The sequence below is a fragment of the Gymnodraco acuticeps genome, unplaced genomic scaffold (genome assembly GCF_902827175.1).
Source record: "Gymnodraco acuticeps unplaced genomic scaffold, fGymAcu1.1, whole genome shotgun sequence".
NCBI lineage: Eukaryota > Metazoa > Chordata > Actinopteri > Perciformes > Bathydraconidae > Gymnodraco > Gymnodraco acuticeps.
This window is the reverse complement of record NW_022989768.1, coordinates 6,658,077-6,921,781: the sequence shown is the minus strand read 5'-3', so window position 1 is coordinate 6,921,781 and position 263,705 is coordinate 6,658,077. Positions and strand designations below refer to the sequence as shown.

The window sequence follows — 263,705 nt, the reverse complement described above, 5'->3', positions numbered from 1 at the left end:
GTGAATAGACAGCGATGTGCAAATGTAAAGTTACCTGGAAGAAAGCATTCACGTAACCAATTTCTTAGAAAACATATTCATAAATCAGGAAATCACAGCTCCCTGTAGAAGGAAACACTCCGTCAATGACTCCCTTAACTTTTTTTTTTTTTTTTAATATGTTGTTGTATATATAGATGGTTTATCCATACACCCAACCAAAAGCTTGAGACCTTCACGATAAGTCCAATTGTACATGCTCAATGATGTATTCAATTGTTCTTCAGTGCTCACAAACACAAGTCCTGTAGCCATACTGAACACCAAGAGCATTCTCTTTTTTCCTGAAATCATTAAGTTTCTGAGTTGCCCACTGATCCACTCCGTAACAACCAGCCATTACAGAAGTCGCTTGCAAAGTAACAAAGTTACAGCCGTTTGCCTTTTAAATAGTCTTCAATTTAAAAAATTGCAGTCTGATACAGAAGGCTAGGAGACCTGAACAATATGAAAGTGCTAGTCATTAATTTACAGAGATCAGGCATCACATAGTGCTATGAAGTATCCAATATGCTACATATGAAATACAACTGTTTACACCTTACAAATGCTCTGGTCGTTTCCAAGGATACTTGAAAAATCAATAACCTTGGCTTGTATGTACCATAAACATGAGTGTTTATGCAGAAAATAACGTAGATATCACCACTACCAGAGGTATAATCTTTATTACGGCCGTTTGGCCACAACAGTGATAATGAAATATTAAGTCTCATTATCAATTTCCTAACTGTTAATCCCCCAATTTTATTTAAGTGGAAAAAAAAACGAAAGAGTTGCCATCATGGTATCCCCTCCACACTAGGGTCTCCAGAAGACAACGTTGTTCAGAGCTTCTTCTCTTGCATCGTGCTCAAGTTCTTGGGTTTGTTTTCCCCCAGCATTGGTCGCATTTTAGTTGCTTTCTCCCACATCTTCTGGTACAATTTCCCATTTGACAGATTGAAGAATGAACTTGAGAAGAAACCAGTTCTGGAACCACTACTTAAGGGAACAACACAAGCTTTTTTCACTTCACTACAATCAGTACACAGGTAATAAAAAGTAGAACGGAGGATTCAATTCATTCCTGGAGGCAGTGCCTCCAAAGTTGAAGTAGATGGCACCACTGGCGCTGTGAACTTGTATCCGCCGTGTTTCGTCGATCATCTTGGATTCTGTAATATAATAAGCAAAGTGCATCAAAATTACAAACGTGAGGAAAATAAAAAAAGTTGTTTCCTGAAAGTAAGTGCTGCCCTATAGTACACAGCTGATGGTAGACCATAGAAAGGCAGTTAACGTGATTCTAGAAGTATTATTTAACATTTACCGTGCATTTGAGAGTGTTTTTTTTTTTATATACCACCGACTAATGCTTTACGCTTGAATCCTGCCATGACCCAAATCCTTCCCCCTCCACTTCCAATCCCCTGAATGCATCTCAAGGATACAAAGAGGCAAGGAGGCTTCTGGATGAGCTGGTATCAAGGAAGCAGGTTGGCACCGCTGTGCAGAAGTGCCAAGTCTCTGATGTTGCTTCACAGTGCATTGTGTTTTACGACTGAGCTAACACCACACATTTAATTCCAGTGGAAAAATATGTATTTTTATTCAATCATCCCAGACTCATGTTTCTTTCGTAAATTAAAAAGGCACAAAGGCAGTTAGTTGCAACGTGCTAGATTGTAGTTTAATGGGGAAGAGCTATGAATACTTTTATACATTTAAATGTGGAGACGACATGGACTGAAAAACACAACAAAAATCAATAACAAAAAGCAGGAAATAAGAGCATGTAAAAACAAAGTTGCTTTATTGTCAGAAGTGCCGCATCAGAGTTTAATTGGGATATTGCTTTGCAGTCTCAGCAGGCGCTCACCATGTGCTGCCCGTCTCTGGTCTGCAAGTGTGCCAATGTCCTGAAGGTGTTTGCCCTGATCTTCGTCGAGGCCCTGTGTTAGTGCCTGGTACCATGTTGGGTCACGGCTCTGGATATCTGAATCACAGATAACAAAGATCAATTATTGGTTTTCACTCAACAATTTCTTATTGCTTTGCAAGTGATTAACACAACAGGTTGTTTTCTTACTTTGTAGTATGGCTTTGAAGATCTGATTACTCGTCCACTAAATTGTCTTCATCATCTACAGATGTAGTGTAGCCCTCAAGTGCCGTCTCCTCCGCATCGTCCTCATCCCAGTCATCATCGTCCTCCGTCCTCTCCCGCCTGCTTCGCCAGCATCTCCAGGTACTCTGCGCCTTCCTCATCAATGTCATCCTCGTCACTGCCCAACTCAGCTGTATTCAATGAGAAAATGTAAGGGAACACGGTTCAGCATCACTAAATCATCTGACATAGTAATGGTGATCTTGAATGATGCACACACTGAATACATCATACTTCACAAATTAAATTAGTATCATTTCAAATTCAAGGACCCAACCCAGATTAAGGGTTAACAAATGTTAGAGTGTTTTAAAAATGAGAAACTTTGCAGAAACCTCGTAGGCGTAATTCCAAACTATGAATATGAGGCAACTACGAGGCATCACTGATGCAAAAGGAAGGCTCTTTATGAAGGCCAAGTATAAAAAAGAAATCTCACAGATCCTCAAGGTCTATCAAATAACATTTAAGCCCCATTTCAAGACCCTTGTCATTTACAAAAACTTTGAAGACCTGGATTATTTTCACCACAACGTATGCAAAACTTTCACATGTGGGAACAATGTCAAACACTGATGCCTTACCGTTATCATTCATCTTCTTCACCCATCTTCATCATCATCATCCTCGTCATTCTCATGCTCTGCTCGACAGGCGTACGCCCTCTTGAGGCCGTTGAACAGAAGAATGGCTGCTGGAATCAGCTGGACGGCGCCTGGTTCACAACCTGAGGCCTGTGCTCGAGGTCAATGAGAGCACAGATTCCAAGAATACACATCTTCCTGTCGTGAAGGCTGCGAGGGGAAAGCAGGTAACAAAAAGTCAATAGGATTTCTCAGAGCTGTTCCGAAATTATTGTTACTTGTTGATTGATCAACTTAATGAATTCACTACGTGTTTGTTTAGCTGATGGTTTAAAGTATCACTCGTATTTAAGATCTCCCATTAAAAGATTGAAACTTGCAGCCATAATACAAACACTTGACAGGTATGACATTTTTCTGTCACACAGAATAAACCGTCTAATTGCCCAAAGTTCCATGGTGCTAATTTAGAATTTCTTAAACCTCTTACCCAAGGAAGCAGTCGACATCTTTGAGCCATTGTGTGATAAAGTGGGTTTGTGATGGGCTCAGTGTTGTTAGGAAAGCGCAGGTTTCTCCAGAGTGTTGAGCAGAAGCGGGGGGCTGTAGTAAAGTCAGCGATGGCCACCTGCAGACACATTGGTCCTCAGCTCGCTGGTCTTCACCTCCCGCGTCAAACGCTCCAATGCAGACAGCCACAAACAACGGAACAACCTGCAACAACAGATCACCTTCAATAAAGCAATACTGTTCGTTTACCTATATTACTAGACATTAGGGTGCAACAACTAATCGACTTAATCGATTACCAAATTAGTTGCCAACTAATTCAGTCGTCGATTCGTTGGTGACGTCATCACGTGTGTTTTACGCGCCGTTAAACTCCAACGTTATTGATCTTTTTATCGGTACTGGAGACATTTAAAAACATATGTGTCATGTATTGTTGCTACAAAAACATTATATCGCAGTGTTTTTGTTGCCTTCTCGTTTCTAATATGCAAAAAGACAAATAAATGCATCTATGATGTATTTTCGATCAGACGAGATCTCTCTCTCCCGTCTGTGTTCGAGGGGGCGGGGCAGTTTACACACACGCAGCTGCTACATGCAGCAACACACGGAGGAGGATGACGGAGAGAAGCGCTCCAAGGTGTGGTTAATGTTACCCGTCTCGATGTGGAGAATGCTCGTTGCCAAAAGTGCAATAAGAGTTTAGCATGTAAGGGCGGTAACACGAGCAATTTGTCTAAACATTTAGCAAAAGTGCTCCACATTCGACCGTCTTTCTAGCAGCTCTGTAGCCCCATCCACGAGTAACTTTTCCACGTCAGGTGTTATGTATGCTAGCAGCAACACACGGAGTTAACTACATTATACAAACATGGGTTACTGATTAGAGGTAACTGAGTTATTTATTTTGTTAAAGTTTCAGCTATTCTGTTTACAGTTCTGTCATCACATTATTTAATACGATTTGTTAAAACACTGTTGTTTCTTTTGATGTGAAATATTATTTATTTAATTTAAATAAAAAGCAATGTTACATTTTGTTCAAAATGTGTTTAGTTAATTTCATAATATATTTATTTTGAATCAAGTATTCATCTTTATTGTCTTCATTGTTAGTTTCCACATGCCTAAAACAATCTCAAGCTAAATCTAAAAGTTGATGGCTAAATAAGAGAAATTGTGCAAGACATAATAGTCCGAATAGTCGATTAATCTAACGATTAATCGATTGTTTGCAGCCCTAACAGACATTAGAATCAATCGATTAAATATCAAGAGTGTCTACAGTTTGAATTGTTGGATACTGACCTGGTCAATGCCACGACCTTTGCACTGCAGAATGATCACCTCCAGCAGCTTGGCTGCATGGCACTCTGGGTCCTCGCCGGGATCGCCTGTCAGGACCTGTGTGAGTGACAGGCTCTGTTCAATCTTCTAACCCACTAACCATCACAAATAGTTTGGAAGTGCTGTCTGTTACATTATGCATAATCATTTCTGACGTTTTACCTTCTTGCACATTGCATAGATGATCTCCAGGTATTTGGTGTCAGATAGGAGTGTGTCTGTGTCCACTGTGACATAGTTGTGAAGAAGTGGCATCATATCTAAAACAAAACATATTTACTTTTCACACAGAGTTTAACACAGTTTGAAAGCAACCTATGTGAATGCAAGCTCCATTCTTTAGCCAAACACACACCTGTGAAGTAGTCAAATCCATCTTGCTGGAAGACTTCATACACCAGTGGAAGGAGCTGCCACATCTGTGCTGACACCTGCTGGCAGGTCAGGCTGTGAGCCAGGGAAAGGATCTCTTCGTAAAACTCTGAAAGAAAAGAAAGAAAAGTTAGTCTGGAGGTAAAACATAGTCTGTTTATTATCAAAGGATAATATGTCAGGCAGACAGACAGATAGTGGTTAAGTGCAACCTGCAGGTGTAATGTGGTGGAACAGAAAGGACCGGCTTACCCAGTACATGTTGCTGCAGCACAGTGCCGATCACCTGCAGACAGATGCCTTCCAGCTGCTGGGTGATCTGAGGAATTAAAGATAAAGCTGCTGTGATCAAAGCTGTGTATTATTTTATCTCGACAGCATGGTCCTTATTGTACAAATAATCAGATGTAGATACAAGGCATTGAGTGAAATAATATTTAGTATTATGACATACAGGGTTCTTACACCTTTTCCAAAGTCAAATTCAAGCACTTTCAAGGTGCATTTTCAAGCATCTTACAGCTGTTGTAAATTACATATTTATATACACATACTCAAATGATTATTTCCCTACCTCACATTAAATCAGATGTTCTTTATGCTATAAACAACCAAATGTGTGTTTCGTGATAGCATTTTACACGAGAATGAAAAATTAAAGAAGAAAACTAAGTTTAATATTTCAAAAGGAGTGACCTGTACGTAGACTGGGTCTCCCATATAACCTGGCTGAGCCGATATAAAACAATCAGCCAAATAACTTTTCAATACATTATTGATTACTATTTTTGAGTTACTTTTAGGTTGGCAGTAAACCAGAGGTAAATTGTGTACTTTTCCACCACTACATGTATTTAATACCTTTAGTTTCTTTACAGATGTGGATGAATGATGTGAAATATAATTCTACTTTTACTTGAGGAACATTTTGAATGCAGGACTTTTACTGTAACAGAGTATTCCTACACTCTGGTACTTTTACTGAAGTACAAGATCTGAGTACTTCTACTTTTACTCAAGTACAAGCTCTGAGTACTTCTACTTTTACTCAAGTACAAGCTCTGAGTACTTCTACTTTTACTCAAGTACAAGCTCTGAGTACTTCTACTTTTACTCAAGTACAAGCTCTGAGCACTTCTACTTTTACTCAAGTACAAGATCTGAGTACTTCTACTTTTACTCAAGTACAAGATCTGAGGACTTCTACTTTTACTCAAGTACAAGATCTGAGTACTTCTACTTTTACTCAAGTACAAGCTCTGAGTACTTCTACTTTTACTCAAGTACAAGCTCTGAGTACTTCTACTTTTACTCAAGTACAAGCTCTGAGCACTTCTACTTTTACTCAAGTACAAGATCTGAGTACTTCTACTTTTACTCAAGTACAAGCTCTGAGTACTTCTACTTTTACTCAAGTACAATATCTGCGTACTTATTCCACCTCTGGTAGCGTATTAGTCTGAATTGTAGCCACAAAATCACGCAGAGCTGCATAAAAATAAACTCACAATGGTAACAAGTGGAAAATAATATTTACAAATGTGTACAATGATTTGTAGGTAATTTTGACTACTCAAGACACCCGACTTATACATCTTCAAAGGAAGACTGTGTTCATTCTACAATTACATGGGATTAAAGCAAAATGTAGTTTTACTTGTATAATACTTCAATTTTATATAAAAGACAGTTTGTTTTCATCTGTTTTCAAATAAACAAAGTTATTGGCTTTCAGAATATTAAACTTGTTTCGGCAAATTCAGATGATAAATACAACTTTTTTACAAGCAGAGAACGGACTAATGTAACATCACAGCAAGCATAACAGCCGCCGGTGTTTCTTGTAAGTGTTTCCCCGGTACACAAATGTGACTGATTTCGATAGAGCAAGTCACATTTGGTTTAGGCACGAAACATACTACCAGTAGAAATACATTGCTTTCAAAATCGCTCTGTGTCGAATCAATAGATTATATTTCGTGACTATAACACGAAATGCTGTGAGACTGGCTCTACTACGGCGTACCTTTCATGTGGCTCGTCAGCGCAGACTCTCGCATCGTTATGTTTGCAAACTGTGCAGGAGGCTACTCGTGGGCTTGACCCTCGTCTTAGCCATGGCTTGTATTTGTCTTCTGCTAGCCAACGCTCGTTGAAACTGCAACCTCCTGGCACACAGTCATCTATCACTCATCAGAATGCCCAGGTCACACGTAACACAAACACTTGCAGGTCGCGGGCATAGCGCGGGAAGGTCGGAGCGGAGATGTTTTATGTAGAAGCGAAGCAATTATTTTCTTTTAATCTAAAAAGCGAACTATTCAGTCAGACAGCAATTTATTGTAAAAGTAAAGCATTTACATTTTCAAGCACTTTATCTCAATTTCAAGCATTTTCCCAACCTTGAAAACACCACATCAAATTTCAAGCATTTTCAAGGATTTCAAGCACCCGTACGAACCCTGGACATAATAACCTAACCCAATATGTTTTAAGTCCTGTAATGACCCTTGAAGCGAAACATCGTGTACAAATCATAACAGCGATTATGGGTTAAAGAAATTGCTTTAAATGTGCATCCATATTTAGACTCATTATAGGAATGTTCAACTACTCTTGCTACTAGGGTTGCCAGAAACTGACCATGATCAAATCGATTATTTCGGTTCAAAAAAGGTTGGGCACCCCTGGTCTAAAGTAAGGAACAACCTATAACCTTTGTGAATGAGTACACTTTTTTGGGATGAAATCAACAAGGATAGGAGACTCTTCATCATTAACATTATCTGGTGTTCAGTCCTGTAATGTTTAATGCGTCAAGTGAACCGGTTAAGTTGCCATGTATATTGATTTGTCAAAAACTCATTCTTATTTTTGGCATCAAGGTAAACAGGATCAGTGAAACCTGAACTGTGATGAAATCCAAAAAATGTCAGTACGCCGCAATGCTTATTCAAATCCAATGGCTCCTTGGCTTTAAGCACTGGCAGTCCCATGTTTCAGCAGACATGGTGGCAAAGTGCCCTGGCACTATTTCTAGCCGCTTCCTCAGCCTCCGAGTCATTTTGAACACGGTGAGAACACAGTGTGTTCCCAGGAGTTGGTGGGCGGCTAAAGTGTGTTGGCAGGAAAGCTACAGCCGACCCAATCTGCTTGTGCAGAGGAAGTGGCTCTCAGATGAGTGATGAGCCTGGACTGTGTGTGGGCAGTGTGCTTCGGGGCTTTGCTGCTAACCTCTTTGTGGTCCTCCACCACACTTAGCAATGTGTCAATGGTGTTGAGGATGCCCATGGCCGTCACTGCCTTGTCATCTCCTCCCTCCTCATCAGGGCCCGTCTGAATCACCTGGTTGAACGTCATAGCCTGACAAAGCGCAAACAAAGAGACTGTTATTATGAGTGTGTCTGTGGAATATTAGTATCTATACATTTCACTATAAGGCAGGAAGTCCAAGTGATTCCTATCTTCATAACCTTAAATGAAAAGAACAGGACACACTTACTTTAATCAGAGCTTTTTCTTAAAAGCATTACACAGGATTGCATGTGACATCACAATGCATTGAGCTTGGCACCATTAATAATGAGGTGAGAGAACGAGACAACTATAAACTTGGTTCCTTAACATTGATATGATCTGATTATTTGGGTTAATGAGGGTGGCTGTGCTCAAACCTGAATGAATTCAGTTTTCCTTGTAAGTAGTATGAATCATTTGCGATATTTGGTTTTCTTCTTGGTACGGCAGCCTCTCCTCACTCCTCGAAGCCATAGGGGGAGTTTATTGAACCACTCAGTGAAATGACGACATCAACATGTAGCTTTTTAACTGATATCACTTACCAAGTGCTGCGTCATCTCCACTGCAATTGGAGTCACCTCCTCGCTGTATTCACAGATCATCTTCTGAATTACATTTGTGAGGTCGTCATTCTCCGTCTCCCTGACGATGTGCAGGAGCGCCTGCATCACTGGCCGAATGAAGGGGGAGATGTATTCTTTGGCTAAAAAAGAAAAAAAGGTCTTTCTTAAGTTCAGACACTCAAAGAAAACCAGTTAATAACATTCCTGAAGAAAATATGAATATAGAGTGCAGTCAAGTAAACGTTAGGGGCATGACTTCACTTGCTCACCTTTCTCCTGGTTGCTGATGAGAACCTGCAGGGCAATAGCAGCCTCCACCTTGACTGGCATCTCGTTGTCATTGATGAGACAAAGGCGAGTCAGCTCAAGAGCCGTCTGCAGGTTCTGGTCACTTTTGAACTTCACCTCGCAGAAGTAATGCAGCACCCAGCAGGCCTGTGTGAAAACAGAGGTTGAGAAAATGTGGCAGAAACCATTTTATACTGTATATAAGATAAACAAACGCAAAGCACTAAGCCAGTAAAACAAGCTGGTCCTAATTCAAAGCCACCTCATTCAGTAATGTTAAAGACACATATCTTGGGACTGCCTGTTGCGAAACGATCACTTACTCTTGCTCTCATGTAGCCCAGCTCACTGCGGAACAGGGGGAAGACGTGATTCTGCAGCATGAACTCCATCTGGTCCTTATAAATCTTTTTCTGTGTGGAGAAAGAAAAACCGTGTCACAAGGTAGCGGAGAACAACACTTACGGCCCGACCACACTACAGCTTCAAAAAAAGCTTGGAGCTGGGCATGTCTGAAGCTTGGGGATTTTATTCGAGCAACGCGACCAACAACCAATCACATGAATCTCCCGCCCCCCGACATACAAAGCAAAAAAACCCGAGGATTTTATGCGAGCAATATATATATATATATAAACTCCCCAAACAGGCGAAAACCTACCAGTTTCACCCACTGTCTCTGCCACCTCCCTCCATGACTGGTTCTTCCGGTTTGTATCCCGGTAGGTGAAGAGGGTCTGGTCATACAAAACCGGGTGCTACGGCGATAATTAGTTTCTCCTCCATCTTTTTTTTAAATATAGAAATGAACGGCGGGATATCTCTCCCAGCTTAGACGCGGTTTGATTGGCTAGGGCTTGAGCTGTCAGATTTTCAGAAACGGGATTTGATTGGCTGGCGCTGGCTACTCCGGCGTCAAGTTGAACATTGTTCAACTTCTGACGCCGGAGACGGACCGCTATGCTACCCACAATTCAGTTCGGCGAAAAGCGAGGCAATGTGACATCACCCCATTCAAAGTGAATGGGCAGACGCGTTGGAAACCGTTTTTGAAGCTGTCAAAGCTGTAGTGTGGACGGGCCGTTATCCTGTACATGTCCAAATAAAAAAAAATAAAAAAATCATCAATGCCCAGTCTAATACCTTCTAAATATAATCTTAAGTGATTTTTGGCAAATGGGTTGGTGACAACTCTTAGCATCAACATTTCAATAATTGGTCCACAGCCAGAAATATTTAACTTGTTTTTAACGGCCTGCCAAGCCACAACTAAATTGGCTTAGCTTTCACCATTTCTTCAAGCACAAATCCAATCTTGCCAAATTTCTAGACCATCATTTCCAACTGATGCTAATCAGGCCAAACATGGTGTAAGAAAATTAGAGAATCCCCTAAGGAACCCACACAAAAAAGGTTGGAGACCTCTTCCCTTTCTACACTGGGGGAGAGAAGTTACCTTCAGCAGGACTTCAGCCAAAGAGCCGATCATGTGTAGGGCACCGTCCTTTTTCCTCGGGTCAGTGGCGGGATCAGTTAGAAATCTGGTAGCAGAAGCCCATCGTCTTTTGCAGCACCTAAAAAAAGCAAAGAGATCCAATTAGGCCTCATTAGATATCAAATCTGTGGACCGAGCCTGAATCTGTAAGAACAAATAACAACAATGGAAAAAGTCTCACCGCCACAAAATCAAAGCCTCAAAGAAATAAATGACAAAATAATCATTTCAACTAACCTCTTTCCTTTGTTGCAAGCAGTGAACAGAAGTGTCTGGGCTGCTGTTGTTGGAGAGATAAAGTCCTCAAACACATCTAAGGGGGACAGTGGAGATCGGGTAAATGGTTAGTCATCACACATACACAGAAATCCTTTTAGATTACAGGTACTGACTTTCTCTGCTTACCAAACTTCATGCGGATGTACTCATATGGATCTTCCTGCCACAGTTCCTCATCACTGTCTGTGTAACACATGAGGGGGAAGACCACGTCCTGAATGATGCCCTGGAAAAAAACAAATTAAGTTTAATCTGATGGCTCAATCAAGATAGGCAGTGCTTTAAAGCTTCTACAAGTTACAACCAGTCCATCAAAACAAGTACTATTTCACAATGTTGTTACTGAAAAACAAACAACTTGGATAATGACTATACAGCTTTAGTTACTTAAATCAATTTGAAAATGTAGTATTAGTACCTGGATGTGTGGTTTTAGGTTTCTCCACGTCACTGCGTGTGCTATGCCCTGGTTGATGTAGTTGAGCGTCTGTTGGAGTACTCTGGGAGCCACGTATTGCTTTTCCTTGTACTGGTATAAGACTTTCAGCAGCACCTAATAGACCAAAATAATGTCCTTAATTAGCAGGATGCACTGCAGCAAAAGACAGTGTTCGGTCTGACTGCAGAGCTGCCGTTTACATTCACTTTCTGAAGTTTCTTACCTGCTGAGCAGGAACTGCATATTCCTTGAGGAAAAGTTCAGCAAACTCTGCATACTCTTTGGTTGTGTTGCCTGGGCTTCCATACCTGCAAAAATGGTACAGTAGATGCTATTGTAGAAGAAAAAAATAGTTGTATATTTAAAAAGAAAAATAAGTTAGGGGTGTTGATGGCTTTTTACCTCTCAAACAGCCGAGCCAAGATGTGAAGGGCCCACTTCTTACACTTCCACCATGGCAGCTCAGGCCGCTCATACCTCCTCTATCTGCATCGTCTCCTGCAGAGTAAAAGAAAAGTACATCAGGTTGTGGAGAACTGAAACCTTACATCTCGGAAACCAAAAGTGATGAGGACTTTTTAGGGGCCATATTAGTGCGGTGTGTGAATTCATTTTGTCTCCTTACCGGTGGCACATCTCTATCAACTACTGTCTTCAGGATCTCCATCCACTCCGTCAGGTTCTGTCGGTTGATGAGTTCCAGGGGGAGGTTGTACTGCGGAGAGAGGAGTGAGTCAGTTTCACTTTATAAACCAGCTATTTGATGATCATAAGAAATAAAACAACTGCCATTGAATAACACAAAACCATTTTAACAATGACTAAGCATAATTATAATGTTTACAAATATGGTGAATGTTAATAAAACAGAAACAAAAGATGTCATGAGTTGTGGCGTTACCTGGAAGAGGGCGTAGAGGATTTTAAAGATCTGTTTCTGTATGAGGACAGAGTCGCTGGAGGGGTCAGGGATCAGCTGGATAAAGCGTTCCTTCATCATGGGCATGAAGATGTGCATGGCAGCCACCAGAGGTTGACGTTCTTCTGGTTTCTTGTATCTGTTTTAGCCACACAAGTACAACGTTAGCCCCATGTCATTTGTTTCCGTTACGATATGAAATTAAGATCGAGAACCAAGACTTACTCGTAGTTTTTGACAAGCTGGTAAAGGCAGAGCAAGATGCCCAGCCATCCTGCACTGTTTGTCTGACTGCAGGTAGAAGCCGATCTTATCCACGATGGTAGTCCACTTGCCGGGGTAGTCATGCTTGATCATGTGGTGGATACATGTTGTCAACTGGACCCTGAGTAGTCAAGATTTGGAGATTTAGCAAAGTTAGAGAAACATGTATATGAAGTGCAAAACAGCTAATGGGATGGTATACATGGGAGCCGGTAACATGGATGAACATGCACTCCACTCTACAGCAGGGTGGTGTATGGTTACCTGATGCGCTCGGGAGAGTGGTATGATGGCCTCCACTATGTTGTCTCGAATGAACTGCCTGTCCTCTTCAGGGATGTTTTTGACCGGTGTCTTCTGTGGAACCGTCGCCATCACTCCAGTGCTGCGTTATCATGTTCTTTAAGGTAGATCAACCTAAGAGACAGAGAAAACACAGGGTCAGCGCTTTTTAACGGTAAGACATGCATGGATGCTGACAAATATTCTTAAAGTGGTTTTTAAAAAATTCAAATTACATTTTTGTATGAAACCATTAAGCTGTACAACATGGAGAAAGTTATATGACCTATAAGCCTCACTTAGAATAAAATAAAGATTCACTTGATTTGTTTGTACAAAAGCTATACATTTAAGGTTGAACAACTTTATGACCCATTTTCAAAACGACACATTTGTAAATATCATTTTATTGATTGTATTATATCAAATTTGGCACTTATGTCGAACATTGAAAGCATTCAGCTATTTATTTCTATAGAAAGATTACTAGGATGTGCAAGTGGTATAAACTCTTCTGTAAAGTAGCCCAAGTCCCCAAATATGCACCAGTCCTATTGGCTGCATTTACATCATCACCTACCAGCCTATAACCAAGGAAGTCAATTCTTCCATCTGTAGTTTGAATGTGGCACTAGTGTCAGCTGGGTTCACATCTACAAGGTGGGGCCCTGGTGCCTGTGGCTCACAGGGAAAGGCATCTGAGGGAGTGGAGGAGTGAGGGCTGGGAGGCGGACGTCAGACTGCTGACACAAATGTCTACGCCGCCGGCGAGGCGGCAATCATAATCCAGCCTATCAATGCTGACAGAGCAAAAACCCTGTACCCTCCGTCTATGTCCACAAAACTACACCATCGGCTCACACTGCAGAGCCACGGCGGATTGGTTGTATACATTTGATTCATGTACAGGAGAAAAATGTGTGCCTGAATAAAGCTAACAAATGGCAATTATAAATATTTAATTTTCAATATGGTGAATCCCTTCTTTCAGTGTGTTAACAGTCAAGTTTGTTATATGTGGTAGTTCCTTTTAACATCAAAGCTCTAACAACTTATCTTGTTGTTTCACTTCATAACTGCAGCTCCAGGCCCAGCAGGAACATATTATGGAAGTTTTCTTTAAAAAAAAAGGTACCATTGATTGCCATCGATTGACCAAATACCTCTTTATCACTGCAATATTGTAGGGTTGACTATTGCTGCTTTCACAAGATATGGACACAATGAGGTTTTTTCTAAATATTCATCAGTAATGTGAATATAAACGACTAAAGTAATAGAACAGCTAAACTGTTCACTGTAATGAAGCATAGATATCCAAAATCTAAAACGATAAATAGACTCATATCACTTTATTTAATATATTAAAGCCATTACTTTTTAAATGTAATAAGGTCAGTTTTATCACATCACAAGACTAATTAACCCTGGGAGTTGCGCAGAATTTATTGCTTGTGTTTCGTCTGAGCTACTACAAGAATACAACTGAGATCAATGTACATTCATTTAATGCAACAAAAATGTCTGACAGTAGTGTCAGTCTCCAATGCTTTGGCCAACACAAACAAAATGTTATTACCTCCTCTGTATATGGTTGGTAGCAAAACTCTTAAAAAAAAAACTCACCATATATCTCACATGCTACCAATACAAATTCAACTCATACAGATATTCAATCGGGCTGCCTGATAAACAACTATGATGAATGCATTTTGAGGAATCTATTCACTGAAGTTATGTAATAACTGCCAATCAGATCAATTGATTCAGGAGAATGTGTTTTGTATGTTTACCTGCCAACGATCATGAACCAGACAAGAGCTAAATAAAGAACAATCTTATAAACATACATGGATTGGCTAGGTGCAAACACAATAAGTCAAGACATTGTACATTTATAATCAGCTTCACTTACATCATTTAGACGGCTTCTGTAGTGTGCAGTCAGGAGGAGCTGCTTCTCTTCTATTCTGCTTTTAAAAACTGTCAGCCGTTTTCCAACAGCTGGAAAAGTAATTTATTGCTCTAAAGCACAGCTATATTTGTGAGAACGGCTATGAATACTTAGGGAGGTGAACACAATACCATTTCAGATACTATCTGTGTACTTTTCTGCAACAACTTTAGTTCAAATGTCTACATTGATCAAACCTCTGCTGACACCTACCTCACAGAAACAGCATCTGACTGAAGCAAAACAAGCTATATTTAACCCAAGTCCACGTGTCCACTGCTCTTCAGCATGGCACTTTCGCTTCACAAAAGTGAATCATGTAACATTGCTAAATTATCTTTTGGAAACCATTATATAAGTTGCCTGGTATAATAGAGAATTTCTACTTTATTAGTCATATAATGAAATAGGACAACATAGGAGGAGGGGCGATAAAGTGGTAGTCACATTTGCATTTTATTGACCTCATGTAGATCCAGGGAGAGAGGTAGCACAGACTGCATGTCATAATATTGTTTTAACAATAACTACCTTTCAAGATGCTTAACACTTGCACTGCAATAATTAAAAAGACAATTTAAGTTCATAAGCAAGAGATGTTTTTTATACAGATTCTAAACAGTCACTATTATTTATATGCTAAAGACTAAAATCCACTATATATATATATATATATCCCTTATTTAACAGGTAAAAAGTCTCATTGAAATAAAAATCTTTTCTTAAGAGCGACCTGGCCTTGGCAGCATGAACAAAGTTACAACAGATAAAACAGACAATACAGGCAGACGAATGCAGCGGTCGTAAAACACAAATTAAAAATTACTGAAGAAAGACAGATTTGCAGAACTATTTTATATGAAAAATGTTGACTCACCTGCTTGCCTGACAGGCAAGTCCAGCTGATCTGACATGGTGACACGCAGCAGAGTGGACACAAAGTTTACCTGGGTGTGACCCTGGGAATTAGAATTGAAAACAGATGTAAACAAATTATTAAAACACAGGATCAAGATTGATTATTTTATTTTCATACCGTATGAAGGTAGGTTTTATATTATTTTGCAAAAACCTACAGTTAATGGTGTTGTACCATAATGTGTTGGGAGGGTAGCCATGTCTTTAAAGCTACTTGGCATGTCTAGCATACATTGTGTTTTGCATGCATGTGCTTCTTCATAAAAAATAAAAATAAAAATCATACAAACATTGTTGCCAAGCGGCAGATAAAAACAGATATTGCACTACCCTATTGGACCTTGATGGATAACATTTGTAAATTATGTTTACAAAACAAAGAAATCCCATTGGCTCTGTCATCTTAACAACAAACAACAACTCTGTATACTGTCAGAACAGTACAAACATGTGGTGGACACCATGTCAGAGATTAAAATGAAATAGCCACATAAAACTGGAAGCTCACATTGACCAGCTGTGATCCAGAGCTCTGCAGGTCCTTTTGACATTATAAATCCAATTTCCAATTTTAAAACACGATTAAGTGGCAGAGTGGCTATGGTCAGGTGTCTAGTCCATATATTCCTGGGTTTGTGTGTCCTCCAGAATGAAAGCTGCTAGGTGATAAATTACAAGATGACCAACACATTTTTTTCCCTAATATCCAGTATGCGTTTTCAAATAAAATGCTGCTTCGAACAATCAACATTTTTTATAATGCTCGTGTTAAGTATGTCACCATTTTGTCAAGTCTTCTTCAGTTTTTTATCTGGCCATTTTCCATGAAAACTAAATCTGAGATATGACTAAGCAAAGCACTGTATTTTAGAAACCATGCACTCCCAACAGATTAACTTCATCCTCCTCCAGAAAAAGTGTTTTTTGCTCTTTCCACAACTCGGATAAATGAATGTGAAACACTCTCAGAGCTATGCTATTCAAGTGAGCCATCACTATCGATGCTTGTATATGTGGGTGTGAAAAATAACCCAAGCCTCTTGCACTTCCAAAAATAAACCTGGTGGAAGAGGCAAAATGTAGTGAAGACATATGCTAGGACTGGATTATTATCACTTGATACAAAAAAACACAGTATATAATAACTGCAGTTCATTTAAATGCATCCATCAGTGACATAATGGAGCACAGAAGTAAACTAATGTGGAACTTAATCATGGGTACTGTGATTTGACTGATCAATGTGGAACAATTTAAGGTCATGCCCTGCATACAGTCAATCTCCATGACAAGTACAAGCAATAAAACAGAGCGTTAAACATTTTCTGAGATGCTTTATAACAAATAATGTTGTAACGGTTGAGAAAAACTATCCGTGCAAACTTATTAAGCAAACTATTTATTTCGCCTAACTTTAATTTAGTGTATAGTTCAGTCACAACTTTCTTCTTGACACGTTATTTATTCAGTAGATATCATTTTGTTGGCAAAGACAGATACTAATGAACACATAAGTTTGATAGTTTGGACACAACATTAGAGGGACAATACATAACTAGAGGATGAAGAGACAGCACTTTTTAAATGGTCGACCCTACAGGGTTGCTAAAATTAGCTCACATGGAACTCGGCTATAAACTTAATTCAGGAGATTTTTCCACGAAATAGCTTGAAGTCACCGATCACATATCAAGTGTAGGCACAGCAAACAACAGCGAGAGGTTTGACTTGTGTAAATCTTTATTGCGTTGCGGAATAATGTCATCACTTTAGGGCTTTGTCACAGTGACACGTGAGCAGCAGCTATGTAGCGGAGCCCGTCCAACAAGTAGCTAAGTTAGCTAGCTGATATAGCCACACATTTTGGTATCACTATTCTGCTCTTAAATAAGATAACTAGCACCTGTCCCACATAACACTTAACTTCATGTGTTGCTTAACGCCCCTGTCATATTATTCTTGTGTCGTGTCAGCTTTCAAAATTGGTAAAACTGTGTGCCGAAACTGTGTGGTGAGCTAATCATGATGTCCCCAGCGAGGCTAGGCTTGTTTAGCATTAGCCACACAGGCTGGCTCATGGTGTAAGCTATGTCCGTTTAATGGCAAACGAAATACAGTTAAATTCAATGGCATGACGCTAATGATAAGAGTGAGTCCGTAATGCTGAAAGTTGTTAAGCAGGTGATTTAGCTCTGGGAAGGTTAACGGTAGCAGAGCCTGCGTGCTCGCACCATCTTGATGTTGTGAAGAGGCCCGATCTGAGGGACCGCGCCACCAAACCTCCATCACCATTAACGGCTTATCTCAACTTTTACCCTCGTTCAGCTGTATTTCCGCGGCCCTCCCGGCAGATTGGGGTCCATCGTACCCCGAAGGGCCTCAACCAAAAGACTCAGGGATCCATTACGAAAAACTCTGTTAGGGCGGCTCGGATTTTAATATTTCAGACGTCTAACAATTCCCCGTCACTGCGCACATGGACGCACGGCTCTCCGGTTACCCGGCGCGAAAGGAAGCAGAGAATAAAGTACCCGGATTAGATCAGCGCCAAATTTGTGCAACACGAACATCCGGCCGGCGACTGCACGTCTACATGGGAGTTGTAGTTCACGGCATAACTTTAGTACTTCCTGCGAGCATTACAGCGATTTATGGGAAAGGTGCCCACCTGCTGGTTTTTGCGCTCATACTAGAATATTATTTTTGCTATGTCTAAGTACATCTTTAGTGGTCTTAAAATTGGTCTAATTTAACGCCCACAACGTTTAGCTGACAAAGTTATATCCCATACGTGTTGTAAATATTGCCCATTTTCCATTGTGTTTTTGGAATGTAATAAGATCAAAAAATGTTGGAGAAAGTATATGTTACGGATATTTGAAAATAATTGGAACAAACTAATCACACAATAAATGACTTAACTTTTATAATGTTGAACATAGATATATTGTTTTACAAAAAGGGCTAATTTTTTTATTTAGCCTTTATTTATACAGGTGTAGATCTCATTGAGACACAAGGTCTCATTTTCAAGAGAGACCTGTCAGTGGTAACACTACCACACAAAGTTACAGACAGACAGGACACTAAACACAGAGGCAACACTAAAATACAACATCGTAAAAAAGTAGTCATTAAAATCCATATACAGCTGTCAGATATAGCAGGTGCAAACACCCACAGATGATTTTCCAGCTTTTAAAAATGAGTTTAAAATCCGTGATGGGTATCAAAGTGGTCAGCTTAAGTTCCTGCTGAAGTGTGTTCCAGGTCGAGGGGGGGCAGAGTATGATATGGCTTTTTTCCCAAGCACCGTGCGTACTGAGGGGACGGACAGAGATGTAATGTAGTTGAGATCTTAGTCTATAGCTGTACTGTTTGTGTGATATGTAAGTGGCTAATAGACAAAGAATAAACATAAAAACGAAGACACAAGAAAAGTTTATTTGCAAACTAACTGAACATTTTATAAGATATTTAAATCACCTCCATTTGCAGGCATGCACATTTATCATGACCATTTTGAGCAGCATCAAAACGCCTTTTCTTCTTCTGGTGATGGAAGATTTTTTTTTTTTTTAAGATGAAGGTTTTAACAATGTAGCCAGGAACAATTCAACAGTAAAAAACAGCTCTCATTCAGTTATTTACTTCAAAATTAATTTGAATTACATGAACCACTACCTGCAGAGACTCAAAGCCAACGATTTTCACTGTAGCAGTATTTATTCTGTTGTAGTATATTTTATATCTTATTATAGTTTACATGTATATAGAGTCCTGGATTTTACTTGGTCACTTGCCAAACTTCTCTGCAACATTTAGCTTTTTTGTATTTTATTTTGACATGTAGATCACTGCAACATAATCCTGGACTATTTTATTTCTACTCAGGTTTCTTCTTGCACCTATTTTTATTTTTTTTAACTGTGAATTATCTTTCATGTCTACATGACTTGCCATAACACTGTAGGTATGTGCAGAGACTCATGCAGGGTTGTCACTTTTAAAGTCGGTGGGAACATCCAGATTAGCAGAAGACACAATAGTCCGTCCCCTGGGTGTGAACCTCAAGCACCTGCATGAAAAAACCAATATGCATAGACCTCGGGACCACCAATGTGTTTTTAAAACAATGAACACAACTATAGTTCTCGCTGTGATGTGGATTTTTGAGTGAATTCTTACACACACAGCGAGCACAGGTATAGCAGAAGCAGAACATGGAGTGTAAAACAAAAAAAGAATAACTACATTTTGAAACAAAATGAAATAAATAAATGTGGAAATCAATACGGAATAAATAAGAAAAAATAAATAAATATGGAAATATGTTGTTGTAATGTTGTTTTGCTTGTTAGCCTTGTATTCTTCGGATTTTATGACAACATTTATAACAAATGTACTTTTCAATGGCTCTGAAAGTTTCAACAAGTCCACGTTTCTTCAATAATGTCTTTTGAGTTGCTATTATATTTTATTTCACTTCCTCTGACCAGTCCACTTTTATTTGGGAAGCTTTGTGTCAAGTTGCACAGTGCAAGGAGAAACACAGTGAAGGTTTCTCATTTCTCTAATTCCCCTTCTCGACTCCTTGGCCCTTTCTCATTTCTCTAACTCCCCTCTTCGACTCCCCTCCTCGACTCCTATCCTCGAGACTTAGTCCCGCCCACAGGAGATGCGAGCCGAGGAGGGGAACCGAGGAGAGAGGAGGGGAAGCAGCAGGCGGTTAGAGAAATAAGAACTCCTCTCCTCTGAGCGGTCATTTTAAAGAGACGTCCATTAATGATGACAGGAGGCACAGCAGCCCTCTGTCTGATGGACAGATGTGTTCATGACGACTTATATATTTACTTTGATTCATTCACAGTGCGGTATAATGAGACAATAACAGGCTACAGATGCGGACTCACACACATACACACACACACACACACATATATATATAAAATAAATTAAGGGCCAAAAGTTGTATTTACAAGTATTAAAAGTAAGCAGAGGACACCAAACCAACAGAGACCTGTCTGTCCGCTGCATCTACACACACACTGTACCACAGACACGCACCTAACAGCCTAACAGCCGTTGTGTATTTATTATGTGAAGCACTAAATGGTTTTAGAAAAATATGGACTCTTTGTTTGTAGATATCTACTAAACTACAGCAAATAAAGAGAGTAGGCCTGTTATACTGAGTGATATATATTATACACACTGCTCTGCTTTCTGCACGGACCTCACAGCTGTTCTCTCTGGAAACATCGCGTCGCGATGAGAGCAGTTAACAAAATAATATCCAGGGGATGCATGCAGAGCTGTCATTGGCTGAGATAAGTCCGGCCGTGCGTCACGACTCTTTGAAACATCTCTGTTGCCGGAAATGCATCCATGAAGGAGCCGTGGAGGACCCATCAGTGTATCCTCGGTTATAGGCTATAGCTCCTCCAGAGAGCCTCCTCGATGCTCGATCCTCGGTCCTCGAAGTGCATTTAGAGAAATGAGATGTCCTTCAACATGGCGCGCTAAAATTCATTTCCGGGTCAATACCGGAGGACCGAGGAGTCGAGGAGGGGGATTTGATGAAATGAGAAAGGGCCCTTGTGTCTTAGTCCCGCCCACAGGAGATGCAAGCGGAGGAGTCGAGGAGGGGAACCGAGGAGAGAGGAGGGGAAGCAGCAAGCGTTTAGAGAAATGAGAAATCCTCTCCTCTTAGCGGTATGAGACATCCAATGACAGGAGGCACAGCACTCTGTCTGACGGACAGAACTTTGTTCATGATGACTTATATATTTACTTTTAATTCATTCACAGTGCAGTGCATTAGAGGTTTCTCAATACTCAAATTTCCCCTCCTCGGACTCCTCGGTCCTCTGGTAATGACCCGGAAATGAATTTCAGCGCACCATGTTGAAGGACATCTAATTTCTCTAAATGCACTTCGAGGACCGAGCATCGAGCATCGAGGAGGCTCTCTGGAGGAGCTCTACCCGAGGAGACACTGATGCATCCTCCACGGCTCCTCCACGGATGCATTTCCGGGAACGATAGAGGCGTGGACACACGGCTGGACTTATCTCAGCCAATGACAGCTCTGCATGCATCCCTTGGATATTATATTAGTAACTGCTTTCATCGCAATGCGATGTGCAGTGAGAACAACTGTGAGGTCCGTGCAGAAATCAGAGCAGTGTGTAAAATATATATCACTCAGTATAACAGGCCTACATTCCTCTCTGTATTTGTATGCTGTAGTTTAGTAGATATCTACAAACAAAGAGTCGATATTTTTCTATAAGACCATTTAGTGCTTCACATAATAAAATACACCAACGGCTGTAGCCTGATTATGCTTTAGGAGCAGTAGGTGTGTGTGGTACAGTGTGTAGGTGTGTGTGTGGTACAGTGTGTAGGTGTGTGGTTGTACAGTGCGTAGATGCGGCGGACAGACGGGTCTCAGTTGGTTTGGTGTCCTATGCTTACTTTTAAAACTTGTACAACTTTTGGGCCCGTAATTTCAATTCCCCATTTCAGCGACCAGACAGAGGAGGAGGGGGGGGGGGGTTATATCCAGTCTCTGATTGTGTTACGTTATTATGAGAGTGCTCTCATACTTGTTTGATTCTGAAATTGTATTTATATAAATATATGTGTGTGTATATGTTCCGCATCTGTAGCCTGTTATTGTCTCATTATACCGCACTGTGAATGAATTAAAAGTAAATATATAAGTCATCATGAACACTTTCTGTCCATCAGACAGGGCTGCTGTGCCTCGATCCTGTCATCATTAATGGACGTCTCTTTAAAATGACCGCTCAGAGGAGAGGAGTTCTCATTTTTCTAACCGCCTGCTGCTTCCACTCCTCGGTTCCCCTCCTCAGTCCTCCGCTTGCATCTCCTGTGGGCGGCACCAAGTCTCGAGGAGGGGAGTCGATGATAGGAGTCGAGGAGGGGGACATTTGAGTATTGAGAAACCTCTAGAGACGGACTGGCCATCGGGACGAATCCGATGGGCCGGTACTGAAGTGGGCCGGTCGGACGATGTGGACCGGTCGGATAAGTCACTAGCACCCCCCCTGTCGACAATTTACTAGCGGTATTCATTGAGGTGGGCCCGGTTGGAGAAGTCATAGCGCACGGTTATAGCTCCTCCAGAGAGCCTCCTCGACGCTCGATCCTCGGTCCTCGATGTGCATTTAGAGAAATGAGATGTCCTGCAACATGGTGCACTGAAATCCATTTCCGGGTCACTACCGGAGGCAGGGCCGCCCCTCCCTACAGGCCAATCACACAGGCTGCATGGGGCCCTGCCTTGCGCAGGGGGCCCTGCCTTGCGCAGGGGGCCCCGCCCAGAGGGCCTCAGCTGCTGTGCGCAGTTCTCCGCTCAGTTCTCCGTGCACCCCCCCGCGAGAGTGAGAGGTGACAAGGGGAGCACGTCTGTAACCCGACACCGTTGCAATGAATCGACATCTGACCAATCACGGCTTTGATACGGCCACTAGTGCAGGTCAGAGCCCTAGAGAGATAAGTATTAGTATCTCTAGGGCTCTGGTGCAGGTGAAGAGATGTCGGTGAAAAGACAGTTTCAGTCCGGCGCAAGCAAGAGGGGAAAAAAAACAGAAACTAGAGTATCACTCGAAGGTGGTGTTATTGTATGAGTCAAATGTACAACTTGCGAATGTTGTATAAGTCAAATTGCCAATTGCCATATTAAACATCCGCTGAAATTCACGACATGAAGAAGGCAGTCTCTGCATAGCATATAAGCTAATGGAGATGCAGTTATTTCCAGCATTCTTTATTTACCATTCATTCAAGTATTGTATGCCTTTTATCTGCTGATGTACAGGAGGAAGAGTGATACACTGTCTGTCTAGTTGGCTTACATAACAGTTAAAGTTTGCAGCCTAAAAAACATGGAGCATTTTTTTCCCCTTTTATTCATTTTTATGTCAATTTGCACATTTCATGGTGATGCTTAGCCTCTCCCTTAAGGCAAGGCAAGGCAAGTTTATTTATATAGCACCTTTTAACACAAGGCAATTCAAGGTGCTTTACAAAAATGAAAGACTTCCAGACAACGGCATTTAAAAACAGTAAAAGATAATAAAAGAAACATTAAAAGAAAAAATACATGAATAAAAAGTACATGAATAAAAAGTAAACTTTTCCTCCTAACAGTCATCATCATGTCAACCACAACACAGAGAAATATTGATAGAACTGATGTGTGTGTAGTTGTTGATACATTGCTGACAGAGGGAACTACATTTGAATACAGATTTAAGAAATATCAGTTTTTGAGCATGTCATAAGCATGTTTTGTCTTGACTATATTACATGTATATTATAATAAAAATAATATAGTATTTATATTATTGAATTGATTATGATTATTATTATTAGTAGTAGAAGTAGTTTATTTGCATTCATTATATTTTAATCTTTTTGAGGCTAGTATTTGGCAGGAAATGCAGACGTATTCACCTGTAAACGCATACTGAACGACATACATGCACATTTACCATTTACCTCACTGTATAAAAAAGTAACTGTGTTGATAATAATAATAAACAGGAATTATATTTGCAAAGTAGCCTACTTTGTTTCCAAAAACAACTGTCGGTTGGGGGGGGGGGCTCATCTCACAATGTCGCTTGGGGCCCCCAAGTTGGCCAGGGGCGGCCCTGACCGGAGAGGACCGAGGATTCGAAGGGTCGAGGAGGGGAAATTAGAGGAATGAGAAACCTTCAGTGACTCTTCTCTCTTCAACAAGCTTACAACACCGGGAATTTGCGGCGTATTCATGTTCTACAAACCCTTCTCTTGCGTTAGGTCATACCAACCCAGTCTCATAAAAAAACGTGTAATAACTACGTTGGTCCACAACGTAGGACCATAGACTGTATATATAAACGTAGGACGTAGTATTTCTACAAAAACGCCTCTGAAATGGTAAGATCCCTACGTTTTTTTTCACCATTCATTCCAATGGCTGGCGTCTATGTCACGTGATCTTCACATTTCTCCCTGCAGAAAAAAAAAACATGGCCGAACTTCGTTTTATTCTCGGTGGAAAATGCCTATTTTAAAGTTAGTTTGGCCATTAAAATGCGTTTTGATGTCATTTGATGCGAGAAATATGAGTTGTTATTTCAGATTATGTGTGCAGTGGATGCACATGATCTTTAGTTTGCTAGTTATTACGAAGATTACTTCAGGAAATCGCGACGTTTTCATTGTTACCAAGGTGGTTGCTAGGGATGCTGCTATCGATATGATTTCTGTTATGTTGTGTAACAGTTTAATGGTGTTATCTTTATTGCTACCCCCTTCCCCGTCAATGTATAGTGTTGGTCCACAGCGCAAACGTATTAGTTTAACAAAATCCGCATCTAAAGATACGTTATTTTCCCCTGTGCAATTCCAGTCTCACATCTCACATCACATCGTCATAAACAAATACCGGAAACAGACCGAAAACACTTTATTCCGAGTGGTGCTTGCTTTTCTCTTTGGAGGTCATCACATAACGGCATTGTAATACACGGTTCGGCTGCATTAAATATGACATATCTGCCGTAGTTCTGTATTTATAGAGCCCTGATGAGAAGACTTCTAGACAAACATGAGGAACTGAATACGTGACGTGGATCATAAATATATCAGCAGTTTAAACAACATCTTACATTTATTTTCACACAATACGTCTCCTTGCAGTATCAACACTAATTCGGCTGACTTTTATATTTGATCCAATTGGTAGATAGGCTGTATTTATTTACACCATAACGGTGCACAGCTGATATAAAGGGACACCTGGTGGTTAAAGCATGTTATTGAATTTCATTATATTTTATTATTAGGATATTAATAGGATCCCTATAAAGTATATTCATTACTCGTTATTCTCTACTAATAGTTAATTAAAGACTGTATATAATGACTATTTTGCACATCCCCTTTCAAGATTTCAAGATTTTCTAAGGTTATTGACATATCATATTCACAAACGGTTTAGTTATGCAATGAATGAAAAACTTTGTGTATACCTCCAGCAATGTTATTGCTTACTTATTTTAACTGATATTATAGATATGTATTATACATATAAGATGTATGTAGATAGTATAAGAAATGTGCAGAAGCACTGTTGAGGAACCTGCGACCAAAGTTTTTCATCTCCGGCCTTGTCAGGTGTTGAACAATCAATAAATAAAGAACACAGAATTATTAAATATAAAACACAGAATTTGTGTGATTATACTAAATGATTTACAAATAAACACCACTGCATATTTACAACTGTTACACATGCTGATGTAACGCAAATGTTTCCAACTTGGGATCAATAAAGTATATCTTATCTTAAGATGATCGATGGCTACTGCCATATTTGCAAAATTTGCCTCTGAACCTTGACAAGTGCATGTTTCAGGCTTATCAATTAACAACAGGATGGGTCACAGACATAAGACCAGCTGTTAAATAAAGCTCTTCTGACCTTAGCTGGCATGTGGGTAATGCGGCCCATTATGGGCACAAGCAATTTTCACCCATTTATTAATTATATGTTTTATATTTGAGTGTTTCCTATCCCTAAACGTCCAGGGATGTACACAGTTTAATACTGGCCACTTCTTATTATGGGAATACGAAAACGTCTTTTAAAACTACAACTCAGAGACGTGCCATACATGTTGCGAAACACAATAGCCAGCATGTGCAGTTCTGGGGACGGGGTGGGGGAGGGGGGGACGGGGTGGACCCGTTCAAAACCAGTTTTGGACAGTCTGCCGTGGTTCCATCCCATTTCAAGTGCTGTTCGACGCTCGGCACACTCTCCAATCACAGAGCTTGAGGACTATCACGGGGTTTGTCAAGCAAAGCGGAGAGAATACTTACTTCCGGGTGTAATATTCTGTAAAGCAAATGAGCTGCTCCGACCCTCGGTCCTGACGGACTCCAACTTGTGTTTATTAATCAAACAAATAAATAAACACAAGGATAATTATGTGTTATTGTTGAGTAAATTGAGAATTGCACAGGGGAAAATAATGTAGGCCTATCTATGCCACAATTTTAGATGCAGATTTTGTTAAACTAATACGTTTGCGCTGTGGACCAACACTATACATTGACGGGGAAGGGGGTAGCAATAAAGATAACACCATTAAACAGTTACACAACATATCATAAATAATATCGATAGTAGCATCCCTAGCAACCACCTTGGTGACAATGAAAACGTTGTATCGACACAATTTCCTGAAGTAATCTTCGTAATAACTAGCAAACTAAAGATCATGTATATCCACTGCACACATAATCTGAAATAACAACTCATATTTCTCTCATCAAATGACATCAAAACGCATTTTAAAAGGCCAAACTAACTTTAAAATAGGCATTTTACACCAAGAATAAAACGAAGTTCGGCCATGTTTCTTTTTTCTGCAGGGAGAAATGTGAAGATCACGTGACATAGACGCCAGCCATTGGAATGAATGGTGAAAAAAAACGTAGGGATTTTACAATTTCAGAGGCGTTTTGATGGTTGATATCTCATTTGAACAGTCAAAGCAAGTAGAATCAAGGGATGACAGACAGAACGACACTAGGGGTGAATTTCATATTCTTTTTGGCAATAAGTTCAAAGATAGTGCTTATTTTACATTACTGTATATTATAAAAATGCTTGCCATGTAGGCTGTGTTTACTGGAGATGGAAATGATTTAGTTAGTGTTTGTAGCTGAGATTCTTCCCGTTCCAATGATGTATGGGATGTATTGATTTGAGACAAGCAAGCCAGTGTTTCATGTCATGGTCCGGTCCCACCGGTGGGCCGATCAAGTTCAGCATTCACTGTGATGTGATGAATATAAAATAAGACACTGATACTGTTTTCTTCAATGAACATTTATTGAAAGAGAAATATACCATAACAGAACATGTGTGTGTGTTCATATGTGTTCACGCACATAGTTGGCAATGCAAAATTGTGGAATGTCACCTCAGGCTCCTCTCCCTCAGGGGCCTCTATCTCAGGGGCCTCTCCCTCAGGGGCCTCTCCCTCAGGGGCCTCTATCTCAGGGGCCTCTCCCTCAGGTGCCTCTTCCTGGTCTGTTGTAGGCTCATAGTCTGGATCGCTGTTGTCTTCCATTTCTGAGACATCTTCCTCTATCTCCTCTTCATCTGGTTCAATCTCCTCTTCATCTGGTTCAAAAATGTGTCCAGAGCCCCTCGTACAGAAAATCGCCTAAACGGTCGCCTGCTCATTGTGTCAATGAGTCAAATGTGAGCAAGGCACAACTATAACTGCTTGAGAGCCAGTAAGGGAGGCGCATTTAGCACGAGAAAGTGAGACGTTTGTGTTTCTCGAGGGGCACAGAGCTCACACCTGTGAGAAGGTATGATACATTGTATCATACAGCGCGAGAAAGTTTATTATTTTATTTATTTCATTATCAGTTTATTTTATTTTATTATTTGAATGATTATTTTATTATTATTTTATTATTTTTGTATTTTTTCACGTCCCTCAGAGGTGTTGGTCGCGTCAGCCAGCCCCTCCTCACAGTATTTGCTATGAGTATTTGTTCTCATAATTGTTTTATTGTACTTATTTTTTAGGTATTTTGTGTATTTTTATTTTGTGAAAATACATGAATGCGTGTGCATAATGCGTGTGGGTGAAACGGTGAAGATCGCGTGAGTTGGGAGGGGGGTCAAGGGCGGTCAACAAGATGCGGTGAGGAGGGGCTAAATAATAATATAAAAAAATACTTAAATTACATCTTGAAATCTACTTGCACATTGGTCACTTATCATTATTAATATTATTATTATTTCTATTATTATTATTATTATTATTATTATTATTATTATTATTATTATTATTATTATTATCTTTTATTTTAGTTCTTCAGACTATTGCACTATTTGTTATTGTTTATGTCTTATATGCTGCATTGTTGGAGGAGCCGACATAAGATGTTCATTGCCATAACTAAATGTAGCTACTGTGCACATTTGAATCTTGAATATGACAATAAAACCTTTGAATCTTGAATATGACAATAAAACCTTTGAATCTTGAATATGACAATAAAACGTTTGAATCTTGAATGGAGACAGTGTGACGCAGGGGGGCGCTGTAGTGGATGGTGCAGCTTTTGTTGCTGTGATCTGAGGTAAAAGGTCATCCTGTGTAACGTGTCAGCAGACTGTCACCGCACCGGTGTCAGTCACGCCACCCGTCGGCTTTTGCTGTTTCGGTACCTCAGCTGACCTCTAAGTTATCTCAGTAAAATGGCCAAAAAGCGGAGAGAAAGACGGGAAAACGATGGTGTGTCCTCTGAACAGGAAGAGGTGAAGACGGAGGATTCACCAGTACCGAAAGGTGGGTTTCTGCTGTAGTGGCTAACGGTTAACATCCATTTAGAGCAAAGCAGGGGTGATGAAATACTTCTAGATGGACACAGATACATTTAGTAACTGAATAACCAGGCAACGTCATTCAGGAGCAAATGTTAGCTTGTTGATTACACAGCCAGCTATCGTAGACAATTAGCCGATGGCTAGCGTAGTTACGCGTTAGCTAGAAAAACAACGCTTTAACGTTGAAGAAGCTAGCATACACCCCTGTGAGTGAGCTTTAGTAAGGGTGTGAACCTTATAACATTACCCTTAATGTTTAAACGAGATTAACATCCCTTTCTTAACAACTTGAGTTAAGCTACTTTAATTAACAATGAGTGTCAAACGACGATTGGTGCGGGAAGTGTTCAGATCCTGTATTCAGATAAACCAAACTAGTCATACAACAACACATTAACCCTAACCCCAGAGAAGTACCAGGAAATACTATGAATACTCTGTTACAGGTAGTCCTGCGTTCAAAATGTTACTCAAGTAAAAGTAGAAAAGTATTGTCATCAAAACTTACTTAAAGTAAAAAAAAAAAACTAATTATTTAGGTCAGCCCATTTCAGAATAATTTATAATATTAATCATTTTAATTGTTATCAAAGCTGATAAACGTGTAACTTTCATTACTTTGTGTACTGCAGGGTAGCTTGTGAATTTAACTAAGTATTTGTAAGTGTTGATCATATTTCACATTAGTAATCCAAATCTGCTAAGTAACATAATGTATTAAATACATTTAGTCGAGTAAAAGTACACGATGTACCTCTACATTTGTATTGGGGTAGAAGTACAAAGTAGCAAAAAGTTAAAATACTCAAGTAAAGTACAAGTCCCTCAAAATTGAGTAAAAAAGACTTGGTTACTTTACACCAATGCCTAACCCAAAAACAGTTAGTCAGATATTTCGTAGTCGTAATAAATGTAGTCGATGCTGAAAAGTTGCCCCATTCGAGTCTAAATTGTACTATTATATTATTTTTTGCTGATGCATTAGTATGTAGCAGTTGCCTTTTGTAATTGGTTGATATGCAGTTTATTTGAACAATTTGATAAACTATTTTGTATTTTAATCTATAACTTATTCTATCACAACTTATACATTCATTGTATACAGTTGGCCTTTTTCCATCAAGTATTACATTAAGCAATGAATTCACAGACATGCTCAGAAACAGTCTTTCTCAAGGGGGCTACTGAGTTCCCTGTAGGGGCCTGAACAGGTGATGCAAAACTCATTAGTTTATTACACACAGCTCCCTGGTAGCTACTGCTAGTTAGTCATTTTCTGAAGGATCATCTTGATTTAGTTGGTAAATAACTTATTCTCTTTCCCCACAGAGGTTAAGCACGCTGAAGGGGGCTCAGCACGCATGTCCCTCCTGATTCTGGTTTCCATCTTCACGTTTGCTGCCTCAGTCATGTACCTGGTCTACAGGAACTTCCCAGAGCTTCCTGAGTGAGTTGTTTTGTTGATTATTAAACTCGGTTAAATGATGGTGGGGAATTGTTCAACAATGGAAATAAAGACTTATTCATAATTAGTACTGTAGGAAATAAAATGATGAAATGTAATCTAATGTTTTTTTTTAGGTTACACTTAAATTGTGATATTTTTTTTTCACTTGTGATAAACATTTCAATGCTGCTGCTTCTTAAGTGGAGGATACACTACTTTGTCATTTTCAGTACCAGTAGGGCCAGCAATGTAAACTGACAGATTGGCAATAATAGACTTACAACAATAAATGGTTCCATAAACCAATCAATTTCATGCAGTGTAACACATTTTGTGATTTGTACAGTTTTATTTTACTACTTTTTCACATTTTGTGATTTTGTTTATAGTTTCTTTTACTATAACGTCTTGTCAAAGAACATGATTTAGACTCGGTAGGTAAGGTCATCCAATGGAAACTCGAGCTACTCATTGACATGATACTCAAAATCCAGAGGTGACTGCAGCGGTTTGAGCGATCGGGTTCTGAATGTGCATTGTGAAAAAATAAAATATGTTTTCTGTGAAGTATGTTTGATTAACGATTATAAGTCGTATTTTTCAGTGATGAAATGGAGAAAATCAAGATACCAAAAGACATGGAGGATGCCAAGGCTTTGGGTACTGTGCTGTCTAAATACAAAGACACATACTACTCCCAAGTGTTGGTGGCCTACTTCGCAACATATATTTTGTATCCTTTGAGAATCTATGTTTCTACCTACTTATCTTATCCGTCTGGTGAGGATGTTTTTAAAACTACCCTGATGAAATGTGAATCTTCAAAAACAGTCTGGTTTGCAGGGATAGTTTGTAGTCTGCCTGAGTAATAACTGAATGTTTTGCAAAGTCGTTTACCTTGACGCTTCTTTCAGCCTCCAGACATTTGCAATCCCAGGATCTATCTTCCTCAGCATCCTGTCTGGATATCTTTACCCTTTCCCCTTGGCTCTTTTCTTAGTCTGCTTGGTGAGTAAGCAAGGGTGGTATGAAATGTGGGATTAAAAACAAATGTTGTATTGTATGAGCAACTTTGCACTGAAATAGTTTCCACGAGACACACTTTGGTATGTAGGGATGTAGATCAACATGCTCTCTTTTGCAAGAATGGATCATGTCTCATAAACATACTTCTTTAATATATTTGTCAATGGAGTCATCATTTTAATCCGGCCGTCATTGGAGCAGACTAGTGTGAAGGTCCTTAAACAATACCTATGCATTGGCTGTGCTAATATTTTTAAAGAAATGTTCTACCTTCAAATGTGACAAACGCACAAAATCAGAGTCTGTGAAGTCACGAAAAACAATATGGAAGCAGCCTCCGGAAGTACAACAGGATGTCATGTGTATTTGTTGCATCCACTCTGTTTTGGTTGCAACAACCAGGAAGGGCACCAATAATGGGGGACAACACGGGGTTCCTCAGCCCTGTCTTTGAAACTACTATTCAACATCACTGCTAAAAGTTATGAATACAAATTAAATGTTGGAAGATGAAGATAAGTGTATTTGGAGAGGCTACATTTAAAATTGGGTACAATGTGTTTTTTTCCTTTTTTATTTTAAGAGTATGACAATATTTATAAGCAGGTTACAGATGTGTGTGTAAGTAACCAATTTTTTTTCTGCTTTGTTTTTTATCCGTTGGCAGTGCTCTGGTCTTGGTGCTTCCTTTTGCTATTTGCTATCATATCTGGTGGGCAGACCCATTGTCTACAAATATCTCACAGAGAGAGCAAAGAAATGGTCCCAGCAGGTAAGAGCCTTGCAATGTATTGTTTATAAAGGCTATGTTGGAAAGAGGAATTTTCAGTATGGGATCTTTCGAGTTATATTAATATTTATTCATTATTAGGCAAGATTGTCCAAACGAATGCAGTCTAACAGTACGGCTGTTCTGTAAATCCATGTGAAGACTTTTATTTTTTTATATTATGGAGGCAGAAGCTGGTTTAATCAAAAAATAAATACTGGTTTTGTACTTAACTAGTTACTTGAGATGCGAGAACGACAAGGGTCCTCATACTGACTTCACAAATAATATTAATTGGTAATGTAAAGCATATGACTAACTATACATTCACTTTTTGCTGGCAGGTCGACAAACATCGAGATCATTTAATTAATTACATCATCTTCCTGAGGATCACCCCCTTCCTTCCCAACTGGTTCATCAACATCACCTCGCCTGTCATCAACGTGCCTTTGGGGGTTTTCTTCCTCGGTACCTTTCTTGGTAAGTATGTCCATCCCTTCTGACTGTCTATAAATGATTTGCTGTATGATTTGTATTCACTGACTGACCTGAATTCCCCCTGGCTGATCCACAGGAGTGGCCCCGCCCTCCTTTGTAGCGATCAACGCCGGTACAACACTGTACAAGCTTACCACAGCGGGCGAGGCCGTGTCCTGGAACTCCCTGGCTGTGCTCGGTGTTCTCGCCGTGCTCTCCATCTTGCCCGTCTGCTTCCAGAAAAAGCTGCAGAAGAAACTAGAGTAGGAGATTATACACTTCAGCACCTCATCTGCTGGCTGAACCCGGCATTCCCTTGCCCTCAGCTCAGGAACGTGCAGCTGTCACTCAAGTTGCCCCGCCTCCGTCTCATACAAAGCTGCCAGTGGTGGAACCTCCGATCACAAGCACTCGTCCACCACTCAATGCATGCAGTGGTGGGTTGCTCCTGATGTTAAATGTAAAATGGCCGCTGACTGCACATGTTTGTTTTTGTGAAGGATGTTCTTGATTTTGGCACATCTTTTAAATTAGTTAAATTTAGCTTTGTGTTTTTATTTAAGTCGCTGTTCATTGTTTTATGATTCTTGCCAGACAATTAAAGGTGCTACCCATAGGATGTTGGATTAAAACTCTTCGTTCTGATAAGTTTCAAGGAAAAAGACTGCTATAAACAACGTCATCAGCACCTTGTCGAGTCTGTTGCGGACACCACCTTTTTAAATTACTGGAACTTTTACTATCGCATCTGCTTTGAAAGTAGTGCATTCCTTTCTACATCCTGTTTGTAGCACCTTTAACTACCACTCCCTTTTTAATTATTTTAAAAATAATAAAGTGATAATACAGCAATAACTGTCACAATACTGTTAAAAGTGGATTTTAGTTTTTAAATAGTAAGCTCGGATACCTGGCCTTGGTGAGCGTATGCAGCGTGAAGAGAGAGTGAAACTAGAGAAGGAAGGTGTGTGTCTGATCTTAGTAAGTGCTACTTCTGTGGCACGGGGTGAGTTTCCTGTTATTCTTTAAAAGGTGCCTGGATCCAGACACATTTCACAATTTATTGTTCATTTTGGCTGACTTTTAATGAATGGACTAATCTGATGTAATATTGTTTTTACTGGACCTCTGTATTGTAGTATGCCAAACTCCAAGCATTTCCCATTTCAAATGAGTAACTAAGAAATTAACATAAATTCACCACACTAGATTTATGTGTTCAAAGATGTATGCAATGCAGAGAAATTAGTCAAAAGCCAACATCATCTTGGGTTCAATTGTTACTCATATGTTGATCCCACAGTTCTAGTTGTGTCTTTCGCTCTCCCATGAAATTGTTTGCTATGCCAGCAGAAATTGAGATTTTGTGTGCACCGTGGATAGGGCACCAGTGCCCTCAGTAAGACTGCCAACAGGCTGAACTACCCGAGCCCTAGCTTTTTACTACTTCCATTCTTCAAATATAATATGCCTGATTTTAGTTTTCCCTAAATAGTTTTGAATTACTTTTTCCTATACATGCTTACTGAATGGTTTTATTTTTGATTTATTTGTGTGCCTGTGTACCATTGTAACCTATTGCTGCTGCTTAAAAACACTCTGGATGCTTACTAGAGACGTTGATGCAGTGAATGTACATTATGGTAACTTATTCCGACACATTTTTATTAAATCTCGTAAAACATCACATGTATAAAGCATAGGTGCATTTTGAGATTTCCTGTTTTTCCTTTGTTATATAGTGTGTACTACTGTCAGATTATTAACCTCTCAAGCCCAGATTCATAAACCTCTCAAGCCCAGATTCATAAACCTCAATTAATGTGAATTTTAAATGTTTCTACTGAGGATACTAATGTCGTAGCATATTCTGCTTTTATACTGAGTGCTACTTCTTTCAAAGACTGTTTGGCTGTTTTTAATGTATCTTACTGTTTGTTTTGTACATTGTACAACTAAGTTATATCGTACAATTGAATCTTTACTAAAGTGGTGAAATTAATTGATTAAAAACGACTAATCTCTTCAACTAATGTGCTTGAAAAGACATGGAAGATGATAGATTTTACTTCTCAATATGCTATATTATTTAAATCTTTACCAAAACATTTACTCAAACTGGATATATGAATGTTTTTTTTTGTTCTATTACTCCATCAAAGATATAGTGAAATAATTCTGTATAGCTCTCTGTTAACATTTCAAAAAGCAGTATTATTTCTGACTGAACAGCAATGTATTCCAGTATGAAGTGTTTACCGTCCTAATTGAGTTTTTTAAAAATATTTAGTAAATCATTAAAATTATCTTTACAGAACATCATTGACTTTTAAGAGTAGTGGAAACTGACATTTTAATTTATTTTATAAAACCTAGTACCACAAAACCATTTCAGAATTTCTACAGCAGCATACATATCAGTCTGACAGAACAAAAGCGAGGTTAGTGCCGCCATGTGGTGATATTGTGACAACAGTGTGGCGCATGTCTGATCACTTATTGTTATGACCTGGCTCAAAAGGCCACAACAAAAAGGAGACACACCATAACGGTTTAACAAAAGATGTTTATTAAAGAAAGTTCAAATTAGCCAAATTAATTAAGTGCAAAACAAATGAAGCATGAGGTGTGGATGTCAGTGGTATCAGTAGTAAATGCAGGGTGAGGATTGCATGGACATGTGAGAGTGTTGAAGTGCACAAAGTGAAGCAACTAAGAAAACTCATAACATACTCAACCAAAAACCAGGTGCCTGTAGGGGAAAGCAGAGAGCAGACAGAGAGGAGCAGAGGCTTTAAATAGCTGCAGGGCATGCACCAGACCCAGGTGCCCTGAGTTACTGCAATCAAGGCAGCACAGCCAGCACAGCCACACCCTCTCAGATGAGCCCACAGGGGCATCACACTTATAAAATGCGTCAGTTAAGGGATTTACACAGTGAATGCATTTAGTAAAACTAAACATTAACAGAAATGACCAAACTAAAAACTTGAAATGTTGATGAATCTAGAATAATGTCATGGACTTACAATATACGTTGGTTAAATGTGTTGATTTGTACTAAGGTATACACCTCACCTTTTGTGAACTGGACAATCAGACAAAAACTTAATAAACATTATCGCACAATTGTTTGTTGTATACAAATTGCAGATAAACTGTACTATTATTGAAAACCATTGCAGGGTCAAATGTGATACTTCTGATTGACGATAAAGTCTTGAAAATAACAGGTTGCAGGTCTTTAATAAGGTCACTGAATCTCCTTAAATTCTGCAAAAAATACGAAGTACTTTTTTATTGTGATACCAATTTCATAATTTGTGTGACAGCATAATATTTAAACTGTACTGGTAAATGTTTATATTTGACCATGTATGTCTTTTGGGTGTGCATGTATTTTTATATATACTTTTTTACTTTTATATGTAGGTCTATATGTGTGTGAAACTAAAAACAGCAAAAGTGCATCATCAAATTGAGAGCACAATAACTATGACTGTACTAACGGCAGATCAGGTTAAGAAACATTTATGCACAAACAATATTATCCTAATGTTACTTTTTGGTTTAAAGGGAGATGATTACAGCTGTTGTGCTGTTGATGGACCACAATGCATTTCGACTGCAACGCTCTGATTTCTATGGATGTGTGAAGCAGAGAACAAAACAGGAAGTAAATGAATACCTTCTTCAAAGTAAACAATAATTTGTTTCAACAACAAGAGCTGGACAACACATCTCAGTGGACTAAATGAACAGAATAGGTCAAAAGTTTAACTCGTTAGTCGTTACACATTTTACAAATATGGCAACCTTTACAGGCCTGTAGTTTTTGGGTGAAAGAAATGTGATGCAAATTCCCTCAACAAATATTATGCAATATGTTAACACATCGCAGCCTTACGGGACTCAACACATAGTTAAAGGTAATTTCGTCAAGAAGAACAATCCTCCTGCAAAAATAATTATAGTAGGCCATCTTGAAACTGTGAGAAATGTGGCCTCTGCTCGGACTAAAACATTTAGCCTACTATAATTCAACACAGAAATAAAACTTCAAACTAATTATAATTTCCAGTAAGCAACATAGAATACGACTAAATGTAAAGGTATTGCTAATAGTGGCACAGTATGTATGGTGCAAAATTTAAATTTATTTTTAATTTGTGAAGATTGTGTTTTATTGTGAAGGATGGCGGCCGGATGTACGGTAACCGTTCCTGGTAGCAGCAGGTTAGCTTACTGTCGGTACTGATATTAGAGCTTCGCAGAAACGTAGCATCTCCTACGAGATGGCAGACAGAAATCACTTCTCCGAGTTCCTCTAATATGCTTCCTGTTGGGGGGAAAAGAGGACCACCGGACCAGTCTCAAAATGACCACCGGCTTCAGCTCCTGCTCCTGCCGGTTCGCAGATTATTTTGTGATCTGCGGACTCGACACCGAAAGCGGGCTGGAACCCGACGAACTGTCCGGTAAGCACATTAGCCATCGCAGGGGTTGATGCTGTAGCGTATAAGACTGGAAGGAAGGGGTGTTATAACATCATGTCACTGTTATTATTCAGCCTTTACTGTATCGTAACGTTGTTTTGTGTTCCCGTAACATGGTATATGTTGTTAACATTAACACACAGCGGAGATCACCGGCAGGCCTAGCCCCTCTCCTCTCAGCCTGTTCCTCTCGATGAGGATTACTGCCTTGTTGTGTCTCTTTAACGCACTGACATGAATATTAATTCAATTAAAAGGTTTTCGATAAATTCCCTCATGGTTTTTACTCTATATACCAACAGGGTTTGATGTTGGTTCTGCACACGAATACATATTTAATGTGACACATCTCACAGTTAATTCAGACATTAGTGTTCGTTGATGGTATAATACAGATGTCGATATCATGTTATTACAACCGAGGAGGTTGTCAGTGTCACGGTGGCTCGAGTTATGGGTGCATTCATTTGACAGGTTGATTATGCCTTTCAGGGTTGAGGTTATATACATGCATTATTACACAAGAATACCAGGCGAACCAAACACATACAAAAAAGGGTTTAGACCTGAGGGTCAACAAATGTCCTGAAACTAAAATGTACCATGTCCCCCATCGACCCCTGACATCCTCAGCATCCACCACAGATCCATGTCGTGTATGCAACCATCCTCCTCAAGTAACCCCTCAGAGGACACACCCTTTCCTTTACAAACAATTATAGTAATAGCTTTAACATCTAATACTAGTACAATGGTCTGTGACACATCTGGATCCTGTTTGATTCTGAGACTGCGACTTGTTTTTATCTTTTCACATCCAAAATGAGCATGTCTTTGATTGAAAGAGAGGATTTGAAAATATATGTGCAAGTGAAACTGTGTAACAACACATGCTTTTCTTTGCTATATTAGTCGTCAGCTGACTTTTCAAATACAGAATACATTATTGTTAGAGATTATATCATACTGTGGTATATTCCTTTTATTATTTCTGGGTTCACTGTGGACCATTTTTTAAAATGTATTTTTGAGTGACTAGCTAATGGGTTAGGGTGGAGAGCAGTGACAGCTGACAGAAGGCACATGACAGGATATGGTACCATAACTGCACATTTCATCTAAAAAAACCAGGCCTAACAAAGACATGCACATCCATTCTGTTTTGGCACAAAACCTGTCCATCCAAATCTTGTTTGCTAATGATTGCTTTGTTATTAAGTCGGACGCCAGGAAGAATAGCTGCTGCAGGGCTGTAGCTAATAGGGTTGAAGATATTCAAAGTATTATAATATACAGATATAGGACATTAACATTATAGGCTGAGAAAACAGCATTTTCTATAATTTCTTGAAATGACAACAACAATACACAATTATTGAAATATATGTAGCTTGTCGATTGGTTTGTTATTACAGCTCTTCTGTCATTTTTAGATGTGTTAAATATCTGTCTAAGATATTGACGCCTTTAGATGAAATGAAACATGAAAGCCGCTTTCTAGAGCCAGAGTTTTGTTTTTCTGTTGTGAGCTACTAACATGTCTGTGGTAAAGGACCGGATCTGGATGTAGATATGAAAGGCTCCTTTTCATACACCATGGTTCTTTCTTACAGGTGATTAAACACTATTAAAATATAGTCATGAATATTATATTATATTCCTGTGAACAGATCACCCTAAATATATACACTCTTTGTTTACAACACAATAATGAATAGAGAAGACTCTGTTTTCTCTATTCTGTGTTCTCTTTTGTTTTTGTGATTTATTGACTGTGACTCAGCAGGTAGTGAGAGGCCATTTGTTTCCTTGAAAGAAAGTTATTTTCTCCTCAAAGCAATAACTTCATATACTCAACCCTTTCTCTTGCTATGTTTTGACTTCCGTTAATTCAAGTTCCTTTTTACAAGTTGAGTTAAAATGTACTTCAAATTGAAAGAGCTATCCAAAGATGTTCAAGAGAGTAAATGTATATAAAAATGTCCGACAAACAACACTTAAGTAGTCTTTTTTCAAAATGTGGTTTAAGATTAAAACCATAGTAGCAACATGAGGAAGGCTCTCTGACACTAACATGATCAGCTGCGTGAACACCATGTTACTTTTTTACACCAACACAGGTCTTTGTATATCCTTTATCTTAAATCTACCCTTAAGATTGGGTGATCAGGGTTTTTTGAGATCTCTGACTAGACAAAACCGTCACCGGCTGACAGCTTGCACAGAACGAGACTTTGTGGTCAAACTTTATTGAAGCTGTTCTACTTACTGCATGTCGCTGTTGTTTTCTGTGGAGAAGAGGTTAGGGGTTTGCCCTTGCAGACTTTCAGTTTTAGTCGACGAGAGGAAATGTGGAAATTCCATTGTTACAGGTTACAGATGTCAGCTAAATGTCCACTGTGGTATACCAAGAACTTATAGGAATATGTCTTGGTAGTTAAGGCAAATGTGGGGAAACTCTGCAAACAAACCTGTAAAATTACAAAATGTTTGTCAGCAAATTCAAGTGCTAACTTTGCAAATGTTACCAAGAGTAGATGTTTTTTCGAAATACTTTAAACCATGCCCTTAAAAAAAGAAATGTAAGACTAACTAGTAAGGATAGTTACTTGGGAGCCTTACTCACTTAGTAGTAATAATAATCAATGAACATAGGACTAGATTTGATTAAATTATAATACGCCCAATGATTACAGCACCTTTTATTATTTTGTATATATATTTAAAGTTACCTTGCCCCGAAATGTACTGACAAAACTGTTGCTAGATACTTCAAATTAAATCAAACACTCTGGTGGTTTTCTCAAGTGACGTTACAGAGCCTAGGTATGTTCCTCTTTTTAATAAGATGCAATCATTATTCATGTACAGTGACACACAAAGAAAGGACAAAACTTTCTTTAATAAACACAGTGTTTGGCAGGAGGACCTGATTAGCATATGCATGACCCTGAGCTTCACAGGGGACACTGGAAACACAGGCAGCTGAGGGACATAAGTACACACAGGCTCCGCTTATTCAAATGCTAAATATCCTTTTGAATCTCCCAGGCGGCCTCTCTCTCCCAATCCTACTCAGCAAACAAATGGGGATGAATGGCTCCACATGAAAGCTGGCTTTAAATGCATAATGTTGCCCTTCATATTTCCACTCAGTTGCTTACTTATGGTTCTGTTAAAGGTCTCCTGTCAGTGTTTTAAAAATCTGCCTGATCATTTAACGGGGACATTTTGAATACAGTTTGAAGATTCATTACTCCAAACGGCTTAGAGGCCAAACTGGCCTCTAAGCCGTTAGAGGCCAGTTAGAGGCCAAACTCAGAAGTGGACCGTATTTATGCATGTGTTGAGGAAACTGACAATACAATCTGCAGAATAAGTCCAGTTACTTTAAGACTCTGGGTCATTGGCTCTTTCCTAAATGCCAATGGCAGTTGAGGCTCACGGGTGTTGTCATATTTAAACAATGCCAACATGTTAGACAAAACAGGAGTTCTTATAAAACAAAACAAACAACAGTTTAATTAATTAAAAACTATCAGACATCATATAAATCTATAATCTTTTATTATTATTAGTTGAAGACCTGTGTTTCTGTGTTAAGTAACATTTAGGATATCATTAAAAGAAGTGGGAACAGAGTGGAATCTGTCATGGTTGTCAGTCACTAGCTTGGATGGTTTACTTTCTTCCCCGTCACGGTGTAGTAATTAAACCTGCACATTCCTGTTTAAAAGGCTGTTTCTCTGTAGTCCGATCTTCTGGCTGCTAACAGATGTTTCCCGAGCTGAATTTCCAGGCTGTCATCATGTTACATCAAAGCAGCATCCTTTCAAGATGTCTCATCGTCTGTGTTTGAAATTCTCTTTATCTTAATTTTCTTTCACAAGTTAATGATAAAAGGCGCAATTGGTATTCTTTTTTATAACTATATTTACATGTCTACAAACATTACGGATGGTAACGGAACTAAAACAGCGTTAGAAGATGTTAAATAGTTATTGAGAAGTTTGGTCATTGCTGTTTTTTTCTAACAGCAGACTTTGTAACGTGTCAAAGTAGGAAAATCAAACTAGCTTTTTAATTGTATTGTTTGTTTGTCTATGGATGTAGCAACAAACTGCTGTAGTTAAAATGATCAACAACCTAAAATGTTCTAGTTGAAATGATAACACTTTGTAGCCATTAGCATCAATATCAGAGATGTGTTCTGACCTTGTTATTATACATCCATGGTTTTGACTGACTATTTTAACAATATAAATTACAACGTTTGCAGGCTCATTAGATATGTTGCTACACTAAACAGATATTGCAGCATCATTTGTTGGTAGCATTGTTAATTTGCTAAGGTAATAGTAAGCAAATCAACATATATAATAGTAAAAGATCATTTGTACATGCTATTGACCTTATCCATACCTCAATGTTGTCAGCTAGGAGTTTTGTTGCAGTTTCTTTGGCAAGATAATAATCTACCACATTTGGTATCATTTGAGTGTCTGAATGAGTAAGATACTTTACATATAATAAGTGGGGTTTCCAACAGGTCCAGCGCAATTAAAGGAATTCCTTGACATTTTGATATCTTTGATAGTTACCACATGTTTGCCCTTAAGCTAGACAAGAAACAGGAAGCTGGTCTTTTGGCAGTAAGTGGTGTTAGCCACTCATTTAAATGAAGAAAGACAGTGTGTTAGTGTGCCAGTTTCAGTAAATGAAAGTGCCAGTTTTGAAACCTTTCCAAGTGACCAAGTGAAACCTTACCAAGTGATAAACAAGTCCTAGAAAAACTACTATATTGTCTCTGTTGGGAGTAGAAGCTGTAAAGGCTGTGAGTTTAAGCTGAGAGTGAGTTATCATGTCCTGTCAGTGCCTGGTCCTCTGGGCGAATAAGTGTTGAGGTTTCTGCTGCTGAGCTGTTTTGAAGCAATAGCAGGGTCTTCAGCGAATTCAGTGAAGTTGAGTCGAGCTTGAGTATATATATATATTTTCTAGTCAGAGAAGTACATCCCTTCATGTCTGAGCCTAGTGGACCCTGCTACAGTACAGTAGGTGTGAGGGTGTATGAGTACAGGAGGGGTGCAGAGCTGTGGGTGGTCCCTGGCTGACAGGAACAAGGAAAACGGCGAGGAGCCAGAACTCAGTGACGCCGTCCTCCCACTACTACCGGTCCACACATGGCATCACAGTCCACTTGAACATATGACAAATCAAGAAATTGTAGAGTTTATTGGTGATCATTTTTGAATAGCGTGTTTCCCAGGTGAGGTAGTTAGCTTTTAATTAGCTCTAATGTCCAGGTGAAGTTTGAAAGAATGAACACCTGTGTAGCCCACTTCACCTGAGCATGGTCACAGGAGCAGGGAAAGGCAGCTCACTGTGATAGGGTCATCCCATGTGAGAGCATATGTTTCATTTATTTGTCCTACTATAGTATGAGTAAACATGTGAAAGTAGAGGTCTATAGGGATAACACTACTGTGGATTATCATGTGTTTTCCTCTGCCATTACATTTTTCCTTTTTACATTGGATGTTTACATTTCAGTTTTTGTTTTGATTTGATCATTTTCCATTTCAGGAGTTTTCATTCCTTTTTTACAAATTAATTTCTACATCAGATTTTCCTTTTATTATTTATTTTTCTTATCCTTTCCTTATGGTTGCTGTTGGAACTGGAAAAGTCCCCTTAGAATATCCCAACCCTTATGCTCTAAAATGAAACATGGGATTTTCACAATCAACAACGTATATGTGTTAATGCAGAGGCCTGAAAGAATGATGCGCCATAAATATGGTGTTTAAAAACTAATTCTGGAGCCATTACAGTGGTATACAAATGTCAAAGAAGTGATAAGGACTGGACAATCTTTGCCCTGTTGCTACTAATCTTAATAATCTCACAATCCTGTGGTGGTAGACATTTATATCCCAGGCCTAATTTCTACCCTTTTGGCAGTATAGATACAAAAGTAACCAACAGATCAAACCACTCAATCCTTAACACCCTACTTCAAAAAGGATTCTCAGTAAATCCTCTCCAAGATTAAACACCAGTGCTTTGTTCAAACAAATGCAGACAATTACAGCAATCATTAGGAAAGAGAGTTGAGTCATCATTTCTTGCATCTCTGTGTTTAACCATTAAGTTATTTTAAGTGCAATGGAAATGTATTTACCTCACCCTTACTACACAGGTTACGTGGGTCTAAGAGCAGCTTTACTTTAAAGCTAATGTTGCTTTGTAATGATGAATACATATATGTTTCTGCCAGCAGAACTGTTTCATTGGTGCTTGGGAAATGCCATGCATGAAGAGGAATCGGCAGAAAGCATTGCCTGGTTAAAAGTATAATGTAAAATGTAATGTAAAAACTTTAATGTAAAAAGTTAGATAATCTGACTCAGCTCCAGGGCTAGACAGTCAAGAGCAGCCATTCACTCAGCAAACCTTATGGCTGTCAAGTGATGGGATATACACGCTTGAACAATTTATTCCACATGTGATTAAAAAAGGGAACATGTTGAAAATGTATTTAAATGTGAAAAAATGTCTTGTGCTCTACATGCCACCTTATAAATCATTACATTACATGCTATTTAGCTGACACTTTTATCCAAAGCGACTTGAATAGTATCTTCTAAAGACCGACACGAAGAACGCGTTGAATTCTCAATCATTTCCATTACCCTGTAGCACTCCGAATTCATTCCTACTGAAGAAATGAATCCTAAAAGATTACAGATATTAGATTTATTTAAAGGCTCAGTAAATCCTGAAAATGGCTCAAAACTGCCTGCCAACTAATGACTTCAGCCTTGGCTTTACTTTGTGCTAATTAGCAATGTTGGCATGCTAACAGCTGGTAAACCAAGATGGTGAACCTGCCAAACATTATAGCTGTCAAGCATTAGCATGATAGCACCGTCAGTGTGGGCATGTTAGCGAGCTGACGTTTAGCATTTAGCTCAAAGGTGCCCTGCGCAGTGTCACAGAGCTGCATGCATGGCTGCATACTCTCTGTGGAGAGATATGATCCACATCAGAGCAATATGGATTTGCATGATCTCCAGATGAGAGGAAACTACAACACAGAATCTCTGAATCATAACTCTGGCAGCTGGCTTGAATGAACAAACCCACCTGACAGGGACACGCTAACATCCTGTGGCTGTGTGCTGCTTGTTCTCAGACAGCTGTTGGGATATGGTCACACAAACTGAGAAGTGATGCGCTGCCCATCTAGGACCAGGCTTTTAATCATATTTTTGTTTTATTTGTTGTGTAGCTTTATGCCAGTATATAGAGGCTACTAAATTCAGAGATGGGGCCAGAGGAAATGTGGCGGGGGCAAATGAAGGTAACCCTCCCACCACACACACTCCTCCCCTGCTAAACCTGAGCTCAGCTTTAACCCTTCAACCTTGTTTTGTTTTTTACTCAGCAGCCCCTTTTTTGTTACTTCAAATTCTGAGTTTCACAATCATTTTCTGCACAGGTGTGGGGACCCTCCCTTTCTATGTTGCGCTCTCTGTTTTCTCTCCTCCTGATTTTGACCCTCCCCTCCTCCCTCACATCCCCCAGCAGCAGCTGAACAATGAGCTGATGTTTGACTATCCCCGCTTCTGTTTTTCTCACACACACTCAAATCCAGTGCTGCCTGCGCTGGCATTGCTTGGTCAGTGTTTACTCTCCCCCCACACTCTGAATGACTTTTCAGTACTGCCTTGGTGTGTGCATCACTTCTGCTTAATTCTGGGTTCAAATCAGCTCAAGTTGATTGATTATTTTGTGTGTTCCTTTGTATTGCCATTAAAGCTGTCAGCAAGCATAAGATCCACAAATTCAATGATATATTTTGGATTATTATTTTGCTTCCTTGTTATATATTTGATAGTGTTAACTCTCTAGAGCAGGATGCAAATGACAGCTTTATATGATGCAATCTTCCTCTCAAGATAAATATGCTGACTTGCTCTTTTCTCTGTAGATGCGCCTGGCACTATAAACCTGCTTCTGATCAGATTGTTCTTTCTGCTCCTCTATCTGCATCTGGAAACCTGTGCTAACTGTTTTATTTCTTTTTTGTTGCTGTCTCTCTGTTTTGTTTTATTTGCAGGTGAGAATTTTGAGCAGAGTCCATTACGAAGAACCTTTAAATCCAAAGTCTTAGCACATTATCCAGAAAATGTCGAGTGGAATCCATTTGACCAGGACGCTGTTGGCATGGTATGATCTCTTAACAGTTTTAACATTGTATTATTATATTTGGAGAATAAAAGCATGGGGTAAACGATTTGTCTGGCTCTGTCCTGTCTCTATAAACGTTGGCACATTTCCTTTTGAATCCAGCTCTGTTATTATCGATTTAACTCAAACAGAAAGGGGCAAAACAAGATTACCCAAAATGCTTTTCCTTTAAAGGGGACCTATTATGCAAAATCCACTTTTTCATGTATTTTATACATAAACATGTGTCCCCTCTGTGTAAAGAGATTCTGAAAGTTTCAGGAACAAAGATTCTCTCTCTTTTTGTCCTGATCCATTTATATAAAAACCTGTCTGAAAATGATCTGATCAGATTTTGGACACTTTATGATGTCATAACGATTTTTTGGCTTGTGTAACCATTAGCCAATCACCAACCAAGGTAACCCCCCCCACCTTATCACCTGAATCTCCTCCCAGAGCACCATTGTGTTCTTTTTAACCAAATACCTCACATGCCCCTTTCACACCAACGCAGTCCCCGTTCTAGCTCCGTGCTAGAGCTTTTCTGGTTCAGAACCGGTTCTTCTTTTCAGCCTCCGTTTTGTTCACACCGCCCAGAGCCCGACTGGTGCTGCCGCTGCTGCGTCATGACGTCACCGTTTACGTCGCTGATTTTCTCCCCAACGGCGCTCACGACAACAACAATGGGGGACTGCGTCGGGTCGATGATCGTGTTGCTTTTAATTATACGAAGCCAGATTAAATTAAATAACGATTTCTCCAACCTTATACTTTTCTCCAGAGTGCCATGGTTCATTGTTTATTAATGTGTTTCAGCGGCATTTACCGACCGCTGCAGTGCTGCTCTTCCACAGGAGTTTATTCTCCCGTTAGCTCACACGGCAGCGGCCGCTGTAAAGTATTCACTGTCTGACTGTCACACAAGCAGCTGATACATATCCCCAATTCCCCATCAGTGAATGTGTTTTAGTCTGAATTGACGCTGTTTGGCATCACAACGCTGTTATGAACGTTTCTCTGGTATTAAATGGGTGATGTTAGCATAGCAACCGAAGCTAAACTGACTATAACTTAACTACTTGTTGCTATCCTATTGTGGCATAAGCCGTTTTCTACAGGCACATTTTACCAGCGTATTTTTCATTATGATTCTACTTGTGATAGTCGGACATGACAACCTGTGCAGCCCATGTATTGATTCCATCCGATAGCTGCTATAATACAAAACAAAACGTCTGCCTGCTCTCCACAATGATCATTAACAGCGAACGGATGGTCAAAGTAAGGTACAAATAAACAGAATCACACGAAGCCTGGTTAGTGTTGCCTGACTTTATAAAGTGTGTTTTTTTTTTTTTACAAGTGTGTGGTTGCGTTCTATTCACTTTGCTCAGCACTACTGCTTGTTACAACTTTTATTTGCCGTACTCACTGCGGTGTGAACAGGAAAAACCGGTGCTTTTCAGGCTCTAGCTCCGAACCGGCCCTGGAACCGTGTTGGTGTGAAAGGGGCAACAGAGGGGCGTGGGGAGTGGCACCTTATTTTCATTTAAAGTCAAAGACAGAGGAGAATCAGCACTTTTGAAACAGGGCTGAAACAGAGGGGATTATGGGATGCTACAATGCACGATCTGTTTGGTATTTCGAGCCAAACACTTCAGAGACATGTTTTGTATATATCTGAGAACTATAATATATTGATGAAAAACAGTATAATAGGGGACCTTAAAGGAAGGCTCCAGTCATTAGATAATTAATCAAAACTTCAGTATTTAGTGAAACATTATGTTTAAACCATACCCTGAAGAAATCAGCGATATTCCCCGGTAAATAATGATTTTATAGCTCTTTTTGATCAAAACCTGTATATTCCGTCAGGCAGCTGCCATTTTGGCCATTTTCAGTAGTCACATGATCCGAAAAACTAGGTCGTGACGTCATCTATGCGTTCAATTTGTAAACAAACGACGAAAATAGTATTTGAGTTCGGACTCGTCAGCCGAGGAAGATGTTTAGAAAAATAAAGTCCAGGCGGACTTACTTTGAATTATCACTATATGTATTCATTCCATCCAAATACAACTGTAAAAACAATATTATCCTCTTAGGCCCCACGGACCCGGGGCCGAAATCGCGTCATTTGCAGGAAACAACGTCTAAGGAACCTTAATATTTAATAAACTATGAATATTTTATATCCATATAACGGGAAAAAAAACTAATTTAACTGATCTTTTTCATTTTTTTCTTCAAAAAAAACAAACACACAATGCTAACAGTGAGCCTCTGAATTAGCCCCGAGCGAAACATGCCAACCTATTACTGCACCGAAAATCACACCTAGCTCCCTTATTACTTATCCTAGCTGCACATCCAACACATCGTTTATGATCGTAAAGACACAGAATCTAACGGTGCTCACCTCAACACTGAAAGATACAAACTTGCGACGTTAACAAAAACGTACATCAAAACAAGTGGCGCTAGGTACTAACATGGCTTACCTTGGTCTTTGTCTGGTCTAAACTGATCTTCAATGGCATTACAACGATAAAAACGATGATGTAGTTAATCCATAGGTTAATATCCAATGTGACTGTCCCCTTTGAAATGTTCTGATAATCTATAAGCAATAAAACTGCAATTCCGTTATCTGCTGTCCGCTCTGTGCTCCGTGCGCTCTGGGTCCTGCAATTCCTGCTTCCTTACGTAGTAAACAATAAGTAGAGTCTTCTGCGTAATGTGCTTACGCTGGCTGGCATTGGCAGTGCACTGCATCCCCATTAAGTAATGGTTGATTAATAAATCCCATTTTATGTTTCATCATACTCTCAGAGTAGTCGTCCGGAAACTTGAAATGTTCGCTGCATACATGCGCCTGTGGATCTTTCGGTTCGGGCCGAGCACATTACGCTAGCCACTGCCTCCGAACGTACTTCCTACGCTTACCCGTTGGCAGTAGATGGAACCGAGCATTCCGTGGATTGTTCCTATCCGAATTGTGGCAATGTTTTGCGATACAATGAGGCATATTTCTATAGAATTGAGAGAGTAACTAGAGTAAACAACATGAACAAAGCACATCTGTCAATTTGTCCTCGCCACCAAACGCATAGTTCACGTCACTTCCGGTAAAATAAGTCATGTGACTCGTCAAAATGGCGCCGCCCACAGGGTTGATGTTATTTCGGTAATTAATCAGTTTAAAATGACTAGGCTTGTTTGAGACGCGTTGCGGCTCGCCTCGAAAGTAGACGAGAATAGCCGATCGCAGCCGGGGGAGGTCTCAAAAAGCTCGCCTGAAGTCGGACAGCTCGGAGTAGGCTTCGTCTTCTTCTCTCGGTTTTTTGGCGGATTGAAAACAACTTTAAGGTGCATACCGCCACCTCCGGAGTCGGCTTGACTCGGTTTGCATTTATAAAGAATGCACACATGTGTTTAATCGTTAATATCAGATATGTACTAAGTAAATACATTTGTTCCTGCTCAAGATTAGATTCAACTTTATTGTTATTGCACATATTACAGGTACTGAGACAACGAAATGCACTTTAGCTTCTAACCAGGTGCAACAAGCAGTGAAGTGAAAAGTAATGTACACAATAGACAGAATAAAATATAGAATGAATTGAATGAGGAATAAACAGGGTATGAATACACTAGATATACACAGCAGCCTGAGAGCAGTATGAACAGTGTGTATGAATATGCTAAGATATATAAAGTATGAAACGGTAAGCAGTGCAAGTATAGTATAAAATATATAGATATTAATTTCATGATGATAAACATTGTGGAACGATGATGAAAAATGTGAACGGAAGGGGCGACGTAAAACTGACACAAAACAACAACAAACTTTTGCCGAGCCAATTGGAGAGTTTCATCAGCAGCACGTGGTAAAAACCACCAATGAGCGCTCAGCTCGAGATACCAGCGAGTCGTTTTCCATCAAGCATTTCGCTTCCGCAGCCCGTGGAGAGGAACTGCGCCGACTCGCCGCGCCTCGCTCTTGGCTGCGGGCGTCTTTGTCCCGCGAGATTTCAACGTCTCATGTAGGCGAGCCTCCAGAGCAAGTCGGACAAAATGACTAACCATCATGCAACGCACGAGCAAGACGTTGATCGCAATTGCGCAGGTCTCGCTTGTCTCAAACAAGCCTAAAGGCTCTGACACACCAAGCAGTCACCAGAGGACTCGCCGACGCCGACGTCGGCTGTTGCGTCGCGGTGTTCTCCTGCGTCTTGGCCATGTGTCGCACGGGAACACACCGCAAAGACTTCAGTGCGTGAGTGGCAATAACTCTCCTTACCAGCAGGCGGCGGTAGTGTGTATTCGTCATTAAAAATAGGCAACAACCGGAAGACAGAGAAGAAGAACAGACTGCGTGATATAAACAACAACAAATAGCGTGTGCAAACTGCAGCCTGGTTATGATCCACTGCTGTCTGCCCGTCTTTGGTGCTCCACAACTACCCGAAGGGGCAAGTCTCCTGTACCGGGTGTACTGGGTTCGCAGAGAATCCCACTTCTTCCTCAGCTCTTTCTCTGAAGCACACAAATAAACGATGTAAGCATTGTGGCTAGTTAGCATGTCCAATTCATATCTATATGCAGTGCCAAACTGCACAGCTAGCAACAGCTAGCAACAAGATAACAACAAAACACAAGGTTGAAATAACAAATTACATTTCACGTTAACGTCACTGTACGCTGGCAAACAATAAAAAGCCAACAATATCTGCTAAAGAGCTCAATTGATGAAAAAGATAATCTTACCCGAGAAGCCAAGTTGCGTTTCAATCTCTCGCCAGAGTCCGGTTTTCACTACTCGGTTCGAGTACCTTTTCTCTGTGATGTCGTACAGAGCTGGCCTCTCCTGGATCAATGTGATGAGCAGGTCTTCGTTTGCGTCATTCCAGATCGCCATGATGAGATGAAAATGAATATCAGTCTGTGTGTGCCTTCTTAAATCGTTTGTTTACGTCCCTTCCGTTTCGCTTCTCATGCACTGATTCGCTAGCTGAACAGCCAATCAGAGTGATTGTTTGGTCCGACTGCCAGACCCGATGCATGGCCGATTCAACATGTTGAATCGGCCATGCATCGGGACAGGCAGTCCAAATAAGGCGTGTCACGGTCGACGGTGCGGGACACACCAAATTGAGTTTGGGCGACAGGACACGCTTCGTCTCCCGACTTACGAAAACAGCCGAAATCGGCCTGGTGTGTCAGGGCCTTAATGATAACGTCATCGGATTAAAAAAAAAAAAGAAACAGGCAGAGACTGGTCTGTTTTATCGGATAATAATTATTTAAAAATGCGTGTCATGAGCATTCCCTCCCTTTAAGTAAGAAAACAAAATCATGTGAAATAGGTTGTGAATCTGATGTTTTCTGATATCCCCTATCTTTTCCCAACATCCTGCTGCCTTCCCTGTCCGTCCTCTCGCAGCTCTGTATGCCGAAGGGTCTGGCGTTCAGGACGCAGGTTGATTGCAGGGAGCCTCAGTTCCACTCCTACATCATCACCAGAGAGGACGGCTCTCGGACCTACGGCTTCGCCCTCACCTTCTTCGAGGAGGTGACCAGTAAGCAGATCTGCAGTGCAATGCAGACTCTTTACCACATGCACAACGCAGAGCAGTACGACATCTTACACACTCCCACCTCCCCACCGGGCCTCGAGGAGCTGCGGCGCCCTCACATCTCCCAGACTCGCCCCGTGCTCCACGCGGCGCCCGCCATCTCCCGCCTGCAGCGCTTCAACTCGTATGACATCAGTCGCGACACGCTGTATGTGTCGAAGTGCATCTGCCTGATCACACCCATGGCCTTCCCTCAGGCCTGCAGGAAGGTGCTGAAGCAGCTCCACCAGGCGGTCTCCTCCCCTCTGCCCCCGCCCCTCCCTCTTGATAGTTTCATCTACAACATCCTCTACGAGGTGCCCCTGCCACCCTCCGGGCGCTCCCTCAAGTTCTCAGGCGTTTACGGGCCCATTGTTTGCCAGAGGCCGAGCACCTCTGAGCTGCCACTCTTTGACTTTCCCATCGGTGAAGTGATACATCTGCTGGGGGTGGAGAACGTTCTCCAGTTGTTCACCTGTGCCCTGCTCGAGATGCAGATACTGCTCTACTCACAGCGTAAGTCCCTGCTACTGTTACACTCAATGTTTTCATGTAGCCTTTAGCATCCTGTCCCATTAGGATGCATTGATTACAAGTACCTATTGCATACTGATCACATTACAACATTATTTAAACAAATAAATAGACAAGTTGTCAGGGTTACATCCTGTATGGAAACAATTCAATAACTCTATACATGTTTTCTGAAGAGCTGGAAGCAAGGAAAATCCTGCATTATCTGTAACAGCTGTTGTGAGGTCATGTGATCCTGTTGGTGTCTCAGTCTCAGGAGATATGTCTGCAGCTGGGAGACATATCAGTGTCCTGACATGAGAATAGAGATGAACTGGGGACCTGGTTGTTATACGGTGGTGTAGCTGCAAGGCCTCCGTCCCTGTTAATACATTTTGGAAGGATGAATTAAGATAAAATAAAAATTGTAATAAAGATAATTTGTGCTGAAAAGCCAACCTTCCAACATGCACTTTAGACTAGTATATTAAAGCCCTGAGGATAAACTAGCAGACAGTTGTGTTAATGCATGCAACTTGAAGTTTGTTGCTTAATTCCCCTAGGGTTAATAGAAGCACCATTACCAAATGAAGTCTTCTTCAACATATTTGGCTGCTGAGCTCCAACATCATACTTGTCATGGTCTGTTTCACTTTGAGTCCTACACCTAGAAAAGAAGTGCAGTCAAAAGAAAATGTCACTCTTTGAGATTTTAGTGTTTGAATATTTCTGGGTGGTCGTATAGGAACAAAAGCCATGCCCTTAAGACAAGGACACATGTTTGATATTCATGGGGGTGGAACTGTTATCCAAGACATTACATAACCTGTTGAGTGTTTCCATTAAAGTGATGCAGTGAGTGGGAGTAGCAGCCTGTGTAAATGTCGGCCCCCCCTCACCCATCACCGGCAGCTCCTTCTACCAGGACTCGCTTGTGAAGTGTGTGTCTGTGTGTGAGGTTCATCTTCCCTGCACATTTGAGCAGGGAAACTATAATCAAATCAAAATCAAATCAACATTTATTATAGCCCCAAATCACAAGAAATGCCACAAAGGGCTGTACAAAGCAAACAAAAGCAAAACACAAACATCATAGCATAACAATTTTAAAACATTATACAACATTATACATCAACATACAGACTTCTTTTCGGTGATGATGTGTGATCTATCCAAAATAAACAGCAAGAGTCTGACGTTTAGATACTACATTTTTAACAGAGCTTTTGGATGAAAAGGGTTAAAAAAACAACCCTTTGGCTTTCCACAATGCAGACAGCTCCATCCTTAATTGCTCTGTAAAGATTGAAGTAATCCAAGCCATCCTTCGCTGAGCAGAATAGTATTTTAGATACCATCGAAAGACTGTGTGTGTGTGTAAGTGAGAAACAACGAAATCATAAGGATGCCCTTGGTCTAGTGTGGTGATTGGACCCATTACAATTGCAAGGGAAGGCAAATGGTTTACAAAACGCCAGGGGCCGGGGGGGGTTGAGCTCTTAGGGGGGACGAAAGCTGTGGAGTTGCTAGGTAACCCGGAGATAGGGAGGTTGGCAGTGATGCAGGATGATTATTATTGGTTGGAAGTGACATCATGCCTTTTTTTCCCCCGTGAGGCTGATCACTGCAGAACGTGTGAAACGTGTTGTGTAGAGTTAAGCCCTGGCAATCTTCCTATGAGAAGAAATAAGGGGCTGTTCGAGAAAGACTCTACTTGTTAAACCCACACACACACACACACACACACACACACACACACACACACACACACACACACACACACACACACACACACACACACACACACACACACACACGGAGGAAAGGGATGCTTTGCAAATAGTGCGACCACTGTGTAGTGTATTATGTGCTAAAAATAGCACTGTAATTCACATTTTATATTTTAAGGTTTATTATGTAACTTTTCCTAATTAGATGTCTTAAAAAAAGACTAGGAGTATATTATATACTTTGTAGAGTTGTGTGCATGTATTTTATATTCTAAAAAATATTTCCAGAAATGTATAATTTAGATATAATCATCGTAGTTTTATTCAAGGCATATTTCTTTTGATTTCCTGTTAATGGCGTCACATTCCCTTTGCCCATGCGTCAGTGTTGTGGACATAAATTGACTTTTATGAGCCTCATTTTTAACGATACATTTTTTTTAAGATCTTGGTCTGTTTAAAGAATATATATTTTTAACTTATTAAGGATTTGGTCATTGGTAATCTGAATCCTAATTAACGGGAGAAACATAGCAGTGGCTCGGCTCTCAACCCGTTGTCAGATGGCAGAGAAACACTGGTTTTTCAAATGAAGCTTGTTTATTCTGTTTGATCAGTTTAGTCACTGTGTTGGCTTGTTTTGGAGAGTTTGAGTCGTCTGGGGATACTTCAGCTATGTTCCCTCCTGAATGATTAACAATGAAAGAATCCTCCCCGGGAAAAACTGACTGCAATGATTGTAATAGTTGTGAAAAAAATAACTCCCATGATCTCACGCTACTTCTCAACGCCACCAAATTCTGTCTTTTTTTTATTATTTGGATTGAGGTACTCCTTGCAGCAAAAAAAAAAAAGACATAGCGTGTAATTACAATTAATACAAAAGATCAGTATATATATTAATAGTTATATATATATATATATATATATATATATACAGCCATAACATAAATAAATAGTTGAATGCTGTTTTCTGCTTCTCCCGTTGTTCTTAAACAGGAAGCTCCTCATGTGCCAATCATGTGTCAACTATTGTGACACACTACAATTAAGCCCCTACTGTTGTATTATTGAACTTTCTGTCTTTATGTAATTTGTGCGGTTGAGAGTGACAGGGTAGTTGAGGGGAGAGGAACATTAACAGAGGATGTTGCAGTTACACAATGAACATTTGATTTGCAGAGAAGCTTCATTTCCATTTGCTGATCACTTTCTTAATTTAGGAATTATGCCAACTTTGAGATTTTCTGACAGTAAAGACCAAACTATTAATCGATGAATGAAGAAAATAATTGGCAAACACCTCTGTAGGATCCACAACATTTGTTATTGTTGGCTTTTCCCATTCACTTCTGACCATATGAAAGTGTTCATGGAACAAATGAATAAGTAGTGTCCATGGTACAATCTGAGATATAAAAACAGAAACAAGCAAGTTCTTTGATCAGAGTAAAATAAAAAGACATGCAGACGTTTCACTTCTGTGTGTATTGTTAGCTTTTTCTGCATCAATTTGCTTTCAGTATGGAAGCTAAACAGGCCAAGCATCACTTCAAATCAAACCTGCTACCAGTTCTCAGTGTGGACATTTATATAATGTTCATGGCATGTATGTGGGTATATAAGCAGCAGTACTTGACCTTTTGTTAGCCATGCTAAAGTGGTTTGTTGTTATTCTTGTTATGGTGGCCTAGTTTAGAAAAGCACTGGTGATGTTAGTATTCTTGTCTCCATCCTGGGAGAGGAAGCCTGCTGAGAAGAGGGGAGGGTGGGGGTGGAGGCTCAGGGGGTGAAAGTCTCCTCTCATGGACCAGCACATGACCAAATGAAGTAATGGCATTTATTCTGGCACCATAACAGGAGAGGCAGAGCTGCTGCTGCTGCTGCTGAATGCACAGTAGGTGTCAACAACTGGATAGAGCAGGAATGCAGATGAGGAGGCCTGGACATATTTTTGCATGTATACCAACCCTTAGCATGAAGGAGTGTTGCGGTGTGAAGTAATGAAAAAGGAATGTAACATCAGTCAGAGGACCAGCTGACTGTAGCTGGGTCTGGATCCTAGTCTAGTCTAAAAGGATGCAGCTACAAAGGTCTTCCGAGGACTTCTTCCTATATGACTTGGTCCTGCCAAAAAAAGTTAAGGCTGTTAAGAATCTCAGAAATGTCTTGACACATTTGCATGAGATATCGGCTTGCTAGGACAAATGTGGACTTCCGATCAACTGCTAACATTTGGACGCAGTTTGAATGTCATTACAGTTAATATCTTTGCCATTTATCACCACTCCACTCCCACATTTACAGAACAAAGATAAACAAAGACGACCAGACTTACGAGTTAGCACTGTAGGGTGTTTTCCCCTTTAGCATGTTAGTCCACTTTGTATTCACACTATGCCTTTTCTCTGGTATCAAAAACTGCTTCTTCCGGAGGCTTCATGTTTAACTCATGACCCCAGCCAACTGGTGATACTGCATCAGATGATTTCTTTCTGCAGACAGAAGAGCTGAAAGGAACAATGTAATCCCTATTTGAATAACAAAATATCACAATAACTCTCCTGTCATGTGCTGTTTACAAGTGTTTGGGAGGAAACAACATTTATCAGGCAAAGACGATGCATCTTAGACCTTGTTTGGCTAAAGAGAAGTTGTGCAGCCTGTTTTCAATTTATTTAAATGTTTGGAATTTGACTATAAAATGCACCTTATTTGTTTAGAATTAGTGTGAGATGTTCATCAGGACAACAAGTGTTCAATCAAAAATCATTACAATCACAGAGGCTTCAAAGTAGTAATCAAGTCAGGACATGAACCTTGAAATCTGCGCTGTATATACTGCTGGCCCATTTCCATGGTTACACCCTGTCCTTCACCACTTTTCTTTTGTGCTTAAAACAGATTACCAGAGGCTGATGACAGTTGCGGAGAGCATCACAGCCTTAATGTTCCCCTTCCAGTGGCAGCATGTGTACGTGCCCATTCTGCCCGCCTCCCTCCTCCACTTCCTGGATGCGCCTGTGCCGTACCTCATGGGTCTCCAGTCCAACGGGCAGGATGACCGCACAAAGCTAGAGCTGCCACAGGAGGTATGAAACACACACTGCTGTCTTCCCATACTGAGTCTAACCTTCTTTATTTGGTTTATTTCGATAGATTTTCTGTTGCAAATTTGACTAAACATAACCCTGTACTGAGTACTGTAGATTCTAAAACTGAAAATAAACCCCTCTACGTCATTAATTTTCTTTGAGTAAACAAACATGCACACACTATATTCTGCTAATGTTTTATTTAAATCAGAACAAGCAGGTTTATTTCTGTTATTCTGCATAGGTAAGGCTTTCGTTGTACTGCTGCTGACACAAGCCTTGGTGGACAGTTTCTCTTCTCCTCACGTGTCTGCTTTTTAAGCTTGGTCTTCAATTTCGTTATTAGGAAGATTCACATTTTATACATAAAGGAAGTGCGTAGAGAGTATAATGTGCAGTCAGACATGTTGAGTAAATCTAGAGGTAAACCCGGAAATCTGAGGGAATCCTAAGATATCTAAATATAGACATTGTTGGCTATGTAATATTGTTTTTAGGACTTGTTAGCATTAGCACAATTTGACTTTTAGGACTATTGGCACCAATAATGTTAGTTTATACCCGTTGTCTGGCATTGTAGGCTCAAAATATTAGTTTTTCAAGCTTAATAATCTTGTTCCTTTTCTTTTTCTAGGCTAACTTGTGTTTTGTGGACATTGACAACCACTTTATCGAACTGCCAGAGGAGTTGCCACAGTTTCCCAACAAACTGGAGTTTATTCAGGAGATCTCGGAGGTGCTCATGTCCTTTGGCCTGTCTCCAGAGGGAAATATTCACTCCAGCGACGGCCAGGCCAGGTACCGAGGCGGTCGATCTGTTGACATCGTCTCTGACAAGCGCAACGGCAACCTGTCCTCGCCCCTCAACTCCTACCTGCTGAGGGAGAATGAAACTATCGCCAGACTGCAGGCTCTGGTCAAGAGGACGGGTGTCAGCCTGGAGAAGGTGAGAAATTAAGTCAGCTTATTAAAAAATGGTCCAGCCAAATATATTTTTAGACGTGGTTGTACCTTGATTTCAATCTTAAAATCACATTTTGAAATTGTAGATGAATAGTTTCAATAGCAAATATAATACAATACACAAATTGAATAAAATAAGGTTTTAAATCCTTATATTTAGCAGCTCCATTGCAAAGCAAATAGCTTTTCAGCGGGAAATTATTTATTCTTATAAATGTGCAAATGTTTTGCTATCCTATCTCACTAAATCAATATTACTACATGAATTGATAAGATACGAGGCTTATTGTATTATTAATAGATATAAAATAACCTAGAATATTGCAGTAAGGTATAATGAACAGAAGGGGGAGCCCTTCTGTGCCGCTCAGTGGACTAGATAAAGTACAGACAGAAAAAGGAGAAATCTTAAGTTGATTGTTTTTCATTATAACAAATATTTAAACATTTTGGAAGAAATGTGTTTAATTGTTTAGGTGTATTGATTATCTTCATATTTTAATAATTATGGAGGTAATATCTTCCCTGACATGTTAAGATAAGTCCCATCAGTTTTTTTGACATCATCATGAACAGACAGCTGACCCTCACAGTGGTGTGGAGTGAAGATTTGCTCTCCTTCTAAGAGACTTCATCTCTTCCAAACATCAAATCAACCTTCCTCTGAAAGGCTGCCGGTCAATGATGAGAGAAACCCTTTATAGACACTGACATCAACAGATGTATTTGGCATCTGTGCAGCCTCGTTTTGCCTGAGTGTCTCGCAAACAGTGTGAAGAAATACTCCCTCTAGGCTGATTGATGGATGAATTAGCTGCTAATTAGAGAAAGTCTCTGCAGCCTAATCAGCTTACCAGTGGCCAGCATTAGCTTTCCATGAACGGATTAGCTCCTCGCCTGTGTTTAGCTTCTCAGCCTTGAGGTGGGACCCACTTAGAAATATTCGTATCTAAAGTCACTGCTGAGTTTGAAATTAAATAAACAAAGCAGTGATTGAAAGAATTCTTTGTCATCGGTCAACGTTATTTCACACAGTGAGTGTAAATCCAGTGTTGGTGTTATTGTAGCCCCCTAGTGCTGGCCTCTGTCCAGCTGACCCACTGACATGCTAAAAGCAAAACTTGTTTTGGTTTACTTTAGATTACAGACGTCTTCCTTTCCCATAACCCTGCTGCTTAATCAGTAGCTTGTGGTAACAGTCAGATAAGATAACATCTTCTGACTACTTTCTCACACTCAATTTCCTGTTTACCCTCCTTTCCTTATTTTGGTATTTTCCCTGTCTGTGTTTAATGGATGCCATCGCATAGCAGCTGGAGGTGAAAGAGGACGCCAGCAGCAATAAAGACTCACGGGTCCAGTGTGATGAGGAGGAGCTGAAGATGCACCAGATTAACATCCACGTGCGCGAGGTCTTCGCTAACCGCTTCACCCAGATGTTTGCAGACTACGAAGTGTTTGTCATCCAGCCGAGCCAGGACAAGGAGTCCTGGTTCACCAACCGAGACCAAATGCAGAACTTTGACAAGGTAAAATGCTGTAGTATATAGTAAGATGCTAGGGTATTTAATTTCAGTTAAATGACATTAAGTTTCACCCATTAATTTGTGTGCAGGCCTCCTTCCTGTCTGACCAGCCCGAGCCCTACCTGCCCTTCCTGTCACGTTTCTTGGAGACGCAGATGTTTGCCTCCTTCATCGACAGTAAGATCCTCTGTCATGACGATGAGGACAAGGAGCACACGCTCAGGGTGTTTGACTCCCGGGTGGATAAGATTCGTATGCTGAACGTCCGCACGCCCACTCTGCGCACCTCCATGTACCAGAAATGCACAAACATTGAAAAAGCAGGTAAGGAAAAAAAGATCAGGCCTGAAAGTCATTGAAATATTGGGGATTTCACAACAATAAGAAATATTTTGAAATCAGTTGATTGCTTTGCCTCAATTTTGTGGACCCATTTTTATTTTGAAATTAACAAGTTTTAACATAAATTAACCTGACCCCAACCTGAGGGGAACTGTGATTCATTTACACTGATACATCCACAGGTTTTAGTTTAAAAATGAATATCTTAACTATAGTTTCTTAACTAGAGACAGCACCTCTGTAATACTTTAAAATACCTCAAATGTTTTCTCTTTGGTTAACTGATGGTTAATGTCTTGTCTGCAGACAACCTGCAAACAAAGCGTTATGAAAAGCTGATGTTGTCGCTCCTGGACCTCATGCTATTTGGCTAAGAACGACAAGACTCACCTTTGTAATGTTTGCTCTCATTTCCTTAAATCTCCTCAGGTGGCAGCCCTCTGAACGTGTGTGCAATGCAATATGTTACATACACTCATAGCAGATGAGACTTCCTTTGGACTTGCCTGCATACAAACTATCACTTAAACTCGTAACACTCTTGAAAAGAGTTTTATTATATTTTCGACTTATCTCTCCTCTAGAGTCCTCTGTAAGATCCTTATTGCATTGCATACCGGTCAGTTTTTACAAAGCTTGGTGAACATCCTGTTATTCAAAGCACTATCACTGATCTTTATGGTGGTCATCTGATAACCTTTAGCATGTAGGTCAGGAGTGTCAAACTCAATTTCATCGCGGGCCACATTAGAGTTATGGTTGCACTCAAAGGGCCGGTTGTAACTTTAAGACTATATAAATATACATATAAATATATAATATGTATTAAATAATGTATTATATTATATTATTGGCTCTTCATTGGATTATTATCAGTTCTGGTAATAACTTCTGTAGTGGCTTTTTCTTATATTACTTTATATGGTAAAACCAAATGATGATATTATGCTGAGAAATTGTTTGGTCAACTCGACCTGTTGTATCACACGATAGCTTCCTGCCAAGGTCGTACCTGAAGAATGCGGCTCTTGTTCATAACAGTCAGGAGGAAGTGTTATCTATTTTTCTTCTCTGCACAGCAACAGTCCTCTATAAATCTCACACACACACATTTGCCTCTGCGTCCACTCCTGCAAACCTTTGTATTTTGCATGACTGTACCTACAAGCTTGTATAGAGAAACTACTAAGACAACTCTATTTGCTTTCACCAGTTTATTATTGATTACTTTCATTGTACATCTTTACAGTATTGACGAGGTTAAAATATCCATGACACTTCATAAATAACTACGTCTGAAAGCAGAAGGCTAGGGCAAATACTTGAAAGCAAATATTCAACAATTACACCAATTGTATTGTATATTATATTCTTTGCAAGCTCTTGCGGACCACATAAAATGAGGTCGTGGGCCGGTTTTGGCCCTCGGCCTTGAGTTTGACACCCCTGATGTAGGTGAATGGGTTATAATGTATTATTTTCTGTACGTGTTTGTCTTTCACCTTGTGCAATTTGTGTACATGTTCTATTTATCTATTAAGTTCTACTGTATCTTTCTGTTTATTCGTGCTTTTGTTCACACAGCACGTGTGGGTGGGTTGCTAATCATCAGAAAATCACAGTCAAAAGCTGCTTTCATGGGCGACTTTAAGGAAAAAGAAACGTTTTATTCTTCTTTTGATTCTGTGGGTGTTAGGGAGGTAAAGTATTTTTCTATCTCACTTGTTCTCTTTCTTCTGAACTGTCCGTCTTTGATAAATAAGACAAATACCAGATTTTCGTCACAGTTACAAGTTAACACAATGAGCTTCAGAAAATATGACAATCTTATTCAAATGATAGATGAGAAGATGAAACAAGAAAAGAGGAAAATACTTTATTTCTGCCAATGAGACATTTTTGTTATTTGGTTCCCTGATAATCATCCTTTAAATTCTTCACTTACCGATCCAAAAGGAATAATTGTTCGAAGAGATGACAATTCATGACCAGATGATCTCATGAATTGTAAATTGTTAATAATTTGACTTTTTTTCAAAAATCAAAGACATGTTGTGCCAAGGACTCTTAATCTCTCGCGACTGGATAATTAAAGCATTGATCATTGAGCCAAATTCACGAAATGCAAAAGAACATTTCTGATTTCTGCCCCCGCTCATACATCTCCTCCGCAGAAAAAGCCATCGAGATGAGAGTCATGAAGATCGACCACACCGCCCTGCACCCCCATCTGCTGGACATGAAGATCGGCCAGGGGCGCTACGAGCAGGGCTTCTTCCCCCGACTGCAGTCTGAAGTGCTCTCCACGGGGCCCACCACCAACAAGTGAATATCTAACATCACTGTTCCAACTAAAACTGTATAATTGTTAAAATGGTATTTTATATGAACCTTTAACATCTGTGTCTATTAGATTTGTTTTACTATTTCCATAATGTCATGATTAAATAACATGCCCAACCCAAACTGGTTTACAATGCATTATATTAATAAAAAGAGACCATACAAAAGAGGACCAACATACAAATAATACTAACCAAATAAACCATCGTAGTGTTTAAACCAGGCTTTAGAAGCAAAGCCAAAGCCATTGTCAGTCCATTAAAACATTTCTGGATTTTGAATTGATATTGAATTGAAACTCAAAATACTAATGACAAAACGGATAAATGTCATCTTCACACAACTTGCTTTCCTTCTGGATGTTTTCAAAACTGTCACCCTTAAGGGTCAGAGGAAGGATTCCTGTCCCCAGCTGCACTCCATATTACATCTGAGTTTAGAGGCTGTTTCTCTATAAAGATGTTTAAAGATGTGTTGTTTTGTGTCACAGATGGACCAAGAGGAGTGCCCCCGCCCAGTGGAGGAGGAGGGATCGACAGAAGCAGCACGCTGAGCACTTAGACAACGACCAGAGAGAGGTGAGGGTCCCCGCAGTGTCTTCTTCTCTCAGCTCATATTCACTCAGATTGACTGCCTGAACTCGTTTTTCATTTTGCATGACCTTTTCTGCTTTATTTTGACTGGCTCTCACCATTTTGTCTGCCCTCCCACCCCCCTCTCACACTACTGGTCACTTTTCTCCGCCTCTCTTTGCACTCACATCACTCTCAGCATGTAGAGTGTTTGTTTCCGGAGCTGCAGCTCCTGCTGTTTCTTGACTACTACTGGCTCTCGCAGTCCTTCAAGCCCTGTCTAAAGTCGGTGACTGTGGACGTGGTATGTGTTGGTTGTTTGTGAGGTCTTCACTGGGGGCACCATGACACTTTCCACCCATGTGGTCTTTAACCCCCTCTGCTTCCTTCTCCACCGCCAGCTGAGCTTTACCTGATAATCCGTGTCACTTTCTGGAGCATGTTATGTTTGAAAAGTCATGAGAATGTAATGAAGCCAACAAAGTACAATATAATTAATTAATTTAGTTTTATACCTTGATCATTTAATTGCAATAGACATGATTCAATACATATTTGTGTTACAATAACTGTGCATAATGATAATAATATTAAAAATAGTTTAGTTAATAAGTTAATAAGCGCTTTACAAGGCAATGCAAGTAGTATTAATGGTAGTATAGGTGAAAAACATACATTTAATTTTCCCTGATTGATCTTAAATGGAGAGAGTCGAGTTTAATATAAGTTAACCTGCACAGCTCTAACTTCTCAAATGCTTTCCCAGGTTATATTGTATACTGATTTGATGTAAAAAGTCTGGGTTCACAGTATTTTGTTCCTGTGATAACTTGTATTACAGCACATTAAATTAAAGTCAGGACAGAAAGATAAAAGTACAGCAATCCATTGTCATGTACCTCAATTACCCGTCACAGTACAGACTGACTGATCTCCTATAGCAAGTAATCCTGGCTTCTCGGTTGTGTGTTTCTCTGTTTCATTTTGCGGTTAGCTAACTCTCTCTCTGTCTTTTTCTAGAAGTACATCCAGGAAGCCAGGAACCTCGGCACGACCATCAGACAGCCCAAACTGTCCAACCTGTCCCCGTCTGTCATCGCTCAGACAAACTGGAAATTTGTGGAAGGACTGCTGAAGGAGTGCAGGAACAAGGTTTGTGTCTGATAGGCTGCAGTTGATCAGTGTGGTGATCTCTAGTGCATTATTTCAATTCAGATAATCTTTGTTATTTGGAGTAATAATCAACGTTTTGATGTCTGCATTTAGTATTCCAAATATTAATCATTTTTGAGTGTTGAGGGCTTATATTTTATCCTCTCAGTACTTGGTAAACAACAGTCAGCAGAACATAATGTAATCACAAAGAATGACAGATTATTTCACTGAAATATCAATAAAACTTGAAAATATTGCAAAACCTTTGTGTAAATATAGATTAGTCCTAGAAGGAATGTTTTTCCTTCTGCCCAAAAAGTTCTATCAACATTTACTAGTCGGAAATAAGCACACAACAGCTCACAAAATAAAAATGTTCTTGATGTCAGCAGAACCTCGAGTAGCTACAGCATGTGTGTTAGTGTTTGTGAGTTCACATGTGTGTTTCTCTGCAGACCAAGCGTATGCTAGTGGAGAAGATGGGGCGTGAGGCCGTGGAGTTGGGTCACGGAGAGGTCAGCATCACCGGTGTGGAGGAGAACACTCTGATCGCGAGTCTGTGCGACCTGCTGGAGAGGATCTGGAGCCACGGGCTGCAGGTCAAACAGGTCGGGAAAGAACTGCGTCACACTGTCACCATCTCACATGATTCATCCTCCACGCCTGGTGGGCATGTAGCGTGTTCTCAGCACAAATAATGACACTAGTGTATGCTTTCAGGGCAAATCTGCCTTGTGGTCCCACCTGCTGCACTATCAGGAGAGCAAAGAGAAGACTCCAGGTGGTTTGGGCCCTCCAGGTAAAGACTGGTATCACCTCATAAACAAAGTTCATTCACACAGTTAGTAACACAATTGCAATAACAGAGGCCTTTTTTTCCTCCACACCAGGTTTCATTCATGACGTGGAGAGACGCAAATCTGACAGTGGTATATCAGCCATGCCCCCACTTAAGGTTTCCCTAATCCAGGATATGAGGTGAGGAGGACTGCAGGTTATTCAGATTTTAACTGATGAGGAGCTCCATAATGGAATGAAGTAGAAGGAGTAGAGTTGCAAATAGAAGTGGTTTTATCAAGAAGTCGATCGACAAAAAGAAACAAAGAAATATAGAAGTTTAAGTCCTTTTTCATCTAAAAATGAAATCAATTATAGAGCTTTTCTCTGTTTTAGGCCTATATCATATTAAACTGAAAATCGTGTTGTAGGACGGATCAAAAAAGGCACTAAAATACATTTATTTCACTATTACCTGACATTTTTATGGACCAAATGATGAATATAGAAAATAATCAGCAGATTAAAATATAATACAAATAATTGTAAGATTCAGCACTAAGATGAAGTCTGCCTTGATTTCATATATTCAACCCTAAGCAGATTTTCTGTATTAGCTGCTTGGCATAACCATAGACTGTAGAAGAATGTAAGTTTGACTAAAACTGCCCTCTTGTGGTAAACTGTCAACCAACACCTGCCAGGAGGTTTCTATGATGTTTGTAGTGGGAAATCCTCTAAGGATAAATAAATAAACAAATTGCATGTTAATGTTCACATACAATTTCACATAATTATACAGAAAATATACACATATTGGCATACATAAACAACCTACACACATTCAAGAGATTTTTAAGAGCGCATTTGAAAGCTGAGATTCTCAGGCATTTCTTCCCATAGTTATGGTGCTGTTACAGAAAAAACGTCCCTATTTTGATGGGGCATTCATGCCTTTATAAGATAATAGACAGCGATATATGTCACTGTAAATGAGCGAGGACGTGACATGCAGCACCAGCCCAGACCCCGAGGCCAACCTTGTGCTGCAATATGCTCCAATTCTTCAACTCTAGTATATTTATATGTATAAATCACTTCGTCTTCTAGTGACCCTGAGAGTTCCCGCAGTTCAACGGAATGCTGTGAGACCCGTGTGTGTTTGCATGGGTCCTTGTGTTATGTACCATTCCCAGACAGAGTTGAGGAGTCGGGGCTCGTGTTGCTAGAAGGAGGCACAGAGTTCAACTGCACGTTACTTCCAGCCTAATTACCAGACCCCCCGCCCGCAAGTCTGACGGAGAAAGGGAGGAGGGGTCAGCTCAGGGCACAAGCACTCATCTCTACTCTGCAGACCCTCCTCCACACTCGTGTCAACGTCTGACACCATGACCGTAGACACACTCTCTGTCACAGAGTCAACCAGCAGCCTCCCTTAATGAGCTTTAATAATTGATCATAATGTCTTTGAAATATTTTACAAAACAAGTGAGTTATTATATATATATATATAATATATCAAATGTTTAACCTCATTAGAAATATGGGCAACTCTCCTACCCTGTGTTTTCTAACAGGTAGCAACAATAGTGCCAATAGTAGATGTTTTCCTCTGTTGCCATGGAGATAACGACTGGAGGAAACTGGGTTACTTGGTGTGAAGCTGAAGACAGGGAGGGGGAGGGAAGAGCTCTTAGCAGATGCAGCTTCTGGCACAGGTGGAGTGGAAGGGAATGTGTCTGGACATCAGAGGCCCGACGGGGGCTCGGAGCGACCACACGACACCACGTCTGGCTCACAAATGCCACGACAGTCTAACCATGTGTGTTAGACTCTGGGTGGGTAATGTTGGGGGTAGACAGATTCAGAAAGATCATTTAGATATTTAAATATGGAGACATGTTATATCTTCCAAACTAGTCCAAATTATTTCTTATATCATTTCCAATAGTAAAAACAAAAATGATATTTATTTATATGCTGCTCATAAAGCTCTGCAAGAAAGAACAGATCCATATCAATGTATTGAAACGAACACAGGTATTACAAAAAAGATATAAAAAATCGTAAAACACAATTTTAAAATATCAAATAATATCAATGATGTAAATAGATTAATTAAAATCTAAATCATTACGTTTTAAACTATATACAGCTTGTTAAATTTTTAATCAGAGTTTGTTCGAAACCTTTGGTAAACAACCCAAGAAGGCTGCCTCAACTTACTGCACACTATGTAGTACCGAAACTATTTGTTTAATTATCAATTATCCATCAAAAATACCAAACTTCCACTGGTTGCAGCTTTTCAATACCGAGGATATGCTGCTTTTTGTCAATAAAATTGAATATCTTTGTGTTTTGTCATGTTGTTCGGACAAAAACAAGCTATTTTCTGGCTTTTACTTTGGGACAATAAAGGCTATCATTGCATAACACCACAGACTGGTGTAGTGCAATTTATAAATGTATTTATAGATGAGTAAAGACACTTTTCACTTGTTTTTATGTGTAATCTCTAACCGCTCAATCTGTAATCTTATTTGCAGACACATTCAGAACATCAGTGAGATAAAGACAGACGTGGGCAAGGCCAGAGCCTGGGTTCGCCTCTCCATGGAGAAGAAGCTACTCTCCAGACACCTGAAGCAGCTGCTCTCAGAGCACGAGCTTACAAAGTGAGCAAAACAAAAGTGAAGCTTAAACTCTAAAGATCGCTTCCGGCCTCCTAAATGTTCTCATCATGACCTTGTTTCTGTGTTTGTGGAGGATTGCCTGTCTCATATGAAATGAAAATGATGTGTTATCCACCCATTTATAATACATTACTCTTTTGAAATGGCAAAGCATAACACCGTAGTTCACCGCCACATCAATAATTCATAGCTTTCTTCATAATTGATATCTGGGTGAGGGGTAAAGTGGGTCAGGAGGATTTCTGTCTGCCTTTGTGACCTTGCATGACGTTTTTTTTTTTAGAACAAACACTTCTCACTTTGTTTTCCAAAATGTAGTTCTATCATCATCAGGGGCCTCATTTAGGGATATACGCTCAAAAAATGCCATACACCAGTTTCTACGCAATGTTTGCGATTTATAAAATACTAACTTGACGGGAAAATGTGAGGTCCTCCACGCAAACTATAACCCATGCACAAAATCGGGAGGGACGAGAAACTGCGACACCGTTGGCAGAGGAAGAATGGAGAGAAACATGTGGAAATAATACCATAAATAAAATGGGTACCACTTTACAATAAGACTACCGTTATAAAGGGTTTACGAATAGTTTGTAATTCATTTATTAATTAAGTTGTGAACACTTTATAAATCATTAATAAGCTTTTATAAGACATGAGATAAACAAGGCACCTGTGACCGGTTGCTTGCCAAATAGTGAGCTCACATTTATCTGTGCTGCTAAGCCTTATTAGAAATGGTAGTAACTCATTAATAAATGGGAATGTGTTTTACACTTTACAATAAGGCTCCCTTTTGACAGTTATAAATGTTAGTAACTCGTAAATTAATGGTCATAAGAGATGCCAAGAAACCTCAAGATGGAAGGGGGGGAATCAACTCAGTGAACAACAGATACCAAGGATGCTGGCTGATGAAGAAGACGAAGAAAGCTAGGTAGCCAATATAAGGCTTTGTCATCTTGCCAAATAGTGAGCCTGTGTTGATGTAAGAAAACTATGTTAGAACTGGTTTATAAATGGTTCTTAATGATTAATAAAGTGTTTACAACCTAATTAATAACCCTTTATGAATCCTTTATAAGGGTAGACTTATTGTAAAGTGGTACCATAAAATGTTACCTCTCATTTATCATATATGAAGAATTCATTTTCAAACATTGATTAAAGCCAATCTTAAAATGATTAAACAAACGCCTGTTTGCGACTCCTCAGTGCACACAAAAACATAACTTGGAGAAATAAATAAATACGGATATGTTATTGAAAACCACCTCGAATATGTTGTGTTAATGTTATGAAATGTTTTACGTCCAAATTACGTCCAAACCATGGTCTAAACTGACGCCGTTTTGCATTTCTATAGGTTGTAGATACGAGCATGGTTTTATATACTGTCACGTTTAATCGTGTTTAATGCCGTTTGCCAAGACTTGATAAGTCGCTCGTAAAACACAGGACGTATGGAAACTAAGAACACCATATGTGGTCAATTGTACAGCTGATATAACACAACACATTAGTTGTATTTCCTTTAACTGGTCGATTATGGATATATAGTTGCTGATCGAAAGCTGGAACACAAACCACCAAATACAAAACAATAATTCAGATCCAGTCGTCATGACTCCACTCCGGAGGGATTCCCCGATCACTTCTTACAGTTTCTCATCAAGGGGGTGTCTCCTGTCCCCGGTACAAACACACTGCCTGAGGAAGGCTATGTGTATTTTTTTTGTCATTAACCTTTTTCGGACCACTTATTTATTTATTTTGGTGACGATCCGACCTCCATGCTGCTACTCTGGTTCAAACGGCATCCACCAAACAATATGATTTATCTCGACCTCCCAAAAATAACCAAAATCTGACACGGTGTGAGATGTCTTTTTTAGCTGTTCTGTCGTCATTTCCTGCGATCTTCTTCATGCAGTCAGTCAAACTGAATGAATGAATGGGCGTTTCTTTGACTATTTATAGGAAAATATGGGCGTTACGTGAATCCCGCAAAAGCTGCGCCGCATTTCGAGTCGATTGTGATTTATAAAGGGAAACAGGCGTAGGAAGTGCCGTACGCACTTTCCTCGCCGGTACGCAATGTTTTGTGAATCGGAAAATGTCGGAACATTTCTGTACCTATTTTCTTGCTTTGTACCACGTAAGCAATCTTCCCCCGTGAATCCTACGCAAGGCGTTATAAATGAGGCCCCAGGTCATGCTGACATTGTTGGTGTTCTGTTGGGCAATGTAACTATTTTAGAAATAAATAAGATGTTTTAATTTGTGAGTCCAAATATTAATTTCTACTTTTACACTTTTCTTTCTTTAGAAAACTGTACAAGCGATACGCCTTCCTCCGCTGTGATGACGAGAAGGAGCAGTTTCTCTACCACCTACTGTCCTTTAACGCTGTGGATTACTTTTGTTTCACTAACGTCTTTACGACCATCAGTGAGTTCTATTTTGAATACCAAACAGCCCTTCAACTCTGTCAATAAACTACCTGTTTTACTCATGACAATTCTCTGCTCTGTCTCCCAGTGATCCCCTACCACGTGGTGGTGGTTTCCAGTAAGAAGCTGGGGGGCTCTATGTTCACGGCCAACCCCTGGGTTTGTGTTGCTGGTGAGCTTGCAGAGACCGGAGTCCTGCAGGTCCCCAGAAACACTCTGGAGATCACTTTTGAGGTTGGTGAAATTCCACATTATTACAACTTGAGTCTTTATTTAGCTTTTTAATTCATAAATGTTGATGTACATTCAAACAGTGTAGGAACCACAGTAAGTGGTACCATCACAAAACATGTGGATATTACTACAATACATACAAGTGCTTAAAAGAGCAGACAGGTTTTAAACAAGCCGGCTGTCGAGCCTGATATCTAAACCACATCTGGCGCATTTTCACTGCAGGGCCTCGCACGGCTTAGTACGGTATAGTTAGGTCTTGGTAGGCCAGGCTCACTTTATTATGGCGCATTTCCACTGCAGCGCGTAGTAATAGTTTGAAAGTAAAACTGAAACTGAGCAGAGCTGAAATGTCAGCATTAAGACTTCATTGCACAGAATAATGTCAGGTCGGTGTTGGAATTAGACGTTGATCTGAAAACCCAGGGCTGAGTGGTCGCCATAGACTGTATATATAAAGGTGGTCGCCAGGCTTGAAACGAGGCAACAAAATAGGTTGCCATCATTGTTGTCTTGTGATGAAAAACCTGTATGATCATCTAACTTTATATTATATCAATTAGATCAGTGATCAAAATGATAACCAAAGCTATGAAAATAAGACCAATGTTTAATACACAGGAGTTATTCTTAAATTAACAATATGAGTTGAGGTATTTTTTTGACATCACCATGCTTCTCTCTCTTAGTGTCAGAACCTGGGGAAGCTCACCACGGTGCAGATGGGTCACGACAACTCGGGGCTCTACGCTAAGTGGCTCGTAGAGTGTGTTGTTGTCCGCAACGAGATAACGGGGCACACTTACAAGTAAGAGCGTCTTTTCAGCTTCATCTACTGTGATATTGTCTTGGCTGCGCAGTTCTTAAAGTTGATGTTTGCTGTGCAGGTTCCCGTGTGGCCGCTGGTTGGGGAAGGGTGTGGATGACGGCAGTCTGGAGAGGATCCTGGTGGGAGAGCTGATGACCCCCAGCTCAGAGAATGATGAGAGGATGTGCCGCACCCCCCCAATGCAGCAGTCCCCTGGGATGATGAGGAGGTTTGTCACCATCTCGCCAAACAGCAAACCAAGTAAGTCACTCAACTTTACAACCATAAAATGAACTGCTAGATAATAAGTATTTGAGGACTTTTTGTTATATTCTAGTTGATGTGTATCTATCCAAATTGAGATTCAATTGTTATCTTAAAGAATTGGACCACCGTCTGCCCCCTTCTCACTAATGCTCGCAACCTTGTTCTTAAAGGTCTCATATTAAACTATGTTTAGGCATATATTATAGGTCTCAGATATATAAAAAAACATATCTATGAAGTGTTTTGCTCAAAATACCAAACGGATCACCAATTCTAGTCATGCCCTTATACCCCCTCAGCCCTGTTAGAGAAGTGCTGAATACGGGTCCGTAGCTTTATTAAAAGTATTTTTATATCCTGCTTCTTTACACATACTCTCTCCAGTACAGCGTTAGCGCTGAGTGTTAGCGGTGCTTGCTAATATAAACACAGACCTTCCAAAACACGCATTGTTTCTGATAGCGACGTTTCTGATAGGGCCGTGGGTGGCCAGCCCACATTTTCGATATTAAGTCATATCGGACGCAAATCTGGATCAGCTCCGTTGTACCCCCGTTTTTAGAGATGTGGGTAAGGAGGAAAAGGGAGATGGTTGTATTTTCGGACACTTTGTGAGTCTACTGACACACCAGGGACACATATCTATGTATAAAAGACATCAAAAAGTGCATTTTGTATGATCGGGGGGACCTTTAATGCCTTCACAATGACAAATGTATTTGAAAATGTCCCTTTGTATGCCAATATTGTCTCACAGCATTTTTGTTTGCCTTTTTTCTTCTTATCCAGAGTTAAACACAGGTCAGATCCAGGAGGGAGTGGGAGAGGCCATCAATGGGATTGTGAAGCACTTCCACAAGCCGGAGAAGGAGGTGAGAGACGCAAGTCTAGACGGGCCCCAACATGTAGTTCTATTATTCATAACAAATGAAGAAAAGCGGCTTAATGCTCTGGTGGTTCCAAAGCCCCTCTCTTACTGTGGGCTATGTGGAGGATTCACATTGTTGAAACATATTAAAGAAGACTGGTTTCAGAAAGAAGACATTTTGCTTGATCCCTTTTCTTAAAGGCATACAAATATGTGTTTCTGTCATGAGGGCACTGATAATCACACTAACCATGATAATTACTACATATTAAGGCACAAAGGGTGATTATTATAATTCAGAGGATACCAATTGTGACTGCTGATTATAGGTTTGACTATTTATTCATTGTGAAGGCAAGGCACAAAGTATTCTTACAGGGAAATCCCCCTCACTCTTCTTTACTCCACCTATTTACAGAATATTGAAGAGAGATTTGATTTTAGTGAACATAACTGGATCGAAGAAGCCATCAAATATTGAGTCTAGTCATAGTCATATTTATCAGAAAACACCACATTATTATCAGTTCTGACTTTTGTTCTTTCTCTCCACAGAGAGGTAGTCTGACCCTTCTCCTCTGCGGGGAGTACGGCCTCGTCTGGGCTCTGGAGCAAGTTTTTCAACATGGTTTTAAATCCCCCCGACTCTTTAAGAACATTTTCATCTGGGACCTCTTAGGTAAAGACTTAATGTCATTACTCACTTACAGTATATTACTTAAGCCATAATGTGATATTCCTTCCAAAACCTACATTTTTGTATTATCAAACATTGTTTAGATTTCTTAACCTTTAAGTATCACTATAGAAACTGATTTGTCATTTTCAATTTTTTTTTTACTTTAACAGAAAAGTCACAAGTGTACTTTGAAAGTGCGGAGCAGCGGGAGGCGACACCAGATGAAAACTGGCAAACCCGAGTGCGTCACTTCTGCCGCTTCATGCGCGCCATCAACAACACCTCCAGAAACATCGGCAAGGACGGGAAATTCCAGATGCTCGTCTGTCTGGGGGCAAGGTATGTCCACAGACTCATATTTAGATCAAGTGGATTTTTTTTATTGTTAAAGGAAGTTTAGTCTTCAGGATAGATGCGTTGAAACCTGCATACTAAACCCAATACTAAGGCTCCAGAGTTCCCCTCCTGAGAATACTAAAGACTTTGGGGTGTTTGGGTAGCAGGTATTAATGGTGAGTATAGACACGTCAGCATTGTAACCCCTTAATGCGCAACCATAAATCAAGCTTCAGCTTCAAAGACACTAATCAATCTGTCTTGCTGAAATGTCTTTGGTTACATCACTGAACCCCTAACTGATGTACATGCTTCGCTTTGTATGTGACACATCACCCTGACTGGCAAGGAGTCAAACAAAAAGTATTTCTCCTTTAAATGATTCTAAATATTTAATTGTTTTTCTTAAGATCTTCCTGTGTTGAAGATGGTTCTGTGCATTGTAGGCAGTGCTTTTACCATGTTTCTATATATGACCCCTCTGTTCAAAACAGTTGTACTGCAGCAATTTCTTAATCAATATTCAACAGTGAAAAAATGTATGGCCAACCATTTAGATACTAGATGACTTATTTTCATCTAGTATCTAAATGGTTGGCCATACATTTTTTCAAGTAGATAATACTTGACAATCCTCTGCTTAATAAAATTGTTTTGGACTGTTGGTAATACAAAAAAAGGTAATTTGAAGAAAAGGATTCAACCATCATGAAAATAATAGTTTATTGCAGCACCATACATTTTCAACAGGCCTTTTAAAGACATTTTCAAATACAGATTAATGTTTTTCACATTGATATTATCTTTATGATATAATGATAATATGATATTAACACTCTCATAGTTCTAAATTGTTATATATTGAAAAGTTACATGTTGGAAGTCTCCAGTGTTTTTCTGTTATGTTGAATCCACACACGTCTTCTTCTCTCAGGGATCACTTGCTGCATCACTGGATCGCTCTGCTCACAGACTGTCCAATCACGGCTCAGATGTATGAAGACACCGCTCTGATGAAGGACCTCTCGTTGGTAAACTCTCTCATTAGAGTACTACAGACTCTGCAGGAGTTCAACATCACCCTGGAGGCTTCACTTGTCAAAGGTGTTGGTATCTAAAACAAACCAACTCCCCACCAGGACGATCACTGGGGACCACTAAAAAGAGTAACTGAACCTTTTTTATGCAGGAAAAGACTTGAACAAAAGACATTTTCTGGCTTATATTAAAGCTACTGTTACATTTGCCATATATTAAGTGCAATGAGCCTTTCAAGATATGTTGTCATTTTTATCCTTGATGATGTGGCCATTAGATGTTAAAAATATGTTTTCTATTATGAACCATCATTTTCACATTATTGACAATGACCTACTTGTGCTATAATGTTTTACTGAAAGCAAAATATTTTCATTTTTATCGTGAACTGCTGACAATGGATATATTTGAAGGAAAGCAACGATCAAAACTGTTAATATATTTTCAGAGAATAAAAGTATTATTTTGTTAAATCAGTGAAGTTGCTTGCCCTGTTGTCAACTCAGATTCAAATGTCATAACACAGAGCTTAAAGCAAATGATGTAGAAGTATGCTTTATAAGTAAGTATGTGTTTGACAGGGGGTTTGTAGTGTATAAAAGGATTTATCTACATGGGAACAAAAAGGCTGTTACATTTGGGCTTTCCTTGAGAAATGTAATAGTGTACAGATGTTTAACATGGAATACCTATAGCAGAGAAAATCATCCTTTTTGCATGATAAAAAGACTGTGTGGATTAACCCTGCATCCAGTGATGACCAGTGTATTCAGCTGGATGAGGAAAGTACCCCAAGTCTTTTGGCTTTTTGTGTTCGTAAAACAAGTCCTCGAAGACACGCTTGACCCATTTTTCTGTGCAAAGTTGATCACAATGAAAGCCTTCATGTAAATACCTTCAACCCTTTCCTCCATCATCATCCCAGCTCTCACACTACGTCTGCCCTGTTCTCTGAATAAAAACAGTGTGGTGATCTCTGTCCACTCTTCGTGATGAAGGATGATCTCCTGCTTCACATGTGAGGAGGAAAAAGGACAGCTCCTTCCCGCTCCTGATTTTGTCATCATGGTTTCTTGCTATGCAATATCCACAACAGAAAATTCAAACTCCATACCGGGGTGTCTTGACGTGTTAACGGGCCCTTCTCCGTTACATACTTTGAACTGTGCAGAACAAGAGATTTAATATGTGAAGGACTTATTTTCTGTGCCAACAATGTCTGGAATAACTGTGTTGTACTCGTCTGTGTACGACCCACACATGAGCATCTTGGGAGATATATATATTTTTTTTCCAATACTGTTGTACATTTATTGAAATAGCTGTGTAATGTAGTGTTTACTAAGTGAGCAACAGTGTACAGTGTACAAATATATTAAGAATAAAGCATCAGTAATGCATTCAAGTGGATTAAATTGTATAAGAGTCAACCAGTTTTTCATGAATAGCTTTAAGTTCTACATGTGCCTTCTCATCTGAAAAAAAGTGGTTCAAAAATGCACATGCCGACTGTAAATAAAATATACTAAATTGTTCGGATAAAACCATTGGACAAAACAAGTTAAATTGATATGTGAAGTTGGGCTTCAAAACAATGATGATTTTGTAATCATTTTCTTAGATTTATTAGAACAAAAAAGTCATCAAATAATTATAATAACTAAGTTCTAATGTGAACCCTAAATCAAATGTTCTCTAAAGTTTGTCTTCAAAAGCTAAATATCCCATAAAAAACTAACTGTAGTGCCAATCTAATTATAGTCACTTTGGTGTCAAATAATTCGGTTGAAAAGTAACACACAAGTGATTTAACCGTATAAACGCCGTTGAATGCGCTTTCTCAGCTGAGAACATGTAAACAAACTCGTTCGCGCCATGTCATATAGCTGTGTTTCTTTAAAGCCTTCAACCAGGGGGTTTATGGGATTTTGAGTTTAAGGGAAAGCAGCTAACAACTGTGGCGGATCTCCCGCTCATTTACTACGCTTCCCGTCATTCATATCGTGTGAAGAGTACCGAGGACAGCAGCGATTGGTTAAACCCAGGTTCAAACCCAACGGCTGCACTCCTTATATGGTCATTGTACGCCCGGCCCTTTCATTCATGCTAATGATATTCTAATAGACAGCTGTATGCAGTTGTAGTAAGAGCATGCGCAGTGCGTTCCAAGAATACGGCGAAGATTCAAAGTTTTTGTTCAGTAAGTGCAATTTAATTTCTCTTGTAAAGGAATGATATTTGTAGTATTTTACTGGTTTGTTATATGCGAAGAGATTGATGGTATTGTGATGTGGTCGTAGCTTGACGTGAGCGTGTGCAGCTAAATGTGTAAAGACTAACCGACAATGGGATAACGTGGAAGTGAACGAGAGCGTGGCGTGGTAATGGTAGCTACGTCGGCTAGCTAGCATGCTAACAGCTAACAACAATGAACCGTATCTGCCGCTCTAGCGGGCAAAAGTTTGAATTTAAAGGGAATTATGTATTCATTGTAACTTATCTGTATTTTATTAAAATCCCGACAACATACACGAATTGCACTAAGTTGGGGATTGTGTGTTATTCGGACACGGCGTGTTACACATATTTCAGCCCCGGTAGCTTTTTGTTTCTTCACTTCAGAAAGCGCTGCTGCTGCCCGCTTTTTGTTTCGGGTTTCCCCTACAAACAAATCCTCAACTGAGCAGTATGTTAGACCAACCATTTTAATTGTATTGAGAATGATAAATAATCAACATTTCCAATGTACTGGCTGTTGTTCCAAAAAGTAACATAAGAACCAGTTACCGATAGTAAAGCGCTATGTTGTGGGTGTGGAACGCTTACCGTGTGGCGTGAATGTGTGTAAACGTTTGGGAGCCTGCATCCGTTGCTACCGCACCAAATGTAACACGATTGGTACTTACGTTGTTTATTCAACACAACTTAGTAAGTTTTAAACGTTTATGAAATGTCAGTGTTGTATTTTTTGTTGTTCCCGCTACTTTGCTTTGAATTCCATAAGATAGTTCGACGTTTTTCTTTAGCAAAACGCTAGTTCAGCTGTCAATGCACTTCAAATACAATATACTGCTACCTCAAATGTGAGTTTCATACACGATTTGTGTTAAAAAATGATGCGTTAAGAGTGGTTTTGTTTATCTATATGTGTAGGGACCGCCCCCTTCTCGGTAGTAGAAAGCACAACTGACTGCACCCACGGTGATATTACAAAGAGATTTAACGATCGTTCTGGTTTACTTTTCCAGATTACTGCCATAACCAACCAACAAACGTAATATGTTTGGCTTTCACAAGTCAAAGATCTACCGGAGTAACGAAGGCTGTTGCATCTGCAAGACCAAGTCCTCCAGCTCACGCTTCACAGACAGCAGTCGATATGAAGAGACATTCGAGCTCTGTTTTGGGTAAAAGCTCTCATTCATGAAATGTTTGGTTGTGTTGTGTCATCCTGTTTTCCCTTTTCATTGTGTAAATTAATAAAACAGGAATTTGGGTGACAAGTTTTAAGCAATGCCACTTTAATACTTTTTTTTAAAGGCTGTCAGAAGATCGTGTTGGAGACATTTGCAATGCCTGTGTGTTGCTGGTGAAGAGGTGGAAGAAGTTACCAAATGGCTCCAAGAAAAACTGGAATCATGTAAGTCTTGTCTGCTAAGAGTAATGAGAATCAAATGTGTCCGACTGTCACAAGAAGGCTTTATATTGACCTGATGTTTCACCTGACCTGGCTCAGGTGGTGGATGCAAGAGCTGGACCAGGCTTCAAGATGACCAAACCCAAGAAGATCAAGAACAGTGATGGGAAGAAGAAAAGCAAGCTAAAGAAGCTCCACAAGTTAAAGAGACTAAGTAAGTTGTTTTAAATATATTAGCTTATAACATGCATGTGTTGTGAGATTCTTTTGGGTGATATAAATAGATTTGAAAGTCACCAGATATGGAATATTTGTTGACAAAAAATGCAAGTGCATGTTCAAGGAAAAAATGGTGCTATATCAAAATGACACAATGCATGCAATCTCACTCTATGTAAACATTGGATGTGTTGTGGATGTCTGTTCAGCCGGGCCAAAAATCACTGCTTTAGCAGCATCTTGTGGATCTTTGGGTTTGGTGACTGTAACTGATATTTTTTGGTTTTCATCTAGGCTGTAACCAATAGCTAGTTAAAAGGGGTGAATAAATGATTGATTAATTAAAGAAAACATACAGATTCTGCCTTTTCGATGTGATCTTGTTGTATGCCAACAGCAGTTATTATTCTATGATTTTTAACCGAACTTGTTTGGGTATTGGACTGTTGTCAGACAAAACAAGCAGTTAAGATGTCTTTACATGGGTTTAAGGAATTTGTTTGGGGATTTTTTACTATTTTCTGATTATTTTTTTTAGACACGATTGTGTTAGGAAAAAATCTCCTAAATTTGAAGGCAATTTCTAAAAAGCATTTCTTTTATTTCCCTAGCTGACTCAGATGCACTCAGCACCACCTCCAGTGTGTCTCCTGCCCAGTCCCCCAGTTACAGCAACCTATCAGATGACGGCTCAGACATCGAGTCCAAACAGAGACGCCCCTCTCCGTCCAGCTTCTCTTTTCTGGACCGTTCCTACTGGAAAAGGTGCGCACTCATTAATCCGATTTGAGTTTCACAAAGTAACAGGACAAATGTTTAAGCAATTTTGCACCCTTTGAATATCATCCATAACTAAAAGGTCATTCCCCCCCCATGTTTTAGGCAAAAGGTGTGCTGTGGGATTGTCTATAAGGGGCGCTTTGGAGAGGTGATCATTGATCCTCGTCTCTTCAAACCCTGCTGCAGTTCCAAAAAACTGGCATCCACGCAAGTGGCTGCACACCTTCCAGACACACTTCCTCCACAACTGCCAGAAGTCATCAAAGAAACCTGGTGATTGCTTTTGTTGAATCCCCCTGTAGGGGTATCCATGGCATCCTCCTGGATTTGTCTCCAGTGGCAGACCTCCTAATTTCCACTCTCCCAACTAGATTAGTTATTTAGATATTTCTTTTCTATGTATTGTTCCTTTTTTATATGGGTATTTTTTAACTTTTGTATAGAGTTGATTTCTTTTCTTTTTTATAGAAAGCAAAAAGCAAAAAAAAAAACGTACACGGGCATTAGTGTTATTTATAGGCTGCGGAAGCAAATTGTGTCAAGGCTCCATTTTTGATTCAAATTGTTTTTGGATATTTTGTATTAAGTGATCAATGTTTTGTAAATACTTTGTCAACTTTTCATACATATCAAGACTGTTTTATTATTCTTCATAATTTGTCTGATTGTCAGTGTGTGTATGAAAGCCACCAGCTATTCTAATACCAGCTTTTTTGTCTATGTTGAAAGTGGCTCTTCAACATGTTGCTGCAACGTTTTGTTTTATCCGTTTGTTCCATATGGGCGAATGTGAGTCTGTAGAATTTTTAGTGCACAGAAAAACGGTTTGGTAGCCCAGGGATAATGATTGCAACAGTCCTCTATGAATTTAATGTCTGTGTGTATAGATAAGAACATTTTGACATTGTCACATCTTGAGCATGCTACAAGTTTTAAACACTCAAATTTTTCATCAATTGCTGCACATCGACTCGGATAGATGTGGTTAGATCATGCATGCAGTACATTCCTCCGCCCTTTGAAATGACGAAAGTAATATATTTCTTTCTTTTGTAAAGCCTCCAATGAAATGAAAATGCATGTTGTAAAACAAATGGATTTTGTAAATACACAGTATTTTGGCTTCTAGTACAACCAAACTTTTTTTCAACTACAGGAATAGCAAATCACTACTTCCTTGAGAAAAAAAATGGTGTTTGTTAGTCTGAAAGGTGCCGAAAACAAGTACTTTTACACTTATTGGGGTTTATCTCATCCCATCTCATTTTGTCAGACATATTTCTGTAAAGGTTTTCGAAGCTGTAGCCTATGCTCTTCAGAATTATGTGTAAACTGCAGGGAACAGTATATTTAATCGCAGCATCAGGGAGCTGCAATAATCCTTTTTTTGTTTGATTTTTAATGGCATGCAACGGTCAGAAACTGAACATTTGTTTATGTTAGAGAAAATGTGATTGCCATTTATGTGATTTATCTTCAGAAGCAATTGTCAAAGTTCAAACTATGCAGACATTTTGAATGTGAGAAGTGCTCTGGGGCGGTCTATCACACCTGCTATTACAGTATCAAGTGATAGATCCTTATTCAACCAAATTGACTTGTGAACAGTATCCATTATTTCAGCAATATTTAACATTTTTATAATCAAAATTCACAATTGTCTCAAGATATTTCTTTTGAATGTCATGTAAAAAATAATGCTCAGTTAATTGCACAGTTTAAGCCATTGTGCGTACTGTCTGAATTTCATACTGTAAAGACACGGTTTCAGTTAGCTTTTTTTGCATTAATGTAAGCAATACCAACTTCATGAATTGACAGGCAATGCTCTGTAAAGTTGCTTAATATATAAACTTTTCTGCGGCAGGGTAGTTAAATGCTGAACATGTTTTATGATTATAATTAAAAGGAGAAGTGCTGCTCCCTTTTAAACTGGGAAATAAGCTTGTTTTTGTCCTTAGGGAGTTGCCATATTGTTTTTGCGAGGTACATTTGGGATGTGAGGTGTGCCTTAATGAATTACCTGACCTTGTCATGATTCTCATGTAATTTATATTTATTTATTGCAAAACCTTTTTTTAAACTGACATTTTGATAACTGGTATAGAGCCTTTTCAGAAAGTCTTTTTAATTGTGTGCACTTCCTTCGAACATGCAATGTAGATGTTTTTAATACTTTTTTTGTATACTGTACCACAAAGTAGATCTGTAATAAAACATGAAAAATAAAAAGCTGGATTGTGATTATTTTGTGCGCCGATAGGTGGTGCACAAGAGCTATATATATAAGTAAGGCAGATATTAATCAACGAGGTAATGCACATTGAACACTGGAGCAGTTTTCTGTCGTAGCACTATAGGCCTACAGGCTAATTGTGTTTTTTTTGTGTAATACCAAATTATGCGACTCAATTAGTAACTCAGTTGTATTGTGGTTGGAGAAGTTCTATTATACATCTTACATAATGTATTGATATGGCTTGCCATCTGCTACTCGAAAAATAATTGAGTCTTTACTTTCATTTTTAAGCTTCTATGTTTATTTGACCGCTGGAATTATGAACCAAGACTTGATTGACAATGACCATAGTTAAATATTTTTTTCAGTTAAACAACAAATGTGAAGATTGTAATGCTGGTGCCATGACTACATTTTCCTTATTATACTCACTTAATTCTACTTAAACATTTTATATGCAGGATTGTGTAGCGTTTTTCAAGCAAGCCTTCTTTGTGAAGGATCTTGACACTTCTTTAATCATTGCTGATTTCTGTTGACAGAACTGAGCAATGTTGAAGACAGCAGCGAGAAGAGCCCCAGCTGTGTGTAAATTCAAACGTAGCTAAAATATTATTAAGCTGCTTCTTCTGTGTATTTTAGCTGCCATATCTTTGTATTTGATTAACCTGTACAGCTAACAACATTATTAAAATGTGCGATCCATCCGTTCAAGCTGTTGTAAATTAGACAAGATAAACGTGTGTTGCCTAGCAACGACGTTGTTTGGCTTATTTTGATATCCATCCCTCCAGAACAATTTTACATAACTAGTTGTATTGGTAGGCTAAGTTAGCGAACCTATCACTGAATAACATCTCTCATATAATTTTGTTCGGTCTTTCTATCACAGTATTTTAGCATGTACGACGTTGAAACAGATGCCAAAGGCCATGTTTGCAAGTGTTCACTATGTAAAAGCATCACCATCACGGCATGTTTCCCCAAGTAATTTCCGGTCATACCTTCCATAATACAATCCTAAATGTTAGTTTACAGAGGTTGTATCACGTGACTATGTTATTACATAGGGCCTAGTAAAAAGTGGGAAGTATTTTATAATGTTTGTTTCGATCAATCATAGCCAGGCTATGCTGTTTTTGTTTGTTTTTTTAGCTGTTTGAGTAATGATAATGAGCTTTGAGTATTAATGTTTGGTTATTATACGCACTAGTCAAATAAGCCGGTGCACAAGGACATTTCCGGTCTTGCATTGGCTATTTGACCGACTTTACGCATGCTCTGCTTAAAAAACTTGGCTTTTTTCACTCACATGTACGCGCACCGGCGCATGCACGCTCTTCTTCTCTCTCTCTTTTTCACTCTCACTCACTCTCTTACTCTCTCTCTCTCTCTCACTCACACACACACACACACACACACACACACACGCACACACGCGCACACACACACACACACACACACACACACACACACACACACACACACACACACACACACACACACACACACACACACACACACACACACACACACACACACACACACACACACACACACACACACACACACATTCACTTACTCACTCCTTTCTCTTTTCAAAAGCCCCTTGTGAGGCAGATTGACAGGCTAGAATGAAAATGAGGCGGACGCTCGGTCACGACTTCAGTGCGTACGCGTCCTTTTGAGAAGACCTCTAAACTTGGATCATATCACCATGGGAGCTATTTGGGCTGCAAGGGACTTTTGTTTGTTTTTGCTCTTGTTAAATAGTCGCCAAAGCGCAGCGCTTCCAGAGATTCGAGGTGGGACTGTAGTGAGTGTGTGTGCATGTGTGTGTGTTGTGTTTTCCAGTCGTGGAGTCTACTACTTTACGCACGCTTTCAGAAGTGTTTCCCCAGTGGTGACTTGTACACTTTCTGCTAGTTTTAAAAAATGTAGCTGCATACAAATTGCCGTGGGAATGTATTTGCTCCCGGTACACATACCTTTGTAAATCACGTTTTGTTATTTATCTAACTTTTCACTTTCAGGTTCTTACTCTTTTCTAAAGGCCTTCTGTAGGCTCATATATTTATTATTATAAGGGACATTTATATTTAAGTTTGAATCAGAGTTGTGTTGTTCTTCTTCTCGAGTATAGTCCCACAAAACGTGACACGCTTAAAATATCATATGTTGCTCATATGCTATTTGTGTAAGTGGACTATTTGAGTGTGTTGGCTAGAAATGTGTTTTGGTAATCATGACCTGTACGACCCATTTGGATTTCAGCAGATCCATGTGCCGAGGGAAGTGATGGCTGTCACATTGATGCCATTTGTCAGACTACCCTAGGCTCATACAAGTGCACGTGCAGAGCAGGCTTTAAAGGTGATGGAACACACTGCGAAGGTAATGTGTTTACTTTTTTGTTGAACAGTTTGATTCCCATACATATCTGAGTGTCAAAGTGGAATCACAGAGTTTGGATGTTTGGGAATAAATGTTATAGCAGGGTTGTGTTTGGGCACATTATATGTCTGATATGCTATCTAAATGATTGTATTTACCATATCAAATCATTCTTAAATCTTTTGTGGCATAACATTTGAATTCCCAAAGGAGTATTTGATATATATGCTCCTTTATCTTTCCTATAACTCTTTAACACTTATTGCAGTTAATATATATATATATATATATATATATATATATATATATATATACGATATGATATATGATATATATATATGTTTTCAAGTTAAGTTCTTGTTATTACTGTTCGAATACGGAAATGTTTGGATTTTAATGTTGTGGTGAGTAGGTGAACATTCATTTATGTGGTGTTTACTTCTCAGACGTAGATGAATGTGACTTTGACTACAATGGTGGCTGTGTACACGAGTGCAACAATATACCAGGAAATTATCGCTGCACTTGTTATGATGGATTCAATTTGGCACATGACGGACATAACTGTCTAGGTAAGATCAGCTTTAAACCACTGAGTAAATAACCTTTTGTGATAGACAGAGAGAGCTTCTATGGTGAAGAGTTCATGTTTGTGTGGGCTGTATGTGAAGTTTCTCACACTCAGACTGCTTTTCTTTAGCCCTCTTTGGTAAAGTTTTAATGTGTTGCTCATGGAATGATTTAAAGAATTTGTCTGAAATGTGTTCTACAGTAAACACTTGAATAAGCAGACTTTTTTTATTTCAATACGTTTAAAAAACAACTAATTTGTGAAAATAACATATACTTTGCCATTGTTTTGTACATGCTATTAACTAATGCAATCAATCGGCTTTCTGGTAGATGTGGATGAATGCAAGTTCAACAATGGAGGGTGCCAACACACTTGTGTTAACACCATGGGCAGCTATGAGTGCCGCTGCAAAGAAGGCTTCTTCCTCAGCGACAACCAGCACACATGCATCCACCGCTCTGTGGGTGAGTGAACAACAACATCTACTGAATCATTGAAGACATTTTGTCCCACTCCCACACATTTAAATGTGGCTTAAATATTTGACAGGTGGGAAAGTGTAGACAATGCCTAGTTCATATATATAATAGGTTTTGAGTTTGTGTTAGTTGTGTGAGTGGAGGCTTGTATTGCTAATTGTATTAGTTTGTGAAAGAAGACAAAGATATATCAAGTAAGTTCGCAATATTCACATACAAATCTAAGATTGACGGCACAATGAGGGGTGACAGGTTCAAGCTGGCTCCCGTCACTGAGCTTTTATCTGCAGCAGCAACATGCTGTGGGAAAGGGATTTCTGTGTCCCTGAGAACAAAATAAGTTAATAACTGCAACACTCTGGTCTATGTGGTCGGTATCACAGATTAGTCTGAAGTCTCTTTGTTTTGTCTCCTTGACTGAAGTCAACCTAAATGCAAGTGCTTTCCACTCCATCGGGTCTTGACAACCCTTTAAAATCCTGTGGACCAATCCACTCAGCTGTGACCCATCTATATAAATGGTGATTCACCTCATCTCATGTTTTTGTGACTTTGTTATTAGAAGAGTTTGCAGGGCTTTGCTTTAATTGAATGACATTTTGAGAAACCTTTCCCTTTCCCATGCTTAGATATTTACTCAGAAGTGCTCAACAATAACGCAGTGGTGGATGTTTTGGGATTTAATTTAAGGCGTGAGAACAATCAGTGTCTTTGAGGATGCCGGACTAATCTCTCAGTGTGTGTGTGCCTTTGTGTGGAGCCGGTCAGTCACTGTAGGAGAGTTTCATTGTGCACCTCTCTCCCTCTTTCTATCCCAGAGGGCCTCAACTGTATGAATAAGGAGCACGGCTGCGCCCACATCTGCAAAGAGACACCCAAAGGAGGTGTGGCCTGCGAGTGTCGTCCAGGGTTCGAGCTGGCCCGGAACCAGAGAGGCTGCATCTGTACGTGCTGCGCGGCATGAAGCTAACATCGCACTACACGCCCACAGTAGGCTTCAAATGTTGCACTGTGAATATGTCTCATGTCTGCCTGTTGTTGACCCCTGCAGTAACTTGTAACCATGGCAACGGAGGCTGCCAGCACACCTGCGAAGACACTGAGAACGGCCCGATATGCAGGTGTCACGTCAGGTACACCCTGCAGCCCGACAAGAGGTCCTGTGTAGGTAAGTTTGCAGACTCAGTTGTGACTTTACAGAGAAATTGTAAAAAAAAAAAACAAGTAAGACCAAATGTCACACTATATATCTTTATTTTTCTGTAATCTGCTTTCTTCTTTAATATCCTCACATCCATATTGTCTTTAAATCCAACTGACCTTCAAATAGCTGTCATTTCAAACCTTCTCCCGCCATCATTCAATTAACACATTACTGCACATTTTAGAGGTACACAGTTTTCCAAACCAAATATATTAGACTGATTTATAGGAAAATGTTTAGACAACTTTCAATTTATGCTATTGTTCAGCATTAAAAAACATAGATTTTTGAGATGAGATTAATTTTGCAAAATAACATTTTCACCGTGGTAGTTTTTTTATCCTTACTCATTGCTCGTTTATTTTTTCTGTAGATGGATTATTGAGCAAAATCCTTTTATGTGGTTGAAAATGGGGTCCTGGGTTTGATTGAAGAGCTTAAACAAGCGGATGATTTAAATAGTGCTACCTTAGCCCTCCTGTTATCCTCAAATGTACTATACACCCTTTATCCTCTGGGGTCCAACCAACATGTATATCTATGGTGCTTTAGGTATCTTAGTTGACTACCTAAATAACCATTTAATTAAAACATTACCCAACCTTCCCCCCTACAGACCCCTTTATACATTCGGAATTCCTATTATGTGACTATCGAAAAATATATAAATCACCATCAAATCTCTCTGACTGAAATAAAAAGTAAGATCTTTTTGATGTTGTTAAAGGACCAATAACTAAAGCAGAGGGTAGTTTTGTTTTACAATGATACATTTGCATGTAATATCAATACCTCAATATCATCCTACACAATCAACACAAATATGTGTAAAATATTGACATTGTTATGTTTTATACTACTAAAACAGCCTGGGGTCAAATTGACTCCAAGGAACACCAATGCGTTCAAAGTGCGTACAGGACATTTAAAAAAGATCTTCATGTTCATTTTATGTTTACCTATTAGTCCTCACTAAATTAGGAAAAGTCATGAAATACTAAGCAAAAAAAATTATGTGAACCATTTTTTTTAGATACGTTAAACATTGAATGGGGTCAAATTGACCCCAAGGATAACAGGAGGGTTAAGTGCGGAATTAAATAATTTTAACATCTTTTAAGCTATCGAAGGAAAAAACACAACAGGAAACTTGATGTTAAAACTGGTTGTTTGAGTAGCTTTTTGATTTCTTTGCACTTGTGGTTCAAAAAGAACATCATCTACCAGACCTGTCCATCAGTGTACGCTGGTTGTGTTTACATATGAACAGAAAGGGAATGATATCTCATGTTTTAGGTTCAACATTCCCCCCCCATAATCAGTATAATTTCTGTTTAGAATATAACAAAACATTAAAGGTCCCATGTCATGCTTTTCCGGTTATTACCTGTCCCCTTGTGTGTTATGTAGCTTTTTCTGCATGTAAACGGTCTGCAAAGTTACAAACCCTCAAAGTACTACCTGTAGCGAGTAAAACTCTAACACAGAAAAGACCTGTCTGTGCTGCCCCAGAACGCCTCGTTGGAGATTTCTCTTTTTCCATTGTCTACTTCTTGGGTATAGTGACGTATTTGGGTATAGTGGCATAACGTTACGTTAAGTCACGTCCGCAGAGCCGTTACGTTTGGACCAATCCGCGGACGTTGCGAGGCTCGCTGCTGTGAGGAGCGGGACACTGTGAGCTGGCTCACTGGTGTGGGGTCAGCGAGACACCGCGGAACTCAGCCTGAGCACATACACAAACTCCCAGCCAGGCTGCGTGTGTGTGTGTGTTTCGGGCTGGGTTTCGCTGTGTCTCGCTGTCTCGCAGACGGCCACTGGGCTCACAGGGAGGGGGGGCAGGAGCTCCAACAAGCCGTTTAGGACAGAGAGTGAATACACATACTACACAGAGATGCTGTATGAGAAACCAATGTGAGTTTGGAAAATTGCACAATATAAATCTATTCTAGTAGACCTCAACAATGGAATTATGATCAGTAGAAATGGCCATGACATGGGCCCTTTAAGTTATGCACATTGCAGGATCATCTTACAGTGCAGTAATACAGAGGCTATCTTGATGACTAAATGAAAACAAAGTATATGGAAACCTCTGTGCTAGTTCTCCTGTTATGAAGTGTGCATATTTCCACACAATAGTTATGAGGGATAAGGATCAGCCATCAGATATTGGGTAATATCTCTCCTTCCAGCAGCAGTGTGTGTGAGGTCGATGCGTATCACTGCGATGTTGTCTCAAGATTCATTTTACTGATGTTATCTGATGCACACTAAGCCACTGCAAGCTGTAAACATGCATCTGGTTACTGAAAGGTGACCCAGACAAACACACAGAGTCAATATCTGCTTCTGTTAGTTATGAAATGTAGGGAATGTATGTAACATTCTTACTCTGTTAATTATAGTTTTTTTTGTGTGTCACAGAACGAGATGAAGCCACCACCGAATCTGCAGACCACAACGCCACATCCTTCACAGAGGTGGACAAACGGGTCAAACGAAGACTGTTAATGGGTAACAGCTACACTCCCTCCTTCAGAAGCTAGAAGTTTTAGTCAGTGTTTTTACGTGACAGCGTATTTGGCTGCCAGTAACCACTCAGGGGTGTCAGACAGGGGAGAGGACTAATGTCTAGTAAACCGATGCATTCCTCAGTCTTTTGAGCAAACTGTGAAATGACTGTGCACTCGTTTTCTCGCCCCCAGTTTCCCCCCTGCAAAAAATGCATTTGTGACAGTGTGGTACATTTCACGTTTTCCTTCCATTTGGGAAGGGCAGGGTGTGAATCTTTTATTGTATCGTTAGTATTTAACAGCTGTGTGATTTTGGGTCACTCGATCTATGTAAAACATTTTAACTTTGGCACTTTACCAAGTACAAGGCTAGTACCTGAGCTCCGGGAGACTTGTCTTTTGTTGTGAATAAAATATGTTGTTAAGGTACACCTAGGTGTGAACATGTGCCTAACCAGTGTATGCATGTGCTCTACATCCAAACATAACTATGCACCTGTGTATTAGAGCATAATTTCTCTGTTTCAATCATTATTTACAAATGTATTAAAAGCAGTATATACATTTAATTTAGTTATGATCTCAATAAGTATTCTCAGTTAGACAGTATTAAGAAATCCATGGAAGAAATAGTTTGTTTGTTATTTTCATCAACTCTGTCTTCCAGATATAATATCAAAATATTCAGAAAATCAAGTTCTGTTTAACAAAGTATCTGACATAATAATAAAACATTTTTTAAAGTTTTTTTTATTAGAAGGTCATTCACAAATGTTCACATTGTGTGTTTACATTTCAGAAACCTGTGCGGTGAACAATGGCGGGTGTGACTGCACCTGTAAAGACACTTCCACAGGCGTGCGCTGCAGCTGCCCGGTCGGCTTTACTCTGCAGCCGGATGCAAAAACATGCAAAGGTCAGTCTGCTAGTCCACAAAATAATCCTCATTGGAGAGGAGCAGTCTGTTGAAAGACCGCTTTAACCAACTATGTCAAAATATCACCTTTTTCTCCACAGATATTGACGAGTGTGAGCCTCACAACGGCGGCTGTGAACATTTCTGCAGGAACACCATCGGTAGCTTCGAGTGTAACTGCAGGAAAGGCTTCAAGCTGCTAACAGATGAACGCTCTTGTCAAGGTAGAAATGGCTCCTGAATTTCTATTTTCAAATTCTGGGCAGTCATCAAAGTGGATTGGGACTTTCTTAAATGAGATGAGAGGGAGAGGGATATGACCACACCAGAAGATGTTTTTTTTTGTATCACCAAAAAACAGGTTTTCTGTTAAAATAACAACCAAAAAAATCTGAAAACACTTATAACTTTGGCATCTCTCTCGGATTTTGCTATACGCTAGTCTCACATAGTTTATTATTAGATAGCTTCCTTTCTTGTGTTATAGTACTTTTTTTTATTAGGTCTATACTTTTAATGATGCTGAACTGATGCAACTAAAATATAATTTCAGGGGCCTCAATGCAACACTGCCTTCGTTTGACCTGTTATAACTATCAAAAGCCAATTTATATCTGATGCAGCAAACATGTGTCCTTTGAGTGAGTGTGACATTTCAAGATCAAGTGAGATGTGTGTCTGTGGGTGGGAATTCCCTCCTGATGAAGATTGCAACTGACTGCCTCGCTCTTATGACACCTGCCTGATTTTGATTACAGATATAGATGAATGTTATTTCGAGCGGACATGTGACCACACGTGTGTGAACTCCCCCGGTGGTTTTCAATGTCTGTGCAACAAAGGCTACACCATGTATGGGCTGGCCCACTGCGGAGGTGAGTCTGCAGAGCAACTTGAGCGTAACACACAAGTGCCCAATTTAAAGAGGTGTTAGGCTCAAAAGCATTACAAAAGAGCTCAGTGAGGTGTTGGGAAAATGGAGCCTGTAATTATAATAATGATTTTTCCTTTTCCTCTCAGATATCAATGAATGCAGTGTGAACAATGGCGGTTGTGAACAGGGTTGTGAGAACACCATGGGTGGATTTGAATGCTTTTGCCATCATGGCTATAAGCTACACTGGAACAAAAAGGACTGCATTGGTAAGCCAATGCCTCTTCCTACATCAGAGGCCTATCTGTTGAGTGCTGTTGGAAATTGTGTGACATCCCACATTTTGTACAAAAACTTGGGGGACAAAAACAGGAGATACTTTGAATTCTGTTCTCTTTTTCTCTTTGATTCTCTGTCACTTGGTTTTCTTGTGCTTGAGTTAAACATCAACAACCCGTCGATGCTGTTGGTGCTGTTAGGATGTTGGACTTTCTGATCATCTTCCTCCTTGTCACAACAACAATTGTTATTTTTTTACCTTGGAGTTTTGTTGTGATTTCCATCTAGAGGCTGAGGGTTACCCACCTGTTAAACCCCCCTCTAAACCTACCTTGAACTGTAGTAAGCAGGAGGGAGGGGACCGCTGCTTCCTGACATGCCAGTCCCAAGTTCACATCAGCAGTGGTGAGTTGGTTTTGCCAGATCTCCATATAACATGATTAACCTGTTTACCTACAGTTTTTTTCCCATTTTTCCAAGTTTTGCAGAGGATATAGTTTGTCGGCAAATGTTCAACATTTGCAAAAGAAACCAACATGTGCCAAATTGTCAACTCCCTTCACCTGCAGATCCATCTTTTTTTGAGGGTTTTCTTCTTATAAACCACATCTACCCTGCTAAACACCTGTGCATACGCATACCCTTAAGCAAACATAGGAGTCTTGTTACTCCTACATATTTTCCCGATCTTGTTATTTGTCACTCAAATAAAAGCATCAGTCTTCTGCTCAAGCTTGCTGTACTTTGTGATTAAGTCAGTTTCACTCGGTGAATTTATTTTTAATTTAAACTGCAAAAAAATATAAATCAGGATACATTTTTCTACCCTAAAGGTGACACAGAGATTATGATATAATACTAGTTAAAGGTGACACAGAGATTATGATATAATCAAGGTTGTGTCTTCCTGGTCGAATGTACTTATTGTAAGTCGCTTTGGATAAAAGCGTCAGCTAAATGTAATGTAATGATATAATACTAGTTCCTGTTTTACTAAACGGAAGTGGCTGCTGAATAGCTGTCACTGTGAAGCAGCTGCAGAGAGTGTTGACTAATTAATGAATGAATCACTAGTACTCGTTAAAACGATAAAAGTCGGTCAAGATTAAAATTGATTGTTGGTTGAATCTTTAACAGAGCTCTGACAAAGTTCACTAAACATGAGGCTCCCATATGTGCGGTAAATAGTAAGAACCTTTACTTCTACACCATGTTTTATCAGTTAACATGACACCCCTCAGTCTGGTGCACCATTGATTTTCTTTAGCATTATTAGACTCAAACATTATGACCCAGTACAGGTCAGGTATCTCTTAATGCAGCACTGCTAATGCATGCTAATGGCAATTCAATTAGTCTGTTAGTCAGGCTGTGCTAGTTGTCAACATCAATCTGCGAGGTGGCTCTTCGTGTTCCTACAAGCTGCCTGTTTGCTCTCTCTTGACTCGGCTTTTCTGGCCCTAACTTTTCTCTGTGTGTCACTGCCTCTTGTGTGTTTTCAGGGACGGAGGATTCATACACGGTGACCTGTGGAATGCCTCTGATCTGCTTGGCTGACACACAAAAGAACAACAGTGGATTGCATTGCTTAGGCAAGTACAAAAAACATCACATATCTACATCTATGTTTCCACTCTGCCACACAAAACTGTATCTCAGGATCAACCAATGCTTCCCTTGTTTACATCAGATATATAAGTAGATACAAATGACAAGTTTTTCTGTTCCTCTGTTTTGCAGGTCCAGAAACGGCCAGTGTCCCACGCATTAAGACTACAGCCACCTTTAGGTCTGGCTCTGCAAAATGCAACCTAAAACGAAGTCAGGAGAAACTCAAGGAGAGCTTGAACTCAGCACACTCAGGTACAGAGGTTGCCACACAACAAACACAACAATGCCTCCAAACACAAGATCACAGAAAGGCAAGAAGCAACTACAGCTCCTTCATGTTACTGGTTAAAAAACATTTAGGGTTTACCAAGAGCTGCCAGCATCTAAAGCCTAAAACCACAACCTTTAGAAGACAGACTAGACCTGAAGGCTGCTTCAAAGTAAACCAAAAACCAAAGGCAAATTTGAAAGACATTTGTGGGGAAAGTGATGTGGTTTTGAGTGTCTTGAATATCTCAGAGCAGCACTTTGTCTGGCAGTGACAGGGGAGGATGTAATTAGCCATAGCCTGCCTTTCAGTTGGGTCTGACATAGCCATCAATCAAATGGGTTTCCGATTGTAGGATTATTTTGCTTCTCCAAAAGGACTCGGCATGGTCTTTTACATCCCTCTTAGTCACATAATTGTTTCAAATAAAGGAAATTGTCACTATGACATCTCATCCTTTTTATCAGTGTTCACAACGACAAAAAGATGATCAAATTAACTGCAGACTTTTTTTTTTCAATCTGTGTATGTTGTGGCATTCCCTATCAAATGTACATTAATTATTTCTTCTCTGTAACACTGTCTTTGATTATTTTAACAATTGTGCGTTTGTGTGTGTTGTTTCTGTTTGTCTGCGTGGTCTTGGGGGGGGGGTGGCTGTCTCACATGTCCACAGATAGCAGGTTCCTCTTCACTGAAAATGTCCAGTTCAGCTATGTGAGCCTGCGCTGCACCTCGTCCGGACAGCGAATGCGCAGCCGCCATGGCAGGAAAGCTGGGGAGGAGGACGGCTCCTCGATAACAGCTGAGTTTGAGCTGGATGTGAACCTAGAGGAGGTAACAGGTTGGTCTCTCTGCGCTTCTCCTCTGCCTGCCTTTGCTTCTCGTTCACCATCCTTCTTTCGCTGCTGTCTGTTCATCACTAAACAAACTAAACTGTTAAAGTATCTCCTGTTTTGACTTTAATATGGTGGTGGGCTCTAGGTTGGGACTCAGAATGTAGCTGTTTTTTGTTTTAATTCCTTGAATTCTTGGAAAAGTGTTGGCCTGAATTGCTTTTCTGCTGACTTGATGGTACATTCTTGTGAGTGTTGAAGCAAGCATGCGAGCATCCACGCATGAATTTCACTATAGGTGTTGGGGATCACGTTTTGCTGTGGAAACAGTTGTGAAATTAAATGCTTCTCTCAGCAGAGAGCTGTGACCTGAACTGTGTGCGCCGGCGCTCCGAGAAGAGGCTCAGGAAGACCATCCGGACCCTGAGGAAGTCCATAAACCGGGAACAGTTCCACCTCCACTTCGCTGGGTCTGACTACGAGCTCGCTAAGACTCTTGGCAAACCAGCAGAAGTGCCAGGGCACTGTGGGGTGGGACAGGTGCTGATGGGCAGGAAGTGTGGTGAGTTGTTTTGTCTATTTACTTGTTATTAACTCAGGAAGCGTGGTAAAGGTTACGACACACCATTTAGCCCGTCATCACTTGTTCTGTAGATATTGTTCTTTTCATCTCTCAAGAGTGCAGATCCCACTGCTTTTGTTACACCATGCAGCCATGTTTCTGACTAAGTCCTATACACACAGTAGACGTAAAGTCCTGTCTCAAAGCAATTTAAATGGTCCACGCCAGTGAGATATATTTAGACAAGCTGGTTTAATGATTGGATTTGGAGCAGGTGTTGGCCAGATGAGTGCCATATTTGGTTTGCAGACATGCCGTAATGAGCGTGTTGGAGGGGAGAGCGAGCTCCAGGGAAGAACAGAGAGACTGTTGTTGGGCCTCCAAGCTGTGAGATCTTCCAGCATCTCCATGGGATAAGAGTGTAACATGAGGGCCCATGGCAGGTCTCCTGGTAGCGGTTGCATCTCGGTAGGGGTTTTATATACAACCTGTGATGGAGAAAATGTTCATTAAATAAGACCGCACACTGTCAGTGTTTGGGAGCTGGAGGCTGGCATGTGTTTTCTCTGGCTGTAGGGACCGTGCGCCCCTAGTTTCGGGCCTCACAGACAGTTTGTTGCCTGCAGCACAATGCTTTAAAACAGTGAGAGGAAACTGGTGCGTTTTATCTGTTGAGATGTCTAAATATGTATTCAAATGGTTAGCAGTTAATTTTATATATGCACATATCTATCGTCAATGTTAAAGATGTATGAATGAGACTTATACCCAAATCTTTGGTTAACCTCCCAAAAGTCCATTGTATGTTTAAGGTTTTCCCCTCTTTGAACCTTGAGGAATAGGGGTGATGGAAGTTAAACTGAAACTGGACACTGAAACGTCTAAGACAACAACAACTACCTAGTCGTTTCTGGAGATAACGTTTGTTGAAAGAAACTCATTAGTTTTATGCTGCATATATCTCTCTGTAGCACCATATCTTTTAGGCCTCGTCATTAACATCAAAGCTGCTTCTGCTGTTGAGCGGTGCTGACATGATTTAAACCTAAACTGCTGTTCATTATTTCTATCTTTCAGTTACACAAGTCCTAAGTGTCTTGATTCCTTAACTCCCCCGCTATGCTTTCAGGTCAACATTAAGCAGTCTATTGGCCATGGCAGGGGTGTAGACATGTAATTTGGGAGAGGAGGAGGAGGGGGCTGAAAGGCATTCTTCTTAACCTCCAACTCTTTAAAAGAGCTATATTTTCCCCCTCCTCCCCCAGCTCCCGCTCTGGCTTAGCTCCGAGTGCAGTTTAGTCCTTTTCAGTTTGCCCACTCCATTGAAAACCCCATTTGAGGGTTTTTTCTCAGTGCCTCACAGAGATGACAACACAGCCTCTTGTGCATTTGGAGAAAAATATCCATTCACCTCCGTGCACCCTTTAAAGCATTTGTCCTGATTCATTGATTGGTTTGCTTAATATTTAATCTAAGAAGTTGTCTCTGTTTATATAAAATGACTTAGTTGAGTAATTATGTAAATAAATAATTGTTCCAATGTACATGTGTAGTGCTGATAGTTGCCAGTATGTGACAGCATCAGAATACAGATCACAAACGATCCAGAGATGATGTGAATGGTGAGCGTCAACGTCTATTTGACCGTTGTAGTCAACTTGTTTGCGTGTTTGTTTTAACATTGAAGATGTTTAGGAAGTGCTGTTGATTCAAGCTGGCAGTTTGAGTGCTGTGTCCCCCTGCCCCCCAACTGGGGCCACTTTGCATGACCCCCAGCCACTAAACTGCTAAAGAGAATTGACTTCAGCCACACCATGGGAATCAATTAGCATCAGTTGTTTGGGCCTCGGCTTGATGGGCGCGGGCAGTGATTGGGCCAAGCAGAATGGGGGGATTCAGAAACCTGACCCCTTTTATTGGGTTCAGCTCCTTACCACTGTGATACCGTAGTGTTTTCCTATGTCATCAAGTAGGCAAAGACTGAGGACTTGAATAGAGGTGAAAGGTCTTTTAAACCTCTTTGGGGCCATCAATTCGAGGACTCTATAGAAGCGTTCTTTGCATTTGAAAGGCTTCAAGGTTTTCTCTCTCTTTCACTCTCACTCTCTCTCTTCTCTCACTGCTTCCCTCTGTCAAATAAAAGCTGTTAGAGGACAATGCAATGATGGCTCCTCATGGTCTTTCAGAATAAACAATGGGCTCCAAGAAATGAACTGCTCTTGAGAGAATTACATTTTGCTGAGCCACGTAAAATGGATCTACGTTAAAGTTCTTGTGCGTCGAGTTTTTGTAGATAGTAGTTTCTCTGCTTACAGGCAGCTTAGAGGCTGCAGCCGAGGCACAGTTTGTGCTGGGATTTAATTGATTTATTCTTGTGTGACATCAGCTTCAGTTTTCAAGTCAAGTTCTGAAGACCATCAGACAGACGCAGTAATTCCCAAATTAATTACAGGCATCACTCTGAATGGGAGGAACCAAAAGCAAAACGGTGCTTTGGTCCCTTTAATCAAGCCTTTGCACTTTTGTGAGATAAGAGGGAAATACTCTCTTTGATTTGCTTCTGTGTTTGCCTTTAAAGAGGCGAGGGTGCTTATGGTGGAATTAAAAGTTCCTCCCCTACGCACAGCCATGTTGCATGAAGTATTAGGACGTGTCAGATGTGGCGCACAAAGGCAGCTGTGGAGTGGGCTGGTGCTCTTTTGTCTCAGTCATTTTGTCTGGCTGCCTATTTAAAGTTGGTTTGCAAGAACATTTCCAATTCCTCCATGTTGAGTCTCATTACTTTTAAAGTCCACAGACCCAGCAGTTCACTGGAACAAAAGAAACACTGAGATAAACATCACAGCACGCATCTCATAACTTAACTTGATTTATTTAAGTTCAGAAATGTTGCTAATAACAATTGAAAGCTAAATGTATTCTTCTGTTATCAAATCCTGAATTGAGATGGACCAACAATTCTTCTATTTTTTTCCATTACAGCTAATCCATGCCAAAACTGTATCATTTATTGTGATCTCTAACCTTTAGCTAAATGCTATTTTTCTCTCATAATTGAAATGTGCAAATTGATGAGAACATATGTAATAAGACTACATTTAACACGATTAATGAGTGAAACTCTTTATTTAGGTATCATGGCAAAACAAATATTAGGCTACACACTAATGAAATGAAACATACTCTGATGGTCCATTTGAAGACCCTGCAAAATTAGTTTTGTCCAGGATAATTTACTGTATTTCTATATTTTCACAAATTTGATATACGCTACGAAAAAAACAACAATCACTTTATTTATCATTTATAGTCTAGTTGTCCATAAAAGGATGTATCCCTCGTTTACTTCTCCTACATTTTCAAATATGTCTTGGTGAAAAAGCAAAAATAGTACCCTTCGTAACTTTAACCAGTTGCAGCATTTAAAGATACCGTGCAGTGTGTTGAACTATTTACAGGGTGAGTTATACTTGTACTGTTCATTGACGTGCAAGTAAAACTCTGAAATCTGTCAGATGAATTGTTGAGGCTCAGCCTTTGATGTGTTGAGGATGCTCTTCACTGTGTTTATGTTTTTCAAGTACGTACATGGTCCTGTTTGATTACACATGAGAGGCAGCTGATGAAGTCTGGGTTACTTTAATGGTCTTGTCATGCTATTGAACGGCTGTATTTATGGTGTAAATCTCCAGTGTGGTGAGCACTGTTTAATTATGTGTCGCCACAGGGCATACTGATTTAATTGTTGATGTCTGCATTTGACATTTTCTCCCTCACTTCCTGACACTGATCTGGCTGCTCAGTGGATGTAAATTACAGTTCATACACCTCTGTCTGTTTTGGATGTATTACCCTAAGTGTTTGTGTTCAGTTTGTGAGGAAATGTTTATTTCACCGGCTTAAATAATTACATTGTTCCGATGTGGTATTGTATCACAATGTTCTTTTTGATAGAGTGTTTAGTACCAAGACAAAATTATCCTCTCTCAGCGATGTGAAAAACAACCACAAGCTTGGCAGTGCCTTGGAGAAACATAGCAGGACTTAGTCAGAAATTGCTCTGTGCACAGTCAGGGATGCACATGTGTGTGTGAGTCTAACACAAAGTAAATCCTTGAATTAAAGAGAGAAACTACAGGCACAAACATGAATTGGTCAACTTTAAGTGTTCAGGCTTTTTAGATTCCATAACATGTCTTCTTTCACATCAGTGGAAAGAAAACCTTCGAAATGCACACATTTCAGAAAACGTGTTATATATAAAAATGTTCTTATTGTAAGTGATCATTTAGGATGATCATTGGGGATGCTTTTTGGTGAAATCTATTAGTTTAAGTTTTTTACCCTATTGACCTGCAGCAACATGTATAGAATTTTGCAAAACATATCTTTAAAGGCAATTTTCTAGAAATGATCTTTCATCTTATCCTCTTAGCCAGAAATCTCCACTTCAGTGTCACTTATTTTTACCAAACCACACAGACATTCCCATATATAATTCAGACCCTTACTTATAAAACATTTTATTCCTAAAAACATTACCTAAATAGATTTGTTTATGTCTGCTGATAGTGTGTCCTGATTTATGTAGTTATAAAACAGATATCCGAAATTCACCCAGTCAAAAACATTGACTCCATAAAAAATGAAACAAAAATTATGATCCTGGACCTTTCCAATTTTTAAATCTTTATTTGGATATTTAAACAAAAATAATTCAGAAAACTTGTAATCCAAATGTCATGTTTCATGGTGATCTATTTGTACCCTTGCCATCTGCTGTGTCTCCTGTTAATAACCTTTAATGGATCTTTAGTGAGCTGCAGTGTTGGGACACACTATGACGGGGATCAGGGAAGGTGTGTGCTGTGTCCGGCTGGAACCTATCAGGACGAGGAGGCACAGACATCTTGTGAAGTCTGTCCCAGACCTGAAGGAAGAGAACTCTCCAAGGTGGTTGGCGCTGGAAACCTGTCAGAGTGCGGAGGTGAGACTATTGAGTCAATTTGATGAATCTAACTCAAAATCACAAATGTGCCTCAATGGCTAGTGATAATAAACGTTATTTACACAGCACTTCTCAAACAATGTTACAAAGTACTTTTCGTGGTTAAAACAGGCAGAAAACTACAAAAAGGACCTCAATGACAAAGACCATTTCATTACTAGAATAGTATGACTAGTTGGGAAAAGTGTACATTTATCAAATTTACCTTTAGATGGACCCAGACTAGTTGTTTCGAGTCTTTATGCTAAGCTTAGCTAAGCGGCTACTGGCAGTAGGATCATATCCTCTCTAGTCAACACCTAAAATGACTTACCAAATGTTTTAGTATTCGGTTGCATTTCTCAGATATTTAGGATAAATAAATCTTTGCATTTGGCTTTTATGAATTGCCTCATGTCGGTAATGACCATAGCTTAAAGCGTGCAACACTTATAAGAGAGGATGTACAATAAAACAAAAAGATCTAAAAATGAAAAAGGGGAAATATAATAAGGCGAAAAAAGAAAAAAGGCACAGAAGGACACATAATCTAGGTAACTGTTTTGTGAATTTGAGCCACAGAGGAAGCGGTGGTGCATGATAGAGATCTCTCCCTGGCAGATGTTCTGCTTTGTGTAAAGCCAAAGGAGCTTGAGCTTAGATGTTGAAGATTAATTTTCACTCAAAAGGTGAAGTTTTTTTTTTAAAGTCTTGAATAATAACAGAAGGAGCCACCATGTTTTGGTGTCCTTCTGTTATTGGAGTCACTTTATGACTCAATCCAAGATCTCATCTCCCCTGTCAGACTAAACAACAAGAATCTGGCTCCCAGATTGTATTAGTCACAGAGCAGTTGCACTCTGTTGAATTATACAATGCAGTGCAGAGTAAACATGGCATCATGCCATTGACATTTGCTTAAGCTTGGTTGTATCTTATCTTAATGGAAGAAGACAGTATCTTCTATTACATTTAACATGATAAATTGCAAAGGAAACACTTGAAATGATATGTATTCAATTGATGCAGTTTTCACAGTTTGGTTATAAGGATAACATTTGACCAAAAACATTGCTGTGTCTAATATGTCACACTCTGACTTAACGTAATGCTTGTGTGTGTTCAGGTCAGTGTTCCCCGGGTCAGTACTCCCATGACGGCTTCACCCCCTGCCTGCCCTGTCCCCTGGGAACGTACCAGCCTGAGGTGGGACGCACCACCTGCTTCTCCTGTGGGGGGAATCTGATCACCAAGCGCATCGGGGCTGTCACCTTTCAGGACTGCGAGACCAAAGGTGCCATATTAACCTCTGTTGCTGTTGTTGTTGTTTTAGGGTAATAAGAAATAACTCCAGTTAAGTTCATGTCTAATGTTTAAATATAACTAAAGAGATCAGATGGGATTTATGGAACTGAGGGTGGTTATAAAACCTGTCAAATTTGTGAAACATTTGTGGTTCTTTGGTTAAAAAAACACAAACAACGTTCATAACAAAGCTGTCATGTGGTCTTCAGAGCTCCTTTTGGGTGTCGACAGGAACTCTGCTGCCCTCTGCAGCTGCTGTTTTGTCTCTACATGGAGGCAGTGGGTCAGATTCAAACGAGATGTTTTCATTCAGGACAAGGGAACAGACAAGTGTAGTACCTCTTTTTGTACTAAAGTGCATTACCTGAGTAAATTGGTAACCGTCCTTTGTAAGCGTTTAATAATTTGTATGATATAACAAATAATAGACACATATATTAGAGATGTTCAAAATTAACTATAAAAGTGAGTATTGGGATCTTCAGAAACTAACAGCCCTCCATCACTGTCATTGGCTCCTGCAGTCCAGTGCTCTCCGGGACATTACTACAACAGCAGCACTCACCGCTGCATCCGCTGTCCCATGGGCGCGTACCAAGGAGAGTTTGGACAGAACTACTGTGTCTCCTGCCCTGGAAACACCACCACCGACTTCGATGGCTCCACTAACATCATGCAATGCAAAAGTATGTATCTCTGTACGCAATAAAGTCCCTGAATCAAACACATTGAAAATGAAGTTTAGGATTCAGTTCCAGATTATTCACTTTGTTGCACCAAGAAACAAATCTGACAAATAACTTTACAGACCGACATTGTGGAGGAGAGCTGGGAGATTTGACTGGCTTCATCGAGTCCCCCAACTACCCGGGGAACTACCCCGCCAACGTAGAGTGCACCTGGACCATAAACCCCCCGCCCAAACGCAGGATCCTGATTGTCGTCCCAGAAATCTTCCTGCCAATTGAGGATGAGTGTGGGGACTACTTAGTCATGAGAAAGAGCTGTACGTTTGTGTTAAATTACTCAAAACTATTCCATCAATGGGTTAACTGTTACTTTACACTAAATGTTACCAAGTAAACCAACATGAGCTTTCATTAATGTATTTGTCTTACTGAGATTACAGTAGGTTACTAGATGGGCTTTTCACCAAAACAACAACATCGATTTATTGTACAATATAAGGATGCCCCCTTAATGATCCTTGCTGAATTGAATATGACCTATTTTTTTTTATATGCATAATTATTTACATAATAATGTTACCAACATTATAACCAACTTGATACCAGAATTGAAAATCTTGATTTCCCAACCAGTATAAGACTATGGGCATTGCACATATAATACACAATTGTGTTAACAGTCCATTGGATTATTGTTTTGGTTGTGTGGCATTATTATTATTTTTAAAAATACATTTGGGATGTTTTAATAATTTGTTACATTCCAATTATAATCATAGATGTCGTCCTGTGGGCTCATTTATTTCACAGCTCTCTCAAACTCTGTGACAACCTACGAGACTTGTCAGACATACGAACGTCCCATTGCTTTCACCTCCCGCTCAAAAAGGCTCTGGGTCCAGTTCAGGTCCAACGAGGGAAACAGTGGCAAAGGCTTCCAGGTCCCGTATGTGACATATGACGGTAAGAAAAAACATGGATATGTGATGTTTTGTGCAATAACGATGATGCCGCTACGTCAGTGTGTTGTCACATGTTTGGCCCTTCATAGTTTTTATTTATATAGGGATTTTTATCTCTCATTGTCAACTTCAATATATCTTACTTTTAGTTCTGTTTTATTGTCTATTTTGAGATGTTTGAATCTCATGTATTTTTTTCATTTTTCAAACTGTTTGCAATGCCTTGTCTTAACCTGCTGCTGTAGCGAAAACAAATCTTAATTTGGGATCAATTAAGTATGTATTATCTTATCTGATCTTAGTTGGTTTGATTGCTTACATCAATGTTTATTGACTTTGTTTGTTTCAGAGGACTACCAAGAATTGATAGAAGACATAGTCAGAGATGGGAGATTATACGCTTCAGAGAATCACCAGGACATTCTCAAGGTATGCTATAGTACAAATGTTTGATATGGATTATCCGTGTTTTTAGGTTGTTTATTCTAAATCTGGAGAATATTTAGCCAAAACGTTTTACAAATGGTTGTGTATTACAATGTTTCATGTACATCTTGGCACTTGATCTGTATTGCGCCTGGTGTTCTTTGTCAATATTAAATAGAACACATTATTGGCAATCTAGAAAAACTGTTAATTGTTTTTGTAATTTTTATATATTTAAGTTTCTGCAGCAGTCTCGGATGACTTAAGTTTGCACCTGTTTTCAATTTTGATTATCTTTAACTATCCTCCATTTCATGATGAGTTTTCCTTTTCCTTCTGTCCTGAGGCCCAGTAAGCATGTAGCGCCCTCTTTTGGATACTGGTGGAAAAAAGGGTGATGCTCACAGACTTATTCATATTCTTTTTTGGTTTCCATTAATGCAATACATTTTCTCATCAGGACAAGAAGCTCATGATGGCGTTGTTCGATGTACTGGCTCACCCTCAAAACTTCTTCAACTACACAGCACAAGAATCAAGAGAAATGTTCCCCAAATCATTCATCCGCTTCCTGCGCTCCAAAGTTCTGAGATTCCTTCGCCCTTAAGACTGAAAGTTTCTGGATATCTTGTGAAAAACCTAGATTACATGCTGGCCACAGTATCTGTTTTATCCAATTTCCCTTTTAAGATTATTCTGAAGTTACCCGTTTTCTCATGGAGCGACACTGGAGCGGACTACACACTCGATACATTTGAAAGACAAAATGGACAAATAGAGGGAGAAAAAAGTGTTTAAGTGTGTCTCTGGATGGTTCTAGATCACTTTGTTTGGAAATTTGGAAACTGTCTTTTCATAAACATCAGAGAAATTGTAATGACTTTAGATATTAAAGTCACCTTTTCAGGATTCAATGATGTTCGTGCCAACATTATGAGACATTTGCTAATATCATCTTGATGAAAAACAAATGTGATAGCTAAACAGATATATGTTGAATGTCAGTGATGCTGTATATAGAGTGCGTATCTAGTTTTAACACACAGGTAGAGCATAATGCACAGAAATACTGCTGAAACAAATATAGCACAAATGTTTATACCTGGAACATTAGCACTACTAAAGACGTAGTGGCACCACGAAAGCAATTATTCTGATGAATGTGTTGTATATGATGTAAAAAGTTTTTAGGTGAAACTCTAATGTATTGTAGTAACTACGTACATGTTTGACAGTGTAGCATTGCTGGTGGCTCATGTATTTGATGTTTCAAGGCGTGTGAATGAGTATGCGTCAATATATTTTGTATTATTTACTAGCAACCAAAGACAACTGTTCAGAATACATGAAATAAATTAAAGTCCTGTAAAATAGAATTGAGCTTTTCACCTGTCTTAGAAGACACGTATATGTATATTTTTATGGTTTTGTACATCTAATATGCTGTAAATAAAGATAGGAAAGTTATTCTGTGTTCTTTTTCCCTGTCCCCACTTTTTTTGTATTAGGCCATGTGGCACAAAACAAATTGTTTATTGCATTTCATTCAGACATGTATACACATAGTAACAACAAGATACCTGGCTATGATAACATAACAAATGCTTTTTTTTATCAGCCAGATTTCAATAAACTAGATACATTATAAGTAAAAGAGTTGTTGTCTTGTCCTTAAACTGCAGTCCTTTGATGGTCCCCGGGCCACAGTTTGGCAATCTGACTGTTTGCAACAATGTCGAAACAAGAGGTACGTTCGATTTACTCTCATATGCTAACAAGTAAGGGCGGAGTTTAATTTGGATTTTTAAAGTGTTCTCATTCATATTAAAAGTAACTGATTTAGTTATTGAGTAATTCATTGTTCATTGCGCCAAGTCAGATCAGATACTTAACCAGACAATAATGGAAGGAAACAGACCCTAGGTATGTCACATGTCATCCTCCGCCGGGGACTTGTTTTTATAATCGAGCGCTCCCAACCCGGAAACAACAAGTCAGCTGCTAGGAAGCTGAAGGTATTTATCCCTAATGAGCTCGATGGCTAAAGTCGTCAGTCTTTAGGGTGTTATTCACACGGCTGGAGTTGTTCCTTGAGAAAGTTGAACTGCTGCTATCTGGAAATCTGTTACAAGCTGTAACGATGAAGTCTGTGTTTCTTATTGAAGCTTTCACTGTGGCTTGTTTTGTGCTTTTAAGCCAAGTGACATCGAAGGTAAGGCTAATATGAGCTAGCATTGGTTAGCTAGCGTTATACAGAAACTATTCATGAATGCATACTAAAATGAAATCTCGTATAATGGAATCCCCCTTAAAGATTATTATATTTTGAGTATTGACAATAAAGTGTTAAAATGGCTGTGCTAACTGTTGTTATCCTGAGTTAAAGACCTTTATGAGACAAGCAGGTGCGTCGCCGTTGCTGCTAAATCTAGACCTAGCTTTAGCGTCAGCAAAAAAACGTGATATGATGATGAAGAAGAGATGTAATGCAGGTGTATAGCTCTTTGTAGCCAATGTACTGACATCTAAGTGTATCCTGTACTTATTTAGGGAGGCTAACAGCTAGCATCGTCTTTAGCTGCTCCTCAATCAATAATAAAGGTTGTAATTAACATTTTATTATTGCAATATGACAAGAAATATGAAAGTGCAGTATGAACTGTGTAGCTAAATGTATAGACGACATCAGGAAGACAGACACAAAGACTACTGTGGTACAATATGGCTGACATTAATAATTCAAAACAGCTTCTGGGTTGGGTTAGGGAGGGTTAGGGTTTTACTTGGGATAAAAAAAACGTTATTCGTCTAGCACTTTTTAAAACATAGTGTCAACAAAGTTCTTCACACTGAAGACTGAAACAATGACAATATAAAAATAAGAATCTTAAATCACCACAGAAATAAAACGGGATTAAAGCAGCAAAATACTGAAAAGGAATGGGGGAAAATGAAATGCATATACATTGTACTGAACTGCCCTCAAGAGGGAATTGTAATTGGGCAACAGTGTAGCTAAACTTGGAACAATACATAGCCAGCAAGGTAGGGCAGTGATAGACCATAGACACTTTGTAAATAAAATAAAATGCAAAATATTGCACATTCCTTCTAAGATGAAAGTTATACATAGTTATAACAACAATGAGGCACACAATTATAATTTAAAGGGTTGTTAAACAGTTAAGCACAATTAACCTCTTATCTTGATGTACACTGTTATCTACCTAAAAAAAAAAGAAAGTTTCACAATGTTATGTAAGTGTCTTGTGTTTATGTGAATAGAGAGAAGTAAACAAAAATTGTTTAAAAAATCTGTTACAGAATTCTGAGGACATCCGTTGTAAATGCATATGTCCGCCCTACAGAGAGGTCAAGGGGCAAATCTACAAACAAAATGTCTCTCTCAAAGACTGGTATGTAAAGTGACGTGTTGCTACACTTTAATGACCTGATCAATCCATATACTGCTAACTACTAACTTCTTAATGTTATATTTCATTTTTCAGTAACTGTCTTCATGTAGTTGAACCCATGCCGGTTGACGGAAAGGATGTGGAGGCATACTGTTTACGCTGCGAGTGTAAATATGAAGAGAGGAGCTCAGGGACAATTAAGGTAAGCAGCAGGGTTCATGTCTATAAGATTGGCTTATTTTTCTATTGATCTTTTGGTCTTTGAAATGAAAATTGTGAGAATTGCGATCATACCTTCCCTGAATTTGAACATTATCCATTTGCTTGTTTTGTCTCAACATAAAACCCCCAACATTTTTAATTTACAATGACATAAAATAAACAACCCATCCTCTGGAATCAGCTTTGATTGAAACATGCCTTAAATTATTAACAGATTATTAAAATAGCTGCCAATAAATTGTCTGTGGAATAAGACATTAAAGGTGGGGTAGGTAAGTTTCAGAAACCGGCTCGAGATACACTTTTTGTTATATTCCATGGAATGCTCTTAACATCCCGATAGCAATGAATATCTTAAGTGCTTTGACAAAAAATCCATTAAAAAAAAGACCAATCCGGCCCGGCTAAACGGATTGGATTGCCGCCCTGTCTGTCAGCCTTCCATCTCGTGCACGCACAAATGTATCTCGTGTCCTCATTGGGTGTGCCGGAATTGGGCGTGCATTGCGCGTTCATGTGTGTTGGAGGAGGTGCTCTGTAAGGAAGTCTGAAGGAAGGGGCGGATTCTTTTCGGCTGTGTACTTTCAAATTTTAGTGCACTCGAGCCGGTTTCTGAAACTTACCTACCCCACCTTTAATCAACTAGTCACATAATTCACTGTGTTTTCTGTGTTTGGATCCAACACATTTGAAAGGAAACCAAACTTATTAATAATCCTTTTAATTTAGTAGGGATGCTCCGATCGACAATTTCGGGGCCGGAATCAGTATCGGCCGATACCGATCGCCGATCCGATCAAGTGGGCAGGGCCTAAATGGAAGATTTAAACATCACTTTAAATCTTCCATTTAAAGTGATGTTTAAAACTCAGTCAATGGGGCTCATTCACTGGAGCTTCCACAAACAACAATTAACTTAATTATTACATTCAAATGATGTACATTATTCAAGTTTACATTAACTTTGGAGAATAACACGGGAGAAATGAGCGGAAGTGCTCTCTTTTCCTCTCTCCCTCTCTCTCTCCCTCTCTCTCTCTCCCCCTCTCTCCCTCCTGACAGCCTGTCAGTATCTCATGCAGCTCACTGATCCAGTAATGAGTGACTCGACAGTGAAGAATACATATATGTATAATAACTAGTTTATCTTGTTCCATAGGTAGATACAATAGCTAAGTAGGTCTACATCAGGACAGCAAATAGCTTACACATCTTCCGGCGCAGACTGAAAACTCATCTCTTTCGACTCCACTTCGAGCGATAGAATTATTAACAAAGCACTTATATACTAATAAAGGACTGGCTTATCTAAAGCCAGTTGAGTAGCACTTGAAATGTTTTTGCTCTATGAAACCTGATGTACTTATATGATTCTGTTTTCTTCAAGTTTGTATCTTGTTGGTCGAACGCACTTATTGTAAGTCGCTTTGGATAAAAGCGTCAGCTAAATGCAATGTAATAATGTAATATCTAACTCTTGTGTGTTTTGCTCCGCTCACCGGTCTGTCACAGCGGGTGGAGCTGCAGGATTTCTGCTTCACTCACGTTGCATTCCGCTATTTTACCGTCTTTTTCGGACACCTTGAAATAATGCCAGACCGGTGAAGCCATTTTGGCGAGCTTGTTTTGCCGCACACAGAGAAAGTGTCATGTATTTTACGTCATGCGATCGGCTCTCGCGATCGGCATGTTTAGAGAGCACCGATCGATCGGTAGAGAGTGAGTATCGGCCGATCTCGATCGGTGACCGATCGATTGGAGCATCCCTATCATTTAGAATCAGGGGCGTCAGTAGCTCAGTTTGTAGGGCTTGGCTTGGGAACCAGAGACTAAATGTCACTGTTTGTGTACATACTTTATGTTTGACATTTAAAATGGTAATTAATTCAAATCCTAAAAGTCGTTCCTTTCCTTTCTTCCTTCCTTATGTATTTGTAGGTTACCATCATAATGTACCTCTCCATTTTGGGGCTGCTGCTGCTCTACATGGTGTACCTGACTCTCCTAGAGCCCATCCTAAAGAGGCGTCTGTTTGGACATTCGCAACTGATCCAAAGTGATGATGATGTAGGGGTATGTGTTCATCTTTATTTACAGTATTGCAACTCAAAGATGGAATGCACAATAAGGGTTTATATTATGGTAATGATATTACTGCGCCACCCTTTTGCCCATAAAATGAGTTATTCTTTCTTGTCAATGTGTCAACCTTTGCACATCATGTGACATGTGACTCATTCTTTGTGGGTAGAAGAGTGTGAAAGTTCCCAAATGACCGAATAACACATTAAACAACAAATATTTATTTTATATTTTTTAAATAAACAAATTAGGTGGACCACTTCCTTCAAGCAGTGCTGTGTAATCTTTTCCAAACAAACATTTAAAAGTGCGCTCTCACTCTGTATCAGATCCATTAGTAACCACAATCGCAGGCAAAGATCTGCATTGCGGAAACCTTCAAACGAGTGCCGGATGCAGCCTTCTTTAACCCTTTTGGGTTCACTCCCACATCACATCATTGTCTCTTTGTGCTTTGGCCACTAAATCTAATTCTTAAACATCAATACAATTATAGTCTGGATTAAACTGAAATGTAAGAAATCTAAACTATAAGATTGAGCTTAAATGAGTGTAGTACTACAATTGATTAATTTAACTTTAAATTGAGACTATTTCTACATTGTAGCTTGTCCCTACAATGTCACTGTGGGAGTGGGAGTAAAAAAGGGAAAGAGACTTTATGGCAAAACCGGTATCAAAAGAAGTACCGTTACTACTTCTACATTAATTATAGAGGAAAGGGTGGGCTCGTAATGTTTAGTCAGTCTTTGATACAGGGAGGCTGCCAAGCTGATACTCTGGTCGATTTCCCCCACGGAGGACAGCTGTGGCTGTGATCCTCCTAATTTAGTTTTTTCATTAACTTTTATTGGATTCCTTCAGAGAGTAATTAACATTTATTGTATAGACCTCAAGACAAGTTACACAAGTATTAACAGAGAGACAAGCAATGAAGAAAATCCACTGATGATAGTGAAGTACACATCACTAACTAAAACACGACTCTGTATGAGTGCATATACAAAATGTAAGTCTAATTATTTCAAGGGGCAAACACACTTCACACGGTTTCCTGTATACGTTTTATCCTTAGTGGAAAGCCACCAAAAAACGAATCAGTTAGTAGATGACGGCCGAACAAATAATGACTTTGTTTTTACCCTTAAGGTTTACCTTGTCATTCACAACAGTACATTTTTTTAATTAATGTTGGTATTTGTCTTTGTTTAAGGTAAGGTGGATGACCCCTGCACCATACATTGGGGGAAACTTTGCATTGTGGGCCTCCATTGTTGAACATCATTCAAAAGAGTCTCCACCAAACCATATTATCACAATGTGACATTATTGCGATTTAAAAATGTTTTTCTCCAATATGCTGACTGTTGCCATTACATATATTGTAATTTTATTTGAAATGCAAGATATACATTTTGTCAACATCTTTTTATCCAATAGGATACATTTCCCTTAACATTTTAAACTACTTTCTCCTAAGTCTCCATCTAGTGGTCTATAAAGGAATTGTTGCCAAAAAATGTAATTTGTACTCACAATATTTATTGTTTTTACAAAAAGAAGATGGATGCTTGGCATCTGTGTATAATCAAACTTTGCCTTCCAAAATATCGTACTCCTATCTTGAACCGACTTCTCCTTGACCCCATTGGTGCATTTTGTCATTTAGTAAGGAGTCCTGAAATATAGACTAACCTGCTGACCCAAGTCATACCTTTGAGCTTATCTTGTCTTTTTCCATTCTGTGTTTCCAGGACCAGCAGCCTTTTGCCAACGCTCACAATGTCCTGTCCCATTCCCACTCCCGACCCAACATGCTGAACAAAGTGGAGCATGCCCAGCAGCGCTGGAGGAGGCAGGTCCAGGAACAGAGGAAGTCCGTATTCGACCGCCATGTTGTTCTCAGTTAAAGCTTCATGCGATCAAGAGTTACTGGTGGAGAGAAAGAAACACTGTGACAGAGCCCTCAATTTGTATTTCTTTCTCCTTCTCATTTGTGGTTTGTACCTCATCAAGTGTGACATTTCCAAACTGAACTTGGTGAAGAAATTTGGATATGTAGAGGAAAAAGTCCCAGTCAAATGTATAATCGAAGCTTGGGACTCTTATTTTTGTCTGCAGGCAGCACAAGAGATTACAGTGAATTTATTGATGCACAATTTTAAATGAATTGTCTTAAAAAGCATTTTTCCAAAACCAGAATTTACTCTCTGCCTGCTATCTAGTTTGCAGAGGTGCCAAGCCACAGAGAATTTGCATAAACAAATGTGATGTTGGACACTAATAGAATAAAAATAACATGTTATACCATCCTGTAACTCTTTCTGGCCACAGTGTCAGCTGGAGTCCCATCAGTCCAAAGCGGACCAGTCTTTAAGATCTTTACAAGCCAAACTGGCTTCAGAGTAAACCATCCCGCTGTAACTGGAGCTGCCCCTTGCTCAGTAATGATCTGTTAACATGTAGCTTTCACCCCAAAACTAACACAACATAAACTACTGCTCTCACTGCAAGGGAACGGAAAGAGTGTAAAATATAAATGTATCAGCCTTCTTTGAAAATGCATGTTTTATAATGAATCTTTTATAAATGTGTTTTTGAATCCTTCATTCCTACCATAACGTCTAATGTCTGATAGCTGCTGTGAAATCCATAATTTAATGCATTACATAACATTTGAAATTTAAAGTAGTGTCACTGAAATCCTTTGCAAAATTCGATGCAATCTCTTGCTGATGTCATGGTTGTTATAGCTGTGCTATTGACCCTCGTCTATCGAAGACCCTCTTTAAACCAGTGCCCTCTTCGACTACCCTTACACATCTAATGAATAGTCTTTTTTTGGTACTTCTGTGTTGCTCTGACATCAGCTCGATAATGAAGGTCTGTGTTGTCTATCAGGCAGAGTATGACTGAGTGCAAAGATTTGATTGTGTATAGTTGGGCTGTGTACAGACATATGAAAGTGTTCTTAACTATTGTGTTTGTTTTACCTTTAACTCTGAAATAAATCTATGTAATATTTGTGAATCTTGCATTTGTAATGTGTTCGAATTCTTCATGCTTTACTTTAGGCCTCAGACTTAACCGGCGGAGCAAAGTGCAAACAGTTTGTACGGCTATACAGTTAAGGCATTATGCATGAGCACATTACATTACACCCTCATGACGAATTTGCATAAATATAAAAAACTAATACATTGCGTGATCTTTAAGACATTACTAGCGACTTTAAGAAAGTGTAATGGAAATTGACTATTTTCTGGCATTTTATGACATTTCTTAATACATGATCTAGAAATATTCAGCAGATTAATCGATAATGAAAATAATTATAAACCAACAATTGAGCACATGTTCACAGTTTCCTTTAGGTTAAAAGTAAGCAACCTTAATCCCAACTATAGTCATGAAATGGCAATACTTTAATTAACTCCAAAACGTCTAGAAACCCTGGAAAATGGGCAGTTAAACTCTTCAATTAAATCTGGTGAGAACTAAAATTGTACTCCATTTATTTTCTGAAAATGTCTCACAATCTTCAGCATATTTGTATTCTGCCTAAATGATTTTTATACAGCTGCGTCATCATTTCCTGTGCAGTCCACTTTTCCCTTTTTCCTTCTCCTCAGTTACACGGAGGAGGAAAAAAAATCAGTTTTCAGACAGACAGACAGAAAGCGACACAGGCTCTCTGCTAAAGAATGGATCTTTGAGCAAACACTGCAACACACACACACAGGTAAGCAGTTTGTTTCACTTCATGTGTCACAAATGTTGAAGGTGTAGAAAAATAACGACTTTTTTACCTTTATATCTAACTTTTAGTATGTGTAGCATCTTTAGAGAGACAAGAGAGTTGATGAAAAAAGATAAGTTGTTTGTGTTACAAAGTGTTTTGTAGTGATGGCATGATTAACATGACCAATATTAAGTTATTCATACACGCTGACTTTGATCGATGTTGCTGTGAAACTGTCTTTATCCACTGCTTTGACGTTCAGAGGGAAAAGTCTTTTTTCTCAGTATAAGTGCTGCATTTGCGTTAGTTAGCCTACAGGGGGCGCCTCATCCTATGAATTTGATCCCACAGATAATAACTAATGTCTGTTGCACTCATTAGACACTGTTAATACACTCACCTGTGTTTACCTTTTCCTTCATGTCCCAACACGTTTCAGTTCAACTGAGACATTTAGCCAAACCCAACCTAAAAACAGACTGTACACACACCGACCCCACACACACACCCACACACCGACCCACACACACACCACACACACACACACACACACACACACACACACACACACACACACAACACACACACACACACACACACACACACACACACCACACACACACACACACATCCACACACACACACACACACACACACACACACACACACACACACACACACACACACACACAACACACACACACACACTACACCACACACACCTACCCACCCACACACCTACCGCACACACACACCCACACACACTACCACGCACACACACACACACACACACACACACACACACACACACACACACACACACACACACACACACACACACACACACACACACACACACACACACACACACACACACACACACACACACACACACACACACACACACACACAGGAAACATATCACCATTACGCTACATTTGCCTTCAAGGTTTCTGAGGCTGTAGTCAGACTGATGCTGTAGCTGCTGCTGTGGGGTAGAAACCGTAGAAACGCAAAAATGCCATGAGATAACAGACTGTCCTTGTTTGTACTAAACTTTGCTCCTCAGTAGCACAGTATGCTGTGAATCTGCAGCTGCAGTTATTCAAAAACATTGTATACACAATGGTGATACTTTTTATTGAGACAACAATGAAACCTCTGGTTTTCAGAGTTATAATCAAAGGCTGAACTGGCTTGTCATTTTAAACTAGTTTTGATTTAATTTGATTAGATCTATTTCGAATGTGTAACATAATAATACAAAAATGTAACCTGAGAATTATTATACAATACAAAATTAAGCAGTATCAAATTGATATAGAAAAATCTTACTGATTCTAAATTATATATAAACAAATAAACTAATGAAGTAATTATACATTACTTTCACTTAGTGTGATGGTACACACTGTGTCAAAAAGATAGTGAGTTCACAGTATTAATAACAGCACACGAGTTGCCAACAAATACACCCAAGGTAGGTAGTCACTATTATTTCAGTATTATTTTCTATCCTCTCCATTGGGCATATACTTCAAACAGTCAAAACTGGTTTGAAATGTGCCTGAGGCTGTAAACTCTTGAAAATATGAATAATCAAACAGTTTACATTCCTTGTCATTCTTCCAGAGCAACCACAGAGAAGCAACTGTCACATGTACTGCATGCAAATATAAAAACACGGATGTAGCTACATTCATATACTATGAGTAAGACACTTGCAAGTCTTCTCTGTCAGTGCTGTCAGAAGTGTTGAGTGTCAGCTTCAACTTAATCCTGGAGTTTAAGAGCTGCCTCGGGTCTGTTTCTGACAGCCGATATGGTATTTATTTCACCAAATATATTCACAAATAGCTTTAATATGTCCATACTTCCCTCGACCCCTCAAACCATGTGACCATCCAGAAGCTGAGGGAAAGAATCTGAGGTGTAGGTGGGAAAATCCCCACAGAGCTGTGAAATAATCCCCCTTGAATGTTTTAGGATTTGGGATTCACAGTGAATCCTTTACAAACACACATAACATTTAGGGATTTTATTTGAGAAAATAAACATTCATTCCCCTTGACTCTCTGGCTTAAGCAGGTGTATAATCATAAGAGTGGGAAGAAAGATTTACAGCATAAGAGCTCTGCAGTCAATCCTGAGACTTTCTGTATATTATTTGGAGACTGGCATGCAACAGTGGAGCGTCAAGGGTGTACGGATTTCATGGTGAATGTATGTGAGCACATGCATGTTAACTTTGTTTTACTGAACTTTAAATGTTGTTTGATGCTCCCACGCTAGAAGAGGATGTGGCTTTTTAATGACAAATACAGATGGCACTGCGATCCATGGAAACAATGAATTTCATGAGAGTACAAACTTGTGTTACATTCTGGTAAAACATCCCACAAAGAGGAGTCACTGCCTCCGTCTGTTTTGCTCAGACAGTGAGGACTTGCAGTCTTTTCAGGAAGGACAATCTTTTACGAGACCTTGAAAAGGTTTTGAGCGGGTCTCCGAGAAAAGCTGCACAGTGGCAGAGCTATAGGCTTCCTGCTGACTGGATGAGATGAACTGTGATGACGGATGTCTGGGTTTTGTGACTTCCTCTGTTCTCAAGTCTGTGGGATGATAAGACACCTCAAGAGACTGAAAGGAGAGGGTTTATGGATGGGTCATGCTTGCACATTTGGTGTAAAGATGTTGCTTGCAGCAGCCTATAAAGATAACCATGAATGGCAAGTGGATTAAAATGTATTGTGAATAGGAGGCTCTTTATGAGGCTCTTTTAGGAGTTTATAATTTAAAGTAAAGACATTATTTGACATGTCAAGCTTGCATTTTTGTTTGTCAGCAACATCAGTTAGCAATGTGGAATAGTATATTTGTTCTGTAAGTAATTAATGTAAGAAACCGATCAATAGCGGTAAACATGAGGTCATAGCTGCAACTTCATTAGTCCGGAAAGACTCAACCAGATTTCCAAGGAGCACACTTGTTTTTCGCCCGATTAAACTTTTACTTCAGTCACTTCAGTTAACAGTTGAAACTAACATTACCCTACCTACTTTATTTTCCTATCAGGGTTCACTTACTTGCTTGTTCTGGAGCTTTTAACTCTAATATACAATATTCATCAGCATCAGGAACTCTAGATGTTAAATGTTTTTACCCTTTGGTGTAGTTGGTTTTAATCTGGGATAAAGAGTACCTGACAATTTATATCAATTTATATTTGTCCAGCACACAACACAACAGATACTTTTTGATTTTGATAAAGCTCAAAGTTGTCATACATCAGATTACAAAAGTTGTATTTACATGTATCTGAACATAAGTCGTAAAAAATCCTTTTGTTGAAAGCGATTCAATCGGGTTTCTTAGAAATGTAATATGATTTTGTCATATTTCATAGAGAGGTGCTCTATACTGTAAATAAACGTACCTTACTTATATGTTATTGTGAACAGCTGAATACATTGAAATGGTTAGCAAGCACTTGACCACTGAGAAGCAAACTGCACATGTTTGAAATGCATGTGGCTTTCTCATCTTGTCATCTGGTATAATGTTTTAAGGTATTTGTGGAAATGTGTCCAAAATGAGCATACACAGCACATAGTCGGAGATGAATTACTCAAGCTAACATAACAAAGTTTCTCTTTGTTTTTCGCTGAATGCTCCAGAAGCTCGGTTTAATTTGGTTGGAGTTAACTCAAACCGGGGGGGGGTATTACATTTTGGGTGAATATTTTCATTTTTGTGGTCACCTCAAGTTTGGACCTGTGGTTCAGCTCTGAGCAACAATCCACATTGGATATACTTTAGAATATGTTCAGTTATGTAACAGTGGAAATTACTGTAGTTAGTCACTTATAGCTGGGCTAGGCAGTTTTCTGGAAAAGGCAAAAAATGCAAGAACGTGAAAATATGGGCATATTCATATTTATAATCGTAAAGTTTACTGTATAACAAACACATTTTTTGTTTTAAGCTCGTTGCAACATCCCTCTCTGAAACTCGTTGCCGATGTTGTCAGGCAGTTTTTTTCCAATGCTGGAATAGAAACTTTTTTCCGCAGGATTTCCCCCATTGAATCAGGCTTTCTAAAGGGATGTGCCCTTGCATCTGCATTTGTAGAACCGACAATAGGAACGCTGTCCTCTAAAATGACCATGGATTGGCTAAGTTTCCCATTTTCTTAATTCAAATATGCTGAAATGTTAATATAGATTATTTATATGTCACAGAAAAAGCTATACTACCAGGCTAAATCTCCTGCTAGGTGTGTGCTCTTTGCACTTTAAACCACACTGACGTAAAGGTACACCTGTATAATCACTGTATCAGGGTTAGGATGTATTTGTAGTTTATGGGTGTATTTGCTTTAAAAAAAACTTGGAATACAAAACATTTGATCAGTAAATTATATACGAAAGCTTTGTGTGTTCCAGTTACAACATAAAATATTGCTCAGATAATGTAGGCCTAATCTACAATGATATAACACTGAGAGGTGCCATTCTACTGCACAATGATGCGTTTTGTTATCTTTGCTGGCACCTACAGCGCTAAACAGTAATTGCAGGCGTGCTTTTATAACTTAGAAGTAAAAAGAGTGTGTACACAGATTTTTCCCAGTAGAGCCACGGTTACCCAGTTTGTAAGATGGTGTTCATCAGGGACATTTGTGTAAACTTATGTGGAGATGGATACTGACAAACACAATGTAATTGGGTATCATAATAAATTGAAAGGCCTATATATATTTAGATTAAAAAATTGAACTCTGCATTATTAGTGCTTTTACTTTTGATGAGCATTGTGTTATTTAGGCTACTGATACTGATAATAATACTGGGTGAAGTTTTCCACCTCTGGTCTCTGGGCTGCTTGCAGCACATTCACGTGACCAATGAAAGATATCTTTGTGTGTGGTTCGAAATATATTCCTATGGGCCAGTGTGGAGGACAATGTGTTGCAATGCTGGCAACATGGGTTTCAGCATCAGCAGCCCCTTCAACTCGTGAATATTCATCCACACTCCTCCTTGGCCCCACGGTGACAATAAACAAGGGAGAGAGCCTGAATGCCTGTCTGAGGAGGGCAGGGGGCCAAATCCAGAGAAAAGTGGGGGGCAAACAACCCGTTTGCATGGTAACAAGTCCTGCCTTCCTCTGCAGCAGGCTGTGAGAGGGGAGGCAGGAGTTTTTTTTGTCGGTTTTGGTTGGAAAGACATACATCGGAGTTTATGAGAAGGGCAGGTATACGGCAAAACCAGCCAACGTTTTTCAACGCTAGACGAACGGGATTTTAGCGTCGCAAAGGGGATTATAAACTCAAAATGTCAGCAGCCATGGATATGAGGAGAAACTACGAGGTAAAAGCCGCCTTTCTTTTTTGGTCAAACTTTTATCTAGCGGTAGTAAACCGGTACACGCTACCGAAAACAAGCGTCCGAAAACACATACAAGTTGTTGTTACAAAGATGCAAGGTGCGTTTAAATGTTGTCCTAATCCCCATGTGACCATATTTGGTCATTGAGATGTTTAAACGATGAAGTGCAGTAAACAGGCTAAAACACCAGACTTTTTCAGAATTTGAATGAAGAAAAATATCCGAGCGGATACAGGCAGTCACTTGGATTGTAATTAGTCAACGTTTTTGTCCAAAAAACATCCAAAAAGCAAAACCAGCAGAGCAGATAAGCAGAAACAGTGCAGGACTCCAGACCACTGACCTCACTGTGTCCTTTTTTGCTGTAGTTTGGACTTTCTTTCTGGTATATAAAAGCCACATGAAACTTAATGTGTTAACGTAATGTGTGGTCTGCTGTGTGTTTTGTCTTTATTGATTATGGACATAGTTCAAACAGATTTTGTCGGTTTCACAGATGCAGTTTCCTTTGTTAATGCAGTGTTTAGGCTACTGTACATAGTGCAGACCTATGTACTGTATATGACATCCTGAACAAACCATGTACAACTGGAAAGTTGTAATGCACTTATAAAGGGAATATTCACATGGTCATACTTATTTTTACATCAGTATTGCACTTTTTTCCTCTACATTCCTCCCATACTGCCTCATAAGTAAGAGTTATCAATTGAACTTGAGTTTTTTTAACATGTAAACTTAGTAGGAAATTACATTGACATTTGGTGTATGTTTAGGTAATGGGCATCAAGTGATTATTGGTGCAGATATGGATTTGGAATATTTGAATGATTTACCAAAACTGACAGATGTGCCTTTTATTTATTTTTTATTTGCTTTTCTTTCTTATGAACTCCTCACTTACTTGGATGACAAACAAATCAAATTCATGCAACACACAATTGTCTATGTGCATTTGGTGCAAATCTATATCCTGGCTGAGATTTTAAAATCCTAAAACACCAAATTATTAAAGTATTGACACCTTTGAGTAACACTGGAAAATGCAGGCTCTCACTAAGCGCTTTGTAGTTTAAACCAGGAAAACTTTAAAGCTGTGTTTACCCTGAATTACTGAGTTTTCTTGATGATCTTATCTTGTACAATCTTATACAAACCCCAGAGACATGACTGGCTTTTTTTAGCACTCTTTTTTCCCCTTAAATTATTTCTATTGTGCAGATCAAACAATGACCTTCCCCTCTCCCTGGATGGGACTGTCAACACAGGACTATTGAGGAAATTCTTCTGTGTTCTCCTTTCAGTTAAACAGGAGTGAGCCTTGCCTATTACCAGACACTTTTGAAAGGACTGTTGTAGTCACAGTGAAAGTGATTCACCTCAGGAAATCCAGAGAGTACTGTATTGGTGCAATATGCTGAAGATTTTAAAAACTGAATAACTAGGGCTGCACAATATTTGAAACAACAACTACAAAGTACCTGTTTTTGGTCAACATCATCCTTTCTGTAGCGTCAATAATTCTATTAAACTTATGTTGTTTTCTTTGCTATCAAAATCTTCCTTTGTGTTTCCAGAAATAGTTAGTTTTTTCTATCAGACAGACCTCTCGTTATATAGATTAGTCATGTAAAAATAAGAACTGTGCATGTTCTCCTTTTGTATCAAGCATCAAAAAGTTCTAGCATGACATGTTACAGTAACTAGCTGTATTGGACTTTGCACGTTCTTCGATGTGACTATAGCACACATTCACACAATCTCAATATTCACCTCACTGTCGATGCTCAAACAATATAGTATGCAGCCCTTGACAACAATGCCTCTTTGCACAAGGAACACAATAGAATATTTTATCTCATAATAATACACCTCTTGTTCTAAATGTACTTCTGCGTACTTGTGTAAAACAGTAGCTCTCAAGGAGTTAGTCTGCAGCAACAAGTAGTGTTGATTTTCTTATTAATAAAATATGTATTTGACATGACACTAGATGCAATTTCTATCTTTTTTATGTTTTCGGTGTTGACAGCGATTCAATAAAGTAGATAAATAATTCCCACATCCTTCCTCCTCTTTCATCGCTCAACTATTAAGACGTGCAGCTGGACATTCAGCGGTTTTTAACCTTTATTGAAGTGGCTCTTGGTTAATGCTAGCTGTTCATCAGTACTTCACTTCACACTCAGACACTTTAACACATGCAGCCTAAGAGTCTGTTACTGTTGGCCATAGCAGAGCTCTGAAGAAACTAGTGACCTTTTTTTTCGGGGGCAGTAGAGATAGAATTTCTATTATTTATTCTCAGTTGAGTGTTGTTCAGGTCTCTAGAAAATCCCACCCGTGCTCAACTGAAGCTACCCAACCGCTGAGAAAAATGATAATCTAGATTCACCTTTCATTTCCCATTCCCATCCATCCTGCAGTTACGGTATATTTGTAACTTAAAAGCCTCACTTTGTATTAGTTTTGTAGCACAGTCGTCAGTGAGAAGAATATGTATCAAACCTGTTTTAGATTTGTCAGTTTGATTTGTAATGCAGGCTGTTGTGTATTTTGATTTTGGTGTTTCTTCCCAGACTTGTTTGACTGTGCTTCCTGATGAAACATGAAACTGTCCCTTAGTTTGCCTTGTTGTCTGCCTTTGCTGACAAAGGCTGCTAAACACTTGCATGACACCTATCCATCCCAGATTTATCATCCTAAATGTACAGCCTCTTACTTTGTTTAACACTACTTGCCATAGATTGTACTCTATAATGTTATTGGGTTACCTTCGCTCAAACAGGTGGCATCTCTTTATTGACTTTTCTTTAGGTTTGCTGTTCTGTAATAATTAACTCGAGGACTCGGAGTAATCTTGTGAATTTCCCACTATTACAAGCTCTCTATTGTGCACTTGACATACAGTACAGTGAGTTGCAATGCATCATTGGGATCTGTATGATACCATGCCTTCATTGATTCATGAATTCTCACATTTGGCTGATCTGATACCAGCAGTTCACTATCAGCTTTAATGTCTGAATACAGTTTCAAACAAACACTGTCAGTGTTGTTAGTACATCCTTTATTTGGTCAAAAGCTGTTGATATTCAGAATAAATCATTATTCAGTGATCTTGCAATTTGTAAATCCTAAGTAGATAGCCTTTACTTTGTAGAACATTTCTAGTGACGTTATCTTGGAACACAACTGTAAGATTTCGAGATCACTCCCAGTAACTAATCTGAGTTTTGTAAGCCAGATAATATTGTAAGGTGAGTTTCCGGTCATTTATTTTCTTAGCTTTTTAAATGTGTGCTTCAGAAAGTCTGAATAACACAATAGATCATTAGGGAAACATCATCTCTATGGTAAAAGGAAACAAATGGCTGCTTGTAAGATCTTATCAGCTGCTTACATGGAACATCTAATGATGACATTGCAGTTCTACTTCCCACTTTTTTATTTATTTGCACTGTCTTGAGAACATTTACATACCTGTTGTTATGTTCTGCTGATTTCTTAAAAATACTTATGAATAACACCACACAACAAAGCATAGCAACGTTTTAGCTTAACTTTCTAACCCTCTGTAGCTCAAATACATTGACACATATCGAAATGGTTGATAACATGAGTGCAAGGCAGGTGATGCAGAAGTTATTAACTTATTAACTCTAACTTTAAAACAGAAGCAAACAAGAATACCCGTAATCTACTTCATGTCCTTGGAAAAGTCAAAGACTGTGTTTCAGAGGTCAGCGCTCTGACACGAGCCCCCCTGCTGCCGCTCAGATGGATTTAAGCTTGTTTTCCACATGCCTGACTCTGCAGCTGTGCATGCTCATATCTAGGTTACACAGAAGGGTTTTTCCTCTTTGCCAGAAAAAGAAAATAGGCCATGATGATCCCGGAAAAAAATCTGAAATGGCTTAAAAAGGAGATAAAAAAAGATTCCAAGAATTGGTTCCACCTGTTCCACAGAGCATGGCGGACCTTGTGGTAGAGTATCAGGGTAATAATATACATGTACTGCTATGTAGGGCTGCTCAATTAATCGTATTTTAATCGCAATTACGATTTTGGCTTGCAACGATTATGAAAACAACATAATCTAAATAAAACGATTATTTATTTTTTATTATAATTTTTTATTGGTTTTTCAGTTGAATTATACTTAAAGTTAACGGTAATCAACTGTTAAAAACATACTGTTCAATACGATAGGAGTCTGTTTTCAATAAATGGATGTTTTCAAAGTGGATAATGGATAATCGTTTTTAATAATCGTGATTATTGACCCAAATAATCGAGATTATGATTTTTGCCATAATCGAGCAGCCCTACTGCTACAGTATGTGCAACTGCCAGTAGCATCAACCTTGGTGTTTTCTTTTACATAGACACATTAGGGCTGATTTAGCCTTAAACTGCTATCCAGAGACAGCGAGTAGTGTACAGAGTTTCAATCCAGAGTATCATCTGCTTTTCTATTCATATTTGTCCTGCAATACAAGGTTGTTTGTGTGAACACATCACGTGAACAGTTTGGGTGTGTTGGGAATGCTTTTATGTAGACTGTATTATCCTGGCTTGAGCATCAACATCTCTATTCCCTTTATGCAGCTGAACTCCCACAATGCTCTGTTTAACAAGATCCAACTCAACCGGCTCAAGTGTCTTTTTGTCCCTGGTGGACAGAACTGGTCTTTCTGTAGATACTGAAACAATGGCGTGGATGAGTGTGTGGGATCATGCCTGCCAGTGATTTGTGACGTCCGGAAAGAGAGGAGAATTTGCAGACATTTTTACTCTTCCTTTACCCATTTTGTCTTGGCTGCCTGTAAGGTCTGCGGTGTTCTTCCAAAACCTTGACGTCAGGTTGCTGATCAGCAGAAAACGGGGACTAGTTCAGCCAGAAAAGCAGAGCAGCTAGACACAGGATTAACCTTTGTTTGTGGACACTGTTGTGTCGGCTGCTGTGTGTTTCAGGACAAACAAAGACTAAACTGAACTGTGATGTCCTGAAATTGTTACATGAACCCGTGCCATGCTCTCATAGTCTGAACATCAAGTGCCAGCTGCTGAGCGAGTGCATATTTGAGTGTAGTTTCTTTTGAATGAAAAACAATCTCTTGGCATCTGGTCCAGGTGTTGCTGCCCCTCACCCTCCAAAAACGTTCTCCAATATTTTGAATGGAGCCGCAGGTCTGATGAATAGAGAAAATATTAGTGCATTCCTGCATGAATGGGAGAGAACTGTGTATCAGATGATCTGTCAAATGTGACAGGCCCAAGGACGAGGGGAGAGAGCTCTCTTCTGAAAGATATTTTACCTGGTAGTCTATCTCTTTCACAGCAACACACTAACACACACAAACAAACACGCACATAGCTGATAAAAGACTCACTTTTTAAACACACCTCCCTCTCAAGGACGTATGAATACAAATTCATATTTTATTCAAGCACTATGGAGACATTTTTGTAGTCCTGTCCCATGAAAATGCTCTTGTTGCTGTGGAAGAGATGCGTCCTTTATATTCCTCTCAAATCAATCATCCATATTTTCCTTTCCTTTATTCCTAACCATTCTCTTCATTTGTGTTTTACATGATTGTATATCATCTTAACCAGTGAGAACTATTGAAGATCTCTAAATTCTACAACTCAAATGTTTTCATCCTATGAGATATTGTGTATCACGCATACCTATTTGGCAACGTATTCTTATTGAGAAACATTTTAGGCTTTTCTCAAGTGAATATGTTGTATTTGGTAAAAACAGAAACTTTCCTCAGTAATGCCCTTGCGCTGAACTGTGCCCACATACATTCATGTCTAATTGTGCGCTTCCTCACATTTTTACTACGTAACAATGTCATGGCTGCCATCACGACCCTGATTGAAGAAATCAGCACGGAGCGGTTGACTTCTCGCTGTTGACCGTTAGCTTGCCTTTGGCTCTTAAGTCTCAAGAGAAAATGGTCTTGAATGTGGTTGAATGCACTTTAAAGGTACTCTAGAGCTTTCTTAGAAGTGGTTGTTTACGGGCAGTGATTTTGTGTAGGGAGATGGTATCAGACCTCAGGAAGTCAGTTGGCTAACGCCTCGTTGTTTACTCTGCAAAGTCCATCTAGGGACTCTGTGAACCATTTCTCTGATTGTAGTTTTCCCAGTTAAAAAAATCCAAAGTGATGAATTCATACAAAGAAGTATTGCTTAATATATGTAAATTGTGTAGAACTGACACAATTTAAAATCTTCGCATCTGGCAGCTAATCTTTAAATGTTTTCCTTAGTCGATACAAATTGAAATGACAGAAGCTTCTTGTGTTCAATAAGGACGAGAATATTGAATCTAACTTCCAAAAACCAAGAATATTTAAAGTATTAATCAGAGATTGTTTGAATGTTATGCAAGTAGAACAATTGTGTCTAATATTGATTCATGTTTAAGATTGTTAAGCAGATTTTGTCTCAATATCCATTTAGTTGTTTCCATTAGTTTTCTTATGTCATTAAATCATGTAAGAATAATGTATTTCCATGTGGATTCCAAAAAGTGTGTTTTCACGTTTCTTAGTGAACCAAAAGTCTTAAATACAAACAGTAGTCCTCGTCCCAAATGTGACAACTAAATGTATGAAAACACTTGAACATTTTCTGATTATGGAGAAAAATGTATGTTGCTTGATAAGTATCTCTGTCTCTCTGAGTCACCGACACACTGTTAAATGTTGAAATCCTGCAGTAATATCTGCTTCCCAGAAATGAGAAAGACCCAGTGATTATGTGCTATTCTGTGCCATTCTCTCTGTAAAAATGCACTGTACAATGTTTTTCATGAAAACATCTAAGCAGGATAGGACAACGTCATCCTTTGATGAATATAATGATGCATGCCCGTCCTCTCAGCTAGGTCCACAGTTACAGGAAATAGCTGACAGCAAGAATGCTCCCTCCTCTCCTCATCTGTCTCTATAGGAATCAGCTTCACTACTGGTTGGCTGGCTTCTTCATACAACAACTTCCTGTAAACAAGCCATGCTGCCAAACACCCTCCCATCCTCCACCTCTGGTCTCTAGGGATCTCCATTTGACCTCTTTACGCACCAGAACAATCGCTCTGAGCCATCTTGAAGGGTCATTGCTGCATTTTAAATCAGATTTTCAGGGGCAATGGCCAACAGTTTAACTAACTGCTGGTCTAATTGCAGATTAAGTCCAGGAAATGTTTATTATAAGCCAGATGTCTTCACAGTTTAGCCTGTTGTGAGGACTTTTCATAGTGTTAAATAGAGCATGCTAAATGACACTGATCCACAGTCCCTTATTAAGAACAACAGGCAGACATCTCACAGTTGGATTATAACCACCTATGGCAAATCAATCCAAAACTGTCTGCACAGCCCGATGTCAGAGCATTGAGAACTTTCTTTTTGAACTATTTCTCAGTCGCCAGACTCATTAGTAATGTGGAGACATTTAAAGAAAAGTAAGTTTATTAGTTTACAAACTTATAAACTTACAGCTACCTGAAGGTGGCAGGACTGCTGTCTTGTTAACATGTTGCTCTGAATTGCAGTGCCAGACGCACAATGATTCATCGTGGTGACCTTTATTAATTAATCCAGAAGAAACACTAAGGGGCTGCAAAATTACTAACAAACCTAAATGTCTCCTCAGACATTTAACTGGACAATTAAAATTCCCCTTTCTCCTGATGCCATTTACTCAACTTTATTTATATAGCTCCTTTTGTGAACATGCGGCCCAAAGTGCTTCACTTATAACGATCCAAACAACAGACAAAAATAGACAGCAAGATGAGCATCACTGTTTTCCCTGTAGGAAATGTGGCACAGCCAGCGCAGAGCGGGTTTACCACTGATCATGTGGAAGGCAGGTTAAGCCCCCCAAAAATATATTTGATCAAGATAGCAGCCACATGAATAAGGTCTCTCTTTTCAAATTTCCTCTCTGGCTATGATCAAATCAAGTTTAAATATTGTCCTTTGAGCTGCTGATGTTGTTCTGTGTTGTTTGATGTGAAAAGAGCCATTTATGAAGTGAAGGAAAAACAGCTTGAAGCACTGGAGCTGCTCTGACAAAAATGTTTTTACATGCTGTTGAAAAGTTTTCAAGGCCAATACTACCTTTCAACTCTTCTCTTCTTTTAATCTCTGATTCAGAAAAGTCCATTTTAGACATGGGAGTGTTACATTTTTTTTAACGTCAAGCTATTATCAACTAAAGGGCTTATCATGGACTCTTTATTGGTAGACCAACATTAATAAGCCCAATCCCATTAAATATGTATCTCTATTTGTTAAGGTTTAGTTAGTTTCTTAGTCAGTTGGATTACGGAAAAAACAACTGTCCCAATTTTAATTAAATTAAGGAAGGGTGTAGCATGGTGAAAGCCTGAAGAAGCTCTACATTTGACTGGATCAGAGTCACAGTGTGGATACATGCATTATTTTTCACATATGGAAATGGCCTTGGTGAGGGTCTGTTCTCTCTGAGTGCCCCTCTAGTTTGGTAAAAGCTGTAACTAACACTCCAACAATTCCTTAGAGTATTTTTTTTTTCCGGTAATATAAATTCATGTTTTTTTCTTAATTAAAATATCTGGAAGCTTCTTTTTTTAATAATTATTCCTCATTCGTTTGTTCTCCAGGTGAGTGGGACGTTCGAGGACCAACATGACTGCCAACAAGAGTTCGAAGGCTGTGCCTCGTGCCGGAGGGGTTAAAGCTCCCCGGGACATCCCCGACAGGTCAGTGACATCCAGGACATCGGGGTGAGATGATTTGTACACTTTCACTCCTGTCACATGGGTTCAGGGAGTCAATCTGACTGACAGAGAAGTGCTTTACTTAGATAATTCATTTTCTTTTTTCATCAATGATTGGTAATAGGCAATTTTCTTTTCTCATGGGAAAAAACTACAGAGGATTGTCTCTCATGATAAGACTTTCAAAGATTTTGCAAGTACGATCCTGTATCCTGGACGAGGGCCCCATCTAAGTCTGAGCTGTGAGTAGAGAGCTGAAGCTTGTGTTAGCATGTTGAGAGCTGACAGTGCCCCACTGAGGGAGAAAACAAACTAGGAAAGATATGTGATATCTAGACTATTCCTTCTTACAATTGATCATGCTGTCCATTTAGTTTAACCAGAGTGTTTAGGTACAGACAGACTGAACCCATCTAACATAAAGCAGGTAACATTATCATTGATCTTCAAAACTGTGAAATGTAGTTTGTTTTTACACTGTCACATTATGATTGTTGGCCACGATGCTGCTATTTGTATTACAATATATAGTAATGTTACTTTTTGACCGAGTATTTCTTATTCATTCCTTCATAATTATCTGTACTAATGAGGCAGTTATGGTGCAGTTAACACATATAGGACAATTATTCTTGCACAGCATAACATTAGAGTACCATGTGGCAGCTGGTTTCTGCCATTGCTTGCTGTGTATATTAATACCACTGGCAAACGGCACTAATGTAAATCATAATATTGATATCATTATTTAAATGAATGACTTTAATTTACTTTTAAATGTGCACATTCGTTATTTTCCCCATTGTACCCTTGAATGTAAATGTGAGGGAAACACTAAATGCAGTAGCTAGCAGTAGAAAGCTTTCTACTGTTGGTTGCCTTCCTCTAACACTTCAGCCTCTTTTGATGAATGCAATTGGAAAAGTGCTACACAATGCATTCCCCTAAACTATGACATCAACCAGGGAGTCATTTCTAGGGCAAATTACACCTACACCAAACACGAATCCTCAATGGCCTTCATGGCAACATGTAATAACATGGTGGAAAATAACAATGCAAGGCAAAACAAAAGAACGTAGGGTGTGCACTATTACTTCCTGCCTTGCCGTGGTGTCCTTGAGCAAGGCACCGGACACCCCCCCCCCACACTCCCATTGCTCCCCGGGCGCTGTACAATAGCTGCCCACTGCTACTAGACTCCTGGTACTAGAATGGGTTAAATGCAGAGAACAAATATCACTGTGTGTGCTCTGCATGTGTGACCATTCTATCTCTCTATTCTATTCTATTCTATTTCTTTGATCTTCTGTGAGGGAATCATTTAAATGAATGTCCTGCACCTCAAAGATCATCTACAAAGCAATCCAGTGAGGTGTTTTGGCGACACGAAACATGCTGACAAGGCTTTGACAGAGAGAGAGGAATAAGACTTATTTGCAGTGTTTTATTTAGCTAGAAATGCACTGAATGTATCTTTACTGATATGAAAGCAAATAAAACTCATGAATTAAATGTGTGCTGGATTAGAGTTTTATCTATGATCATGCATAAGCAAGTGCTGATGGATGATAACGTTTTTGAACTATTATAGTATAAGTGCTGTTTGTGTTAGCAGTCTGCTGCCTCCATCCTGGTCAGGAACAGGAAGTGGCCTGTGGTGAGCTGGAGTGAGAGCCAGAGCCAGAGGCCAGGTTGAGACTGGCATGCAGCTCTTTGTACAGTACTGTCTGTGTGGCCCGCCCAGCTGAGGCTCACTGAACCGGACTTATTTTTACAAGCATGATGCAAACCACCAGAACCCCCCTTAAAGTCCCCCAAACCAAAAATAGACAAACATTCTGCACATATTTTAATTTTTGTGTCTAATCGAGAGGTCTTTGTACTGCAGCCTACATATGTATTGACAACAAAAGTGGAACTCATAGCTAATTAGGCCATACCATTGTAATATCTGTATTATTTGATGGATGATTTTGCTTTTGCAGTTGATAAAGTATGCTGCTATGTGAAAGGATAAACAACACATTAATATCCACTGATATAGTCTACACAAAAAGGAGATAATATATAGTAATTTTGTATGTCTACACGCCTACATACATAACGTCTAAATAAAGTACATATTAAGTCACTTGTATGGGGTGTCCTAATTATATAAAATGTCTCTTTGAGAAATATCGCCACATAGCACAACATAAGGCCAGTCTGAATCTTTTTTATTTTATTATTTGTTAATTGTCACATAAGTGAAATCATGTATGAGCCCTGGAGACAGTGGTGAATCCTGTCTACAGTGTTTTCAAGCCCAGAGGCCATCAAACCAAAGAGCCAAAATGAAAATTGCTTCGATTAACTCAATACACTGTAATGTTATTGGCATAAGAGTAGATATAATGAGTGTTTGGTCTTGTTGCTTCTAAAACACTCCCATTGATACTAAGCTTGAGAGACTCTCTCTGTGGCCTTATCCTTGGCAGGGGTTTATTGGCAACCAGAACAATTTTAAATTGCTAGAGAAATTATAATAAGCCTCTGCTGCAGCAGTGCAACATCTCATGTGTTGGACTGCAGGTTAATATCAGATTGTGCTCATAAAATGTTTTCTTCATTAAAACTAAGTTTGACTTGGTGTGAGGTTTTAAATATGAAACTCTGATACCTAATTTCACCTGAGATTTGAGTTTGTTTTGAACTCTTTCCAAGCTCAAGTTGGTTTATATTTACAATAATAATCAGAGCTTAATTCATTCAGATAATAAGAAAATCTGTTTATGTTTTTTTTTTTTACAAATCTACCATTCAATCCAATCCAATCCAACTTTATTTATATAGCATTTTAAAACCTCCAGACCAAAGTGCTGTACAGAGAGATACATCAAATATAAAATCACACAGCTCAGCTCACAAAACATAAAAATAAGTATAAAATCACATAAAAGATACGAACACAAAACAAACCAGAATAAACGTAACTATTAAAAACACAACAAAAAAACAACAACCATATAGTAAAACCAATAGACCACTGAAAGCAAATAAAAGCAACAATGTACTTGCTAATGTTTACGAATGCTAAGGAGAAAAGGTGGGTTTTAAAGGGCCCATGTCATGCTTTTCTGGTTACTACCCGTCCCTTGTGTGTTATGAAGGTTTTTATGCATGTAAACGGTCTGAAGAGTCAAAAACCCTCAAAGTACACCCTGTAGCGAGTACAACTCTAACACAGAAAATACCTGTGTATGCTGCCCCAGAACGCCTCGTTGGAGATTTCTATTTTTCCATTTGTTTCTTCCGGGAACCGCATGACGTCATGCGGTTCCCTGAACCAAAATGGACCAATCCGCGGAGCTCCTCACACACCAGGAGGGGTGGGGACCTGTAGTGTACATTTTCAACTAGCAGGGAGTCCCATTGACTTGCATAGAGCTCCCTGGTTGGTAATAGACAAGTTGGGATCGCGGAGAAATGCTCTCCGCAGACCCATTCTCACAGCGTTATAAACAGAGATGGGGTCGTTACTAAAAAAAAGTAATATATTGCATATTACATATTACTTTAAAAAAAAGTAATATATTACACTACTTCGTTACTCTCTACATAAAGTAACTCGTTACTTTACTCGTTACTTTACTCGTTACTTTACTCGCAGGGCCGGCCCGCCCCTCCCTACAGGCAGATCACGCAGACTGCGGCGCACCTACAGTGTGCGCGCCACAGTTTTGCCTCTGCGAGACTCCACTTGCACCCCCAATTACTATTGCTTTAAGGAAGACATAACACAAGTCTTTCTTTTTATATGCTCTAAAATAGGCTACCAGCCTACCACAACAAACTAACAGTCTGTGAAACGTCAAGACACTAATTAATGAAACCAGTTCAAGACGCATTATTCTTATCATTCTTTATGAGCTTAGTAACGGTAAGGTATCTAATTACTTATGTATTTAGTATTCCATAACTTAGTAACAGAGATGGTCAAACTAAAGTGGTAGAGACAGAATTCCTACAATGAAGCGGGACATTGAACTGTTCACCCGTGAGAGGGCGATCAACAAAAGAGAGCGAGCGGCCCCGTTGAGGGAGTTTACAGATGAAAAGACTCAGCCATGTTTATGCAGCACTGCACGTGGAGATGTGGTCTCGCAAATCGCGCAGATTACATAGGCCTACATGTATATAAACCTGCGGCGGAAACCCCTCTAGTCTGTCAGTGAGTGTGATTATTTTATAAAAGTAACGAAGTAACGCGTGTCGGGGCAATGTTAGTAACTGTAGTGTGATTACTAAATTGTAAAAGTAACGCGTTACACCCAACTCTGTTTATAAACCTTTTTCTTACTCAATATCAAGCCACACTTATTGTTTTTACTTCGGCTGTGAGTGTTTGTGTGTGCTCAGGAGGAGTTTTGCGCTGTCTCGCTGTATCGCCGACCCGGAAACCACACCAGTAAGCCAGCTCACAGTAAGCAGGAGCTCCAACAAGCCGTTTAGGACAGAGAGTGAATACCGGTGAATACACATACTTTACAGAGATGCTGTATGAGAAACCAATGTGAGTTTGGAAAATTGCAAAGTATAAATCTATTTTAGTAGACCTCAACAACGGAATTATGATCAGTAGAAATGGCCATGACATGGGACCTTTAAGACGGGATTTAAAAACAGACAGTGTGGGAGCCTGTCTGATTAGTAAGGGCAGGTCGTTCCACAGTTTAGGGGGGCAGCAGAGAAAGCAGGGTCCCCTCTGCGCATTCAATATCATTTTCTAAAAAACAGCTCATGAAACAAAGATTTAATGAAGAGTTTAATGAAGAGAAAATGCTTTGGTTGTTGTTTGATTGAGGACAAATTAAAGTTCAGGTCCATTTATGTTTTATTTGTTAGGGGTGGTGTCTTTTAGTCATTGCCTGAAAAATGTTTCACCACTGCTACAGTATTTTGCAGTAGCGTAAACAAATATTAAACGCCTCATAGTTACAGTATCACATTGATTTATTCCTTTTTAACCAAGCTGGAAGAAAGTCCTGGTCAGTGATATATCCGTTCAGTTTCCAAAGTAATGTGGGCTTTTAAATCTGTTCCTTTGACTTCATAGTATTACCCTCCTGCAGTAAAAACTTCCAGACATGAGTCGTCGTCTCAGAAACTCATATTTCTTCAGGGAGAGTAAGATAAGATGACTCCATAATTCTTGCAGCTTACAGGTTCCTAGCTGTTGTAAAAAAAAAAGTCTCCCACCCTGGAGCAGGAGGCTGAAACCAGGGAAGGGCAGGTAGGTGTGAAGCCAGATCTGTCCCAACCTGCATTGTTGGATCACAGCCCTCAGCTTCCTCCTCCCATAGCACTTGTTATTCTAGCCATGGCTGTGACATCAGATCTCCTCACACTTCACTTTCGCAAGACTTAGCAAGCTTCCAAGTTATGACAAGGCTCCTGAAACACCATGAGTCGGGAATCTACAGGGAAAGTTAGTCTTTCTCTTGAAATCCTGAAGGAGCTGAGCACCGTGAGAAAGTGTGTGTGTGTGTGTGTGTGTGTGTGTGTGTGTGTGGTATAGTCAGCAGTGAGCATACAGCAACTGTATCACCTAGTACCAAGGCTCTGAGGACCAGAGTGGAGCAGTGAGAATTTTACAGGTGAGACTGCTGCAATAAATCTTTCTCGGCACACTGCTTTCTGTGGGAGGTCCGCAGTGACTCTCTTTTAAGATTTTTTGGATATGTGGAAAAATCCACAGTGGCATTTTAATGTTTTTTTAATTTAATGTCTTTATTTCCTTTGGCTTTTATTTTATTTTCACTCAGCCAAAGACTGAAAACTTTCCTGTGGTTGTATTTAATAAGTGGCTCAAGTTTTCATTCTGTCTTTGATCTGGGAAATGAATTCAGAGTTTTCAGCTGATTCAGCTCATCAGTTTTCTCCCATCTGTTCACCATCAACTCTCTGGTACTTTTTAAAGCTGCAGGGTTGAGTGGATTTATTGGCAGCTCCCTTTTCTTAATTTTTTTATTTAAATGCTTTTTTTAAATCCCAGAGAAACACTTTAATGCTTACATTGTTTATTCACACCTTCCTTTGTCTGCTTTCAGGTGCCAGTCTACGTCACCGTGTCCTGTTCTCGCTGCCAGTCAGGGGCCGGGCCAGCAGCCTCTCCTGGGCGACGGGGAGAAGCAGAGTAGGTACGTCCGGACTGACGGCAGGTTCCTGGTACGTACTGGCTGGAAGACCGCTACCTTGGGCAGCGCTGCCTCTCTCAAAGGTGACGCTGAGTTCCAAGGGCGTCTCATCAAGTCAAAGAGCATCAGCTGCCTGGACAACAGGCTCTCTATTTATAAACCTCCAGGCCAAACCAAGTCTTGCCAGGAAAGTCAGGAGCAGAAGGAGCAAAAAGGGGAACTCTCTCCAGAAGATGGATATAATGGCCGGCCCCTGAGTTGTAGCACGCTGTCACTGGGACCTTCCACCAACCAAAGCCACAAGCGCACCCTCTCTCTCACCCGCACAGTAGCAGGTGTCCCCCCCGACACAATACGGAAAAAGATCTCAGCATGGGAGTACAGGAGGGTGAGTCTGCCTAGGATGAGCTTGTGTTTAGATAAAAGAGGAGGGGAGCGTGTAGGGGGCAGTGAGGGCTGCCCCAGCCTGCTCGCTTCTCCCTGCAGCGAGAAAACTTTTGACTTTAAGGGGGTCCGCAGGATGAGCTCAGCTTACTCTGAATGCTCCTACACCGAGGAAGAGGAAGGAGTTTCAGACAAAGACTGCCTAGGTCGCTTCCAGAAAAGGATAAGCAAGACAGACTCCTCAGGAACATTTATACGCTCGCTGTCTGCTCGGAAGGAGACATCAGCGGTCCTCAACAGGATACAAAAGATAGAGCAAGCCATGAAGGAGAACCCCAGCCCATCCCCTCCACGCTATCTGAGTAATTGCTATGCTCCAGACAAGACGAGACAGAAGTCTTTTGTGATAGGTGACGACTTGGACAGTACATGCACCAGTAAGCGCAGCAGCATATGCTCAGTGGCCACTGAACCAGATGCTGTTTTGGTGTCTGATAAGCTCTCAAAACTCAGACAAAGGTTTAGTGTGTGCTCCACCAGGTCTGAGAGCCCAGAACCCCCGAGCCAGCAGACCTCTGTGGGCACACCGGTCAACCCCTTACCTAAACCCAAACGCACTTTTGAGTATGACGCCAAACGGGACCAGAAAAATGTGTCGCCCGCCAATGGACTACCTCCAAACGGAGCCTCTGAGCCTCCCCCACCTCTGCCCTCGACTCCAGCACCCGGTGTAACAAGACCAGTAAAGATTGAGGGCAGCACCCCAGGGAGACCACAGGACAGGTGAGAACATCTGTGTGCTTCTGTCTGTAGCTTATTAAATGCAGTTTCCTTGTGAATGTCATTGTGAAATGTAGTGTTTGACCACGAACACCAACTCAGTATTTCTTCCAAAAAGCAATCTTTGTTCTTATGTTAATTAACATGAAACAATTTCCAACCAGTGAGTCAAACAAACTTTGAATTGGGGAGAAAAGGAGCTCTATTGATGGATTGTAACGTTCTACATACAGCTTCGGAGAGAAAAAGATGGATCAATGTATCTCTATTGGATGCTCTGACTAAGTGTTAGCTTTGCTGCTCTTGTAAGAAACACATCAGTGTGTCTGGTTGTGGTGGTTTGTTTTTAGTAAGGACATGAAATATAGATCATTGTTGAATAAGTTATGTTTCACAACAGACCATTGAAGAAAACAAGAGTTTTGTTAGAGCATTGAGTTTTTGTCACCCTAGCTTTTCTAATGTTATCAAACCGACGATCACATTTGTATCATAAAGTATATCCTACTAGATAAGGATCAAATAACGGATTTATTTTAAATACCATCAAAACTTTTAGATTCTTCCTGGATCAATAAAACATATTTGCTAATTTTCACTCCTATCTGATCCACAGTATATATTCAAACGGAAAAATTACTCAACTACAAAAGTCATCATTGGATTATTGATTATTATGCCGCTTTGTTGTTTAAATATTAGCTGAATCTTGGGTCCTGTAGCCTGGTCTTGTTTTCTTCTGAACATAGGGCTCTCAGAATCAGAGGGTGGGGCCTCCCCAGATTGCCCCTATGTAAAATGGGGTTGAATCCATAAATGTTCATCCCTTGGACTCTGTGTTTAACATTCCTGTGGCTCCAGCAATTTCAGACCAAGTTTAAAAGCCACAAGCTGTTGATGGCGCGACATGACCATACTGTAGATCCCTGCACTAATGTAGCACAGTTCCTGTTTAGTGCCTTGTGACATGTGATGGGAACCTTAAACTGTGCAGACAGACAGCAGGAAGTGTAATATATCTGCATGTTTCTATGTAATTTATCAGGAAGTTCCTTGTGATTGCACCTTTTTTTGGTATATTATAAGTTTCTCCTCATTTCAGTTTTTGAGGGATAAGTCAAAGGGTTTGACTTTCTCTGTTCCTGGTTGGCAAGAGGAGGAGAAGTGAAACCGTCCTTCTGGACTATTTTTAACATCGTCTGGACTGTTTCAGTTTACACTTATCTGTCTCCACCTTCCTCCTAGTCATTTTGTGTGCGCAAATATATAACAGCTATCCCTGTGCTGGTCTGTTCTGTTCTGATATTCTTCATTTCTTCCCAGAGAGTCGTGTGAGTCAGAGGATGCTACGAGTTTGCCATCTTCATATCCATCCTCACCGACAGAGAACGGCACAGCAACCACAGGCACGCGGACTCAACCCACTGCTAAAAGCACTTTAGAGGAGAATACTTATGAGGACATAGTAGGTAAGCACGCTGGTTCACTTGCTTTAAAAAACAGGAGAGAGGAATTTCAGGTCCCCTGATCGCTCACTGGCTTCTGTCTTACCCCGGTCACCCTTTGGTTCAGTTTAGAGCTGATATGATGAATCCATTAATCCATTAGTTGATCAACAGATAATTTGATAGAAAATTAAATGAATCAAGTCACTTTTTTGGATTGTTTTCAGCTTCTTGAATGTGAATATTTGCTGGTTTTCATAACGCAATATGATGCAACTCATGTTTAGGAATTCATGGGATTTTGGCCTTAAAAGACAGTAGTCAGATGTTTTAGTAAAAGTGATGTGCCCATGCAGCTTTGCACATTGTAATAAGATAGTTAGGATAGCTCCTCTTCCTGCATCTGCCCCATGTAGACACTCAGCCTGGGCCTTGAGAGATTAGATTAAAACACAACATTTGGTTTTATGGGTTGTATTTTACTATAAAGGTTGTCTGTTTGTTGAGCAAACTCACACTAAACTTTGATTGTAGCGCCTCATCCTCTGACACAGCAACATTGCAAGCGAGTGTATCTCACTGTACAGAGGATCGACTGCAATGGTTGAAATGAGACAATGTGTGTGAAACGCTAGACTTGTTGAAGAGCCAAATTCCTTTCCACTAACAAATGACCCCAGGCCTTCTGCCCAGTCCAATTGCCAGTTCCCCCAGTGCATACTTAATGTGGTGGAAATGTGTGTCAGCGTGAGTAAAGTCTCATGCCGAAGCTTGGATTTCAGATGCAGTAAAACGTTTTCACACTCTTTCTCAGCGACCAAATAAAGGGTTTAACATGCAGGTAGTACATTACTTTATGTTATTTCTACAATTAGCTGCTTTGTTCTCAAATCAGTGATCAGTCTCGTCAGCTTTTTTTCCTAAAAGCTGAGGATGTGCAGCAGTCTCAGAGAGAGCGTCAGTGCATGACTGGTTTTCACGTGAATCCCAACAAAGCCCCCATTGTTCCCTCAGCACTGTGAGTGTGGAGTTTGGAGATGCGACTTTTGCCAATCTCTGTTTGTTCCTGACAAAGACATTGCCCCTGAAGAAGTTTGAAATTGCTCCAGCTATTTCAAACAAAGCTTTTAAATTGGACTCTAATGCGGGACGGCAGTAGTTTCCACTGGCACTACGCTGTGTTTTACAAGTCAGATGATCCATGTGAGAAGCAGCCGCAGCAGTAAATGAGCCATGTTTTGGTCCCTCTGTGCCCATATTTAAAAATGTCACACACACACACACACATTTTGCCAGAGACATTTTGGCTTTCTCATCTGCCTCGGTAGGACATACACTCAGATCATTGTGGTTTCTGGCACCTGTACTTGAGGCAAAACATTTTACCTTTTTAAGAGGTTTGTAACCCATGCTACATTGTTGCTACAATTGAATGATGGATTGTGATATAATGGCGCGTTTCCACTGCAGCGGGTAGCCCCGTTTAAGCGTCCTTAACCGTCCTCAAGCGGCCAGGCCGGTTTTTGGTGGCGTTTCCATATAGCCTAGTACCGGCCAGCGGGTACTTTTTCCCTCTTTTTCCGGCCTCATAAAATCGTGGTTCCCTCAGACCAGGGCCAGGGCTGAACTAGTGACGTCAACACTCTCGACTGCTGATTGGTCAGAGAGAATCGTCACAAGATTGCGCGCGAGTTCATCCCTAGCGTCGCATATATATCTAGAAGCAAGCTTGCAGCATTTTTATACACATCATTTTGTAAACGGAGGAGCTACAAAAATGGCTACTTCTAAGAAAAGCACACCGTCGACCGAGGAGGTGACGACGTTCCTTCATCTCATTGGGGATGATAAAATCCAGCGGGAGCTCGACGGGACAACTCGAAATGTGAACAAAAACAAAGCCGATCGCCCCGCCTACACTGCGTTGCTAGCACAGGTCCTAAACTGTAATGGGAATGCGCCACGGCCTCGGACGGCCAGTGAGGCAGCCCGAGGCCAGAGCGAGGACGCTTAGGGACGCTTAAACGGGGCTACCCCGCTGCAGTGGAAACGCGCCATAAGGTGACTCTTTTAAGTGCTTTTCACCAGTGAAGTTGATTCATGGAGTGCCAATGAGTGATTTGTTTACAGTCTGATGAATCTTGCCCTGTGCTATGATTCAGCTGTCTGTATCAGAGTCGCGGTCTTGTTAAAAAATCCTTCACTGCAGTAGTTTCCTCACTGACTTACTCTTGTGAATAAATGTGGGAGAGTGTCCGGTACATGTATTGAGTGATTCAGGTAACAGTTCCACTTAGACAATTACATACACACCTGTTAAATTATTTTGTTATTCTTTGGTAAGAAAAGGAATTTATGTCATTTATAAAGCGTGTTTCATGCACATAGATTCAAGTTGCTGTACAGAAAAGTTAGAACACTAAAATACAAAACTAGAATAAAACGATTACCATTTAGTTAAAAAAGCTTGAGAACAAGGCTTCCAGTCTGCAATGGTTGGGGCATTCCTCAGACTTTTGGTGTAAAATGTGCCATGTGCATTATCCTACTTTCTCAGTGTGGTCACAATCAGACTCTCCTAAAGACAGCCACACTCTATGGTTTGTGTTGCCGCCAAATGTTTTTACAAAACTATAACCTATTTTCTCTTCACATGCACATTTCTGTTTACCACTGAATGGGCGAGTGGTTTCACTATACTGTAGCGTGTCCACTTTATGGGGTAAACTGATACTGACGTTGTTGGTGTAGTTTGTTCTGTGCCTCGCCCTGCCCAGAGAGCCCTTTGTGTACACAGAAATGTACAATCACAGTGTGCAGCCGAGGTGTGTCCACTCCCCGCGTAATGCTGTGTGTCTGTGGGGTGTTTCACAGAGATCTGGATGTTTGTAATCAGAGGAGTAGATTAGTACCCTCCAGTACATAAGCAGCTCTGCAGACATATCATTTTCTCAGCAGGCTCTCATTACAGCATTGTTTCAGTTTAATGGAGTTGCAGCACAACGTGGGGTCACACTAAGCCGTCTTTTTCTGCTCCTCAGCTTTAATGATGCACAGAAAATAACTCCAGTACGCTAATTCACTCTGGGACTCAACGTAACGCTCTGAAAATCCCTGGTAGTGTACACTGTTTGCCTGTGTGCAGGGGTGTGTGTATTTACCTGAGACAGGCTCAATAATTAACCCAAAAATAGATAACTGAACAAAGCTCTGTCTGTAGGTAAAGCTTTTTAAAACACACACTCGCTGTTTGAGATGCTGAGTTCACCGGGTTTTTCCTTTATATACTCAGGAAGAAGGAACGCAGATACCAAATATATATTTTTTGTTCTTTTTCTCCTTTCTGCTGACAGATAACACTGCTGTTCTTTCTTTCATAAGTTCCCCTCATGCATTTCGACGCCATCTGGCTCTGTTTTTATTCTTCACTGTGGTTTCTTCACTTTCTCACAACCTTTTTCAGACCCTGCCAAAGAGCTATTCTCAGAGCACATGTCCGAATAGACATGGACTGTGGTGTTTTCTCTTTATTGAAGTTGGCCCTCTGCCAGGTGACATCAGTGAGAGCCGTGCAGCGCTCTGTAATGCTCCTTTCCTTTTTCTTTCCTTTATTCACTGAAGTACATCTAAAGTGCATTGGCAATTTCTGGACTCATTATCATTTCTTGTGGTACAGTCAGTGATGAGTTTAAAAAAAAGTCCTTAATATGAATTAATAATTGAGGCCTCAGTCAAAGTAAAAGCTGTGTTTCTTTATCTGCATTATTCTGCATATTTCTATTGTTTACTTTATGTTTTGAATCACATGGCATGTGAAAATGTTTTCCTTTTCCATTTTTAGGATAGTTTACAATGATACACTTTCACATTTCACAAGAAAGAAAAAACATGTATTTCAATTGAGGTTAATGTAATCATTTGAACATTAAAGTTAAGAGCCTAAGAGGCAGATCCTCCTCTCAGCAGACAGTGGACTCTACATGCCTGCAGAGTGACTCACTCAGTGTTGTGTCCAGGAGTTTCTGCTGGGCCCGCTGGGGCCTGTGGGGCCCAGAGCCAACAGTAACTGTTTGGAAATGGGAGTTCACTAGGGCCGGCTGACCCTTGACTTACCTTTCATGACTCATCTCTTCTCAGACTAGACATGGGGAGGCTCTTTCGTGCCCCCGACACCTTTTACTCCTCTCCATTTACCCTCTTTGACCCTGTAGCCTCATCTGTCTTCTGTTGAAAACACTGTCTATGAGCTAGCTTCACTGTTGATATTTGAGCTACACTGAATACTTGCTTCATGCCCACAGAGAAGGAAAACCCATATGAGGATGTCGACCTGAAACGGAAGAGTTTGGGTCGGAAGTCTTGTCTGCTGGAGAGCAACAGATCGTGGACCACCATGGACAGGAAGCTGAACTCTCCACCTCAGGTAAGTCATAAGCCTGTGGGAATCAACAGCACTAATGTGTTTTCCTGTAGTGAACATAACACACATGTTTTTTTACTGTGCTAACACGAACCCCCTCAGGTGATCCTTTAAAGAATCTCACAACTAATTTGTGGCACTACAGGCAACAGTTTAGTGTGTTTAGACCTGTTGATTCTCCATAGAAATTCACATGTGGCTACCTCACGTAAACACAGAAGCATTTGTCTCACTATATAAAGTGGAGACCCCCATTGTTACTGGTAGTAGCAACAAGGTCACTTTAATACTGCAGCGAATACTTCTTGAGCAGCGACTTTCTCAGGAATACAACAAAATGACAACTTCTGTATCTGTACACAGTGCAGCCAAACCATTGCTTTTTTTATTTTTTAAATAAAGATGTTAGTCAATAATTGTCAGTCATGCCCCCTATTCCCTTCATGTCTTCTCCGATTATTTTTGTTTTCCACACAAGAAGGAGCTGAGGAGTCGTATGTGTGCAGCCTGTTACCTGCATCGCTTTATCTAACAGCTCACTGTGGCTGCTCCTTCTTTTATCATTACTGCCCGCTAAATGTCAAACGTATCCGCTTTTCAGCAAGTGTCCTGTTTTGTAACCACATTTTGATACGTTGCACAAATACATTACATTTCCAATCAGTGCTTGTGCTCCCCTGGTTAAATGGTCGATGTATCCTAACATAAATGAGGTTGGATAACCATTTATAAAAAATGAATGAATGAAATGTAATAACCCTTATGTATTCTTTTCTCTCTCACTAGCTGCCATCCAAACCCAGCAGTCAGTCCCTTCGCCTCCCCGGTCCGAGCGACAGGAAGAGCAACCGGATGTCACAGTTATCCAAACGCTACAGCCACGATGAAATGCTGCTTCTCCCCCAGCGGAGTGTATCTACGCTGCCCTGTGGCCTGCTGGATGAAAGCCTCTGTAGCACCAGTGATAGCCTGGCCTCACACAGGCACTGGAGGATCCCCAAGGTACACACCACTAGATTCTACACAAACACCCTCACTAAGTCCTTGCAGAGCTCCGACTGTGATCTCTTCCTTTCCCGCTTCACAGACCAGCTCAGGTTTCTGTAAGTCAGATCCGGATCACTTGTAATTCCCCAGTTTGGAAAAGAGGTTTTTAAATCACAGTGCCTCAATGTGGATTATTACTTTGGTTTCTAGTGTGGTACTTTTTTCTCAAGAACTCACATTGAAGTTTTTCAGTTAACCTTAAAGCACAGTATAGTATTTATTTTGGCCGTGAACACCCACTACTTCTTTTATATTTCATCAAAAGAAACAAAACTTCAGATCCCTCAACAGAAAATGTCCTCTTTCCTCTGTTTACAGCTTGTCCAGAGGATCAACTCCATTTACTGCACTAAACGTGGGAAGAAGAGGCTTAAGAAGCTGTCAATGGCCAATGTTGAGACTGCATCTCTGAGAGGTAAGAGGTCTCTTTATTCCCTTTATCCACTGGACAGATAAGTGAGTAAATATTTGCGTCTCCACCACCCACAGTTCTTGCTGTGTCTCTTTCTTGATATAAACACATGTTTGTGAAATTGCCCTCTGACCCGTACAATATCTTCTTGTCTGTCTCATGTTTGCCCGCAGATGACAACAGTGAGAGTGAGAGTGACTCTGATGACAGGTTCAAAGGTGAGTGACCGCTGCATTCGTTTATTCAACGATGAGGTGCTACCCTGCTGTCAGGTCTGATCATTTCCTTGGAGCTGTTTTTGTGCACCGGCTTCCCAGTTTTGTATTCAACAAGTGACCCTGTGTGAGCAGACAGACCACAGGATTGTAACTGAAACATTTGCCATATGCACGGATTATCAGTAGACCATACCACATTCATCACATGTCTGGATTCAATGACAGGAATACCGAAGAGATTTAGTGATGTTTGGTCTTTTAGTAACAGTGAATTAAACCCATACCTATAACATTTAGGCTGCATCTACACGGCGACGAAAACGAAAACTAACCAAATTCTATATAAAAAAAGTCTTCCGTCCACACCACATGTGTCAAAATCAAGGCCCGGGGGCCAAATCAGGCCCTTGGTGGATTTAATTTCGGCCCGCAGGATAATTTGTAATTACTATTAGATCTGGCGCGCCGGTATATTGCACACACACCTTCACTCAATCCTGAGGATTTCCTCAGCTCAGAGCCTGACCCCAAACATTGATGACCTTGCACCCAAGATGAGATGCCAAGTATCTGGCTTGAACTAGCATCACAGAGCAGCTAACTGAGTTTCAATGTTTCCTTCTGCACTCTTTTTTCTTGCAACAACAGGGCATGTTTGGTTTTTTCTTTGAGGGAAATTGTTTTTTTGAGGCTGTTGTTGGCCTGTGGAAAAATGTAATCATAAGAAATGACTCCGGAAAAGCTGCAGATAGAGCCATAAGAAATTAATGCAACTGATTATTTAATTTTTAATGTTGTTTTTATTGGCAATAATTTAAGCTTTGTTAGTTCCAGGTTTAATACTTTTAATACTTTAAAACTTGAACCAGTCCGGCCCTCGACTAGTACCGATTCTTTTATTTTGGCCCACTGTGTATTTGAGTTTGACACCCCTGGTCCACACGGTATCGGCTCAAGAAACGTGTCCGTCCACACGAGAACGCTCGACCCGCTGGAGACGCTGTAGTACATACGCTGGGCCTGTAAGTGGCTCTGTACTTCCGCCACAAAATACACCAAAAGCAGCGAAGAAGACCCCCCGAACATGGTTGCCATGGTTGCCTGGTTGCCTTTCTGTTTATTCTTCAGTAGCTACTGACCATGCTACAGCAGTGAGCAGCAGAGGTGGGGAGAGGCGGGGCTATGGCTTCATCGTTATCATGAAATGATCGTATAGGACGTACACACCGAGCCGTTAGGCCCCCCCCCAGAGCGTTTAGTCTGCAGACCCGTTACCGTTTGAGGGATCCGTTTCCGCGGTTCTGTTACGGCCTCGTGTGGACGAACCATCCATACCAGAGGGACCCAGTACGTCGACCGCGGGGGCAAAGCTGGTAGATCGCGAGTCATTCATAAAAAAAAAAAATCCAGCTCCGTTAAAATAGACAAAAAAAGTTTTGATCCCTCCTCCCTTGGCCTCCCTGCCACTTAATTCAGGAGTTTACTTGATTGACAGAAAAAGCGACCTATCGCTTTCCAGTCTGTTAACCCAGAATACAAAGTGATACAAAATCAGTCAAGTGCCGGGAAAACTCAAATTAAGTTAAAGAGACAAACAACAAAATTATTGCGGGACCGAGCAAGAAGCTAAAGACATACCACTTCCACCCAGAATGGGAGGAAGAATATTTTTTTGTGATGTCACATTCAAAGGTTATTTGCCTTATTTGTAAAGCAAGCGTCGCTCTGCCAAAGAAAGGTAACGTGGAGAGGCATTATCGGAGTGTTCACAAGGCATATGGCAGCGACTTCCCTCCGAGTAGCGAGTTGAGAAAGAGAAAGGTCATGTATTATTGCTTCACAAACATTATCTCGCAGTCTTAGTGTCGCCAACTCGTTTCTAACATGCAAAAAGACAAACAAATGCGTCTATGGTCGGTGTATTTTTGATCTTTCCAATCGAGACGAGAGCTCTCTCTCCCCCGTCTGTGTGCGAGGGGGGCGGGGCAGTTTACACACACGCAGCTGCTACATGCAGCAACACACAGCGGGGATGGCGGAGAGAAGCGCTCCAAGGTGTGGTTAAATGTTACCCGTCTTGAGGTGGACAATGCTCGTTGCCAAGAGTGTTTAGCATGTAAGGGCGGTAACTCGAGCAATTTGTCTAAACATTTAGCAAAAGTGCACCACATCCAGACGGAGGAATGCACCGGGTTCGACTGTCTTTCTAGTAGCTCTGTAGCCCCATCCACGAGTAACGTTTCCATGTCAGGTGTTATGTATGCTGGCAGCTACACGGAGTTAACTACATTATACAAACATGGGTTACTGATTAGAGGTAACAGAGTTATTTAGTTTGTTAAAGTTTCAGCTATTCTGTTTACAGTTCTGTCATCAGATTATCTAATACGATTTGTTAAAACACTGTTGTTTCTTTTGATGTGAAATATTATTTATTTATTTAAATAAAAAGCAATGTTAGTTTTGTAAACAATTTAAGTTAATTTAATAATATATGTATTTTTGAATCAAGTATTCATCTTTATTGTCTTCATTGTTAGTTTCCACATGCCTAAAACAACCTCAAGCTAAATCTAAAAGTTGATGGCTAAATAAGAGCGTTTGAGAAATTGTGCAAGGCATACAGTAATAGTCCGAATAGTCGATTAATCGTTTCATTAATCGATAGATTAATCGATTATCAAATTAGTCGTTTGTCGCAGCCCTATTGTAGTTATTCCATGTATAAATAAAACGTGTTATTCAGCCCCTTGCAATTTGGGATTTTATTTTTGGTTGGTAGACCTCGGTGAGCTGGTCATTTCAAAAGTAGCTCACCAGCCAAAAAAGTGTGGGCACCCCTGATCCATACGATAGAGAACTGTAGCAGATACAACCCGTTTCGTGTCCGTGTGGACGGGGCCTTAAATTCATGACTGCTGATGGTTATTATCATATGAACCCTAAATTCATATATTGAACTGTAACTTGTGAAACTAGTTGAGATTGAGTCATATTTCTGGCCTTGACATTTGTGCAGTAATTTGCCATTGTCAGTTGGTGTGTATGTGTAAGGATGTGTGAACATGTAAATATCTCCAGACCTCAGAGTCCAGAACAAAATCCTTTCAGAGAAACAATAATGTATATCGTATTGTATTTATATATGTATCATTGTCTGCTTCCCTCCTCAGCTCACACACAGAGGTTGTTGAAACTGCAGTCCATCCTGCGACGGGCCCCCAGCTACCGAACACTGGAGCTGCAGCTCATTGAGTGGCAGGAGAGAGAACTCTTTGAGTACTTTGTGGTTGTTTCACTAAAAAAGAAACCCAGCAAAAACTCCTACTCGCCAGAGGTCACCTACCAGTTCCCCAAGGTAAGAGCCTGTTAGTCATAATAACAAAATCCATCCCTTAAAATGCTTCAGAGGTATGTTTGAGCCCAAAAATACTAGATGTCATTGTCATTGCACTAGTGTTATCCAAAGCTTACAATGGGTTGGAGCCACGTTTTTATCATTATCTAACGATGTAGACAGCTGTTAGTCTGTTCTTGAGACTGAGGAAGGTTACAAAAACAATGTTTATTAGCATAACAATCTAGGGCATGGTCTGGAAGTGGTCAGCTCCAAAGCTCTAAATGTAATCGTAAAAAACATAATAAAAAGAATAATATTTAAAAATAGATAAAGTTATGCATGTGGATAACAGAGTTCAAACTCTAACATTTCAGCAGCACAGCACGAAACGTTCTAAACTCTCTGGACAGTTTGACAGAATATATTGTCTGAATAATAATAATAATAATAATAATAATAATAATAATATATTTTATTTATAAGCGCACCTTTCATTTGCGTAAACAAAACTCAAAGTGCTACAAAATTAAAAAGGGTGAAACAAAACAACAAAAACAATAAAAAACAATTTAAAAAACAATTAAAACAACATAATAAGAGCTGTGACATTCATGCCGGCATGGCATAATGTGGGGGATTTAAAAATCTAGTTAAAGGCTATTCTAAAAAGATGCGTTTTTAGGCCTTTTTTGAAAGCCTCCACAGTCTGTGGTGTCCTCAGCTGGTTTGGGAGGGCATTCCACAGTCTCGGAGCAGCGGAGCAGAAGGCTCGGTCTCCCATGGTCTTCAGTTTTGTCCTTGGTGGGATGAGGAGGTTTGCCTTTACTGAACGTAGGTTCCTCCTGGAGGTTTGTGGGGTGAGCAATTCCTTGATGTAGGAGGGAGCATTTCCATATATGCACTGATGAGTGAAGAGGGTGATTTTGTAGTCAATCCTGAGTGAGACCGGGAGCCAGTGCAGTGATTTGAGGATGGGTGTGATGTGTTCGTACTTCCGCACTCTCATCAGGATCCTAGCAGCTGTGTTTTGGATGTATTGCAGCTTCTGGATGTTCTTGCTAGGAATCCCAATGAGAAGTGCGTTACAGTAGTCCAGCCTGGAGGAGACAAAGGCGTGGACAAGCTTTTCAGCATCTGGCAGACTGAGTGTGGGGCGGAGTTTCGCAATATTTCTCAGGTGGTAGAAAGAGGTCTTGCATATTTGCTTGATGTGGGCCTCAAAGGTCAGGTGAGGATCCATTTTAACTCCCAGATTGGTAACCGTTGGTGAGAGTGGAATGTTCTGACCGGAGAAGGTGATGCTGGTGATGGCGGATGAACGGACCTGATGTGGAGTGCCAATAAGAATGGCTTCAGTCTTGGAGCTGTTTAGCTGGAGGAAGTTGTGCTTCATCCACACCTTTATCTCCTCCAGGCATGTGGTTATTGTGGATGATGGCAGAGGTGCAGAGGGGGTTGGGTTTGGGTGTGTCATCAGCATAGCAATGGAAAGATATTCCATGCCGGCTGATGACACGACCAATATGTATATGTTGAAAATGGTGGGGCCAAGGACTGATCCTTGGGGGACACCGCAAGTCACAGAGTGAGTTCTTGATTTAGCCGCTCCCAAGGTGACGTGCTCAGTCCTCCTGGTGAGATAGAAGGTGAACCAGTTTAAGGCAGAGTCAGAGAGTCCAATTGTAGTGTGAAGACGGTGGAGTAGGATGTCATGGTCGACGGCACGGAATAAGTGGAGATGAAACAAGATGAGCTGTTTTGATTTTCACAACCCAATTTTAATCCACTTAATTCATATTTGACAGTCTGAAAGATGTTTATGTTAATGCCACAGATAAAGTGTCATCTAGAAATAACGTGTTGGAACAAGAGTTGATTATGTACTGTAGGCTTTACAAAGTGTTCCCACTTTGAGCATGGATGACTTTAGAACTGTGATTGCTGAGAGGTATGACAGTGATGTCATTGTTTTGGTGAAAGTGAAAAAGTAAAAATATATTTATATTTTAACTTTTCAGACGTTATTTGCAGGTAGTTGACAAGTTAAGGCTGCACAGGCGGCTAAGATTTATTGCAATGAGCCTGAAGAGTCTTGGGAGCCTGACGGATAAAAATAACCTGGATCCATTTCTGTGGCCGGGAAGTGTTTTTAGTTATTCAAATATATTTTGTCAAGTTATTTAAGATTTGGTTCAGTAGAAGTACCCCTTGGGAGAAGTTAATCTCTGTCTGACAGGGAAACACTCACTTTGTTGTTGTTGTAAGTGAGGACTGAGGGGGCAAAGGTTTAACCTTGTAAGGAAGAAATGTTAGTCTGGTCAGTTATTGGTCACGCTGGCATCCAAGGCAATCTTAAAAAAGGAGGACAGTTATCTGAAGGAGAATGAGCTTAATTATCTCTCCTCTCCTCTCCTCTCCTCTCCTCTCCTCTCCTCTCCTCTCCTCTCCTCTCCTCTCCTCTCCTCTCCTCTCCTCTCCTCTCCTCTCCTCTCCTCTCCTCTCCTCTCCTCTCCTCTCCTCTCCTCTCCACTCACAGCTAGAGCGACCCACCAAGCAGATGAGGGAGGCCGAACAGAGACTCAAAGCCATTCCTCAGTTTTGTTTCCCAGATGCAAAAGACTGGAGTCCTGTGACTGAGTACTCAAGGTATGGATGAAAGTCTTCCTAATTCAGGGTCAAATTATTTTTCACTAAGTGGTCCAGGAAAGCAGTATTCTAGCGATGTAGAATTGCACTTCCATAAAGTTTGTGGTCTTGTGAGGGACTGATTTAATACATAAAGGTGATCCTAGTAGCTCATCTGGTAGAGTTGGCCTCACATGTACTAAGGCTGAGATTATACCACAGCCTCATTTACTCTAGGTCCATCTTTAATACTACCAATAAAGGCAAAAAGACAAAAAAAGGATGGTAAAAATCAAAGCCACAAAAGACAAAATATCCATTATTTCCTTCCCTTTTTAGACCCCTGGAAAAACTCCCAATGTATCCCTTAAAGGTCACCTATTATGCAAAATCCTCTTTTATACACTTATACATTTGTCCCCTCTGTGTAAAGAGATTCTGAACGTTTCAGGAAACTTTTTGTCCTGATCCATTTATATAAAAACCTGTCTGAAAATGAACTGATCAGATTTAGGCCACTTTATGATGTCATAACGATTTTTTGGCTTGTGTAACCATTAGCCAATCACCAACCAAGGTAACCCCCACCCACCTTATCACCTGAATCTCCTCCTAGAGCACCATTGTGTTTTTTTTAACCAAATATATCTCAGAGGGGCGTGGGGAGTGGCTCCTTATTTTCATCTAAAGCAGGGGTGCCCAACCTTTTTTGAACCGAGAGCTACTTTTAAAGTTGCCAGTCTGCCGAGATCTACCAGTCCAAATAGAGGCGTAGCCATTACTGACAGCCTACTACCAGGTAAATACACACTTCTACTTGTATAAAACTGACCTTTGTACGATTAATACTTCATAAAATACTGCAGATCCTTTATCTTACCTCTTTCTAATCTACACACATACAAGTATTTAACTGAAGTAACACAACAGTGTTGTTGATACAGAGTTGGAGTTTATTCACACGTCACATACTGCAGTGGGTAATGTTTTCAAGAAACATTGAACAGTGCTGCCACATATGACACAGGAACAAAGAAAAGACTCTGAACCCTTTCTTTTCCATTATATAAAAATAGTGTTGCTACAAAAGTATAAATTAGGCTTACTAATCAGATCTGAAGACACACAGGAATCTGCTGCAACAGTGCAATACAAAAGACAAAATTAATAGAATCAAACCCTTTTTTTTATTGCATTTTAGTAGAGTATAAAAAGAAATGCCTTTAAAATAGGATGCAAGCAACACTAGTTTCTTAACCTGAATTGATAATAGACTATAATCAATTTAAGTTTGTATTCTTATACCATTTTGTACAATAATTATAATGAATAAGTTCAAACAAACTCAAACTTATCTAACGTATCTAACCTGAGTTTTTATTATATCAAAAACCTGTTGAAATGCTACCGTTTTTTTTACTGTCCCCCAAAAGCGCGTTGGCAGCCTCCAGGAATGCTTCTTTCACAACTTCGCCGTCTTTGAAAGACTTCATGTGTTAAGCAAGAACGTGACTGAAACGATAAGATGCTATGGTAGCAGCCTTGCTCTTGTTGTTGGGCCTGGTGGAAATTGACTGCTGTGCATTTAGCTGTCCTTTCAGGCCCCTCACCTTTTGGGAGCGTAGGGCAGAATTAGGAGGGAATTCCGTCTCGTAGCGTTTGTGCACTGTTTTGAAATGCCGCTCCTAAATTACTCTTCTTCGATAAAGCCACGCTCGCATTGCAGATGAGACAGATGGACTTTGAATTGGAATAGATACAAAAATAATCATCCTCCCACTCGGAGTTAAAATTATATATGTTTTGCTTCTGCCATAATTGCGGTCTTGTGTGTGTGCGGACTGTCACTCTTGTTGACACGGACAACGTTAGCGAACTAGTGCACTGCCCACCAGCCACGCCCCGACACATGGGATGACGCCGGCCAATCACAAAGCTTTGATGCGTTCAAGTGCATTATTCTGGCACAGGAAGATTATGTTATAGGACATTAACGATAAAACAGAATATTGTTGTTCTATTTTTAGACACATCTCGCGATCGACTAGGAATCTCCCCGCGATCGACCGGTTGGGCACCCCTGATCTAAAGTAACAGACAGAGAATCAGCACTTTTGAAACAGGGCTGAAACAGAGGGGATTATGGGATGCTACAATGCATGATCTGTTTGGTATTTCAAGCCAAACTCTTCAGAGACATGTTTTGTATATATCTGAGACCTGGAATATATTGATGAAAAACAGTATAATAGGGGACCTTTAAATGCAGCTCAGTGGCATCTGGCGTGCAATTGTCTACCTGGTTACAGTATGTGTCTTTGCATCTACTCTCATGTGTGTACATGTGTTTTTGCTACAGTGAGACCTTCTCCTTCATGTTGACGGGAGAGGACGGCAGCAGGAGGTTCGGGTACTGCAGACGCCTTCTGGTAAGCCACATTTCACCTCCTCCTCCCCTGCTCCCTGTTCACACCCTGCTGAGCCCTGTGTGTAGTGACAAATCTTTTTTTGTGAGAACATGTGACAAGCTTTTCCTTTGGGGCCATTGATGTGTTACATGACAATCCACTGGGGCAGCAGGAAACAGAACATTTAAAGCAAAAAAATAAATAAAAAATTGCGCCCATGATATAATTGGTTAAATGTAAAATATGTTATGACATGTGCATTTAATAATTTATATTATTACATCTGTATCTTAGAAATAAAATATAAAAATTACAGTCGCTGGGTACATTTTGAGTAGTGTTGAAGTACTTAGAAATATAAGAACTTGTGATAAAAACATTACGATTGACTAATTTAATTTAATGAGAGTTTCTCAGGGAAGTCGAGACAAAGACAACCCATGAAAAACTCAAACTTTGTCATTGTGGACGTTTCCTCCTCATAATGAGTCCGGAGAGCGCTTTGATGTTATTCGGTTGAGCTTTCTATTTAGCCTGCGGGTAGAGCATAACTGTGGGATTCTGTGAATGTGGTGGTGATTTTGTTTACAGTTTGGTATTTCTGAGTAGTTTACAATACGAGAGTTTGTATGTTTCAGTAGTTTACGGGGAGTGTCTTTACCGCTGTGTATGTGTATGTGCTGGATTAAAGCCAGACGTTTGTGAATTCTTTGATGTATCATATGTTTTTCTTCTTAAAAGATAACATTTTATTAGTTTTCACCAGCAGTGAAGTTAGAAAGTTATACATTAGAAAGAGAAACAAATATAAAATAGTGCCATCGATCCATTCTCGCCAGAGAAATCAGCCAATTGATCGCCAGCCTCACCCTTTACCCTTTCATTGACTTACACACATAAGACAAGCTTTTCTTATCTTGCATACAAAGACTTTTTTGATGAGTGTAGCCATGTATAGTCACATCCACTATGACAACAAGTATACAGTGATACATGAAGTAAAATTACACTAAAACATAGCAGTATCGTGTAAGTGTTTTCAAACTCCTTCGTCTCTCTTGACCCGAGTTTTTGTCTTGATAGAAGCAGACTTTAATGAAGGTAGAGGAAGAGGTGAGCTGCTCTCCTCCAGTAACTGTGCTTCCTCCCGGCTGTGCGACCAGCCGTTGGCAGTAACTTAGCATTCCTGAGGACTTGAATCAAGCTCCACATAGTTGATTTAATCATCCATTTGGAAAAGCGGAGGAGAAACAAGAGGAGAAAATTGTATACCTAATATGGACAAGTGGATTGCTGGTTCTTGAGAGCTTGTTTCTGTGTGTTTGAGTGTCTGTGCTCTGGAAGCACATAAGGGTCTATGAGTGTACAGAGGAAGGTAGATATGATCAGCATGAGCAGATAAACCACCTGTGTTTAGGAAGTTGGGATCCACATAAAAGACTTTCACCTCAGATCACCGCTTAGATTTAAAGACTTCAGCTTCACTATTTAAACAACTTACCTGTATCTACATTTGATACTATCATGGACTTCAGGTCATGATTGTATTATCATGGTCTGTATTTATTTTAATATATGTAGTTCCACCCATTTAATACAAACACATGTATTTAAGCACTGTTACCTTTAAGTTCAGTTAACTCATGACACAAACACTTAATTCAGGCTGGAAAATAAATGTATAATGTCTTCTATGGCTCTGAAGGAGCCTTCTAAAGCTTGAGAAGTAACCTTTAAAAGAGACTTTAAACTGTCTCTTCAGTCCCACAACTTTGTAGCAGTCCAATGCTACATTGCTTGTCTACTATTTTTGAGAATGACTGTACATGTGTGTCTTCATCAAATCCTTTAATATCAGTGTCTCTGTTGCCTTACAGCCGACTGGGAAAGGACCTCGACTTCCAGAGGTCTACTGTGTCATCAGCAGGCTGGGCTGCTTTGCCTTGTTCTCCACGGTGAGTCAAGCCTTAACACACACACACACACACACACACACACACACACACACACACACACACACACACACACACACACACACACACACACACACACACACACACACACACACACACACACACACACACACACACACACACACACACACACACACACACACACACACACACACACACACACACGCAGTACAGTATGCTGGTTGTGTGTGGTATTGTAGCTGTGGTTATCAGTCTCACAGATGAAATTAATGACTTGCAGCAGGCTTTTTGCTGAATGCCCCTTCGTTGAGTAATTGTTTCCTTTACTTCTTACTCAGTGGTGCTAACACAGAGCAGAGCTGTCACTCTGTTTGACTTTTCCAGCCTTATTTTAATACTAATGAATTTAAAGTGAGTAAGTCCATTTAAAGTAAAGTAGTAAGTGCATTTGGATTTTACTTAAAACTAAAAGTAGTTGAAACTATGCTTTGTTTTCTTTGTTTAATAGCAAGAACTAGGAAGTAAATAAAGGCTATGCAAAAGCTTGGCAAAACATAATACATCTGAATTATGTTTTAGGTATTTGAGTTAAAGCAGAATGACTGTGCCTTGTAGATGTTAGCAACGTATTAGTGTCATGTGATGTTTTAGGGCATTCACAGATGCAAGAGTGTAAGAGATCATCTCAAATGTCTCCACTTTGAGATCAGTGCAGCTGCAAACCTGAGACGGAAATGAAAGGAATCTAAGTGCTTTCATGTTAAATGGGAAAGGAGGCCAGTATTAGATTTCCGAGGGAGTTGTGTGTGAGAGATAGAGAGATGGAAAGGACGAGAGAGGTGATATCATATGACCTTGAAAACAAGCAGTTCTCTAATCAACTTTCCAGACAGCGGGAAGCTTGGACTGATACAGCAAACTGGGTGGACATTTCCAATCTCACTGGCATGGAATTTCTTTTGTGTGCAATTTATCGAAAAAGAAAATTAATACAGAGTTCCAAACAATTGCTACTCAAACACATAACAATATGTTTCCATCATGTGCTGCCTTGGTCAATAATCTTGATGACTCTGCATCTTTTCTTATTTTTGCTTGGCTATTAATTCGACCTGGATAAAAGCCTTGGTACATTTCGACTTAACAGTTTGCCAGAAACTTTGTGTGTTGTTGAAACTGGTTGAAATATGTTATGGAAACTGTGCTTCCTTGTTCAGATCCTGGACGAGGTGGAGCGGCGGCGAGGCGTCTCAGCCGCCCTGGTCTACCCCTTCATGAGGAGTCTGATGGAGTCGCCCTTCCCTGCACCAGGGAAGATTATCAAAGTGAAGACCTTTCTGCCTGGTGCAGGAAATGAGGTCAGAGCTGCTACTTTCACTACTTAATTCCGTAGTGCAAATAATTTCCAGATACAGTTCCAGATACATTCTGCTAGCGGACAGTCCAGATCATTTCCAGACTGTCATATTGTGACCAATATTTCCTATATTTAACGTGGTCACTTAAGGTCATCGAGCTGAGGCGGCCTACTGACTCCAGGCTGGAGCATGTGGACTTTGACAGTCTGTTCAGTTGTCTCAGTGTGCGCCAGGTGATACGAGTCTTCGCCTCGCTGCTGCTGGAGAGACGAGTCATCTTTGTGGCTGATAAACTCAGGTAAGGCTCCGAGTTGGTCTTCCTCTTCAGTGAGAATATCTACTCTCAGACATCCTCAAAAAAACGTAAAGCAATGTCATTTACTTCCTTCTGAATCAATTGGTCTGTGACTATTGCTTTGTTTGAGAATATACTGTATATAACGAATACAAACCACTCCTGTTTGCAGACATTTTTATATTTTCCAAAAACATTTGAACAGACTGCCAGCTTGTGGCCATTAAGACTGATCCTTGCTGATGATGACACAAATGCATCAATCGATCTACACACACAGACACACAACAGAGACATTACACTGTGGGTTTGTCAGTAGGGGCTTAAAGGATACACCATATGTCAACATGTTTGATTATATTATATTCCTGTGTATCCGATACAGGTCAGTCATTCAGCTGCCAGTTTTAGAGTAAATTGGGTCACACCACTGAGTCACTGCCAGAGGAGAAGAGGGTGTGGCTGATAAGATGCGAAGAGTCCCTGAGGACTTGGTGTCCCAGTCTGTCCTCTTATTCCAGAGAAGAGAAGGGTACTTTTTGGAGTATTGGAGGCGAGGGTGGAGGAGATTGGAGTGGAGAAGTAATCTCTCCATGTATCAAAGCCCAGTTTAAACAAACATCAGTGGGGGCAGTGACTGTGAGGAGAAGGAATGCACTTCCTGTGTGTGCGACTCTGCCCTCTGTGATCTGTGGATGGACTGTCACCGTTTGAATTATGATGCCACGTTCACTCCCTACGTATGAGCTACGGCACTCTCTGTGCCCCTCGAGAGAATCGGTCTAAATTGCTCATTACCAGAGGTGATAACATCAAGGGTGGGAATCAGGGGGTAACTCAATATTATCTTGATATATTGCCTAAGACAGTGATGGTATAACTATACGGCAAATCAGTGATTTTGTGTTATCTTTCATTTATCATACAATGCAATATATGTGAACTATGAGAGACAATTATAGAGTATCTCTCTTACTGCATTAGGAAACTTTTCAATTGGAAACAAAGAGCATGAATTCATGATCTCCAGACGATGAACCCTACTGGCTTTAGTGATCCCTTGACTCCTCTCTTCTTCACCATGAGGTAACAAATATAGGATATATTGTCACAGTCACAGTGGCACTCTCCAGACAATAACTTTTAATCTAGCACTATCATCAGGTCCACATGTCATCTTATAAAACATTAGCTAATGTTAGCATACTCACATGGTTCACTAAGATGATGAACATGATAAACATTGGACTCGCTGACCATCAGCATGTTTGCATTGTCATTTTGAGATATTATTCAAATGAATAAAACTGTCAACTTAACAAAGGTTAAAATAGCCTTAAAGTAAAACTTCAGATTAAGACAAATATTGTTGCCGCATACTTGCTGTCTATACTGCTCAAACCGTGTGTGGGTGGGTTTGAATGTGCAGGCCTGCATGCATGCATACATGCAGAGCTCCTGTGTTATGGTTTCTTTTAAAAACAGTGACGGGGCCTCTCTGCAGCATTCATTACTTCTATGATAAAAGGGCTGCTCCCTCTGGGGCTCTGGTACATAATCCGTTCCCAAAATACCTTGCCAGCTGAACATGATGTATGTTTTTTAGCCTTGAAATGTATATCCAATGCAAGCAGGAAGTGAGAGGAAAAGCCATGTTTTTCTCTGCAAGGACTATTAGTTCTTGTTTCTTTGGCATGCTACGATCACTTCATTCTTGTTACAATGAAACCTTTTGTTGTTTCATCGAAGCGGTTGTTGCCTCGGCATGAAAGTCTGCACAGACGATTTCTTTTTAAAAGTGATCTCTCATCATCTGCTGCCTGTAATGACAAGTCGGATGCCTAATCAGATAAATTCATCATCAGCTATGTCACTCTGTAATAGCCTAACTCGATTTACCAGCTGACGCTGCTGAGTTTTTTCAGTGCTGCATTATCATCTCAACTGCCTCTCTCAGTCCTCTGGCTAGATTTGAGGAAAGTAACCAAAAGTGTATGTGCATGCCTGGATTTATCTCTTGGCATAGCTGTGAAATACTTCTACAGTAAGTAGTGTAACAGCTAATTAGATTTAAATGAGTTTCCCCTATTTGACTCCATTCTTAAGATGATGGAATCCCACCGTCGCAGTATTTTAATCAGAATGTCCACATCCAAACTGAGCGTATACAATAATATTTGATTGCACATATATCCTGTGACAGGAGGTAGATGTCACAAATTAATTAAGGTTGAAGAGAACAAGAGTGAGAAATGTAATGAAAGATGAGAAGTCTATGTTTAAGGATAAGAGAGGGGAAGATTAAAAAGGGAGGTGCAGAAGACTGCTTGGCTCGCTGGTTAAGGTCGGTCCCAAACAGCTCAAAACTTGCAATTCTATTCTATTTAATCTTCATTTAATCATATCTATTTATTGAGATTAAAGTAACAAATACTCTATAACAAGGAATTAAAAACACTAACAAGAATCATGTAGAAGCACCAGATAAAAAACGGTTAACTTTTCACAGTGGAATGCAAGACTCTTGTTTGATTGGTTGAAAGGAAATGATGTAAAGTATAATGGGAAGTATCCGTTTTTTAAGTTTGTGATGTATTTTTTATATTCTTGGAATAATACAGCAGCCTGGAAATGAGTTGGAAGTCAGTAGAGCACACACATTTTGCAGCTGCATTATTATGATCAATGATGTCTGCAATCATCAGACAGGTGAAACTATTGCACCGATGCTGGCATTCTGCTAATCACCAAGCATGGAAGCATACTCATTTCATGTAGCCCTCAGTTATTCTCAAACACTTTCTCTAACACGCTCAGCAGAGCTGGCACAAATCCAAAACCGCTTTTAACAACTTAACCGGTTTCCCATGTGGTATTCAACTCGGAGGTGGAGTGAAATCCACACACTGCAAACATGTGAGATGTTTCTGTTTTTTTAAAGATTTCAGAAAGACTTTACTGGAGCCTGACCAGCTGATTTTTACATCAGTGTCGTTCTTGTGAATGTTTACACCCACGCGTAGACCCTCGCGTATGCAAACACCTGCACACATTTATCTGCGCTCTCTAGACAGCGCTGATGAAACTCAGACGTTTCTGTGGTTAGAATAAGAGCATGTATAGAGTTTCCCATCAGGAGGTCATTTCTCATTGTAAAAAGGAATTTGCCGTTGCCTTCTGTGGAGACGCAGAACCGAGACTAAGACACGGTGGCTGGAGATTCTTAAAGACAGGAAGTGAGGGGAAATCATTTGGGGACTAAGGGAGCAGAGAACATTTTGCTAGCGGATACAAATACACCCTGTGCAGCTTGTCATAATCTTATAGGTCTATATGTACTCTGCTTAACCTGTATATGATTTGTAAGTGTTATGGGCTTGAGAAGAGATTTAACATTGAAGAATGGGTTTCAGGGCTTTGCAGAACAGCTGGTGTCTGACAGCTGAGGTTCGGTATGGTCTTCTTTGTCCTCTCTCTGTGGAGTCAGTTTTACCATGCCAGCACTGGGAGACACGGTGCATCGCTTTAGTAGCGGTTTGAAGCTTGTGGCTATGCAGAGTTCTGTCTCTCTCTCTCTGTGTTGGACACTGAAATGTTCCCTCCTCCTCTGGGCTTCACAGTCTAAGCCTCTGGATCCCATGTTTCTTGGAGTATGTGCCAGTTCAGACTCTCACACACTAAACCAGGCCTGGCAGACCTACGAGAGCTAATATGTCAGGATTATCTCCCAACCTCAACACACACAAGCTCTGCAAAGACCTCGGGAACATGTCCATCTCTTTTCCTGAGAGTTGACTCATAACTTTATATGAATTTTTGAGTGTGTAATCAAATAGAAATCCATCAAAAATAATATTTAAATCTTAGTTTTTGCTTGCCTAGTGTACTTTCCACAAGTAATATATTGGACTTATATATGGCAAACGTTGCATCCGTGTCCTGAAAAGTGATTAAAATGCCATGCAAGGAAAACACAAAATTCGTCCTTGTGTGTATTTGTTGCCATCACAATAACCACAGTGTTAATCAATGCTTGGAGCTTTGTGGGGTTTTACTAAAAGCAAACAACTGCAGGCTAGCTTGCTAACATGATGATTCTCTTTGCCACTTGCCAAATGTAGATGCACACAAAGTACAGCTGATGGGAAAGTCATTAGTGTTGCAGGCATTTTTCATTGAACAAAATGTTATGGGAATCCATCCAGTAGTTGCTAAAATATTATCATTGTGGAACAAAGAAGTGGACTGACAGACTAACATTTCCTTCCCTATACAAGCAGGTTGAAACCTCTGTGATCATCTACATATACAACCCCCAAAACCATTAGGCATTATCAAATAAGAAGAGAAAAATGTTTTGTCTGCTGACTCTTTCTAATTAAAATCATTCATTCCGGATATTTTTGTTACTTTTATATTATTCTCACCTGTTGGTGGACCAGAGAACATTTTCACTGTTTTTTGTGTGTTCTGATAGTCTGAAGTTTCGGTCTGTTTGTAACAGGAATGTCCCTCTCTCTTTCCAGAGTTGAGTGGCAATCTCTAGTCGCGCAGAGTGTTTTCATTGCAAGTTCATCCTCTCCCAAGAGTGTGTGGTTGGGGTACGAGTGTAATAGATCCTTTTGGTATCAGTGGTGTGTGGGGCCGCGTGTAGCCTGTGGCGAAGGTTTTCTGAGATCTGTGCCCCATCATTCCCTGTTGGAACTCGTCAAACCCAGGAGACGGGGTCTGTTAGGAATTATCGAGCCCTCCTCAGGCAAATGGAAATCAGTCCGGCCAAAGAAAAGCTGCAAGTGCTTCACGGTATGAGTGATCTGGAAAAGGCCTTAAAAATACTGAGCACTGTGGTTATTGTAGCCTTCGGGTTTTCACTGGTGTAATTCCATTTAACCTTGTCAAGAAAACACGTTTTGGACTTGGCAATTTGACTAATGGGAAGTCAAGATTTAAAAAAGCAGTGGCAAACATGTAGCCTGAATTAATTGAATAGTTTATCGAAGTGTTGTCATTTTATCTCCGCACATTGAATCAGGCTGTTGACTGTACTGTTCTCTGTAAGCTGAAACTCAGTGTGAAAAAGGACACATGGAAGGGAGCAACGTCTGTTTACTGGGATGTTCTGTCTGCTGTTGATGACAGCGACCACGGAAAAACATTCCTCATTAAAAGTGTATATATCTCCAGTGGGGTGCGTTTGCATACCATGTTTGATCCCTGCTCATGTTGTTGATCCATACTGATTTAGAGCTTCGCTGTGTGTGTCTGTGTGTCTGTGTGTCTGTGTGTCTGTGTGTTTGTGTGCGTGATCAGACCCACGGTTTATTTTCACTCCCTTTGTGTACATGGACTGGACATTATGTAGAGGACAGAGGGGAGGAGGGTCAGCCACTGTCAACAAGCGGCGGATCGTGAGAAAGACGGGCTGCTATTTGTGATCTCCATTTTATACCACAGCTGTCGGAGTTAGACCCAATTGGTGCGTTTTTGGTATTCCGCCAACAAGCTTCCAGCTTAACTATAGCAACATGTCAAAGTCACGCCAGCCCTGCAGACAGAGTATAGTAATGTCACAATAATGCTTTTTATTGGTCTCATCCTTCTTCAGTGTGGTTTGTAGTGGATGGTGTAAAACTCCAAGTAGGAGAAATGCAATATTTATCCAGAAGCTGTTGAAACGTGAAGTCTTAAAAGGATTTTTTTTGTCTGAAAAGTGGTCTGTTGGATCTTACTGTCCCTCAGATGAGCTGAAGGAAGAACAAAGTGTCAAAGTACATCAGATGTGCTGTTTTCACATTTAAAGTAACAAGGAAAATACACTGAACAAAAATATAAATGCAACACTTTTGTTTTTGCTCCCATTTTTCATGAGATGAACGCAAAGATCTAAAACATTTTCTATATACACAAAATAACCATTTCTCTCAAATATTGTTCACAAATCTGAAAAAATCTGTGATAGTGAGCACTTCTCCTTTGCCGAGATAATCCATCCCACCTCACAGGTGTGGCATATCAAGACAGCATGATTATTGCACAGGTGTGCCTTAGGCTGGCCACAATAAAAGGCCACTCTGAAACGTGCAGTTTTGCTTTATTGGGGGGGTCTGGGGGGGTCCGAAAACCAGTCAGTATCTGCTGTGACCAGATACACTGCACCTGTGTTCGTCGTCCATAACATACGCCTGCCCATACCATAACCCCACCACCACCATGGGCCACTCGATTCACAACATTGACATCAGAAGACCGCTCACCCACACGACGCCACACACGCCGTCTGCCATCTGCCCTGAACAATGAAAACCGGGATTCATCCGTGAAGAGAACACCTCTCCAACGTGCCAGACGCCATCGAATGTGAGCATTTGCGACGAACCGGAGTCAGGTCGAGACCCCGATGAGGACGACGAGCATGCAGATGAGCTTCCCTGAGACGGTTTCTGACAGTTTGTGCAGAAATTCTTTGGTTATGCAAACCGATTGTTGCAGCAGCTGTCCGAGAGGCTGGTCTCAGACGATCTTGGAGGTGAACATGCTGGATGTGGAGGTCCTGGGCTGGTGTGGTTACACGTGGTCTGCGGTTGTGAGGCCGGTTGGATGTACTGCCAAATTCTCTGAAACACCTTTGGAGACGGCTTATGGTAGAGAAATGAACATTCAATTCACGGGCAATAGCTCTGGTGGACATTCCTGCTGTCAGCATGCCAATTGCACGCTCCCTCAAAACTTGCGAAATCTGTGGCATTGTGCTGTGTGATAAAACTGCACGTTTCAGAGTGGCCTTTTATTGTGGCCAGCCTAAGGCACACCTGTGCAATAATCATGCTGTCTAATCAGCATCTTGATATGCCACACCTGTGAGGTGGGATGGATTATCTCGGCAAAGGAGAAGTGCTCACTATCACAGATTTTTTCAGATTTGTGAACAATATTTGAGAGAAATGGTTATTTTGTGTATATAGAAAATGTTTTAGATCTTTGAGTTCATCTCATGAAAAATGGGAGCAAAAACAAAAGTGTTGCATTTATATTTTTGTTCAGTGTAGAATCAAGTGTCCATTTAACTTGGGTAGAGAGATTGGTGTTGCAAATAGACTGTTTTTGCAATGTCAGTTCAATGATTGGACCGTTTTAAGGGAGTGATACTATTTGTTTTCAAGTTCATGACTGCAGCAGAAGGTATTTTTAGGAAAATGTTGTGACCATATAAACCACTCCCCTTTCAGTGTGGAACAAACGTTTTTTCATTATCTAGTGAAACATCCGGCTGTTTTGACCCTGTTCAGTTTGATCTGGTGTGGCCTCTGCAGGGCGTTGTTGTTGTACAAGTGTGAAAATGATTGATGGTGTATGACTTTTTTTTTGTCTCCTATCATCAGTACTCTGTCCAGCTGCATGCATGCAGTGGTGGCGCTGCTCTACCCCTTCTCCTGGCAACACACCTTCATCCCCGTGCTGCCGGGGTCCATGTTGGATATTGTGTGCTGTCCCACTCCCTTCCTGGTGGGGCTGCTGTCCAGCTCTTTGCCCAAGCTAAAGGACTTGCCTGTGGAGGAAGTGAGTTCAAAATATCTGCACTTTCTCTGGATGTCTACCTCTGCTCTGTCCCTGGGTGTTTCTCAATGTCGCGGAAGGCTGCTCCAGAGCCACTATTTCAAGCATACTACGTCATTGAGTGCCGCCGAAGGCCTGCTCCAATGTCCAGCATACTTGGAATTCTACCGAGGCCGGCGTATGACGCACACCTGCACACCTGTTAGCCTGTTCCACAATTCTTCGTTTTCCGAGGCTAGGAAGGATTCTTGCCTCGCTTCTGAAGCAAGTGACTCGAAAGACATGTGCTACCAAGCAAGCGTCCTCGACAATGAGAAACACCCCCTGATTGTTCTGCCTCTATCTCTATGTTCTGTCATTCCTGATTGAAGTCTGTTTCCTGGACTATTGGATATTAGTGTCAATTCAACAATACAGATTAATAAGATTTCCATTTTTAATTGGTGGGCTGTTTTCTCTTCCTCTGCCTCTTGTCTTTTTATATTAATCAACCATCCATGTCACTATTAACTAAAATAAAGAATTCAAAGTCAAGGTTTATTCTTGGACTCTACCCTTTGAATGAGATGTGAATTCATTATTTGTTTTGGGTCAGTGGCGGTCATGGAACAACAATACATTTCAAAATGGGTTTTGGGAACTTGTAAGCAACATTTTCAATGATTTGATTTTTAACAGAAAGACCAATCAATGATTTGATAAATCAATAAAATAGCAATTACAATTGTACGTTTGTACTTCTCTATCCATCTATATTGTAGATAAATTAAGTTTTTAAAATTATTTTTGAAAAATGATATATCTTTTTATTTTTTTCACAGGCTTTAATGGTTGACCTAGGAACTGACCGATTCATCCGACAGGTACGTCTATGAACTAAAGATCTGGAGGAAACCTGAGCTGAAAGCCAGTCTGTTTGCTGTTTGTCAACTTTGCCTAATATTGTAAACTGCTTTTCACCTGTATATTAAATACATATTTATCATTATTGACATGCTGAAAATCATATCCTCATCCAGTCATCAAACTGTCTCAGTAATGTGTCTTACATGACAATAAAAATGTATCTATATAAAGTGAACAAATATGAGGCACCATGAGTTACTAGTCATACCAGACCATGTAAGGCTGAAGCAGCAAAACCCCCGAGTTTACAGAGTGAGTGTGCATTTTATTCTCGTCTGTTAGAAGAAGAGCGTGTTGTTTCTTCTTTCAAACGTGACATGGTCTCGCTTTAAACAAGGCTATAGAACATGCGGTTCTCTGCTGTAAGTCTGAGCCTAACCCTTTGAAACTGATTCTCCAAACGTTGATGTTTATCGCTGGTGACGGCAGTGTTTTCGGTTGTTTATAGATGGACGACGAGGCCTCACTGTTGCCGCGGAAACTTCAGGCAGCTCTTGAGCAAGCGCTGGAGCAGAGGAATGACATCATCAGTCAGGACTCCGACAGCGAGTCAGACGAAGGTGAATAAGAGACAAATCCCCACATCCTGCCAAGACAGATGTTTGCCTTGTTAATTAGAACAACCGTTACTGTAGCGGCAACATGTTCAGTCTCTGTGAAACTCTGACGTCTTCTGTTGACACTGCTCATCACAGTGAGTCACAAAGCCTCACTTTAGAGGTAAACTATTATCTGTTCCTGGTCGTAAGTGGTATGTACCGAGCAGACTGATGCACACTCCCATTATGGTTATTTGCTTTTTCATTTTGAATAAAACCACAAACTCTGTCTGTCCCATCCCCAAAAATGATTGCTAAAAACAGAAACGCAACAAACATAATAATATTAAATACAAATAAACAAGTTTAGTCGATTAGGGGAACAAAAAAATGAATATTCCCTTAAAGATCAAAATCTATACACACAATAAACAAAATAAATCATAAACACAACTATTAATATTTTAACAAGAATAATATGTATAACATGTTTATCAGAGATAGCAAGACTAGATAAGAAATAAACATCTGTATATGCACATACATGTTTACAGATGCATGCATACATTAATCATCTGAAGTGTGCAAATATGTCATCATATTGTTGTAACGCTTACCCTACCTGTAATGGGTTCCGATGAGGCTTTATTATTCAAAATAGGTGAATCTGTGGCAAATTAACACAAACACTTTGATCTGTACAGTTTTGAGAAGACAACAATCACATATAAGTGAAGTTTTTCGCTTTAGCTTAATGTCTCAAAGTGTCTCCCATATGGTCTAGCGGTTAGGATTCCTGGTTTTCACCCAGGCGGCCCGGGTTCAACTCCCGGTATGGGAACTAGGATTTTAAGAGGGCTTAACCCCAAGGGATCAATCATGGGTTTTATTTGTGATACTTCAGTTTACAGACCAAATAACAAGAGAAGAATATGGATATGCAGAGTCAATAATAAATAATATCTGATCAATCTTTTACAAAGATATGCACACCGTTCCATATCGCTGCATTAAAAGGGACAGACTTTCTGTCTCTGCTTTCCACATTCTTCCATGAAATACCTGCAACCTGCAGTCAGTTAAACTCAAATGACATTTGAGCTTTATTTGACATGCGTCTACAAACAGTAATTTCCTCCTTGTAATTGACAGTTTGCCTGGCCTACGAGCTGGCAATGATATCTTACCTTCACTGTACAAAACAATGATTATGGGAGGGAAAAAAAAACTAATTTAAAATGTCCTTTAATGGATCTTAAACAGGTCTCCCCTTGAAGCTTTCACTCTCATTTTCCAATAGATATATACTGGCTAAATACTGTGACAACACCAGTGTAAGAGAAATAGAAGTCATAAAGACGCCACCACATTATTATTTTATAATTTAAATTACTGACTGATTTGACCAAGCATGAAATTAACATATCATTTGAAATATCTGTAATCCAAACCATGTATTTTTATTTTTGACTCTGATTGCTTCTTTCTGATGTAAACATACTGTGTGTGACAAATATGTGTAAGGACTTTATTATGAATAGCAAAAAAAAGTACTCAGTATAATCCCTTTTCCTTTGTGTCTACAGAGTATAACTCCTTGAACAGCCTGGTGTCAGAGGCCTTCATCCGCTTCTTCCTGGAGACCATCGGCCATTACTCCCTGTTTATCACTCAGAATGAGCGAGGAGAGCGTGTTTTCCAGAGAGAGGCCTTCCGCAAGTCTGTGGCGTCTAAAAGCATCCGTCGTTTCCTGGGTGTCTTCATGGAGTCTCAGATGTTTGCGGGGTTCATTCAGGACCGGGAGCTGAGGAAGACCCGGGCTAAAGGTAGTCTGTCAGTTGTTTCTCTGTACACTTCTTCTTTAAGGATCTCCACCCCTCTACTAACTGAAATACTAACTGTGCAGGAGTGGGCTCTGCAGTAATACTGATCTCTAGTGGTTGGAACCTACCATATGCATGTTTTCTTTCTGTTCTTCTTGGCAGACACAAATAATTGCAACTTCCTTGAATACTAAGATGTTTCATATTTCCTTTTTTTAAATCTTGTGTATTGTGCTGTTGTCAGGTCTGTTTGAGCAGAGGGTGGATCAGTATCTGGAGGAGCTGCCAGACACAGAGCAGAGTGGAGTCAACAAGTTTCTGAAAGGCCTTGGTGAGTCCTGCAGCACACACACAAGGACAAACTCAGATTGCATACGTTTTTTATTTATGCAGTTCTGAAATCAGGCTGCTCAGATATTTCCTCTATAGCTTTTTTTGAACAATCTCGTACTACAAGATTATATCACACAACTCTTTGTTAGAGGGAGCTACACACCAACTTTCAATTTGCCGCTTTCTCATTTCAATCCATATTTTAACTAATGGAGAAAAGAAACTTTGTTGATAGTTTATAATTCTAATTTAACTTCACTTTTAGCTGCACTGTGCAGAATAATATATGTGCAGTTTGAGAAGGCTGTTTCCACATTCATCTGCTGGAGGGGGACATGTTATCTGTGCTCACCTGCAATCTCAGTTTAAGGCGTGTGATGCTCCATACACGTAGGATTGTATGTATTTATTTTTGATGCCTATAAAGATTTCTGGAGGGCATATTAAAATAGGTTATCAGGAAACTACACACTACAGAAGATATTAAGATTTCCACACTGACTTCAGAGAGACAGATCACAGTTAAATCCTCATGTAATCTGAGCCTGCTTTAATCCCCATATACTGTTTAATTACCTGAATAAAAGTAAGCTCTCAGATGCATTTACATGATCTAATTGATTTGTTTTTAATATTTTCAGGAAGTAAAATGAAGTTTCTCCACAAAAAGAACTGAGGGGAAAAGACCTGAAGTCTCTGCCTTATGATGATTTTCACCATTTTAAAAATATTTTATCAATGTTTTTTATGTAAACATGTACATATTATTTCACTGTAAGCTGGCTGTGATACTCTTCAGTGTATGTTTATAGTACCTTATGAGATAGCGATAGCAGGACGGTACACAGAGAGTGAGCCGTAGAGTAACCACTGATGTCCAGGTGTGTGTGAGAAGAGTGTGTGAGTGTATGTGACCTGACATGGGCATATATGTACAGTTCATATGTTTTCATTTTGCATTATTTTATCACAGTGTTGTCCTCTGTTTCAGGAGTGTAATACCTATTAAAAAACTGTAAGACAATGAAGAAAATGATTGTAACTCTTCATAGAGTCTTTTGCAATCTTTTATTTATTTTTTTTGAAAGTGCTTCAAAGTGTACAATATTGATTATTATTATAAATATTTGTGTTGTTAGCTTTTGTTTAAAGGTCAATCTATAATTTTGACGCATCATTGGTTTGTTCTTATTTTTTAAGACAAAAAAGTGATCCTTTTCTTCTCATATCTACCAACAAGGCCAATTATCAAACACAACAATACAATACAATGTACTCTGCAGCCCTTTTAATCTACAAAAACTAAACCCAGAGCTTTTCCACTCTTAGAAACAAAAACATGTTATTCACAGTTTGACAGATGATGTACAAATCTCCTCTATTTACAGCCGACATCTCAATGACAGCCTCCCCTAAAGCTATGCATTAAGAGAAGCTGCTAAGATCCCAAAAGGCACAGTTAGTCTAGCACCAGCTACCACATGCTGCCTCTAACCTTATTACGTCTCTGCACATCACTCTGGTGGCTGTCACTGCCACGCTGTTAATAGCTCTCCTCACTGAGAGGCTCGCTGTTGATTCCACCGCCATGTTACTTTCCTCTGCTTGTGTCCATTACTGCAATTAAGGGTGACATTTGATGTGAAATCACAGCGTTCTAGCAGGGACACTTACTCTACATCCATTTTGTTATCTTACCGGGAAGGACAGTTTATGAAACAACTACTTATGTCACATTTGTATGTATAAGGCTTTATTTTAATTTTGGGAAATCTTGATTTTACTCTACTGAATCTAACTAATGGTTTACATATTGAGAATATACAAAACAAATGTGCATCAGTGATTTAATACCATGAAGAGGACTATAACGCAGATTGAGTACTATGTTACTTGTATTTATTATTCCACTGCTATATTATGCCCATAATTAAGAAAGGATTTTAATGGTTTTTTTTATGAGAATATATTCACATGGTTGTACTTTCTACTTTAAATCAGGGATATTGTTTATTTTCATCCACCAACTGACTCTATGTAAGTATAAAATGAAAACTATATATTTGTTTTTATTTAGTAGAAATACCATGTTCAGATAGGCTACATGCAGTGGCTTACATTATTAAAAATATCTGACATTTTGTGAAATAAAAGTAATAAGTTCAATTGAAAGTAGTAAAATAACAAAATACATGTTCTTCATAACATTTCTCCTCTGCTTATAATAGATACTTTTCACATTTTGTTAAACCTACTGTTATTTTGACTTGGATAAGATGTGATTATGATATGATGTGAATATTTCTTCCATCACGTTGCAACTGTGCTGTTACAATTGAAAGTGTCACACTACAGCTTTGAGAAACGTCAGAAGAATTGCGTGAGAACGAATATAAAATCTCACGATTAACTGCGAGACTTGGTTGTCTCTAAACATTTGGCCGGTCTAAAGAGCGACATCCGATGGGGGGAGCGACACTCGGAGATGCACGGGTCAAGGTAACAAAAAATAAAACAAACACTCTCGAGATTAGGACGGACACACACTGCAGGCAGCACACCTGACGTGACTGACAGGACGACAGAAGTTAGCAGCAGACAGTCTCATCCTCGCACGCGCTCACACTGATGTTTACCTGACAGGATGCTTGGCACGAGCAGCGCACTTCACATTTGTACACAGAAACAGTTTCTGGAGGCTCTGTTACAACAAACTATCGGTGTGCTGACTTTGTGTTTGCGGGGTCGATGTCCTTTTGTTTTGGTGTGGTGCTCCATGATGGCATGATGAGGGCGTAATCTCATGCGCACTTTCTAAAAAATAAAATGCCGCTCAGTGCTGCTGCTGGAGGTGATGATGCTAATGCAGAGGCAGGCTGAGGATGTGGGGGCAGACCTTCATACAGTCTATGGGGCAGATGCTCTGACAGTTTGACTGGCAGGCTTGTTGACGCGTTAGTAAAGTGCTGTCAGACACTTTCATGAGCAGATGGAACAGCCACACGTGCCATAAGGTAAACCCCAAACTCCCACCGCTGTGTACCGTGAGGAATACATCACCAAACTATGGTGGCATACTTTTTCTTATCGGTAGGATTTTCATGACTTCATTGTAGCATTCAAACAGGGATGTGTTGTTTTACAGTGATTTTTACAAACTCTATAGTTGCAACAAATAAGAATGATGTAGGTTGTTTTTTATGTTTATTGAGAAGTTAAAGCTCCCGTTTCATTTCACAGAGGAATTAAAGTAGGCTACATAATGTAAACCTTTTCCAACTTAATATGCATTAGAACACATTTACTTGACTTCACTAATACACTATGATACATTATGGCTGTACCTGGCCATAACAAGGATTTTAGAAATACTGTATACAATTAGTTTTAGTCTACCCCAAACATGCTACTGAGTGCTCTCTGTTTTAACAGAGATTACAGCAAGGGGCTACACAATATTGTGTTCCTGAATATTGCACATTTTTGTCTAAATACAAATTTCAATAACATATTTTTTGATTTTGTCTACTATTTTGATAAACAATTTAGCATGTACTGTACAGTAACTTATATTCAACATTTAACCAACAGCTGTATTAATCAATATATTTTTTTATAATGAATAATTATTAATGAATTACATGACTACATTTCATTTGAAAGGGACAGAACAACAGAGAGATATTTCCCATTTCTACTGTAATGTTAACTACTTGTTCAGCTAATCAGTTATTCTGTGGTGTCCAAGTTGTTGTGTCAACCACCAACTTTTGCTTCTAAGTCAACAACTTTACACAGACATAATAGTTAGAGCTTTCGTTTCATCGACCCCCAGGTGGTCAAACATGTATTAAAGGCATTTGAAAATAAATATTAAGGGTTATTTTTAAGGGAGTTTTTAAACAAGATATAACTTTATGCATAACGATGAGGTGTCACAGCAAAGAGAAAGTAAACATTTGAAGCGCATGACGCACTAATTGTTGACAAGATCAATGATACAAGGTGTGTATGCTTATACAAATAGTTTATATACAGTAACTCCAGAAGGGTTTATCAAAACATATTGAAATAGTTTGGGTATTTTTGATATACAGTTGTGATTTCTTAAGAATCTATTTGCATTTTATGTGGAGTCGCTTTTCTCCTTTTGGTGGATTTCTTTGAAGAACAGAGAGAAAGTTATTTGAAGACAGAAATAGATGAATGGAATATAGCTTAAGAGTGGTTGTAGATACTCCTGCTTTCTTTGTGATCTCATCTCTCCAGTGTTAATAAATGTTACATAGGTGGTGCTTTCAAGGGAGAGATCACTGTGCAGGTTTCTATTATTGTGACATCTCTTGAGATAGCGTGCGTATCTAGTCCCAGCTTCACTTAGCAGGGCAGGGAGAGCGGGCAGGAGGTTTCAGTTTTAAAGATGAATGCTCTGAAGGTTCAGTGAAAGCCACAGCACACTCGGAGAAGGCTATGAAGCTGTGTCAAAGAAAGGCAGGGTGTACGACGACTGACTAATTGTGTTTCAAATTGGGTCTTTGCGCACACAATGGGGAATGGGATTTTTATGAGCTCCCCACTGAAACACCCAAGGATGAGAAAGTTGTCAGATTTGTAGGTCAGGCTGCAGGGGCTGTTGTTAGGCAGACTAGCTCACAGTTTTACATATCACAGCGGTTTTATAATGGATTAAACTTCATGGCGAGTGTTTGTTTGAAATGTCAAATGCATTTAAGTAGCATTCTGTTTCCCAGCTCTCATATTGCCATGTTTCTTTTGCAGATGCATTGAGTATTATCCCTTTGTTGTCAAATATTCTTCACTCATTGTCTACAGTTGGCTGCTTTTCTTTCTTCTTACAGTGTGTGCTTCATTTTCTCTGACATGCTGAGTTAAAATCTTAATTGATTTCACAGTGTTAGAGGTAATTGCAGGAGTGTACCCTAGTCCCATCTGGAGCTTATCAGAGCCTGACCCGGTTTCTGTGTTATTGCGTAGCTGCAGCTCCACTGGGACATGCCCCCTCCTCGTGCTGATTACGGGAAGAAGGCCACAGCCGTCCCTTTCTAGCCCAGTGCGACATATCCCGTCACAACCTGAGCCTAACATCGCCTTATCCTGCCTCACACTGCCTGCTCCAGAGAACTAAAAGTTGCTTATGGTACACTTTACCCCTCCTTGTCTCACTGTAGGTCATTTGTTCTTCCTTCCAGTTTTGGAAAAAGCTTCCGGGTATATTTTGCCCTACAAAAAAATAATTATCTTATCACCCTAATTCCCAATTATTATGCACAGGCTTATTTAAGAAAACGGATTAGATGTTCTCTCTTTTTTTTGGTGGCTGCACCAGTAATCGGGGGGATGGATTTGAATGTGACACTCCTGTCCTCCACTGCAGTGAGGGGGTCCTACACTTGGATGAACTGGGGGAGGAGAGAGCACAGTGCGGCTGTCATGTAAGCCGTCTCCTCTGGGGCCGCCTTTCGGTGCGCGCTGCTTCCTGTCTCAGGTAGAAGCCTCAGTGTTTCTGCTGCTGAGGCGTCAGGCTGATCGCTCTGCTCTCCCTGCAGCTGAGTTATCAACGGATCCACTCTTAAAGCACTACAATGGAGAAGGTAAGGTTTGTTTCTGCATTGTTTTCTATCTGGATTTTGACACAGATATAGATGTTTATTTTTGTGTTGCAGTTTCTAAATGTTCACTGTTGATCTTGAGATTGAAGCCCCTTAGGGCACTTTGGGCCTTTCTGTGCAGACTTGGCATGCTTCCTATGTTTATGTTGCTCTCTCCGCCTAACAGATAGGTGAGATGTTAGGAATACCTGGAAGAGAATACAGGTTTTTAAAACTGGATTAAGTCCCAAGGCTGCTCTTAAATTAGTAGGAAGGGTCATCTGCAGAGAATGAATTTCCCCACAGGGATCACTGAGGTATTATTAAGGTAAAAATAGCTGCACTGTGCATAATCTTACTGGGTTGCTGTGGAAAGCTGCCATACTATTTTATTTAACAGATTTTTCAATACATCATAATGTTTAAATGCTGAGGTTTGGAAAATTAAATCAGTGTTTAACTGATTTTGCCTGACACAAATAATGCTGTAAATGTTGATCCTCTTCTTCTGACACTTTCTGAGGCATTTGCAAGCTTGAGAACAGATGACAACTCTTTGAAGTGTGATTTAGCACAAAGTGGCAACACAAATGTTTCTGACATATGCAACCTTGTCTTTCTATCACATGTGCCTCTTTGTGTGGCACAGACACAGTGTGTGTTCACTGTACATGTTTATATGTGTGTGTTTCAGAGCTGCTCAGAGTGCTCAGTGCCGACTCTTGCACACAGCCTGTGTACACTCTGCAACAAGTGGTTGTGTTACCAGTGCACAGATGTGCATCAGCATCAGAGAGCCCCCACCACTTCCCAGTACACAGACATGCACCAGCAGCATAGGCCCGGTGCCCCCCCGAGCTCTGACCTGCACCAGAGAGGCTCCAGCTCCCTGTCTCCGACTGGACAAGGCAAGATATTTTCCATATTTGAACAATTTGTCCCCTCCATTTCCCGCCCAGTATGACAGATTATCAATTGGGCTCTATGTCAACACAAAGCTTTTTTTTGCTTCTTTGTTTTCCCTCTGGGGCTTTGTTTGTTTGTTAATCATGTCTCAGTAGGAACCATGGCGATGAATAATGCATGAGAGTGATGATGGTTGATACAAGTTCCTGGAAATCTCTGCGTTTTATTAAAACCTCTCTTCAACACGTGGCCCGGATTCTAAGCTGCCTGCATGATTTTATTTTTGCTGATATTAGTGTTGCTATTTAAAGACCCTCAAGTATGGCTGGCAGCTTTGTTGCCAGCTGCTTTTGCAAGTGTATGTCGCTCAAGTTGTCAAACGATAAAGACTAAGTTCTGGACTTTATTGTGATGTGGGGATGTTACTGTTTGATTTGTGTACTTGTGAGAAAGAGCCGTGTGAGTGCGCTGACAGACAGGATGTGGTCAGTGAGATAAGGTTGATGCACACAGGGTGATGCTCAGCTCTTCACCACATGGAGGTGTGATAATGTGCAGGCAGGGGGGTTGGATGAGGTGAGGCGATCAGCGTAGAGCAGCAGGGCGAGTGTTCATTAGCCGTATCCATCTATTGTTAGATATATGTTCTGCACCTTCTACAGTGACCTATTTAGAAATGTGTGAGAGATACTTCTGAGGTGTGCATTAGTATGTGTAGTTGGTGCATCAAAGGCATTGGACAGCATTGAAAAATTGTTTCACTTACATCTCATACATCTTTATCAAAGTCTCATTACAACCTCAACTTGCAACCTATTTCCTGCGCTTGTATTTTTGTATTAACTTGCAGAGTTAGTTCTAATGATGCATGCCAATATAACTCATCACAGTTGACTTGTTAGCCCCCTGTCCCACTTGTAGCACCATTGTAAATAGTCACAGACTGCTTATACTTTGAAAAGCTACATGAATGTAAAGACAAGAAGTGTATTGAGAGACTAACCGATTTCTTATTGTGATCGTTTGAAAAAATATGCAACTAAAACTTTATTATATACAATAATGATATGTATATGCATCCCCAACAATGCGGGCCAACATTCTCTGCAATGATCTAATTATAAAAAACACATTTTCAAATTCTTTCAATTAGCCAAACCACACCCAAAAAATTACTGATTTTATTTCACTAGACATTGTGATAATATATACATTTGATAACTTTGAACATATTAAACTAGTTAGTGTTTGTCTTTGTCCCGAGCGTCCTCCTCTGGCTGTTTGTGTGTTTTGCTTGCTGTCTGTTGCTAATGCTCACTCCTCTCTCCTCCCTCCCTCCCTCCCTTCCTCCGTCTGTCTTTTAGGCCCAGGGTCGTATCCTTGTTCCCTCCTCATGTGCCACTCTCACAGACAGGAGCCCTTGGAGCTGTTTTGTGAGTCATGTGACCTTCTGTGCTGTACCAGCTGTCACCTGTCCTCCCACAAAAACCACAGGTCAGTCCTCAGACACACAGCACAAGGGCACTGCAGAGAAGGGCTAACCGCAGGTTAAAAACTTCCCCGCGCAACTTCAACTACCGTGTCACTTTCATTGTCTGTATCTGCATACACTACCCTTGGCTCGCCTAATACATATTAAGTATTCATACGCTTTAGTTTTCTGTGATGTTACAGTACTGTATCTGCCTTTTGAGGTCACCTGAATAATGTCTTGTCCCCAAGGGAAACCATTGTGTTCTTCCTGCCTGAGAATACATTAGTTGTGTTTCTGTGTGGTTGATGCTGTGATCTGTGTTCAGGGTGGTGCAGATCGGGAAGGCCCTCCAGGACCAGCAGTGGTTGTTTGAAAGCCTGGTGGTGCAGGTGGATGAGAGGAGGTCTGCGGTGGAGAACAATGCTAAGCAGATAGAGGACAGGTTGGTTTGAACTCTACAATCAGTGTCCCATTTCTTAGCAACTTCTGCCACACATGCTCAATAATTTAACAGTGTGAAATATAACGATCTAATGCATAAATTACCGTCTGCAATGGTGCTCTGTTCTGCTTTTGGGATTTATTTTCGCCTTTCTGTCTTTCCAGACTTCATGGAGTAAAGATTGCACACAGGAAGGCAGAGAACCAGATTAAAATGGCAAAGATGATAATGATGAACGAGCTTAACAAACGAGCCAACCTATTAATAGAGCAACTGGAGGTAATTACTTTCTTTTTCTTTCCTTCTCATCGCCAGCCATGAATCTACATGCAAAGAATCAGTAACCGCCGTGATGTAATCAGTCCTGAAAGCAAGCAAACAAGAACCCATAATAATCTGTCAAAGCTAAAAGAAAAGAAGGGCCATTGATTTCCCCCACAGTCCAGCATTGACTCTCTGTGTACCAGTAATTACTGGATGCTTTTTCATGCGTTTTTCTTCACAGAAAATCTCCAAGGACTTCCAGCAGCGCCTGGAGGACCAGCTGCAGGGGGCAATAGAGATATGTGGCCAGCTGGACCATGTTCAGAAGTTCATCACCTGGGCTACGACCCACCACTGCAGAGGCCCGGTGCTCTTCAGCAGGGCTCTGGTACGCTGACAGGGCAAGCAGCAGACGGTCACTGTCCTATTCTAACACATATGGTCCTATGAGGAAGGAATACTTAATCTCTATTGCTTCTTTTTCATTTCTAAATGTTATAGATGTAAAGTTTACAAGGCACTACTCAGCTAGTGAGAACAGCCATACAATGTCCCCTGGGTTTCTAGAGGAGCTTTGTCACAGTAAGCTGAGAACATTTTTAAAGTTGCATCTGCTGAGACTTGAAAAACCACAAATAAAATAATGAAAAAGCAGGTTTTATGAACTTGAAACATTGAGACATGCAGGGAGGGTTTAGCCAAATACTTTCAAGTCAGGACATCTTGGTCTTCATTTTGACTTTTTTTTGTAAGTTTCATGTAATATGTGTTACTTAATGGAAGAGTATTCCAAATAAACCTCATACTCTAATAGTTCAAAGGGAATGCTTTTTTTAAAACTTAATCTTAAGCTTAGTGTGGGATTCGATCTCCAGCAGCTTTCCTTTCAGCAGTATATGGAGGTTTATTTTGATACTCCCTTTACTTTTCACTCTGTAAAGCAGCTGGGTTTATAAAACACATATTCTTCTTTCAGATTTCTCTCCAGATGCAGCAACTTCTTGACTCGTCACTCCACTCAGACTCTGGGAGTCCTGTTAAGATAAAATTCAACTGGGATGCTAGTTACTGGGCTAAGCAGATTTCCTCATTAGGTAAAATGAATGTTATTAAAGCGAAATGGTTATATTTAGCTGTTTTATTACTGTTAAACTTAATGTAATAAATCATCTATATGAGAATATTGTTTTTTGAAAAATGCAAGCAAATGTGTTCATTTTTTCTAATTTGTTTTCAATGTAACTATATCTGTTATATCATTACAAAAAAATGTATATAGTTACCATCATTATTCTCATAATTGGAACAAATTATTTTCTGTTTCAATGTTTAAAAAGTGTGTTATTAATCATGTAATAATTGCATGATGTATTACATTCTTTTAAACATAGTTTTTAATGTCGCTCTGCAGGCCAGCTGACTGTTGAAGGGGGAAACTGCACGTATCCTCAGGGCTTGGCCTGCTCCAGTATTCTCCGGCCTCAGCCCATCCCCTGCCTGTCTCTGCCGTCCGTGTGTCACAGAGGACGAGAGCCGGGCTGCGGGTACCAGAGCTGCTGCGAGCCCCAAATGTGTTGCCTGCACGGCGTTCCCTCTCAGCCTGATATATCCAGCCTGGAAAAAAGCCAGCTGGAAGCCACGCTTTATAGATCCAGCTGTGTTCAGCCTGCTCTTATCTCTGCCTCCTTGCACCAGAGCCAGCAGCTCCAGAAGTGCTGGGACCGAGAGAGTGTCTCACATTGTCCTCCTGCATCTTCACCTGTCCGGATCACAGGACCTATCAACTGCAGTCGAGGATCTACATCCCAGCCACAAGCTGTCGCCTCACAGCTCCAGTCTCAAAATAAATCTTATCTCTACCGCCAGCACCAGAGAGAAGTTCTTCTAGACAGCCAGACTCAGCCGAGTGCAGAGCGCAGCGGGCCAGGCCAACGTCAGAGGAAGCTGTCCACCAGCACTCTGCAGCAGGATCTCAGCCACACAGGCGTGGACAGAGACCTGTTGACTGACGAAGACTGGGAGGGGAGACGCAGAGTGGAGGAGGCTGGTGGACAAACGGCAGCAGTTGAGAGCAGGGAGCTGCTGGGTGTGGAGGTTCAGCAGGACAGGAGGGGGCAGAGTCCGGTCCAACAGCAGCTCCTTGGTCCTCCAGAGCTGAGGAGAGAGCTGCAGAGAAACAGACCAGCACTGAGACTCAGAGACCAAAGAGATGGCAGGGTGAGAGATAAAGTTAATAATAGACACCTACTTATACCGGATATTGCAATATTTTTGTTTGTTAAGCATAAACACAACATAATTAAAATGTTTAATACATTTGGCACAAACATGTACACTAAAACCAGTTAACTTTGCTGGAAACTAAATCATTAGCTTTTGCTATTTCGTAAAATAGAAATAGCAGTTTACATTTAGTCACGACACAAAGTCCATGCAATAGCTGCTATAAAGCTATCGATCATCAAACGATGCAAAATACATAAGGCAACCTTTATCAAAAACTTTGATATGCCACAAACACAAATGACAGAGTAAATAAACAAATATATTTGTTATAGCTCAAATTAGCTGTCATGAATGAAAAGGAAAATGCAGCCTGTAAAACATTTTACATATCCACTTTTGCTTATTCGTTGTTCTTCTAAAATCACTTTTATATAGTTGTAGTGTTAGTAAAGCGACATAGTTGTGATCCTCATTTGTAAATCAGGCGTATTTGTTTGTGGTAAACATTAACACTACGATTATGTGTACCTCAGTATTCGGATTATTGTTTCACACGTGGTTCAGCAATGCTCCTACAGCCTCAAACTAATTTGAAGCCAACTCCCAACCCATGACATGGTAAACCACACAACACTGTTTGTTCACACCTTTCAAAAACCACAATGTATCAGCAGGCTCGCCTTAACCTGCCCTCAGGCCCCCTTTTTTTTTTTTTCTTTAATTTTTTTAATTGTATTTAAACAACAAATCAAAGTCATTTATAGCCTCGGCAGGCTCAGTGATCGCACGCACACACACACACACACACACACACACACACACACACACACACACACACACACACACACACACACACACACACACACACACACACACACACACACACACACACACACACACACACACACACACACACACACACACACACACACACACACACACACATACACGTGCTATATAAATAAAACTTGATTTGATTTGACAGCTCGCACTCAGGCTCAGATGAATCATCAGCCTGGCTCTTTCTTTTTCTCTTTCGTTGAGTGTCTGCTCTGTACTCATCGGACACGGTGGGGGACATGTTCTTTGCTGCTGTCTCAAAGTTGTCAAACTGATCCCGTAGGCCTGCTACATATTCACGTTATGACCTGACTAGATCCACAGCATTGCAGAGGTCCAATTCCACTATCTGCAGAGCAGCGCTCACGCCCTGGAAACGTTGGAGAATGGCATTCCACATGTTGGACATTAGTGCAATTTCCAGTTTATTCATATTTTTATGCAATACCCTGGCCTCTCTTGTGCTCAGATTATGGTGCTCATCATCCACAATGTTGAGCAGAGATTGTTGGATACAGGCGTAATTCAGACACAGGGCTTTGGTTGCAACAGCATGCGCTGACCATCTTGTATCGGAAAGCGTTTTTTAAAGTTTCAATTCGGTGATTTTCATTAGGCTGCAAACCCGCCTTGATCCTCTGCCACCGTAAAGTGCTCTTTGATGCAAAGTTAAACAACGCTTGCACAAAACTAAAAAACTGTTCAGTCTCTCCACAACAGTTAACGCTGTTAATCCCCACCAGATTTAAGGTGTGCGCTGCACAGGGAACCCACTCTGCCAGTGGGTTAATCTGTTTGATGCAGGCCTGCACGCCTTTGTATGTGCCTGACCTGTTGCTAGCATTGTCATAACACTGTCCTCTACTACAGTTATTGATATCAATGCCCATGTCTCCTAAAACACCAATTACTGAATTGAACAGCGCTTCTCCGGTGTGACTGGATTCTGGAAATGGGGAGGAATTTGACAAAACGCTCCTCTATACAGCCCTCTGGTGATACGTACCGCAGGATGAATGTCAGCTGGTCCACATGTGTGATATCTGGCATGGAGTCCACACTGACAGAGAAATACTTAGCCAGTTTTACTCTGCTGATGACTTCATCCAGCAATCCCTGTCCCATCAGCTGTATGAATTCCTCACACACATTTAGTGAGAGGTAGGATGGATTTCTTCTGCCGGCATTTCCGTATTTCTGAATATGGGCTTTTAAAAAAGGATCAAACTGACTGATCAGCTCCATGCTACCCAAATAGTTGCCATTGTTGGTGTCCCCAAACCTGTGGCTGTCACCCCTAAAAGCAAGTCTCCGCTCTGCCAGATACTTGACTACAGTGACAACCCTCTGCAGCACCTCATTAAACTGTTTATTTAGTTCTGAATCCACTGTTCCACGGTCAGCTGTCTGATTAATGAAGGATACCATGGCTTTCCTGTGCATGTCACAGCTTTCATGTTCGGCTATCCGTTCATTTGCGTGCTTCCAATTAGAGTATCCCACGTTGCCAAAAGACGTGTCTCTCTTATCGCCAAATAGTTTGCATGCAAAGCAGAAGACACTACCTCGGGATGGTGAGTAACATAGCCACTCCCTGATCATACTCCCCGTTACCCAGCTTGCGCTTGAATACGCTTCTGGAGAAGTATCTCTTCTGATGCTTGTACTGCTGCTCTGAGGCAGAGAGGTCAGCTTCTCTGTTTTGACACAATTCCGGACCCATTTTCGCCCAGTAGAGAAGCACCTGTTTGTCCATGTTGTTGCCCCAGAGACCTGGGTCAGTGCTGTAGGGGTCGTCTAGTTCTCCTGTATCCTCATTTTCCCGCTTGTCTTCTCCACTCTGCTCTACGCGCGCCTGGTCCTCTCCTCCAGATGAGTGACGTATCGGGCCTCCCTCGTGTATTTGTCCGGATGCCGTTGGCTCCCCTCCACGTAGCAAGTCCTCGTCGTCCTCTCCATCTCCTCCAACAGATAACGTCCCTCCTGTCTGTTTTTGCTGTCCCGCTACTCCATCGCTATCAGAACCAGACGGCCTACTTGGCTCCGAGGCCCCGCGGCCGGCACCGCTGCCGCTCGGTACAGAACTAATCTGTCCTTTCTCCTCATCCTGGCCTACAGGTTTAAAATAACCTGTAAGCTTCGGCATGTTTTGTAATAGCTGCTTGTCTCGAAACTCCTTTTCCCTCAACAATTTCCTTTTCCGAGTGCCACTCTCAAACTTTTTCTTCTTCAACATTTTCTCCTAAACAACCTTCATCTGTCACTCAATCACTCGCAATTTGAATAAGTCACATGTGAAACATATTCTCATTCTGATTGGCTGTTAAGTGGTGCCCACTGACTGTTTCAGAGTCATCATTTTTTATGCTGTTGTTATGCCTGCTGTGACGTAAAGTTACTCCATTCTCCGCTTGTAATTATGCCTTTAAAAGCTTCAAAGTTGTATTTATCATCTGAATTTGCAGAAACAAGTTTAATATTCTGAAAGCCAAGACTTTTTTGATTTGAAATCAGATGAAAACAAACTGTAACGGACCCTGCCGTGTTATCTATGATTACTATATGCCTCACATTCATAATTTCAGCGGAGAGAGGCGAAGCGGAGCTGTGGAAGAGCAGAGAGGCGAGGGAGAGCTGTCTTCTTCCCTTTACAAGCTTAAAAAATGTAGTCATCGTGTGATTTTGGAAATAAAATTTCATATTCTGAAAGCCAAGACTTGGTTTATTTAAAATAAAAAATAAACACCCGAAATAAAAAATAAAACAATTAGAATTTTTTTTACATTTTTTTTTTGGCTCATGATAGGCCCCCAATCTCCGTAGGCCCCTGGGCTTCAGCCCAGGTCAGCCCGTGCATTAAGGCGGCCCTGTGTATCAATCTCCCTGAGCAAGCGATCAAACATCTGTGTTTGATGGGAAATAGGTCAAACAAAAAGAACAAAGACAACAAAGTCTAATTTAAAAAAAGATTAATGTAGTGACACTTATGTCTAATCAAACGCCAGTGGTAAAATTATATACATATGGGAAGCTGGTATTATACATTTCTGCAATATCCAAGTTGAAGTGTTGAATTTGAGGCGGTAATCAGTTTTAATTAATATCTGTAAAAGACTGACACCAAAGGAGCGCTTTATTTTAATGCCAGAATGATCACTTCCCACAGTTGACAGCTAGCCTGAAAACAGATGGTGCAACAGAAATGTGCTCCTGCTTTTATGAAGGGAAAACAAAGAGCGGCTTTGATATTTAAAGCTGTGCTGTTCAAAGCAATGCCCAAAACCAGGAGAGCACTGTTCATCATAATCACACTTGATGCCAGAGGTTTGAGTAGCCATGTAATTACCCCCCAAAAAAACTCTCTACGTGCATGTTTTCCAACACAAAGATGTATTATTTTTTCATTTTCAAGTCAAACAACTTCAGAAAAGGACATAAAACCACTTGGACGCAGCCATTTATGTGCTTAACCTGTCATTAATGAGACGCTAAGGGAATAGAGGGAGCTGCCTGTTTGATTTCAGTTCTGTTTAGCACTCTGAGATAAATTCCTACACCCCTTCATCGTTCCAGAGAGAAGGATTATAGTCTATTCTCCCCCACAGTCTAACCCTGCAAACCTCTCCCAAGGGGCATGGATCAGGTAAGTGTTTTAATCGCATGATACTAAGCAGCACATTCCCGGTGTCAGCCTGGCTTGAATATTTAAGATGGTTCACTAGTAAGAGAAAACAAAGAGGAAGGAGGGAGGTTTTAAAAAAACAAAACAACCTAGTGTTTAATGATTTGTCAGCCCTCCTGCACGCTTGAGATGTTTGAAGAAGCTTTTACGGACATTTGCTTTAGTTAAATTGTAATAGAAGAAAAGGAAAGAGTGGTAGAAAGCTGGTTTTGTTTTAATAAAATGCCCACACTGCACACCTGATAGTGAATTTACATATCATAATTGGTGTTGTAACCAAACCTTTCATTGCCTGTATAACTGTAATATATGCAGCTCTGCGCTTGTTAGTTGCTTAGAATTAGTCTGAGAATAAATAGGCGATTAATGATGTTTCATTCAGTGTCTGGTTGTGTGTGTGCTTGTGTGACACTCAGGTTTTTTTTTTCACTGCACACATCCCACTCCTTTTCTCTCCTGTCTGTTGTTAAAGGCATAAACAGGGGCATCTGTGCATGTGATGCGGATTGGAAACCTGCTTAGTTTTGCCTGTTTGTGTTTTTGACAGAGCTCCACATCCCTGGAGGTGTCGCTGACAGCCCATGAGTGTGTATCTGATGTGCAGAGCAGCAGACTCAGCCCTTCTTTAGGGTGCACAAGGAGGGAAAGACGCTCCCAGAGCATCCCTGCAGAACTGGCAGCCCCGTCTACCAGCCCTCACTCTGAAAGGCCCACAGGATGCACTCACGGACTACAGGCAGGAACTGCAACTAAGGTAACCCTTTAGCAGAATACAAGCACACATGAGGAGGAAATGCAGCTCAGCCTTGATATAGAATAAAGGTGATCACTGATGTGGTTTGCCTTCTGTACGTGTAAGATCTGGCTTTGCAAAGGATTAGCAATAACAAGCTTTCTCTTGCCATAAACAGTTTCACTAAAACATTAAAATGTTACTCTGATTTAAGGGCCAAACTATTATTTTCCTGATTATCTTCTTGACCATTTAATTCATCTTTATGGAATGTCATGTTTTTCTTTTCTTTTTTAAATGAGGTCCCCACACTTTCAAAACTGTCAGAGACTTTTCAAGAGCTTGTGTGAAGTGTGAGACAGAGATCAAGGATAACCCATGTTACAACATTGATACTTTCTCTAATGAGGACAAATAATTCACTTTGTACCCTGGCTTAAGGGTAGTCATATCTTAAGCTACCGCTACCTACCGCTTAAGATATGATCATCCAAACCCATGTTAGTTTAGGAAATCATGTAGTAGCCAGTTTTTCCAACCAATTTTGACAATATCACTATTTTAAATATCAAAACAATTCTGGAGCAAGTCTTTGTTTGGACAAATATGAGCATCATAATAAAAGAAACATATACTAATAAGGTTAAATATACTAATATGTTTTACATAATGTTTCTTTTGTTCTAAGTATGTCAGTATGGACCCCAGGCAGAGGAGAGCTTCAGATGGGGTGCTTTGTGTTGTGAAGGAAACCTCGCCTCACACAGCGCCCTCCAGAGGACACCGCTCTCCTCTGTCCTATAAGACAGAGCCAGGTGCTGCTAAATACTACTTGCATAAATACTTAGCATACAATTATTTCTCATATCATATCATAAAAATAAAGTGCAAAGTTTGTAAATACATGCTCATCACCCTTCTTTTCTAGATCATTCCTTTACATGTGTAAATGAAGAGATTGATTATGAGGCCAAAGAGAAAAGCAGGGCGACAAGAAACGACCAAAACAGGTGTGCCGTGTTGTCTAGTCAAACACCTGTCCTTATATTATAAAACCAAGGTTTTAATCATTTATTCTTTACTTGTCAACAGAGACGTTCAGAAGGACTCAGGAAAGCCCAGGGTCCCAGTGGTTTGCCTCGAGCGTCTCAAAATACTTGTGTCTCAACTCCCCCCACATGGACGACGGCAGAGCGACCCCTTACCTACCAGCCGCACGGAGAAGAGTGAGACTCTGAGAAACTGGCCAGATGCAACATCTGAAGTAAGTATTATTTAAATAAATACACTAGAATGTTTAAAGAAAGTAATGACATTTAAAATGAATTGTATTTATACGGCTTTCTTTAGGTGGTCATTATGTTTTTATATGATAAACATTTGTTTTCTTCAAATTCAAAGGACATCCAATGCCAAGATATTTTAGATATTCAGCTTGTCATGTTTAGTCTCAATACTTTTTGGATACCAACAGAAGTGGTCGAAAGTTAAGCAGTATTTCTTGTATGACCGTTTTTTGAGAACATTTAACTTACCTGACTTCAGTAAGGTATCAAAAAAATATTGCTTACCTTAATGTTTCGTAGCTTTACATATGTTTGATATTGTGTTGGAACAATGGCTACTTCTTCTCTAAGAAATAGAAATCACTAGAGATGATGGTTAAAATTCTCTTAAAAGTATGCATGTCTCAGATTCTTCAAATCTATTTAACAAATTATGATTCAAGCATGTAAGACTTTTTCTCTTCTCTTATGTGTTTGTAAACATAGGGGATATCTGGAGGCTCTGAGACCACCAGGACCCCTCACTCCATTACAGCATCACCATATGCACAGCGTAATCAGTCTACCACACACTTGACCACCAGTGAGTTTGACAGCCGAGGAAGAATCAGCTGTCGTAAAGTATCCACGCCTCCTGTTGACCCTAAATATATGCCACAGATATACTCTTCATTGGACCTGGACTCTGAATCTGATCCGAGATCAGCTTCAGAGGACGCAGTCATTTCCAGGGTTGATCCAGACACACAGCTAGACTCAGATGCAACACCGGATTCAAATGCAGAGTCTTCATCTGAGGCTGAACTTGAATATCTGGCTGAGGAGAAATCAGCAGGAGAAATTGGGCTCTGCGATGAGAATGATATCACAGGGGATTCAGAGCCAAGTCTTGAGTATGAGGCAGACCCAGAATCAGATCCAGCAGCAGGATCAGAGGATGGCCAAGAGCTGGATGGGGATCCTGGAATAGAGTCAGACGTCCAGCCTGACTATGATCACAGTTCTCAGGCAGAAACTGACTCTGAGGCTGTGTCCGATCAGCCTGTAGACTCTCAGGGCTCGGTGGAGTCTGAGCTCGACATAGAGTCTGAACCTGAGCTAACAACCGACGACCCCCAGCCGCTCCGCTCTGACCTGGAAGAGGACGCCCACGTTGGATCTGCTCAGAGGACACTTCTGATGGCAAACGCTGACGATCAGGGATGCTCCGAGGAAGTCCAGTCTGACCTGGACAATGCAGAGATGGAGAGCGAGGACTTCTGTGCTGTGTGTCTGATTGGAGGGGACCTGCTGTGCTGTGACCGCTGTCCAAAGGTTTTTCATCTGTCTTGCCACATCCCATCTCTACTAAGCTTCCCCTCGTAAGCTTCTTATAATTTAACTTGGAATTGATCCAGCACATTCAACATTATTTTCTCAGCTCTTCTTAAACCTTTTGTTTGAAGCACTTTCGTTAACCTTTCTTTTCCTGTTCAGAGGTGACTGGGTGTGCAGCCTCTGCAGGGACGTGGTAACGCCCGAGGTTGAGTATGACTGTGAGAATGAGAGAACATCTGGAGAACACACATCAGCACATGGACCGCCTGCCTGTGACCAAAGAGTAGGTCATTTATTAAGTGCTTGTAACAATGCTCTCTGATTGTGTTTGTCTTCATTCGGAATGATTTTCCTTTATGTTTGCTCAACTGTAGAAATGTGAGCGGCTGACCCTTCTGATCCTCAGTAACATCCTGAGCGCTCCCTTCCATGAGCCCGTCAGTCCACTTGTGAGTAATCACCCGTTTAATTACAGATCAGTTACAGAAAAGGCTAAATCATTTTAATAATCTCATTTATTTGTTATAACTCTCACAAGAACATAGCAGCATCATGAGGAGTTTTCCTTATTGTTTCGGCAAACATAAACACACTTTGCTGGTATATCTGTCAGGGGACTTAAAGATACCCTTAAGAGTTATTTGTAACAGTAAAGTTATGTTCACATAAGTTTTTCTCACAAAATCGCATTGAGTGTTTCCTTGAGGCCTGACAAACTCATGAATGTATCTGCTTCCCCACTAAACATTTGCAAAGCTGATTTTCAAAACATTAAATGTTTGCTTGAATGTGCATTCTTGTATCCTGAGTGATACAAACAGAGGGATCCCACTCATACTGTACAAACATTGCACAATAGCACAGCTAGAGGTTGATAACTATAGGTTACTTACGTAACCCCAGTTCTCAGAGTAACATGAAGTGAGATGTCTCACTATGGGATGCGCCTCATCGTGGAGCAAACAGAAGCATCAATCTCATTACGCCAATCCTGATTGGCTGGTGATCTTGACGTCAACGTCAGGGAATCACCCCCTATAAGTAGCTTGCGCCACGACGCATGCGTCATTCAAAATAAGCACCTCTTCTCGCTTCACCATAGCAAGGAGGGCCGTCTGGTGAGACATCTCACTTCATGTTACTCTGAGAACTGGGGTTACGTAAGTAACCTATAGTTCTCATTCATAACACTCCGTTCGATGTCTCACTATGGGAAATTGTAGCTCCCGTATTGCCAGACGAGCTTATCTCGAAAATCACCAACCAACCAGAACTTAACAGGTAGAGTCCCGACTCAACAAGGTGCCCAGCACTGCTCGGGCCACGCTTGGAGCGGAGACGTCTAGCCTGTAAAAGCGGACAAAAGTGAGCGGCGAGGACCAGCTCGCCGCTGCACAGATGTCTTGGATGGAAACACCCTTGAACAAAGCCCAGGATGGACCAGCTCGCCGCTGCACAGATGTCTTGGATGGAAACACCCTTGAACAAAGCCCAGGATGTAGCCAGGCCCCGAGTCGAGTGAGCCCGCAGACCCAAAGGTGCTTGCAAACTCTGACTCGTATAGGCCAAAGCAATTGCCTCCACAATCCAGTGGGAGAGCCGTTGCTTAGTAACAGGCTTGCCCTTGTGAGGGTTAGCCCAGGACACAAAGAGTTGGTCATTAAGACGAAGCTCCTTTGATCTGTCCATATATGTGCGTAAAGCACGGACTGGACACAACAGATCCTGCTGCTGTTCCCCGGAGGAACACAGCGGCGGAGGAAATGCCTCAATGTCAATTGGGGTACACGAACCAACCACCTTTGGTGTAAAGGCAGGGTTGGGCTTCAACAACACTCTCGTTTGCCCTGGGGCGAACTGAGTGCATGAAGGATGTACAGACAGCGCATGAATATCACTGACCCGCTTGGCGGATGCCAGGGCCAGTAACAGCACTGTCTTGAGTGACAGATGTTTCATGTCAGCTCCTTCCAGGGGTTCAAATGGGGTCATTCTGAGCCCATTTAAAACCACTGCCAAGTCCCATAAGGGCACCAGTGACCTGGAGACAGGGAGGAGCCTGCGAGCTCCCTTCATAAAACGGCAGACCAAAGGATGTTGGCTAGCCGTCTTACCCTCAAAGCCCACATGGCATGCAGCAATAGCAGCCAGGTACACCTTGATCGTGGAGAAAGCTCTGTGTTTATCGATCAAGTCCTGTAGAAATGATAAAATCACCCCGACAGGACATTGAAAGGAGATGTGTCCTTCTTGAAGGCACCACTCCTCAAACACCCCCCACTTACAGTCATAAAGAGACCTGGTGGAGGAAGCTCTCACACTCTGAATAGTGTTTATCACCTTCTGAGGGAGTCCCACTGTATTCAGATTGTACCACTCACGGGTCAGGCCCATAGTGCCCGCGCTCTGGGCGTGGGTGAAGGATCTTCCCCCCCGCCTGAGACAATCTGTCCCTGCGTAGTGGGGGCTGCCATGGCTGCCCGCACAACAGCTGATATATCTCTGCCAGCCCGTACGTTGCGGGCTAGGGCGGAGCCATCAGGATAACGGCCCGTCTACACTACAGGCGTCAAAAAATGCTTTCAACGCTTCGCCCATTCATTTGAATGGGGTGACGTAGGATATTTTCAAACTTCGCCGAACTGCATTGTGGGTAGCATGGCAAGGCGTTGCAAGCATCGCGAGCGTCTATCGGCGTCAAAAGTTGAACCATGTTCAACTTTTGAGGCTCGATGCTTGCTCGAAGCTGGCGTCAGCCAATCAAATCCCGTTTATGCAAATCCTGCCAGTACAAGCGCTAGCCAATCAAACCGCGTGCAAGCTGGGAGAGCCAGACCGCAGTTCATTTCCTTATATTCCAAACGAGAAATTACGGTAGCAAATCACCCGGTTCTTTCCGACCAGAACTATTTACCGGGATACAAACCGGAGGAACCAGGCATGGAGGGAGGTGGCAGAGACAGTGGGTGAAACTGGTAGGTTTTCGCCTGTTTGGGGATTTTATATCCAGTTTACTTCGTTTTAACATTGCTATTGCTTTGTATGTCGGGGGCGGGAGATTCATGTGATTGGTTGTTGGTCGCGTTGCTTGCAAAAAATCGCCAAGCTTCAGACACGCCCAGCTTCAAGATGTTTTGATGCCTGTAGTGTAGACGGGCCGTAAGCGTGTGGCGTTGCTCCTTCACTCTGGCCAGAGTTGGGGGTATCAGAGCCAGGGGTGGGAACGCGTACAGAAGACCCGGAGGTCAATCGTGAACGAGTGCGTCCACGCCTAACGGTGCGTTTAAATCGTGCATTAAAGAGAACAGCTGTCATTGAGCATTTTCTCTTTATGCGAACAGATTTAACGCGGCTCTGCCGTAACGCACCCACAGCGGACTCACGATCCTTGGATGTGGAGTCCAGTCTGCATAGAGTGGTGCACCTCTGGACAGTAGTTCTGTCCCGAGGTACATCACTCCTGGTACATGCGTCGCTCTCAGAGAGAGGAGACGTCTGCCGCTCCAAGGGATCAGTTTGTGTGCCAGTGTGTGTGACTGGAGACAACCCAACCTCCCTTGGCGGTTCATACACGATACTGTGGTCGTGTTGTCTGTCCTCACGAGGACATGGTGTCCTCTGAGAGAAGGCAGAAAGCGTTTTAGGGTGGGGAACACCGCTAAAAGCTCCGGGTGATTTACGTGCGCCCGCTGGAGGCGACCTTCGTAAATACCCTATCAGCCTGTAAGACATGCGTCCGTGGTGACCACCTTCCGTGAAAGGACAGCACCCGTAGGCGCGCCACGTACTAGAAAAGTCGGGTGCGGCCAGTGGCGTAGTGCCACTACGCATCTCATAATAATCAATACTCTCCGCACGCCGTGGCGCGCGGGGTTTAGTTTTATTATGAGACCCATGTTGAGCAGGTGCTTTACGAGGACATTTGTCTGCGTAATCTGACTCTGCTCGGCGGGCATTATAGATAAAACCCTCCTTTCTAGGAGAGAGAGAATCTCTCTCTCCAGAATATGGGTTGACTCTCCCCGGGCTTGTGAATACAGATAGCCCGAGAAGCGAGGGGGGGTGACGGTGACTTGGAGTCTGTAGCTCCGTGTAACTGTCTTGAGAAACCCAAGCAGATGTCGTGAGCATCTCCCGCTGTATGCTCCTTAGAGTCAGCTGAGATGTCACGTCTCTTCCCCTCTGAGTCTCTATTTGTTGTGTTATGGGGCCCTCCAGTGTCTGAGCACTATGGTGCCCCATTTCGACAATCCCCACCGACACAGTGCATGCGTGTGGCGGTGGTGCCTTTACAGCTCCAGCCGGCACTGCGCATGCGCGTGACGGTGGTGCCTTTACAGCCCCAGCCGGCACTTCGCATGCGCGTGACGGTGGTGCCTTCACAGACCCGTCAATTGTCCTCCCTTTGAGAGAGGCCGTAGCTGCTCTCAGAAGGGGAACAGCTGACGGACTCTTTATTGTTTTTATTGTTTTTCTTTTCATTTTCTCGAGCTGCGCCCTTGGCCCGAAGCCTGGATGCGTCAGCGGAAAATGTTTTATGACAGAAAAATCAATAAGTGTGTGACATGTGTTTATGCGGACTTGAGGATGGTGTTGAGGCATCTCTCGAGGCGGTGGGAATACATTTAGAGCTGGGGAACCGTAGACTTTCAGCTCTGTCACAGAGGGGAGAAGGAGGGGCTGTCACGCCGCTCGCTTCTTCTTCCTCGGCTGCTGGCCGAAATTCTGGGTTGGCTGCGCCTGGGCTGCAGCCGGAACCGGAGATTTTCTAGGCCAGCTCGCCCTCGTCCCCTGCCTGGGCTGGGGACTCGGGGCGGACTGCGACCTCTGCGTTTTCGGTATTTTGAACCGAGCAGGGTTCGGGGCAGCTTGGACGAAGGGCTGCCGCTGCGAAGGCAGCGGCTGGGCCCTTCGAGGGAGGCAGAGGTGGAGGGCCTCGTCCTCCTTCTTTTTCGACTCGCATCTCCTCTGCATGGAGGCAAGAGCGGAGCCGAAAATCCCCTCGGGAACGATGGGCATGTCAAGCACATCCTCCTTTTCCCGGTCTGGGAGGTTGGCCAACTGGTCCAGAACGGCCGGTCCAGGATTACTCGACATATCCTCACAGAGCTCCGCTTGGTATGCGGTTAGCAGTGAGGAAACGTTCAGAGCCCTGGCGGACAACGCTGCGGCTCTGTAGGACCGTTCAGTCATGGTCGACTGGAAACGGTCCACCTTCGCTGGCAGCGTGGGGTTCCTGCTTGGTGACGGGCCCATCCTCGGTAGGAGGTGGGTTGCCACCAGCAGTTCCATCGGCGGTATGCGGAGCAGGCCGAGCCTCTCCATACCGTCGCAGTCTAGGGAGGAGGCACCCTGGATTGGGGCCTTGTTACTAAAGGGTCGGTCCCTCCACGAGACCGACACCTCATCCAACATCTCCGGGAAGACCGGGAGGAGTTGCCTCCTTGTCCTCGTTGCTTGGGGAGAATGTTTCCCCTCGTAACGGGACCTGGCGGTCTCCTTGGCCATTTCGGGCCACGGGATGTCTAGCCTGGACGCAGCGCGCTGACACGCGGCCTGCAGGTCCATGCTCAGACAGGGCAAAGCTGGTGTGCTATCGCCCGGGAGAGCAGCTATCGCTCCCGGCTTTGCCGTTTGAGCCGATGACATGAAGATATCTTCTTCTTGCTCATCCGAATCAGACAGGAGGGACTCAAAGGTGTCCTCTTCGTCCTCCATGTAGTCTAATTCCAGGACATCCTCTGCGGGCGAGACCATGGTGAGATCTCGCCGGGAGCTCCCGCCCGGTGAGGCGTGGGGCTCCGTTCCCGCGTCTCTTGCCGCCACTGGGTCCCGGCCTGACACGGCGTGGGATCCCGGTTCCGCAGCTGCCGCTGTTAGTGAGCCCCAGACCGACACAGTGAGGGGCTCAGTCTCTGCGGCGGACGCCCCCGTGTCTTGATTGCCAAACGGCGAATCAGTGGACATGAGGGAGTCCTGTTCCAACAAGCTAGCTTGGTGTGCTAGCCGTCGGTGGAGGCTCTTTCGGGTGAAACGGGCACAATGCCCGCACGAGCCGGGGTTTTCAATAGCCTCCTGGGCGTGTTCCAGCCCGAGGCAGGACGAGCAGACCTGGTGTGAGTCTGTGCCTGCTATCTTCAACCCGCAGCCGCATGACCGAGCCTCCGAGTCCCTGACTCCTCTGGTGTGAGGGGGAGAGTCGTCCATCTTGTTCGCCTCGTGACAGGTACGTCGTTGAGAGAAAAGTGTTACCAACCCGTCCTTAATCCGGAGAAAAAGGGACGGTGTGGGTCCTTTGTTCTCAAAGAATATTGACTGGTGTGTCAATATACTTCTAATCCTTTTCTCCTCCGTGAGAGAGAAAACGAAAAGCGTCCTCGCTACCGTGGTGTCGGTAGTAAGGGGAAGCTAGCTAGCAACAGGTGCGTAGCTAGCTTGAGAAAAATCAAAACCTTACCTTACTTTCCGGGGAAAGAAACGGCGAGGTCGATTTTAATACTAACTGGCGTTAGTATTACCGTCTTCTTGCGAAGCAGAAGGAGTAGCCGGCGAGCGCCCGTCGACCGAAATGTTTTGGATTTGGGTTCAGTCTGTGGACCGTTAAGCTTGTCCGGCTACTGTAGAGATGTGCTCTGAAGCGAAAAGAGGTGTTTGAATGACGCATGCGTCGTGGCGCAAGCTACTTATAGGGGGTGATTCCCTGACGTTGACGTCAAAATCACCAGCCAATCAGGATTGGCGTAATGAGATTGATGCTTCTGTTTGCTCCGCGATAGTCCCATAGTGAGACATCGAGGTACTCCAGGGTACCTTTTAATATTGATAGCTATGGTTCAGGGTAGTTAAAAAGCAACAGCAGTTAATGAAAGACACTATCAGGCCAATGGTTCATATGTGCATTGCCATTATGTCAGCATATTTAATTCATTGGAGGAACTAGGATACCTGGTTTGGATCTATACTATATGGCAGGGGTGCCCAACCTTTTTTTAACCGAGAGCTACTTTTAAAGTTGCCAGTCTGCCGAGATCTACCAGTCCAAATAGAGAGGTGTAGCCATTACTGACAGCCTACTACCAGGTAGGTAGGTAGGTACACACTTCTACTTGTATAAAACTGACCTTTGTACGATTAATACCTCATAAAATACTGCAGATCCTTTATCTTACCTCGGCTCTTTCTAATCTACACACATACAAGTATTTAACTGAAGTTACACAACAGTGTTGTTGATACAGAGTTGGAGTTTATTCACACGTCACATACTACAGTGGGTAATGTTTTCAAGAAACATTGAACAGTGCTGCCACATATGACACAGGGAAAAAAGAAAAGACTCTGAACTCTTTCTTTGCCATTATATAAAAACAGTGTTGCTACAAAAGTATAAATGAGGCTTACTAATAAGACAACTCAGATCTGAAGCTACACAGGAATCTGCTGCCAAAGTGCAATAAAAAAGACAAAATTAATAGAATCAAACCCTTTTTTTGTTGCATTTTAGTAGAGTATAAAAATAAATGCCTTTAAAATAGGATGCAAGCAACACTAGTTTCTTAACCTGAATTGATAGTAGACTATAATCAATTTAAGTTTGCATTATTATACCATTTTGTACAATAATTATAATGACTAAGTTCAAACAAACTAAAACTTACAGCTGATTAATAACGGTATCTAACTTGAGTTTTTATTATATCAAAAACCTGTTGAAATGCTACTGTTATTGTTGTTGTTTACTGTCCCCCAAAAGCGCGTCGGTAGCCTCCAGGAAAGCTTCTTTCACAACTTCGCCATCTTTTAAAGACTTCGTGTGTTTCGCAAGAACGTGACTGACACGTTAAGATGCTATGGTAGCAGCCTTGCTCTTGTTGTTGGGCCTGGTGAAAATGGACTGCTGTGCATTTAGCTGTCCTAGAGGCCCCTCCCCTTTTGGAGCGTAGGGCAGAATTAGGAGGGAGTTCCGTCTCGTAGCGTTTGTGCACTGTTTTGAAAATGCCGCTCCTAAATTACCCTTCTTCGATAAAGCCACGCTCGCATTGCAGATGAGACAGATGGACTTTGAATTGGAATAGATACAAAATAATCATCCTCCCACTCCGAGTGAAAATGATATATTTGGGGCTGTTTTGCTTCTGCCATAATTGCGGTCTTGTGTGTGTGCGGACTGTCACTCCTGTTGACACGGACAACGTCAGCGAAATAGTGCCCACTGCCCACCAGCCACGCCCCGACACATGGGGTCACGCCGGCCAATCACAAAGCTTTGATGCGTTCAAGTGCATTATTCTGGCACAGGAAGATTATGTTATAGGACATTAACGATAAAACAGAATATTGTTGTTCTATTTTTAGACACATCTCGCGATCGACTGGGAATCTCCCCGCGATCGACCGGTCGATCGCGATCGACTGGTTGGGCACCCCTGCTATATGGTGTCCCATTTGTCATAGCATATACATAATGCAATCTATGGAGCATTTATTTGATACATTTTGAAGGCAGGGAACTAAAGTGTCTGTGATTTAAAACATTCTCAAATGTCTGCTTTTTCATGCAGGCTCGTCATTACTACCAGATCATCAAGAGGCCGATGGACCTGTCTGTGATCAGAGCCAAACTCAACAAGAGGAATACTCGTCATTATAACTCACCAGAACAGTTTGTTGCTGATATCTATCTCATGTTCCACAACTGTGCAAAGTTCAATTATGTAAGTTAGAAATGGATGTCCTATATGTATTTACACACTTTACAGTTTGTCTTACAGTTTTTCTCGATTGCTATTTTCTTTTTAATTGCTCAGTTTCTCAGAACACTAAACACAATTCACAAAACCACACACCCAAAGTGCAAAACACACTTCATTTCTCCTGCTAAGTGAAGAACTGCACTCAAAACTACATAAACACTTTCCAAATGCAAATTTAGCACCAAATATAACACACTTCATTTATAATACTAGATGGTTTGACCACCCAGCTACACACTGCTGAGCATCATCTAAAGCACTTTCATCTGTTATGGGCTGTGCTCTGTACATAGAGGTTTCTGCAGAGAAAGATTGCTGGAGTTTACAGAAATACAGTAAATGAAGAAATACAAATGAGTTGTTGAAAAAAAAATCATATTTTATCAAAAATCACATTGTGCAACATGCATCTCAGCACATAGTTACTATGTGTGATTGTTTGCCAAAACCCAGTTTGTAACTGCTGCTTCCTGGGCCTCATTGGAAATCCTTAGCCTTCCACCTCTTTGTGTCTCAGTCCTTCAGATAAACAACAAAGATGTAGTGGTTGGTCTGTGTCTGTATTGCATAAAAGTGAGTTTACCACAGTACATTGTGCAGGATTGTTGTACAGTTATAGTATGCAACATGCCAACAACTCAATCACAGTAATGAAGTAAATACGTTTCACACAACAGATATAAGCACTGATATATCATGAGTTATGCAGAGCTACAAACTGGTAACCTGTTTTCAAGTCTAAGTGTCCGGATTTCAGAGGCAACAGTAAATCGGCTTAGATTAGGCTGAACCCTCCGTCCAGCCTCTCTCATGGTCACACCATGGTTGATAACATTTCATTTCATTAGAGAGTACTCTTCCTCCTCCTCTCCTCTTCCCCTTGCTCTTGCTTCTATGTTGGCTTCCATTGTTGCTGTAAGAAAGTTCTCACCTGTGGTCTTTTTATAGTGCTAACGTCCTGATTGATGAGCCAACAATTATGCTATCAGGTGTTTGGTCAGGTGGAACGTGTTTCTTGATCATTGGTCCATGTGTGAGGCCTTTTGAATATCAGTGTTTTAAACCTGCTAACACGTGACTTTATGTCAGATTCCTGTGTCTTACGTGGAGAAACGTGTGCAGTGGTTTGCAAAAAGTGCCATGTTGATTTGAAAATTGTGTGAAAACGTGTTTAGAGTTTTGGAGATTTGAGCCGATGTTTTGCTCTTTGAGTGTCAGTTAAAATAATTGTGCTTTATGTATAATTTTAGTGTGTTAGCAATCGAGAAAAACTGTAATGATAAACATAATGAGTCAGTACTTCACAAGCGCTGATCGGAGTGTTATAGCTTTTCTCTCTCTGACCACAGCCTGACTCTGAGGTGGCCCAAGCAGGCCGCAGCCTCGAGGCGTTCTTCACTTCCAAGCTGAAAGATGTTTACCCGGACCGAGTTTTCGTCGTGGCCGAGGCGGACTCTGACAGTGATGAGTACGATGAGGCCTGCAGGACGGCAGAGAGCGGATTCCCCTGGCCAGAGCGGAGAGAGCAGTGCCACAGGAAGAGAAAGAGGAGACACTCTCTCAAGTCCAGGAGACAAAACCTCTGACCAGAGGGGCACAAAATGCAACCATGTATATCTGGGTAATTGTACTGTTTTTTTATTTAGTAGCCAGTGGGGCCGTGACAGTGTCTGTAATCTATTTGTGGTTGGCTATAATATCACAGTGCTGCCATCGGATGGCAGCTAGACATACTGGAAGAACAATACTTCAACTATTTGAAATACTACCTAATGCTGGAGCAATTATTATCCCTGCAGACTTCAACTATTGCTATTGAATTATGTTGTGTCTGCAATTATAGTTTGAACCTCAGCAAAATGTAACATTGTTTCCAACAAAGAAAAAAAGAAAGAAATAAGACCGATCGGAGCAGTAGAGAGGTTACAAACTGATTAAAACCGCTTCAGTTACATGCTATATGCTACACAGAGTTTGATGGCTTTCTTCTGCAAACGCTAAGATGATGCTGTAACACTTTACTATAGTATTATATTTTGGCTGTTCATGATTTACTTCTGCTGCGCTAAACATATCATTTATGATTCACTTTCAGACCTCCTAAAATCACATAACTGATGTTATATACTATATTTTACAAGGAGGATGAGGATTATTGTGGATGTTTTTTAGCTCTCTTTGCGTGCTTATTATTTGTTTTTTCTAAGTGAGCATAGCTTTGATTATACACAACACTTTGAACCTTTGCTACTATATGGGTAAATACTTATTTGCCGTATTCTAAAACGCTCGACATATGTATACATATTTAACTGTATAGAACTTTATTTTTTACTATATTTGTCATTTGAATGACTTAATGGTTGCAGGCAATTATCATAGGTTGGATTATTGATATAATGATGCATCTCAGTAGCTTTTCAAAAAGGCAGCAATGAATATTGTAGACTTTGTCTGTGATGCAGAATGCGAGTGATTTATGGCACTATAACCAGTGTTAGAACTCGTGTAAGTTCATGTTTGTTAGAGGATTTAACATCCGGATGAAACAACCCAAGACATTTACATTTTTTTCTTAACGAAATTAAGTTTGTGTATTCATTATGTAAGCGTTATGTTCTGATGTGTTTCAGCAAACATGTTGTTCTTCTTTATTATCTAATTATCTCAGGCTTAGTCAGAGAGTCAGGCATTCATATTATTCAGTATTAATGGTTATTTGTAGATCCACACTGTTGAGAGAAAATACATTTTATAATACACACTGTTGTAGAGCATTTCCTGTTTTTAAATAATGTTTACTTGCTTCCTGCAATTACATTTTAGTTGACTTTAAGATAAATGACTGCACAAATTATTGTCTGTACACTCTTTGGTCATTGTCAGGGAGTAATACGAAAATAAGTAATACAGTATACAGTATGTAGTGTTACTTCTTTAAATGAATACATGTAATACTATTTCCTATTATATAAGGGAAGACTGATAACATATTTATCAGTCTCAACTAGTTAATGTCACTGTTGTCAAATGTCTTTATTCCTTTTTTACTGTAACAGTCAACTATAAATGCAACATATATTATTATCAATAAAATGAATTCAAGTGAAAATATATTTGATTATCATTTTCCTTTCTGCTATTGTAAATCATTATATGTTTCAGGAGAAAAACAAATGGAAGAAACAGTTTTATCTTTTACAGGATCACATAAACTGTAAATATGTATCTTTTGTATACAACCAGAACTCAATATGAATTGCAGCCATTTGAAGTTGGACCTAAAGGTTTGGCAAGAGGTTTTTTCAGCTTCTTCCCCAAAAATCATACAAATGGTTTAGGATTACCCTTTATTTGCTTTGGGAGGAGACGCATCTCCAGTAGTTCAAAAATATGTGATAAAATATGACATTTTCCTTCAGATCATAAATTAATTTCAGTACCATTTGTTTATATTAAAGTCTTTCAATTTGGATTTGATTTTTCCATTACTCAAAAGAGTCCAAGCAGGTTTAGGATTGTGAATAAAACATGATTTTTGGCTCAAATATCTTCCATCTTCTAATCTAATTTAACTGTGTCTTCTCTGATTAATCTTACTGATGATGATGATTGAAGTATCCAGAGCCAATATCGCTCTCTGAGATAATAAATCCAGTGTGTTTGTTTTGGATGATAAAACGGTTTCTGAGTACAGAGTGAAAGCACCAGAGGCCCCACTGGAATTTGTTATTGTAGAAAGCTGCAGAAGATGATTGTGCAGATTTTGTAGCAATCATTCCAACATGGCAAGAAAAGCATTTATATGCTCTTACTGTTACGTGCAACTTTTCATTTTAAAATGAGCAATACCATTTTTATGAAACAGAGGCAAATAAACAATTTAAGAAAATTCTGAGCACAGAAGAAGATACAGAATGAGTTATAAAGTAGGCCAAACGCCCACACTAAAATGAAGTAATGCTTACATCATTATATGTCATATATGTGTTGGGTCTGTTACAGTGTCATAATGATTTAACATAGTTTGTTTGAGTTGACTTGTTTACCACAAACAAGATGAAACCGCAAGCTAAAAAAGGTGTTCAGAAAAGTCCTCATTGCTTCTGAAACCTTTGTGATTGACAAATATTTTAAAAAACAATAATAATACAGAGGTTTTAGCCTTAGTTTTAAACCTACTATGACTATGCACTATATAAGAGTCAAAGCCCAAACATTACCCACAGAAATAAAAGAGAATTCATTTCTTTCAAAAGTTGAATTATGAGGTCATATAGCTACAGTACCTTTTTGTAAATACCACTGAAGGCACTGAACTACACATTATGTCACTGAGATATAACATGTACCTCCAAAGCAGACCGTATAGCTGTAAGAAAGTTAGAGGTGCTTGAGGTGAGAGGGGGACATTCGGGGACTTTTTTGCCCAAAAATATGGCCTTTCCCATCAGGCCGTTGTTTATGACCCTGACCTGTAACCATCCGTCAACCTGCCATGATTGGCAGAGCTCTGATGGGGATGCAACCAGCCTGAGGGGTGGCACCTCCTTGAAGACTTCTCTCAGGGCAAACAAATCTAATTATGGTTTTGGCAAGTTTGCTAAGCCACCAGGAGCAATCCATATCTTCTTCTATCTTTAATCTTTTTGACACTTGCCTCTGTTTCTTTTGGCCTGCTCTGAATTTCTTGACCTTAAAAACCTTTGTTTAAAGCTCAAACATTTTTAAGCCATTTATCACTACTTTAGATTTAAAAAAACCGATATGCTCTCAAAATAATTGTTTTAATCTGTTTGTGTAAGGCATTAGAGGAGCACCAACAAATAGATTTTTGGTGACCTTGCTGGCTCTGCCTCACATTTTGAAAATGAGTAGAACAATGTTCCATCGCATTTAAAACAATTTTGTGAGTGTGTCTCAAATTTAAGGGGAATAGTTTGTAATTGTTCTTTATTTCACAAAAGTATTTCATGCAGACAATCTGTCTTAGACTTAGTCATGCAATAGAAAGGGGGGATGTATTTTATAAATACATTGATTTGTGTAGAAAGGAGAATTTATAAAACAAATCCCTGGTGGGGTGTTTGATTGTTGTTAAATATAAGGACCACCGTAGTACAACTCATAAGTGCAGTTTGACATCAGTTAAGTGATTCAACATTCATTGTTTATTGAAAGACACAAAAACATCTCTACTGTGGTTTTTTTTTTCTTCTTCTAAAGAATAAGACAAAGGTGTTATATATCAATGCTTTGGTCAGGTGGCATTTTGCTATGTTTTATTCTCGATTAAGGTTTGTGACCTTTTAGTCTGCAGTCCTGGAGTAAAACATTACAGGACAGGAATGAGATACTGCTGTGACCTTTGGTGAACAATGAGGAGGGCAAACAGAGAAGCACTGAGAGAAAAATGAGATCTGACCAGGGAACAGTCTTTGAAATCAAAGTTTGGAGTCCTTATGTGAGGATGCTGAAGCTTTCTGCCGAATCAAGGTCAACAGACATGTTACATTTTAACCTTAACATATGCTGGCATTTTATAGTCTGTGGGTTCCTTTTGCAACTCTAACATATTTGTCATATCATAGCTTTCTAGGTATCCAACATCCTGATTGTCCTTTTCTTTCTATCTTTTGTATACTTTGGGGAGATGTGGGGCTTGTTATTCTCCACACATGTCTTATAACCTGTTTGTATCATTTTATCTTTTTTTATATCGGCGCTTGCAAACCATGTGTAGTCGGCTGAGAAGGGGCAGTACTCTCAGTAGGGACGTGTCGAGGTGAAGCAGCTCTTCCTAACACTAGCCTATGAAGTTCGTAGAGTGCAGAAGAGAGAGAAGACGAAGGAGACTTTAACAGGTAATTTTCTTAAACCTGCATGAATGAAATTAAGTTGGTCTTGCTGGGAGTGAGGGTGCTGGTAAAACAGGTGAGCATACTGTTTATATTATCCTATATCTACATGCCTGACCTCTATTTAACTTATACATTTCAGTATACTCCAAAATGAAAATGGTTTATACGTCATCGAAGAAACAAGTTGAAGCCTTGGGAAATGTCCAATTTTTATATTATTATACTTATCTGCTACTTTACAATTTGCAATCTCGGTTGTAAGCAGATGAACATCCAATTTCAAATGTCAATGTTCTTACTGTTATAATCTCCCTATTGCTGATCTGGTGAGATTCCTGACAAAAAGTATTATTAAAGAGCGTTATGTCATACTGCTTTCAAAGGTTTTACAATGTGTTTTTTTCAGCCTCTTATTTATTATGTTTTAGCAATTTACGGTGTCTGAAAAAACTATTTTTCAGTCTCTTTTTTTTCTGTGCTTTAAAGGTCCCATGTCATGGCCATTTCTACTGATCATATTTCCATTGTTGAGGTCTACTAGAATATATTTAAATTGTGCAATTTTACAAAATCACATTTGTTTCTCATACAGCATCTCTGTATAGTATGTGTATTCGCCGCTGCTTCGAGCTGCAGCGAGGAGCGGACAGGTTTCCGGGTCGGCGATACAGCTAGAACAAGCGAAACTCATCCTGAGCACACACAAACACTCACAGCCGAAGTAAAAACCATAAGTTGAGTAAGAAAAAGGTTTATAACGCTGTGAGCATGGGTCTGCGGAGAGCATTTCTCCGCGATCCCAACTCGTCTATTACCAACCAGGGAGCTCTATGCAAGTCAATGGGACTCCCTGTTAGTTAGCCAAGGGATCCTGGTGTGTGAGGTGCTCCGTGGATTGGTCCATTTGGGCCAATCCGGTCATTTGTTGTTGATTTGGGTATTCACACATCACAGAACCCAGGAAGCAAACAATGGAAAATGAGAAATCTCCAACTAGGCGTTTTGGGGCAGCATAGACAGGTATTTTCTGTGTTAGAGTTTTACTCGCTACAAGGTGTATGAGGGTTTGTGACTCTGCAGACCGTTTACATGCATAAACACCTTCATAACACATAAGGGGACGGGTAATAACCGGAAAAGCATGATATCGGCCCTTTAAATCAGTGATTTGCATATTTTACCATCACACAATGTTTACCTGAGAACTGTTATATAATGACAGTTTGCAGAGGCGTATGCAATTTCAAACATCTTCACTTTTGGTCTAAAAGAGTTGGCTTGTTTGTGTTTGCCCCCTATGAGCAATCATGCACACATTAATTAGTCATTGTCCCATAGTTTGACTAAACTGGCACCATACTGTTTAGTTGTGGCTATTGTCTTCAGTACTATACAACATTTACCAGTTTATGTTTTGGTTTAAAATCATACCCTGTCACTAAGAGCACATTTTAAAGATTTGGTTGCCGTTATTGCTACAGAAGACTACACAAACGGTTTTCTTTACCTCTCTGTTTTTACTTGTATTGACTCCAGACTGAGTGTCATATAAAAGGATCTTTGTGACTTGGCTGCATACTGTCAAGCCTCTAATTAACTGTCTCTTTTGGCACACTGCTTGGTCATTTTGCCAAATGTTTGACCATTTCTCTCATAACTTTTGAAGTTTATTTTCATTTTGGATTGTACAGTACATATAAGTGGAAACTCACAGCACATTCAACAACACACATGGTCATTATCGAAGGTGCTCTTTTTATGTAAATTGAAAAGGGATCAAATATAGACAAATAATTGCATTTTACTAAATGTTTGCAAGATGGCAAAAGTGGACGAACACTAGCAGCTAAATAGACTGAAAATAGACTGTAATAGAATAACCGTTTGCAGAGAGGTATACAATTTCAAACATCTTTACTTCTGGTCTGAATTAATTGGCTTTTTGCCCCGAGCAATCATGCACACAGTAATTACAATAATCATTGTTCCATGGTTCGACTAACCTGGCACCATGTTGTGTGCATTGCCTCTTATAAGAAATATGTTTTATTTACTGTGTTGAACTCTCCATTTGTGTTTTAATATTTATCGATAAGCATTTGCTTCCTAGCATATTGCACTTTTGCATGATCATTTTACTTCTTTGCGGATTCTTTATCTCATAAAAGGATGTCCATTGATTGCAGACAGTTTAATTTGGTTTATATTTAATACATGTGCCTAGGCAGGAATAATATGTTTTGATAATAAAAGGATAATTGATTTTAGGCGAAGAATGCTGGTTATAGTCTTCTGTCGTGTACAAAATGTAATTGAATGTTTTGGTTTAAAGGTTTATATAACAGTACCCTGTCACTGAGAGCACACTTTAAAGGTTCGGTTGACATATTTGCTACAGCAGCAGACTACTGTATGCACACATGGTTTTATTTTAAAAACGTTTACTTTTATTGATTAAAGAGTCATAATGTATAAAAGGATCCCAGTGACTTGGCTGCTTACTGTGATGCCTCTAATTAACTGCCTTTTTAAATATTTGACAATTTTTCTCATAACTTTTTTATGCTTTTCATTACAGTTTTTCTCGATTGCTAACACACTAAAATTCTACATAAAGCACCATTATTTTAACTGACACTCAAAGAGCAAAACATCGGCTCAAATCTCCAAAACTCTAAACACGTTTTCAGCTTTTCACACAATTTGCAAATCAACATGGCACTTTTTGCAAACCACTGCACACGTTTCTCCACGTAAGACACAGGAATCTGACATAAAGTCACGTGTTAGCAGGTTTAAAACACTGATATTCAAAAGGCCTCACACATGGACCAATGATCAAGAAACACGTTCCACCTGACCAAACACCTGATAGCATAATTGTTGGCTCATCAATCAGGATGTTAGCACTATAAAAAGACCACAGGTGAGAACTTTCTTACAGCAACAATGGAAGCCAACATAGAAGCAAGAGCAAGAGGAAGAGGAGAGGAGGAGGAAGAGTACTCTCTAATGAAATGAAATGTTATCAACCATGGTTTGACGATGAGAGAGGCTGGACGGAGGGTTCAGCCTAATCTAAGCCGATTTACTGTCGCCTCTGAAATCCGGACACTTAGACTTGAAAACAGGTTACCAGTTTGTAGCTCTGCATAACTCATGATATATCAGTGCTTATATCTGTTGTGTGAAACGTATTTACTTCATTACTGTGATTGAGTTGTTGGCATGTTGCATACTATAACTGTACAACAATCCTGCACAATGTACTGTGGTAAACTCACTTTTATGCAATACAGACACAGACCAACCACTACATCTTTGTTGTTTATCTGAAGGACTGAGACACAAAGAGGTGGAAGGCTAAGGATTTCCAATGAGGCCCAGGAAGCAGCAGTTACAAACTGGGTTTTGGCAAACAATCACACATAGTAACTATGTGCTGAGATGCATGTTGCACAATGTGATTTTTGATAAAATATGATTTTTTTTTCAACAACTCATTTGTATTTCTTCATTTACTGTATTTCTGTAAACTCCAGCAATCTTTCTCTGCAGAAACCTCTATGTACAGAGCACAGCCCATAACAGATGAAAGTGCTTTAGATGATGCTCAGCAGTGTGTAGCTGGGTGGTCAAACCATCTAGTATTATAAATGAAGTGTGTTATATTTGGTGCTAAATTTGCATTTGGAAAGTGTTTATGTAGTTTTGAGTGCAGTTCTTCACTTAGCAGGAGAAATGAGGTGTTTTGCACTTTGGGTGTGTGGTTTTGTGAATTGTGTTCTGAGAAACTGAGCAATTTAAACAAAAAAGTGTGTTAGCAATCGAGAAAAACTGTAACTTCTCAGGTCTTTGAATGAAAACATGCTGTGTCAGAGACGAAGCAGCAGGTGTTTCCTGTGGGAGCCAGTGAACTGGGCAGATGGATTTGTAGTGGTGTATAACATCTGTGACTGACTTTCCTTCCTCAACACCCAAAGCATCCTGCCACAGATCAAAGAGATCTGTAAAGGGTGAGTGACCACAGTCTGCTGAGAATGAAGCCAAGAGAGGACTTAACTTTGATGCGATAATGAGTCGCATTCCTGAGATGAATGTTTACCAGCATATCCGTACGAGAATCAATGTTGTATGCTTGGAGTGAGAAACTGCATTCCAACATGCTGTACTGGAAAGAGCAAAACAATATGAAAGCGTGCGAGCACAATGGGTTGAGGACATTTTGACTTTGGATTCATAAAACCTCAAAACACCTTCAATTATTGACAAGCTAAGTAACCCTGTATGTGTTGTATCCACCTCTCATTTAATGCTTTCTGAGAAGGGATAAAATATACATAAAGAATTGCATTTTATTTAATGACTGTGGATGAACAGTGGCAGCTGGAGAAGATGAAAACAGTTGAAAATTATCAATAAGCACTAAATATGTGCAATAAAGCTTACATTATATCCACTGTCTGGTCAAAGTCTAGTAAACATTTTCTACATTTTAATTACAAAACACTACTTTTACTGAAATAGAAGGACATCAATTACCTAACACCATGCATCATCGGACATACTGAAAAGTATAGTAGACCACATTTAAATATGGGTTTCTGGGGTGCAATTAAATGTAATGCCAAAATGAAGTTAAGGTTAGATTTAGTAACACCTAACATTTGTTTAGTAACAAAACTAGAGAATATTTTTCACAATATTATAACTCTGGGAGAAGAGCCACTCTCCAAAAAATAAATACTTGTTGCTAATTATACTTCTCTAGGCTGCTTTTAATCAAGGACCTTCATTTGCAATGGAATCTTATCTGTGTTATTCACACTTTTACATTATGCAAATAGTCTGAGCATCTCTTCCACCAATGCTAAATCCTAAATGTACACCCCCAAGTACTCAGTTTTGTCCACTAGATGGAGACTAAGGACCAAGAGAAATCCAGGTGTTCACAGGGAAAAGCGAGTTCCTCATTCGCTTGTATGTAAGTGGACGTTGTACATTTAGTGAAAACACTTTAGTGGTAACTTTTTATCGTAACGTCAGCCTACTTCACTTTGGTCGATGACACACACGAGCCACCCGGGGCGCTGCAAGCCTCTCAATAAGGAGAAAGGAGAAACCCTGTCCATTCATTCATTTTAGTTTTGTCCCTCCTCGCTTTCACTAGACACTCTGCGAAAAAGTTTTAGCGTGAAGACGACCAACCTGCTGAATGGAAATGATCCTCTCTATGAGGTAAGACACTTCAGTGTAATCTTCTAACAGCAGCAGTCACACTGAAGGCTAGCAAACATTTTTAAGGCAGTTTTAATACAACAGTGCATGATATAAAGCAAAAGCCTGTTCAACTCCGTGTTTCGTTGCCATGACAACTTGTAGCTTACCTAAAAATGACTGCCAATCTTCAAACTTTCTTTTCATATTTCATTTTAATAATATGAGAAGCGTTAATGTTTTTTATTGGAACATTACACGACACAACACGAGATGTTTGTCAGAATATCCCAGGCTTTATTACGTGTTTGTATTTACGTTTTAACAGGCGTAGCTATCTCTAACATTATTAGCTTAGTGTTACATGAGGGAGTGAAGGCTCGATTCACGGGTACTATAAACATGTCATAATCATTCAAGAGCACTGCTAGGTTAACTAACTAACCTGATTAGTTAATGTGACCATAGCAAGAGCAGTCGATGTCGATTATGTTATTATAACTTATGTTCAGAGGTTGAAGAAGTACTCAGATCTTGTTCTCGAGTAAGCGTAGAACTACCAAAGTTTAGGAATACTCTGTTACAAGTGAAAGTCCTGCAATCAAAAATGTTTCTCAAGTACAGAAGTATTAGCTTCGAAATATAGTTAAAGTGCCAAAAGTAAACGTACTCAGTCAGCAGTTTGGCTCATTTTCTTATAATATGTATTATACGTTTTGGTTATGACTATAGATGCATTAATGTGTTTATCAAAGCTAGTAAAACCTTGAGCTAATTTGAATTACTTTGTATACTGCAGGGTAGCTTGTGGATTTACTCCAGGTGTAACTAAACTCTTATTTAAGTGTTGGTTATATTTCATATCATTAATCCTAATCTGTTGAGTAACCAAAGGTACTACGTAAATATAGTGGAGTAAAAGTACAATATCATAAAAGTCAGTCAATGCTTTCCAAAAGCACGAGCAGTGAACTCCAGGCCCACGTGACTGAACTCAAAATTGAAAGAAACAGACTAAGAAATGACGTAAGCTCCATGATCAAAACTGCCAAAAAGAATTTCATCAATGTCAAAACTGAGGAAAACAAAAATAAACCCCGTGAACTTTGGAAATTACTCAATAACCAGCTTGGCTGCAGTAAAAAACTCAAAACGAGATTTTCTAACTTAAACATAAAGACAGATAACAGGCTCATCACAGACAAACTGGATGTGGCCAAGTACTTGAACATTTTTTTCACAAACATAGCCACAACTCTTGTAAATAAATTACCCTCCCACTCAGGGCTTTTTGGAGTAGATCACATCATGACCTACTACAAAAACCTAGGGGTACGCAAAGATGATTTCAGTCTAGCAAGGGTAACAACAGCAGAGGTACTCATTAAACTGAGCGCCCTCCAACCTAACAAGGCCACTGGCCACGACAATATCCCCTCCAAATTCCTCAGAGACACAGCAACCGCCATCTCACCAGTCATAGCTCACATAATTAACCTCTCCATAAAACAGGGAAAAGTACCCAAAGACTTCAAAATTGCAAGAGTAACCCCCCTGCACAAAAAGGGCAGCAAATTGGACCCAGGCAACTACCGCCCTGTTTCTATACTTACCTCCATCTCGAAAGTCATGGAAAAAATAGTATATGAACAGGCCGAAAAGTACCTCGCGCAAAAGAAACTAATCTATGAATTTCAATCTGGCTTTAGAACATCCCACTCCACTGACACATGCCTTCTTTATTTGAGCGACCACATCAAACAAGAGGTGGACGAGGGCAAGTACTGCGGCATGGTGATGCTGGACCTACAAAAGGCTTTCGACACTGTCAATCACCCCATTCTGATTGACAAGCTAAAAGCAATTGGTTTTGATAAACTATCGGTGAGCTGGATGCAATCCTACCTGGAGGGGAGAGAACAGATGGTGGAGGTAAACGGTACTCTGTCCCCCCCCCTCCCAGTGAGCTGTGGTGTTCCACAAGGAAGCATATTAGGTCCGTTACTGTTCCTAATTTATGTAAATGACATGTCATCAGCATGTGACTGCAACTTGTTCCTGTTCGCGGACGACTCAGCCCTGCTGGTCTCTGACAGGAACAGGTTGCAGGTTGAAAAAACCCTCAGCTCCGAGCTCGGCAGAATCTGCACCTGGCTCGCCAATAATAAATTATCATTACACCTGGGTAAAACAGAGTCCATTCTCTTCGGTTAGAAATATAATCTCAGCAAATCCGACGACTTCTCAGTTGCAGTGGGCGACATTATTGTCACAAGTAAGAAGGAAATTACATACCTAGGATCTATTCTTGAGGCAAACCTCTCCTGTGACAAAATGGCATCCAATGTAATAAAAAAGTCAATCAAAGAACTAGATTCCTATACCGGATCTCCTCTCTGGTAAACAAAAACACCCTGAAAACTCTGGCAGGAGCACTCATTCAAGGGTACTATGACTATGCTTGCACGTCAGGGTACCATAGCACCTCCAAGGCGCTAAAAATAAAACTTCAAACATCGCAAAATAAACTGGTCAGACTACTGCTTGACCTTTCATCTAGAACCCACCTCACCTCTGCCCACTTTGACAACCTAGGACGGCTTAGAGTAGACGACAGAGTATAGCTACTTGCAATGGGCCTGGTCTACAAGATCCACTACACCTCTATGGTACCCATGAACATGTCAAAATTCTTCCCAAAGGTCAAGGAATACCATGATCATAACACCAGAGGGAGCTCCACAAATCATGTGAAACCCAGATTTGGCACAAAAAAGGGGGAATACACGTTTCGCAATTATGCCACATCAAGGTGGAACGCTCTTCCCACAACTGTAAAGGAAAATAAAACTATACTTACCTTCAAAACCTCTCTTAAAGAGCACCTTCGGGGGAGAGCATTGCAAAACTGGCCCCGGTAATGGTACAAATCTCAACCTGTCGTTCAATGGACAGCTTCCCCCCCCCCCCCCATCTATGTATATACTCACATTTTAGACTCTGTTACTAACTGTATATCTGTAGACTTGGTATGTCTTAAATGTCCGGTTAGGATGTATTAGAACGAAATCTAAAATGAAAATTGTAAACAAGCAATCTGTATGTAAAAAAACCACCTGTATGTAAATTGTAAATAAGCCATCTGTATGTCAAATATGTCTTATATGTCTTAAATGACATGATGAATTGGAAATGGGGGACCCTGATGTAAACAAGACGAAAGTCTTTCTCTGGTCTGCATCCCCTTAACAATTGTATGTTTTGAGCTGTACTGTACTGTACCCAATATACAAGCTGTTAATAAACTTTTCAATCAATCAATCAATCAATCTACCTCACAATTGTAGTGCAGAAGAATCACAAAGTAGCATAACATGGAAATACTCAAGTAAAGTACAAGTACCTCAGAATTGTAGGCCTACGTACAGTACTTCAGTAAATCTGCTGTATAAATCACAACCGTTTAGGTTGTCCTGCATATGTTGTTCTAAATGGTTAAATCATATTTTAGTAACTGTTATCAGCATGACGGTTGGACATTGAATGATTTATAACTAAAGGTGTACACATCTGTGTGTATGGTGTGATATGAATGTGCTGAGTTCTCTCCAGGGTTGTCATTGAAATGAATTGGATTTGTTCTTGTTTTTGCTATGGCCTACATTTTTCTAGATGTCTGCCTTCCTAGCTTCCCAAGGCTGAGCCCAGCAAGGGTAGAGATTAGCCTTAACCAGGATTAAACCAATGAGAACATTTGAATGTGTTGGCCCTTATCTCCCAGCAACATGTGTGCTCTGAGCAAATGGCAGAATTTGATCTTTTCCTTCTTTTTGGCAAAGCATGTTTTCTTGCCAATAGACACTTATCAAACATGCCCATTGGAGACAGGAGGAATTATTGGAGCAGCCTTTAAATGATTTGTTTGTAGGGACACTACATGCATTACTTGTTTGCTGAGTGTAGGAATAGCAACAGTTTGGATGTTTTCAAGTGGCTTAGGTCAATGTATTACCTACTGTAGATTGCAGTTGGCAGGTCCCCATTCGGAGAGGAAGACAGTAACTGCAAGGAAGTAAAGGAATGCACTGCAGTGAACATCATTTTAAGTGTATGTTATATTTTGCATATTTCCCTGACTATATGTTGTTGAAGACAGCGCTTTCTGACAGGAAACGGAAGCCGTTATATCCATCTATGCCCTCATCAATGACAAAAACATAAATATAACCTTGCAGAACACAGAGTTGGTGATTATTTTATTGTATACATCCTTTATTTAGCTAGAAAGATCTTAATGAGATACAAGAGTTATTCTCCCTTCTTTACTTCCATACTGCGCCTGCTGCAATCTACTGTAGGTAATATTCTGACTATGGATAAGAACCTTATACATTCACCCTTCAAACCATCCCATGATCCCTTTAAAGTCCCTCCTTGTGTCCTTCCTGTAGTCCATCAGTGTTCTGGTATGTTTTCACAGCTCTTTAGTGAGTCTATTGTATGCTTTAATGACTTAATTTTGATGTGTTCTCTTGGTATATTACATTTAGACCACAAGCTTTGATAATCTCTCTGCATAACATTAGGAGTCACCTCATAACTTAGTGGGCTCTATATTTGCATTCTAAACATGCAATTTCTTGCCTCATCAGGTAATGTAATTCCACGCTTCATTAGGACTGTGAAGTTTATCATTTGTCATCAAAGCCAAGCTGTCAATAAATAATTAAGTTTCACATGAGGAAAATGTAATATTTGGGCTCAAGCAAAACGGATGGCAGTGTACATTTTAATTGCAGTAAGTAAGATTCTGTTTTTGTGAGATTTTCAGGCTTTATTTTAGCGGCTGCTTGTTACAGCTTGAGGCACCATCATTAAAGACTCTCCTAAACCTAATTTATTCTGCTATTTATTCAAAAAAAAGAAAGGAAAGGCCATGTAGAATGAACTAAAGTGTGCAATATGTTGACGTTATAGTTGAGATTGAAAAATCGTTACCATTTGCACACTGTAGTCTTAGCAACATATGCCAGTTCTATCTAGGATAATAGATCTATATGATATATCTAATACTGACAAAGGCCTCTTAGAATTGGCATTAATGCTGGAAATAGTGATTATTTCTATCATCAATAAATCAGATTTGTACGATTCCTTAATTAACAGTTAAGCCTAAAAGGTCAGAAAAAGGGATTAATGGATGTTTTTACAAAATTGTCAGAATTTTGTTGGTCCCGTTCAAAAGTTTTATCGTGTGATATGTATGATTGATTGATTGAAAAGTTTATTAACAGCTTGTATATTGGGTACAGTACAGTACAGCTCAAAACATACAATTGTTAAGGGGATGCAGACCAGAGAAAGACTTTCGTCTTGTTTACATCAGGGTCCCCCATTTCCAATTCATCATGTCATTTAAGACATATAAGACATATTTGACATACAGATGGCTTATTTACAATTTACATACAGGTGGTTTTTTTACATACAGATTGCTTGTTTACAATTTTCATTTTAGATTTCGTTCTAATAAAAGATGATAAAATGTAAAGAACACTGCAGTCTTATAGGGACTAGCAGTCTAACATGAAGTGTGGGATAAATGAGTAAACATATATTACCTGAAAGACAAGCAGTTTGAAAGGTTACACAAGATCAGTCATCCTTTGTGTGTCCATGCTCTCTTTGTTCCAAAGTGACATTGATGTGTGCTAAGTTCCTAGACAGTCTCCCACTCACTCCCGGTCATTAGGCAGTAGGCACACCTATATTTGTTCACTCAGTAGTGTAAATAAACAAATTGCTGTCTGACAGAATGATGGAGAGATAAGGCAAGTATGGGCTTGACTTGTGATGAACCGTCGGCTCTAATTACTTCCTGCTGAAACTGGAGATGAGACTCAATGTAAAGGTGGACCGCAGCCTGTGTTTCTTTAGAGTCAGGGTGTATACTGATGTTTGCTCATCTTTCAGCGTGTGACTGTGAACTAAGAATGTTATGGTTTGACATTGTTGATTTGTGCTGTGTTCTATTATGTACTCATTGCCTAATATTTTTTCTTGGGTCAATCTGCCATGTGAGTAGAGATGGAAAAATGTGATTCAAGCACAGCATTTGTTGTGTTTGAGCCAATCAAGTCAGCTGAAAGGAGATTAAGAAGACTTGATTTAAGGAGGTTCTGGAATTTAACTTTATCACTTTGGATGCAGATACCTGGACTGACTATTAAGGCCTAATGGGGGACTTGTAACAGGTGGCACCGAGCCTTGCCCACTTGAAGTTTTATAGCAATGCATTAATTCTTTGGTGCTTTTAAATACCCATTCTGATCATTTATTAGTTGATTTCCATCCTCTAGCACTGTAAGTTCTTAGTGTAGGTTTCTGATTGGTTTCAACCTTCAGTGTAAAGATTTTAAGTTATTAAGTTAAAAAACAGACTCAAGTGTTTAATGGATATAACCTGTAGTTTGAGTTGTAGAGGTACAGTAGAAACACAGGTCTAGAAATTGCAGAAAGATAACCCAAGGCTTAAGCAATTCAAAACCTTTGTCTGTTAGTGACCCTTTTAAAGGTCAGACTTCTCACCCTGACCTGACCCTGATATCCAATTTCCTTTGCATCTCGGAACCAGTGGCTAAATAGCAGACACCTTTGTCTTGGAGACACCTGACGTGCACAGGACCCTCCTCTTTCAGTCACTTCCAGTCCCCAGTGATACACTCATCACATGCCTCTGTCTTCCACAAATGAGCTGTGATTGAGGTGATTGGAGTTTCCAGAGGCTGTCACATTCGTTTTGATTGGGAAATAGACAGAAGATAATGGGAGAGACAGGCCTGTTATGAGAGCCCTGTCAGGGCTAAAATAATGCATCAGAGTGAAGAGGTTAAAGACACCGCTTCCTTGTTAATAATTAATTGCTGTGCATGTGGTGGATCCACTTCATCGCTCCCAGTCATCACTTGATAATTGCTTTACATTTAATTTGGCTTTAGAGACTGTTTTTCAAACTGCGTAAATTGTGTTTAAAGTTAATATGGACTCAGACTGAGACAGAAGTTTAGACATAAACCGGTGATTTAAAAAAATGACAAGTTAGAGTACAGGAAATAAAGAAGATTCAATGACCCTGCACTCTAGTTCTTAAAGTGTATACCTCTGGAATTAACTTTAGGAGCTAATTAAAAAAAAATATTCTCTTCAATGTGCTCTAATTAAAACTAGGCTCTGTTGTTAATGTCTTAATGCTATTTCAAAACCAGCAGCGATGATTGCTTGTACTGGAGAGCATACAAGAGTTTTTTTCATGTAATGGCTACAATTATATTTTGGGGTATGGACAGAAACATGTGATTTTGGTATACTGTTAGTTTCTGGAAAAATGTTATTCTCCCAGTTGGTGCTGAAAAAATTGGGCCTAGTAAGAAAATGTCTGGGTTTTGTCTCATGTTCATTGCAATTGTAATATTTTGGGATTCGGCTCAGTCTTTGAAAAGTTAGAGTGGTGATACTTTAAAGCCAGCTAGTGATTAACCAAAAGCTCTTATGATTAGGAATGACGGTAAATTGGGTTGTAAAAAAACAAGAAGAATGTGTTGGTCTCCAATAAAAACTCGAGTTGTCCAAGAGTAGCAGTTATAATTTGAAACTTGACTTTTCTTTATTGACAGCCTATCATCGTATGGCTCGACGAGACATTTCAGATTGATAATGACTGCCCTCTCCTTTATCTCCAGATGACACGAGCCTATGTTGGTGGATAAGGCATGAACATGGTGTCCCCCTGGACCAGCAGGGACACACTGGAGAGGAATGTGCCTTTAATACGCCTGGAGGACGACGCTGACCTCAGGGTATGGATACTGCAGTCCAGTGTTGGGCCACCACTGAAGATCTCACGCACACTCACTGGTGAACTCTAGAGTAAACTTATCTGCACCAGAAGAGGATCAAACTTCAGTTGCTGCTGAACAAACCCCTTCATTGGGGAATTTGACTATTCTCTTTACCAAATCCAAAGCAGCCAGTGCTCAGCCTTGCATGCACACAGATAATGATCAACTTAATTAGACCTGAGATTGAACGAACTGCAGCAGCAACTTAATCATTTGTAACTTGATTAGAAATACTATATTCTGCACCTCCAGAGAACTGAAAATGTTCCCTTCTTTCAGAGAGCTTGAATTTAGGATATACTTCGGAATCCAGGTCTTGAGTTAGACATCATGTTTTTGTAATCCAAAACAGTGAAACAGAAAGCAGGAGTTTACTAACTATTTACACAATATTTTCTTATCTTCATAGGAAATTTATGAATTTGGAAAGAAATTGGGTCAAGGTAGCTTCGGAGTTGTCTATGAAGCCACACACATTGAGACACAGACAAAATGGGCTATTAAAGAGGTTTGCAGACCAGTGGTAAGTGCCTGTTTTTTTGTTGTTGGTGAAAGTTAAATGTTAAGATAAGCAAATGGCTCAGCTGTAATTCCACTTTCTATGACTTCAGGCAGGAAGCTCAACAGCCAAGATGCTGTGGCACGAAATAAACATTCTTAAACAAGTCAATCATCTGCACATAATACATCTACAAGAAGTCTACCACACAGCTAAAGTGAGCATTGCCAACCTTTAAGTAACACACTTTAAGCCAGATTATCTTCCATTACTGTCTAAATAAATATAAATGATATGCTTTTTACTGGTCATTTACTGGCATTGCCTATGCTTGTTTCTAGATGACTTATTTTGTGACTGAGCTGTGCGTTGGAGGTGACCTGAAGCAGCTGTTGCAGCGGAAAAAGTTCCTTACAGAGGACGAGACGAGGCATATCATCTGTAGCTTAGCAGACGCCGTCGTCTACCTTCACAGAAGAGGTAATGTCATTCTACACATTGACATTTTGATAGTGTTGCAAATCATTTTAACGCTAGCGGACAATCTCCTTTTTGATGAACTCGTTTTATTAGTCCTCGCCATGCTGCTCACTAAACCCTGAAAACACTGATGAATCACTAGCCTGAAACTTATAACTATAGAAGTTAAACAATGCAATTCATCTTGTTGTTCTTCTTATACCCAAGTGTGGAACAAGCAGTATTGCATTTATATTAGCCTTGGCTGTTTTATATTTTAAAAATAAGAAAACAGCTTGGTTCATGCAGCAGTTCAGTCCATATCGTCACTGGTCCAGTTCCTTGTACTTGAGTAAAAGTAGAAGTACTCAGATCTTGTACTCAGATCTTGTACTTGAGTACATTACATTACATTGCATTTAGCTGACGCTTTTATCCAAAGCGACTTACAATAAGTACATTCGACCAGGAAGACACAACCTTGAAGAAAACAGAATCATATAAGTACATCAGGTTGCATAGAGCCAAACATTTCAAGTGCTACTCAACTGGCTTTAGGTAAGCCAGTCCTTTATTAGTATAAAAGTGCTTCGTTAATAGTTCTAACGCTCAAAGTGGAATCGAAAGAGATGAGTTTTCAGTTTGCGCCGGAAGATGTGCAAGCTATCTGCCGTCCTGATGTCAATGGGGAGCTCATTCCACCATCTTGGAGCCAGGACAGCAAACCCACGTGTTTTCGCCGATGGGAACTTGGGTCCCCCTCGCAGCGAGGGCGCAACGAGTCGTTTGGCTGATGCAGAGCGTAGTGCACGCGCTGGGGTGTACGGTTTAACCATGTCCTGGATGTAGGAAGGGCCAGATCCATTCGCAGCATGGTAAGCAAGTACCAGTGTCTTGAAGTGGATTCTAGCAGTTACCGGAAGCCAGTGAAGGGAGCGGAGGAGCGGAGTGGTGTGGGAGAATTTAGGAAGGTTGAAGACCAGACGAGCCGCTGCATTCTGGATGAGCTGCAGAGGTCGGATGGCACATGCAGGTAGACCAGCCAGGAGGGAGTTGCAGTAGTCTAGGCGTGAGATGACGAGAGCCTGGACCAGAACCTGAGTCGCTTTCTGAGTCAGCTGGGGACGTATCTTCCTGATGTTGTAAAGCGTGTATCTGCAGCAACGGGTTGTAGCAGCGATGTTTGCAGTGAAGGACAGGTTGTTATCTAGGGTCACACCCAGATTCCTTGCAGTCTGAGTCGGGGAAACAACTGAGGTGCCGATGTTGATTGTTAGGTCAAGAGTGGGACAATCTTTTCCCGGGAGGAAGAGCAGCTCAGTCTTGTCAAGGTTGAGCTTGAGGTGGTGAGCAGACATCCACTGAGAGATGTCAGCTAGACAAGCAGAGATACGTGCAACGACCTGGGTCTCTGAGTGGGGAAAGGACAGAATTAATTGGGTGTCGTCAGCGTAGCAGTGGTAAGAAAAACCATGCGGGCTAATGACTGATCCGAGCGAGTTTGTGTACAGGGAGAAGAGGAGGGGACCAAGAACAGAGCCCTGAGGGACCTCCGTAGTTAATTGACAAGGGTCGGACTCAGACCCTCTCCAAGTCACCCTGTAGGTACGGTCTTTCAGGTATGAGGTGAGGAGGGAAAGTGCAGAGCCTGAAACTCCAAGTTTTTGGAGAGTGCGAAGGAGGATCTGATGATTCACCGTGTCGAATGCAGCAGACAGGTCCAAAAGGATGATGACAGAGGAGAGGGATGCAGTTTTGGCAGTGTGCAGTTCCTCCGTGACAGCAATGAGAGCAGTTTCTGTGGAGTGACCTGCCTTGAAACCAGACTGGTGCGGATCTAGAAGGTTGTTCTGATTGAGATAACAGGAGAGTTGTTTAAAGACAGCGCGTTCAAGTGATTTAGACAGGAACGGGAGGAGAGAGACAGGCCTGTAGTTTATAACATCAGACGGGTTGAGAGTGGGTTTCTTTAGGAGTAAAAGTAGAAGTACTCAGATCTTGTACTTGAGTAAAAGTAGAAGTACTCAGATCTTGTACTTGAGTAAAAGCAGAAGTACAAGTACCAGAGTGTAGGAATACTCTGTTACAGTAAAAGTCCTGCATTCAAAATGTTCCTCAAGTAAAAGTAGAAAAGTATTATAAAAATACTAAGCCTTGCACAGAGGCATGAAAATACATTTTCATAAATGCTCAACAGTGCTGCCAAAATTATAAACTGACTGCTACACAATTAAAATAAATGCTTTTATATATTTCTATTAGATGTAACTCTTTGGCATTTCTGTTATTATTGACACTGCTGCTTTAGCTGTTCTGACTGCTAAAATCTATAGGTTACTTACGTAACCCCAGTTCTCAGAATAACATGTAGTGAGATGTCTCACTATGGGATGCGCCTCATCACGGAGCAAACAGAAGCATCAATCTCATTACGCCAATCCTGATTGGCTGGTGATCTTGACGTCAGCGTCAGGGAATCACCCCCTATAAGTAGCTTGCGCCACGACGCATGCGTCATTCAAAATAAGCACCTCTTCTCGCTTCACCATAGCAAGGAGGGCCGTCTGGTGAGACATCTCACTACATGTTACTCTGAGAACTGGGGTTACGTAAGTAACCTATAGTTCTCATTCATAACACTCCGTTCGATGTCTCACTATGGGATATTGTAGCTCCCGTATTGCCAGACGAGCTTATCTCGAAATTCACCAAACCAACCAGAACTTAACAGGTAGAGCTCTGACTCAACAAGGTGCCCAGCACTGCTCGGGCCACACTAGGAGCAGAGACGTCTAGCCTGTAAAAGCGGACAAAAGTGAGCGGCGAGGACCAGCTCGCTGCTGCACAAATGTCTTGGATGGAAACACCCTTGAACAAAGCCCAGGATGTAGCCAGACCACGAGTCGAATGAGCATGCAGACCCGAAGGTGCCTGCAAACCCTGACTCGTATAGGCCAAAGCAATTGCGTCCACAATCCAGTGGGAGAGCCGTTGCTTAGTAACGGGCTTGCCCTTCTGAGGGTTAGCCCAGGACACAAAGAGTTGGTCATTATGACGAAACTCTTTTGATCTGTCCATATAGGTGCGTAAAGCACGGACTGGACACAGCAAATCCGGCTGCTGTTCCCCGGAGGAACACAGCGGCGGAGGAAATGCCTCAATGTCAATTGGGGGTACATGAACCAACCACCTTAGGTATAAAGGCAGGGTTGGGCTTCAACAACACTCTCGTTTGCCCTGGGGCGAACTGAGTGCATGAAGGATGTACAGATAGCGCATGAATGTCACTGACTCGCTTGGCGGATGCCAGGGCCAGTAACAGCACTGTCTTGAGTGACAAGTGCTTCATGTCAGCTTCTTCAAGGGGTTCAAATGGGGTTAGAGTGAGCCCATCTAAAACCACTGCCAAGTCCCATAAGGGCACCAGTGACCTGGAAACAGGGAGGAGCCTGTGAGCCCCTTTCATAAAACGGCAGACCAAAGGATGTTGGCTTGCCGTCTTTCCCTCAAAGCCCACATGGCATGCAGCAATAGCAGCCAGGTACACTTTGATCGTAGAGAAAGCTCTGTGTTTATCAATTAAGTCCTGTAGAAATGATAAAATCACCCCGACAGGACATTGAAAAGAGATGTGTCCCTTTTGAAGGCACCACTCCTCAAACACCCTCCACTTACAGTCATAGAGAGACCTGGTGGAGGAAGCTCTCGCACTCTGAATAGTGTTTATCACCTTCTGAGGGAGTCCCACTGTATTCAGATCATACCACTCACGGGCCAGGCCCATAGTGCCAAGCGCTCTGGGTGTGGGTGAAAGATCGCCCCCCCCCGCCTGAGACAGTATGTCCCTGCGTAGTGGGAGCTGCCATGGCTGCCCGCACAGCAGCTGATATATCTCCGCCAGTACATTGCGGGCCAGTGCGGAGCTATCAGGATAAGTGTGTGGCGTTGTTCCCTCACTCTGGCCAGAGTTGGGGGTATCAGAGCCAGGGGTGGGAACGCGTACAGAAGGCCCGGAGGCCAAGCGAGCGCGTCCACGCCTAGCGGTGCGTTTAAATCGCGCATTGAAAAGAATAGCTGACATTGAGCATTTTCTTTTGATGCGAACAGATCTACCGCGGCTCTGCCGTAACGCACCCACAGCTGACTCACAATCCTTGGATGTAGAGTCCAGTCTGCATATAGTGGTGCACCTCTGGACAGTAGATCCGCCCCGAGGTTCATCACTCCTGGTACGTGCGTCGCTCTCAGAGAGAGGAGACGTCTGCCGCTCCATAAGATCAGTTTGCGTGCCAGCATGTGTAACTGGAGAGAACGCAAACCCCCTTGGCGGTTAATATACGAAATTGTGGTCGTGTTGTCTGTCCTCACGAGGACATGATGTCCTCTGAGAAAAGGCAGAAAGCGTTTTAGGGTGAGGAACACCGCTAAAAGCTCCAGGTAATTTATGTGCGCCCGCTGGAGGTCTCTGCTCCAGAGACCCCTCACCGGACGACCTTCGTAAATACCTCCCCAGCCTGTCAGACATGCGTCCGTGGTGACCACCTTCCGTGAAAGGATAGCACCCATAGGCACGCCCCGTACTAGAAAAGTCGGGTGCAGCCAGTGGCGCAGTGCCCTTACGTATTTCACAGTAACCATTACTCTCCGCGCGGGGTTTAGTTTTAGAGCGGCTACCCAGCGCTGAAACTCCCTCATGCGTCCCAGTCGTACGACCAGGATGGCTGACGCCATGAGCCCCAGTAACCACAGGCATGATCTGAAGAGAACATATTTGCGCAGCTGGAAATGAGCGAGACAAGCTCTGAAAGCTTTCACTCTTTCCGCTGTAAAGGGCACCGAGTTCAGGTGTAAACCCAGGAAGAGTACAGTCTGTGCTGGGCATAACATGCTCTTCTCTGTGTTTATTATGAAACCCAGGTTGAGCAGACCTTTACGAGGACATTTGTCTGCGTAATAGCCTCCTGCTCCGACTGTGCGAGAAGCAGCCAGTCGTCTTAACGGGGCTATCGCGGCTTCCGTACATCGTACAAACACTCTTGGACTGAGAGACAGACCGAAGGGAAGTACTCTGTATTCGTAACAGATCCCCTGAAATGCGAACCTCAGATATTTCCTGTGTGGGTAATATACTGGGATGTGGAAATACGCATCTTTCAGGTCGACTGATGTAAACCAGTCGTTTTGTCGCACGATCCGCAGCAGAGATGTGTGAGTGAGCATTCTGAATTTGTATCTTTTTAGATATTTGTTCAGAACCCTCAAATCTAGTATTGGCCGAATCCCGTTCCCTCCCCGTTTGGGAACGAGGAAATACTTGGAATAAAAGCCGCTCTGACTCTGCTCGGCGGGTACTATAGATATAGCCCTCTTTTCTAGAAGTGAGAGGATCTCTCTCTCTAGAATATGGGCTGACTCTCCTCGGGCTTGTGAATACAGAATGCCCGAGAAGCGAGGGGGGGGTGACAGCGAATTGGAGTCTGTAGCCCCGTGTTACTGTCTTGAAAACCCAAGCAGCTGTTGTGAGCATCTTCCACTGTATGCTCCTTAGAGCCAGCGGAGATGTCACGTCTCTTCCCCTCTGAGTCTCTATTTGTTGTGTTATGGGGCCCTCTAGTGTCTGAACACGGTGGTACCCCATTTCGACAATCCCCACCGACACTGCGCATGCGCGTGACGGTGGTGCCTTCACAACCCCAGCCGGCACTGCGCATGCGCGTGACGGTGGTGCCTTCACAGACCCTTCTATTATCCGCCTTTTGAGAGAGGCCGTAGCTGCTCTCAGAAGGGGAACAGTTGACGGACTGTTTATTGTTTTTATTGTTTTTCTTTTCATTATTGTGACATGTGTTTTTGCGGACTTGAGGATGGCGTTGAGGCATCTCTCGAGGCAGCGGGAACACATCTAGAGCTGGGGAACCGTGGACTTCCAGCTCTGTCATAGAGGGGAGAAGGGGGGGCTGTCAGGCCGCCCGCTTCTTCTTCCTCGACTGCTGGCCGAAATTCTGGAACCGGAGATTTTCTAGGCCAACTCTCCCTCGTCTCCTGCCTGGGCTGGGGACTCGGGGCGGGCTGCGACCTCTGCTGTTTTGGTACTTTGAACCGAGTAGGGTTCGAGGCAGCTTGGGCAAAGGACTGCCGCTGTGAAGGCAGCGGCTGGACCCTTCGAAGGAGACAGAGGTGGAGGGCCTCGTCCTCCTTCTTTTTTCGACTCGCATCTCCTCTGCATGGAGGCAAGAGCGGAGCCGAAAATCCCCTCGGGAACAATGGGCATGTCAAGCACATCCTCCTTTTCCCGGTCTGGGAGGTTGGTGAGGTTGAGCCATCTAGCTCTTTCCTGCACCACCATGATCCCCATTGCCTTGCCCGTGGCCTGGACGGCGCAGCGTTGAACACAGAGACAAATGTCTGTGATCGCGGCCATCTCGTCCAGAACGGCCGGTCCAGGATTGCTTGACAGATCCTCGCAGAGCTCCGCTTGGTATGCGGTTAGCAGCGAGGAAACGTTCAAAGCCCTGGCGGACAACGCTGCGGCTCTGTAGGACCGTTCAGTCATGGTCGACTGGAATCGGTCCGCCTTCGCTGGCAGTGTGGGGTTCCTGCTTGGTGACGGGACCAGCCTCGGTAGGAGGTGGGCTGCCACCAGCGGTTCCATAGGCGGTATGTGGAGCAGGCCGAGCCTCTCCATACCGTCACAGTCTAGGGAGGAGGCACCCTGGATTGGGGCCTTGTTGCTAAAGGGCCGGTCTCTCCACGAGACCGACACCTCATCCAACATCTCCGGGAAGACCGGAAGGAGTTGCCTCTTTGTCCTCGTTGCTTGGGGAAAATGTTTCCCCTCGTAACGGGACCTGGAGGTCTCCTTGGCCATTTCGGGCCACGGGATGTCTAGTCTGGACGCGGCACGCTGACACACGGCCTGCAGGTCCATGCTCAGACAGGGCGAAGCTGGTGTGATATCGCCCGGGAGAGCAGCCATCGCTTCCGGCTTTGCAGCCTGAGCTGATGACACGAAGATATCGTCTTCTTGCTCATCCGAATCAGACAGGAGGAACTCAGAGGCACCTACTTCGTCCTCCATATAATCCAATTCCAGGACATCCTCCGCGGGCGAAACCATGGTGAGGTCCAGCCGGGAGCCCCAGCTTGGTAAAGCGTGGGGCTCCGTTCTCGCGTCTCTTGCCGCCACCGGGACACGGCGCGGGACTCCGTTTCCGCAGCTGCCGCTGTTGATGAGCCCCAGACCGACACAGTGCGGGGCTCAATCTCTGCGGCGGACGCCCCCACGTCTCGATTGGCAGCCGGCAAATCAGCGGACATGAGGGGGTCCTGTCCCGACAAGGTAGCTTGGCGTGCTAACCGTCGGCGGAGGCTCTTTACGGTGAAGCGGGCACAATGCCCGCACGAGCCGGGGTTGTCAATAGCCTCCTGGGCGTGTTCCAGCCCGAGGCAGGACGAGCAGACCTGGTGTGAGTCTGTGCCTGATATTTTCAATCCGCAGCCGCAGAGCCGAGTCTCCGAGTCCCTGACTCCTCTGGTGTGAGGGAGAGAGGCGTCCATCTTGTTCGCCGCGTGGCGTGGAGAGGACCCGCTCGTAACAGGTACGTAGCCTCGCTACCGTGGTGTCGGTAGTGAGGGAAAGCAAGCTAGCAACAGGTGTGTTGCTAGCTTGAAAAAATCAAAACCTTACCTTAATTTCCGAGGAAAGAAACGGCGAGGTCGATTGTAATACTAACTGGTGTTTTAGCATTAACAGTCTTCTTGCGAAGCAGAAGAGTAGCCGGCGAGCGCCTGTCGACCGAAAGTTAGCTTTGGGTTCAGTCTATGGACTGTTAAGCTAGCCCGGCTACCATCGAGATGTGCTCTGAAGCGAGAAGAGGTGTTTGAATGACGCATGCGACGTAGCGCAAGCTACTTATAGGGGGTGGAATCCCTGACGCTGACGTCAAGATCACCAGCCAATCAGGATTGGCGTAATGAGATTGATGCTTCTGTTTGCTCCGCGATGAGGCGCATTCCATAGTGAGACATCAAACAGAGTGTTATGAATGAGAACCTCTGTTATTCCTCATTTCAAAGCTGATATCCCGTGGGGTCGGGATCCTTGTCACCTTTTTCATACCTGATGACTTTGCATCCCTGACTACAGTTGCTTTAGCGTGTAGAAGCTAATAAGCCTACTATTTGATTTGTTTTAGATAGGCACTACATGTTTCATATGCAGACCTTATTTTCCTGTTCCATGTTAAAATAAACCATTTTCAGTGGTCATTTTTTTTTGGTCATGGAAAATTAGGTAAAGGTCATTGAGAAGTCATTGAAAATCATTGGTGAAAAAGTGTATGAACCCTGTATAAAATATTATATATGTGTATAAATTGGCATCATCTATGTAGGTCCTGTTTACGCTTATGTGTATTTCAACTGTAACGGTATAACAACAGAGTCAAAACTGAATTTTCCCTAGAAGATAACTTGCCATTATTGCTTTTACTCATTATAGATAAGTGGCGTATTTTGATAAAACATTCATGATAAACAACTTTTAGTCGATTTCTTTATTTTTAATTAATGCGGCATGTTTTTTTTAAAAAAGAAATGTAGTTTTTGCTTTCAATGGCCAGATCTTTGGTTAGAGGAAAATAAGGACACTGCTCCGGGTGAGGCATCATTACATGCGGTTAATGACTAATTTACAATAAGCTAGGGAGAAATACTGATTCATCGGTGTGTTATAACATGGAAAGTCCCTCTGTGCTGGTTTCCCTCACCTCTATAGAAACATGACATTAACGAGACAGCACTGGCTTTGAATTTGGAAAGACAGAACCTCTTTCAAATGACCAATTATAAAGCTTAAATTGTCTTTCTCTGATGATCAATTTTCTCGGCTGCTGTTCGTCAAATTCATTATTAGTCGTTAGGGCTATACTAAAGCTCAACTGTGCTTTGAGCTCTTACGTTAACATATCCTGGTAACAACATGGTGCATTTTGAATGTACGTGTTACTACCAACACTGCACATCCAACTGCTTTTGATTTATTTCAGTGATGATTACTGAATATATATATATATTGCACCAAACATGATGTTATATTTGGTAACATAATAACCCAATATTTTATTAAAGAAACAAATGAAATGCAGAACTTAAATGGGATTTTTAACTGTGTAATTGGAGTTTACAGTATGTCAATGTTTACCAAATGAAGACATTAGTTCAATTGAAATGAGAGTTCATCATTGAAAAAAAAACTATTTTAAATGGATAAAGGAAAAAATAGCATTTTCAGGTGTTTGTTTTGCGCACACCAGTTGGTCCAACTTACATTTCACACACCATCACCACTGTTGCATTTTATAATTGCTTGCTTCAAACAGTGCTGTAAAAAAGAGTGCTCAGGGCAAATTGTATTTTTCCTCCTGCCTCCCTCACTCCCACAAGTTTAGTTAACGAGGCCTTTTGGCTTGCTATACTGTAAGCAGGGTAAACAGATCAAAGTGTGAGTGTGTGCAAAATATATTTTTTTTCTCTGGTGAATGACATTAGCAAATCATGTTGCACCTAACTAAGATCACAGACTTTATTTCCCCCCAGAGCTATGGTTGTGATCTAAGGCTTAACCTGGAATCATTTTGGGTTTAAATGGAGAAAACCTACAACAGTGCAGATACTTCTCAGATGTTTCATCTCTAAGAGTATGGTAGACCCTTTCAAACCCATGATGTCTTTGTGAAGCTTTCCTCCTCTCATCTAACAGACATAGTGCACCGAGACTTGAAACTTGAGAACATTCTTGTGAAGAATTATCTTGATGAGGATGATGACGGCAGGATTAATATCAAGGTAAGATGGTGACACAGACTTTCCAATACACCTTTTTATCCATTCTCTGTCGGGGAGTACAGGCCTCATCTATCTCCTTTATATTTAGTTAGGGATTTAAATACTACCTCATTATGACAGACTCCCTCTGGTGTTATTATACCTTTACAAAGAGAGACTCTGAAACTCTAAACAAATGACCAGCTGAGCACAGCATGTTGTGTGCACTGACAATGAACCAGCAAAAGCAGATTCCTGGTGTGCGAGCAAAATAAAGCTAGACCACAGTATGAATGTTCCTTTCTTTCTGTTTTCTCTCTTTGTCTCACAGGTTATAAGAAAGTGTTGCAAAGCACAAGTTACCTTTATTTCACAAGAGTTCATCTCACCTTCTTGTTTTGCTTTTGTCATAATGTGACTTTTTTCAAACTGTGGACCTGTACAGCTACTGTACGTTGCTAATAATAATGTAGATTGTCACGGATGTTGGAACCTTGTTTTCCCGATAAAGCGCCTTTCACAAAGGATTTAAAGACATAATATCTAACATTGGCGCATTAAAACGTCTATATGTAGGTTATGTGTTTGTTGGAATATATATTTAGTTGTACTACATTTTACCAAATGTTTCCATCAAATTCCAAAACCAAGAGAAACTGTAATTCCAAACAAGGTATGGTCCGTCTCATATGCACTTTGCACGTGTTTTAGCGTTATGGTTGTAAACCAGAATGGGACATTAGTTACATTTAAAATTGTAACCCAGATTTTTACAATAGACAGAGGAGGCCTCTGCTGCTCATTCTGCCCCTGGTGTAATCCTTCTGTACGTCTGGATAGAATGTTATCAGAGAAAACAGCTGAGCAAATATTAGTGGCCACTTGGACTGCACATATTCTTAATGTGACACCTGACTCGGATAACTGGCTCCCGTTATAAGCTCCTAAACCATGAACAAAGAAGTAATCATAACCGGGAGAAGCTGACAATGACCACAATGATGATGAAGACAGCAACCCCCGATCATCTCACACTAATAGACAACGCTAGTAAATTCATGTTTTGGTTAGAGAGCCCAGATAGCAGAAAATAACAGTTTGTTTGTGTGAGTTTTGTCAGCACATTTAAATCATGTTTATCTGTGTTACCTTGTTTTTTTCTACCTAGGTGACAGACTTTGGATTAGCAGTGAAGACAGGAGGCGTAGGGATTGAGAACATAATTAGGGAGGCCTGTGGGACTCTCGTCTATATGGGTACGACACCTTTCACTCCTACATTCTTGCTCTTCTTCTCCTCCTCCACTTTTATTGGTGCGTTGCTAACTTTTAAGGCTCATTACCGCTAACTGCTGTGGATATGCATTACAGCCAAGTAAGTGTGCTGATAAACATGATAAAAACAAATATAGAATGTGTTTATTAAAATGCTGCTCAATAGCACTGATAGTGGTCAAAAACTAGTTTTAACTAGTAGTTTAAAGCCCTGAAATGTCCATGTCTCAGTTAAAGAAAAGCCTTTTATGTTCTTGTGTGAATCTCAGCACCTGAAGTGATGAGCGGCCGAGGTTACAGCCAGTGGTGTGATGTGTGGAGCATAGGAGTTGTTATGTATATGTTGTAAGTAGACACACACATACTATATATAGGCGTACATATACATATATACTGTGAATACATGTGTCAGAGCTGTGTGTCCTCGTAGGCTGTGTGGGGAGCCCCCGTTTGTATGTAAGACGAAGTCCAAACTTCTCAAGGAGATCATGAACAAAGAAGCCACATTTACTCAACCCATCTGGGCCACAGTCAGTGATGCAGGTGATTATTCATAAACTATAAATGTAATCCTGCTAAAAATGGGAAATGATTTCATTTGCAAGCAGCACTGTATTTTGCATGCAGATTTTCAAACTCAACAGTTTTCCTGTGTCTCACCCAACAGCAAAAAATCTTTTGACCTGCCTTCTGAAGGCGGACCCTGCTTACCGCATGTCTGCTAATCAGCTGCTGGAAAACCCCTGGATCACAGTAAGGAAATAACAGTTTCATCTGCGTATGTAAACTCGACAAAGTGAGCCACATGAGGAGCTCTAATGGGTGGCTTTTCCAACAGGGAGACACTAATGTGGCTGCTATGCCGTCAAACGTACTGGAGATGATGCGCAACCACCTGGAACAGAAAGAGAGTGAGATCATTAAGAGGAGTTTATTTAATTCAAGTAACTTCATCCAGATCACGAGTTGATACATGATATAAACAAAATTGTGCAAGGTGTACTGGTATACACTGTAACAGTAACAAATAACGTTCAGGCAGAGCACTTTGTATTACCCAGTATCATTTGAGCTGCCAACGTTACCAAATAGAGTCAAAATAGTCAAATCTATAGATTGACAAGTTGTGGTATGTAAATATGAAGCATTTTCTTATTAGCTAGGTGGGTTGACTTCTGTTTAATATCGTCCCCAAAAGGAGCACAGACTCTGGGGGACTTGTCCCTGTCCTCCTCTGAAGGCACACTGGACTCCCCGCTCCTCCCGGTGGATTCAACAGTTACAGACAGCGGGAGTCACACTGAGACAGACAGCTGCTCGTGCCCCCCCTCCACCTCCACCCAGGTACGGTTTATCTGTTTAGCACGGCTCTGCATTTTGAACTCACATGCCTAAGCGTGTTTTTTATCCAGGACTCTAACTTTGAAAGGCTCCCAGTTAAGATCTTTCAAGTATCTGCTTTTCTGTTTAAGTACCCTTATTCTTAAGTACTCCTGCTTACACATAATTTACGTCATGTGGAAATGATCTTGTTTTTATCACATTTACACAGTAGATAATTCTGCACTTAAAGCAAATAGTGTATTAGAAAAGAAAATAAGATTTTGGCCATTACTCTTTTTATAATGTTTTAGGTACTCTAAGTACCAGATTCACACAAGCTTCACATGGGTTTACATTGCAGAAATATAAATACACCCAGTTTTTAGGATGTGTTCATGCTGCGTCCTTGAAAGTTACTGTTCTGTATGTCATTCATGTCAACATCCATTCACGTGTACATATATTATTTGAAATCCAACTTTTCTTATATAAGTACTTTTGTGCTTTTATATTGAAATGCACAATTCCCTTTTCATATTCAATCACCACTAGATGGTGCCAGATTTAGCTATTACAGCAGATGGCGATGAAGGTGTCGCGATGCAGCTGTTTTAAAATGGATGTGATAGTTAATTATATTATGTAAGAAGAATATGAATCTCATCCCTGCAGTCTCCAGATGGTGTGAAAGCCCCCCCACAGCCGAGCACAAAGCAGCGCAGGCCTCGGGACAAGAAGGACGTCAGCACGGGACAGAAAGCAGCCTCTGAGCTCCGTAAGGCCGACGACCAGAGACCCTCTACCTCCAGTACAAATAGGACTGCCCCCCCCAACTCTAAGACCAACGCACATTCTAAACAAGCTAAACTAAAAAATATCAATTGTGAAAAGAAAACACAATTAAGTGGACAAAGTGAGCATTCAAGTGAAAAACTAAACTAGAGGTGGACACTTTATTTGATGTTATTCTGTTTTATTTGATTCTGTGAATTAGCAGTGATGTGAAACTGCTATGTATGGTGCAACCTTTATAGTAGCAACAAGAGCCTATGCAGTGACAGCAGTGTCAAACAAATGAGCCTCATAAGCAGGTGTTAGAATAGATAAAGTCTAAGACCCCTGCAGCTGAGGGTCCGGCCTCAGCATCGCCTCGTGCCAAAGGAAAGGGCCTTGCTCTGAGATGTTCTTAGATGGGGCCAAACTGCTGGAGAAATGTTTGCTGTTGCACAGCCAACTGTTTAGGAACGTCATGCAGCCCAAATACAGACTTCAACTGTTTTATGGTGGCCAGAAAACACAGAGATTGAATGAGCTTGTCAGGTTTTACCAGTGGCATCTGAATAAAGTATTTATTATAAAGCAACCGTCATCTAAAGAGGAGATAAGAGCAAAGAACAGCTCATGCCCTAATAAAACTGTTATTTAGTAATTAACTTATTACCTAGCAGCATATTTTGTCATTCCATATCATCTCTTAAACTGTGAATATACTGTATGTTTCCCCCCCAAAACTGTCCTAAAAGTGAATGTTAATTTATTACATTGGAAAACATATTATTTTAGTAGAGGTTTTTTTGTACAAATGTACAAATTGATTCCCACAAAACAAGTCAAAGCCGTCTTCAAATCAGTAATATAACAGTGTGCATACACATTGAATAAGACCTTAAATGTGCCAAATATCATAAAACACAAAACAGCAATTTTGCTTAATTTCTTTTCAATATGAAATATTTATTTTTATTGTTTTATAATAACATGCTTAATTACAGAGAATACACACAGACTACAGGATATTATTTTTTGGATATCATTGCACAATGCCAAAGTGAGCATTAGGGATTTACTTTCCTCTGTTCTGACCTCTCAATTCCAAACGCCCTGTATGCAGTGACTGCACCCACTCAGTGTCAAAACAGAAAACCCGTCACACAGGCTGGTTACGCTCTATCTGAATGCAGAGGATTGGGACTGAGGGCAGCTGCGGGTCTAATCTCGTTTGGAGGCCATTGAAAGCAGTAGGAGCTACTTTGAGGGCACTGCCATTCAAGCACAGGTTTTTCCGCTGTAGAGAGAATAATCCCCAGCATAGATACAACATTAAAGTAGCCAAGCATAACACACAGAGGCTGAATTTCAAATCCACCCATTTGCATCTTGAAGTGAATGAGTGCCAACAATGGGGCTCCGTGCCCATGCAAAGGCTCTGTCCTTTAGCATGTCTGTAAATGCAGTGTGCATTTGTCGGAAGTGTTTTCAAAAAGGTATTTCTACTTTGCAGGGAAGAGGTAATTGTTGTAAAAGTATGGACATGGTGTGTTAACCTTTATCAAATGCAGTCCAGGTAGACTGACTCATCTCGGCTGATGTTACTTGACATACAAGATTTTTTCACTGTCTTATGTTAGATTTCTTTTTAACCAAACACACCAGTAGTGTGAAAATGACAACATGTTAATTACCTTTGTTCTAAGCTGCTTGCCAAAAGACATTACTGCAAATGTATTGACACACTATCTGCCTTTGGTTCACTCGGACCGGTACCAACAGCAGATGGAGCTGAATTTATTTCCTGGAGTTAATCTGACAGGAGAGTGCTATCCCTAAAGCATACTACCTAGTTTTGTGCATGAAGATGTGTAATTAGAATTGATTGCTTGAGTCACTGCCTATTAAAACTGTGATGTCCATGCAACGTGTCACTGATTAATATGTTGTATGGTTATGTCCTCATGGTCCATTCAAACTGAATAAATGGCTAAGACATGCTTTTTTGGGTGCTGTCTTATACACAACATTTAATTTTGTTGAAAGAGAATTTGAGAAATAAACAATCTCTGTCCTAGTTAAACTTATTTCCCCCAAGCTGGATGTCTGCTGTAACAACCTCTTGTATGGCTCATTTTTGTCAGAAGAGGAGATGGGATTTGAGCATATGGTCCTCATTGTCTTGTGCCAGATTTTTTGATTAATTATAAGGAAACCTAAAGAAAAAAAACTCCAAATTGATTTGTGCAAGCAGAGTATGACCTAAAGCAAATCATAGTGCTTGTTCATGACTCAGGGTGGAACAAATGTAGAGAGACAGAAACACGTTGCAATAAATATGGAGGAATCAGTGTTTCTTTATATATGATGACAGTAGCTTCAGTTGCTGTACAAAACTGTCAGTGTGTATTGTTGCAATCCCCCAGTTTTACTTTGACTCCTTTGGTCAAACCAACATAGGAAAAAAAAGGTGTTAAGGGAGGGGGGACCGGACGAGACGGGCTGTATGGTGGATAGGTTAGGGGCGTGATTTTGGGACAAAGCATGGAGGCAAAGGAAATTAGAAAATGTGTCGGGATGGAACAAGGGATGCGACCCCCACCAGCCCCCCCCCCCCTCAAATCCCTCCCCCATTTTCCTCCAGCAGTGCTCCTGACAGATGGAAGTGAGGGTGGGTGGGTTGACGGGCTGTAGGGATTACAACTCTGCAGCCCCATTTTGGAGCCTGAAGAGAGTGTCACTCCTGCAAAGGTGCAGAGAGGCACTTGTGGCGAGAGTCGCGGGGTGTGTGAAGTGGGTGCGCACGGGCTAATGTCAAAACAGGCAAGGATGCTTCCCCTCCATTCGCCCCCCCTCTGCTCCATCCACCTTTAACCACTGAGGAGCATGGAGGGGGCTGCTAGGAGAGGGGAGGGGGTGCATCTCATAACCTTAATAGAGCTCTCTTTAATTAATCAGCTCATCTGCAGAGGCCTGATACCTGCAGCTGAACCCCCCCCCCCACTGTACTCCCCTCCATCCTCACCCCAAACACAACATCCTAACTCTGCTGCTGTGACATTGTGGTAATGAGGTAACACAGCTACAATGTCATGGAAATGTTGCGGAGACGTTATCTGTGGGGGCTCATCACACATGCTGATGCTCCTGATCCCCTTCAATGTGTACGTTGTGTGTGGAGGTGCGCGTGTGTCTGTGTTGCTATGTTCTCTGATGCCCCCACCACAAAAAAAAAACAATAGATACATACGGCCAAATGGCATGAGAGAACCATGATGCCTCTATTTCCACAGAAGAAAAGAGGGAGGCAGGGGAGGGGGGTATGCTCAAATAAACATTTGAAACAGATGGCAATTTCAAAGCAAGCCTCATCAATCTTTGTTGACACTACCCCCTTTTTTAAAACTACTCTTATTTGGGATATTTGCAATTATAATACATACTGTAAGCTCATTTGCATATCAAATTAATTACTGAACACACTGGAGTAAATACCTCCTTTATAAGTCCTTGTTAAAAGTGAAAAGTTCTTGACTACGGTTGGATGGCGTGTTAATTTACAGTGATATCTAATCCCAAGTTACTTCACATAAAAGGCATTACTATACATATTTTAATGGGGAGGTGGTTGTTTTCCAAGCAATTTTCTGCTAGAGTACATTTTTAATTTATTCATATTTAATTTATTGGTCTCTGCATACCCGCTCAGTAAAACTAATCAACACCATGTATGGGCCTCTTAAAGCCACATCTCTCCTTGGCAGGCACACAGGCTGCCTCTGCATTAGGATAAGCTCTCCTCTTTCGTGCACAGAGTGGGTGAAATGTTCCGCATTGAGTCGAGCAAGAGGATACCACCTCACTGGAGAGACTGTTCTCACAAACAACCTTTTAATCAGAAGGAAAAAAAAGGTGGCGAATTAACAATTGGCCCTTTCCTGAGTGATCCAAAACATTTTCAATTTCTGTGCATGGTGACCATCAACACTGCTGTCAGAGCATCGCTCGCCTCCCTCAGTTACTTCCTGCCTTCAAACTTTTCTGTCCTTGAATTTGTGTATCTGGAGCTTTTGAAGTCATTTAGGCACAGTACGTTCTTATCACCTGACTTTGCGACACACTCCAAATTTCTATCGACCCATTGACACATCTTGAGGAGGGATCTACTCAACCTTACACATGGAAATGATTTCAATTAATTACCATTCCCCCTTTGACAAGAAAGAGGGGATGTGGGAAACAAAGGAGCCCAGACAACAGGAGCATTTCTCTGGTGTAATGTGCACCATGTGTAATGAGCAGCGGAAAGGTCATTTGACACATTTCTGCCAGAATGAATTCATTTATTTCAAGCACTTAATTTTGTAGTCACCTCATTGTTGCACAGCTTGGCAGTGCACTGAGAGGGTGCATTACCACAAGTGGAGGCTTAGTTTCCTCCCCAACAGCTAGTGCTGACCACACGTCTGTGGGAATGCCTGAAGAGCAGAGAGATAGTGCAATGGAGTGTGGGAGATCCAATCACCCCTTCTATCATAGGAAAATCGCCTCCATCACCTTCAGCGTAATTGGAGCATTCATTACAGTTCAGTAAAAATGCAGGTTGCCATTAGATGGGCAATTTAAAAGTAGGCTTCTGGAGAATGAGAGACTTCAGGGGTCACGATACGGGGTCACAGTCAAGTAAATAATGGGAATTGGTCCCATGAGGCTTGGAAAACCACAAAGCTCGTGGTCACGCACTGAAATACAACTCAGCACAGGAGAGAGGCAGGAATTCAATCATCAGACACAAAATAAAATGCCCTCTGGTGCCCTTTCAACATCACAAACATTGCAAATAGAAAGTCAGATGCAATTTACCGTCTTATAATTACTCTAACCAGATGAGTTTAGAAAGCACTGTGAAGCATGTGTAATATCTGGAAGTTACTTTCAGATAACATCAAGTATTTAGTCATTAAGAGTACGTACAGCTGTAAGACATCAAACTGTATTCTGCACCTACCAATGCTTACATATACAGTATGTTAAATGAATATGGGATTCTAAAGTTGATGATCAAATTCAAGAGTGATCCTTCGACCCTTGACACCAGGGTAATGTTATTGGTAAGTTTGAGTGGGGGTGGTGTTTCAAGACACTAGAGGCCTCATTCCGTCTGAAGTTGCACTACTTAGTATATTCAGTTCTGCTGCTACTTTTGTTTTGTAATGCTTTAACATTTCTCTCCGAGAAACATTTCACTGTAAACAGAAAACACTTGCTTGATCAAAGGAAGCATATTTAATGTGTTTAGGTCTAAAAACAGAGTTGTTACTTATGTTCTGAAGGTTCTTTTACAACACTTTCTTCTAAACAAAGAAAGCACAACAATAGTTCATTGGCTAATGTGTTCTTCCCTAACTGCAAACACGCCTGAAGTCACTCCTGATAACATGATTTTAGATTCTCTTTGAGACATTTAAACACATTCACAACAAATCAGAATATGTATTTCTTTGTGGAGCTCTCGCTAATGACTATGTTTTTGCAGAAGAAAATACTCCTACATTAAATATGAATACACATCATGATGAAACAATTAGGCAATGGTCTTCTGTGTAGCTGGTTTAAGTATCTGAATGCTGGGAAAAAACAACCTGTACCGACATAAACAAAGCTGTGAAGTAGTATTCCCAAATTAGTCTCACTTGTCGGTGGAAGAGAATGTAATTAGAGAGAAATCCCACACAGGCACTCTGTTTTCAAGACGGAACCTTTGCGATGTATGAAATAAGATAATAATCAATGGGATCAATCACAAGTATGCTTACCTATTGGGAGGGATGCCCAGAGATTCATCATAGGACGACACAGAGCCTCTCACACAACATATGGGGTGTGCTTTCCTCGGGCCCTTTTACCACTCAGGAGGCAGATTGGACTTCTCACTCTCAGCTACTCCGCATTATTGTCCATTATCACACCGTGGTCCATGTGTAAGGTGACAGTGGTGCTCTGATGGAGAGGCGACAGGGGGCCCGAGACTGCAATAACATATTATTAGCTTTTTTCACAGCTCCACTGGGCTGGATTTACACTGGATATCCAGAGACCTCCGAGGGCAGCCCACTGTCACAGCGGTGTCCACAAGCAGAGCAATTGCCAGAGATACACAGGTGTGTGTGCACTGAATAGCCATGCACCCACGCAAGGCACACACAGGCACGTGGACACACACAAACAGACGTACACAAACAGTGTGTCAGTAATCAGTGACAGACCTACTCCAATTAGCCTCAGTGTGCTGTCATTCTTGTGAACTATTGTAGTACTGCAATGCTCCTTTTGTTCTGTAAACTGTAAACACATCTCCTGTCTGTGTCAACCAGATAGATAGATTGATAGAGAGAGACATGGATACATAGATAAATAGATAAATGGTTACATGGATACATACACTGAACAAAAATATAAACGCAACACTTTTGTTTTTGCTCCCATTTTTCATGAGATGAACTCAAAGATCTAAAACATTTTTTATATACACAAAATAACCATTTCTCTCAAATATTGTTCACAAATCTGAAAAAATCTGTGATAGTGAGCACTTCTCCTTTGCCGAGATAATCCATCCCACCTCACAGGTGTGGCATATCAAGATGCTGATTAGACAGCATGATTATTGCACAGGTGTGCCTTAGGCTGGCCACAATAAAAGGCCAATCTGAAACGTGCAGTTTTGCTTTATTGGGGGGGTCTGGGGGTCCGAAAACCAGTCAGTATCTGGTGTGAGGGGTAGGGGTAGGGTTACGGTTAGGGGTAGGGTTAGGGTAATGTTGTGAATCGAGTGGCCCATGGTGGTGGTGGGGTTATGGTATGGGCAGGCGTATGTTATGGACGACAAACATAGGCCACTCGATTCACAACATTACCCTAACCCTAACCCTACCCCTCACACCAGATACTGACTGGTTTTCGGACCCCCCCAATAAAGCAAAAATGCACGTTTCAGAGTGGCCTTTTATTGTGGCTAGCCTAAGGCACACCTGTGAAATAATCATGCTGTCTAATCAGCATCTTGTACACCTGTGAGGTGGGATGGATTATCTCGGCAAAGGAGAAGTGCTCACTATCACAGATTTTTTCAGATTTGTGAACAATATTTGAGAGAAATGTTTATTTTGTGTATATAGAAAATGTTTTAGATCTTTGATTTCATCTCATGAAAAATCGGAGCAAAAACAAAAGTGTTGCGTTTATATTTTTGTTCAGTGTAGATACATGGATATTTACATGGATCACATTGCATCAGAGAGCGGCATGCTCATGTTTAAATACGAGATGCTTTTGTCCTTGATGTTGACAGTCTCCCTTGTGACTGATGCCTCTTGTCCCAGCCCTGTTTATAAAACAGTCAGAACTTCGTTAAGGGACAATAACATCAGCCAGGCTCAATTATGGTGACATTTTGCTGACATGCAGATTGCCTCCCCTCAATCTTTTTTATGTAAAATACTGATGTGCCAGTCACATATGGATGGATGAACTTTGGGAGAATCAATGGTATTGATGAATCATAGATCATACAAGTCAACAAGACTGACACCGGGAGAGCGAATTCATCGCATGCGGAAAAGTCAATATTAAATTGTAATCATAATCAGACAAAGTGAGTTATGTATAATCAATAGCACAATTATGATATGACTTGTCCTTGCAATGCAGACAATGCGTGCATTCAAACAGGCTGCATTGTGTTTATTAAAACATGAGCTTGTGTAGATGTTTATGCATTGTTAAAGGCATCTCTTGAGTTATTAATGAAGGCGCACATGATCTAAGGCAGCTTATTTTAATGATATAACAAGGTTCAAGGCTTTTATTGGTCATACGTACATAGCTACAGTGTAGTTATGACGATGAAAATCTTAGGTCACAGGTAATCCTAATAAATATTGTCCTCTGTAAGGAAACACATATTGCTATGATCATGGATGTTGTTCTGAAAGATGTAGGACGGATATTGTCAGTAGGAGAGTACAATAAGGCGGATAAATCCAGAGAGACAGGTCATTTTATTGTCCTTGGTTGTGCCCTGGAATATTGGAGCAACTCTGAGCTGCTTTGTCTGTTGTCTGTGGACTAACAGAAGCGGCAAATGTAACCAAAACAATCACAGGTTAGTATTATATTACATTCTATCTAAATTAAAAGGAAGAAGTCTTTGTCTGTATGTTTATATCCATTTTCACAACATCTGTTCATATTGATGGGTATATTGCTGAGGACCCAGGGAAGTGCAGTGTTGAGTGCAAGCTCTTGAGATCTATGGAACGTTTTCAAAAACTCTGTTATGTACACAGTGTGTAGTGTAATGAGAGGGGACCCCTATCAACCACCCAACGGCATGCTGGGTAGATCTAGTTCACCGTTTCTCACTTCAGTACATTCAACAGATAAAACCAGAGACTGGAGATGTACGGGACATGATATTTTGTAGTACTATATTCGTTATTCATAGCTTATTTTAAAATTAATTTAGTGAGTTTGCTTCCTGTTAGTTAGTCACTGCTATTTAGATTCAATGCATGCAGCTTCTGGGAGGACTGCAATTAAGAAAGCACTTGCAAAAAGACAAAACACTAGTAGAAAAAACCTTTACCTCTTTATTTTGCTTGTATTTGACTATTTGTATGTGTGAGGGAAACTTCTGAAGCAATTGGAAACAGAACTCAGAGAGACAAGAGGAGAGCTGGACCTTTGATGGCAAACACTGACGGTTTATTTGGAGCTTCGGCCGGAGAATTCACAAGACATGTCATGAGCCACGAGTTGATCACAGGTTGAGATGCCAAATCAATTCTGAGGGTTCTCCTCTCTGGTAGGAGGTTTTAACTAAGTACTAGTAATGTGTTTTTATTACATGTACAGCACTTTGGCTCGACCAAAAATCGCTTTTAAATGTGCTATATAAATAAAACTAGATTTGATTTGATTTAACTAGTTTTCTGAGTAGTCAACATTCTTCAATAGATAGACTATGGTTATGGCTCGGGGTCATCTACACACCGAGAAGGATGTGTTCCAGGTGTCCCACAACAATAACTATCTCTGACCGAGAGTTGCCTGGTTATAAACTGGTAACAACAACAAAATGCCAGGGCAGCCCCTCCTTAAGGGAGATAGCGGCTGTCCAAGGCTGGGCATCTGCATCAGAGGGCGAAGGAGGACATGCAGGGCAAATTATTCCCTGACAGTATGTGTTTACTTAGGGGTGTTGCATGGTGTTTCACTCTCAGGGCCAATGAGAGGAACACAATCTTATGAACTATATATATATTTATACAATTTACATTTTAAAGTCTCATAATATCGGATACAAGCGGCCGAGATGGGTTTTCTCCGCAGGGTGGCTGGTGTCTCCCTTAGGGATAAGGTGAGAAGTTCGGTCATCCGGGTGGGACTCGGAGTTGAACTGCTCCTTCTTCTCGTCGAAAGGAGCCAGTTGAGGTGGTTTGGGCACCTAGTTAGGATGCCACCTGGGCGCCTCCCTATAGGAGGTGTTCCAGGCACGTCCAGCTGGGAAGAGACCAAGGGGTAGACCTAGGACCAGGTGGAGGGATTATATCTCTTCGCTGGCCTAGGAGCGCCTTGGGATCCCCCAGTCAGAGCTGGTTGATGTGGCCAGGGAAAAGAAAGTTTGGGGCTCTCTGCTGGAACTGCTACCCCCGCGACCCGACCACGGATAAGCGGGAGAAGATAGATGGATGGATGGATGGAAGTCTCATAATATGTGAACAGCCAACTGTGAACGCAAGATGATATTTCATTCAGACAGCACATTGAACAAATCAGCTTTTCTTCCTTCAGAGTGACTTACTGTTTAAAAAGTTAATGCAAGTACAGTTACGAGCAGACGTGCATCACCCAAAAAGTATAACAAATGGACAGAAACAGTTGGATTTAACCTAAAAAATGTGTGTCTAGAGATTTAACATTGGAGGATCGTCAAATATTCAGAAACATCAACACGTCCCACCAGGTAAAGTGACTTTACAATTGGTGGCACAATTGCATTTTGAAGAGCAAAAACAAACAGATTAAACTTGTTTATTCAGACGGAGGAATCTGTGCTTCATATTTGCCCTATATGTCATATTTAATGAGTCATGGAGGAGTTATTGTTGAGCAGACAGAGGCAATGGGAAGCCAGGGATTGGAAATGTGAGCAGACATACTGTAGAGCAGCAAATCATGAGATATATCTGGAAGTGTAAAATATCTACACACATGCACAATAAATTCTGTACATATATATGACGTCCAATAGAGATGTTAGTGTGTTAAAGAAAATAATGCATTCTTGTGTGTAACATTGAATAAAAACTTGTTTGGTCTCAATGAAAACTCCACAGGGTATCTTTTAACAATCAGATTACTGTTGCAGATCCCTGATGCACTTTAATACAACATAACATAATGTAAGGTAATATAATCTGAGTCTACCGTTCAGGTGGTTCACTATGTCTGGGTAAGACATGTAGAAGGTGGATGTGGTAGAAGAAGAAAATACAAAAAACAACTGAGCTGCCTGAAACAAAGCTAAAAGGGACTTGATGTAATGCATAGGTTTGCTTTAGTTTGAACCTCTACAAAGATTAAGAGGAATACAAAGTATTGCTAATGTCAAGACCAAAAGGAACATCAAGCATCAGCCAGTGGCTCGAGACCTTGCCACCTACAACTGCTGTATCACAGGATGGTGTTTATATTTAGCATGAGCGGGTACTTCCATCTCCAACAGCTAGTAATTGTCCCACACTGTTTGCAAAGCTGTGAGCAGTAAAGCAGGCTGTTTCAAACTTGAGGGTCATCCATCTCAGTGTTTACCTCTTGTTGTACAAAGTGATGTTTGAACTGTTGAAGAAGCTATTTCAAGCCAGCTGCCTCTTTGCTCCTCAAAACTCAAGAGCAAAGCCCTCCAGCCAGCGAAACTCTTGGCGAGATCTCATACATTTTTTCTAAGCAGGTTATTGAGCGTAAACAAGCCTCTTTCCATTTTCAGCGTTTCACTTTCGGCCTACTATTGCAAAGTTCCTCTTTGCATTCAGTAACAATGTTTAAGTTGTAGTTTGAATTGAAGATGTACATAGTGAATTATGAACTTTTAACTATTTTCGTGACTTTTTACCTTTTACTTGGGGTAAGTTCCCTATGTATTGGTGTGTTATATGTTTTGTGTGAGCTCACCCTTTACACTATTGTTAAAGGGAGACACTACGTGGGACAAGGGTAAACATTTAAACTTATAGATAGCAATGACACTTCCCCAGTGGATTTCTTAAATTAAGATAATTATTTTTTGCTTCTATAATTATAAATTACTTATGCCAATGAGGCATTATCTTATGCTTACTTTTGGTGGATTGATGAGGATAATGAGATCAACAGATGCAGATAAACGTCTAAATGTGTATTTAACTGTAGATGTTTTTTTCCACTAGTTTCAAATAAGAGGTGTTATGGATTAAATAAAGAACCTGTGTTTTTTGCCTGTAGTGTTTTTCCTTAACCTTTGCCTACTTGAAGTAGCTATTCTTCAATGTCAGCTTGAGCTTACTCAAAAACGTGTGCTTTGTTATAGCAGTTTCCTGTAGCATCGAGCTCTGCTACCCGACTCAAACTCAACAAGGCCTGACAAAGCTGCAAGCTTATGTTGGGTTCGGTTATTTTCAAATGTAATTATAAAGACATTTCTTCATATGTCTCATGTGATGCAATTCAATATGCAATAATGCAGCGGGAAGAGGAAAAGAGACAATGCGTTATCCTGGCGAGTTAACAGTCAGTAATGGACAAATAAAGCAAAAATACTGCATAGCTTCAGATCTCAGTAGCAGTAACAGTACAGTTCGGTCAGGTTGGGTCTTAAAAAATGCAGGTAATTGTCATGTCATTATATTTAACTACAGATATTGACTACATTAAATGTAATGTACCTTTTTAGGATGCACAAAGGGGTTTTAGTGATATTCATAAGCTGACCCATAATGACACAATGTACATAGAAATGTGCACCAAACTGTAATGTTATAATCCCTCCCGCAGACACACGCACACACACAAACAAACACATGTGGATTTATGCAACTCAAAGAGATATTGATATATTTTTTCAATACTAAGTATAATCATCTAACCCCCCCTCTACTGCCTGTGATAACAGCAATAAACTCCATTAGAAGATGACAGCTTTTTCTCCATCAAGTAGCTCATCCTATGGTTGTGTAAGCGCTTTGAATAGGCCCCTATAATTGCTGATCAATAAAAATACTCAAGGCTTTGCACAAACAGTCTTTACTGAGGCCTTATTTTCAACAAGTACTAATAACTTCAAAACATTTGAGAGGCACACATACCTGATACTTATTCTATCCTCTGTAATCAATTTCTTTCTTCAATAATTCCACTTAAATACTGATAGTTAACAGACCACAGATGTTTTGTTATCTCTATAAAATATGCTCTTAGGGACAACCCACAAGCTCTAGCACATGAAATGAATGTAATATCTCTGAAATAAAAGGTGTGTAAGGTTAAAGACATGCACCTTAGCTCTTCTAAATTAGACCCCCATTTGCCCTTCACTCTGTTGTCTTTCATTCACTGGCTTTTGTTGATTAACCATAATGAGGTGACTTACTATAGACCCTGGGTCAACCCCTTGCTTTACTGAGGTGGCACTGATAAAAAAAAATCCACCCAGGCCGCCTTCATATGGGGTCAGCACAAATCAGATGGAGGGGCTTTCTTGTGTCTGGCAGCCGACACTTTCAAATGTTAATGGAGGGGGCGAACAAAGTTGAAGTGGGTCTGAAAATGCTAATTGTCCCTAATTCATGTAAATAGGTTTCTTAATGGAGGAATTAAGCATTTTAAATATGCAATTGGAGGCAATCAGTCCTTTCATTTGGTGGGGTGGCACAGGTGTAGTGGATTGAAATTCATCTTTCACACAGGGTGGCTCATTTGTCATTTGGCTGTGCTCAGGCATGGATGACGGGGACTGCAGGAGAAGTCCTTTTGCACTGTTATGTACAGATATCGGTAAGTGAAACACGTTGCGAATCCTTTAATTTGCGTTCTTGTTGTTGACTGTATAAAGATAGCAGGAAAAGCAATTAACTCCGATCAATACTGCTAAAAGCAGCAGTGCAAAAATATAATTTATTCTCACTACTTCAAGAAGCAATACACTCAGTTGTGTATACATTACCTTTATTTTTCAACACATATTGTCCACTTACATAGAATGTGTGCATTATTCTTTATAACTACAGCAATTGTAATGGTGTCAACTCTGTAGCACACAACAAAGGAAAGGCCTACTACCTACACATCACAGACAGAGGAGCAGTAGAGTAGACAGCTCTGACTTATTATTCTGATCATCTCAAACAGACAATAAACCAGGAGGTCATGTTTCAGCATGTAATAACACGGTGTAGCAGCAGGACCAGAGACAGAGGGAAACTCACAGGCACAGCGTATGGGCTATGAATCAAATGGGCAATGCATTGTCTCAGAAAATGACTTATTAGTCAATATAAAGGGGGATACTGTGTCTTTGAGGTGTAAATAGCCGTGGCTGTGCAGAGAAGAGGAGGCGGCCCTGGTTAATGAACGAGACAAGAAAAACCTTGTATAAAAGGACAAACCAGATCACAAGATTTCAACCCCATTAGCTGCTACTCACAGGGAATGATAATAATGATAAAGGATGGTGGGGCCTTTTGATTTGGGAGTAGCAAACTGTGTTGTCTTGAGAAAAAATCTTTTCCTGGAGGAGAATCAAAGAGCAGTTCATTTTCACACTGACCTTCAGGGCTCAAGGCGGCCAGACAAGGGCACAAACAGATTGAGAATTAATTGGTGCAATTAACATTTTGTGATTATAAGGACTTCAGATCAATACCCTATGCAAATAGCAGTATTGATGTGCAGCAGAAACCTTGTTAATTGTGTTTGGCGAACAAACAGGGCCCTGTGCTACTCTTCCATAATGGAACAGGAGGCACGGACAGGCTCAAACTGCTGACCACTTTAGATGCGTGAGGATATGCTGCAGTTTCTCTCTCCTCCATCCCACCAGTCCACCAGAAGACTTTTAAGAAAAGTTGCAGTTTGATGATCTCGGTTGCTTTTAAGTTGGCCTTTTAGTGTCTTCCTAAAGAGCCTCATAAAGGCTGGATGAAGGTCCTTCAGTGTTTCTCTGATCACCACGATCATGTCAGGCGGCAGCAGATTACACAAATGGCCTTCTGCCTCCTTACTTTTACAGTTTTTAACAGTGGGAATGGGCATATAAGAAAGAATTGAAATACTCTATGCTGACAGCCGTTGAAATGAATTAGTTTCAGCTTTATTGCCACGGACTGGATTTTCCACTCTCGTTATTAAACTGCGTTAAAAATGCACTTTCATTTCAGATAAGTACCAGTAATCCTGTTTGCGGACAACAACAGATGAAGTTAAATATAATTTAAGCAGAAACGGAAACGTGTGGAACAATGTAATCACTGAAAGTGAGATTGAAGTGATGCTATTCTTATCATTATTATTATTTTCATTACTGTTGGTGTGGAAAGACACCCGCGATGGCAGCAGCAAGCAGAAGGTGAGAAAAGATGGGGGGAAAAAGCCCCATACAATAACTATCAGAGCCAATAAATCCCTGCTCACTACTGCCCGTCTCACTTTTTCTTTCAGTGACAATTGGCTTGCAGATTGTCGCCGGTCTCACATCGTCTGGCCTTGAAGAAACACACAGAGCTGGCAACGTACAAAAGGCACAAAGCTACTGTTAATTAGCTGAGTCTACAGGCCGGAGGAACAGTTAGCAGGGTCTTTTATGAGCTTTACTACCTGCTGTGGCTGTGGTGTGGTGTAATGATGCTGCGCTTAATGTGCTCCTACCTGTCTTTAGCAGTGCTGTGCGACATTTACTAGGATTTAACACAAAAGGCTAAAGACCCTGGTGAGACCCTGCATTTTTATGATAAATGGATCTTTCCAAATTGAAACGATTAATATAAGAAATAACTCTATACCTAATTTCACCATAATTTAAAAAGAGGTTCTCATGAGTATGATTGCAGGTTATATAATACAAATATAACAATTGCCTCTGTAATAGCCATTTGTTAGCGTGCTAATTACAGTTAATTCTTTTCAATTTTGGGCTGTGCTCCTGTAGGCATTAGCCTTAATCTCCCTGGTGATGAAGTTGGTGAATTAAACAGAAAGCACTAGAGGGAGCAGAAAGTGGACATGGAATTAAACCATCATACTTAAAACCATCTTAAAACAAACACCTACTGAGCTATTTGATAATGACTTGAATCTAAATGCCTTTGCATGAATTCTGTTTGTAAAGTGAAATTCAATTTAATTTAATTTAATAAAAACAAATATTGTGCTTAACTGAGTGTTCCCAGCTTGAGGCCTTGATGCCTTAGGAGATATTTCATGAAAAACAAGTAGTATCACTATGCAAAAAACATTATGTGTTACTTTTAAAGTGGATTTCTAAATGATGTGGGAATTTCCAAAACACATTTTCTTTGTATTGGGAATCATTGAGTTATTAATATGGATACCATACTCATTGCTATGGGGGCACATAGTGACCTTAGGGCCTGCGGTTTTACACAATCCATTCATTCGTTGATGGAGTTGTGGCATGATGAACTTCCTCTTACACTGGATCAATTAATGTCGACGGTCAAGAATGTAAAAATCAAGATTAAATAGAACTGCAAATACATGAGGATGAAGATCAATCCACGAGGAAACATTGATGTAAGAGGACAGAGGTGCCTCTCGAAGCTGGTTTAAAGTAAACATTGCTGGGAGGATGAAGATTATTGTGGTGATGATTGCGCTGATTCTCTCTATTATTGCTCCTGTTATAACATTGATTGTATCTCTGCTGTAGAAGAGAGGAAAACCTAACCTTCTACCTAAGCAATCAACATATAGAGGATACTTAATGATGACATGCCAACCATTTCCCAAACACTGTTATAGAGACAAAAATAATGCAGATCGTAAATCATAAAACCTGCAGTCAAAATGCCCATCTATGGTCAGGCTGCGGAGAGCAGGTGAAAAATACACAATAGAATTGCATTTTTAGACGTGGTTCAAAAAGACCTTGTCAAGATTGATGTCTCTCCCATAGCTATCGTTAATAGTAGGGGAACACTCCTGAAATTACAATCCACTTCTTTCTAAATGCACCACCTGTGATTCGAGGACATCTGAGAGAAGAAAAGGAATTGTCCATGTCATTTCTATAGGGTTTCAGCGACACAGGGAAAAGAGAACAGCCAATCTGTGAGATGTAATGGATATGTCAGGAATTGCTAAATCATAGGTGTCCGAGGCAGAAAGACAACTAACCCAAACATAATGTCATTCTGGAGGGAGAGAAGAGGCAAATGCAAGAGAGAAGAGAGAAGGAAAACAACAGGGGTTGATTTAAATTTAGCAAAAATGAGAAAAAAATATTAACTGTTTGTTTTCCTCTGAACTGTTCTTTATCATTACCTATTTGGCTTCTCTGTCCGTGTGCATTATGGAAATGAAGTAATGCTACTTTGCTTAACAATAACACACTGACTTTGAATCCTCTTACTTAAGGTTTGATTGCTTCTTGACGGTGGTTTTAAATGAATTGTGTTGAGGAGTGATAAAGAGCTTATTGCCAGGAATAAAAGCCCAGAGCAGTGAAGAAAAGCTACACATGGAGTGGCTAGGCGATACAGGCTATTACGGTGAGGGAATGGTGTCCTTGACTGCCAGGACGGCTTAGAATTTTATTTCATCTTGTTTTGCTGGCTGCTGACAATGATGCGTGACTCTGGCACCGGAGGAAGAGGGCAAGCATGAGAGCCATTTTAGATCTCATTTACATATAGTGTGTCTATAACAGCATGAATACAACCACATTTATTTGTGTGCATGTGCATAATATGAACTTGCAATGTGCACGTTTCAGGAGATAGGGATACCTTTTCTGTACATGCAGGTGCTTTTGTGCATCCAAACATCTGAAAAGTTTGTTTTTGAATATATTTTATGGAAGGTTGTGCTCATCATTCTCCTTGTGTTGCGTGTGTTTGTGAGTATACTCTCGCTCTGACCTCTATCTCTCACATGCGCTGAAGCCCCCAAACCTCATGTAAATTCGGACAGTGAAGGACTTTGGGACTCTGGGAATTGTTGTTTATCAGTGCAGGGAAACGAACGGTTGAGCTGTAATGGCCCTCCAGTGGCTTCAGTATGTAAACTTTTGTGAGCAGCAGCAGTTTGAGCCTCCCCTCTGAGCTGCACATCTCTGTGGTATTTTGGTTGGCTGCTTGATTTTGGTGGGAGTAGTTCATCTGGAGGTTATCACTGTTTTTGTCAAGGTGAGTCAGTGTTTTTGTTGCATACAGTGGCTGAAATGAGGCATCAACATCCCTGAATAAAACTGCATCTTTGCTGCTGAGTTTCTAAATATGAAGTCCCCTCAGGTTCAGTGAGCCTAAAAGGTTAATTGTATCCTTATAAAATCTGATTGTTTAATGACAACACATATATATTAAATTACATTTATTTAACAATATAGTTAATTAAATATATCATTATTTACACAAACATAAATACTTTTTGAAGTGTTTGAATATTTATTCAATAATATATTTATCCACAAATATAACACAATTATAAATCATAACACATATAAAAAATATATAATCAGGTGTGTTGAAACCTTTATATATACAGTCTATGGTTGAAACGCAATATGTAAATGACTAATTACTACTGCTGTGTGATTGACTCATTTTCCACTGCTTGGGCAAATCAGTTTGGATGTGGAATCATGTTTGATCAACCCAGTCTCACAGCATTTCGTGTTAAGATCCTCAGCTATGGTTTAATCTCGGTGATTGGCCGCAATGCACGTTGGGATATGGTGTTTATGCGATATTAACACCATATCCCAACGTGCATTGCGGCTAATACATCCAATCACCGAGCTTAAACTATAGCTGAAGATCTTGGGTATGATGATAATGATGCTCAAAATGTCCCTTATAGGCCTACGTCTGTTTCCGGTTATTTTTATTTTGAAATTCAGTTCCTGACGGACGCCACAAAAGCCCGAAATTATGGAATTAAATAAATAAATAAAAACAAGGATAATTGTGTGTTATTGTTGAGTAAATAACAGTGTGTTATTTAGAAAAGAATAAAAAATTAGAAGGAAAAAAAGATTTAAACAAATACAGATTTCGGTATTCTGAGGCTCTGAGCCCCATTTATTTTCCTCAAAGACGACAAAAAAAAGTCTGACATTATACGATTTAAAATAAAAACAATAATCGTGGCTTGATATTGAGTAAGAACATGTTTTTATGAACCCCACAGTTTCCGGTCTTCCAAGACGCGACCGGACAAAAATACGTGTTGCAGGCACGAAACATACTAGCCTACCAATAGAAATATATTGCTTTTAAAATCGTTCTGTGTGACATGAAAAAAGGGGGAAATCATGTTGGTGAACACGAATCAATAGATTAAATGTTGTGGCTATAACACGAAATGCCGTGAGACTGGGTTGGTTTGATTGACTGATTCCTGTCCTTTCAGTCAACTAACTTCCCATTCAGTTATATTCACATTAATAAACCAGTGCTTACTGTGTTGCTTGTAAACCAAATGTAGGCTGGCTATTTGACAAAAGGTTACTTATTGAGAAGGCTCGGCTGCGATCATTGTGGTAAACTATACTAGCTAGCTCGATAGCGATGTTCATCCTTTGCACCCTCTCGTTCTCATTCATAACACTCCGTTCGATGTCTCACTATGGGATGCGCCTCATCGCGGAGCAAACAGAAGCATCAATCTCATTACGCCAATCCTGATTGGCTGGTGATCTTGACGTCAGCGTCAGGGAATTCACCCCCTATAAGTAGCTTGCGCCACGACGCATGCGTCATTCAAACACCTCTTCTCGCTTCAGAGCATATCTCTATAGTAGCCGGACAAGCTTAACGGTCCACAGACTGAACCCAAATAACCATTTTGGTCGACGGGCGCTCGCCGGCTACTCCTTCTGCTTCGCAGGAAGACGGTAATACTAACGCCAGTTAGTATTGAAATCGACCTCGCCGTTCTCTTTCCCCGGAAAGTAAGGTAGGTCTGATTCAAGCTAGCGTTAGCTCGCTCCCTCACTATCGACACCACGGTAGCGAGGAAGCTCTTTCTTTTCTCTTCCCCACGGAGGAGGAAAGGATTAAAGGAGCATACTGTCACACCAGTCAGTATTCTCCGGGAATAAAAGACCCACACCGTCCTTTTCTCCGGATTATGGACAGGGTGGTAACACCTTTTTTTTCTCCCAACCTACCTGCTGAGAGCGGGTCCTCTCCACGCCACGAGGCGAACAAGATGGACGCCTCTCTCCCTCACACCAGAGGAGTCAGGGACTCGGTGGCTCGACTCTGTGGCTGCGGGTTGAAGATCTCGGGCACAGACACACACCAGGTCTGCTCGTCCTGCCTCGGGCTGGAACACGCCCGAGGCGCTATCGACAACCCCGGCTCGTGCGGACATTGTGTCCGCTTCACCGTGAAGAGCCCCCGCCGACGGCTAGCACGCCAAGCTAGCCTGTCGGAGCAGGACCCCCCCATGTCCACTGACCTGCCGGCCGGCAGTCAAGACGCGGGGGCGTCCGCCGCAGAGAGTGAACCTCTCTCCGTGTCGGTCTGGGGCTCATTATCTGCGATGGCTGCAGAACCGGAATCCCGCGCCCTGGCAGGCCGGGACCCGGTGACGGCAAGACACGCGGGAACGGGACCCCACGCTTTACCGAGCTGGGGCTCCCGGTTAGACCTCACCATGGTCTCACCCGCGGAGGATGTCCTCGAGCTGGACTACGATGAGGACGAAGAGGACGCCTCGGTGTTCCTCCTGTTCGAGTCGGATGAATATGAAGAGGACATCTTCATGTCATCAGCTCAGGCTGCAAAGCCTGGAGCGAGGGCTGCTCTCCCGGGCGATAACACACCAGCTTCGCCCTGTCTGAGCATGGACCTGCAGGCCGTGTGTAAACGCGCCGCGGCCAGACTCGACATCCCGTGGCCTGAAATGGCCAAGGAGACCTCCGGGTCCCGCTACGAAGGGAAACATTTTCCCCAAGCAGCGCGGACAAAGAGGCAACTCCTTCCGGTCTTCCCGGAGATGTTGGATGAGGTGTCGGTCTCGTGGAGAGACCGGCACTTCAGCAACAAGGTCCCAATCCAGGGTGCCTCCTCCCTAGACTGTGATGGAATGGAGAAGTTCGGCCTACTCCGCATACCGCCCATGGAACCGCTGGTAGCGGCCCACCTCCTACCGAGGATGGGCCCGTCACCAAGCAGGAACCCCACGCTGCCGGCAAAGTCGGACCGATTTCAGTCGACAATGACTGAACGGTCCTACAAAGCCGCAGCGTTGTCCGCCAGGGCCCTGAATGTGTCCTCGCTGCTAACCGCTTACCAAGCGGAGCTCTGCGAGGACCTGTCGGGTAACCCGGGGGCAGCCACTCTGGACGAGATGGCAGCGGTCACAGACATTTGTCTTCGTGTCCAACGCTGCGCCGTCCAGGCCACGGGCAAGGCAATGGGGATCATGGTGGTGCAGGAAAGAGCGAGATGGCTCAACCTCACCAACCTCCCAGACCGGGAAAAGGAGGATGTGCTTGACATGCCCATCGTTCCCGAGGGGATTTTCGGCTCCGCTCTTGCCTCCATGCAGAGGAGATGCGAGTCGAAAAAGAAGGAGGACGAGGCCCTCCACCTCTGCCTCCCTCGAAGGGTCCAGCCGCTGCCTTCGCAGCAGCAGTCCTTCGCCCAAGCTGCCTCGAACCCTGCTCGGTTAAAAACACCGAAAACGCAGAGGTAGCAGCCCGCCCCGAGTCCCCAGCCCAGGCTGGAGACGAGGGCGAGCTGGCCTAGAAAATCTCCGGTTCCGGCTGCAGCTCAGGCGCAGCCAACCCAGAATTTTGGCCAGCAGTCGAGGAAGAAGAAGCGAGCGGCGTGACAGCCACTCCTTCTCCCCTCTGTGACAGAGCTGGAAGTCCACGGTTCCCCAGCTCTAAATGTGTTCCCGGACCCGCCGCCTCGAGAGATGCCTCAACACCATCCTCAAGTCCGCACATGTCACACATTTGTTGATTTTTCTGTCATAAAACATTTGCCGCTGACGCATCCAGGCTTCAGGCCGAGGGCGCAGCTCAAAAAAATGATAAGAAAAACAATAAAACCAATAAACAGCCCGTCAACTGTTCCCCTTCTGAGAGCAGCTACGGCATCTCTCAAAAGGCAGATTACAGGCGGGTCTGTGAAGGCACCACCGTCACGCGCATGCGCAGTGCCGGCTGGGGTTTTGAAGGCACCACCGTCATGCGCAGTGTCGGTGGGGATTGTCGAAAAGGGGCACCACTGTGTTCAGACACTAGAGGGCCCCATAACACAACAAATAGAGACTCAGAGGAGAAGAGACGTGACATCTCCACTGGCTCTAAGGAGCATGCAGTGGAAGATGCTCACATAATCTGCTTGGGTTTTCAAGACAGTAACACGGGGCTACAGACTCCAATTCGCTGTCACCCCCCCTCGCTTCTCGGGCATTCTGCATTCGCAGGCCGGAGGAGAGTCAGCCCATATTCTGGAGAGAGAGATTCTCTCTCTCCTAGAAAAGAGGGCTATATCTATTGTACCAGGGCGGCTTCTATTCCAAGTACTTCCTCGTTCCCAAACGGGGAGGGAACGGAATTCGGCCAATACTTGATTTGAGGGCTCTGAACAAATATCTAAAAAGATATAAGTTCAGAATGCTCACTCACACATCTCTGCTGCGGCTCGTGCGACAAGACGACTGGTTTACTTCAGTCGACCTGAAAGATGCGTATTTTCACATCCCAGTATATTACCCACACAGGAAATATCTGAGATTCGCATTTCAGGGGATCTGTTATGAATACAGAGTACTCCCCTTCGGTCTGTCTCTCAGTCCAAGGGTGTTTGTACGATGTACGGAAGCCGCGATAGCCCCGTTAAGACAACAGGGTATTCGCCTGGCGACCTACCTGGACGACTGGCTGCTTCTCGCACAGTCGGAGCAGGAGGCTGTTACGCAGACAAATGTCCTCGTAAAGCACCTGCTCAACCTGGGTTTCATAATAAACACAGAGAAGAGCATGTTGTGCCCCGCGCAGACTATACTCTTCCTGGGTTTACACCTGAACTCGGTGCCCTTTTCAGCTCGCTTGTCAGCGGATAGAGTGAAAGCTTTCAGAGCTTGTCTCGCTCTTTTCCGGCTGCGCAAATATGTTCTCTTCAGATCATGCCTGCGATTGCTGGGGCTCATGGCGTCAGCCATCCTGGTCGTACGACTGGGACGCTTACACATGAGGGAGTTTCAGCGCTGGGTGGCCGCCCTAAAACTAACCATCACTCTCCACGCGCCATGGCGCGCGGAGAGTGATGGTTACTGTGACATGCGTAATGGCACTGCGCCACTGGCTGCACCCGACTTTTCTAGTACGAGGTGTGCCTATGGGTGCTGTCCTTTCACGGAAAGTGGTCACCACGGACGCATGTCTGACAGGTTGGGGAGGTATTTATGAAGGTCGCCCGGTGAGGGATCTCTGGAGCAGAAACCTCCAGCGGGCGCACATAAATTACCTGGAGCTTTTAGCGGTGTTTCTCACCCTAAAACGCTTTCTGCCTTTCCTCAGGGAACATCACGTCCTTGTGAGGACAGACAATACGACCACAATATCGTATATTAACCGCCAAGGGGGTTTGCGTTCTCTCCAGTTACACACACTGGCGCGCAAACTGATCCTATGGAGCGGTAGACGTCTCCTCTCTCTGAGAGCGACGCACGTACCGGGAGTGATGAACCTCGGGGCAGATCTACTGTCCAGAGGTATACCACTTTATGCAGACTGGACTCTACATCCAAGGATTGTGAGCCAGCTGTGGGTGCGTTACGGCAGAGCCGCGGTGGATCTGTTCGCATCGAAAGACAACGCTCAGTGTCAGCTGTTCTTTTCGATGCGCGATCTAAATGCACCGTTATGCGTGGATGCACGCGCGCACAATTGGCCCCCGGGCCTTCTGTACGCGTTCCCACCCCTGGCTCTGATACCCCCAACTCTGACCAAGACATTGGTGCAGCGGCGAGCTGGTCCTCGCCGCTCACTTTTGTCCGCCTCTTAACAGGCTGGACATTCTGCTCCCAGTGTGACTCAAGCAGTGCTGGGCACCTGGTTGAGTCAGAGCTCTACCTGTTAAGTTCTGGTTGGTTTGGTGATTTTCGAGATAAGCTCGTCTGACAATACGGGAGCTACAATTTCCCATAGTGAGACATCGAACGGAGTGTTATGAATGAGAACTATAGGTTACTTACGTAACCCCAGTTCTCAGAGTAACATGAAGTGAGATGTCTCACCAGACGGCCCTCCTTGCTATGGTGAAGCGAGAAGAGGTGCTTATTTTGAATGACGCATGCGTCGTGGCGCAAGCTACTTATAGGGGGTGAATTCCCTGACGCTGACGTCAAGATCACCAGCCAATCAGGATTGGCGTAATGAGATTGATGCTTCTGTTTGCTCCGCGATGAGGCACATCCCATAGTGAGACATCTCACTTCATGTTACTCTGAGAACTGGGGTTACGTAAGTAACCTATAGTTTAGACGGTTTCCATTGTTTCTCTGTTCATACTGCTTAGGCCAGGCACAGCATGTTAACTTATGCCATTAATGCTATTTTGGATAGTATTAGTTGTAGCTGCTGGAGTGTACAAACCCCACATTAACTCTTTAACTCTGTTCAAACCTGTTAGTTAGCTAGTTAGCCACAAATGCTAACAATTGCAGCTTATGTTAGCGTCGACAAACACGCTGTTTAATCCATTTATTTTTCCTATAGTAAGCTATTGTTCTTACTACAGCCACACACACAGGCACACAGGCACACACGCACGTGCACACATACGCAGCTCGACATGCTCCCTCTGCGTAGTTACAGTTGCTAGGTTACAATTGGAGGGTCGCTGTTTGGGGGAGGGGATAACGAACAGTGAATTAAATTACATGACATTTAATTAGCAGTTATATAAGTTATATGAACTAGGGACAATCAACAAATCATTCAATAAATCAACACAATGCCCAAGTTATTGGATGGAAAGTTCTAAGCTTTAAAAAAAAAATGCATTAACGTTATTCACCGAAAACGTCCTTTAATCAGATTTAATTAATTTGTCCAACTAAAGCTGGACATAAGAAAACTCTATGTAGACGACCAGATATCCAGGGATGAAAATTATCTTAGAGAAGGACTTTATTTGAGTTTGTTGCTTTATTCCAAGCAACAAACTCCAAGAGCCAGCTTCTTGAATTTGTGAGTCAGACATGTCAAAAGCTGTTCCTCCTTAAGTAAAGTATATGTCCAGTAATTATCTCATGTGATGCAGCGTGTTTTCAGGCATACAGCAAATAATGATCATGTGCCACAAAGTGCTTGAAAAATTGCTGGGGTGAAACTCTCCCTCTGATAGGTTTAGGCATTTCAGACATCCTTTTCCAAAGAGACTCGTCACAGCTTTCCCTCTACTTAAACACAGAAACACTGAGGATCAATTTGTGGGATTAGTGGACACTTCTGAGATAAAGTTGGTGCTGAAGAGGCCCACATGACTGTCGGCCCCTAGTGTCTCACTAAAGTCCTCTTAGCTTCATTCCTGGCCACGGACTAAACCATTTCAAACCCCAAATGCAATCACAACCGAGCTCAGTCCGACCCCTCAACGAATCATCATCTCAAATGGCACCATCCTAAATTGAAGCACTGTCCCCGATCTCCAGCCCTCCCTGCTTTGTCTCCACCCAGAACTTTATTTAATGAGTGAAGTTTTTTGGTGGGTGTTCGGGGGTCTCACGCCAGGCCTGGAGCAGCAGAGGAGGAGCTTTCATAAACCATCGGCGAACAAATGGGATTTAACACACAAGAGGCTCTGATGGCCTATTAATTCTGCTTTGGCTGGCATCCAGAATGAGCCGAGCTTCTCTCCTAATTGGAGAGAGGCTAATTTCTATCAGAGGTATCAGGAGACTTTTTTTTCTCTGGGCAGGATGCATCCACATAACTTTAATGGATTCATTCAAGGGCTACGGCACGCAGACATTGATTAGATTGCCTCTGAGGCCCCGCTGCTGGTCGCTTGACATAGGCAGCAAATGAAATGTGACCTCTGGTAAAAGGCCTGAACCAGCCAGCCCCACTCTAATCCATTAGCTCAGAACCTTTCCCAATCCCATTTAATTAATGAAGTGATTTGAAAACGGTTGAACATTTACCAATCCCCGCAACTGGAAAATAGTGGGCATATAAAGTAACTGAAACAAGAGAAACAAGAACAGCTCCTTCAAGGAAATGAAGAAAGTAAAAGCATGAGAGTTGGGTTGCAGAGTAATTGTTTAAAATTCAATATTATTCCAGCCCTGAGACAAGGTGATCCAACCACAAAAGACATACAGATGTGAGGTAAAATTGCTTTTCTTTGGCTGGATTGCTTAAATATTTGTCAGCAAGTGAAAAGGGGAATTTATGCAAATTCTTCAAAGCCAAACAGTGACAGCAGGGGAGGGGCAGTTAATCAGTGAAATGTAAAACAGAGCAGAGGAAAATATTTTTTGTCTGTAGAAAGAAGTTACCACTGTGATCATCTTGCCCATGCAGCTGTGATCTACACTCATCATAACCACTTCAAATCTGCTCTTTGAAATTCACATTTTGTACAGTCACCTCCCTATGACAAAAATTCCTTTCAATGTGCAATCGCTTTATTCACACATTTGGAAAAAGAGCTTTAACTGTGTATTTCTCCTCAATGTCAAAAGAAAGACAAGCACCAGATCTCTGTTGGTGCATATGTTACATTACTTATTTTTCTAATTGAATTCATTTATTTATCTTCAATTAATAATTTATGATGCAACACACAGTGGTATGCAAATGAACAATTTAAATGTAATGAGTTTTTAATGACCAAACAAATAATTAGTGGAGCCCGGTGTGGTGTGCATGTAATTTGAGGAGGAATGAATTTGAGAGCTTTGTTCAATGTTTGAGTACAGACAAGCTAATTTACTTATGGAGCAGCTTATGCAGCAAAAGCACTGTGCGGTACATACCGCATTGGAAAGTCATTACCTCAAGGTCATTAGGAAGTCTCCATAAGGCCAGCAGTGGACATGTAATGCTAAAGAAATAATGTGAGCCACACTCATAGCAAATAGCAAAATAGAAGCACATGCTCCGTATATAACTCACACACTGACAAAGGAAAAATCCACGATGGATATCCTAAATATTCTAACTATTCCCATTGGTGTGGGGGGAAAAGGCAGAGGGCGACATGCCACTGGAGCCAAATGGCATTTGATAATGGCTTTTTCAGCAAACCCAAAAGACATTGTTAAGATTTACATTTTCAAATATATGCTGACCTTTTTTCCCTCCTCTCCTCTGTTCACTTGTCATCAGCACTGTAATTGAATCAATATATTTCCTGATCAGCCCAGAGATTGAATAAGGTCACAGGAAGCCATGTGTGGACATTAAAAATCATTATTCTACTCAAATTGAGCAGAGATGGCATAGACCATTCAGGGTTCAAAATGAAATTATATTAGAGTCTATTACACTTTTACAATTATAGAGACATTCCTATATTACAACGCTGGGAAATGAAGTCATAATAAAAAGCCCAGGGGTGTATTACAAATAAATGACCCAACTATTTTTTTCACTTTCACACTGTTATGGAACCGATGAAGAGAACTTGGATACATTATATTCACTGATAAGTGACCTTTTTCATGAAAAATAGAGGAGCCTGTTTCAGTTGCTCCATTATCTTTCTTGAAGTTTGCTGTGGAATCGTTTTCCACCTGCAAAACCTCAAGTCAGTAACAGCGTTCACATTTACATTTCCTCACACTTTCCAGAACAAGTGGTACTAATGTAACCGCTAAAGCAGTTACAGCTTTAATCGCCTTTAAGCATACATTGATTTTAATTATTCATTTATTTTCTGGGATACTGGATTTTGTTTTATGCACATGTCTGAGCAGCAAAAGCGGCTAATTAAATTACCCAATAGAGTTGTGCAATTGGAAGACAAAGTTTTAATTTGGTTAATCCAATACACCCAGAAAAAAGTGGAAAATTAAATTAAACCACACTATTAACTGATACTTCTCAGTCTAAACTCTTGCAAATTATGTCTAACTATCAAATTAGATAAAACCCCATTTTTAATTGGCTTACTCATTGAAATGAATAACACTTATCAGCGATCAACTTATCAACGCCGCATGAAATAAGAATGAGCAGGACAAGAAAGAAAAAATGGTCCTGCGGCTTTACAGTCTTTCTTATGGTTCAGCTTCCTATAGTTTACATATTCAAAGTTCAGGCTTATTGTATCTCAAATTAGACAATTATAAGGTTTCACACATATAAAGTTGTGACCTATGATTTGTCTGTGCTGGCACGTATATCTGGTAATGCGGAGGAAGAGGTTCATTTTCTTCAGTTGTTATACTTCTGTTTCACTTACGGCACAGCCCCTCTGGTCAATTAAGCGTGATGGTCACAATTTCTGCAGAGCACTAACCGTGTGCTCCTTAAAGCCTGTCAAATGACGGTGAGTGTTGAAACCTGGTCGCCTGGAAACCACGCCGGCTCCCACAGCCATCATTATCATCACTGGATGTAAATAGCCTTTCATCTCAGGTGGAACAGAGCCATTGAGGGAGCCAATCTACGCTGCCCTGTTTAAACTCTGCATACAGATGGGTGAACGGTAATGAAAGGACCATTTACACCATCTATTTCACCTACACCTTGCCACATTTTTTGAATATAAAACCTCAGAGTGGAACGTTTATGAAACACATAATGACAATCTAAATCAGTGGGCGGCTTCAATCTAGGATTAGTGGGGCAGATGTAGTTCAACACGTAAAGCCATACTTGTCGCCTTATTACTGTAAGAGCTTCAGAAGTCCTCCTTTAAGGAGCGCAGGGCGAACACATGACTATGCCACAGATCTCTGGCAGCACATTAGAGACTGTGTTATCTGTCCAGTATGGAAAAAAGAGGCAGTGAGATACATGGCCTGTCACATTTTTCAGGTAGAGGAAAATAACTTGGATTTTTACTTTAATGATATGCCCAGAACAGTACTACCTCAACACAGTGAGGAAACTCTGAAGACAAGGAGTAATGTGACTGTGTACATCAGTATGTTTGAAACACCACTGTTCATTAGAAGTCTGCAGGTTCTGGGTTTTAAAAATAACTCAGTCATTTGCTGACAATCAGCCGTTACAAAACTGAAAGCATCACAAGATCATATTTATATCACAGAGGGCGGAAGCCCTTTCCAAAGGATAAGTTAGACTTAAAAAAAAAAAAATTAACTAATTAAAGAGATTAATGAAACTGAAACACTTGGTGTCATATCTCAATTAGATATAGGAAATGTAGTTCATACAGTTGGACCCATTTAGATCAAACAAAGTATTGATAAGAAAGAAGACATAAACAAAATCCAACTATTAGTGCTAGCTGGCTCAACATTTTTGAATGTGTTGAGAGGGAAAGCTTCTGTTCACAAGAGTCCATAGTTGTCAGGGTTGGGGAACAATAGGACCCAAATGCAGATTGAGGAGGAAGCAGGCTTCAAAAAGGAAACAAAAGGCGAGCTTTATTTAACAAAAGCTGAACAAAACAAGAATCCATGAACAGGTACGAGGCACAAGGTAAAACAAGAATCCATGAACAGGTACGAGGTAGCATCCAAACAAAAGGTGACTAACCTTCTAAAACAAACGGACCCTTTGTTTAAAGCAGCTAACTAAAGAAGTTCAAATGTATGTTTCTTTAGGCAGTTTGAAAGACAATAGCCATCCTGGAGAGTCTGCTAGCCATTTATGCTTATTTCTCTCATAACATGAGATCGAGACGTGCATAATTTAACTGGTGACCAAATTATCCAAAGAGTTCACCTACTCTCCAAAACTAACAGATTTGTTAAATAAAAGATACCAAAATAAATGTTTCCTTGGTAGAATCAGGGTAGAGGGGCTACAAAGTAAATGATACTGTTTAGCTTAGCTTGTCTCTGTGATTACTTAGGCTCCAAATGACCGTTAACTAAAAGATTGATACCTTCTTCATTAGGATGCATCATCCTCGTCTGGAGAATCAGCATTACCAGCTGTTTATCTAAAACCAACACCTATTACTTGCATAACAGCAGATGGAGATGAACCATTCATTTGCATTTTCTAAATTTTCTAATACAATTTGAAACTTGATTCATGATTTAGGAAAATTAGCTCAAATAATGAAGAATAAATGTTTGGAATAAGTTGTTAAAAGTCTAAAGGAGATTTGTGTTACAGATTGAATCAATTAATGAATACACTGCTAGGACTAAATGTTCAGACAAACAAGATTACAAATATGTGTCACACACACACATAAACACCTCTCCAGTTCACACGAGGTACTTCAGCCGCCGTGCTCTGCAGTCTGATCGTCTCCTTCTTCAGCCAAGCTGGCTGGCTCGCTCTATCACCCTGGTTTGTTGGAGGCCCGATGGTGATGAATGTCTTTTCCTTTTTGTGAAGTCCCCTGTACTGCTACAGCATGCCAGGCAGAATGAAAAACAGATTAAAGAGGCAGGAAACCGACACAGAGAGGATGTTTGGCTGTTGGCTATTGAGTTATCAGCCCTTTTCACACCTAATGAAACAACTTTCAGCACTGCAGCTTATTAAATATCCCCCAGTCACTGGGCAGAGCTGCAGAGTTGCCAAGCCCTGAGAAAGCTACATTAGATTTTAATTAACAACAAACAAATTACCCGGAGCTCCATGCATCCAGGAAATTCAACTCAATACAAATAGAAGCTTACTTTTAACCATTAAGGATACAGGTACACTCTTAAAAAACACCTACAAGTCTATTATTGCTGAGAATTAACACATCAAAATACTTTTATAAATGAAAATATAAATGCTAATAGAATTTGCCGGCGAGGAAGCAGGGTCCAAACATCAACAAATACACTCTGGGGGCCCAGTAAATAGAAAATCATCACTGGCTGATTTATTATTTGATAATCAATCCAATCTCGTTAACCTTCACTGCAGATACTTATCTACAGTATCCACAATGATTCTGAAAATCAAACTGGAGAGAGGTTAATAATCATCTCTGTTTCCTTTGTTCTTGCAGAATTTGAATGGATTTTTATCTTGAAAGTTAAATATGCCCTTTCAGGTGTAAATTCCTCCATGATGAAGATGTCATATCAAAACTGTCTTATTCTCTGCAGATCCAGCTCTTTTGAAATAGAAATATAATAAGCCCATTATGCCTGTCTGTGTTTATAATGATGTTTGGGAGAAAAATAAATATGTTTGTTGCTCTATCGTTCGGTTCAACAGTTTCTCTGTGTGCAAGTCAAGTTGTATCGTTACTTTGATTTGCTATCATTCAGCCTTACCAAAGCAACACTCACACATCCGGCTTTAAGGGCGTCATCGTGTCTTCTCAAAGCAGGACAGCATTTGTTCTGCTGTGGACACTGAAGAGATCTTCCCATGTGTAAAAGATTCAGCTCATTATAGATATGACCTATTCTATGAAGGTTTCCATTAACATTTTTTCCTTAGATAAATGAAGACGGAGTGGAAATGAGGAATTGTCTCCAAGGCTGAAGGCATATGTCCCATGCAGCTAAACCAATGTAGACTATTTCTTTTTCTCCAGGCCTTTTCCTCCCTACGCTTCCTTCTCTCCCTCAGGATTTCTGCTGTCCTCTAGCTGCACACGTAGCAGACTTGTTCGTTTCATTTGGATTTGACCCCTGCTTACTTTACTTCCGAGTGGGCTTCATTAAATGTCTTTTCCGGCTTGTTCAGGGCCTTCTCTCTCTCTCTCTCACTAAGTGGGAGAATTGTAACAAAAGGAAAGCCTCCAATGTGCAATTCTCAGTGGAGAGGGTGACCCCAGCTTTAGGGAGAAAAAGAACCTGAGGATAATAGCAAATGAAGCCAAGGGCTGCGTTAATGGGCAGACACAGCGCACAGAGTTCCTGGTCCGACTCTAACTGACAGACATGTATATTAATACTCAGCACTTTTTTTTGTATCAAAGTGGAAGAAATATGAATATTCATCCTCATTTATATTGCAAGGCATTTCCATTCCTGCGGGGGCCTCGATAGGTTTTGACCAATTTCTATCCCTATTACGGAAATGACAGCTCTCACTCTCGGGCCCTGACAGAGGTCTGCCCAATGCACAGGAGGTCTTACGAGGAGGGAGCCTGCGCCCGTTCCCAGCTGTCCACAAACACTCATTAACAGAGGAAAATATCCAACGGAATCTCTGTGAGAATTTTTAATCACACAAAGGTCCTGCTAATTAGGCAGCTGATGGGGCATGGAGAGCACAAGGACGAATTCTTTAAACAAAGGACTAGAAACTTTAGGAGCCTTAATTACTCGGGCAAAGAGTTCATTCCAGAATGGCAGAGCACATCATTCCACTAATGAGACCAAGTGGCAGCACATATTAGTGAGAAATAATGTGGAAAGTTCAATTATATTGTGCTTTTGGAGCCTTTTCCCTCTTTCCCTCCCTGCTACTTATGCACACACATAAGACAAAGCCCGGGCCAGCGCAGGAAGGAGGCAGGGGCGGGAACACGTAATCACTGGCACCAGCACCCCGGTCTCAACGTGTATCTTGGCAGGCTTGATCATCTTAATTGCCCATTAGAATGTTCTCCTGTTTGAAAATGAATATCATTATGGCCCCCGGTTGTGGCCTCTGCTGGAGAAAGATTTGCTGCAATTTTACCATTCAGTACTGCATGTGTCTTGAATTCCAAACACACAATTGACTACCAATTTGCAGTAACTAAACCCTTAGAAATGCTCAGAATTAAAAGGGCAAAGGTGGAGTTAATTACCTAAGAGGTAAGATTAACTATTGTGCTACATGGACAAATATTCTTAAAGAACACGTTGTGTGGCCCCGTCGTTGTGGTGAATGGTGTTGGAAATTCAGTTTCACTACATAGACTCTCTTTAAGGACATGAGGAAATTATGAAATTATTCTGCATTGGTTTTCCTGTCGTAATGTGCAGCCTCCTGTACAGGTCTGCTCATGCTGATTATAAACAGCACTGCCTTTTAGTGAAACATGCAAACCATCCTGCTTTTGAGGATTTGGTTCCATTTCAGAGAAGCTACTGGAAAGACACCAACGTTTTAAGTCTTCAGATTATGTTATTATCACCATTTTGCAGTAAGGTTGTAGAAAAACGGTATACTCACTTGTATAGAGCTAATAACATTAGCCACAATCTTTAACTTTGTTTCACACAGTGTATGGGTAAATAATTGTGAATGACAATCAAATAATGTGCTACTGAAAGGGTAATATATGCGCATTCTCACTTGCGTAAAATATTGTATTAAAAATCTTAATGCCCACATCAGGAGGTGCCTGGATACCAATTACAGCAAGCAGGAAGCAAATTTCCCGTGAAATAAAACAGCTAATGGGAAATGGAGGGCGGCGGGCAGCATTCCTTTTTGCCCGCTAAACTGGAACAGGAAAGAGAGTCAGGCAGAGGCGGCTGTCCACAACCGGCCTGGTTTTAACCACACTGGAGCCAAATACATCACCTGGGCCTTCGGAAATGGGGCTGTGTAATGTCGTTGTGCTCAGGATGATGTCACTTCCTCACATATACAGTACTTGTATGTCTCCATGCTTTCTAGAAGTTAATCTAATCTAGGTATCTTTTTTTCTGTATTCATTTTAGACTCTCCAAACACACTGCTGAACGGCTATGATGCAGTATTGTGTTTTTAAATCAATTTATTGGTATTTGTTTTGCTCTATTTCCCTGTTGAGATTGAGAGTGCACACATGTGACACAAACCGAGAGTTGACCTAAGTTCTTGGGCCAGAATCAGATCCATAACATTTGTTTTATGGCACATATGGCTGGACATCATAATCCTTGTTATTCTAAAAAAAAACGAACATTAATTCCACACATAAAAACAAAAACATTTTTTCCTGACATTCTATGTTCTCATTCATAACACTCCGTTCGATGTCACACTATGGGATGCGCCTCATCGCGGCGCAAACAGAAGCATCAATCTCATTACGCCAATCCTGATTGGCTGGTGATCTTGACGTCAGCGTCAGGGAATTCACCCCCTATAAGTAGCTTGCGCCACGATGCATGCGTCATTCAAACACCTCTTCTCGCTTCAGAGCACATCTCTATAGTAGCCGGACAAGCTTAACGGTCCACAGACTGAACCCAAATATAACCATTTCGGTCGACGGGCGCTCGCCGGCTACTCCTTCTGCTTCGCAAGAAGACGGTAATACTAACGCCAGTTAGTATTAAAATCGACCTTGCCGTTCTTTCCCCGGAAAGTAAGGTAAGGTTTTGATTTTTCTCAAGCTAGCTACGCACCTGTTGCTAGTTAGCTTCCCCTTACTACCGACACCACGGTAGCGAGGACGCTTTTCTTTTTCTCTCTCACGGAGGAGAAAAGGATTAGAAGTATATTGACACACCAGTCAATATTCTTTGAGAACAAAGGACCCACACCGTCCCTTTTTCTCCGGATTAAGGACGGGTTGGTAACACTTTTTCTCTAAACGACGTACCTGTTACGAGCAGGTCCTCTCCACGCCACGAGGCGAACAAGATGGACGCCTCTCCCCCTCACACCAGAGGAGTCAGGGACTCGGAGGCTCGGTCATGCGGCTGCGGGTTGAAGATAGCAGGCACAGACTCACACCAGGTCTGCTCGTCCTGCCTCGGGCTGGAACACGCCCAGGAGACTATCGACAACCCCGGCTCGTGCGGGCATTGTGCCCTTTTCACCCGAAAGAGCCTCCACCGACGGCTAGCACACCAAGCTAGCTTGTTGGAACAGGACTCCCTCATGTCCACTGATTCGCCGTTTGGCAATCAAGACACGGGGGGCATCCGCCGCAGAGACTGAGCCCCTCACTGTGTCGGTCTGGGGCTCACTAACAGCGGCAGCTGCGGAACCGGGATCCCACGCCGTGTCATGCCGGGACCCGGTGGCGGCAAGAGACGCGGGAACGGAGCCCCACGCCTCACCAGGCGGGAGCTCCCGGCGAGACCTCACCATGGTCTCGCCCGCAGAGGCTCGGCCTGCTCCGCATACCGCCGATGGAACTGCTGGTGGCAGCCCACCTCCTACCGAGGATGGGCCCGTCACCAAGCAGGAATCCCAGGCTGCCAGCGAAGGTGGACCGTTTCCAGTCGACCATGACTGAACGGTCTTACAGAGCCGCAGCGTTGTCCGCCAGGGCTCTGAACGTTTCCTCACTGCTAACCGCATACCAAGCGGAGCTCTGTGAGGATATGTTGAGTAATCCTGGACCGGCAATTCTGGATGAGTTGGCCGCGGTCACAGATATTTGTCTCCGTGTCCAACGCTGCGCCGTCCAGGCACGGGCAAAACAATGGGGATCATGGTGGTGCAGGAAAGAGCCAGATGGCTCAACCTCACCAACCTCCCAGACCGGGAAAAGGAGGATGTGCTTGACATGCCCATCGTTCCCGAGGGGATTTTCGGCTCCGCTCTTGCCTCCATGCAGAGGAGATGCGAGTTGAAAAAGAAGGAGGACGAGGCCCTCCACCTCTGCCTCCCTCGAAGGGCCCAGCTGCTGCCTTCGCAGCGGCAGCCCTTCGTCCAAGCTGCTCCGAACCCTGCTCGGTTCAAGATACCGAAAACGCAGAGGTCGCAGTCCGCCCCGAGTCCCCAGCCCAGGCAGGGGACGAGGGCGAGCTGGCCTAGAAAATCTCCGGTTCCGGCTGCAGCCCAGGCGCAGCCAACCCAGAATTTCGGCCAGCAGTCGAGGAAGAAGAAGCGAGCGGCGTGACAGCCCCTCCTTCTCCCCTCTGTGACAGAGCTGGAAGTCTACGGTTCCCCAGCTCTAAATGTGTTCCCGCCGCCTCGAGAGATGCTTCAATACCATCCTCAAGTCCGCGTAAACACATGTCACACACTTATTGATTTTTCTGTCATAAAACATTTTCCGCTGACGCATCCAGGCTTCGAGCCAAGGGCGCAGCTCGAAAATGAAAAGAAAAACAATAAAAACAATAAACAGTCCGTCAACTGTTCCCCTTCTGAGAGCAGCTACGGCATCTCTCAAAAGGCGGATTACAGGCGGGTCTATGAAGGCACCACCGTCACGCGCATGCGCAGTGCCGGCTGGGGCTTTAAAGGCACCACCGCCACGCGACGCGCAGTGCCGGCTGGGGTTGTGAAGGCACCACCGTCATGCGCATGCGCAGTGTCGGTGGGGATTGTCGAAAAGGGGCACCACTGTGTTCAGACACTAGAGGGCCCCATAACACAACAAATAGAGACTCAGAGGGGAAGAGACGTGACATCTCCACTGGCTCTAAGGAGCATGCAGTGGAAGATGCTCACATCATCTGCTTGGGTTTTCAAGACAGTAACACGGGGCTACAGACTCCAATTCGCTGTCACCCCCCCTCGCTTCTCGGACATTCTGCATTCGCAGGCCCGAGGAGAGTCAGCCCATATTCTGGAGAGAGAGATTCTCTCTCTCCTAGAAAAGAGGGCTATATCTTTGTACCCGCCGAGCAGAGTCAGGGCGGCTTCTATTCCAAGTACTTCCTCGTTCCCAAACGGGGAGGGAACGGAATTCGGCCAATACTTGATTTGAGGGCTCTGAACAAATATCTAAAAATATATAAGTTCAGAATGCTCACTCACACATCTCTGCTGCGGCTCGTGCGACAAGACGACTGGTTTACATCAGTCGACCTGAAAGATGCGTATTTTCACATCCCAGTATATTACCCACACAGGAAATATCTGAGATTCGCATTTCAGGGGATCTGTTATGAATACAGAGTACTCCCCTTCGGTCTGTCTCTCAGTCCAAGGGTGTTTGTACGATGTACGGAAGCCGCGATAGCCCCATTAAGACAACAGGGTATTCGCCTGGCGACCTACCTGGACGACTGGCTGCTTCTCGCACAGTCGGAGCAGGAGGCTGTTACGCAGACAAATGTCCTCGTAAAGCACCTGCTCAACCTGGGTTTCATAATAAACACAGAGAAGAGCATGTTGTGTCCCGCGCAGACTATACTCATCCTGGGTTTACGCCTGAACTCGGTGCCCTTTTCAGCTCGCTTGTCAGCGGATAGAGTGAAAGCTTTCAGAGCTTGTCTCGCTCTTTTCCAGCTGCGCAAACATGTTCTCTTCAGATCATGCCTGCGATTGCTGGGGCTCATGGCGTCAGCCATCCTGGTCGTACGACTGGGACGCTTACACATGAGGGAGTTTCAGCGCTGGGTGGCCGCCCTAAAACTAAACCCTGCGCGCCATGGCGCGCGGAGAGTGATGGTTACTGTGAAATGCGTAATGGCACTGAGCCACTGGCTGCACCCCGACTTTTCTAGTACGAGGTGTGCCTATGGGTGCTGTCCTTTCACGGAAAGTGGTCACCACGGACGCATGTCTGACAGGTTGGGGAGGTATTTATGAAGGTCGCCCGGTGAGGGATCTCTGGAGCAGAAACCTCCAGCGGGCGCACATAAATTACCTGGAGCTTTTAGCGGTGTTTCTCACCCTAAAACGCTTTCTGCCTTTCCTCAGGGAACATCACGTCCTTGTGAGGACAGACAATACGACCACAATATCGTATATTAACCGCCAAGGGGGTTTGCGTTCTCTCCAGTTACACACACTGGCGCGCAAACTGATCCTATGGAGCGGTAGACGTCTCCTCTCTCTGAGAGCGACGCACGTACCGGGAGTGATGAACCTCGGGGCAGATCTACTGTCCAGAGGTATACCACTTTATGCAGACTGGACTCTACATCCAAGGATTGTGAGCCAGCTGTGGGTGCGTTACGGCAGAGCCGCGGTGGATCTGTTCGCATCGAAAGACAACGCTCAGTGTCAGCTGTTCTTTTCGATGCGCGATCTAAATGCACCGTTAGGCGTGGATGCACTCGCGCACAATTGGCCCCCGGGCTTTCTGTACGCGTTCCCACCCCTGGCTCTGATACCCCCAACTCTGGCCAGAGTGAGAGAGCAACGCCACACACTTATCCTGATAGATCCGCACTGGCCAGCTATGTACTGGCTAGCGGAGATATATCAGCTGCTGTGCGGGCAGCCATGGCAGCTCCCACTACGCAGGGACATACTGTCCCAAGCGGGGGGGGGGCGATCTTTCACCCACACCCAGAGCGCTTGGCTCTATGGGCCTGGCCCGTGAGTGGTACAATCTGAATACAGTGTGACATGAAGCTGACCCTGGCAGCTGCCAAGCGAGCCAGTGGCACTCATGCACTATCTGTACAGTCTTCATGCACTCAGTTCGCCCCAGGGCAAACAGAGTGTGGTTGAAGCCCAACCCTGCCTTTATCTTAAGGCGTTTGGTTCAGGTACCACATTTGACATTGAGGCATCCTCCCCGCCACTGTATTCCTCCGGGGAACAGCGGCCGGATTTGCCGTGTCCAGCCCGTGCTTTACGCATGTACAGGGACAGATCAAGGGTGCTTTGTCATAATGACCAACCCCTTGTGTCCTGGGCTAACCCTTATAAGGGCAAGCCTGTTACTAAGCAACGGCTCTCCCACTGGTTTGTGGAAGCAATTGTTTTGGGGCTCATACGAGTCAGAGTTCGCAGGCACCCTCGGGTCCGCGAGCTCTTTCGACTCAGGGTCTGGCTGCATCCTGGACTCTGTCCATCCCATCCAAGACATTGGTGCAGCGGCGAGCTGGTCCTCGCCGCTCACTTTTGTCCGCCTCTTAACAGGCTGGACGTTCTGTTCCCAGTGTGACTCAAGCAGTGCTGGGTACCTGGTTGAGTCAGAGCTCTACCTGTTAAGTTCTGGTTGGTTTGGTGATTTTCGAGATAAGCTCGTCTGACAATACGGGAGCTACAATTTCCCATAGTGAGACATCGAACGGAGTGTTATGAATGAGAACTATAGGTTACTTACGTAACCCCAGTTCTCAGAGTAACATGAAATGAGATGTCTCACCAGACGGCCCTCCTTGCTATGGTGAAGCGAGAAGAGGTGCTTATTTTGAATGACGCATGCGTCGTGGCGCAAGCTACTTATAGGGGGTGAATTCCCTGACGCTGACGTCAAGATCACCAGCCAATCAGGATTGGCGTAATGAGATTGATGCTTCTGTTTGCTCCGCGATGAGGCGCATCCCATAGTGAGACATCTCACTTCATGTTACTCTGAGAACTGGGGTTACGTAAGTAACCTATAGTTTTATATCCTGTTTTATATAAAAAAAAATGTTTAATCCATAATACGAGCCATACTTAAGTACACCACTTTAGGACACTCAATCATTTACCTCTAACTTCCCAAAAATTGGGAGACGCTTACAGACAGATTAAAATATGTTGGTGAAGCCACAGATTCTTCAGACAAATATGGTTAATGCATACAACAAGAGAAGCTGGTGCTGCAGAAGTCATGACAAATCTTGACTTTAAGTCCAGAATCTAAAAACAATTGATCCTAAAATAACCAAATAGCACATTTGAAAATGTAGCAAAAATGCAATAACTAAAATAATGTTCTTAAACCAGAGAAAGCTCCTCCAGAGCCACAGAAGACATTATACAACTGCTTTCACAGAGTGCACTGCTCATAATTGACTTTGACATATAGAATTGGTGCTACTTTAAACCATGAGTCATTTCAGTCTGTATTATGATTATTATGCCTCCATATTCGCTGAAAGCTATCATCAGTTTGCACTTCCTTTTCTCAGATTGCTGAGTGGCTTAAATGCACATGTGCTGCTTTCTCTGTAGAGCTCCAATATAAAGGGAATTTTGAAATCAAGAGGATGTTGACTGTGTGCTCCTCTCTGTACCGTCTGCAGAAAGCTAACCCATAGAGAATAGTCTGACCAGAGAAGACCACCAGTGAGGAAACCTATTGATTATTTCCCCCCCCATGTTCCCTCTGCAGCAGTTGTTTGTTTCTTTTAGCACATTGCCCCTATTTTATTTACAGGCAGTGGGATCAATAGAGACACTTCCTCACTTACTTGTTTTCCCAGCTTTATAAAAACACATCTTTCAACCTCTTAAGCACACTGGCATATCTACATCATTTCTCCAGTAGTTCAAGTCATTTAAGTGAAATTATTGACATGTGTAATTGTGCAAGAAGGTGGCTGAGATTAAATGCTGCCGCACTGTAGTTAACCTTTAATATGTATATGTGTTGAGCACTCTTTGGAGTTGTCAAGAACTTGGAAAGATATATTCTGAATATTGACATCTGCAGCAGTCCGTTCTTATAAGAAACAAGTAAAACGTGCCATTAAGAATTTCACAAGTAAAACTGGTATAAGTCAGATTTTCTGCAAGGTTGTCTGTACCTGTTTAAGTGACTGGTAATATGTTATTTCAAAAGCCTTTCAACAATTACCATTGTAACATAAAAGCAGTTAAATCTAACAATTAGTGGCTGTCCTGAACTATCTCTCATTCCTCTAATAAAGTAGCATGTAGAAAGTTGCAATTGTCCTCTAAATAAAAAAGAGGCGGCAGTTTATTTGCCATTTCTTACTGACAGTCAACATTGGTATGGCTGCATTATTTTCATGTCCTTAACCATGTGGTAATTTTACTGTTCATTAACCAGGATGAGGAAGACCTCTAAAAATGAAAAAAAGAATGATTTCAACCATACTGTGATCTTTCCCTGACCTTTACCAAGTCAATCAGGGACATCAACAAACATCATTGAGCA

The 263,705-nt window shown here is 41.1% G+C and overlaps 9 protein-coding genes and 1 non-coding gene across 32 annotated transcripts; 9 read left to right on the top strand and 1 right to left on the bottom strand.

Moving 5' to 3' along the window:
• Positions 1-1,097: 1,097 nt before the first annotated feature.
• ipo7 (importin 7) lies at positions 1,098-15,905 on the bottom strand. The gene is given in 38 exon segments (XM_034218893.1): positions 1,098-1,178; positions 1,180-1,196; positions 1,901-2,017; positions 2,111-2,138; positions 2,140-2,232; positions 2,234-2,319; positions 2,773-2,791; positions 2,794-2,903; positions 2,906-2,982; positions 3,263-3,306; positions 3,308-3,346; positions 3,348-3,464; positions 3,466-3,486; positions 4,594-4,689; positions 4,795-4,892; positions 4,988-5,113; positions 5,257-5,323; positions 8,239-8,367; positions 8,847-9,007; positions 9,137-9,302; positions 9,479-9,568; positions 10,612-10,692; positions 10,694-10,729; positions 10,884-10,963; positions 11,056-11,155; positions 11,348-11,482; positions 11,592-11,676; positions 11,771-11,844; positions 11,846-11,866; positions 11,994-12,083; positions 12,270-12,426; positions 12,513-12,571; positions 12,573-12,672; positions 12,816-12,835; positions 12,837-12,912; positions 12,914-12,968; positions 15,665-15,746; positions 15,864-15,905. Coding segments are annotated over 38 exon segments (3,075 nt in total).
• Positions 15,906-28,874: 12,969 nt separating this feature from the next.
• On the top strand, positions 28,875-34,893 carry tmem41b (transmembrane protein 41B). The gene is made up of 7 exons (XM_034218103.1): positions 28,875-29,108; positions 30,476-30,593; positions 31,198-31,326; positions 31,508-31,601; positions 32,287-32,391; positions 32,733-32,871; positions 32,966-34,893. Exons 1-7 carry the CDS (start codon positions 29,018-29,020, stop codon positions 33,133-33,135), a joined length of 846 nt encoding a protein of 281 aa, XP_034073994.1. The 5' UTR covers positions 28,875-29,017; the 3' UTR covers positions 33,136-34,893.
• Positions 34,894-37,098: 2,205 nt separating this feature from the next.
• On the top strand, positions 37,099-75,034 carry dennd5a (DENN/MADD domain containing 5A). Of its 4 annotated transcripts, none has more exons than XM_034218072.1 (23): positions 37,120-37,346; positions 44,656-44,727; positions 45,487-45,596; positions 51,055-51,742; positions 56,374-56,561; positions 57,199-57,510; positions 58,841-59,056; positions 59,143-59,377; positions 61,570-61,720; positions 62,229-62,316; positions 63,331-63,462; positions 63,921-64,073; positions 64,186-64,264; positions 64,356-64,443; positions 66,792-66,920; positions 69,271-69,392; positions 69,483-69,628; positions 70,318-70,436; positions 70,516-70,697; positions 71,493-71,575; positions 72,127-72,250; positions 72,421-72,589; positions 73,521-75,034. In XM_034218072.1, exons 1-23 carry the CDS (start codon positions 37,247-37,249, stop codon positions 73,702-73,704), a joined length of 3,870 nt encoding a protein of 1,289 aa, XP_034073963.1. In that variant the 5' UTR covers positions 37,120-37,246; the 3' UTR covers positions 73,705-75,034. The 4 variants fall into 4 exon arrangements, with proteins under 4 accessions (XP_034073981.1, XP_034073973.1, XP_034073963.1 ...); XM_034218061.1 differs by having other exon boundaries at positions 58,838-59,056; XM_034218090.1 differs by lacking the exon at positions 44,656-44,727 and having other exon boundaries at positions 37,099-37,346.
• Positions 75,035-75,678: 644 nt separating this feature from the next.
• Positions 75,679-80,492, top strand: sinhcafl (SIN3-HDAC complex associated factor, like). Its single transcript, XM_034218051.1, has 6 exons — positions 75,679-75,824; positions 76,873-77,031; positions 77,165-77,264; positions 77,361-77,475; positions 78,092-78,245; positions 78,363-80,492. Exons 2-6 carry the CDS (start codon positions 76,904-76,906, stop codon positions 78,535-78,537), a joined length of 672 nt encoding a protein of 223 aa, XP_034073942.1. The 5' UTR covers positions 75,679-75,824; positions 76,873-76,903; the 3' UTR covers positions 78,538-80,492.
• A 1,552-nt stretch (positions 80,493-82,044) lies between these two features.
• scube2 (signal peptide, CUB domain, EGF-like 2) lies at positions 82,045-102,855 on the top strand. Of its 8 annotated transcripts, none has more exons than XM_034217980.1 (23): positions 82,045-82,304; positions 82,777-82,893; positions 83,340-83,465; positions 83,797-83,931; positions 84,765-84,890; positions 84,998-85,114; positions 87,578-87,667; positions 88,466-88,582; positions 88,684-88,806; positions 89,341-89,457; positions 89,603-89,725; positions 90,024-90,140; positions 91,238-91,327; positions 91,476-91,598; positions 92,291-92,458; positions 92,806-93,012; positions 97,829-97,999; positions 99,126-99,293; positions 99,829-99,990; positions 100,113-100,310; positions 100,804-100,956; positions 101,305-101,384; positions 101,842-102,855. In XM_034217980.1, exons 1-23 carry the CDS (start codon positions 82,217-82,219, stop codon positions 101,986-101,988), a joined length of 3,063 nt encoding a protein of 1,020 aa, XP_034073871.1. In that variant the 5' UTR covers positions 82,045-82,216; the 3' UTR covers positions 101,989-102,855. The 8 variants fall into 8 exon arrangements, with proteins under 8 accessions (XP_034073871.1, XP_034073874.1, XP_034073865.1 ...); XM_034217983.1 differs by having other exon boundaries at positions 82,774-82,893; positions 92,809-93,012; XM_034217974.1 differs by having other exon boundaries at positions 82,774-82,893.
• Positions 102,856-103,360: 505 nt separating this feature from the next.
• tmem9b (TMEM9 domain family, member B) lies at positions 103,361-110,136 on the top strand. The gene is made up of 5 exons (XM_034217964.1): positions 103,361-103,593; positions 104,706-104,797; positions 104,891-104,999; positions 106,958-107,092; positions 108,856-110,136. Exons 1-5 carry the CDS (start codon positions 103,522-103,524, stop codon positions 109,009-109,011), a joined length of 564 nt encoding a protein of 187 aa, XP_034073855.1. The 5' UTR covers positions 103,361-103,521; the 3' UTR covers positions 109,012-110,136.
• A 600-nt stretch (positions 110,137-110,736) lies between these two features.
• Positions 110,737-164,054, top strand: dennd2b (DENN domain containing 2B). 4 transcript variants are annotated; one of them, XM_034217944.1, is made up of 20 exons: positions 110,737-110,843; positions 124,902-125,024; positions 131,111-132,364; positions 133,685-133,830; positions 138,108-138,229; positions 139,013-139,228; positions 139,592-139,688; positions 139,859-139,903; positions 143,077-143,261; positions 145,780-145,889; positions 148,228-148,297; positions 150,154-150,231; positions 151,428-151,568; positions 151,718-151,866; positions 159,243-159,420; positions 160,239-160,280; positions 160,772-160,883; positions 162,449-162,688; positions 162,930-163,016; positions 163,660-164,054. In XM_034217944.1, the coding sequence occupies exons 2-20, from the start codon at positions 124,927-124,929 to the stop codon at positions 163,692-163,694; spliced, it is 3,405 nt and encodes a 1,134-aa protein (XP_034073835.1). In that variant the 5' UTR covers positions 110,737-110,843; positions 124,902-124,926; the 3' UTR covers positions 163,695-164,054. The 4 variants fall into 4 exon arrangements, with proteins under 4 accessions (XP_034073835.1, XP_034073839.1, XP_034073829.1 ...); XM_034217948.1 differs by lacking the exon at positions 110,737-110,843 and adding an exon at positions 115,950-116,215 and having other exon boundaries at positions 124,902-125,000; XM_034217938.1 differs by lacking the exon at positions 110,737-110,843 and adding an exon at positions 115,952-116,215.
• On the top strand, positions 161,632-161,703 carry trnae-uuc. The gene has a single exon. It is a non-coding gene; the product is annotated as a tRNA-Glu (tRNA).
• Positions 164,055-165,440: 1,386 nt separating the features above from the next.
• Positions 165,441-199,826, top strand: trim66 (tripartite motif containing 66). 7 transcript variants are annotated; one of them, XR_004569156.1, is made up of 19 exons: positions 168,622-168,630; positions 169,322-169,535; positions 170,898-171,027; positions 171,333-171,449; positions 171,614-171,728; positions 171,955-172,101; positions 172,690-172,807; positions 173,125-173,930; positions 179,009-179,215; positions 179,883-180,009; positions 180,123-180,204; positions 180,287-180,458; positions 180,967-181,841; positions 181,957-182,080; positions 182,172-182,246; positions 190,359-190,511; positions 191,900-192,171; positions 196,294-196,414; positions 199,750-199,826. XR_004569156.1 is itself a non-coding variant. In XM_034217893.1 (18 exons), the coding sequence occupies exons 2-18, from the start codon at positions 168,622-168,624 to the stop codon at positions 192,134-192,136; spliced, it is 3,708 nt and encodes a 1,235-aa protein (XP_034073784.1). In that variant the 5' UTR covers positions 165,441-165,517; positions 168,414-168,621; the 3' UTR covers positions 192,137-193,657. The 7 variants fall into 7 exon arrangements, 4 of the variants coding, with proteins under 4 accessions (XP_034073784.1, XP_034073821.1, XP_034073792.1 ...); XR_004569157.1 differs by lacking the exon at positions 199,750-199,826 and adding an exon at positions 197,004-197,115; XR_004569153.1 differs by lacking the exon at positions 199,750-199,826 and adding an exon at positions 196,551-196,796.
• Positions 199,827-201,503: 1,677 nt separating this feature from the next.
• On the top strand, positions 201,504-225,674 carry stk33 (serine/threonine kinase 33). Of its 4 annotated transcripts, XM_034217862.1 has the most exons (13): positions 201,548-201,649; positions 209,368-209,484; positions 209,936-210,049; positions 210,138-210,242; positions 210,367-210,505; positions 220,245-220,330; positions 221,478-221,565; positions 221,853-221,928; positions 221,996-222,126; positions 222,251-222,336; positions 222,422-222,494; positions 222,782-222,927; positions 223,579-225,674. In XM_034217862.1, exons 2-13 carry the CDS (start codon positions 209,398-209,400, stop codon positions 223,846-223,848), a joined length of 1,401 nt encoding a protein of 466 aa, XP_034073753.1. In that variant the 5' UTR covers positions 201,548-201,649; positions 209,368-209,397; the 3' UTR covers positions 223,849-225,674. The 4 variants fall into 4 exon arrangements, with proteins under 4 accessions (XP_034073774.1, XP_034073763.1, XP_034073753.1 ...); XM_034217883.1 differs by lacking the exon at positions 222,422-222,494 and having other exon boundaries at positions 201,504-201,649; XM_034217880.1 differs by lacking the exon at positions 201,548-201,649 and having other exon boundaries at positions 209,401-209,542.
• The last annotated feature ends 38,031 nt before the right edge of the window (positions 225,675-263,705 follow it).

Bases quoted from the DNA above. Each gene is read 5' to 3' on its own strand.
- stk33 (XM_034217862.1), top strand. From the start codon at position 209,398: ATGAACATGGTGTCCCCCTGGACCAGCAGGGACACACTGGAGAGGAAT. The intron at 221,566-221,852 runs GTACGACACCTT...TGTGAATCTCAG, and splicing joins TGGGACTCTCGTCTATATGG to CACCTGAAGTGATGAGCGGC. The intron at 221,929-221,995 runs GTAAGTAGACAC...TACATGTGTCAG, and splicing joins GGAGTTGTTATGTATATGTT to AGCTGTGTGTCCTCGTAGGC.
- tmem9b (XM_034217964.1), top strand. From the start codon at position 103,522: ATGAAGTCTGTGTTTCTTATTGAAGCTTTCACTGTGGCTTGTTTTGTG. The intron at 103,594-104,705 runs GTAAGGCTAATA...AATCTGTTACAG, and splicing joins TAAGCCAAGTGACATCGAAG to AATTCTGAGGACATCCGTTG. The intron at 105,000-106,957 runs GTAAGCAGCAGG...ATGTATTTGTAG, and splicing joins GGAGCTCAGGGACAATTAAG to GTTACCATCATAATGTACCT.
- scube2 (XM_034217974.1), top strand. From the start codon at position 82,217: ATGGGAGCTATTTGGGCTGCAAGGGACTTTTGTTTGTTTTTGCTCTTG. The intron at 88,807-89,340 runs GTAGAAATGGCT...TTTTGATTACAG, and splicing joins AGATGAACGCTCTTGTCAAG to ATATAGATGAATGTTATTTC. The intron at 89,726-90,023 runs GTAAGCCAATGC...ATTTCCATCTAG, and splicing joins GAACAAAAAGGACTGCATTG to AGGCTGAGGGTTACCCACCT.
- sinhcafl (XM_034218051.1), top strand. From the start codon at position 76,904: ATGTTTGGCTTTCACAAGTCAAAGATCTACCGGAGTAACGAAGGCTGT. The intron at 77,265-77,360 runs GTAAGTCTTGTC...GACCTGGCTCAG, and splicing joins CCAAGAAAAACTGGAATCAT to GTGGTGGATGCAAGAGCTGG. The intron at 78,246-78,362 runs GTGCGCACTCAT...CCCATGTTTTAG, and splicing joins GACCGTTCCTACTGGAAAAG to GCAAAAGGTGTGCTGTGGGA.
- dennd5a (XM_034218061.1), top strand. From the start codon at position 37,247: ATGACCACCGGCTTCAGCTCCTGCTCCTGCCGGTTCGCAGATTATTTT. The intron at 45,597-51,054 runs GTATGATCTCTT...GTCCTCTCGCAG, and splicing joins ACCAGGACGCTGTTGGCATG to CTCTGTATGCCGAAGGGTCT. The intron at 61,721-62,228 runs GTGAATATCTAA...TTTGTGTCACAG, and splicing joins ACGGGGCCCACCACCAACAA to ATGGACCAAGAGGAGTGCCC.
- tmem41b (XM_034218103.1), top strand. From the start codon at position 29,018: ATGGCCAAAAAGCGGAGAGAAAGACGGGAAAACGATGGTGTGTCCTCT. The intron at 31,327-31,507 runs GTATCCTTTGAG...CGCTTCTTTCAG, and splicing joins TACTTCGCAACATATATTTT to CCTCCAGACATTTGCAATCC. The intron at 31,602-32,286 runs GTGAGTAAGCAA...ATCCGTTGGCAG, and splicing joins CTCTTTTCTTAGTCTGCTTG to TGCTCTGGTCTTGGTGCTTC.
- trim66 (XM_034217915.1), top strand. The intron at 171,729-171,954 runs GTAATTACTTTC...TTTTCTTCACAG, and splicing joins TATTAATAGAGCAACTGGAG to AAAATCTCCAAGGACTTCCA. The intron at 181,842-181,956 runs GTAAGCTTCTTA...TTTCCTGTTCAG, and splicing joins TCTCTACTAAGCTTCCCCTC to AGGTGACTGGGTGTGCAGCC.
- dennd2b (XM_034217944.1), top strand. From the start codon at position 124,927: ATGACTGCCAACAAGAGTTCGAAGGCTGTGCCTCGTGCCGGAGGGGTT. The intron at 139,229-139,591 runs GTACACACCACT...CTCTGTTTACAG, and splicing joins GGCACTGGAGGATCCCCAAG to CTTGTCCAGAGGATCAACTC. The intron at 160,884-162,448 runs GTGAATAAGAGA...TTGTGTCTACAG, and splicing joins CGACAGCGAGTCAGACGAAG to AGTATAACTCCTTGAACAGC.